The sequence below is a fragment of the Cryptomeria japonica genome, chromosome 8, assembly GCF_030272615.1.
Source record: "Cryptomeria japonica chromosome 8, Sugi_1.0, whole genome shotgun sequence".
Taxonomy (NCBI): domain Eukaryota; kingdom Viridiplantae; phylum Streptophyta; class Pinopsida; order Cupressales; family Cupressaceae; genus Cryptomeria; species Cryptomeria japonica.
This window is the reverse complement of record NC_081412.1, coordinates 745,619,400-745,907,757: the sequence shown is the minus strand read 5'-3', so window position 1 is coordinate 745,907,757 and position 288,358 is coordinate 745,619,400. Positions and strand designations below refer to the sequence as shown.

General features: G+C 38.6%; 2 protein-coding genes across 5 annotated transcripts; both read right to left on the bottom strand.

Annotated features, from left to right (window-relative positions):
• Nucleotides 1–49,284: 49,284 nt before the first annotated feature.
• LOC131061410 (probable LRR receptor-like serine/threonine-protein kinase At1g07650) lies at nt 49,285–286,883 on the bottom strand. 4 transcript variants are annotated; one of them, XM_057995055.2, is made up of 25 exons: nt 286,698–286,883; nt 286,453–286,613; nt 286,160–286,331; nt 286,009–286,080; nt 248,600–248,671; nt 248,115–248,186; nt 247,951–248,022; nt 212,685–212,756; nt 212,523–212,594; nt 212,209–212,280; nt 211,885–211,956; nt 211,681–211,752; nt 120,738–120,821; nt 119,633–119,701; nt 87,718–87,780; nt 87,430–87,474; nt 87,236–87,288; nt 53,596–53,975; nt 53,269–53,464; nt 52,713–52,868; nt 52,456–52,574; nt 52,109–52,322; nt 51,227–51,464; nt 50,911–51,061; nt 49,285–49,931 (listed from the first exon to the last, which is right to left on the bottom strand). In XM_057995055.2, exons 2-25 carry the CDS (start codon nt 286,562–286,564, stop codon nt 49,569–49,571), a joined length of 3,063 nt encoding a protein of 1,020 aa, XP_057851038.2. In that variant the 5' UTR covers nt 286,565–286,613; nt 286,698–286,883; the 3' UTR covers nt 49,285–49,568. The 4 variants fall into 4 exon arrangements, with proteins under 4 accessions (XP_057851038.2, XP_057851037.2, XP_057851040.2 ...); XM_057995054.2 differs by having other exon boundaries at nt 286,453–286,883; XM_057995057.2 differs by having other exon boundaries at nt 52,109–52,319; nt 286,453–286,874.
• On the bottom strand, nt 240,862–242,085 carry LOC131061411 (uncharacterized). The gene is made up of 3 exons (XM_059209547.1): nt 241,814–242,085; nt 241,613–241,685; nt 240,862–241,510 (listed from the first exon to the last, which is right to left on the bottom strand). Exons 1-3 carry the CDS (start codon nt 242,072–242,074, stop codon nt 240,969–240,971), a joined length of 876 nt encoding a protein of 291 aa, XP_059065530.1. The 5' UTR covers nt 242,075–242,085; the 3' UTR covers nt 240,862–240,968.
• Nucleotides 286,884–288,358: the final 1,475 nt, after the last annotated feature.

Sequence of the window (288,358 nt, the reverse complement as noted above, 5' to 3'; positions counted from 1 at the left end):
TTGACTGATATTTGTATTTAACTGAAATAAGTTACCTTTGGTCTACATACCAGTGGCCATCAGTTCACTACTCTTTCCTTTTATTTTGCACAATCCATCTTTGAATTCCAGAGTGAGTCCTTTATCATTTAGCTGAGCAACACTCAAAAGGTTATGCCTAAGACCTTCTACCGAATACACATTATCAACACTACTTTTTCCATTTAGAGAGATGGACCCTTTTCCTTTTACCATACATGGTGCATCATTACCAAATTGGACTACACCTCCATCATACTCTTCCAGAGACAGAAACTTTCTCCGGTCACCAGTCATGTGGTGAGAACAACCACTATCAATAATCCACTCATTAGAATTATCAATGCGGGAGACAAGAGCCTTCTTGTCTGACACATCTTCCTTAACGACTACAAACACTATGTCTTCGCTTTCTTCATCTTCTGATTCATCATCAGTGACACCTTCATCGACTGCAACAAGACAGTTTCTCCTATTTCCTCCTTTGAACTTTTTAAACTTCTCTTGTTTGTCCTTATTATCACTATTAGGACAATTGACAACAATGTGTCCTATCCTATTGCAAGAAAAGCATTTCAAAGGGAGCTTACCTCTATATTTTCCAATTCCCTTAGGAAGTCTCTTGGCAAGAAGAGCTTCAAATTCCATCAGGATCTCCTCATCATCCATATCTCTGCTTTGTCTAGGTTCATAGTTGGTACTAGCTTCTTTACCCTTTCTAGATAGTGCGGTCAACTTAGTGTTAGGCCCATATAAAATTTCCATTTCATATATGTCCTTGCTCAGAGTAATGCCCTTCTAATCCATTGGTCAAGTCATTTGATTAATTTTCCCTGTATAACTCAGCCATTGTTAAGTTTCATTGTGTTGAACTTGAACCTTTTTGGTTCAAGGTTCAAAGTTCAACGAGCGTTGTTTTGAATGTTTTTCCCTTTCACGCGGTTTTAAGTTTTCGCGAGTCCTTGTCGGTATTTTACATTCTTTGAACCTTGAACTTGAACCTTTTTTTTGGTTCAAAGTTCAAAGTTCATGATTTGTCATGTTAATTCCGTGTTATGATTGTTTGGTAATGTTAAGAATTCATGTATTGGTTTCTTGGAAGACATGTGACTTGGCGCGAGGTGAAGACAAGCATTTCAAAAGATGATTAACAGCCGCAAAAGAGAGGGATATTCTTTCTCTAATGATTTGAAATCTGTCATTTATAGCAAGTATGTGTGAGGATCCATAGTGTCAGAAGTGAAGTGATCTAGCATTTAAGGCATGTTCCGATACAATCATTTCAGAGTAAGGCCACATGAACGAAGAGTAAGGGAGACAGTTTGTGGTAATGACGGGTAGGATTTTCTCGGCTTGAAAAATGAGTATATGTCACGTTGAAATTATTATTTTCTTGAGAAGGTTTTGAGAAGGAGTTTTCAGAGTGGGAGAAATAGACTGCGATAGGTGTTTCAAAAGGAAAAAGGAAGGTATGTTCGACAACTTTCTAAATTGTTGCAATTTGTTTTAAGATCTGGGTATTCTGTTAGCTGTTTGTTTCCATTTCCACTTTCCTTCCTTACTTGGGTGATGGGAATGGAGTTTGGGATAGACTAGCCTAGTCTATGCTCTTGGATCACCTGGTGTTCTCTGCACACCCTAGGGTCTCTAGGACTTCCCTTTGCTTGAGGAATCCCCTGACCTTGCCCAATCCACCCACCAATGAGTTGCAATGCTGCTCCTAAGGTCTCACCTACTCATGAGACTCAAGCCCCTTACTATGGCTAATAAGGGCTAATCTTGTTCCACACTTTCCAAGGTCTTAGCAAGGTTAAATCAGGTCTTAAACCATGTTTTACATCCCTCCATGTGCTCCCAAGAAGTTTCTACCTTCATCCTTTCTATCGATTTCACTATTTTGTGTTTTTGCTTACAAAATAGGGCTACAAGGATTAGGACCAATTAGGCCTCCTAACCGGTCTTCTAGGGCTCCCTCTCACAAATGATGCAAAACCAACCCTAACTCCCAAAATGGACTACCATTCAATTGGAAAGGGCTCAAGGATTTTCTAGGTTTTGGGCCTCCAAGTGGTCGTACAGTGCCTAGGGCAAATTTTGGGGTTTTTAAGGGTTTTGTGAGGGTTTTGTGGTCTGCCTGGGTCACAGTGGAGGTTTTGTGTGTTAGCCACCCTGTTTGGATTGGTGGAGGCTCCTCCTCCACACCAATGATGCTTCTAACACTCCTCTACATCTCCTCCAAAGTATGTACTCTCCTCTATCTAACCTTGCTCTCCAAGACCTCTGCAATCTAACCTCTCCTAACCGGGCACTGTCCAGTCTCGCCTAGGAGTAGGTCTTTTCTTGGCCTTCTTGCATTTTTAAGAGCCCTTCTTGTTTTTCAGTATGGTACAAGGTCTACACTCTCATTCCCCATGGTTTCATGGTGGTTCCACAATGGGGAATGGAGTTATGCAGCCATTTACACAATCCTGTCCAAAACTAGACAGTAAGAAGATAATTTACAAACTATTTACAAACACACTCAATCTGCAAGTAAAAACCTAAGATAATTGCTTGAAATGAAAGTATTTACACCATGAAAAACATTCCACATAGTTTTTGACGTTTCTCAATCCATTAACTTTCTTGTTTCCTTCATTTAAACTGACTGGTAACAGTTTTAAAGTCTCAGACTGATATTTTTGTTAGGGCCGTACAATGTTTGACATCCAACCCATGAATTTAGGGTTTGCAAGTACTTATACCACCTTTTCCTTGATCATTGTGCCAAAATTAGGGCTCTCCATGCACAACAAGGGTCTATGACCATTTTGGGTGGAAAAGTTGCTTGACAACTTTTAAAAGTTGTCTGACAACTTTTAAAAGTTGTCATGCAACTTTTGCATCTTTTGAGCAACTTTGCCATTGTTGCTTTTCATGACTCCTAAGCCTATTTTGGGATATCCTAAGGACATCAACATTCCAATAAGGCCTAACACACATTCTAGGCACACTCAACCTCTCCATTTTCAAGAAAATCACAATCTTGACTTATGACCCCTAAGATCACCTCTAGGACCTTAACTAGGACCTAGTCTAGCACACATGAGCTCATGGCTCTTATTCATGTACAATGGCTTCATAAGAAGCATAACACCAACAAAAAAAAGAAAGAGAAAGAGTTTGGAAGGTTGCTCCTACACCATACTCCCCCTCTGCACACAATTAAGAAAAAGAAGAAGAGATGAGAGTCAGGTCTATTCCAAGTGTCTTAAACCTGCTCTCCTCCACCAATGTAGCTTCAGATACTGGTTGAACTGCCCATTTCACTAAGTGCTCCATGTAGACCTAGTGTCTAGTTGACTTCTTCACCCTTGATTTCAAGATCTCCTCTGCTTTAGGCTTCTTCACCTGTGGTAAGACATTAACATCAAGGTCCTGCAGTACCTTGGCTTGGTTCTCAGTCTGCCTTGCTATCTCACCCTTGTACATGATCAGGTTAGCTACATTAAAGACTAGTGATATAGCTAAATCTGAAGGTAGGTCAACATTGCAGGCATTCTTACCATATTGTGACAGGATTCTACAAGGTCCTACCCTTCTCATCTGCAGTTTGGTAGGCTTACCACCTTGCATCCTAGCTTTGCTCAAATGGACCATCACATAGTCACCCACCTTGAACTGAACTTCTCTCCTTTTCTCATCCACTTTGGCTTTCAATTTTTGAGTGGATTCAAGGATGGCCTGCTTAACTTGCTCCTGAACTTCCTTGATGGTTTGAGTGAAGTCTTCTGCTTGCCCACTCTTCATTTCCAAACTACCAAGGTCTCTCAACTCACATACTCCTCTTGGATGTCTACCATATACCACCTCAAAAGGACTTCTACCAATGGTTCTATTCACACTGTCATTATATGCATACTCTGCTTAAGAAATGACTAGGTCCCATGTCTGGCCATACTCCTTAGTTAGACACCTCAACAAATTGCCTAACACTCTATTGATGACTTCAATTTGACCATCTATTTGTGGATGGTAAGCAGAGCTAAATGACAAGTTAGTTCCTAGTCTCCTCCATAATGTTTGCCAAAAATGACATGAATTTGTTGTCCTTGTTTGAAACAATGCTTAAAGGGAGTCCATGAATCCTAACAATCTCTTTGAAGAAGAGATGCGCAACATAGCTTGCATCATGTGTAGTCTTACATGGGATAAAATGACTCATCTTGGAAAATCTATCTACTGCCACATAGATGTTGTCCATACCTATTTTTGTCTTGGGAAGTCCTACTACAAAGTCCATGCTTATGCATTCCCAAGGTCTGTTTGGGACTGGTAATGATTGATATAAACTGGCATTGCTTGATCCACCTTTGGCTCTTTGGCATACACCACACTGTTCTACATATCTTTTCACATCCCTTGGCAACTTTGACCAATAGTAGTACCTCTTTACTAAGTCCAAAGTTTTGTTAATCCCAAAGTGTCCACTCAAATTGCCATTATGTTTCTCTTGGATGAGGTTCTCCCTCATAGATCCTCTAGGTACACACAACTGGTTACCCTTGAACAAGAGACCATTTTGGAGAGTGTAATTTGCATACTCACCATGGAAATGGTTCTCAAACTCTTTGCAAACCTTGTAAGCTATTGAGAAGTCTGCATCTCCTTCATAGAGGTCTTTGAAACCTTCTATTCCTATGCTCTACAACTGTAGCTCTTGAACTGTCAACAACTTCCTGCTCAATGCATCTGCCACCCTGTTAAGTTGCCCCTTCTTATGCTTGATGGTGAAGGTGAAGGATTGGAGGTATTCCATCCATTTCAAATGCCTATTGCTTAGCTTCTCTTGAGTGTTTATGTAACTCAATGCCTGATTGTCTGTGAACACTACAAATTGTTTTGGAAGTAGGTAATGCCTCCATTTCTTTAGAGACTGCACTAATGCATACAACTCTAGGTCATAATCTGAGTACTTCTTTTTTGCTTCATTAAGCTTCTCACTAAAAAATGCTATAGGTCTTCCCTCTTGACTCAATACACCACCTACTGCAACTCCACTTGCATCACACTCCAAAGTGAATAGCTTATCAAACATAGGTAGGAGAAGGATAGGTTTTATGGCTACTTCCTATTTCAACAATTGAAATGCTTTGTTTACTTGCTCAGTCCATTTAAACTTAGTTTTAAGACCTCCTTTAATGGTGTCAAGGACTGGTGCACATATGCCACTGAAATTCCTCACAAATTTCCTATAGAATTGAGCTAATCCATCGAAACTTCTAACCTCAGTCCCTGTTTTAGGTGCAGGCCAATTCAAGATTGCCTCCACTTTGCTTGGATCCATCTTCAAGGTTCCCTTAGACACCATAAATCCTAAGTAAACCATCTCTTGCTTCAAGAGGTCACACTTCTCTAGGTTGATGGATAATTTCTCCTCATGCAACCTTTCTAAAACTAACCTCAAATGCTCAAGGTGCTCTTCCTTGGTTTTGCTATAGATGAGAATGTCATCTAGGTACACTACCACAAATTTTCCTGTGAAATCCTTCAACACTTAATTCATCAACCTCATGAAGGTACTCAAAGCATTAGTAAGCCCAAATGGCATCACAAGCCATTCATACAATCCATCTGTGGTTTTAAAAGCAGTCTTCCACTCATCACCCTCCTTAATTCTTATCTGGTGATAACCACTTTTAAGGTCAAGCTTAGTAAAATACATAGCCCCTCCTAAATAGTCCATTAGATCCTCTATTCTAGGAATAGGAAACCTATACCTTATGGTAATCCTATTGATTGCTCTTGAGTCAGTGCATAGTCTCCACTTACCTCCTTTTTTTGATGCTAGCACTACTGGGACTGCACATGGGTTGATGCTCTTCTTAATCAGTCCTTGTTTCAACAACTCCTGCACTTGCCTTGCTACTTCCTTATTCTAATCAGGTGTGAGCTTATATGCAGCCTTGTTAGGTAAGGATGCACCAAGAACAAAGTCTATTTGATGACTTATAGACCTTCTTTGTGGGAGTGTTGCAGGTGCTCCATCACTCACTATATCCTTATACTCTTGCAACATTTGCTTCACCTCCTTGGGTATTTCTGCCTGCAACTCATCTTCTTTCTCCTTTGGCTTCACAAAGATGGCACACTTCCCTATCTCCTCCTCATGTAGCATATTTAAGAACTCTTTACCAGTAGCCATTAAAACACTAGGTGTTTTTGAAGTGCCCTCTTCATCCTTTGTCAAAGACTGAATCTTGAAGGTCTTGCTGTCCTTCTTAAAGGATATGGAGTTCTTCTCTCCATCATAGATCACCTTCCTATCCAATTGCCAGGGTCTTCTTAGCAATAAGTGACATGCATCCATAGGTAACACATCACAAAGGATCTTATCCTTATATCCTCCAATAGAAAACTCTACCCAAGTCTGCTCATTGACTAGCACACTTTGTCCTTTGTTCAACCAAGTCATTTTGTAAGGATTGGTGTGGGGTATTCTTGTGAGTTTCAACTTCCTAACTGCCTCTTCTGAGATGATGTTGTTAGTTGAGCCTGTATCAACTATCACCTTGCACACTTTACCAAGAACTTTGCATCTCACCCTAAACAATGCTCTCCTATGTTTGGGTTCCTCCTTAACTAGCTATCTGATCAAAATCCTATTGAACATCAAATTCTCAGCAACTTTTGATTCAATCTGGTCCACATCCGGTGTCTTGCTTCTTGAAGAGTCTTCTTGTGCATAAACAACCCTCTTTCCACTGCTTGATGAGGTAGGCTTGTCAAGGCATCTATATGTCGGGTGTCCCAATTGTCCACAACTATAACACTTCATAGTTGCAAAATAGGAGTTACCTCTGCCGGTACCTCTACCCCTATTTGGACCACCTTGTGCACCTCTTCCTCTAGAATGTCCTCCTCTGAGATTGGTTTCACTACCATGCTCAGTCAACTTGGCTTCTCCTTGGTTCCTCTGCTCATTTATCTTGCTTTGGTAACCACCTCGGTGATTCACTTGGTCTCTACCTCTATTTCTACCCCTGTTATTGGAGTCTCCTTTCCTTTTGTTCCTCTCTTCTACCTTGACAACAAGCTGATGACATTTCTACATAGTAGTAGGAGTCCATAGGCTTATCTCCTCCTGAATGTTCCACTTTAGGTTGCTTAGATACCTAGCCACCTTAATAGATTCATCTTCTTGAACTTTAGATCTAAGACATAGCTTTTGAAACTCTTCGATGTAAGAGGTTACATCAAGATCTTTTTGCTTCAATCCTTGTCTCTTCTTATGAAGTTGGACTTCATAATCCTCTGGTAAGTAGTTTTCCTTAATCTTACTCACCATATCCTTCCAATTTGCAATAGGTAGCTTCCCCATGCTAACCCTTTCTTCTTGTAGGTACTTCCACCATGTCAAAGCTGCTCCCCTTAATCTTGATTTGGCAACTTTAACCTTCTGAGCCTTTGTCACTCCTTCACACTCAAAGTGGTTTTCCATGCCCTCAATCCATTCCATAACAATGTCTATGTCCATTCTTCCACTGAAATGTGGCAATCCTTCAAAAGCTTTGGTGTTCAAAGCCTTAATAAACTTCACAAAAGGTTCTTCATTGAACAAAGGATTTGGTTCAAGAATTATGTCATCTATGTCTATAGTTCTCTTGCCTTTACCCTTGGTGTCTTCATCCCAAGGTTCATGTGTCCTCTGATCCACCACTTCCTGCAGTTTATCCCTTATCTCACTCATTGCTGCTTCAAGGAGTCTATACTTCTCCTTCTATTCTTCCACCTCTCTAGCCAGCTATGCATTAGTAACCATTCTTCTCTCCCCTATTGATTCACCAGTATATAGAGACATACACAGTCCAACAAGTCTTTTACTCACTCTGATACCAATCTGATGGGAATGGAGTTTGGGATAGACTAGCCTAGTCTATGCTCTTGGATCCTTTCCTTGGATCTCTTGGTGTTCTCTACACGCCCTAGGGTCTCTAGGACTTCCCTTTGCTTGAGGAATCCCCTGACCTTGCCTAATCCACCCACCAATGATTTGCAATGCTACTCCTAAGGTCTCACCTACTCATGAGACTCAAACCCCTTACTATGGCTAATAAGGGCTAATCTTGTTCCACACTTTCCAAGGTCTTAGCAAGGTTAAATTAGGTCTTAAACCATGTTTTACATCCCTCCATGTGCTCCCAAGAAGTTGCTACCTTCATCCTTTCTATCGATTTCACTATTTTGTGTTTTTGCTTACAAAATAGGGCTACAAGGATTAGGACCAATTAGGCCTCCTAACCGGTCTTCTAGGGCTCCCTCTCACAAATGATGCACAACCAACCCTAACTCCCAAAATGGACTACCATTCAATTGGCAAGGGCTCAAGGATTTTCTAGGTTTTGGGCCTCCAAGTGGCCGTACAGTGCCTAGGGCGAATTTTGGGGTTTTTAAGGGTTTTGTGGTCTACCTGGGTCACAGTGGAGGTTTTGTGTGTTAGCCACCTTGTTTGGATTGGTGGAGGCTCCTCCTTCACACCAATGATTCTTCTAACACTCCTCTACACCTCCTCCAAAGGATGTACTCTCCTCTATCTAACCTTGCTCTCCAAGACCTCTGCAATTTAACCTCTCCTAATCGGGCACTGTCCAGTCTCGCCTAGGAGTAGGTCTTTTCTTTCTCTTCTTGCATTTTTAAGAGCCTTTCTTGTTTTGCAGTATGGTACAAGGTCTACACTCTCATTCCCAATGGTTTCATGGTGGTTCCACAATGGGGAATGGAGTTATGCAGCCATTTACACAATCCTGTCCAAAACTGGACAGTAAGAAGATAGTTTACAAACTATTTACAAACACACTCAATCTACAAGTAAAAACCTAATCTAATTGCTTGAAATGAAAGTATTTACACCATGAAAAAAATTCCACATAGTTTTTGACATTTCTCAATCCATTAACTTGCTTGTTTCCTTCATTCAAACTGACTGGTAACAGTTTTACAGTCTCAGTCTGATATTTTTGCTAGGGTCGTACAATGTCTGACATCCAACCCATGAATTTAGGGTTTGAGAGTAATTATACCACCTTTGCCTCAATTGGTGTGCCAAAATTAGGGCTCTCCATGCACAACAAGGGTCTAAGACCATTTTGGGTGGAAAAGTTGCTTGACAACTTTTAAAAGTTGTCATGCAACTTTGCCATTGTTGCTTTTCATGACTCCTAAGCCTATTTTGGGCTATCCTAAGGACATCAACATTCCAATAAGGCCTAACACACACTCTAGGCACACTCAACCTCTCCATTTTCAAGAAAATCACAATCTTGACTTATGACCCCTAAGATCACCTCTAGGACCCTAACTAGGACCTAGTCTAGCACACATGAGCTCATGGCTCTTATTCATGTACAATGGCTTAATAAGAAGCATAACACGAACAAAAAAAAGAAAGAGAAAGAGTTTGGAAGGCTGCTCCTGTACCACTAGGTTGATTTGAGAAAATCACGAGCTATGAGACCTATTTTGCCCAAATTAGTGAGCTCATCTTCCCTTGTAAGCACTTTACTGGAGTTAGGTGATACAACATTAGTCCAACTAGATTTTGATGATTTTCTAGAAAGAGTCCAGAATCCAGACACAGATCCTATGAGGAGAGATGTTGCATAGAGTGGGTTATTAGAAGTGGTCGCATTTCCTCCAGCTGCCCCTTGCCCTGAATTAGTTTTAGAATGTATGAATCACTATGACAAGGGTAATAGATGCATAAGGAAGAACAATGGTAAGGTTTTGTTATCCATAGATAGACAAACAGTAATGGCAGCTATGGGTATCCCACATTGGGAACCTTATGAAGATTGGACGATTGGAAAATCCTATGGAATTTTCTCCGAGAAAAAGCAGTGTTATAGAACTGTTATTGTGCGGAATTGGCTTCTGAAATTCCAAAAAGGGGGTTCAAGGCTGCCGAGGCCTTTAACCCGTGAACATTTAATTCCTGCAATCCAAGACTTGGTAGTATTGTTGAGCTGAGTAAAGGGTAATTCCCACTCCTTTCATTGGGAGGACTGGATGCATTTCTTCATCCAGGTCACTCTAGATAAGAATCGATTCATTGACTGGGGAACTATTATAGCAGAAAGGTTGCATGAAGGTTTGAGTAATTACCCTGGGATGGTGAACTTCCATATGTCTTCATACCTATTATATATGCTTGCTTATGTGAGAGAATGGTCTGGACTGCCCCATGCAAAATGGGTTCAAGGCATAAAGATTTATGAGTATCATCCTAATTCGACTTTGAAAGGGCATGTAAATGACTATCTATGCTGGAATGATATTTTCACTGGGAGTTTGACCTTTGAATTACAAGGTAACTTGCATAGGAGGATGTCTGCGGAAGCCATTGAACTTGTTAACATTTATGGTAGTTTCTTTACACAGTTTAGTCACTTCACTTACCTAAGGGTTGGAGGATTTAAAGGTGAACCCTTGAGGCTACCCAGGTATGCTTCAAACTCTTGTATTTTGATCAAAGTTTCCAGGTAGCTTGCCCATGTTGCAAGGGATTATGGTGAGGACTCAGACACAAGTGGAATTTTTCCCATTGATTTAGGTCATTACAACTCTAGGTCTGTCCTCGAGCTAGAATTTAAGGGATTATATTTGAAGACCTTTGTAAAAAGGGATAATTTTGATAGCAAAGGTCTAATCACCCAGTATGTAAAGAAGATGGTGCCTAATCAACATGTGTCTCAGTTGGAAGATTATTGGGAAGGTTGATTGGATGAATTTTAAGTGAGGAAGAGGAGTTGGTCCAGGTTAACCTTGAAGCAAATCCATGACATGAAATTGCCAATGGACACTTCAGGTGTCACCACTGATGATGAGGATATACTTGACTCTAAGTTTATGAAGCAGGTGCATAATGAGCCTTTTCCAGAGGTAGATTGGAGTAAAATGATAGAAGATAGTATTTAGACACGCACCTTCAACATGATTCGTAGGACACAAAAGTGGCTTAGGAGTTGCTGTTTTCAGCTGGCAAGGGCAACCAGTTCAAGAAACAAAAGTGGGAAGAAGAATACTGCAAGAAAAACTTCCATTTTAACTAATATTCCCGTTTCTGTTGCAGGAAAAAGATAGGAAAGGATCAAAGAAGAGAAACTTGACACCGAGGTTGGGCTTGCTATTGGTGGTCGAATTACCAGGTCAAGGTCCAAGAAGAGTTTTTAGCTATCGGCTCCCCATCTCATTCTTGATCTAGACACAGAGGAAGCACTGTGTGATATGGCATCCCCTGTTTCTGATGCAGACAAAGTTTCAACCGACGTAGACACTACTTTCCAGGTTTCAGGGACGCTTGATATCCAATCTCATACAGACAGTGCCACATTGCCACCCTCGACAGGATTTCCAACCATGTCATCTAAGGAACTAACTCTGGCACCCAAGTGGTTAAGTGATTCAATCACCAGGAAAAGGAACATGGTTCCAATTTCAATATCGATGGAGGATGCTATGAGTAAATGTCTGGGAAAGTCTACAAAGCCCAAAAAGTTAAAAATGGAGGCCATGATTGATTTTGACAAAAGAACGAAGCATTGGACCGCAGACATTGCCAAACCCACATCTGACAAAGATGCTATTATTGCTTCAGAAGCGAACTATGCTATTGAACGAGTTGATTTGGGGGTCGGAACCAGAGCCGTCGATGTGAAACATTTGAAGACTTCAACTAAACAAATTATCTCTCATACTTGGAAAGATGAAAGAGACAAGGCTGAGTTAAAGCAAAATTTAATGCAAATGGCTCAATATATTCATGCTCTGTAGAACAGCCCATTGCCGTTGTCTCAAAGTTCAGGACCATTTAGCCCAAAATCACCTGGTAATCAGAAATTCTTTGATGAGGTTCAACGAAATAGGATGATTGCCGAGGTCTTCTTAGAATGGCTCACCTCGATCATGCATCAAGCGACCAATTACATAACGGATTTAGTCCAGATCTTCAAAGATGCAAATGAAGTCACCAAAGCATTGGACTCTGACTTAATCTCATGGCAGAAAGAGAAAACTAAATGGGTGGTGATTTCAAAACAGATGCGTGATATTCAGCGTTATGGTCTGATGAATTTTCTTGTAGAAAATTAGGTGCCAGGGTTAAATGAGGGTGTAATATTTATTTGTAAAGAGAGTATTGAATGACATAACCAGATTATTGAACAGGGCCATAATGAATCGGCCAATCTGCATGGCGAATTAACAGCTCTAAGGGCGACCATGCAGAAGGATTTGCACTGCGTGGATGTTCAATTGCTTAAGGAAGATAATGAAACCCTGGAAGACACCACAAAGATGATTAACCAGTTTAGAAGTCACATTAAACAAATCAAAATGGAGAAATCCTTGGCTGTGGATGATTTCACGAGGATTTCCAAAGTGGAGTTGAGGCTCACAGTTTGTCTTGATCACCTAGATTCTCATAGAGACAAAGTGTAGATGGTGAAGAGAAAGAAGGAGCTCTAGAAGCAAAGAGTAATTCACATCAATTTGCCACACATAACCGTAATTCAAGAATTTTCAAAGGTGCATCGAGAGTGGAGTGCGGCGAAGGCGGTGATGGTGTCTGTCCAAAACACCAACCTGAGCGATCACACCAGGACTGAGCACATAGCATGACTAGCACTGTTGGTAGTTGTTCGCCAGCGAGTCTAGTCATTTTCTTTAGTTTTGGTTATGCAGTTAGGGTTGTTTTCTATTAACTCTTATGAGTTAATTTTACTTTGGTTAAAAACTATTGGTTTGGCGACCTATATATATGTTTTGTAATGACTTTGAAAAGGTTCACTAAGTTTTTGAAAAGACTCTTTTAAATTAGCTATAGATGTTGTGTACGCAGAAGGTGGATGTTCATCAATGAATGAAAATCTCATTAATAGTTCTCTTTGATTTCAAATCTGTGTGTTTGTTATTTTGGAATTTGATTTATGTGAAAATCTGTTTCAAGGAAGGAACCGTTATACTTTCTATGTGTGTAGAAATTATTAGCGAATTTCATCTTTAAAGGCTTTTTCATTTTGTTTTAGTGTACGTGTGAAGTTTGTTGGCTTTATATAAAGAGTTATATATAAATCAGTGCTTGCACTCATTTTGTATTGACTAGTGAATACAATTACCTTTTAGTGCTTTTTGGTGAAAAACATCCTATTGATTGTGTGTAATTTGGAGCTGATTGAATATTTATTAGAGGGAGTTGTACCTAAATTCAAAGGTTAATCAAATATAATAATTTTCCAACTGATTCGTAAAGAATTTGTCTTTCTTTATGTGAGTCGCAATATACAAGCTTGAATAAATAAGGAAAGACCAATATGTTTACCAACACTTAGCAATGATGGAATCTAGGGACACCTTTGTCCTGTCAATAGATCTCAACTCCTGAATAGCGGAAACCCTTATTGCATAGACTGGTAATAAGGATCTCAAAACTTTTCTAACAATGGTGGAATCATCCATTATATCTCTTGCACTCTTGATGTCTCCAACAACAGTTTTAATCCTTATCCCATATTGTTGAATGGTCTCTCCTTCAACCATCCGCATGTCTTCAAACTTTCCTCTAAGGCTTTCTTCCTTAGCTTGATTCACATGCTCATCACCGCGATAGATAGACTCCAAAGTATCCCATACATATTTGGGATTGTCTTTATCCCGAATATCTATAAACTCAATATTAGATAGACTGCTAATAAGAGCTTCCATGACTTGCCCATTCTCTTGAATTTCTCTTCTTTGATTATCGGTGAGAGTACCGGTAGGGACAACATAAGTATTCTCAACGTAGTTTTGTTTATGGTGAAAGTGGATAAGAACAATATTGAAAGACTAAATGAATTCGACCACAAAACCCTAGCCTAACAATCAACAAAGATCCACCATAACATATGAAGACTACCTAAGACAATGCAAATCAAATGAAATCACAAAGATTATACCATCACATGTCCAATAGGGTTTGGATCTCCATTCTTCCTATCTCCATTGATCTTGCTTGATATATTTGCTCTCAGATTTTATGTGTGCACAAGAGCTCAACAAAGAACAGAAATGTGGTTGCAAGTAGGCTTGATCGCATATGAAAGTTTGAATGCTAGAGTAGTCGGGGGTTGATTAGAATGATTAATTGAATTGAATAGAATGCTTATTAGGGTCAATAATGAAGGAAGCATCTCCCTATATAGAAGACACTATAAGAAATGGAGGGATAAGATTGAGAGGTGTAAAAGATAAATGGTCGACTAAGATTAGAGGGTAGGTAGAGAAAATAAGAAAACAATAAGAGGGTAGGTAGTGTAGGAATTAAGAGATGAATGACATGTGTCATGGGTAGAAAAGGCTAATGAATTAATTAAATAAATAAAAATTTAATTAATTAATAGAAGAAGTGGGATCAATTAAATAAATAAAAGTATTTATTTAATTTAGGAAAAGGGGAATTTAAATAAATAAATGTATTTATTTGTAAAGCGGAAAATCGCAATCGAACCCTAGTTGTTCTCCCCTCTTCCAACCCCGAGGAGAGAGAAGGGAGGTTCGCTAGGATTCGATGGTTTTCACTTAGGGGAGAGACTTTACATTCAAAAGAGGGGTTGAAACTCATAAGATCCAATCCCACACAATGCAAGATTGGATGCTAAAGGAATTTCAAGGGTTAGGAAAGCAAGGCTACCCTCTTTTGTAAAGAATGTTGATAGGAGAATTAAGCTAAGAATGCATAGAAAGTGACAAAGATTCGCTTATAAACTGAGTTCGGGTTATAGGATGAAGCTGCGGACCTGGAATTAGAAGTAAAATGTCGATACGGCACTGTCCTGCAAATATGAGCAAAAGCCATCGGGACGATGGCGCCCGGCACCACGGTCCTCCGAAAAATCCACGAAACGAAGGGGGATCTGTTCGTCTCTGCACAAGGATTCCAGATCTTCAATTTCAGCCGCGTACCTGCAACCTACACACAAAAAAGCGAAGATGATTGGGGGGTTAGGGATTAGGGGTTTGCCTTTAGGTCAAACCCCAGTTTTGGAATTAACCAAGAAATGAGCAAGTGCTGTAAATGTAAATGACTGTAATGTAAAACAAGTACTAATACCTTGTTCTAAGGATGTTTGTATCCTTATGTGCGAAGGTTTAGATGTTGTTGTTTGTTGTATGTTGTAGTAGCATGTAGTAAGTGATCTCCTCTTCAATGGTTGAATCCTTGACTTGAATGCAACACTTAGCCTTGAATGGAGACTTGAAATGATCAATTGCTTGAATGCTTGAATGCTTGAATGCTTGAGTATAGTTTCCACATCATATCATCTTATCTTCATCTCATACCAAATGAGAGAGAAAAATGTAGTTTATATACTTGTCAATTAGGGTTGATAGACTGATTTTCCCGACCTTAGGCCGACCAGGAAATGTAATTTCCAAATTGCAAACAAAAAGACCCGCAATCTCCTTAGGAGACCGGGCCCAAAATAGGACCTAGGGACCAGGGCACTGGGCGCCATGGTCCTGGGGACCAGGGTGCTGGGCGCCCTGGTCTTGAGGGACCAGGGCGCTGGGCGCTCTGGTCCCACCTCCCGGGACAGCAGGGTGCAGGGAGGTTCAGGCCAGGGTGCTTGAAAAATGCAGTTTTTGGTGTCGTGAGCAAGTTTCGGGGTCTCCATTCAGGTTGCGTGTTGCATCACTATCGTGAAGACCGAAATGCAGTCGAAATTGCAAGTGTCACAATTTTAGGACGCTACATTATTTAAATGCGAAATAAGGCTAGAAGAGGATAAATGAATGAATTAAATAAATAAAGATTTATTTAATTAATAGAAGAATTAGGCTAAAATAATTAAATAAATAAAACTATTTGTTTAACTAGACAGGACAAGTTCCAGTGTTGAGAAACCATTCTTTTAATATATATCTTCATTCTGTCCTTCCATATCTTAAAGTTATCCCTGTTGAACTTAGGACCTTCCCTCTTCATCATTAGAATAGGATCTTTTCCTCAAGCAGTTAAACTTATAATATAAAGGACCTGGAGGACGCTCTGATACCAATTGATGAATAATAATGAATAGTAAATACTCAACAAATACTGAGAGGGGGGGGGGTGAATCAGTATAGACAAAAACTTTCTCTAACAACTTAAACTGCAAAGACTGCACTAATTGGTAAACAACATCACTGATCTAAATCAAGGCAATACTGGTAAAACATAGTATGACTGTGAAAGACATAAACCGGTAACACTTAGATCTTCACAAAACCTAATATCTCATTTCCACTTCACCCATATGCTTAAGCAAGTAAAACATCAGAAATATAATGACCATTGGATCAGCATGCTTTTACCGCTTAACAAAAAACACTAAAACATCACATGAAAAAGCATCACACATGACACACTGATTTTTCACGTGGGAACCCAACTGGGAAAAACCACAGTGGGAATGGATACCCACAAGTTGCTCTTGAACTCTTCTGAAGTCCGCTCTGTTAGGAGCCTAGTCCGGTTAAGGACTTTACAACAGGTTCTGCTAGGAACCGATCTTGCTAGGGATCACCCAGTTAAGGGATGGCTAAATACCCGGTTAGAGGGTAAAACCCTATTAAAGGTTACCTTGTCAGAGGATTTAGAGAACTCAATGATTTTGAGTCACCCTATTAAAGGATTTACAAAAAGCTTGTTAAAGCTACCCGGTAAAGGGATTTTCCAACAGCTGAAATGGTTAGAAGTCAACAGGTAATACACTGATCTGACAACAACACTCAATGCCAAGGCAGATCCACTTCAGTTCCTTTACATCTACAATCACACTTTGCAGATCTCTACTCACTTCACCGGTCTGGCAAGAATCACTTCACACACATTCATTTGCCAACAACTTCAAATGAGAATCATCATCGATCTTATAGACAACAATTAGGTCAGTGGCAAAAAGCTAAAACCCTAAGCATCTAGGTTAACAATACAATCGATCCAATCCTAACTGTTTAAACACATTACATAGGGTAAAACAATCTTGAACAAATCTCAAGACATTCTACGTCATTAATTCTTTGCCTCTTCTGGAAGCTGATAACCCATCACGTGCTCTCCACTGTTTACTATGATTTTGCACATTCCCGAGGTAGATAGAATCAATCTTCTTCATGCAAGATCCTCAAGGAAATCCTTCATGAACACAAGGATGACATGGCAACATGATTTGATCTTCATTTTAATGCTAACTCATCACAGGATGTCATCGGTCGAATCACACAGACTTGGAATGCATCAACCAGAAACCCTGAAGCCAAGACTACCAACCGGTAGTCATATCAAATGAAACCTTGATACAAACTTTGCATATACCAGTTCACATTCCAACATACCGGTTCACCTTTTTGTATATACTAGTTCACATCATCATACTGGTTGAGTTCATACCATCATACCAGTTCTCTTGCTAGTTTGCTTTCTTCAATATATCGGTTCATACTTGAACATATTGACATCAATGACAACATACAATCATATCATGTCATCAAACTCTGCACATATGCCAACACATCTAGTCAATGATCCCAAATCACAAGTGTCAATTCCTAAAACTCTGCTACAACAACCTCATAAGACAAGCATGGTCCCCATCGAGGTATCTCTCACTTGGTACGTGCACACAGTAGATCCCAATGGTTGTGCCTGCACCTTGTTGAACTGTCTAGACACCCTATTTGGTAGGTGTCTCTCAATAATATATGGTGTACAACCTATCAAGAAACTGGTTTAATAGAAATAATATAGAACTCTCTCATTATCCTCCTAGGGCTCACAATCTACACAAGGCCTTCAAATGATAGTATCAATGTCATCAATAACTCCATCAATAGTCCATCTTATCGAGCCAAGGCTGGAAGATGATCATGGTATACATGTATACATAGGCCTTTCCTATCTCGCATCCTTTGTAACACACTGACCTAGGCAGTACAATATGCTCAAAGGCCCATATCTCAAGCAATGTCACGCCTACAAATATCCCACAGCTTCCAAGGTACACAAATCGATGAAGATCATGGTATATGTGGGCTAGCATGCAAGGCCCCCAAGCAAACCAAGTACCTTATGTGAGAATCATTTCCATGGCCCTGCCCTATTCGATGGACATGCCATGAGTTATGTGATCCAGATAGATATATCTGCTGATGGCTCCACCTAGAACAACAACCCAATTTGAACTCACTAAGTCAACCTTGTACATCTTGTCCTAGCTGATGTGCCTGTCGCAGACCTCCAAATCCTTAGAATTAAAGATATGATATAGAGAATCTATATCCACACCCTCTTGGTCGTATACAACCATCTCTCCATGGGTGGGGATGCATAATATTCGATAGACCTCCTCCAAAGTGATAGACATCTCCCCTATTAGCAAGTGGGACGTGTGGTGCTCATTGTACTACACTTGGCTAATGCAGATAATAGATCTAGATTCATTTGAATCTCGAGCATGAATGTGTCATGCCATAAACCAAGAACAAATAGTGTCAAGTGGTCATCCTTGGATAACTATGGTCTTAATTGCTACGTCTATGGGAATCTCTCGCGTGAGTCCAATGGGGCTAAATCAGTTTGCAATCACATTAGTGTTGAAATATTGTCAGCTTTAACTGAGCTTTATCAACTCTATCTCACAAATTCATTAGATTTATCAGCTTCATCAGTCACTCTGCAACCTATCCTATTGGGGCAATCACTACATTTCATCAAACTAATTGTCTATCCTACTGGCCATTCCTGTTTATCATTACGATAACTTTTTTTTCCTTTATTTTGACCATATATGCGTTAATGTTTATCACAAATGTGCTAGAAATCCATACACACTATTTTATCATGCACAAACACACTTTTTCTCTATATGCGTCATTGTTTGACACAAACACGTCAAGAATCTAAAAACACATTTATCCGTGCCAGTTATGCAAAATACAAAAAATGCACCAACATTAGACGCATACATGGTAGGATTGACCTTGTACATGTTTTTATCATAAACACACTTTTAGGGACCACATATGTAGTTTTACAGACCCTAAATACACTTTTAATAAAACGTTCTGCAAACTACCCTAGATGCTAAGAATTGACACAAGTATTTTTTACGTTTTTCCTAGTGTTGCATTTTTGGAAAACTACATTCTATCCCTATTTATGATACAATAAATGTATGAAATTAAAAGGATGGCATGGTACATACCAGTTCCCCATACTCCTCAAGTCGCTCGTGGTGTCGAACATGGTTAAATTGATGGAATTGTTCCACCATAACTCCACTACTACGCTCTTAAGATCTCCTTGACTTTGCACCATGAACAATGAAAGTGATGGATGCAAATGAGGTGGTCCCTATCCAAATCTCCTATTTATAGGAGTGCTAACCCTAGATGCTCGCGGTGCCCCTCGTGGTCATCATGATCCCCAGGGACCCCGTTTTCGCTTGTCTTTAGCCTTTCTTCATCTGCTTATTCTTCTTTTTTCTTTTTGAATTTTTCATAAAAATTTCACCCAATCTCTTGAGGGAGCATGCCATCTTCCTTACCAAGGGCAATTTATCATATCAATGCTTTAATCTTATTCGAAACAATGCAACAAGCTGCATTGTCTCAAAAAGGGGCAAAAATGTAGACACCTAAAATTGTCCTAGCCTACTTAAATAAATATTTTATTTATTTAATTATTTTATCCTAAGCCTTTTATTAATTAAATATATTTTAATTTATTTATTTAATTCATTAATCCTTTCCTATCCTTTCCCCATTGAAATAAATATTTTTATTTATTTAAACCATCCTTTCTCTAAATTAAATAAATATTTTATTTATTTAATTGGCCCCACCTCTTCTATTAATTAAATAAATAAATATTTATTTAATTAATTCATTAAAATTTTCCCTCCATGACACTTGTCTTGATTAAGTAAAAACAAGTTTTTGAAAGGAACCCAAACCTTTTACATAGCAGGAGATCAAAAGAAGCTCCATGACACTTGTCATTCATCTCTTAATTCACCTTTAACCACCTCTCTAATATTTTCCTATTTCCTATACCTACCTCTAATCTAAGCTGACCATTTATCCTTTCACCTCTTAATCCTATCCCTCCATTTTCTAGGGTGTTCTAAATAAAAGAGAATCCTTTCCCTACCCTTCCATATAGAATCCGATCATAAGCATCTACACTATGGATTCCTGTTTATCATTACGATAACTTGTTTTTCCTTTATTTTGACCATATATGTGTTAATGTTTATCACAAATGTGCTAGAAATCCATACACACTATTTTATCGTGCACAAACACACTTTTTTCTCTATATGCGTCATTGTTTGACACAAACACGTCAAGAATCTAAAAACACATTTATTCGTGCCAGTTATGCAAAAATACAAAAAATGCACCAACATTAGACGCATACATGGTAGGATTGACCTTGTACATGTTTTTATCATAAACACACTTTTAAGGACCACATATGTAGTTTTACAGACCCTAAATACACTTTTAATAAAACGTTCTGCAAACTACCCTAGATGCTAAGAATTGACACAAGTATTTTCAACGTTTTTCCTAGTGTTGCATTTTTGGAAAACTACATTCTATCCCTATTTATGATACAATAAATGTATGAAATTAAAAGGATGGCATGGTACATACCAGTTCCCCATACTCCTCTGGTCGCTCGTGGTGTCGAACGTGGTTAAATTGATGAAATTGTTCCACCATAACTCCACTAATATGCTCTTAAGATCTCCTTGACTTTGCACCATGAACAATGAAAGTGATGGATGCAAATGAGGTGGTCCATGTCCAAATCTCCTATTTATAGGAGTGCTAACCCTAGATGCTCGCGGTGCCCCCCGTGGTCATCATGATCCCCAGAGACCCCGTTTCGCTTGTCTTTAGCCTTTCTTCATCTGCTTATTCTTCTTTTTGAATTTTGAATTTTTCATAAAAAATTCACCCAATCTCTTGAGGGAGCATGCCATCTTCCTTACCAAGGGCAATTTATCATATCAATGCTTTAATCTTATTCGAAACAATGCAACAAGTTGCATTGTCTCAAAAAGGGGCAAAAATGTAGACACCTAAAATTGTCCTGGTCTACTTAAATAAATATTTTATTTATTTAATTATTTTATCCTAAGCCTTCTATTAATTAAATATATTTTAATTTATTTATTTAATTCATTAATCCTTTTCTATCCTTTCCCCATTGAAATAAATATTTTTATTTATTTAAACCATCCTTTCTCTAAATTAAATAAATATTTTATTTATTTAATTAGCCCCACCTCTTCTATTAATTAAATAAATAAATATTTATTTAATTAATTCATTAAAATTTTCCCTCCATGACACTTGTCTTGATTAAGTAAAAACAAATTTTTGAAAGGAACCTAAACCTTTTACATAGCAGGAGATCAAAAGAAGCTCCATGACACTTGTCATTCATCTCTTAATTCACCTTTAACCACCTCTCTAATATTTTCCTATTTCCTATACCTACCTCTAATCTAAGCTGACCATTTATCCTTTCACCTCTTAATCCTATCCCTCCATTTTCTAGGGTGTTCTAAATAAAAGAGAATCCTTTCCCTATCCTTCCTTATAGAATCCGATCATAAGCAACTACACTCTGCCGAATTGCATACACAACCACATCCGTTCTCTATTGAGATCTTGTGCACAATACAAAACTGAGAGCAAATATAATCAATAATAAGCAAGATAAATGGAGATAAGAAAACGATGGAGATCAAACCCTAAGAACATGTGAAGGTATAATATTTCTATCATGTTGTTTGCATGATTTTAGGTTCTTCATTGGTGTATGTTGGATTCATTGTGAAACTAATTAAGTTTTATGTGGTTGAATCCTTTATGTTTTACAATATTTTAGTTTCCAATTCCCACATATACACTCATTATAGGCTAGATAGTCTTTATGAGACCCCTCCATTGTATTTTCAGCATTCAAGACAATGATTGTTATGCAATTTTGGACTACCACTCCATAGACCAACATCCTGTCAACTCCATCTTTTCATCATAATGAATCTACTTCTTGTGGATTTTAATGTCATCACGTTTATGAGTTCTCTTTATATTATATTGTTTTGATGTAAGGGTCATTATATCCACTATCCTTATTGTTCCTTAAGTTGATGCCACATTTCTTCCATTTGAAAGGATTCTTTGTTATTGTTGTTGTGCATTCATATGACTATCTTTTATCTTCTTTCTATTATTTGATATCTCAAGCATGCCTAAGTGACATATGTATCTTGTACACATCTAATAATTAATATTTATAAGACACAACTAGATGTCCCCTCAACACACTGTCACATGTTTGTCATTATTTATTTGTCTATTTCCACCTTCAAATATTTCATTTTCTTATCCCTTATAGAGTGTTACCTTTCCTAATATCCCCTATCATGCATTTTAATTGTGGTCTTGATATTGTGGAACAAATCCTTTCATATCACTTGACTGACTTTGTGAATCTATACTTGATTCTTTAGGACCGTTCTTATTCTTGTCATCACATCTTTTTGGTTTTCAATGTTTTCACGATTCTCTCATGACTGCTATCATCTCTTAAGGCCACTAGAGCATATCATTATAGTTTCATGCATGCCATACGTTGCATTACCCATTGTCACATTGTTCCTTGTTGCTATTTGTTGTGTAAATTGTTGGTCCAAGGTTTATTCACCATTGGTCTTTTTGCAAAGCCTATGTCTTCATATTTCTTTATCCTTGGCACATTAACTCCTTTGGTAGCAATTACAATAGTATCCCAAACCTTATAAAAACTTAACAATGAATTCCATAGCTTGAGTTTTGAAAGCAAACATAATAATCTCAAAATATGGATCAACCCATGCCTTGTGGGTTTCAGTGATTATTTCATTAACCCTACCTGACATAAGACTAACTATCTTATCCTTGATTCGAAAGATTATTCTGTTTGCAACTTCAAGTGTCATATCCAACTCGTTTGGATTAATAGATCCACACGTAGTTAATAATTCTTGAATTTTTATGCGTTTATCCTCCTCTATAGCTGATAATCTCCTAGCATCTAGGTTGTAATATATTTAAGCCGGTATTTGCTTCTCAATTTCTAACAAAGATTTCTTAAATATATCCAGATACAACAAAGTTGCTTCCTCAATTTCTCTCTGCTCATCATCATCTAAGTTCTCATAATATAATTGTACATTTTTCAACACACCATCCTTAGTGATTTCATCTATCGATTTTGCACAAGTCTTGGGAAGGATTATAGTTACATTATCAGATACAATAGCAAGGTTTGTGTCATCCATCTTCTTTCTTCTACCAGTACTGGATGGAGCAAAAGGTGTTTCCTTTGGAGCTCTTTTCTTTGTCAGTACCTTGATTGTAACCTTCCTTACCGATTTCTTCCTTGCTTCCTCCTTAGACTCCTCACCTTTCTTCCTTAATACCCTCTTGAATGCTAAAGGTGTGTCATCTTTAGTTCCAGAGTCTGATGGAATAGGCTCAATAAAGATTTCAAGCTCTTTCCTCTTCCTTCCTTTTGTCGAAACAACATCCATTAAGGATTTGATGTCTTGAGATACTTGTTCAACAAATTTGTTGGCCTTGCCTTGCTATTTCTCCCTCTTCTTTCGGTTGAATTCAGTTTGAACCTCTTGCTTTTTTTGTTTTGTTGTATTGAAGGACTTTTCAGCCTCATCAATAGGAGCGTCAATCAACATTTTAGCATAAGCATCCAGAATCTAAGCATCAACTTCATATCCCATATCCTCTATCCATATCTTCCAGGGTTTAACTGCTTCCATTAAGGTTTCATCCTTTTTGACCATAAAGAAAATCTCAGTTGAGTATTTCTCAATAATTTTTTTTGGAACCCTCTCTATAGATTTCATTGCTTTCTAAAATGCCTTGAAGTAACCCCAAACCTTATCATCTCGCTGACTACCCAAACTAGCAATAGATTGATTTAGTTGTCTTCCTACTGGGATATCAAATGCCCGTTGTCTCTTCCCAAAATTGGGAGTTTCATTAATGAAAAATAGCATCAAGCAGACAATAAGATTCCCATACCGGAATGTCCCCCTTTTCTCTCCTTTGATCTTCCCAAGGTTAATTAACAACTCATCTAACATCCATCCACAAAGATCTATCTTCTCATTTTCCCTCATAATATTATGTGTGACATATATGCAGGAAATAGAAACATAATTAAGACAATTGGATTGAGTTACCTTATACCCAATGATCATGCTACCAAATCTGATATCTCTGTCAGTGATGGTGCTGGCCCTCATCGATCATCGGTCCGAAGTTGCACCAGTGATTTTGTTAACCTGATCATTTGAAATATTTTTCTCTAGACATTGACCAATCTGCAACAAACTGGTGATGACCCTAATGGCCTCCTTTGTGATCTTATAAGGTCTATCCAGCCAAATGAACTCTCTATGAACTCTTCTCAATACATATCTTATGATCTCATCTTTGAATTCAGGGATATCCAGAATGCCAGTAAACCCTAGATCCTTAATGTGCTTATACTCGGGCTTGATCTTTTCGGAGTCTCCCATCAACTTGCTCATATACATTCTCTTGATATCACTGGTACCTAGATCCTCAATGTGGTAGTGAATGTATGCTCTGATGTCTTCCACATAAACAAACCCTTCCAGAACATAGGAAAATGCACCAACCGAATCACCCAAGGTGGCAATATGTGGGCATTGCTTGAAAATTGGCCTGGGACGCTCCTTAACCTCGACAATAGTAGGATTTGAAATGAAAGTAGGTGCAGAGGATGATCCCTCTTCCATGATGAAAGATGATTTCGATAAGTACCGGAGAAATGGTTGTCGGTGAAACCCAAGAGAACTCTTTCGATCGCTGGTGGAATCGCTGAAGAAGATATCTGATTGCACTGAATCACCTTAGAATCGCTCTGTATCGCTCTTAATCACTTTGAATGCAAGGTGATAAAAAATGAAGTGGATTCAACCTTTTAACCATCAAGAAACCCTAATCCATCATTGATATGAATGACTTCCGGTGGAACATACCGGATCTCAGTTGAACATCTCCATACAACAATTTTTTTTCAATGTTTGGAACATCTTCCAGAACTCCTTCCCGAGGCTTATGCAATATTATCATAAATTTTGCCTACCCCTAAGGCATCTGCCTCAGTTACTAGATGAGCTTCCTATCGGTGTAGGAGCAACCTCATCTGTCGGTTGAGTAACCAGAGCATTCCTATCTGCTGACTGATCATCTGACTTCCTGATCCATTTCTTGATATGAATCTTGTCGGATTTCATTGAACTTTTATTTCCCTTTATCATTTGATCCATCATTGTTAACCGATGGATTTTTGCTTATACAAAACTTAGCTATGTGTCCAATCTTGTTGCATGCATAACATGTAACATTGTTCTTTTGAATTATTTTGCTATAACCGGTATAATTTCTTGACTTGCACTGATTAGCCATATGTCCAAATTTTCCACATGCATGACATTTTACATTCATTCTACAATCTTTTGTCTTATGACCATACTTATTGCATTTAGAACATTGATCGGGAGTAAATTTATAGTTCTGATTTGCTCTATTTCTACATTACCTAGCCATGTGACCAAATTTATTACAAACAAAACATCTACCATTGAATTTGTAAGCATTAAGTTGCCTTACCGGTGTCTTCTGGTTTTGTTCTTCATTTGCAGTACCAAAGCTTTGACCTTGTTCAAATCCAAGTCCACTGGAATCTCCATTCTGTCTTTGGCTTTTCAATAATTCATCAAGCTATATTGAACTAACCTTGAATTTGTCCTTATACTCACTTGCAATAGTCAGATAATCTCTTAGGATTACCATCCGTCTTTCAAGTTCTTGTTCATTGCTTTGGGATTGCACTAAATCTGTTCTCTCAACATATCATTTTCATGAGCCAACTAGATGCATTCTTTAGATCTATCTTTCAGAGATCTCCCAAGGTTTTCTTCATTCATCTTCCTATCTTCAATCTCCTTAGACATCCTCATAGTTAGGGTTTGCATTTCATTCCTCATGACCATATTCTCTTGACTCAACTTCTGACATCTTTCATTAAGGGTATCTTTCTCTTCATTATCCTGATTTTGTAGAAGTTCCTTCCTCCTAGCTTGAACATATTACAACCTCTCTTGTAGGATAAGAATGAATTCCTTGGCCAAATTCAATTCATCTTGTAATTTCAAGTTCTTCATCCTTTCAACATCATAATCTTCAAGTGCTACCTCAAGTTGCTTCTCCATACTCATATCCATGGATTCTAGATTTAGGATCTCCCTCAAGTTGCTAGACTTCCTCCGAGACACAAGGCTTTGATACCAATTGTTGGAATCCAAGAACACTAAGAGGGGGGGTCGAGGGGGGGGTGAATCAATGCTCTACCAGAATGTTCAATTTTAACCTTAGTATAACATGCATTCACCAATCGGTACACCGGTACATATAAAACTGAAAGAAGTAAAGCAATCAATAAGCCAATCACATAAATGAATACCATAACACAAATAATTATATGTGGAAAACCTCAAAGAGGAAAAACCACAGTGGGATTTGTGACCCACAATATCAATCCACTAGCCATATGAAAAGATATTACATAATATGGGGGCCTACACATGCAAGAAGGCTTACATCCTAGAGCACACTGTTGAACACAAAGGATTCTCACTAACTACAATCACTTTGAATAATAGAACATAAAACTGAACTCATTTAATGCATTTGCTATGCTTGATTGAGTTTTGGTTCAAGCTCTAACTATTCTGGTTCTGAAACCCTAAACCCTTACCAGAATAACCTCTTACATGAATGTCCTCAAATACATGATCTCTGCATTTGTCATTACAATCATTTCCATTATATCCTAGCATATCACAAAATGATCTAATCAACTGACCTATATACCCTTACAATCCTTCATGACTCATGTCGGCTTACATAGATAATTACAAAATGAATATACATGTCAGCTCATTTCATATATACATAAATATCAAAATGAATTGCCGATTGTCGGATCTCCCAATGATGTCGGCTTCCTATATCAATATCCTGTATGTGAATCATGATGGCCTTTAATGTCGATACCCATAGAATCCTTCCTACCAGTGAACATACCTTTCGGATCAGTGTCGGTCCTAGTGAAGAACCAAACCAAAGAATGAAGCTAGAACATGTTACCATCAATGACAACTGTAGCGTCGTAAATTGTACGCACTTGCTAGGGTGGTACAATTTCACACCTAGTTTAGCACCCGCCTTAGTGCATTTTGCATTTTGCATTGCATTTCTCCTTTAGCACTTAATTAATCAAATTAATTAGGTCTAAGGTCCTATTTCATCATTCTCTACATCATAAAGTTGGGCCCTTTCACTAAAGCGTGCCCTTCGCATTTTATTCCTCCAATACACCACTTAATCAAAAACCCTAATTAAGTCCTATTTCGAACTTGGGGGCTTGGTTTCGGGGTCAAAACATCTCGAAATCACCTGTAACTTTGGGATTCTCTCTAAAATCATCATATCCGACGACCCTGAAAATTTGGTGAAAAGTTGTCAGGACCGTGGCGCCCGGAGTGCACATGGTCCCGAACATTTTTCTCGAAATTTTAGGAGCACGATCCAATCATAAAATAAAGCTTAACCCCAAGAAATTGGTGGGATATTCAATCTCTAGGTCGGCCAAAAGACGAATTTACGATCTAGGGTTTCCTACATAAGAGCTCTCTTTCTTCATTTGAAGGGATCCGATTTTTGTTTTCAGTAACCTCATATGCAGTGAAAGAGCAGATCTTTGAAGACTTCAACAAACATTCAACATCCTTCTATCAAGCATCTATCAATTTCATTCCTTCACTTAGGGCTTGGAAGACATTGAAGAACAATAGGAGATTACCGACTGAAGATTGGCTTGTACTCCTCCCTTGAGGGTTGGGTATGATTTCATGTTGTTTTCATGTCTTTGCATAAGCTTCAATACATCATTTATTCATGCTTTAGATCACATTGCATCTTGATTTAGAGCATTTACATTATCATTTACAAGCAATTAGGGTTTACTTTATAGGTTGCTCTAGTTTGCTTTCTTGCATTTTAGGACCTTGCACACACACTAGGTCTGCACACACAATACATTTTACAAAACAACTTGGCTATTCGTGGAGGTGGAAATCACTGAAGCGGGGGTTTGACTAAGGCAAAACCCTATATAGCCGCCCATACACCCTTTTTCAGATATCATTGCAGGTTTCGGGATTCGGACGACGCCGCGGGATACAGATTCGGAGAGAGAAGGTCAAGACAGCACTCTGTGTCAAATTGCAGAGCAGAAGACTGGGACAAGGGCGCTGGGCACCTTGGTCCTGCCAGTACAGGGGCGCTGGGCACCCTGGTCCCTGGGACAGAGGCGCTGGGCGCCCTGGTCCTCCGGACAGACAGCTTTCAGACAGCTTTCCGATAGTGTTTCAGAGTGCAGAACAACGATTTTTGGTGCAGTTTTCAGGATAGTGGTGCCCGCGCCCCCGTCCCGAACATTTTCAGTCTGATTTTGACTCCAGGTACATATCTGTATTCTTATTTCATCCTTGTATTTACAGTTGTTCATTGTTTAATCTCAATTCTACAATCTTGTTATTAGTCCATACTTGCATTTTGGGATTAGGGTTTGAACTTGTATCATTTTAGCTTTCAATTTCAACAAGGGAATAGAAATCCTAATAGATATCCCGTGGCTCTCTCTTTCACCAAAAGAAGTAGCCAATTGTGCGATATCTCTAGGCTCTTTCGTATTCCGTAATGTGTGTCAAAAGGTAGGATTAGGGCATGTTAACCTAGTCTCGCTTTTTCCCCTACACATTTTGGTGAACCCGACGTGAATCTATTATTGCTTCCTCTTGCATTGCATTTGTTAGATCTAGATCTAGATTTAGTGTGTTTTCATTTCATTTTCATTAAAAAGGAAAAGAAAAAAAAAAAGTGTGTTTCTTTGCATTGTGTGTTTAAATTTTATGCAATCTTTTCAAAATGTCAGATTTTTATTTGCAAAATGTTCATGCTTTCGATGATTATTATGAGTATAGCCAAGATGAATTAGACGAAGCTTTAGATGAGTTTTTAAACCCTAAGGATGCCAAACCTTCATTTTACCAAAAACTCATAAACCTTGTTACTATGCCATTTAGGTGTGATGAGAAAGATAATTCGAATGATTCCTCTCAAGAATACATTCCTATCAACTCTTCCCCTGAATCTAGTAACATGGTTGTTTTCAATAATCCCCTCTATGAGGAGATGTCTCCTTTTGAATCAAAAGACAAACCTTTTAACCGATATGATCATGCTTTGTTGGATGATGCTCTTGATGACTTTGTGGCTTTGTCGAAATCTTTAAACAAGAACAAGACCTCTAAATTGGTTAACATGATAAACTTGAATGAACATAACAAGCCTCTTTTTGAAGTCCAAGGTGCTTATCCTTCTCCCACCTTTCAAGTTCCTAAATCACCTCTCCTTACTGTCCAAGGAAGGTATGATCATGATTCCTTTCGCACCCCGAATAAACCAATCATCACTGTGCAAGGAAGAAAACCTATAAGTCCTTACAGTTATGCTAAGCAAATAACTAGAGAGAGTTATCATGCGGTTGCCCATACTTATCATACCAGAAATAATAGGCAACCTAATCCTCCTCCTGTTATTCCAGTCTCTCTTCCTAATCCTCAACCAATTCTTCCACCAGCTCCCCGTATTTCACAAGTTATGGGTAAGGAATATGATCTCATAGAACAACTTAAAGCTACCCCTGCTAAGATATCCCTTTGGGATTTGATTCAAACTTCTTCCTCTCATCATGGAATGTTACAAGATGCCTTGAAAGATTTGAATGTTCCTCCACCGAATACATCTAGTAATATAGCATCTTTTGTTAACTCTGTGATGAATCCTAAAGCTCAAATTGTGTTTACCCAAGATGAGTTGCCTACTAGTGAAATTCAACAACAATATGATCCCTTGATGATTGTGGTTATCATGAAAGACACGGCTATAAGACGAACACTAGTAGATAATGGCTCTGGCCTTAATGTGTGTAGCATTAATCTATTGCATAAGATGAATGTGGATACGTCTCTTATTGAGCCTGACTCTCATCCCATTCGTGGCTTTGACAATGTGGCTAAGACTTCGTTAGGTATCATCACCTTACCTCTCACAGTGGGACCTGTTACTTTGCCTACTCCTATCCATGTTATGTCGGGAAATTTAACATATAACTTGTTATTAGGGAGGCCTTGGATTCACAGCATGCAAGCTGTCCCCTCTACATTGCATAGACAAGTTAAATTCGTTTATAACAATAAGACATATACCTTGATAGGTGATACTAATTTTCAAGCTTGTCTACAAACATCTAATTCCAAAGGAGATTCTTCTAAGCCATCCTCGTCTGGTGATGACTCTTTAAACAAGAAACCTATCGATGAGTCTTCGCTCTCCGATGATCAAAATTCTTTGGATGAGTCTGGAACTCCTGAAGAAGATCCTTCTCGACTTGAAACTACACATAAGAAGGATTTTGATCCTGAGAAGGTTCTCGCAGAAGATGATTGGGGATCTCTTGATTTTAACCCTACCTTTGTAGGTGAATATAAGGTTTCTTCTAGAGAAATTAAAGTTGAAAAGAAGGAAGAAGCTGAAAATCACAAAGTTGAAAAGAAAGAAGAAGCTAAAAATCAATCAACCTTACCTAAATCTACGAGTAATAATTTTGTGGCTGCTTCTCAAACTTCTCCTCACACCTCTAATTATGAAGAGTTTGATTCTTTGTCTTACGAAAAACCACCTTCTCTTCCTGAAATGGCTGATCGTTATGGTCGTGGTTTTCGCATTTTTGCTAAGCATGGATATCATGGAAAAGGTTGTGGTGCTAATGAACAAGGGATAAGAGTTCCTCTAGAGACTAATTTTCAACATTATGCCTTTGGACTTGGCTATAATCCCTGCAAACGTACTAAAGCTTCTAAAAGACCATGCATTAGTGTTAATGCTATCTCTACATCTTTATCAATACAACACCCTGAGTATATTGATGGGGATCCTTCGGGTGATTGTGCTTTGGATATCTTCCCTACCGACGATGCTTTAGCTGAGTTCTTGGGAGCCTATGACACTCTTCCTCGTTATCACCACAATAGGGGACTCCCTTATTGTTTGAACACTGAAGCGTATTTTGGAAAAGAGATTGATAACGATGAGATTGTGAAAGAATTCCCTCAGTTAAAGGATACTCCTCAACAAAGTAATCTTCTCATAAGTGACACCACTGATGTTAAGATGAACCCTTGCAATAAAGAGAAAGTTATTAAAATTGGAAAATGTTTGGATGAAGAGGAACAGAAACAATATGAAGAACTATTGCATGAATTCCCTGAGATCTTTGCTTGGACATACTCTGACATGCCTGGTATAGATCCTAAGATCGTTACTCATAATATTGTCTTAGTTCCTGATGCTAAGCCCGTGAAACAAAAGATTCGAAAAATGAATCCTAAGGTAGCTCTGCTTGTTAAGGCTGAGATTGAAAAATTATTGGAGGCTGGATTTATCCGCCCTATTGACTATTCCCCATGGATTTCAAATATTGTCGCTGTGGCTAAACCAGACAACAAAATAAGAATGTGTACCGACTTTCGAGATCTAAATAAGGCTTCTTTAAAAGATGATTTCCCTCTTCCAAACATTGACATGATAGTTGATTCTACGGCAGGACATGCCCTGTTATCCTTCATGGATGGTTTTTCAGGCTACGATCAAATTTTCATTAACCCTCAAGATCAATTCAAAACCGCTTTCACCACTCCTTGGGGTACGTTTTGTTGGATAATGATGCCTTTTGGACTTAAAAACGCCGGTGCAACTTATCAACGAGCGATGACCCTTATCTTTCATGATTATATGCATAAGATTTTAGAGGATTATGTTGATGATATTTTAGCCAAATCCTTTCTTCGCATGGATCATGTTAAAATCCTTCATCAAATCTTTGAAAGAATTCGTAAGTATCACATGCGCTTGAATCCCCGAAAATGTGTTTTTGGTGTGGATAGTGGAAAGCTATTAGGATTCATAGTTTCGCATCGTGGGATTGATGTGGACACTAAGAAAATAGATGCTATTGTCAACATGCCACCTCCTCGAAATGTGTCTCAACTTAAAAGCTTACAAGGAAAGATTCAAGCTATTCGTAGGTTCGTGTCTCAACTTGCGGATCGTACCTTTCCTTTTACTCAACTTCTTAAATAGGATATCACTTTTCAATGGAATGAAGATTGTCAGCAAGCATTTGAAGATTTAAAAGTGTATTTGGCTAGTCCTCCTATTCTTCAACCTGCCGAACCTTCTAAACCCTTCCTTCTGTATACAACTGCTTCTTCTCATGCTCTCGCAGCATTGTTAGCACAACATGATAAAGATGGTAAGGAATGTCCGATTTATTACATAAGTCGTACCTTACTCGATTATGAGACCCGATATTCTGCGATAGAAAGACAATGCTTGGCCATGGTGTTTGCGACTCAGAAATTGAGACATTATCTTTTAAATTCAGAAGTCCATGTCATGGTAAAGTTTGATCCTTTGAAACATCTTTTCTCTAAGACTGATTTATCAGGACGTCTAGCTAAGTGGGTTATGATGTTAACTGAATTTGACCTTAAATTTGTTTCACAAAGAGCAATTAAAGGACAAGCATTGACCGATCACTTAGTTGAGGCCCCTTCACCTTTCTCCTTCCCTAACCCTGAGTCTTTTCCTGATGACTTCATTCTTTCTATAGAGAAAGATGAAACTTGGGAATTATACTTTGATGGCTCTAAGTGTCGTACGGGATCGGGGGCAGGTGTTGTTTTGATCTCTCCTACAAAGAAACCTATTCCCTTATCATATCTTCTAAATTTCCTGTGTACCAATAACATTGCTGAGTATGAGGCTCTTATAGCGGGAATAAAAGCAGCCTTAGCTCTGAATATAAAACACATACATATCTATGGAGATTCGCAATTGATTATAAGACAAGTAACAGGAATGTATCAAGCAAAACAAGACAAATTATCACAATATAAAGATCTTGCTATCTCTTTATTACAAAAATTTGATTCTTATACCATGGAACCTGTTCCTCGAAAAGATAATCGACATGCGGATGCAATGGCATGTGTGGCTTCTCTTGTATCTTTAGAGGACCCTGTGGTTGATCTTAAATTCGTTATTCACAACCTTATTTCTCTAGCTATTGTAGACGATTCTAGCTTGGTAACATGTTGTGACTTTGTAGATTCAGATGAATGGTTCTCGCATATCGTAAGATATTTGACCGATGGTACCTTTCCTGATTCCGCTAATAGGAACACTAGGGCTAGAATCCGCAAGCTGTCTGCTAGGTATATCATCCTTTCTAATGTCCTTTACCGAAGGGGTTATGATGGTCTTCTCCTTCGTTGTCTTAACAAGTCGGAAATCCCTGTTGTTCTTGAAGAGGCACATTCAGGTGCCTGTGGGGGGCATTTTGGGGGCAAATCCTTGGTTCATAGATTGCTGCGTATGGGATACTATTGGCAAACTATGCAGAAGGATTCCTTTTCATTTGTTAAGAAATGTCATCAATGTCAACAACACAATAATCTGATTCATGCTCCTGCCCAAGAACTTCGTTCTCAAGTAGCTTCTTGGCCTTTCTCCGCATGGGGTTTGGATCTTATTGGTAAAATTTCTCTTCCTTCATCTCAAGGACACACCTTCATTATAACCACAACAGATTACTTTACGAAGTGGGTAGAAGCTATTCCCCTTCGCTCTACTACTGCTGAAGTGATTTGTCAATTTCTTCTAGAAAACATTATTTCTCGATTTGGGATACCTTCTACTATTATCTCAGATAATGGGACATCGTTTAAGAACAAGGATGTGAAGAAATTCCTCGAGAAGTATCATATCAAACATCGATTTTCTACACCATACTATCCTCAGTCAAATGGTCAAGCCGAATCATCCAATAAGATAATTGAGCAAATTCTTCACAAAATCGTAAATAAGCATGGTAAGGATTGGAGTAACCAGCTAACCTATGCTCTTTGGGCCTACCGAACGAGTGTACGAATTGCTACGGGAACTACTCCTTATAATCTTGTTTATGGTGCTGATGCTATTATGCCCGTAGAGTTAGAAATTCCATCACTTAGGGTTTCTCTTAAAGGTATAATAGATGATGACTCTTATAGAGAACAACGACTTCAACAGCTTGAGATGCTTGATGAACAGCGTATAAACGCTCTTGAGCATATTCAAGCGTATCACAAAACTCTACAACGAAGCTATAATGATAAGGTTATTCAACGTTCCTTCTCAGTAGGTGACTTAGTCCTTTATGAGAATCAACGCAATGTGAATGCCTTACCTGCAGAAAAGGGAAAATTTAGTCCTAATTGGCTTGGACCATATATCGTTATTGAGGATTATGGATCAGGTGCTTACAAAATAGCGGATGTAGACGGTACGCCTCTTAAAGAACCTATCAATGCTATGCACTTGCGTAGATATTATGCTTAATTCTTCATTTCTTATCTATCTTCTTTTTCAATTCTTCAACATTGGATAATATGTTAGTATCTCTTAATTAAAGCAAAATAGAATTAAATGTTATGATGTTTAATCTATATTGCTTCGTTCTTGACAAGCGTGCCTTCTTACTTTATAGTTTATCTTGAATTCATTTGTGTAAATTGTGAAAGATTTACATTTCCATTATGCTAGCATATTATACAGTGTCTTTATGTGTTAAGTAGAATCGTATCATGTTGTGTTTAAGTTCAAAATTAAATCACATTAGTTATATGATTCTTAGACTTAATGCATATTTCTTCCTTATCATCAATGTAGTACTTGATTAAATATTTTAATTAAGTCACACATGTATCAATTTAATCATGGAGCATTGAGAAATCAATCACATGGAAATTAAATTCTGAACATACATGTACATTTACCAAATGTATTAGATTTAATCAAAACAAAATATATATTGTTTTAAGCATTAAAGATAACACATTTGAGACAAAAGAGAAGCATGTATATATACATATATATATGTGTGGATCGTATACAAATATAGGTCACTATATATCCAAAATGTGACCTCTCTTCTACATCATAAAATCATCTCCTATCCCTAGGGCTAGTGGCTGGAGAGTGTCGACTGGACGCTCCCTCCTGATCTGGCCGTGAAGGTGGACCCATGGGTGTGTAGTGCGATACAGATCGTGAATGACTCCGAGAGGAACTCCTACGATCCCTATCCATAAGGATCGCGTGATAGGTGGTAGCCTCGGTCTGAGCCGCTACTAGATCTCGCCGCGCCTGCTGGAGGTCCTCTGATAGGACTCTCTCTCTCTGCCGCGCCTGCTGGAGGTCCTCTGATAGGACTCTCTCTCTCTCCCTCCATATATCTACCTGTACTCGGAATGGGAAAAAACAATCCTCATGCTGACCCGCGTTCCCCTGAGGCCTATAGGCAATCTGTGAGGAACTGGGGATCTGTGCTATCATGGAAATGTCTGTCATTGCCTGCTGAATCAAGGAACGCCATTCCTGCACATTAGCTGTGGTAGTAGAACAGATTTTTGTTAGTACCATTCTATATCATCAAAACATTAATCAATCAATATGAACCTACTATACCTGGATCTCCCTCACGCCAGTAGGGATCATGATATGGTAGCATCTGTGCTTGGGAACCGCTAGGCTCCCCTCGCTCGAATAATCTATCCACGATGGGTGTAGGCTGGACGGTACTAGGAACAGGTCTCCGTATTGCCTCATGTTCCCCCTGTTGGGGAATAAGAGGTGGATCTAGAGCTATGGTATCGTCTCCTGAGTGGTGGGGAGCTGCATCTAACTCCTCCTCATCATCTCTATCCTCCTCCTCGTCGTCCTCCTCGTCATCCTCATCCTCGTCCTCATCCGCATCATCACCTGCATCCTCTTCGTCCTCCTCTCTATCTGTATCCTCCTCCTCCTCCTCCTCATCACTGGGCTGATCGCCTGTAGGTGGATCAGGATCTCTCGCCTCCTCATGACCCTCTCCCTCCTCTGGCTCCTCTGACCTAGATCCCTGGTCCTCGTCTCGGTCTCCATGTCTCCATGGGCCTGGATAGCCTATCGGATGATCTGGTGGAAAGATAGGACCTGGATATGATCTCATAAACCATGAGACGTACCTTCGCTGTGCTCCAGGCTCTGCAGAATAATCAGTGACTACATCCTGATCAGATCCCTCTAGGTCTGTCATCTTGATATCATCTACCGTTGGTCTCACTACTGCTCTAGGTCTGGGAAGGACCCGTGAGTGTCGAGTATAGATGGGCATGTCGGCTGGAACACATTGCTCTAGCCCAAACTGCCTCCGTACTCGGTCAAAGTAGAATGGGACTATGATGTGTGAATATCGTCCCTGCAGTAGGCGGTTCCTCTATAGGCATGCTAACTGTCTCTCCATCCCATCCCATCTGTGCATCCGTAGGTAAGGTCTCCACACTGTCACCTCGGCTGTCAGTCTATCAAAAATCACTCTTCAATACAACAAATCTCCAAATCTCCACTCGCTGGTAAGTGGATAAGCGAACACCCTAGGTCGCTCGCTCGCTGTACTCAGCGGAAAGCCGACGGGCCTGGTGCATGTGAAGTGCTCTAGAATCCACACCTGCAGAAGTGTGCATGTCATCAAACTGCAACCCTGTCCGAATATATACTCCTCAAGGTCGTGATAGAGATGTGCAAGCATACTCCGACCCCAAGCATACACTCTCCTGTATCTCTCCATCGCTCTGATACATCATGTGAGACCCCCATGCATGTGTGTCCCTCGCCCATTAGGGCAGACGACTAGTGCTATGATGGCTATCATAAGGCGTCTCAGAAGGGGTACCTCCCCTGTAGGATGTAAGAGCCAGCTGACCATGATGCGACCTCTCATCTCGCTCGGCATGACTCTCCCTATGCAATACACCTGCTCTCTCTGATGATCCTCTGCTGACCGATCGGTCGCGTATGTAACAATTGCTCCTCTGATAGGAAGACGAAGTATACGGTACACATCCTCGAGTGTGACCGTCAGCTCTCCTACTGGAAGGTGAAAAGTGCATGTGTCAGGATCCCATCGCTTCATCAATGCCATCAGCATCGCAGGATGGAACCGAATGGCTGGCATGAGGATCACATACCACAATCCCACAATCGATAGTGTGTCTCTCTCTGACTGAGTCAGCCGCGGAATCTGATCTCGCAAACTGCGAAGAATATGTCCCGCTGTATGCTCTCTCATGTACGGGAGACCCTGCAACACAAAAACATAACCGTAATCAGTACTCGATCATCAAAATCGCTAATGCAAACTGTCGCACATCGTATGCTAGCCCTGAAACCCTTCGCCAGGCCTTGATTGGGGACCATGGCGCCCTGTCAGGGACCATGGCGCCCTGAAGGGACCATGGCGCCCCTGTCAGGGACCATGGCACCCTGAGGGGACTAGGGCGCCCCACAGGGACCATGGCGCCCTGGGTGGGCCCCGGTCAGCCTTCAAGGCCCGCATACGATCACAAAAAAGTCAAACATGCAAAAAATCAAAAGTCAAATGTTCAATCAACTCACCTCGTCCAGTGGCTCGTCGTCGATCACGGCCTGGCGCAGGATCTCGATCCTCGTGGGACGCTCCGGTCGTCGTGAAGGCATGATGATGGCTATGTGGGCTCCGCTGCACTGAATAGTATTCTGAAATCAACAAAGTGACAAATGCAAGTGTCACTTTCAAGGTATATACTTTCATTTGTTTATCTCTACTTTTTGAAACCTTAATTTTCCTCTATCATTCATTTTATCATAACTTGGGTTTGGGAGATGCGATTTTTGAGCCGTTTGTTGCGTTGGGTCGTATTTTCCTTCCCCTACTCTCGGGATGTTCCAAAAAGTGCTCTAATGAAGCCTATTTCGTGAACACCCCTCATCAATGCTCTCTTACACAATTTGTCGCAAGTAAACATGCTACCCTGTTTCACCTCCCTAATAAGCAAGTCGAAACAGGGGGGGGCATATAGCTACTCACAGATTTCATCACTTTCCTTAGTAAGCATTAGGTGATTTTGTACTGCAGATACCACTGGGGGCTTCGTCCGACAACTTATGGATATATCCTTTTTCAAATGATGTTTACTTTTCTGTACTTTAGCTTGCATATGCACGTAGTACTCATATGACCGCTAAAGTGGGGGCTAAATGTAGCGTTGTAAATTGTACGCACATGCTAGGGTGGTACAATTTCACACCTAGTTTAGCACCCGCCTTAGTGCATTTTGCATTTTGCATTGCATTTCTCCTTTAGCACTTAATTAATCAAATTAATTAGGTCTAAGGTCCTATTTCATCATTCTCTACATCATAAAGTTGGGCCCTTTCACTAAAGCGCACCTTTCGCATTTTATTCCTCCAATACACCACTTAATCAAAAACCCTAATTAAGTCCTATTTCGAACTTGGGGGCTTGGTTTCGGGGTCAAAACATCTCGAAATCACCTGTAACTTCGGGATTCTCTCTAAAATCATCATATCCGACGGCCCTGAAAATTTGGTGAAAAGTTGTCGGGACCGTGGCGCCCGGAGTGCACATGGTCCCGAACATTTTTCCCAAAATTTTAGGAGCACGATCCAATCATAAAATAAAGCTTAACCCCAAGAAATTGGTGGGATATTCAATCTCTAGGTCGGCCAAAAGACGAATTTACGATCTAGGGTTTCCTACATAAGAGCTCTCTTTCTTCATTTGAAGGGATCCGATTTTTGTTTTCAGGAACCTCATATGCAGCGAAAGAGCAGATCTTTGAAGACTTCAACAAACATTCAACATCCTTCTATCAAGCATCTATCAATTTCATTCCTTCACTTAGGGCTTGGAAGACATTGAAGAACAATAGGAGATTACCGACTGAAGATTGGCTTGTACTCCTCCCTTGAGGGTTGGGTATGATTTCATGTTGTTTTCATGTCTTTGCATAAGCTTCAATACATCATTTATTCATGCTTTAGATCACATTGCATCTTGATTTAGAGCATTTACATTATCATTTACAAGCAATTAGGGTTTACTTTATAGGTTGCTCTAGTTTGTTTTCTTGCATTTTAGGACCTTGCACACACACTAGGTCTGCACACACAATACATTTTACAAAACAACTTGGCTATTCGTGGAGGTGGAAATCACCGAAGCGGGGGTTTGACTAAGGCAAAACCCTATATAGCCACCCATACACCCTTTTTCAGATATCATTGTAGGTTTCGGGATTCGGACGACGCCACGGGATACAGATCCGGAGAGAGAAGGTCGAGACAGCACTCTGTGTCAAATTGCAGAGCAGAAGACTGGGACAGGGGCGCTAGGTGCCCTGGTCCTGCCAGGACAGGGGTGCTGGGTGCCCTGGTCCCTGGGACAGAGGCGCTGGGCGCCCTGGTCCTCCGGACAGACAGCTTTCAGACAGCTTTCCGACAGTGTTTCAAAGTGCAGAACAACGGTTTCCGGTGTAGTTTTCAGGACAGTGGCGCCCGCGCCCCCGTCCCGAACATTTTCAGTCCGATTTTGACTCCGGGTACATATCTGTATTCTTATTTCATCCTTGTATTTACAGCTGTTCATTGTTTAATCTCAATTCTGCAATCTTGTTATTAGTCCATACTTGCATTTTGGGATTAGGGTTTGAACTTGTATCATTTTAGCTTTCAATTTCAACAAGGGAATAGAAATCCTAATAGATATCCCGTGGCTCTCTCTTTCACCAAAAGAAGTAGCCAATTGTGCGATATCTCTAGGCTCTTTCGTATTCCGTAATGTGTGTCAAAAGGTAGGATTAGGGCATGTTAACCTAGTCTCACTTTTTCCCCTACACAACAACATATGAAACCAATCAAATGAGTGTCAATTGCCAACAGAGTTTAACTCAAAAAATTATTTGTGTCTTTCATTACTTTCCCTCTAAGATGACATGAGATATTAAAATAAACTTATTTTCTTTTGGTTCTTAAAGCTTGTTTGACCATCAACATGCCCACCCCCCTCTTTGAAAATGATTTAATTTCCATAACACCTATCATTAAAAAGATCAGACATTCCTAAGATTAAAAAATACAGTTATTTTAGTCCAAAAGACTTAAATAAGTAAAAAATAATCTCCCAAAAATCCTAAAGGAATTCAATTGGGAAGCCATTAGGGCCTGTAGCTTTACGTTTTTTTCATGTGAAACACCCTTCCAATTCATGCAACAAGATGGGATGTTTTAGAGCCTCACTCATCTCCCAAAAAACTAATTAGGAGATGAACTCTAGAATAGAAATTTCATCTTCACTTGTAGGGGGATAGTCCTTCATGAATAAATTAGAGACTAGGAAGCATTTGGAGAAAATTCTCCCATTAAGGAAATTTGAGCACCTTTTGAGGTCACAATATAAGTAATGAGATTACCACTTCTTCTAGCCTTAATTGAATTATGAAAAAAGGTTGTATTCCTATCTCCTTCTTGGAGCTAATCAATATGAGACTTCTATTTCTAGAATATCTCTTCATGAAGCTCCCATTCCTCCAAGACCCTAATAGCCATAGCCTCCTCTCTACTCAGATCTTGGCTAAGACACTGATCTTGAATTTGGCGAGTAATAGTATCTAGTCAATCTTGAGCTAACATTTTTTTGAAGTTAAGGTTTCCATAGCATTTCTTATTCTACCTCTTAAGCTTACGTTTTACAAATTACAATATTTTCACAAAAGAGTACATAGCCCTACCATGAGAAAGCTTCCCTTCATACCACAAATCAATCATTTAATCCTAACGAGAGAGAAGATATTACAACCACCTAAGTTAGAACTTAAAAGAAGGGTTCTTTGATGCTGTGAAAGAAACCACCAAGAATTTGATTGGCTAGTGATCAAAACCTCTCCAATCTAGGATCTATGAACTTGTAGTCTATCTATCACCCATCTAATATCAAGAGACAAGAAATCTATCAAGCCTTTCTAAAATTGCATCTGCACCACTTATTCTGTTGTCCCAAGTGTAGATGTCATTATTTGGCTTCACATCAATGACATTCAAAAGATCAATATTAGCACTAAGGAGGTTAGTAGAAGGATCAATCCTAACCAAGCTCTCTTGTCTTTTCTCTAGGCTGCAAATTGCATTGAAGTCATCACCCAGAATCCAAGAAAGGAAGGGCACCAGAGATTGAACAAACTTAATATGATCCCAAAGTTGTGATTTTTCCAAGAGATCGATAAGAGCATAAACATTAGTAAAAAGTTAGGTTTCATCTGACTCTAGACTAGAAGCCACCATAGATATAGAAGAGCGACTTGAAATCCACCAAAGAGGGACAACGTTTCTTAGATCGCCAAAAATGGCCAAACCACTTGAACTACCTTGAGCTCCAACACATTGACAAGAGCTCAAATTCTAGGAGCACTAATCAGCATTCCCTCCATTGACAATTTAGTTTCCTGAATAAAAACCATATCAGGAAAATGGGTGTCAATCAGATCTCAAATAGCCTTTTGTCTAGGGATGCTATTCAAACCCCTTACATTCCACCAAAGTATCACCAATTATATCTACTTTCTCCTAATTTGTCTTACACCCAATCCTTAGAGGTTTGTCTAGTGGCCCCTTTTTAAGGGGTTTTTTCTGTAAGCCCAAGGTCTTAGAAGCCTTATTATTTTTCCCTGACTCCTAAACAACTTTCATCAGAGGAGAGACTAGAGCTACCAATGCATCCCCTTGTTATAAGATCAAGGCCCCACTTGGTTCTAGCACATCTTAAATCTAAGGAAAATCTCTATCCATCTAACCCCCTTATTGTTCTCCCATAGAAAGGTTTTCATTATGATTCCCTTTGTCCTTTAAAAATACCACTCCCAATGACTTAGCACCAGAGGATAATTCAATTAGAATTCCCTCTACATGAACCAAGTCATCCAAAACATCAAATCAGTTGAAAATCCCATCATTTTGCCTATCCTTCATAGTTATTTTATGCCCTCTCCCTTGTTGTGAGGCTTAATAAGTACAAATCTCTCTTTATCTACAATCTCTTTCGACAAAGGAGCCTTTCCTTTATCTACACTAGGAACAAAGTTGGAGGGAGCATTGGCTGCTATAGTTGTCAGATTAAAACAAGGGCATTTCCTTTGGAAATGCCCATACTTGTGAAATAGTCAACACCTAAACACAAGAGTCTCATAGTCCTACTGTTGAATCTAGGAATATGATCCAGGACATATTTCCATAGAATCTGGTAGCAAGTTATTTAAATCGATTTCAACACAAATTCAAGCATAAGAGATTACCTTCCTATCTTGAGTTTCTTTAGCAAAACCAATACGCTTTCCAACCAAAAGAGCAATCAAGTGGAGAATGTCACTCCTCCAAAACTTAAGTGGGAGCCTTGGAAGAAAAACCCAAATAGGGACTCTCGAGGGATTCTCCTTAGTAGAGTTGAACCCCATGTGCTAGGGTTTGATGAAGAGCCCAACCTGATTAAAGAAATACAAACCACCTTCAAAAGCTTTATTTTTGTCTGTCATGCAGGAAAAGATAGCCAAAAAATAATTATTAGCAACCATTATTATCTCCATATCACCTTTAGGATTCCAAATCCTTCGAGCCCATGATTCAAGAAATGGCATAAAGAGTTGAAGCCCCATGAATTTATAGATAAGGGCATGAATGCTCTAGTATGTAACATCCTTTGATACTATCTTTGGATGAATTACCAACACAAGACGATTTGAAGATCTCTCCAGACAATCATTCTTTCTTGATTCTAGAAAGGTTTTTTGAAGATGAAGAATCTACACTAGATGATGCCTTGTTTAGATGTTTAGATGCATTGGCATGCCCAGAAGGAGAAGGGTTTGACACCTCCATAGCACTAGAAACCACCAAACTTGGGGAGACTCCTAGCTTCTCCATCAAGAGCACACTAAAAAAAGAACCAAATACAAAACAACCACAAGGGGCCCTATGTAATGTCCCCTTCTTCGCAGTGATTAGTTCGGTTGGTCGTTAGTTTATTTCGGAGGTCCATAGGCTAGTCGGGAGCAGAAATCAGGGTTTCCTATTTTCTAGGAGGATTCTTTGGTGTTTTCAGGGGGTGTATGTGGGAGTTTGACAGTTTGGATTCTTGATTCCTTCTGGGTTTTCAGAGAGCTTCAAGATGGTTCGACATGCATCTGCATTAGGTGAATTTTTCTAGACTTACTATTTGTAGTAAGTGCAACGACTACTCAAAATTTGGTTAAAATCACTTTGGAAACACTTACTATTTTTAGCAGTATGTTAGCAATTCTATTTTTAGCAAGATGTTAGCAAGCCTGTTCAGATGACTTTTTTCAGCAAGTCAATTTGAGCAGTTGGTCTTCCAAGCATTTTTTGGTGTTATTCTTAGCAAGGGTTCTTCAGCTCAGTTTAGTGACTATTTCTGGCAGGGCAATTCTCTCAGCTTGTTTCCCTATATCCTTGGAGCTTGTTTTGGCAGATTCAGTATGTGATGAAAAAAGGTGTTTTAAATTAAATTATAACTTAAGGCAAAGGTTGGACGATTTATTTTAAAGGGATTGCTTAAGTTATATTGATATCTAAGTCATTTCCTTAATTATATATTGGACGATTTATTGTTGAGGAAAAATACTTTATAAAGTGAAATATTAATAAGGCAAGATGGATGCCTTATGGAGAAATAAGTTAATTTTATAATATATTTCACTTATCTACCTTGGATGCCACATTATTATTTTATTGTCATTTTTATAAAGTATATTTGCTCCTATGAGAAGGTCAACTTGGAGAAAGGAGAAATGAAATGTAATTTCAAAATAATGTGAAGTGAATGTGCATTTGGGTTTGGCATTCATTTGGAGGGAATGTGAATTTGAATTTGGAGACACAAAGTCTATAAATAAGAGTGTTGGGCTCTTGATTTTGGTATCCAAGAATTTTTATAATGAAATGTTGCCGAAATGCAGAGTGAAAGCTTCGAGGAATGCTTACCTCCTAGCCATAGCTTGATTTCTTGCTTGCAATATAGAAACTAGTCGAGCCAGAGACTGCTCTTCATTTAGAGGACTGGATTGAAGATAATTTTGCAAATTTATATATTAGATTTCTGATTTTTGGGAGTGTTGTAGTGTGTTCTTGTTGCTAGTCGCGAAGTGTGCTGAAGTGGATTTTGGGTCGCAAGCGTGTCATTCTCCTCGTTCTGGGCATTTCATCTATCTTTCTTTATGGTTTAGGCGATTCATTTTGCAAGTTTATAGAGCTTAAAATGGTGTTTTGGATTTTATTTTTGCAAAATCGTACCTTAGCTGGTCGTACCATGTGGTTGAGCACTTTGGAATGCATGCATAAATTATTGGGGTAAGTTTTTCATGTTTTGTTGTTCTAGGAAAGATCACCTACCTCCTAGTGATCATTTGCTTTCAATTTCGTGTCGTTTGGTTAAGAATTGGGTGAGTTGTGAGTGTTTTAGTGGGATTTGGTGTTGCTGGTCTATGTGTTTTTAGCGTGCTGGGAGTATATCAGAATTAGAGCTTTTGGTGTTTGGAGTTGGTTTTGGGGTGTGTGAGTTCATTGGTGTGAAGAGAAAGGACTTGGTTTGATTTGCAGCAGTTGGTCATGTTATTACACTTGGTTCATCACTCTTATGTGCTATGATTCATACTGTAATGTTGGTAGTAGTACTAACAACAGTTTCTATTGTTCTTTCTTGTCCCATTGCATAAGTGGAAGAGGTTGGCCTTGCCGCCTATCTTTGGAATAGTGATTTCCCTTAAATTGTAATCCATATTGTGCATTGTAAAGCTGGTTAGTAGTACTAACAACTATCTAATTGGATTATTGCTCCTTGTCCCACTACATAAGTGGAAGAGGCTAGCTTTGTTGCTTATTTTGAATATTGTAATACTATCCTCCTGCTACATAAGCGGTAGAGTTGATTGTAATTTCATTTCTAGTCCTCCCGCTGAACAAGCAGTTGAGTGATTGCATTCTTCAGTTCTTTATCTTGTCCTTGGTTGGTTTACCTCCAAGTGATGCATTGTTTTTATTACCCCGTTGTATAAGCGGAAGGGGCTAGCTTGCCACCTGAAGATTGTAATCATTTTCAGTTATTGGAATCTAATGATTCCCTCGACACTATATGCTCTCACCCTCCCAGATTGGGCTCTCAGTGATCAGAAAGTGGAGGGTTACTTTCAGTAGCATTTGGTTTTCATTTCTTAACCATAACAAGTGTGGTGTTGAATGTAATTGTGGAAAAAATTGGGAAAAATTAAGGGGGATATTACACCCTACACTCTCGAACCCTAGAAAAAACACACCACTTCAAGGGGAAAGAAAACCCCACCATGAAGCCAAAAAATAACACTAACCTTGAAGCCACACAACAAAGGAAGAAGATACTAAACAAAACAAGTTTCATGAAAAATGCCTCCAAAGATTCACAACCTTTATAAACTCAACTCAACACCAAATCATCGCCTACGCCAGGGCAACACCCACACCAATGCCCTCAATCAAAATGAGGAAAAAGAACTAGTTTGAAATAAAATTGAGGGGCTCTCCACACCCCTACCATAGCCAATCTACACACACAAAAACCCTCCACACACCTTGTAGCAAGCCCATGCCTCCAGCCTTGGCACACATCAATACAAACGCCCCCCACCACAATCTCAAACGAAGCATAGTTAGAAGAAAAACATGAAGCTAGGGAAGCCCTAGCCCGCATAGAGTAGAACCTCCATTTCCATTTTTCCACATGTATGTTGTCCAATTTGTGATCTCAATACTTGTTGCCACATATGAATCTAGAAATGTTTCACAAAAAATATTAGTGATTAATTACAACAAGATATGCATACCAATCTTTAGCAGTACAAGTTTGGAAACTAGTATGATTATATTTGGTCTTTGGACCATGTGCAAACTTTAGCGACAATCATATTACTTCCTACATATGCAAAATGGGAAGTCATCTTGCACATATTTGTGGTGTCGTTTAACGAGTGTGATTCATCTAGAACATCTAGTATCGAGAATCTACCAACAATACAAACATCATATTATGGGGGCTACATAGTCTCTCATTTCTCTCCTATGGGGGGAACATTCATTATACTAGTACATAGTCGTCCTAATCAATCCCACCTTCTATGACTTATCTTCTTCACTTGTAAATTCATATTGTTTGGAGATGAATCTTGTTGATCTCACAAAGAGCATCAAGAACACATTTGTTTGTATGTTCTAAATATTCTCTTGATTTATTTTTGCCAATTTTTCATATGTTTAATTGGTGATCCCTTTATATACCTATGTGAATCATTGATAATTTATGCAATTGATGTAATGAAACACAATCATTTCTTGGTATCTTGAGTTGAATGTGTAAAAGTAACTTATCTCCTTGTGTGTTGAGATTTGGTATCTTTCTTTCTTCGTCACTGCATATCAAAAATTATTTTATGTTAAAAACCACTTTGTAATTGCCATCAATTGTGAAATCTCATTTGATATTCATAGGCCTGTCATTGAAATTCTTGTTGTTTAACTTTCTTTAGTTTTGTCTTTTCTCTTCTATGTACTTTTAAGTCAAAAAGTACACAAAAATACTTAAAAACTCCCATCATATGAGGGAGCTGCCCCTCTCAAATGTAAAGGAAGATTGTTACTTCATAGCAATCTTTTTGTTGACACATTTTATCACTGCTCTTCGGGTGAATAGGGTCACTGTTCAAGAAGCATTCACTTTGACAAATCTGTTTACCAACATGACTCATACAAGAATGCAAGGTTAGAAGATAAATCAACAGATTAATCCCAAACATGAAAAACACTCACAGATTGATGCTTTAAAGAGAAATTGAAGTGTATATTTCCTTTGACCGTGAACCTGCAAGATACTATGTTAGTAGTTTCTAAATTTTGTCTTCGACAATTGAAGGAAAGTAACACAAATCAGTTAACGTTTGATCATATGCAAAGATGAGTTAGCATATTAGAGTTGAAAGAAAAATTGATAGACACAAAAGAATGAAGACTCTTGCAATTTACCTAGAAAATCTGCCTATAGACAGGGCATGTCCGCCTCTATGTCTTCAAATCCGCTTTTGTGAATTGTTTTCCAAATCCAATTTAAAAGGCTAAAATACGCCCCTTTATGCCACTAATTTGCCTCTGTGTGTGATTATCTAATTTGCCTCAAAATAAGAAAATTTGCATCAAATTCCATGAATCCAACTCAACAAGATTAGGTGTGAATTCACCAAATAGATGCCAAATCTGCTCAAAGAGGAGAGAATCCACTAATCTGAAAATAGGTGATGTTCAGGCGAATCTGTAAAAAAATCCTACAATTTCACGCCCGCACACTGCAAATCCGCTTAGTTTGAACATAAAAAGTGCTAAATTGAAGATCTTACCAGCAAATCCATTGCCGCGTATGCGAATATGCCTTTGCGTAATGAATCCGCTTGACCACAACCATGATGTGGGTTGCACTCGATGTGCCAAAATGTGTGCAAAGAAAATTGTTTTCAAAGAAATTGCTTTAGCATTGAAAAAAACTTCAAAAACACAAATCAAAGTAACGATCAATATAAGGCAAAAAGAGATCAAACCACAATAAAATCCGTTGAAAACGAAGTATGTCGATCTTTTCATTATGCATATTTTTTCTAGCATGATCACATTCGATTTGTGCCCACTAAGAATTTCAGTAGCATAATGGTTCTTTTGGATTCAAATGCATAAGACACGAGAAAAATGGCTGTATGAATGATGGGAGAATGCAATGGAAGGTTGAGATTGATGGATGGAAATCAAGGATGTAAGGGAGAGAGAGAGAGAGGTTCACATACAATTGCATTCACCTTTAATACATATAACATATAATTACAATACCAACGAAGGATTAAAAGTGTTGCAATAAAGATTCCAAACCCTTTCAAAATGATAAAACTTATAGCAATCTCCTTGTCAAATTTCTAACTTTATGAAAACCATGATTGCTAAGGGGAATGTGTTCTACACCCTATCACATGGCATCATAAAGCTATACAAGGCTCTAGCCAATCTTTGAGCTAAGAGACCAATCTAATTTGAATTTGGTACATATATTTCTATGTTCAAGAATTTCAAGGTCAATAACAAGAACACAAGATTTGACATACACGTGCAACCTACTTGTGGTTTTGTTCCAAGAAAGGCCAAAACAATATACTGAAGTGAATCCAACATGCTCATAGTTGTAATAAAAGAGCACTCATAGTAAAAAATCTCAATAAAACAAATACAAGAAAACCATATTCACTAAAACACGTTCAAACCCATTCAATATTCAATATATATGAAAGAAAATCATCCATTTTTATTTTTCATGCACTAAAAAACAAAATTATTCAAAATAAAATGAAGAGTGGCCTAGCTCTCAAGATAGCTTGTGAAAGATGGAAGACTCTACTTTCTTTCTTGATTATTATTTTCCCCAGATTTTTAATGCAAGTTATCACAACAAGACTTCTTCAAATCTCCCAAGACATAACAAAAAAAGGGTAAAATATATTAAGAAATCTCTCATCTCATTAGAATATTTAAGTCTGAAAAAATAAAACAAAAAGTTAGCCAAGTGCAAATAGGATCCAAAGACATTGGATACAATAAAATCTAAAAAGGTGAATCAAATTTTGTTTTTGAGGCATAGCCAAGTGAATTGCAAAATGACAAATGGAAATTTCTATGATATCGACAATTCAACAGGAATAATTATGGAAAAGCCCAAATATTTATAATTTAAAAGGCCACCTAAACCCTAAACCTTAAACCCTAAACCCTAATTAAAAGTTTCCAAAAAAGATAATAATTGGAAGACATCTATAAACTGAATAAAACATATCACAGTGCCTTCTTAACTTAACAAAGGTGGGGATAGCATGAACAAACACAATGTATGCATTTTCTTTTAGTTTGTTATAACTTATTTCAGAAAACTTTACATTTATGTTCAAGATATATAGATATTTAAAAAGTTTACAAAATATTCTATTTATATGAATTTTTTTTTAAGTTTACAAATATGTCATTTAAGTTGCAAAATGAAATCAATAAAAATTCAAACCCTTATAAACTTCTCTCACACCTTTCATTCATGGAAACAATACCTGTTATTACGAATGAAGCATCCACTCATCACAATAAAAGCTTTATCTATGTATAACATTTCGACAAAGGGAGGTCAGAGGTTGAAACTGGATAGAGGCCAGCAGGACTTCATTTTATATAAGACTGTTCTCATCATTATCATCATCTGTCTTTTGTTGTTTGACAACAGATGTTTCTTGCGAAGAGATGCTTCCCTCCCATGGTCCCTCCAAGTAAGACAATGAACTCTCTTCTGCAAGCTCGTTCTTCATCCCAGAGCTGAGATATGGAGGTTCGCAATGTGAAACATCAACACCTATTTTTCCCTCCAGCATGTCAACAACTTGTGACATCGATGGTCGCAGTGTAGGATTTGCTTGGATGCATAAAAGACCCACATTGATTGTCCTTAAAACTTCTTCCTCCAAGTAGCTGGAACGTTTAAGATTGACATCGATCAAATCCAGCTGTCTGTTCTCTCCATACAAATGCCAAGTCTGTTGTGCAATCGCAAAAGAACAAAGTTAGATTAAAAACCTATGATGTTTATGTTGCAACTTGTTTTCTTCGTGCTATCAGAAATATATTTCTAATAATATTCTGGGGATTTTTTGTTGGTTTCTTTTGCATTCCATGAAAATTATCTGAAACATACTCAAACTTACCACAATTAGGAAACTACTATCTGAAGAGTCTATGATTTCTCATGATTCGCTCCAATGGTACTAAATATTAAAGAAAACACCAAGCTAGTTTAGTTTTAACTGCTGTCCTGAACATGGCACAAGAATAGAACCTAGGATGTATACATGCCGAATTCAACGATTGTGTTCAGATATACGTTGTGGATATGGAATTTTTCATTGTAAGAAAAAAGGAGTTCAATAAATTTGTAAAATAGTAGTGTATATACAATTTGAAAGAATACCAGAATAAAACAGATATAAATAAGTATATCAATGTCAAATGGGCATCTGATTTTATGGAGGGCTGGTCTTTTGGGATAGGGGACAACTATCTTCAGCGTTGTGTCACATGTTGGATCAACTTGTGGATCGCTATAAATTTTTGTAGCATTCTCTTGACTGGATGGTTTGTCTTCTTTTGATGTACTTCTGTTTTGAATAAATTTTTACCTCTTTATTGTCAAATATATCAAATTGTTTTTTCAACCTTAAAGAAGATACAAGTATATCAAAAGCAATTTTATATAAAATACATTAAAATGAATAATAATTTTTTCAAAAAAATATTAATACAAATTTGCAAATTTTATGATCAACAACTAAATTGCTTCCATCCTAACTTTCTCACATGAAAAATAGACAACAATTATCCAACATTCATTATATTTAACACTTACCCAAGAGTTCAAAAACAAACATTATAAGATATGTTCCGTGAAAACTTATATTCATGGCACTAACATAAGTACAAATTCTTAAAAATTCAAAAGCAAGCGGTTTGTACGGTTACCCATTCTGTCAGATAAACCATCTCTTCTTGCAACTTCTTCTCCGTGTGCTTTCTGCCACTTACTACTTCAAGAGCAACTATTCCGAAACTGTACACGTCTGCCTTCTCAGTGAGTTGACCTTTTAAAGCATATTCAGGAGCCATATATCCACTGAAAAAATCAGGAGCAATTTTAGAGTTCCACCCAAATTATACCTTAGTAAACTATGAACTAATCATGCCTAGGAGTGCTCAATTAAGTTTGAAAAAGAGCGATATTGATGTAATTCGTTGTTTCTTCTAAGCAGAAAATATTGAAAAAGGTGGTAAATCTTACATTGTTCCTGCCACCCTGGTGCTAACATGAGTTCTATCCCGGTCGAATAACTTTGCCAAGCCGAAATCTGATATCTTTGGATACATATCTTGATCGAGAAGGATGTTTGTAGCTTTGATGTCTCGATGCACAATTCTCAATCTAGATTCTTCATGCAGATATGCCAAACCACGTGCAACTCCAAGGCAAATATTGTATCGTGTATGCCAATTGAGATTAAGCCTAAATTCCTCGGGACCTATGAATTATATTGCAGTCTCGTTAATTAGTGTGGATGTGTATTAATCGTAGAGTTGAGACTAAGATTCACAGAAAACTTGGCAATCTTTTTTAACTCGGATTCGTATTTTGTGTTACCATGCATAAAGAAATTATAACTGGGGATGTTTATTTGACCTCAAACATGTATATATGATCAGGTTGTATTTGGGTTAAGAAGATAGGGCTGACTTATAAGGTATTACATGTTTAAAAAAAAAATTCAATAGAAAAAGAGGGTGGTGGGTGGAAAGCCCAAAGTAGTGAACATTCCATAGATGCTTATTGATCTTGTAATTATAACGAAGATATATGAAGAAATAAAATATCATTACTACTGACAACTCATGAAAATCATCTTGAGATAATTTGAAAATACTCAGATAATCCCACAAAAAATTAAATTCTAGTTTTAAGAACTTACAATACGTACAACTTAACACAACTTAAGGCTGTCCTTAGTGTGCTGTATGTAACTTACCATCGAGGAAAAATTGAGAATATCATTTATTTAAAACTTTGTTAGGTCAGCAGATAAAAGAAAGTTTTTGAGAATTATGGATGTACCAAATAAATTTTCTTATAGCAGCAGAAAAGAGCAGATATGGAGAGATATGAATGTACCAAATAAAGTGCGGGCTAGATTGTTGTTCACTAGGTATTCGTATACCAAGAGCAGCTGTTTTCCCTCAATACAACAACCGTACAATTTCACCAAATTGGGATGCTGCACCGCAGATATTGTACCTACTTCATTTAAGAATTCACGATTCCCTTGTGTTGATTTTGCAAACATTTGTTTTACTGCCACCACTTTTCCATCTGGTAGTATTCCCTGCTAAGAGGGAAATATAATGTTGTATTGTGTATTTGATTCCAAAGCTACTAGAAAACCATCCCGAATAAAAATTATTTCTGCTATTGCTGGTAATAAAAATTAGACTCAAATATCAAAGCATATTGTGATATACCTTGAAAACAGCACCAAAACCACCCTCTCCAATCTTATTCTCGGAGTGAAAATCACTTGTGGCATTTCTTATCTCTTCAAGAGTGAAAGAATTAGACATTGCTTTCATAGTTGTCAATTCTGTATACAGAAGTTACACAAATTCCATGTGAGTGTAGTCATCAACATTTCCCAACTCTCGCACTTAGGTTTATGATGCTACAGAAATAGACAAATCAGTTAGAATTGATTTCGAATCTAGGAAACACTCATCATCACCTTTACTCAGAAAAGCATCCGAAAATCCAGCCTTCATTACATCTCTTTTCTTAAAAAAGATGAATGACAAGCACACTGCCATGCCTACAAAAATTACTACCCCGAAAACAATGCCGATAACCATAGCAGTTCTTTTTCTTTTACCAACTTCAAATTCTGTCAAAAGAAACAAGTAACAAAATCAAATCTTAATACTGAATACTAGTACGTTAGATATGTTTATACCATCCCATCCAATCTACAATGCCAAATTAAGCATATAGGAACAGCCAAAATTATCTTAAAAGTTTCAAAGATATCAGTACTGCTAAAGATAATTGCCCAATTCTGAAAATAAAGGTGGCTATTCAGATTAGATGAAGTACATTCACCTTGCTGGATGTCAAATAATTTAATTTCATGAAAATTAAATAGCTCTGTATTCCATAGATAATAGTGCAAAAAGTGTGTTTAAAAAATCCTAGCAAAAGCATTTCTACACAAGTACAGAAAAATACTAGGTTCCACATACAAATCTACATATTCCTGAACAAATTTGCGTAGAGGTCGTGTTTACCAGGAGTAATTACAATAGCTGATACCAAAGGTCCATATGTTCCTGTCACTGGCACGTCATATGTTCCTCTTCCAGCCCACAAAAAGTGAATCTCCAGGTAGTTTTTAGTTACATCCACCGGAAAAATTTTAACAACACCCTTTCCCGGGCCTCCAGCGGCCTCTTCTATGTTAAAATTTTTTAACATCCTAGTTCCCTGCATAAATTTTTAAAGGTAAAATTTGTTGTCAAGTCAGATACAAAACCAATCACAGATATTGATTCTTTCCACACCCATGTCCATTCAGTGAATAATGACTAGATTAATACGAATACATTGTTATAAACCTGAATATAGACATCAAAGAGGCGCCTTCCAAGACTTCTGAACGATTTGTTACTGGAAAATTCTATTTCAGCAAAGTGGAGTTGCACTTTGTATTGTCCATTGTAAAGGCATAATCCATAGTATCTCAAGGAAGTTGAAGAAGACCGTGCTGTCATGTACAGAGTACTGTTTCCTGTAGTAGACTGAAGGTTGCTCACTTTCCTTAGATATGTTGTTTTACTTGAATTATCCATGAAATGTCCTGTGTTACTGACTGCCCATCTCTTTTCAGGACTCAGAAAGAAGGTTGAAGCGCCAGTTGGATTTTCATCCTCCTCGTAATTTATGGACGGATTAGAAGATTTCCATGGTTTGCCTCCACAATTAATGGCCAAGTTATCTGCCAAGCAAATGACATACAGTTAGACCATAGTTCAAATGCATTTCTGTCAATGCCTTTTTGTATAGGGACCATCACTCTACAAGGAGGAAAATGAAATTTGGTGTGCCTGATGTACATGGTATATATGGCTGACAATTGTACCCGAGGATTAAAAAGTAGTAGTAAGGACTAGGAACCATCAATATTATGCACAAGACATGTCAATCTTCCTTTTTTACCCTGTATAGTAATTTCCCTGGAACAGGCTATCAAAACTGATATATTTCAAAGAAAAGTAACAGATAAAAAGCCTTACAATATTTTTGTGTTTATGTCAGATCATGTTACATTGTTACTGATGCATTGGAAAGTTTGAAAAATGTAGAACAAATGATCCAGAATCATAGAGAACAAATTGTCTCATCCCTCTTAGCTACTTTCTTCACAGCTTATCCAGTGAATTTCGTTATAATCCTAAAGCCCACATTTGTCCTTTAATAGAAAAAAGAGCTGAGGAACAAAAAGCCATCTCAGGCACAATGAACTTAAAAAAGAAGCTTATAGTTCCTAATCATTCAAGAGTGGTAGTAATCATTTCATTTTCAGCAGATACACATCACACATACAACAAAAGATATAACAAAGTAGACAGAAGAGAGTAAAACAGAGTAGCTGGCCGATTCCGCAAGTACTAACTGAGTTTTTACACAAGTCGGTAACTCGCTGGTTAACTCACTGAGTTTATAGTGAGTATTTGCCCTATTTTTGGCGAGTACTCGCCAGAAACTTGGTGAGTAAAACACAGGCCGCAGTAAAACATGGAAAAAAAACACTCCAAAAGGTCACGATTTCTCTCTATAAATGCATGGACACTCTCATACTTCCTCACACAGCCGTTGAGAAAATTTGAGCTGGCTGCAAAGATATTTAGGCAAATCTAAAGAGCAAATTTGAATAATTTCAAGGGCAGGTTAGTAAATTTTTTATTTTTATTTTTTGGCTAGCATTTAAATTCATTTTAATGACTGAACTCTAGCAATTAGGCTATAAAAAACTCATAAGTACTTAAAACTTAGTAGTACTTAGAATTTACTTCCAAAAAATTGGATTCATCACCATTTTTTGTTCAGTTACACTTTTTTTTGTACACAAATTATTTTTCAGATTTATTTTTCATTTTTTGGGAATAAAAGTAATTGGGTTACATTGAATTTATGTTGATTTTTTTAATTTATTTTTTATATTGCTAATCATTTACAATTATTCTACTTGTAAAAGCATCAACATGTTTCCAATACAAGCTCTTGCGAACACAACCATGAGACTAATATCATCTCCTTTCTAGCAACCACTCTAGAAACCACCTATGGAAAACCAAGAGTCACAACTTAGAAATCCACTTACTAAAAAGCAACCTCCATATTAGAAGCCAACTATGGAAGACCAAGAGTCAAAACTAAGAATTCCATATTAGATGTCCCATTGGGATTTGAAATTGGGTCTCCACATTGAGAATTCGATGTTTTAACCAATTAAGCTCAACCTTTTGGACAATTTATGTTGATTTTAACTAGCTTGTGTTCATTTATACTAATTTCAGGTTAAATTTATGCTGATCTATAGTAATTTATGCTGAATTAGACTGTCTTTTTGCATTTAAAACTAAAATATTGTATTCACTTTGTACTTGTAGATTAGATACGATAGTGAATAGAGAAGCCTTTGGATCAAGCTTAAACTTAGTCTCAAGCCAATCAATGCTAATTGTAGGAACTCATCCCATTGGAGCTAGAAACCCTACTTGGAAATATGTCGTATGAGGATTGACACCTAGGATAGTTGTTTGCATCAAATGCAAAAAACTTATATAATGGAGATATAAATTGTCTCAAATACCATCTTACAAGCATTACTGACCATGATACCAAGCCTTGTACCAACACCATAGAAGAGATCAAACGAGAGATTAATGCACACGTTGCTTTGGTAGAAGATAAAAAATTACAAAGTGAGAACGCAAGGGCAGCAGTAGTAGCATCCATAGCTAGTGGTTAAGGTTATCAAATGAAAGCAAAAACAAATGAAGAAAAAGCATTGAAGGCAAAGTGGGCTCCCTCCGTGGCCCATAGATACAAGACCCATTGGCATCCACTTCATCTACTTCAAGTACAACTCCTACATGCACACCACATAGATTTTTTGTACCAATAAACATACTTGGAGCACACCAATCATTAGAAAATACAAAGTGGAATAGGGAGGTGCATCGAGAAGTAGATAAATGTGCCAAATTTCGGTACTTCAACAACCTTCCTCTCAATGTGGCTAGCAGTCCTTATTGGGAGAATTTTGTAACTGCATTGATAGTAGCAATAAAAGGCTACAAAAAACCTTCTCAAAAAGACTTAAGTGGGAGGTTGCTCATGGATGCCACTAAAGAGACAAAGTTAGTAGTGGAATGATAGAAAACCTAATGGTGTAAGTATGGCTGCACTATTCTTGAAGATATGTGAACGGATGGAAAGAATCGCACCATTAGCAACTTTTTGTTAGCTTCAAATGGTGAGGTAGTGGATGCCTCTGCAAAATTAAAAATGTAGAAACATTAGGTTTAATGTTAGAGGAAATTGTCAAGGAGGTGGGCATAGAGAATGTAGTTCAAACCTTGTGAGAAATCTATGTTCTCCCCGAGTGTTTCAGCAATTCTAATGGTTATTCTCTGAATTTGAGCCTTGAGGAATATTGTCAAACAGTTATTTTATGAAGTCTAAACTTGCTGTTTTGAGTTTTCAGTTTGTTGTGCTTGACTTTGATTGATGCAAAGGTGTCTGAAATGCTTGATAATGACTTCTAAGATGTCTAACGAAGCAATAGAAGTAAGTTGCAAGTTCCTATATGTTATTCAAATGTAAATAGATGGTATAATTATGCGAAATACACCTACAGCCATTGACCATTTTTACAAACAGTTGGCATGCGAAACTCAACTACAATCCTCTTATTCATTGCTGTTATAAAATGGACTGATTACAAAACTCTGATTATTATGCTCTACAAGCATATTGCAATGACTGATTTTCCCACTACCAATCCCTAACATAACAAGATTATGCCATGTCTAATGGCTGCAATTTGCTACAGTCTGATTACAAGCAGATAACATGAGGATACAATGTAATGAACCTATCACAGGTTGCTGGAATGATCTGCTGATGATGACACAAACCCTGAAGATTCCATTCCCACAATAATATGCAATTTAAACCCTGGGTAATACGGTACCAAAACAGATTAATACTGCAGCAGCACTGTAGCACGGGTACTATTCACGTCACTGTAGCAGCATATCAATAACTTCTAATTTTTCTTCTCTAATAAGCTCAAACTTGACTCCTGACTGAAGCCAATCCACGGGGCAACCCTTCAAAAAATATTTCACAACCTCAGTTATGTCAATCAATGAGAGTTTTTGTTCCCAATGATCAATAAATGTAGAAATTGCAGAAACCCTGGGTTTCTTCGTCTCCACAACAAAGTTCTTCAAAATCAAATACCAATTCCCTGGATGATTAATAACCTTCGTTGATCTCTTTTTATAATCTTTCAAGAGGAAGAAGTCGACCCTCTAGAAGATCTTTTCAATCACTAAATAATAATATTAAATGTGCATTTAATAGCTTTATAATTATTCCTCAAAGTGGATGCCCAATTTAATGATTCATTAAATGCACCTTTAAGTCATTAAATGGCCCCTCTAGACATAAAGTTATAATATACTTTATAATTAATTATTAATAAAGTAATCACTTTATTAATAATTAAATAACATAACTCCACAAATTCATTATTTCTCAATTCCGTTTGAACCTGGGAGTTGACCATTGTTTCCACTGTGCATCCAACTGCCTTACTAAAAATAGTAAGGGTCCCTCTCAATCATCCATTGACTTACTATATATAGTAAGTCCCTCAAAACCAAACCAAAGACCTCTGAATATCAATGCCTCAAAACATATGAAGGGTCTAGAGATGAAAACACCAACAACTGTCCTCTGGAGAACCAAAAAAACTCCACAACAGGGTCCTCTAATCACCAATATTAGCCTACAAGGACCCAATGATAGGCTGAATCCATTAACTCTAATGCACGCTCAAAATGGGGACATTACAACCACACCATTAGCAAATTTTTGTTAGCTTCAAATGGTGAGGTAGTGGATGCCTGTGCAAAGTAAAAACTGTAGAAACATTAGGTTTAATGTTAGAGGAATTTGTCATGGAGGTGGGTATAGAGAATGTAGTTCAAACCCTAACTAACAATGTAGCAGCATATGTGGTAGTTGGGAGATTTCTCAAAGAGAGGCACTGGTCACTCTTTTGGACCTCTTGCACACCACATTTCCTTGACCTTATTTTGGAGGGAATAGACAAAGTTGATTGGATGAGACCACTTGTGGATGTTGCAAGAAGCATAACAATATTTATTTACAATCACCCTTGGGTTCTTAATTTGATGAGATATCACACCAAAGGGAAAGAGTTGGTGTGATTGAGTGCCACATGGTTTGCAATGATTTTCATAATGTTGCAGAGTAATATTGGTTTGTTGATTTCCTTGAAACAGATGTTTGTGAATCAAGCTTGGCTAGATTCATCATATTCAATGAAGCCTAAAAGAGAAAGGGTTGTAAGGATAGTCTTTGATAATCCTTTTGCACAAAGAGCTATGGAGATTGTGAAGGTAACCATAAAAATATGATTTTAAATTCAAATTAAACATTTTTTTTAATTTTAGTCTTTCATTATAAAATTGTAACCTTAATCCTTTTGTACTTTTAAATTGTAGGTGGCAAAGCCCTTGGTTAGAGTTCTATATTTAGTAGGTAGGGATCGAAATCCAATGGGATACTAATGCAAAGGAAGGAATAATTCTAACACATTCACAAGGAATCCAATCCAAACAACACTAGGTGCATCATAGTTTCACAATCTAGGCACATTGCTCCTTGGGCCTAATGGGTACACAACATTCAATCCCAACCAAATACATACAATCTTGGGGTATTCAAGATCTCTCAGAATGCATTTTGGCGGGTTACAACCAATCACTCCATCAAACAACTCAACACAATACATTACTTAAACAAAACCTCAATCTCCTAGGGTTATTGACTGTTTCCCTGCAATAAGGAACCAATCAGTCTTACATATCTCATTAAAACGATCAGATGTTGAGCCCTCCTTTTGCAAAAGTGTAGGCAGCATTGGGACAGAGGTTTCCACCAAGTTTCATGATTTTTATAGAGTGGAAACTCTCGGAAAAAAAAAAACTCTTGATTGCTGGAAACCCTAGTTCTGGGTTAGGACAGTCAAGAGTAAAAATGCCACAACTTACTCAAAAACCAATGAAATTGCATGAAACTAAAAGCATTCGAAGGTTAAAAGACAGTATCAACTTTGCCAAGCATGTGTAGGTCCGTACCAAACCGTATATGGCTGTACAAAGCCTGTTTTCAGACTGATACAAAAGAAAAACACAGAAAAAGCATTATTTAATCCATCAAAACAGTGTTTTATGTAATCCAACTTCTCCACCATGCTTTTGCATGTGAAATGCCTCTGTTTTTATCAAATTACAATCCTCCTAACTACCAAAAACCCCGATCCCCTTACAAAAACCAAAAGTTGCAACAATGTATGCACTTTTGTTGACCACTTTGACAACTTTTTCATTTTTATGACAATTAACTCCACCCTTACAACCATGAAGGTACAAACTAAGACCTAGAAGATCTACATGGTTTACAATACCTTATTTGCATAAATAAACCCAAATCCAAGGTTGAGGAACAAACCCCAACCCTCTAAAGGCCAAAATTGCACTAGGAATTTCAAATTGGTTTTTGGCGGGAAACTCCAACTTTGAATTCCTAGACTTCATAACCCAACTTAACCCATTGAAATTGACCTCAATGGTCCCCTAAGATCTACATCAACCCAAAACAAAACTTGAGCATCAAAACAATGCATCAAATGGGATGCTCTTGCATCAGATACATTTATGGGGCCATAGATAGGGCCAAAGAGTCCATCCAAAACTATTACAAGTGGGGCAGCCTTAAATTTGGTCCCATCCATGCAATAGGGTACTTCCTCAACTCCAGTTTTTTCCATTTGGATAGCTTCTCAGATCCTAATGGAGAGGTTATGGAGGGCCTCATGACATGCATTAAAAATATGACAGCCCAAGTTGAGGTGAGATACCTCATTATTCAAGAATTGCACAATTATAGGACTAGTAGGAGTAAGCTCTTTTCTTTGGAAATAGCTATTTAAGGAAGAACCACTCAATTACTAGGTAATAAAAATTGGAGTCTTTACATAACATGCATCTTACAAATTACAAATTTCAAATTTAAACTATTGATAATTTGATAAAATATGGTTTTCCTACTAACTCTTTAATATTTTATTTTGTAGATTTTTGGTGGATAGATTGGGGTGCATATATCCCAAGTCTCTAAAGGTTAGTCCTTTGTATTTTGTACCAAATTTGTATTGCATCCATCTATGAGTGCAATTAGATATTGTTTGAGGCCATCCATACGATGAAGAGGCACAAATTAACCAAAAAATGCCTCAATGACCCTATCTTTGTGCAAGACAACCTTCAGCTTCACACAATAAGGCTAGAGGACAAATTAGGTGAATTCATTGATTTGGATGACATTGATCCTTATAACGATTGGACAAGGCGGGATGAGCAACCCCCAATGTTTACTAAAGATGAGATTCTTAATTTTGAGAGGCAAGCAATGCAGGATGTGGGTGTAGGAGCTATAAAATTGGATGACATTGATGAGGTAGAGGAATCATTGTCATCTACTAGCAAGATGAAGGTTGAGCCAAAGCTACAAGCACAAACTTCTATGCCAAGCAAAGGATCTTCAAAAAACTCCAAGGATTAGAACCTCAAGAAGAGGAACATGTAAAACGTTGTATTTTGTAATATGCAATTTATGAATTATTATGATGATTTTCAAAGGCAATCATCATAAATTCATAATAGTTGTTAATTATCTATTGTATTAGGATTTCACACGATGATGTGATTTTATTATGAAGAGTAATTTGGTATAATATTGGATTGTATTTATAGATGATCAATAGATCATTATAAAGAATTACAACAAGGATGTTTCTAAAAAGAAACAGTTGTAAATAGAAACAAACTAATTCAAACTAATTATTTACAAAATATTACATAATTGACCATTAACTAATAATATTATTCTAATACCTTCCCTTAATGGTCAATCTGTCAACAACACCAAGCTGCCTCCTGAATTTAGCAAACTTATTTGGGTTGAGAGATTTGGTGAGAATGTCCGCAGTCCGATCCACAATTGGAACATACTGCAACTGAATTGAGTTGTCTTCAACAAGCTTCTGAATAAAATGACAATGGGTTTCCACATGCTTGGTTCTTTCATGGAAGACGAGATTCTTGGCAAGTTTGAGAACTCCCTCATTATCACAGAACAAGGGAGTCAGACTTGCTTGAGATATTTGCATATCAGCAAGCATCCGACGAAGCCAAACTGCCTCACAAGCTACCTTAACTACTCCCCGATACTGTGCTTCTATTGAGGAGAGAGCCACTGCCTGCTGCTTTTTACTAGTCCAGGTGATTGCACCAAATCCCAAACTAAACACATATCCAGATGTTGATTTTCTATCATCAACCGCACCTGCCAAATCTGAATTTGTGAAACCACTGAGTCTAGGATCGTGATTCCTAGTGTAAAGAAGTCCATAATTAGAGGTGTCCTTCACATAAGGCAGCACATGCTTCGCTGCTACCCAATGATCAACCTTGGGGTCTGTCATGAAGTGTTAAATGTAGCTCACTGCAAAACTGAGATTAGGTCTAGTGGTAGTGAGATAGATGAGGCTGCCCACTAGTTGCTTGAATGCTGTTTCATCTACAGGAGGAGAATCAAACTTGGCTGACAACTTCAGTCCTGTCTCCATAGGCGTGGAAGCAGGTTTGCAATCTTGCATTTGAAACCTATCAAGCAAGTTCCTAGCATACTTAGACTGAGAAATAAAAATGCTACCATCAGTCTGCCAAACCTCAACACCTAAACTGTAATGTCCCCTTTTTAATGTGACCATGACTGTGGATGGTTTGGTCTATTCCTGACCCTCATAGGCTAGAGTAGATGGTTAGGGGGTCTTATTTGGTAGTATTCGGTATGGCTTCACCTCCAATGATCAGTGAGAGTTCAGATCTGACCTTCGTTGGACTCAGTTTGGCACAATTACTATTTATAGTAATCGACTATTTCCAGATAGTCGGGGTTTCTATCTAGAGTTGGGCACTTGATCAGGCTTCATTTGCAGTGCCAATCCTTTACACCATTGGTTTGATCAAATAATGAGGGATTAACTATTTATAGTAAATTAGTGGTTGATAGAGAGGGACCCTTACTATTTTTAGTAAGGTAGTTGGATGCGCAGTGGTTAATTCCTTGGTTCAGACAAAATCGAGAAATAATGTATATTTGTGGAGTTATGTTATTTTAATTATTAATAAAGTAATACTTAATTAATAATTAAATATAAGTGCAATTATAATGAGCAATGGGGCCATGACCCTCATTTAAGTGATTTTTAAAGTGAGTACGGAATAATTAAAATATTTAAATGTTATTATAAAGTTATAATGTAACTTTATAATAATAAAGTCTCTTTAATTTTATAAAGTGCGTTAAGTGAAAATTAAAAGTAGGAATATATCTTTTATCCCACATTGGCCAGGAAAGTGTTTGAGCTCTCACAAGAAAAGAATAAAAGGGAATTAAGAGCTCATTCTCAGGTATCCAAGAATTGATATTTGTTTGACTTTGATGTGATTTTTTTGGTGAAGGAGCCAGCTAGGGTTTCTGCCACTCTTGAGATCTTTGGGAACGATCACTCCCATTGATTTGCAATTTTGAGGCTATGAAATATCAACTGAATTATTGCTTGACTGTGGGCTTCATACAGGGGTCTAGTTTGTGCTTAAAGTGAAGATTAAACCAAGGGTTTGAGGAGTTTAAAGGTTTACCAGTACAGACCAGATTATTAAAGAGTTGATCATTGCATATCAAAAATTGTATGGGCTGCTACAGTGGCGTGAACAGTAAACACTACAGTATATTGCATCTTAGTTGAGTCTACTCAAGGGTTCTTCAATGGTTTTAATTGCTTCTCATTTCCAGATTAGTTGCTGCTGTCATGTCATTGAAAACTGGGCAGAATTTATAATTGTTGGAGGCCGTACTATAGCAGCAGCAGCCACACGTGTTGCTTCACAATTTACTTGGTACTTGAGTTGCTACATTACCCACAACCATAGGCGCTTCATTGGATCAGGCTCTCCCATTTAATTTCAATATTTAATAGACATTCGAAGTTGGTTGTATGCTGCCATTGTACTCAGACCTGGGTATTTTGTTTCATATCATATTCAGCTGTAAGCCAAGAGTCTTGGCCCTTTCATATCTGCATGGTAATTGGAACATCAATAAAAAGGAGTTGCATATGATATATTTGTAGTATTTATTTCAGTTTGCAAGATAATTGTTTGTCTTAATGTCCGTAGCTGAAAGTCAACATTTCATAATAGGAATTGCATGGCAAATGTTCGATAAAATGCTTATGGTTGTAGCTCTCATTTCCATACTCTAGTTTGCATGCCAATTCTATGACGAAATGTCACTTGGCTGTAGGTGATTAGTTTGCATAGAGAAGTCATATATGTGCATTGTAAAAGTTCAAGATGAGTCATTCTTGCATTTAGTATATAGTTTAGTCATTGTAGCATTGATTTATAAGTGTTTGGAGCATTTTATCATCATCTTCAAGCCAATATACCAGACTGAAACCACAGATCAGTAAGTTAAAAGTTTACATCAGAATTGTTTGACAATATTCCTGGAGCCCTTAATCAACAATTTGAGGGCAGAACTAGGAAGGTCCCCCACATAAACAATAATGGAGAAGCCCCAAATCTGTCATATCAAAAGCCTTGCACAGGTCTTGTTTGTTTTCTGCGATCAAATGTGCCGAACTGCCAATAATGATCAAGTCATCTACATAGACAACAAGAAAGAGAACATCATCACTAGGGTGTTTGATATACAGATTACTATCAAAAGGGCTACACTGAAATCCATGAGCAACCAAGTACTGATCAATCTTGATGTACCATGCTCGAGGAGCTTGTTTGAGTCCATAGAGTGCTTTCATGAGTCTACATACTTGATGTTCTTTGCCCGCAACCTTAAAACCAGGAAGCTGCGTCATGTAGACTTCTTCCTGCAACTCACCGTTGAGGAAGACACTCTTAACATCCATTTGATGGACCTTCCATCCAAATTGAGATGCAATAGCAAGAAGAAGACGAATTGTACTCATCTTGGCAATAGGAGCAAAAGTCTCCTCATAATCAATGCCCTCCTGCTGTGTGAATCCTCGAGCAACCAATATAGCCTTGTATTTATCCAAGGTACCATCTACATGATACTTGACCTTATCCACCCATTTGTAGCTAATGGGCTTCTTCCCTAAAGGAAGATCAGAGAGAACCCAAGTGTTGTTCTTCAAAAGGCTCTGTATTCTACGTCCATTGCATGTTCCCACTCTCGAATCCTTTTTGCCTCTGCATATGTCTGAGGCTCATAAATACTATGAATGTTGGCCATGAGAGAAAAATTGACTATATTTTGTTGTTTGCTCTTGTTTCTGGATGATCTACCCTCAATGAGCTCATCAGGACGAAGATCACTAATGGTCTTAGCCCACCATTTAGGTCAAAGAGTAGAAGTACCAACATCAGATGCAGGAGGAATAACTAGAGCTAGAGGTAGAACTGGAGGAATAGGTGGAAGATTAGCATCATCCGGAGGAAATTCAGGTAGTGGATCATCAAATTCAGAATCTGCATCATCCCTCCCATCAGGTGAACCAAATGGAAGATAGACACCCAAATCAGAAGCCTTCAAAGGTTGATCCTCAGAATTCTGCTCAGACGAGGAAAGATGAAAAGGTCCTCGTTCTTCATCAAAGACAACATCACGACTAAAGATAAGATGATTGGTGTCTACATCAATCAGCCGGTAAGCCTTGTGGTTGTCACTGTACCCTGTAAACATAAGCTTTTGACTCTTGGAATCCAACTTGGAGCACTTGGCATCTGGAACCATACATATGCTAAAGAGCCAAAAACTTTTGAATGACTGATCTTGGGTTTGTCCGGTAAGCCTTGTGGTTGTCACCATACCCTGTAAACATAAGCTTTTGACTCTTGGAATCCAACTTGGAGCACTTGGCATCTGGAACCATACATATGCTAAAGAGCCAAAAACTTTTGAATGACTGATCCTGGGTTTGTGACCAGTCCAGGCTTCCCCAGGAGTCTTCCCCTTAACAACATGAGTGGGAGACCTATTAAGGAGATAGACTGCAATGTATACTGCTTCCGCCCAATACTTATTTGGAATTTTTCTGTAATGGTGAGGTTGGGACGTTCTACAACGTCGTTTTGTTGAGGGGTGTATGGTGTGGTTAACTGATGTTTTATGCCATGTGTATCACAGAAAGTGGAGAAAGCAATAGAACAAAACTCCCCCCATTATCAGACCTAAGAGTACTAATAGAACAACCAGACTCTTTTCTACTAAGGCCTTAAATTTCTGAAATACAGGAAACACATTTGATTTCTGTCTAAGTACACCCACATCTTACGACTGAAATCATCAACAAAAAGAAAGAAATACTTGCACCCAATAATAGAAGATGTATTCATTGGACCACATACATCAACATGGACCAATTGTAGTACCCTAGAGGGTCGCCATGAGTCACCATCCTTGAATGGTGTCTTGTGTTGCTTACTAGCTTGACAAGCTTCACAAACTCGTTGATTCTGAGTTTGAATTTCAAGTAGGCAATGTACTAAATCTTCCCAAACAAGTTGAGCAAGGTAGTGAATGTTCAGGTGACTATATCGCTGATGCCATAGATTGGTGATAGAGGAGGATTTAACTGCAAAAGCATGCTCAAGAGAATCACCTGTATCCACAAATCTGCATAGACTATGATCCTTATTGCCAACAACTACAGTAGTGCCTGTCGCATGATCAACAATAGAATACTTGTGAGCACTGAATATCACATCACACTAAGGAGAATGCCGCATAATCTGACTCACTGAGAGTAGATTCAGTTCCATGCCAGGAATGTAGTATACATTGAGGAATATAAGATTCCTCCCACCAGACTGTATCTGAACGTTGCCCTTACAGACAATGGTATACTCTTCACCTCCTCCAAAAATGACTGAATCGGTATAGGGAGAGAATTCTATAAACCAATCACACCTGTGAGTGAAATGCCGAGAAACACCAAAATCTATATACTTGGCAAAAGACTTCACATGGTCTGCAGGTCTTTTAGCCATGAAGGTGTAAAAGGCAGACTCTTTCTGCTCTGTGTGCTTAGTGACATCATCTTTAGGTTGAGACACTCCCTGCTTCCGTTGTTCAAAAGCTATCCGATTGTGACAATCCTTGATCATGTGACCATATTTGTGACAGTAGTTGCATTGAACCTTCTTCTTCAAACCGTCGTGAGACCGATTGGAGCCCTTCTGCTGAGATGACTGAGAGGACTGAGATTTGCCTTTATCCTTGTGAAAGGATTTGGCTGCCAGACTCTTTCTGCTCTGTGTGCTTAGCGACATTAGCTTTAGGCTGAGGCCCTCCCTACTTCCGCTATTCAGAAGTTATTTGATTGCGACAATCCTTGATCATGTGGCCATATTTGTGACAATAGTTGCATTGAACCTTCTTCAAACCATCATGAGACTGACTGGAGCCCTTCTGTTGAGATGACTGAGAGGATTGAGATTTGCCTTTATCCTTGTGAAAGGATTTGGCTGCAAAGGCTTGCTTTGAGGAGGACGAAGTGGCACTGCTACCAAACAGTTGTTCCCAACGATCCTGCAACTCTAGAAATTTCAGATTAACATTCGTAGACGTAATGTTGAGAGTCTCTATGTAGTGCTCATAGGATTTAGGTAGACTTTTCAGGGTTATTACTACCATATCCTCTTCCTCCATTTTTCGACCAATAGCTTCGAGTTGATCTCGAATGTCCTTAATCTTTGTGAGATGCTCTTGTAAGGACATGCGTTCATCCATCATGATGGAGAACAACTGGTTCTATAGGAAGAACGTTCGGCTTCTGTTGAAAGTCTCATGCAATTCCTTCAGATGATTCTAGATCTCTGATGCTGACTTGCCAAAGGGAATCTGAGGCAATTGGTCATCTGTGATAGAGAGCTTAAGGAGTATGACGGCTTCTCGATTTTGGTCATCAAACTTGTCTTGATTTGATTCGGCTGTGGTAGGACGAGACTCTTTTCCCAAAACAAGATAATCAAGGCGGCGATATTCAAAGATTGTTAGCATGCGTTGCTTCCAGATGTTATAATTCTTGCTGTTGAATCTTTGACTGCCTTCCAACATTAAGTTGGTCAACGACGCCATCTTGCACATTTCCCAATGCACAGGAAACAAAAATCAAAGAAGAGGTGATAGCACGAAACAAGAGGTATGAATCCCAATGCAAAAAACATATGCAGATGCAAGTAACTTCAAAAAAATGTACGACCAACACAAATCCCGAGAAAAAATTTCGGTTGACCTAGAAAAATTTGACGACAACCTAGAAAAGAGAATAAAAAACCTAGAAGGAATTTGGTGTCTAATTTTCAAGAGCAACAATGAACAGAGGGTTTTCGTCGAAACCCTAGCTGCATGTCAAAAAATGAAAAATTGCAGAAAGTCGTCACAAAAAATGTGAAATGTGGGAGAAATAATTCCATCGCATCACAGGTCGCAAAATGCAGAAAACAAGCACGAGCAGAATGAACTAGAAAAAACCCATCTGAGAAAGATGACTGTCGCTAGTAAAAAATTCCATCGTCAATAAAGAACTCCGCCACAAAAAAAATCTGTAGAAAGGTGAGAAAAAACGCATGCAAAAGGAGCGAATCCACGGAGAACACGTAGTAAAAGAACAGACTTCAGTCGCCGAGAACTGTAGAGAATCCGCATCGCACGAAATGGAATAAGGGCACATAACAAACAAAGAAAATCCGGGCATCGAGATTGTAAAAAATCGTACAAAGTGAGATTGCAAAAGGTCGTGAGGCTAAACTAGGTCACAGAAATAAAAGTTCTGTCGTAGAATGGCGAGCAGAGAGGTGACGCGACGAGCAGGAAAATGCCGCCAAACATAGAGAATCGCGTCACATATTTTTATTTTTGAAATCATGAGTAGAATTTTTCAGAAGTCCCTCAACACAGAAGCACAAACACAGAAGTGTCAAAAATATAGACGAACACAGGCCTGAAAATCTAAAAAATTCCAAAAATTTTTAATCAAGCTCTGATACCATATTACGAAGAGTAATTTGGTAAAATATTGGATTGTATTTATAGAATGATCAATAGATCATTATAAAGAATTACAACAACGATGTTTCTAAAAAGAAAGTCGTAAATAGAAACAAACTAATTCAAACTAATTATTTAAAAAATATTACATAATTGATCATTAACTAATAAAATTATTCTAATAATTTCGTACTCAATTTCTATTCAAAAGAAAATTTAATAGAAAACACTTTTGTAATCATTGGATACATTTATCATTTATTTTGCCAAAACAATGTGTTTCTTGTTTATTGCTCTATCTATAAAATGAATTAATAATAAAGATGACAATGCATACCAGATACAAAAGTACAATATATCTTTATTTACACAAAATTATTGTAGAAGAGGACAAGAGATGGTCAATCAAGGATCGAAGTTGATCTAACTAGATCATAATTTTCTCGACGATACACAATCTATTTAAAAGATCCAACGGTTGCCAAGAGGAACACAATTGTTAACCAATTGACATTTATAACTACAGTTGACAAACATTTAATACATAGTTGGATAACCAATATTATCAAAACATAATAATAGACATTGTACATTGACTACATCATCCCCCCCAAAAGAAAAAGTCAACTTCTAGACTAGAAGAAAACATCAAGTAACATGAGTGAAGACATTCAAAACTAATGATGATTGATAGGGACCTTGATAGGGAAGTGCTCACAAGGCTAATTAGCTCAAAAAGGATCAATTTGTTACTAAAGACTTATAGATTCTATTGTGTATGTTTACTCAATCTGTCTGATTGTCATGATACCAAGTACTCCAAGGTTTTCTTGCCTAGCAAACTCCCTTACTGGTGATGACTCTTGCCCATGCACAAAACTACTCAACATACTCACCCTTCCAACCACACTTGCTCATGCTTGGCTCTTGGGGCCTTCAACTTTCAGTTTCAATGTGTACGAGGGGTCTTCCACATGGAAATGCAGGGGCAGTAAGGTCTTGTACACCTTTGGATGCTCATAACCTTGTTTGAGGAATATGACCCTTAACTTGCTCAAAATCACTAACAAGGCTCAACTACCCCAAATGAGGCTGCACACTATCTTGGAGTCTCAAACTACACTTGGTGGATTGCTAGGAATGCTTTCATTATGTTTTATAAGCCCAAGTTTCAATTTCCAACCAGTTTCATGCAATTTTGCAAAAACTGCCAAATTTGTGTGTTATGCAGCAGGGCTACTAGCCCGTGGAGGCCTAATTGGCCCTTTTTTGCTCCCACTGGTCAACAATGGCCATTTTAGCCACAAAGCAAGTTTGGGATGATGTTTTAGGGTTGAATGCTCAAGGATTTTTGAGGTTTAGCTCACTGTTAGTGTAGTTTTCAGACTGTCAACTTTTTATGGCATGAATTGAGGGTTTTGTAAGGTTTTGAGTGCTTCCACAATAGTTACACTCCTTTGAACTTGTTTCAAACTCCCTGGCTGCTTGGTTACCTCTGCCACACCATATTGAATCTTCCCCTGACTTAGTTGGACTGGTATTATGCCAAACACTTGGCAAACAAGAAGGAAAACAGTCACTATCACTGTCTTTTCACTGTCTTTTGGCAGTCAACTGCTGTCTCCTCTTTAAAACCTGCACAAGGGAGTGTTTGTATAGAGAGAATACCTCAAAGAGGTTTGAGAAGCATTAGAAGAACTCCTATTAAATTGCCCTTAGTGTTCCAAAGCGTGGATAATGCTTTGAAGCATTCCATTTAGCAAAATGACAACAAATTTCCCAAAAACAGTGAACTCACTGTTTTGTCTACAAAATGAGAATGATTACAAGGCGTAAGCTATTATAATACATCAAGATGGTCCTTCAAACCCTTGGTCACATTTCCAGACCCTTGTTACAATCATTTGCTCACTCAAATTACTTTTGAGTGCAAACTTTGAGTTTTAATCAAGCTACTAGCCAAATGACAAACACTTGCCTAGTATTCACTCAATTGCATCTTCAAACCATTCTTCTGGCACAAAAAGAAAGGAATGTACATTATATATACAAAGATCAACTTGGAAGAATCCATTGGAGGGATCCCAGACCTGGATCAACCAAGTTGACACATTTTACAACTCCAAACCCTTGGCAGGGCAGCAGATTCCCAGTTATGAAATAATTTTACACAAACCAATTTCCAAAGTAAAACAGTACAACAACCACTTGGAAAGCATTGAATGACCAATATAAACACTTTCCAGAAGGTACAGTATGGATACAATTGCTACAGTATAGACTGCCATTCAAAAGGAATAAAAAACAGTCATAAAAGCCAAAAAACTTGTTTTCTATTGAGTTACTCTTGCAAATCCAATCACCAACCCTTTCCATGGCAAAGGGAGGCCTTATATAGTTTCTCCAGTTGGTTTCCACGCCCTTGTACGGACAAAAGGCTTCAATAATTACATTTTTCAAGAAAATGACATTTTTGACAACTTTCTTAAGCCAAATGACAACTTTTCTTGCTTCAAGATGCATTTTTCACAATCTAACCTCATCAACTTGCCTAAACAACTTAGACATGCTTAAAAACACTAAACAAATATGTTTCAATGCTCTTGAAACCATTAGGAGACCTTTTTGGCCATTTTTCACATTTTGGCCAAAAATTGTCAACTCAAGGCCTGAAATGCAAGATTTGATCTCTCAAGCCCAAAATGAGATCAAAACCATTACAAATGACTCAAAACAACCTAAAACAACAAAAACAACCTAGCACAAGACTTTACAAACATAGAAGCATAAAATACCCAAAAATGGAGTTTTGAATCAACTAGGTGCTCCTGCACCAATGATATTGTAGACAAGGACCTGCACTTTGCAAACTAGGACTTGGACTATACTTAGGCAGATCAAATAAGAGCAATGGGGGTTTGGAAGAGATGCCCCCATTGGGGTCAAGGGGCAGCCTCTTCGCGGGGTTTGGGTGTAGTGCCAATGGTGCATTCCTTGTCACAATATAGGGTGAGGTCAAGAGGTGGAGCCCAAATTAAGGCCTTCAAAGCTACACAGACCTTCATGGCACACATTATTTTCATGATTTTTGAAGAGGCAAGAAAATGTTGATGAAGCCAGAAAATAGAGATTTCAAAGTGTTTAACCAAGGAAGGAAGTTGTACAATGGTTGATTTCCATGCAATGGGTTATTGCATTTTCTTGACGATGCGACCAAACCGCATATGATGCGGGAAAAATGTGTAAAATTCCCTTACTAGATCTGAATACAAATACATTTGTGTGTCCCAAAAATATAGTGTTGTATCATTTTACTAAACTGGCTGATTTCGTTTTGTCTATGTTTTCCTTTCAACAGTGTATTCCATGCATCTAAGAATATGACTCAATAGTATGATCCATGCATATAATTTATCTTTCATGCCCTATTTAACCAACATAAACTTGATGGATTATTCAATGTTTAATTACATATAGGTGAATACAACAAATGCACCTGTTGGTTCGCAACTGTATCGCCAGACTGTTACGGTGGTCTTCCCCGGAAGCATCACTTCCCGATCGAAGGTTGGTAGTGGATGGAACTCAATGCCATTTGCTTTTACTTCCCTCCAATCCTTAGTTGCATAGCCAATAACTACAACTTGGATAACTGGATGCAAACACCGCTCTATACGATGACTTCCGTTGTTGTCTCAGGCCACGGGTTCCGTAGGTGGAGATGTCTTCACGCTGCGCTCTGGAACATCCCGTCTCTATATTCGACAACCACAAACTCGGGTTACCATTATCTGAATTATATTCTGGACGCCATCAATACGTATGCACAGGAATCATAAATCATGTGTATCGTTATACTGTCTTCCGATACCATGGCAGTCGTTCATACACGTGCGTAGTTCATTCCCGACACCGTGTTTTGGAAAGGTTCTTTATCTCGAACCAGAGGGTTGTACAAATCTTCGGAGTCTTACGCTATTACAATGTATCTCCGTATTCACCAGATGAACTGCATTCCACTGCTCTCGACTCTTGACGCCACCAATATGCCAGGATTTTCCTGACGAAAGGGGTTCAATCTTCCAGGATTGATATCGTGTAGATAATCAATGCCTTTCTCTGGTATGATAATGTTTATAATCTTCCTTGCCCTTCATGGCTATCGTCCATCCTTTTATTTGCAACAGGTAGTTGAACTTCCCGTAATAATTCCCGTAATAGTTAGACACTATTTACGGTGATAATCAAAAGAAAGATATAAGTTAAAGTCTTTTACTCATCGAGCAATAGTATATTAATTATTTATATAAACGAATGGAAGGATTTATATAAGATAATTAATATATTTTGCATGCAATTTTCAATCATGTTTTAGGGGACATGACAAAATGTCTCCTTAAGGGTTGTACTGTAATGTCCCTGTTTTTTAGGTTCTCTAGTAGTTAAGTTGTTGCTGACTTTCTAGGTTTGTGTCAATTTAATGTTTCAACTAAGTTTAGATGCTTTAGAGTAGTCATTTGTCGATTTCAAATGTTATTTTCAACTTCTAGTTTGGGCTCAAAGATTTTTGGAGGGAGCATCTATTTTTAGTAAGTCAACTAGTCAGGTTCATTTATCATCTTTCATCATCAGGATCACTCCTACATAGTCAAATTTCAATTTCGATGCATTTCAACCTTTGTTGCTAATTGGTTGCATTAATGAGCTATATTTAATTATTTTCACTAAGGTTGCCTTTTTAATTAAATTTATTTATCGAGCACCTTAGTGTTATATCTTGTTTGGAAAGAGAATGGAAAGTTTTAAATGATGGGATGCTTAAAAGTGATTTTAAGTGCCAAAGTTTTTTTAAAAGTAAATTAAATCACTTTTTGGAGTTAAAAGGTTTAATAAATTAATAAAGTGATTTTAAAAGGAAGTTTTAGAAAGTTCCCTAAAAGGCTTATAAAAAGGGGAATTGAGAGCTCATTTGGTATGTGAAATTTATTATTTCTGGTATTTGTCTCTGAGAAAACCCTGCATGGTTCTAGAGATTTGGACTTGGTCCATCTCATCCTTCCTAAGGACGAAATCCCTCTTGAAGAAGACTAGCTATGGTAGTGAAAGGTCTACTCTGGTTGGTATTTGTTGGAGATATCTTATAGGTATTTCACAATGCATTTCTAGTCCGGTTTTGCTGAGTGTTGTTTGACTTTCAAGAGGTTTTGGAGGCATTTCCAGTGCTGATCATACCATTCTAGCTATCTCTAGTTTTGCATTTTTGCTAATATCTCTGAAAAATAAGCCATATAAAAGGTTACTAGAAGACGGGGGTACTCGGAGACTCCAGAGACTAGTATCGATACTGGTACGACTAATTTTCAAAAATAGGAGATGCGGGTACTTGGGGACACCAATTTTTTTTAATATAATTTTATAATTTCCATAAAATATCATGACAAAGAACTTTGAAAACAAGGACAGTGGTAAAGTTTAACATTAACCTCAAAATTGAACAAAAATTGAAATTAAAATTGCTTATATTGTTGGTACCTGTTGACGTGGCTAAAATCGAATTGCTACGACTCCATCCGGCCAACGCAGAATAGAAATACTAAGAATCCTATCCTCTTGAGATAAGGAAATCCCTAATGCTGTGTGAATTTGATCAATGGGGATGACCTTAATGTTTTGTTTGTCAGATCTTGACTGCAGGATAGCTTAGTAGTTGATGTGTTTTGCTGGAAGCACAAGGTGTCTTACGATTTTGCAACTAGCTGGTTTGCTGCGATTCTCGGACTGCGAAATAAAATCAAAAGGGAAGAGTTTAGGAGACCTAGAACTAACAAGACTGGTATGCGGGTAGACGGATTCAACATAACCAATCTCTGCTTGGCCAAAATAGCTCACAACCTTGCAAGAACGGTGCAATCTTCAAGGGGACTTGGAAGATTTTCAGACTGCAAACGCACGACTAAGCACCCAATTCTGGCGCAGCCTAGACAGACACCTGCAATTGGACTAAGCACAATTCAAAGGCTCAGGTTAACCATACAAAAGGATACACAATCAGTATATCCTCAATGGTATGAGCCTGAATCTATCAAATACCTGCACACCCAAAACATAAAGATCTATCTAAAATGCTGAAAGAAACCATGCAAACAGGATGAAAACAAGAGACTAAACACCAAATCAATGTCTATATATTGATTTCAGCTGCCTATACAACAATTTTTGCAACATCTCTACTTTACTCCTAATCTGAAGAACTGAAATCTAACAACCTAACTAGGGTCTAACTATCTAACCATCTAACCCTTTACAAAAGAAAGGCTTCTGCCTTTTATAGATTTACAATTTGAATCAAGGGCTAGGATAGATTGCATCCAAGGGTCTTGATCTGCCTCCCAGAAGCTGGCAGCCTTAACCCATGCCCATTAAACTCTCACTCATCTATCCAACCACTATCCCAACTACCCACAACTATTTTGGCATTAATTTGAGTTTATCTGGTAGTTGGACATAACTGACCTGTGTCCCCTTTGTTTTAAAATATCTTGAATGGGGCCCACAGGCATTTTACAAAAAACAATTTCAGTTCTTAAAACTGAACTTCTGGAATTAAATCCAATTATGCACTTTTCCTGAGAATGCATAAACTTGCAGCATTCAGAGTGTTCTTCAGTCTTTGATCCCGGTGGTGGACTTCAACTTTGTGGTCTGGTAGCACGACACGCTTCCCAATGCTCGGTTGCTCTCGTGCTTTTGCAGTGCGTTTCTGCATCTTCTTCTTCAACTTTTAGCGCCTAGCTCCTTGACGTTTCAAGCCTATCCTTGGTGTTTTGCAATGATGCCTTCGATCTACGAACAATCAATTTTAACCCTCATTAATCATTTGAAAAATTAACTAAATTAATTTGATAAATATTAAATTTTATTTACGATGATGTCGGGTTCCTTCATTTTGGTGAAGTTCGGGCTTGAGAAACTCTTTGTGAGATGTATCTTTTGAATGTTTTCGCTTTGAACGTGAAATCCAATCCTTCGTCTTGATTCGCTCTCCAACTTAGACGAAATTCGGGCCTGAGAAGTGAACTGCAGGATGTTTCTAAGTTCAAGCCTATTTAAGAAGCATGTCCAATTTCGAATGCTTCACCTAAAATGTGAGATTTTGGCTTCTAAGGAGTGATTTGGTGAACTTTGGCCCTTTGAAGCCTTTTGCGAGTTTATCGTTGTGGCCATGAAGTGATAAGAGTGAGATTTATTTTTAAGTTAAATGTCTTTATGCGAACTTCGGGCCTATTGATCAAAGGGGGCGATTTGATGCTTATACCAACTTTACCTTATGGAATTTCGGCTGTAGAGCCTGAAATGCACGAACTTTAACCCCTTTGTAGGTTTCAACCTAAGGTTGGAATGTAACTTTCGGCATGCGAAACCTAACTCGGAGCTTTCACCTCAAATGCATGAGTTTTACTTTAAGATAAAGAATTCGGCCATTTTACAAGCTTTTCACTCATTCAATTTACAAAACTCGGGCTTTTGAAAGAAATGGGCGATGTTTTAAATCTCTTGCATTTTAGTGGAAGGCGCCGAATTTCTAACCTTTGCAGACCTCAACCCTTACACTTGGCGATTTTGAGTGATTTTATTTTCCTCTTTTCAGCTAAATGAGTTTTAATGCGTGACCTACGAAATTTGCACTTTACATTATCGGCCTTTGAAGGCGAAATGCGAACTTGATTTTCAACCTGAATCACTCTATCGAGCGAACTTGATCTTTTGGTCTTTTTCGAGTTAATAGGTCGATTTTGTGAGTTGAATACCCTTTTCGGACATTCATAGGAAAATGGTGACTCGATCATTCGGCACGATTTAGACTTGTTGACTTCCAACTTCGGCTTCGTGGCATGATTTGCGCGATTCTCCCTCTCATTTGGCGAATTCGGTTGTCTGCCAATATCGGCTCAAAAGCCTCTTTTGCAAGCTTTGGTGATTTTCGGGTCAAAGAGGGAAGATGCATGACTTGTATTTTGCTTCTCATTTTCAGCTCTAGAGGGTTTTCGGCCTATGATTGCCTTTTGAAACTTTTTTAATGTTTTAACGCTTTTCTCTCATATTTCCATTTCGGGCTAAAATGCCCTTTTGAAAATGTTTTAAAGCAATGCCTTTGTTTACCCGTTTGAATTTCGGGTCATTCACCCAAAATGCAAGATATTCATTATTTCGGGCATATTGGGTAAAATTCGCAATTTTTTGACTCTTTGGCCATTTCGGGTCAAGGAGAAATTTTGTGAGTTGGCTTTTTCGGGCCAAAAGGCCACTTTGCAAACTTAGGAATTTCGGTATTTTGCCCCCTTTTAGCCAGCTTTTAACTTGTTGCTTATTCTTCGGCCTTAAGGGAAATCAGCAAACTTGTACGATTTTGTGTTTAGGCGGGGCTTTGCTTGGTGACGCGAGCTTACCACAAACGATTTCAGACACCCTCCTCCATAAACCAAAATTCGAGAGATTTTAATGAGAATGGACGACCTTTGGCTGAATACCTTCCCCCACGGAGGCAGACTGAAGACAAAAAAAAAATGGGGGTCCCCTGTGACGCAAAGGGGCGAGGTGTGCATAACGCACAATAGTACCATAGCTAGTCTAAATGGTTTAGTGAAAGTAAGGTAATATAGGTGTTGAGCACAGTCGCCAGTTTTATGGCTCGTGATTGGGAAGGAAACATCCTTGTGATTGGTGCTACCATGCTCTTGGAGGGCACAAACAATGAAGTCGAGGCACAAGCTGCGATTGAGGCTTTGAAAATGGCAAAGAATGTGGACCTTAGAAATATTCACCTTGAAGTTGATTCATAGATAATTATCAATGCATTTAGTAGAGGGGAGATCCATGCTTGGAAATTGAGCAAATTTGTATCCGTTTCCAAATCCCTTTTTAGAAACTTTTGATGATTACAATATAAGTTATGTAAGCTAGCGGATAGGTTGTTGAATTGGGCACTTTCCTTGAATGATGAAATGAGTACGGTAGAGGATTTCAGAGATCTCAATCTTGGATTGAGCATGTAAAGTACAACACCATATTTAGGGATCACTAATGATTTGGCGAGGTGGCTTTCAGATGTGACAAAGGTCATCCTAGGGATGTTTAAATCCTGCAAAGGTAGCAAAGTGGAGATCAATTGTTGCTACGGGTGGTGAGTTTCTCGAATCATGGAGGCTACTTTCTCTCTCATCACCCCAAGACAACAACTAGCCTTTATGGTACGGATCTTTGAGAAGAGATTGAAGGGGTTGTTCAAGTTTGAAGAAATTTTCATTCAAATTATGGAAGTTCTCCTCGGTGATGATTTCTTGGCGATTGAACGTAGGTATCCAACAAACATGACATAGTTTCAATGGTGGTGGCATGGAGACTTGTTGATGTGTTTTCATGCACATGCGAACATAGAATAAAATACCTAAAGGTACCTTATCCTCTGTTGAGCAAAGTTTCCTGACTACTAAAGATCTCGCCGAAGGATCATTTTATGGAATATAACATTTCCTTATATCTTTCTTCTTTCTTATACTTTAAGTTATATTCCATATATACTTTCAGGATGTTTGAGAGTGGTTTCGGACCTCCAGGAGTTATATTGCAAAATCTAGTTTTTGGAGGATTCTTCAGTTTTCCAGACTTAGTCAAATTTCAGGATCAGGACATTCCAGACTTAGCCAAATTTCAGGATCAGGACATTCCAGACTTAGCCAAATTTTAGGGCATTTGAAGATCAGGATGACATTTCAGACTTCATCACTCACCAACTCAACCTAGCTCGGACCTTCAAGAATGATACCCACTCACAAAGAAAGACACAATTAGCAACGAGAGCAAAATCAGGCCCTAAGGAAGACTCTCAAAGAAACCCTAACCTGGAGCACCTGCTGACTCCCCTGGCTCAAGCAAAGCCTACCATCCTATTGATCCCTTGGCGACACTCAAAATGCAAAGGCTAACAGACAAACCCTAAACACCTAGAAAGCAAACCCCAGAAAGAAAAAAAAAGTAGGGGTCCCCATTTGCAATGGGGCGATGTGTGAATACGTCACAACAAGACTCGAGGTGCGTAAGAAGGAAGAAGTGGAGTGGCTGGTGAAAGGATGCGTGGATGATGGCTGGCTTTTTGGATTGCAATCGGTGGTTGGGCATGCCATCTCAAGTGCTTGTTTTCTCCCTGCGCAGGCAAAGCAAGGTGTGATAGAGGAGACGCCACAATAATTGGCACCCTTCATTCGATGGCCAAAGGGGATGAACAAAGATGAGTGCAGGGTTGAAGTTTACATTGAGTGGGACCATCTGAAGCAATTCATCTACGAGAAGGAGCATGAACACATGAAGGAAAGAAGGATGCAAAGGCAACAAAGGACTCTGAGGCAAGGTTTGAGCTCAAGGATCAGTGGGTCAACGGACCGCATAAAGCTATGAGGAAGAAATAGAAGTTTTTAGTTGATTGTTTATGAAACTTTTTGTAATATTTGAAAAAAAATGTATATGTTTATTATGAAGACTTTTAGGATAGTTTTGGGTGGCTTCAGGGTGGTAGGGGGAATATTTTGTTTAAAATCCTTCGATGGTTATAAATTATAAGGATGTATCAGATGGTTTTTGAAAGGGATTGATAGGGTGTTTTTGGTTGATTGTAATGTCCCCTTCTTAGTGGTGAGAAGTTTAGTTGGCCATTAGCCTATTCCGAATACCCGTAAGCTAAATGGAAGCAAAAATTAGGGTTTCCAACTTTTGTGGAGGTCTGCATGAGTTGTTTGTTGATTGACTAGTTGGAATTCTACAATTCGGACTGTGGATTCCTTCTGGGTTTTCTGAGAGCTTCGTAAATGTGTGACATGCATTCAGCTCAGGGAAGTTTTCAAAACTTACTATTTTGAGTAAGATGATGGCAGCCGTCAAGGTTTCTGGGTTTTTTCTGGGTTTTCTGAGCTCATCCACAGGGTTTTAAGAGCAATCATTTTGGAGTTGTTTTCAGAACTTACTATTGTAAGTGTTATTTCAAGCAGTGCTAATTTTAGCAGTTCAATGCAGAGCTCCAGCCCGGTTCAGTTTTGATGGTTTTCAACACTTCAGTTTTCGGCTCAGTTTGGCATTAATCAGTTTTTGAATTAAAGGTGATTTATTATATAATTATACCTTAGCTTAAGGTTTTAATATTTGATTTAATTGATGGGACAACTTAGGAAAGGGAAAAATATATTTTTATCCCAAGTCTCATTTTTATTCCCTAAGTCAGATGGCGCCAAGAATGAAAAGTATTTCATGTTTAATAATGTTATTATGTTACAACATGTTGACCATGGAAAAGTTCGACTAGGAGACTTGAAGAGGGATACCAAGCCTTGAGGATGTCATGAAATGAAATGCAAATGAAATGAGGGAATTTGGGCGCCATGTGAATTTGAATTTGAGCCTCCAGAATCTATAAATATGAGTGTTGGGCTTCTCATTTGGGATCCATGAAAAATTATAACGAAGTGCTGCCAAAATTTCAAATGAAGCTTTGGTGAATGCATACCTCCTATCCATAGCTTGATTTCTTGCTTGTAATACAACAACTAGTCAAGCCAAAGACTGCTCTTCATTCAGAAGAGTGGATTGAAGAACAATGTTGCAGATTTATGTATTAATTTCTGATGTTTGGAGTGTTTTTTGAGTGTTCAGGTTGCTGGTCGTGAAGTGTGCTGAAGTAGATTATTGGTCGCTGGTCTCTGTGTGTTATTCTCCTTGTTCTGGGTATTTCCTCTATCTCTCTATCTGGTTTGGACGATGCATTTTGTGAGTTTATAGAGCTTAAATTGGTGTCTTGGATATTATTTTAGCAAATCCTCCCCTTAACTAGCCGTACCATGTGGCTGAGTGCTTTGGTATGCGTGCATAATGTATTTGGGTCAGTTTGTTGTTCTTGGCTTAATTGCCTACCTCCTAGGAGTCAAATGATTTCAATATCATGTCATTCGGTTAAGAATTGAGAGAGTTGTGAGCGTTTTAGTGGGATTTGGTGTTGCTGGTCTGTGTGTTTTCAGTGTGATGGGAGTTTATCAGATTTAGAGATTCTTGAGCTTGGAGTGTTTTTCTTGTGTGGTGAGTCCCTTGTAACTTGTGGAGCTGATTGAGCAATATGTGCAGTTGTGTTCAGTGATTTACCTTTGGTGCAGACATGATAATTATTGTAATGCTGAATATTAGTACTATCAGCAAGTTATATTTGGTATTGCTCTTCATTTCCCACTGAACAACTGGAAGAGGCTAGCTTGCCGCCTATATCTGAATTTTGTAATACTGTCCTCCTGCTGCATAAGCGGTAGAGTTGATTGTTAATTTCATTCCTAGTCCTCCCACTGAATAAGCGGTTGAGTGATTGTATTTTCAGTTTCTTAGCTTATCCTTGGCCGGTTTAACGCCAAGTGATTTTCAGTGTTTTCAATATCCCAATGAATAAGCGGAAGGGGCTGGCTTGCTGCCCAAACATTGTAATAATTTCTAGTGATTTGAAGCTAACGATCCCCTCAACACCGTATTCTCTCACCTTCCCATATTGGGCACTTGGTGATAAGAAAGTGGAAGGGTTGCATTTTCAGTATTATTGTATTTTTCATTTGCTAACCCTAATGGGTTCTTGTTGTGTTGTAAACTGGAAATTATCAAAAAAAAAATTGTGGGGATATTTCATAGATAGAATATAGTTTGCATTAGCAGCGTTTTGATGAATGGAGGTTGAAAATGGGTTTGTTTTTGGCTCTGTGAAGATGAACTAACTCTGAACTTTGAAATCTTTTGATATATTAATAAAAATCTCAATATTATTGACCAAAAAATAAATATAGGTGTTGAGCACACTCAATATTGTCAGTTAAATAGTAAAGGCAATTTCTCTTTAGATCATTACAATTACAATAAAGCAGTCATATAAGTGTCCATGTCCCTCTCAAAAAGTACACTGTCAATAGATCCGATCACTATAACTTTGCATGGATTTTTTTCTTCATGCATCACAGTTTCCTTATTAGTTATTACTTATTTCCCTACAACTTTGATTTGGTCTAGGCTTCTTTTATTTATTTGCTTTTCTTTTTTTGCCTTTTACTACATTTTGCCCTAAGTTTTCTAGCAAGAGATGTCAATTTTTGGTCGGGAGACTTCAGAGACGGTAGCCAAAAGCACCCTATGCATCAACAAGTTTCCGGAGACGTCTCTAGAAATGGAGAAACATCTCCATCTTCGAGATGTGTCTCCAGGGGTAGGAGACGGATCTCTTGGTAACTATGGACTCATATTATTTTGGGTATTGTCTCAAAGGTTTTCTTATGGCTAGGCGATGAGGATGCATATATAATATGTGGGTTTGGTTTAACATTTAGTTTTTTACCTCAAGTCACCCCTTGCAGGCAGCATCAACTTGGGTATTAACATGTGGGAATTTGTGAGGTATTTTCCTATGTTTGAAGAGGTTTCTAATGATGTTTAGCAGCATTTAGAGTTTGCACTACCTTTTTTATCCATTTCATGACCTTTGGAGAAGTTACTGAAGATTGACATCCAAACTACTAGTGCCAGTTAGCTGATTTTAAAACTAGTTCAGTCTATTTCATTGTTGCATTTTCTAGGAAGGGCAGACTGTAATGTCCCCATTTTCAAATTCTCTAGCAATGCAATTATCGCTAACTTTCTAGGTTTGTGCCAGCTTGTTCAGAGGGGTGATTTAATCTTACCAGTGAGCTTGGATGGTTTAGAGGAGTCATATGACACTTTCAGATGTTATTTTTGACTTCTGATTTGGGCTCCAAGATTCTTGGAGGGAGCATATATTGTTAGTAAGTCACCCAATCAATTTCGTTTATCATCGTTCATCATCAAGATCACTCCTACATAGTCAGATTTCAATTCTGATGCATTTCGACCTTTGTTGCTAGTCAAGTGCATTAATGAGCTATATTTAATTATTTTCACTAAGGTTGTCTTTTTAATTAAATTTATTTATTGGGCACCCTAGTGCTATAGCTCGTTGGAAAGAGAATTGAAAGTTTTAAATGATGGGATGCTTAAAAGTGATTTTAAGTGCCCAAAATGTTTTAAAACTAAATTAAATCACTTTTTGGAGTTAAAAGGCTCAATAAATTAATAAAGTGATTTTAAAAGGGGGTTCCCGGAAAGTTCCCTAAAAGGCTTATAAAAAGGGGAACTGAGAGCTCATTTGGTATGTGGAGTTTATTGTTTATGATAATTTTTCTCTTAAATTTGAATTGAGACTTCTAAGCAAGCATTGTGATTCATTAACATTTACCTTTTCCTGTTTATATTTCCAAAAATTGGCATCTCACATTCAAATTGGTGTTTGCTAATGAAAGGTCAGCTGGTTATTTCATTGCCCTTGTAATCTTTAATCAGTTATTAAGTAGTAAAGGATATTGATTTTTCAGTTGGATACAAATGATAGTTTGTATTATTCAGTCAATAAATGTTTTTCTACTTTTCTGAGCAAAGAAGTTTATATTCGCACATATCATATGCTTCATAAATGTGAGTTTCAAACATATTTCCAAACTGAAAAAGAAAACAGCAAAAACATCATAGTTCCTTAATGCAAGCAAATTATTTGATATTATGTTTGAATCCTAAACCATTGAGAGTGAAAGAGAAAGTGCAATAAATTGATTGCCAACTAGGGTGGCCTCTTACAGAATGAGTGTGATTGAGTGCAGGTATGAGTCAAAGACAGGAACATGGTTGGGGAGGGGAGTCTAGCCATTTGGTAAAGAATGGACATGATGGATACCTACTGCACATACCACGTAGCTTCATGTAGAACTTGCATCTGAATGACAATGAATATTTTCTGAATGGTTGATGATGCCTATCTATAATCAGACCACATTATTACGATTAATTTGAAAATGAAAATAAACCTGCATACCTTGTTTGTAATTGTGTATTTACAACTGTATGCCTTTCAATGCACACACTTATGAAAATGTTTACCGGTATGGGCACATATATATACATACCATTATAAGTGCCAATGTTTTGTATATTTTACCAAGCCTCAATTTAAGCTTTAGAGGCCAATATGTTATAAACAAAAGTTCACATTATAAGATAAGTGGTATGCTATCAAAATAAAACTTTGTATTATTCATTAGCACCGAAATGATATGAGTTCATATGCATTAAAGTTGGTGTATGATTTTAGCCACCACCTTATGTTATTGTTGTCCTTTAGCAGCCATTATGTAAGCAATTCTGCAGCATATTCATGCTAAAAAACAAATAGCATTAAGGTGTATGTTACTATTCTTAACTGGGAATGGTAATGCATTGCAAAGAAGTGACTTATTCTTATCTAAAAACTTATTTCCAAACAGTTAACTGTGGGAAATATTCCCCAGTCAGCTTGAACGAATACCATTTGGCAAAAGCAAACTGCAAAACATTACTCCTTGAGGTTATTCTTGGCATTCAAATGCATAAAGGAGGTCGATTTATTTGAAAGCAAAAACACAACCGAAATATTTACCAGAAAAGCATATTTCTTTCTCAGACAGCTTGTTTAGCAATTTTTGCATGATTTCATCACGATTTTGAGAAGTATTTTGGCTACTTGGGAGGGATCAATAAGCATGGAAGGACTGTAGAGGGGCTATTGTTGCTAAAAAATAGTCTTGCAGCAAGCACAGAGAGAAACCGGTACCAGTATGTAGGCCTTGTCTGGACATTTTCAAAGAAATCTAATCACAAACAATATATATATATATATATATATATATATATATATATATATATATAACAAATTTGAATATAGGATGATGAAGAATCAATATCCAAGAAAATATCAAAATTGTGAAAATTAGGAAATCTGAAACGAAATTCCTTTCTTTATACCAATACAAAACTTGGACAAGAAAGAGATAGATAGGTCAAAAACTGAAACTGAAACCCTATTTTATCTTCATTGTAAACTGAAAATTCTGCAAGTTAAACGGTTAAATCTCAACTGAAATTATGTTTTCCTCTTCACTTTACCTTGAAAAGGAAAAGAATTCCGTTATTATTGTTAAACCAAACTGAAACAAAAAGAATTGAAACAAAGGATACATTAGAAGAATATACAACTTTCATGCCAAACTTTGACTGCAAATAAAATCTGATTTACTTGTATGATTGGAATAGCTGTTAGATCTATTGTTTTCCTTAAGAACGTATGCACATATGTGTGTGTGTGTGTGTGTGTGTGTGTGTGTGAGAGAGAGAGAGAGAGAGAGAGAGAGTGATACCTTCTCAAATACATTATCATTTGTTTGAAATAAAACCTACATTATAAACATTATCTTGCATGATCATAAACAGCCATGTAGTGAAATATATAATTATCTTGCATAATCATAAATAGCCATGTAGTGAAATATATCATTATCTTGCATAATCATAAATAGCCATGTAGTGAAATATATCATTATCTTGTATAATCATAAACAACCATGTAGTGAAATATATCATTATCTTGTAAATTCGTAGGAAATGATGCATCATCATGATGAAAGAATGGATAAATAGGTCAAGTGGCACATGTGTGAGTGTCTACATTATGATGTATGCTTAATCTATGTTAACGAGAAGGGGTGCCGAATATGGGTAAACCAAAAAGGATGATCCTCTTTTTGGGTAAGTCCGTTATTTTAAAGTGCTTTGGCCAAAGGCTTGTTCATTGAAATAAATGAAAATCCTAACAAATTTCTTAATATGTTTCTTTACCATATCTTGATAATAGGACATTGCATTATCATATGTTAGATGTGCATGTAGACGTATCACGTTGCACCAAGATTTCCATCTTGCCATTGTTTCTAGGAAGCTAAGCTCTTCATGTAGGGTCGGTGGTTCTTCATGTCATGAAGGACTTCGGGGAAGCATAATTGCTTCATAATTGAGTAGAAAAGAGCCTAAGACATTTTCCCATCCTTGACTTCCAGATGAACGTGTGGTTGATGGCAAGCAAGCAGGATTGTTATACTTTAATTTATTGTGAATTGTAATTCTTATTTAATATAGATATTCTCATGGCATGAAGGCCTTCATTGTAATTTTGTAATTCAAATGTATGTGTGTGTGAGCTTGCCTAGATTAAGCACTAAAACTCTAAATTGTGTTTTGTTATTTATTATTTATGGAGTTGTTCAGATTACTAATTTGATGATGTGTTAAATGAGTAATTAATTCAATCTTCGAGATATTAAGGTTAGGGACCTTACATATCATTCCAGAATAAATATATTGATAAAGATACTTGTCCACGTAATTTTAGTTTCCTTTTTCCTTTTTGATAGATAGGCTTTGTAGAATCTTGCAAAAGAAGCTGTGGGCTAGAATACTCCAAAGGGATGAAGCGTAGTCATATTTGAGGAAGAGATGTTTGATGTACTCAACATCTTTCTCATAGATGGGACAAATATTCACAGCTATCCAACATTAATTTTTATGATTGTTTATCCTTCAAATTCTCAGAATGAACCACATTAAAAGTTTCATTTTTACTCAATTTATAGTAGTCTTCAGCCGATTCCCACTATTTTTCCAGAGGATTCTTTTTTGTATGGATTAGGATGTAGTCCTGGAAAATAAGGTAATTTCTCATTATTTCTGTAACTCAGTTGACTGGCTGGCCAATATTTAGATTAACTGCTGCCATTGGTCTGGGTTTGCTTCTGAATATTAAAGACTAAGCTCCATATTCCATTTATATCACCATGTTCCTCCAATCAATATTGATTTAATGTGATCATACCTGATTGCTGTAATGTAGCTTACAAATTGGGGATTGCATGATAGTTGATTGGGGGAATGCCATTTCAACTGTCTTCTCATAACTGAACCTGTTCACCAGCTCCAATTTGCCAAGTGATTCCTCTATCATCAAAGCCCAGACCTTTCTTGATATGTAATTACTAATCACTATGCATGACATGAGTGTCCTGTCTATCTGATATTATTTGATCAAATCTATATCAAATCAAATCTATTCCATTCCACTCCACTTACACCCTGCATTTAATCCTTGTATTTATTTACATAATTAATGTACAAAACTTTATTAATCTGGATGTTTAGTGGGGGTTTTGGGGTTCCCTTGATGGGACCTCCCCTCCTTTTTGTGTTGCTGTTGTTTCTTCTGTTTTTGTTTTATTTCTTCGGGCACTGTTTTTTGGTGTTCCTGCTCTGGGCTGACCCCTTTTCTGTGTTCTGCAGCTCCTTTAACCTTCTTTGTGGTCACTTGTTGGACATTAATAAATTTATCTTATCTCATCCTATTTGTAAATAAAATTCAATAATAATTTAGTCATATTCTACTAACTATACCATGAATATAAACCCAAAACTTTGATCTCTAAGATTTTCATATTTTGAGAAAACAAAGATTTCTATATTGTAACAGAAAATTACCATTAATATGCTAACACAGCCACTCCCACTAATCCTAAAAGTAGTCATGTGAAAATGTAGAAAAAATTAGTTGATCAAAGAGGATTAAAGTCAAACTCTTAAACATAAAACCGCTCATTAGTGTTCACACTTAAGGACATAATTTTATGAGAGATGGAGCGCTGCAACATCATCATTCATATGATAACCAAAACCATCAACACAACAATTATAGCCCACTTGATTTATTTAGTTTGAGTACCTGGCCCTGGCTAACCACAATTTCAATAAAATGTCAAACAATGCCTATTGTCAACTTACCTTGCCGATTTTCTTTGTTGCATATGAAGCTTCTTTGAAGATAAGCTTCTTCTCTGGGTGCAATTCAATAACAAAGTATATACTTTAGTGACTATTGATCAAGGGAATATCAGCATTGTTGTTACACTTACATAGCATAAGAAAATTCTATTATTGCTTCCAGATAATCTCATAAAACAACAAAATCAGCACACCTGTTTTGAGAAAGATTCGTGTTAAAAGAATTCCCTATCAAATTCCTGTGGGTTTAATGGGAAACAAAACTCAGCGTGAGTAATTATTTAGATTGGAAGCAAAGAAAGTAGAATAATTCAAGACAGTGAACTTTGTAGCTATATAGGACATGAAAGAGAGCTCCAAACTAGTTTTGTTTCAACTTGAATCATTATAGATATTTTATACAAGATTCATTCTGAAACTAATAAAACAGACCAAACATCGAAATACATGGTCCAAACAGTTCCCTCGTTGAATGCACTTACAATTTTGTCTTTCCACTCAACCATGAAGGAAAATCCCCTGAATAGTTGTTAAAAGATAAGTCCCTACAAAGAACAAGTGCTCAATGTGAACTTCCTTAGATGAAAAAAAAAATCTTAAATATTATTGAATATTCACTTTTCCTTGCATTTCCGCTCTCATATTTGGCATTCCACACTTGCATGTTTAAATTTCAAAACCAAATGTCATTTAAATGAACATAATTTTGCACAAACTTAAAATTATACATATTTTTTCATTCAAACAGAGTTCATGTCTAATTACTTATAGCAAATCCTTTATTTTCTCTCATTTGCTCTCTCTCATCCTGATGATAGATCATGGAGTGTGATCCGAAACGTTGATGCTAACAAAATATACACAGTTGAATCTAGAAACTTCAAGCATAATAAATCCTTTATTGTTTTCCCTAAATAACTTACTATAGTTTGTATATAATTATTTCAAACTAACCCTTCTTTTCCCTATTGTTGTCTCAATTTTTGAATTTTCAAAAATAGACAACCGCTACAAATTCTTACTCAGAATTCATAGTTTTCTTCTCTAAGGAACGTTTTACGAGGTTTAAAAGTCGTATTTGTTAATGCCAAATCATTAGTGGGTGTGTTTGTCATCTTTGTCCAAGTTCTTGTCGATGTTTGTTTTCACTTTTTTAGGTTTTTGTTCAAAATCAGGTTTTGAGTCCCCCTCTGCGAGTAGGGACCTTTTATTCAAATTGCAAGTCAATTGTCTTTACTTGTAATCGGGTCTTAGAAACCTAATTACAAGTTAAATTGTTTTTATATAAAGAATCTATGCACTTGCAATTGGGTTCCTAAAACCCGATTATAAGTAAAGTTCGCTTTACAAGGAAATAAATTCACTTGCAAAGTACCTTCCCAAACCCGATTCCAAGCTAGTAACTTGTTTTTCTTGACAAATTACTTGCATTTTGGTTCTTAGAACCCAAAATCCATTTCCTTTGGGTTTATAAGTATCTTGCAACTTGTAACTGGTGTTTCAAAACCTGATTCATTTTTCCCTCTCATTGTTTTGAATTGTCACTCATTTAAAACCCGCGTAAGAAGAGGAGCCTCATTAAAAACATAGTCTTTGGGTCGAAAAAGGATTGCGTCTCCTTCAAAACGTTTATATGAGCCTTTATGTGGTGTTTTAAAACTTCATTTAGCCCCTTCCATTTGGAGCCACTTTTGTAATTTGTGTAGGCAAGCATATTCAATGTTTCAGAGGTTCATTTCTAGGTGAGTTTGAATTCATGTTTTGTTTTGTTTCTTTTTCTTAGTGTCTAAGTGTTTATATCTTTTTGTTCTTTCTTTTGTATTTGGTTTGTTCCAAATCCATGTTTGTTACAAACCCATGTTTGTTGCAAGTCCGTCTTTGTTATTGAAGACACTTTTTTCTTTTGAGAATTTTGAATGAGATAATGTTGGGTTTTTAAGAACCCGACTGCAATTTTTTGTCTTTCTTCTTGTCATGTGGATTGCAAGTACGTAGGTATTTATTTTTCACTTGCAAGTTATGATTACTTACAATCGGGTCTCTAAAACCTGATTGCAAGTCTTTCTATTGCCATTACATTGTAACTTGCAATCGGGTTTTAGAAATCCGATTGAGAGCATGTAACCCTTTGTCTTCTATTCACAAGTTTACTTAACTTGTAATAGGGTTTCTAGAACCTGATTGCAACTACCATTGCAAGTGCATATATCTTCATTTCCTTTGTTCTTCCCAAATTCATGTTTTCACAAACTCCGCATTCCAAGTTAACCATGTTTCACTTGCACAAGTGCTTTCTGCCTCCCAAGATCCAAAATTTGCCTTTTGCATATGTGTCATTTTCATAACATGTCATGCAAGCTAGTCCATTCATTTTTCCCCTTCCCCATGATAAAATATCATGATAGGTCAACATTTGGGCATTGTTTTGCAAACTCTTTCATTTGAAGAAGGTATCATGGCTTCTCCAATAGCCTGTGATGATGTTTTAACTCTTTGGGGTTTTCATCACTGTATTACAAATTACTACTCAATGATAGAGGAACCAGCATCCCTTTCAAACAAGAGATGAAGTACAAATATGACAAGTACCAGTATGAGATTTCTACTTCCCAATTGGGTTCTTCTATTGATGAAATCAAAGATATAGAGATTGGGCATGTTAATATGTCTGATTTCCTTGACAAAACATCCTTGTAATTGTTGGTTAGTAGTACTAACCTCTATCGTATCTGAAGAACTTCATTGTAATTCCCACTGCATAAGTGGAAGAGGCTGGCTCGGCTGCCTTCAGTGTTTGTAATTCTGTTTGTAGTTCAGTCCTCCCGCTGCATAATTGGTCGAGTGATCTTTGTGTGTAACTGTCCTCCCGCTGCATAAGCGGTTGAGTTGAGTTTTGTTTAGTGAAAAGTCCTCCCGCTAAAATATCACGGTAGAGTGATTTGTGTTTGAATGTGTTTTGTTTCCTTGGCTGGTTTACTGCCAAGTTCCCTTGTTTTTACCCACTGGAAAGTGGAAGGGGCTGGCTTGCTGCCCAATATTGTAATCTGCATTTTCAGTGTTGCATCTAACGATCCACTATCACTGTATGCTCTTACCCTCCCAGTTTGGGCTCTTGGTGATCAAAAGGTGGAAGGGTTCTTTTCAGTTGGTTTGAATTGCATTATTCTAACCCTAACGGGTGTTTGGTGTGTTGAAAACTCTTAAAAAATCAAAAAAAAACTTACATATTCACTTGGTTTCAACTTTCCCAGTGGCTGCCTTGGAACCAAAGATTGTCCTTGCCCGCGCTGCTCATTTTGATAAGGAATTTGAAATATCCCCTGCTGTTATAGGACTAAGATTGCAAGGAATATTGTCAAACAACTGGCGGAAAACCTGCTGTTCAAGTTTCAGACTGTATAACCTGCGTGTTATGCGGTTTTCTAGATAGTTGACAAGTAACCTCAGATAATTCATGTAATAGAAATGCAAACTTGTTCTCCCTTCTTACTCAAAACGGTGTTCAATGGTTCCTTACAATGACAATACAATGACCAAAAATCAACCTACTTATGACTCAGAATTTTCTGAGGACATTGGCAGCCATGGTTATTGTAACTATCTGAAAATAGTACATAGATTGATGTCAAATGCACCTGATGTAAATCGCCTTGCTGGAAAGTTGAAGAAGCAAGCAATATCTTGTGAATTGAAGCCTTCAAGTTGCCAAATCAACCTTACTCCAAAATCACCCCTGTTGCTGGTCTGCAGATTACTAACAATTAATTGACAGCAATTCGGTCTCCTTTCAATTGTTAAACTTCATTTTGACCTTCCCAAATAATATCGCCCTCCTCCAATGGTGGATTTAATGCTTGAACAAGGCAATACAAGCAAAATTGTGGTATTGGTGGCTGTGGTTCGAATTTGCTTCAGATCTGGTTTAGCCCCTGCAACTTCACTTATTCCCCTCCAAATGCATGCTAAAATAAATTGTCTTATGTCCTCAATGGAAGCGCTGTCCTCAAATGAGGGTTCTGATGTTTAGACAAGATGATGATAACCAAATCGTGGGAATGGAGGTTAGAACTCGATATGTTTCAGACCTGCAACACAACTAGCAACCTTCCAATTTCTCCTTCAATTTGCCTTTTAGGAAAATTCGCCTAACCCTCCCAATATAAATCGATGCACAAATATGATGAACATGGATGGTTTGAAAATACCATGAAATATCTACCATGAGATGCACAAGAAACTCATTAAGCACAATGTGGAGGACTAAAGTTATCCTCCACTCTCAGCTGCAACCCCTCGGAGGATTTCTCACCACCTCAGTTATGCAAATCATAGGGAGTTTTCATTCCCAAATGTTTAAATCTGCAGAAACCCTTGGCTCCACAAGTCTACACAAGAAAAGATATCAAATAACCGATGCCCAACAATGAGGCTGCCTCACCTCAGTTATGCAAATCATAGGGAGTTTTCGTTCCCAAATGATTAAGTCTGCAGAAACCCTTGGCTCCACAAGTCTACACAAGAAAAGATATCAAATAACCGATGCCCAAAAATGAGGCTGCCTCCTCTATTTATTCCTTTCCCTCCAGAGGTCGGCCTCCTAGAAGATTCTTCTCTAACAAACTCATATTCTCCTACTACACTTTATTATTTTATTACACATTAATTAATTTAATTGCACTTTAAAATATTATTAGAATATAATTAAAGTGCACACGTCACAACATACATGTAATCTCCTTATCTCACCATTAAATCTTGTAGACATAAAATATGAAGCCACAAATATCTTCCAAGTCAACCCCCTAATCAATCCCCTTCGCCTACGAGGGTCAAATGATAGGCCAAACACTTCTGCAAACCGATCCTCATGAAAATGGGGACATTACAAAATCCAAGTTGATCAAGGATGATGATGGCAATGTTGTCATCAGACTTGTTGATGCGTCTGAAGTCGGATTTCAACTCCCTCCGATCAACACAGAATAGAATGCTGAGTATCCTATTCTCTCTTGAATAAGGAAAACCCTAATGTTGTTTTGGATGATCAAAGGGGATAACTTCAAAGTTCCAAATGTCAAGTCTTGACTGCAGGATAACTCAGCGATGATGTGTTTTGCTGGTAACACAAGGGGGCTTACGTTTACAACAAGCCGGCCTTCATCCAAGGATGTTGCAATTCTCAAACTATGAAAAAAATAAAAGCAAAAGAGAAGGGTTTAGGAGACCTAAGTACTATGATAGAAATGGCTAGTGCTGTGGGTAGACAAATTTCCATAAACTAATCCTTGTTTTGCCAGAGACACCTGTTGTGCTTTGCACACACTCCCCATCACCAACAAGGTCCCCCTTTCTCGTTCTTGTCTCGTCTCGCCCCCGCTGCCCACCCCCCCCCCCTGGTGTGGGAAATTTTGATGAGTTCGTAGAGGAGATGCACCAATTAAGAATGTGAGGAGATGATCCTGCAAGAGAGTAAGCTCGCCCACTTCCTTAGTCCTAAGGAATTCGCATCAAAGTTGAGCGTGATCCCATTTGTGAAGGGCAAGATGAATGAGGAACCGTATGAAGTAATCGCAATTGTTGTCGAATTGACGACCCTCATTAGCAAGTTGAGGGCCTGAGGCAAGAATGCCTAAAGCAAGTCAAGATTTGCCTTTTGACAAAATTGCAAGCTAAAGGGTGAATGCGAAGTTAAGCCAAAAATATCAAAAGGTTTCATAATTTGATGTTCAAAATTCCCACAAAGAGGCTAATTTCGGCCTAGGTGACCCAAAAAGAGCATAAGTTTGAAAAACCGGCTAATTACCCCGAATTGCAAAAAGGTGCACAAGTTCGAAAATCGGCTAGCTAAAGCAAAAATGTCAAAATTCACAAATCGTGCAAAAAGGCCTTTAGGCCGAAAATCATTAAAATCGTGAAAAGTCTCCTTTTTTGGCATATTATTCTAAATTTGCAAAATGGCCTTTTAGGTTGAAATCGCAAAAATGCGAGAAGAGAAGGCATTTTATTCTAAATTTGCAAAATGGCCTTTTAGGCTGAAATCGCAAAAATGCGAGAAGAGAAGGCGTTTTATTCTAAATTTGCAAAAAGGCCTTTTAGGCTGAAATTGTGTAAATGTGAAAAGAGAAGGCGTTATTCTAAATTTGCAAAATGTCCTTTTAGGCCCAAAACGTTAAACTCAAAAATGACATAAGTCCCGAAAATCATTAAAATCGTGAAAAGTAGACTCTAGAGCCGAAATTCATAAATCATGCAAAATGGCCTTTTAGGCCGAAAACATTGAAGTCGCAAAATAGACTCTTGAGCCGATTTACCTAAACTCGCAAAAAGCATTCAACCCGAAAAGTTATTAAATCTCGCAAAGCATCATTTCTGGCCGAAAATGTGAAAGAAAGGCATTTACCTAAACTCGCAGAAGAGACATTCAACCCGAAAATCCCCAAAGTTGCAAAAATAAGCATTCACGCCGAAGTAAAATAGAAATCGCCAAAGTCGCGTGAATGCTTCATCGGACCCGAAATGGATTAAGTCTGGCAATTCGCAAATTTTGTGGAGAGTTTAAGTGCAAAACGAAACTCCCAATTCTTCTGTTTGTGCCGAAAACCCTCTTTGAATGCCAAAACGAATTCATACGAATTCGCGCGAAGTCTACCTCAGAAAGCCAAAGAAGTTTAAGTGCAAAAAGAAACTCCCAAATTCTTCTCTTGTGCCGAAAAAGAAGTCATTACAAAACGCGGTGCATATTCTTCCATTTGCCCTAGAATCAAAAGATCAAAGTTGCATGATTTCTTCTTTTCTCCCAAAAATGATTTAAGGGAGAGAATCATGCAAGACGTTTGTGTAGTCTGGGATTCGAAGCAGTCAATCAAACAATTCATTGCACTTCCAGGTAAATTCGAAATTTCCCCTCGAATGTTTGAATTGTTGCATTTTATGAATAACCATGTTTCTTTTACCTAAGGTGAAAATGCAAACCAGAACCAAGTATATTTTAAAGGTTTAACCCCGTAAAGCGTCAGTGACCTGCCAAATTAATAATTCAGCCAAAAACTTGAAACTCGGGCAAAATTTAAGAATCCTGGTCCAAGATTGTGAAACACATAGCATCATCTTTCTGGTAATTTGCACGCAAAATCGTTTTAAACAATCAGCTTTCAATTATCAGAACATTCAAACATTGACTCGCAAGCCAGAATGTTCGTAACTTTCCGCCATTATCAATCAGGAGTAACATTTTGAAATCCACTCCAAGAGCAATAGTTAAACAAACCAACTTGACGATCAGATTTAAATTGTTTTAATGTCGTGTTTTAGCCATGTGTTCAAATTCCGATTACCTCATTGATCGTCAATCTTAACGCTAACGTCGTCTTCTGTTTTTTGCTAACCCGTTTTTTACTTTAATCTTGTCTCGTAATCTGTGTCCGATTGCGTAGGATAAATGCCTAAATCGGCGGTTGAGTCATCAAAGGCACCTAGCGCAACTGGAACACCCCGGATTTCCAAAGCTGACATTCCCTGCAAGGTCGAAAAAATGAAGTACTAGTACCAAGGAGGAGTTAGGGAGTCGAAGGTCCAGAGTGTGTGGGAGAACACAGGAAACACGAACTTGGGCCATATTGATATCCAGGATTTCAGGATAAGAGTGTACTCTCCGAATGCCTATGGCAAGCCTAGATGGATGATGAAGAGTGGTATTGCTCAGGCAGCTAGTTTCCCTCCGGCCATGCAGAATTATGAATTAGTGGTTGAGGCTGCTAAACATTATCAGCCAGAAACCAGATTAGTGGTGTTAAAGGGGATGGTACTAGCTGACTTCACGCTTGAAGCCCTTGGGGAAGCATTTGATATCCCATTTCCAAATGATCCCATTGCCACAACTATCGATGAGGCTCAGGTTGTTTATGACATGAATCCTGCTAAGTGCAAAACATTGATAAATGAAGAATGGTTCACGGAGAGAAGACCCCCAAGCACTAGAATCGGTAAAAAGCCCCCCAGAAGCGATTTTCACAAGGAATATGGTGATATGGTTACCTTACTCAGTCGGGTAATGGGACTTCCTCAATCCAATCTCTTTGAGGAATGGATGTTCTACTTCACTGAGCAGGTCTTCGCTGGGAAGTCTAAGTTCGACTAGGCTCCAATCATCAACGACAATATCCATACACAACTGGTTGAGCTTGAAGAAAAAAGGTACTTTGCCATGACTTCCTACTTAGTCTACATGTTTGCCCGACACCAGCCGTTGACGGGATTAATTAAGAAAGGTGAGATCGGGAATGGGACGAATCAGGTGAAGGTATACGACTACTACCCTCAACTGCATTACAATGACATTGCCCAAAGGGAAAAGAATAACATCGCATACACAATTGGTCAGTATGAGCATGTTAATGATGCTTTTACAATGCGCCTGGTTAGATTAATGCAAGGACGATTGCATATAAGGCTCTCAAAGCAGGCTATCACTCTGATCCGGAAATACGATGCATGGTTCATCCAGTTCCCCAGGTTCACCTACATCAGAATAGCAAGCTTTGAGGGAACACCATTCCGGCTTTCTGTTGTGACGTATTCACACATCGCCCCATTGCAAATGGGGACCCCTACGTTTTTGCTTTCTGGGGTTTGCTTTCTAGGTTTTTAGGGTTTTGTCTATTAGCCTTTGCATGCTGAGTGTTGCCAGAGGGATCTCTAGGATGGCAGGCTCTACTTGAGCCAGGTTGAGTCCACGGGGCCCCAGAATTAGGGTTTCTTTGAGAGTCTTCCTTAGGGCCTGGTTTTGCTCTTGTTGCTAATTGTGTCTTGCTTGGTGAGTGAGTATCATCCTTGAAGGTCTGAGCTAGGTCAAGTTGGTGAGTGATGAAGTCTGGAATGTCATCCTGATCTTCAAATGCCTTGAAATTTGGCTGTCTGGAATGTCATCCTGATCTTCAAATGCCTTGAAATTTGGCTGTCTGGAATGTCTTCCTCATCCTGAAATTTGACTAAGTCTGGAAAACTGAAGCATTCTCCCAAAACTAGATTTTGCATTATAACTCCTGGAGGTCCGAAACCACTCTCAAACATCCTGACAGTATATATGGAATATAACTTAAAGTATAAGAAACTTATACTTAAATGTTATATTCCATACACGAATCCTGATGGAGAGACCAAAATGTCAAATTTCACTCCTGACCCTTCCAAAGGGTCCAAAGCGAATTTCAATTTCGCTGCTGACCCTTCCAAAGGGTCCAGAGTGAAATTCTCCATAAGACATTCTACTTTGACCCAAACTTAGAACTAACTCATTCCTAGGCATTTGTGAAGGCAAAACACTTATTTGGAGTGAAGAAATGTGAAAATGAAGTCAGGATTTGAGCCCAAGGATGATTTTCGGTCCTGACCCTTCCAAAGGGTCTAGTGCGAAATTCCAAGAAGACACCTATTCTTCACCTTGTTTGCACTAAAAGTCTTGTTCCTTAGACATGTGGTGAAAGTTTTGATATGTTCTTGCCTAAAAAAGTGTTTGAAAGCATTAAAGGATGAAGATTATGACCCAAGACATGAATTTCGCTCCTGACCCTTCCAAAGGGTCCAAAGCAAAATCCACTTTTCCTCCACTTTGCTCAAGGATATGACCAAGATTGTTGACTTTTGAGGCATAGTTGATAAAGTTTTGATGCATGTTTGCCTTAGAGAGGAGGTTGGGACTTTGAGATGGCGAAAATACACCTGGGAGGAGAATTTCGCTCCTGACCCTTCCAAAGGGTCCAGAGCGAAATCCTCCATTTAGCCTTCTTTTGGCCTTAAAGACCTAGTTTGACCTTGCATAGACCCAGTTGGAGGCCAGAGGTTACTTCATCATCCAGGGACCCCAGTTCGGAGGATGATGTGGTTGAACTCGATTTCATACCCACTCCACCTTCACAAAATGATCCTGCTGCATTTGAGGCAAATAATCCTCAAACACAAAAAGAGCAAGAAGCAGAGGTGAGGATCATTGGCTTGGATGAACCTGGAAATCAGGTTGAGGAGGGAGAGATTGCACCTAATCAAGGGACTGGTAAGCATGATCTCACGCAGGAGAGCGGGCATGAGTTGCAACTGAATAGCGGCAACAAAGATGACACCACCGTTGAGGGAGAACAGAAAGGGGATGAGACTCAAGAACCCAATAGAACTGAAGAGCAGCCATTACAAGAGGATACCCAGCAGTTGTTCAGTGAGGTAGGAGAGAACTCAGCGGTGAGTAAGGGATTGGATACTGCACCCATTCCTCCTATGCCCGATCAATTACAGATAGGCAAGAAAAAGCTGAAGACTTACTCCAAGATTACTCAAGACGAGCAAAGGAACCGCACGATTCATATTGCCACCCCACCTACAGACAAACCGGCAGATCAGATTGCAATGGCTGATTACGACGTCTCAACCATCCCCATAGGGTGAGCCACCAAAGAGTAGGAGAGGGAAGAATTCAGAGATTTCGTGCAGAATATGCTTAAACAGCACGACAAAATGACCGCTGAGAGAGATGTACCGGGCTCGTGCTGAGCAAGTTGAGGGGTACATAGATCCCCTGTTGATGCCGTTGTAGCATGCCCTTGAATCCCATGTTCCCCCATTGGCATTAGCACAAAAGACCACAACTAAAGTTGACGAAGTGTGTGATACTGCCAAGGATGTCAGGGAATGGATTCAGGGCATTAAGGAAAAGGGAGAGCAAATCTTCAAATATGTGCGAAAAATAGCTCTCCATAGGGAATCCACTCTTATCATAATGTGTAAGTTGAGGAAAGAATGTTAGTACGCTCATGAGGTGATTGCCAAGGCATTACCCCTCATAAGGGCTCTATTTTGGACCTGCACTCAGATCCCCACACTTGATATTATCCTAGATCCCTATGATGTCAATACCTTCAAAGAATGGTATTGGATACTCAGCATGAAGAACGACATGAAGGATAATATCAACAAAATGCAAGATAAGTGCGATGACGCTGTGTCAAACTTGAAGGATCTTGGTGAGAATATCCTCAAATCAATGGTCCCTGCCTGGAAGAGTAGCATGATAGATAATTGTTGTCCTCATTTTTGTTTCCAAAAATGAAGGACCACTACATGAAAATTTTGTGAAAAATTGAAAAAATTTACTCTATGGCACACTTCCCAATGCAAAATTTTGACTAATCCTTGCACTGGCTTAATCCTCAGTCCATCCTTGAACTATGTTTCGAATTTCGTCAAATTTTGGGTTCGTTTGCTATGTCTTTCCTTCAATTTCGGGTTTTAAAACCCGGACTGCAAGTGGAGAATTTTCTTCAAACTGCAAGTTTTAATGATATTCATTGTTTTGGTCTTTGTAGGGGAATTTTTGGCTTATTACATGTGCACTTGTATTTAAAAGATGTTACTTCTAATTTGTTTTAAATTTCCCCTTTGTTTGTTTTTATCTTTTTTATTGTGTTTTGGTCTTGTTTAGTTAAAATAGGGATTTTTTGGCTAGATTACAAGTAAACTTGCAGTTTGGTCTAAAAACCCCTACTTTAATGGTTTTTACATGTAATAGGGATTTTAAATCTCCATTACATATGTGCAAGTAAGTATAACTTCTTGTAGGGATTTTATTTCCCTTTTACAAGTAAGTAAAACTTGCATTTCTCTCCAAAAAACCCGATTTTATGCATAAAGTGCATTTTTGACAATTTTAAAACTTGCAGTTTGGTCTAAAAAACCCGATTTTGCCTAGTAAGTGAAAACGTGCAATTTTAAACTTGTCATATGTCCAAAAAAACCCGAATTTGGCCTTGTAAGTGAAAAAGTGAAAATTGGAACTTGTCATATGTTCTAAAAAACCCAATTTTCACTACTTAATGCATTTTGAACTTGTCTTTTTGTCCCAAAAACCCAATTTGCAAGAAAATCGTTTTTGTTGAACTTTTCAAGGCAAATTTTGTGGAAGATTTGTTGGAGGAGGAAGGTGTTTTGGTTTCTATCCTATTTTCATGCATTCTTGGACACTTTTCACGCCACATGGAGGTTGTTTTTGCTGGTTTTTAGCTTCATAACAGCACCACGTTTTTCCAAAAAACCATGTTTTTAACCCTTTGGGATGCCACGAATCTTCAAGGAGATGAATCGTTTTGACTAGGAATGCTAAGGCGTTGAGGGTTAAGGAGGATTCAACCTTTTTCCATGCCATTTAACACTCATTTGCTGCCATGTTTTTTCATATAAGGCGTTTTTTGCAAAACGTGGCTAGGGTTTTGCATTACGGTTTGTCCTTATTTATTGGATATGCTTCTTCATTCCAAAGATTGTTGCATTTTTTGAAAAGCATTTTCAGTTTGAAGAAAGGTATGTTCTCTTTCCTTTCTTTCCTTCTTTTTGTTATTTTCTTGTTTTCTTAGTTTTCTTTCTTAGTTGTATTTTTGGAAATATGTTCTTCTTCCCCCAAAAATCGGTTTTTGTGAGAGAAATTTTCCCCTTGGTATGCAATTTTTGAATTGCATTGTTCTTCCCATATTTCCCTCTTTACTTGTATTCGGGATTTTTAATCCCGATTACAAGTTTGCTGGAAATTCTTGTTCTTCCCTTATGGTTAAGGAATTTAACCATTTTTGGTTAAAATTCCAAGTTGAAAAGTGTGAAATACCCCTCCCTTTCAAATTCGGGTTTTAAAAACCGGATTACATGTTGAAGAGTTCTTCCCATTTTCATGAAAATGACATTCCCGGATTTTCCCATTTCTATTCATTCATGTTTCCCATATCCGTACTTTCCATTTCCGTTATTTTCTGCAAGTCAAAATCTCATTTTCCATCCATTTCTCCAATTGCAATTTTACAAGTGTACTTGCATTCGGGTTTTAAAACCCCGATTGCATGTATGTTCATTCCAACTTGTATACTTGCGAAAATTTCCCCAAGATCCGAAATTCGTCAAAGTCAAGATTTTCCCATTTCCATATATTTCCCCTCTTCCTCTCACAAAATCATGAAGTTCTAAAATCGAAGTTTTACCCATTTGGAGAAGGAAGAATGATATTTGCAACTAACTATGATGTTGCCTTAACTCTTTTAAGTCTTCATCACAGCATTCCAGGTTCACAATCAATGTCAAATTTGTCAGCATCTCCAACTCCAAAGAAAATGAAATATAAATATGACAAATATCAGAATGAGGTAGCCCCTTCCCAGGTTTCTTCTCCTTTGGATCGCATCAGAGACATGAAAATAGGGAACGTTGATATGTCAGAATTCGTCAAGAGGGTAGAAGATCCACAGGATAATAACTTGCAGCAGCTGTTGGACAGCCATATCCACCATGCATCTTCTTTCCCAGTGGCTGCCCTAGAACCTGAGTTCGTTCTTGCCTGCGCCCATCATTTTGACAAAAAGTCAAGAGTCATCAGAAATGATGTAGAAGCTATAATCAGTCTTGATGCAGATATGATTGAGAAGGTCTTCAGAATACCTCCTACACCTGTTTATATGGAAATCTCCAAAGAAAGTGCAGCGGAGTATTATGTGAAGAGGGAAAAAGATCGCAAGCGACACATCAATAGGTGGATCCAAGAGCCACGAGCTTCCTTCTCAAGGTGGGCAAAGTTGTACCGCTGCGATTTCAAATGGGAGATAGGAGACTGTTGTGACCATTTCACACATCGCCCCATTAGAATGGGGACCCCGTCTTTTTGCCTTAGGTTTTGCTTTCTCTTTTTTGCTCGTTTTTCTCTCTGCTTTTAGGGTTTTGAGTGAGTGAGTGGTCTGCCTGGGCTGGCTAGATTAGGGCTAAACCTTGGAAGCTCATTTTAGGGTTTCTTTCAAGCTAAGTCTAGTATGGTTTAGGAGGTTGTTAGTCGTCTGCCTGAAGCCTCAAGATTGCAAGAATGAAGTATACCTTTCAGGAGAGTCAAGTTGGTTATATCAAGGAACAGGGAGAATAGGTCTCAGGTCAGGTCTAGATTGAAATAGAGTTTTCTTGTCAGGGTCCTGTTTGTTTCCCTGTCTAAGTCAGTTGAGCAGAGCCAGTGAAGAAAAGGAGGTGGTTTGACTAAGTTTAATGGAAGATGAAGCGAATCAAGGTAATATATAGCCTGGAAATGTCAAAATCGCTCCTGACCCTTCCAAAGGGTCCAAGGCGAAAATCATTGTGAACCTCTTTTTCTCCTCATTTTTGACTAAGTGATGCTTTCTAGGGCACGTTTGGAGGTAAATTGATGTGTTCTTGCCTGGAGAAGGATTTGATTGAATTTGAAGAGCAAGATGATACTTGAAAGAGGAATTTCGTTCCTGACCCTTCCAGAAGGTCCAGGGCGAATTTCATCCTAAACACTATTTCTTGCCTTGGATAGACTTGCAATTTTGTTTCTAGCTTAGAAAAAGACCTAACTTTGCCTTATGAGGTGGTTTAAAACTTGAAAACTGAGCAATTTGGCCTGGAATGGAGATTTCACTCCTGACCCTTCCAGAGGGTCTAGAGCGAAAATTTTATTTGAGCTTATTTCTCACTAACTTTGGCTAAATTGTGATGTGTAGGGTATCTTGGGAGAAAGATTGGACATCCTTGAGATTTGGAAGCATGAAAAAATGGAGAACTTTGGACAAAATGGGAAATTTCGCTCCTGACCCTTCCAAAGGGTCCAGGGCGAAATTCCCAAAAGGCTCTTATTTTGCAATGAAGAAGGTCAAGTTTTTGACATGAATGGAAGAAGAATAGCTTGTTTTTGCCTCCTGAAGAAGTTTCAAATTGAAGAAATGAAGGATTTTGCCCAAAAGAGGGAAATTCGCTCCTGACCCTTCCAGAGGGTCCAAGGCGAAAATTCCTCAATCACCTATTTTCTTGCAAAGTCAAGTCAAGTTTTGGTTTTTATGGCATGGATGACAGAGGAATAGTGTTTTCTTCCTTTGAGACGTGAATTCAACTTGAAAGGATGATGGAATAAGCCTAAAACCTAAAAATCGCTCCTGACCCTTCCAGAGGGTCCAGGGTGAAAAACTTTATAGGAGGCATTTCTTGCTCAATTTGGTCAAATTGCAGTGTCAAAGGCATGGTGAAAGGAAGAATGAGCACGTTGAAAACCTTGGGCATGTTTAGAAGTGAAGAAAATGAAGGATTCTGGCCAAGAAAGGCAATTTCGCTCCTGACCCTTCCAAAGGGTCCAGAGCGAAATTCCTTACAAAACCATTTTTAGCTTTTCTTGGATATGAAACCTTAATCCTAGCATGATGAAACATGAAATCCCACTTGGCAAAAAAGTTTTAAGGTAAAAAAATGAAGATTTTTGGTCAAGATTAGAAAAATCGCTCCTGACCCTTCCAGAGGGTCCAGAGCGAATTTTCTCAAAATCACCTTTTGCTATCAAATTTTGTTAAGCCAAGTATGGGATAAGGTCAAACAAAGAAAGAATTACCCCTGGGAGTGAATTGAAGTTGCAAGAAATCATCAAAAAGTGAAGGAATTGAGCCAAATGGTGAATTTCGCTCCTGACCCTTCCAGAGGGTCCAAAGCGAAATTCCTAAAAGCACCTATTTCCTTGCAAGGTCAAAGCAACTTTTTAAGTTTTTATGGCTTGGATGGGTGTGAGGAACAGTGTTTTGCACTTTGAAGATAATTGAAATTGTCAAGAAGAAGCAATCAAGCCTAGAACATGATAATCGCTCCTGACCCTTTCAGAGGGTCCAGGGCAAAAATCCTAAAACCTATCTTTTCTTCCAAAGATTGGACTAGACCAAGCTTAGACATGGGTTTCAGAGGACTTTTGAATTGCCTTGAAGTGGAATTGGATTGCTAAGAATGAAAATTTTGAAGCCAAGAGGGAAATTCACTCCTGACCCTTCCAAAGGGTCCGGGGGGAAATTTCTAAATCCTCCTATTTTCCTTGCAGTTCAAGATTATATTTTGGTTTTCAGGACTCAAACAGGAGTAAGACATGATGTTCTATCACTTGGAAATGATTTGAAGATGAAAGGATGAAGGAATTGCCCTGAAACCTAAAAATCGCTCCTAACCCTTCCAAAGGGTTCAGAGCGAAAAATCCAAGACCAGTGCATTCCTTTCAAGTTTGTGCTAAGACAAGGCTAAACAAGCTAGAAATTGCCCTTGAGACCACCTTTGAGTGGATGTTTGTTCCAAAAAATGATGATTCTAGGCCAGAGAAGGATTTTCCCTCCTGACCCTTCCAAAGGGTCTAGGGCGAAAATCTCAAAATCCCCTATTTTACCTTGCAAGAACAAACCAAGCTTGGATGGAGTGAATAAAGAAGACCATTGCCTAGCCTTGAGGGGTGGATTCAAGACAAAATGATGAAGGAGTAAGCCTAAACAAGAAAAATCGCTCCTGACCCTTCCAAAGGGTCCAGGGCGAAAAACCCTAAATTCACCTTTTCCTTCCAGATTTGAGTGAGACTAAGCCTAGACTACAAGGAAAGAACCTATTTGGAATGCCTTGAAGAGGTTTTGGACCTTCAAAAAAGAGAATTTTGAGCTCAGGAGAGAATTTCGCTCCTGACCCTTCCAAAGGGTCCAGGGCGAAATTCTTGAAAATGCAATATTTCCTTCAAAATTTTGATGAGCTAACCTAGTGATGGAGAGAAATGAACCCTGGAGATTGCCTTGGAGGAGGTCAACGATCAAATTAAGGTGAATTTTGACCTAATAAGCAAAAATCGCTCCTAACCCTTCCAGAGGGTCCAGGGCGAAATTCACATTTTCACCTAATTTCCTCATGAAAAATGATAAAATTTGAAATGCAAGACTTTGATTAGGTCAAAGCAAACAGGAACTCGCCTTTGGGGAGATTTTGGAGTGAAGGGAATAAAGTATTCAAGTCTTAATTGGAAAAATCGCTCCTGACCCTTCCAAAGGGCCTAGGGTAAAATCATCAAAAAACCTATCATTCAACCTTGCTTGATTAAGTTTAGGGCAAATTGCAAGGTTGTAAAGACAAAGACATGGAAATTTGCAAATATAGGTTGAGAAAATTTCAATTCCATCAAGGGAACAAGCATGGATAAAGGGTTTAAACAAGTATTGAAGTGAATCTTGACCTTATCACTTTAAATATTTCAAAGCCTGAAGAGAAAGGAAGCTTCACTAAGCCTCAATCAAACCTCCATATTCCCAAATTTTTGCCAAATTTACTAAAATTAAGACATTTGGGGAGGTTAGATCAAATGCGCATGAATTAAGGCCATTACAATTGAATTAATTAATTTTTAAAGCCTTAATATAAATATAAAATCCACCTTGGAAGCCTTAAAATCAATTTTAAAATTTTAAAAATATAGGTGAGCGCTCAAAATGCATTTACTTGCTTTTACAAGCAAGTCGGCCTCTTCCTAAAGGGAATTTTATTTGTTTTGTTGCTAAAAAACTACGTCGGCCTCATAGTCAATTAGGGTGAGCACCCTATATAAGAGAGGAGTATTGTTTCAAAATGCAAATCATTCATTCATTGTTCTAAATGCGATTTTGAGGAGCAGATTGGAGGAGCGAAATCTAGCAGATTGGAGGCGAATTTCTTAAAAAGTTGGAGGCTAAATTTCCAGAATTTGCTAAGTGTTGGAGGCTAGTGAAGGTGACGTTCTTTTGAAGGTTAATCAAGACACAATTCATCCAAGAAGGCCAGCAATTCAATCCTTATCCAGCAAAGTCTGATCTTCTTTCTTCATTTTTCAAGGTTCATAGTTAGGCTTTCAAAGGAGAAGGTATGAAGAATCCTTTTTGAAGTTCTTATTCAAGACTTGTTTTGATGTTTATAGCATTTTTTAAAGTCTAAGTCTTGAAAATCCAATTTTCATTCATAATTAATTTGAGGAATCATGTCCTTTTCAAATTAATGTTTTGGAATCATTCCCTTTGAAAGGTCTTAAATTCTATACTTTAAGGTATGATGCTTAAAGACTAATTTTAAATTTTTGTGTAGGCATCAAATGACGACCCCCAAAGCCGGAGGATCTACTAGCCGGCAGGCTCTCATCAAGGAATATCAGAGGAGCAACAAATTCGATACCAGGATCGTGTCCAAGTGGAGTAATATCGGAGACACCAACTTAGGAAACTTCAATGTGAAGAAATTTCGAGAGGTCCCCTACATTGGCAAGCCATCACCTGTTACAGGGAGGATAATCGAGAGTGGCATCATCAAGGCGGCAGGTTTCCCTCCCGTAGTCAAATGTCATGAGTTGATGATCGAGTGTGCCCGCCACTATGACTCACAATCAAGGACGATCGTAACTAAAGACAGGAACATCTTAGCCTACCTTTCAGAGGAAGCTATAAGCGAAGCTCTTCATCTTCCGAACAATAAAGACATGATTTACAAAAGCTTAGAAGGAGCAAGGTCGATCTATGAAGATGATCCTGAGTCTTGTTTGAACTTCATCAATAAGAATTGGTTGCTCAAAAGTCGGCCTCGTCTGAACAAGATTCCCAATACACCACATAGGATTGACTTCCAGGACGAATACAGAGACTTGATAACTTTGCTCAATCGAGTTACAAGTGCTTCTCAAGCATTCTTCTTCGAAAAGTGGAAGTTCTTCTTCATACAAGAGATAGTTCAATGAAAAGGAATGCTTCATTGGGCCAGAATCATTAGCAATTGTCTGGACGTGCAGTTGAGAAGGCTAAGACCCACCAAATCATTCCACATGAGCTCATATGTTATATATGCCTTGATCAAGAGTTTCGAGTATGCAAGGCTACCTCACAGAGGAGTGATTGGAAGAGGACCTGAAGAAATAAGAGTTTCTGATTCTTATGTTCATCTACATCATCCGCCTAGAAGTGACCACAAGTTAGTCAATGACACCTTCACGATGAACATTACCAGGATATTGCAAGGAGGAATTCACAATCGACTGTCTTTGGATGCACAGGAGCTTGTGAAGAAGTATGGCGCATGGTTTATCTAGTTTCAAAAGTTCACATACATCAGAGTTCATGGGTGTCCTTCACCTCCCTACATGTTGCCAAGATATCCAACAGACAGGATAGTGCTACTTGAGGTGACTAGACAGTTGGCAGCTTATGCGAAGGCATCCAGACACAAGCATGGAAATGGAATTCCTGTGCCCATCATACTAGGGAATTCAGTTGAGGTGTGTCCTAATACTCAAGCCGCAGAAGATGCAGAGAAGGAATTATCTTTATACTCATTCACATCCTTTGCCTCGCGAGAGAATTTTGATCCTCATGGTTATATGGAGGAGACAGTCGGTAGGAAGTACAAGCATGAGTTTCAGGTGGAGGACTTTTGGATGAATCTCCCAGGTGATTTAGAGGTTAAAAGAAAGATGCATTCCAGGCTACCCTTAGATCTCATCAGGAAATGCAAAGTTTATAGAGTAGCCGATCAAGCCCAGGATAATGGTAGATACCTCCAGTCGTCCTATGAGAAAGAGGACAAAGAAGTGAAGATAGATTGGAATGAGCCTGAGGTTTTAGACTTGAGAGCTTTGATGGCTCCCGTTTTATCCTGCACTCGCAGATGGGTGGATGTACAACATCAAAAGTTGAAGGAGCAGAATGTATCAATGACATTTGCTTTGGAGGCAAGACCAGAAGAAGCAGAAAACAAACCCTGATCACCCACCAAGCACATCTTCTAGGCATGAAAAGGAGGCAAGTCAAGGGGAAGATCAAAGGCAGATAGTATATGAAGTTGATGAGTCTATGAAATCCATGGTACAAAATGATAAACAAGAGAAAGGACAGACACCTCAACATTCATCAAGTCAATCTCCCCAAGTTGATGCTAATGAGCAACACAAAGAAAAGAATGATGATGAAGCAACATCTCCTTCCAGGAAGATAGGCCACTACCTAAAGAAATACAAGTGAGGGAAACAAGATCTGCCATTCCTGATTGGCTGAAAGAGAGACTGACAAGGGTAGTTGTAGTTGAAGAGGAAGAAGATGTGTTTGACTCGAAAAGCCTTATAGGAAATTCTCATGAGGTAATGGAGAAGAAGGCCACAAAGATGTCTAAGGTAATTAGAGATGAGACAGGATCCAGGAAAGTGCAGGTAGCTACACCAGTGGTGGACAAATATGAGGATGAAATTCTTGCAAAAGAGTATGACTTAGAAACATTTGAGCTTGGTCCACTTACCTTTGAGCAAGCGATGGAAGAAGCAACTAACTCATTTGAAGCACTTAGAAACAAACTTAAAGAAGAAATGGAAAAGAATAAGAAGCTCGAAAGGGAGGTCAGTGCTTGGAGGAACTATTTTAGTCACCTTAATCAGCCCTTGAGACGTCAGGATCTAGCTATATCTCCTTTACAAGCACTCCCTCTTGAATCAGTAGGTGAGGCGGAAAGGGTGAAGAGCTTGGTTCAACTTATAAGTTCTTGGATTGATAAATCCCACACGGTAGCCGTTGAATTTGCAACAAGAATGATGAAGACAGTTCATCGAGCTATCCAGGTCCTTGAGATTATCCATAATCTAATGATAACAATAGCTGCATTCACTCACACTAGAGATGTTATCATTCCTATCTTACAAGTGATAAAACAAACACCAAGACGGATTCTGGCACAAGAAAAGGTAATGGATGGAGGAACCCATAACCTCCTACAGTGGTCAGCTCTGCTCCAGATGAAAGAGGTCCTTTTTGAAGACATCAACACTAGATGCAGTCGAGTTGAAGGTATCATTCATCCAATTCAAGCTAAGGTGTTTGAGGTGTTGTGTACCATTCTTGACAAGCGGATCAAGATCGAGACAGATGTGGACATCCGAGAGTTGGAGGATAGAATCAAGGTCATCTTTTGCAAAGAGGAGAACATCATCACAGATATGCAATGAGATCAATTGTACACTACTATGTTCCTGATTGAGAAGACCAAAAAACTTGAACCTGGATGGGAGACAACTCTTCTCACTGCTTTTGATCAAGTCCTTCACTTAGAAGAACAAATGAAGAATTTTCCTGAGATTCCCATTGCTGAGATTGACGGAATTGTGTCCAGATTCATTGAATATGCTAAGAAAGAGCATAAGAAAGGGAACAAAATTCTAGATGAAAAGTTGTTATAGGATGATGTGGCAACTTAATTCCTATTGGTCTATGTCTCCTCGGTTTTTGTGCCAATTTTTTATTGGCTATGGATTAGTGATGTTTATCTAAATGGGGACTTTTTTGTAACAAACCCTAATTGGGGTTTAGGTGTCAAAATCTCAGCCATTGATCTTCTTTTGATCCGGGCCATTCATTGTATTCGAGGATGCTATATATACCCTCACTCATTTCATTTCAAAAGTTAGAGAAAAGTTAGAGAAGAGAGAGAGCTTAAAGAGAAGAAAGTTAGAATGTTATTGTTGTAGCAAGATTGAGTAGTGAAGAAAGAATTTTGAACAATTGTTGTCCATTAAGCTATGAGATCAATAAAATATTGAAGTTATGGTGTTTTATTGTAATACTTGTGGTTATCTTCATGATTGTTTATCTTCTTGAATCACTCTCAATCGAAATAGCATTTAGATTTTAAGTTTGAAAGACGAAGTGTTGTGCTTGATCTTTGATAAGATTCATATTCCAAACCACTAGCTTCTTACTGATTGTAAGGACGCCTTGTGTGGTCAACTAGAAACCTTGAGATTGATTAAGAATTCAATCATTCTTGGAAGTATTGATATGTATCTCTATGATAGTATCTATATCCTTGATGATTTGAAAAACTATTGAATCCCCTTAGAAGATCGCATCAATTCCACTAAAGTTGTAATTTCTTGGCGAAACTGAAATTGGTAGAATCTCATCAAGTCTAGTCTTCATTGAGTCATTCTTAGGATCAGTTCAAGTATTCCTTCTTTAAAACCTTTATCTTTTGACATTTTTTGAAAATCTATTAGTATTAGGAAAATCCCGTTCTTGCAATTGGAAAGAAAGTAACGTGGACAAGCTTTCTCTGAAAGTACGTAAGGCCCCTTGAAGAAACAGCATATACAACGACCACTGGTGCTTATCCACACGTAGAGATCCTACAACAAAGAACCTTGAAGTCATCCCGATTGATCCTTTTTGCAACATCTTCAGCATTCAAAGACTTTAATCAAGAGAGGATAAGGTACCTTTTAGGTATTTTATTCTGTGTTTGGTTGTGTACAAAATACACATCAACAGAGACACCATCACTCTTCTTAGCAGGATGATGGGCCTTGAGCATTCCGATGTCTTTGAGCCATGGATGTACCAGTTCATCATGTTCATAAGGCAGTCTCATCACATTTCATGGGGAGAAGTCATCAGCGATGCCTTGTGCGAACAACGTGCAATAGTTCCTACCACCATGACCTTCTTTATGAATTCATATTTGGTATATTTGGCAGCATCACTTAGACACTTTCCAGGTCTTTCTACCAAGGGTGATCGCTCACTTATATCAGTTTGGGAGTATTATGAACAGTTGCCGTTGAGACCAAGCAGACTACATTTCAGAAGGGTCCAAGATGCATTCTTCGGTTATTTCATGTGTCAGTTTGACAGAACTCTCAAGAACAAGAGAGTATCAGATGAGACATGGGCAAGGGTGTGCGAGTATGGATGTTTGTTTCTGTAGTTTCCCACCTTCACCTATATGAGGATCGGATGCTATGGTGGTCAGCCATATATGCTTCCCAGATACCCAACTGATAAGATCATTCTTATGGAGTTGGGAAGACAGATCATGGCTGTTCACACTTTTCAGTCTGCTAGACACAAGGTTGGAATGGGGATCTCTACCACAAACCCATTGAAAATTGGCCGATATTCCCTTGTCACATCTGTGAAGGCTAAGGCCATGGAGACTAAATTGCAAGAAATCAAGCTCAAAAGGTTTAAACCTAGAGCCGATTTTGATTATAGGGGTATGAAGGAGAAGATCAAGAAATCCTTTGTGCATGTACATTGCATTGAATACATCTAGGTAGATCTCCACACGGAAGCCGAAGTTCTAAAGATGGATTACTGCAGGATCACTATTGAGCAAATTGTTGATTTGAACTTGGCGGATATCCCACAAGGGATGATTGATGACGGGCATATACTTGATCCTGAATACATTTCACGGAGGGTTGAGGAAGCTCCACTTCCTTTGATCCAATGGTCACAAAGAGTGCATATCCATCCTTGACAGATTTCAGCCTATCTTGGCCAACACCAACGCATGGATGAAAAGTAATGCTGTTAGACTTATAAAAGTCAAGGTTGATAAAGAAGATGATTCTATAGGGCCTCTTGCACGTAAGTCTGAGATTCAGGTTCACAACAAGGAGGGTGCATCATCTTCGGGCACAAGGATCAAGTTGCGAGTCAGTCGTGCAGTAGTGATTCCTCCTAAGGAGATGACAATTCGTGGGAAGGAAAAATCACGATTCCATGTTCAGGTGATCGATCTGGATAATCCAGAAGAGGGGCAGCAATCTGATGATGCTCCTAAGTCTCCAGTTTCAGACTCGCCTCATGAGATCATTCCTCCAGTTTCCATTGAGACGCCTCTTTCTCCTCCTGATCATCAACAAGAAAGTGTGTTGAAAGTTCCTGAGGATATTCCTACTCGCATCCAGTTATCAAAAATTAATACTTCCACTTCTGGTTTTTAAGAATTCATGAGGCAATCTTCATGCCCATTGGTAACTGAGCAAACCGTGGTCGCTGTCCAAATAGATATTCCTCCCGGGATGACCATGGTGATTCAAACAGAAACTGCTTCTCCTTTGCCTACGGTTGCTACTCGAGGAGAGTTGATGACTTTGCCTCCATGGCTTACTTCTTTTACCCCGAAAAGAAAGAAGCAAGAAATCTCACCTGATGCCTTTGATTACCAGCAAATGAAATAGTCCAGATCCAAAGTTGCTAAGAAGGCCAAGACTATCTCCAGAGTAACTGTTGACAGCAACAAGATGAAGGTAGCTGAAGTTGTGGAACCTATTGCAGATAAGCTACTTGAAGAAATGTCAGCTGCCAATTATAAGGTTACAAGGATAGAGTTGAGAAAACAGACGCATAAGGTCATTAAACATGATGCTCAGTTTTCTATCGCTTCATTAGTGCAAAGGTGTGATGAACTTCTAGCAAAGAAAGACAAGCTAGAAGGTGAAAACCGACAACTTATGGCAACCATTCATAAAATTACAAAACCTGCTGCTAAAGGGAGTAACTCCATAGGTACTTCTGGTTCCCAAGAATCAATTTGTGGAGTGGAAAGGGCTGCTCAAAAGGTACAAGCACTGGATTCTTGGGTTGATCAACTTCATGATCTATGTGCACAGGTAATGAAAGACATTTTTTAGATGATGTCTAAGTTGGAGACTGTTGAGGAGAAACTGGATCAGACTTCTGATACTTTCAAAAAGAATCTAGAGAGTGTTGAAGAAAGTTTGACAATCTGGCGTACCATGCCCCAACAACAACTAAGTGTTTTGCAGGAGCATGCCATCATCTCTTCCAGGGTCATGTACTTGGAATTTGAAGAACTCCTAGAAAACAAGGCCCTTGTTCTTAAATCCCTCATTGAGGAGATCGGTGATGCAAAGAGATTCCAGGGTGAAGTTTTCCGAGATATTGTCTCACATTGTGAAAGGGCCTCTTGCAACATAGTAAGTCAAGATAGAGAACTGATTCCAGAAGAAGAAGTTCTTGCTGATTTGCAGATGAGGATTCATAATGAATGGAGGAGCGAACAATTCTCGGCCGCTTCAATTCAGACATTGATGAAACACCAAGCCTTTCTGCATGAAATCCACTCTATCCTAGATAAAAACAATTATGCGCTCCTCCGGTGTCATGACACTATTGTGAAGACTATGGTTGTTGCCAAGAACACCCATGAACCGGATCCCGAGGAACTACAAACGAGCATCCAAAAATTTCAAGGATTTGTGTCTTCACAAAATTCAACTTGAGTGTTTTTCAACACTTAGTTGAATTTTCCCTCTTTTGTAATCCTTAGCTGTAATTTTGTTTTGACAAGTTACATGTAAAAGTATTTTTTGTAAAACGCAAGTTACACATTACTTGCACCTTTGTAATTACATGTAAGGCAACTACAAGTTGTGTCCGATTAGGACTGTAGTTGGAATAAGTCTTAGTTAGTTATTGAATAAGTCTTGGTGGTTGAGAGAATCTCTCAAGTTAGTTAGGATCCTCCCACCTTTTTCTCAAGGCTCCTCTTCTATAAATACTTGAGGGGTCTATTGTAATTTTTATCTTTTGGAAAGCAAGCAAAAACTCTGCCAAATTTACAGCAAGAAGTCTTTGAGCTTATGTATGTGAATTGAAAGTTTTGAAGAATAATAAAGAAGGATTCCTCAAGTTTTGATTCTTTGAGCTACATGTTTGAGTTTGAATCTTTTTATCTCTTCTATGCAAAGTGTTTCTAAAGGAGCTTAGTCTAATCTAATTTGAAGTCTTTGTGCTGCAAGTAGACAAGATTAATTCAAATAGGAAAATCTCTAGAAGGAGCAGGAAGTCTTTGAGTTTGCGTCTATTCTTGAGGAAAAATTACTGTTTGATAAGAAATAGCAGCAAGTCTTTGAGCTTGCATTAGTTCTTGTCTTTGTGTTGAAAGAATAGATTATTCCAGTCTTTGAGCTTTTATCTTTTATTCGTTGTAAATTTTAGTATAGCAAAGGGTAGATAGAGCTTCACATAATCAAGTCTTTAAGCTTGATATTGCTGTCCCGTCCCGAAGGAAGTGACCGAAGTCTTTGCGCTTTCAGGAAACTTCATTTCCTTTCTCTCATTTCACTTGAAAGTAGTTACTGCTGTTCATATAATCGCTATCCTTTTCTGTGAAGAGAAAAGGATATTGTCTTTCTTGAAAAAACAAGAAAGATTGTTGTCCCATCCTATTTTATTTCCAAAGTTGTAGTTAGATAGGGGGAGCCTTCCCTTAATTAGGAGAGTTTTTACTCGTGTGCTGTGGTTGAAACCACAATTTTGATTATTTCCCCAAGTGTACAAAATTTTCAACCAACAATAATGAGGTACAACCACAGTGGGAGGATAGGCTGTAAACCAAGGTCACCTACTCCATGGAGGACCTAGAATTTGCTAGTGGGCTACAGGCAGATATATTGTGTTTTGAGGATCACAAATTATATTGGAGAGAAGAGCTGGAGAATGTAGGTAGCCTCCTAGAGGGTATTCAGTATAAAATGTTTAATCCTCCTATGCCACCAACAACCGAACTGTTCGAGTTGTGCCTAAGATTCCAAGACTATGTTCGGGTAGAATGTGCAACGGATCGGGATATCTGGGGAGAATACTTGCGCGACAAGGTTGAATTTGTGGAAAAAGAGTCTACCTTGGGGAAGGAAAAAGTCTTTTCCTGAAAATATATGTTTCTTTTAAATCTTAAGTGCACTTTTTCAAACACAAAGTTTTTGTCCCAACTACCAAAGTCATTTTAAATTTTGAGCTCCGAGCAAGTGCACTTTTTGGAGTAGCTTTATGTTTGGTAGTTGGTAGTTATTAGTTACTTTATGGTTGGTGTTGATATTTTGCCTCCCATTTATGGGTATTGGCAGCCTTGTTTTAAGGGATGAATCTACCTCACTTGTTTAAGTTTAATCTTGGCCATTCATCCATTTTGAAAACTCTATATAAAGGAGTTGCTTTCTCCTTTATTTTAGGCAGAAAAACTCTGGCAGATGTTAAAGCTGTGTCATTTTGACTGTGAGTGCATGGTCCTCTTCTCCACCTCTTTTTTTAAATTTCTGCAAATGTATTTTAATTTCAGACAGTTTGTTTATACATGTATTTGATAGAAATCTTGGTTCATACCATTAGGAAATAATTGATTGTTATTCCCTCTGCATGGTTAGTCTCAGCCCAATTTTATGTTAAGTTTGGTTGTTAAATTTGAATGAATGGGTTTAAAATTCCAGCATTTGTATTCAGCAACTTGAAAATTCAAAGTTCCTAGATGATTGCACTAGTTTTTAGCTAGTTGTGCTCGTTTGCTGGTAAAGTAATTTTTGGTTATTTTAAGATTTTTGTCTATGTGTCTCAATATGTTGTCTTAGTTAAGTTAGCTAGCTGTTCTTATTACTCTCTATCCTTATCCCCCTTTTTTCCTTTTTTAAACCCGCAAGTCAAGCTAAAGTAGCATCATGTTAAAGGCAAATCAGATGAAATCAAACTGTAAGATTTTAGGGAACCTGTACGAAACCAATTATGTCTAACCGTAAGTCCCCTTTGTGTTTCCAACAAAACACATCGACTGTTGAGCTATCCTGCAGTCAAGACCTGACAACCGAAACCTTGAGGTCATTCCCCATTGATCAATTTAACACAACATTAGGGATTTCCTTATCTCAAGAGAGGATAGGATACATAGAATTCTATTCTGTGTTGGTCGGATGGAATCGTAGTTCCGCGATTTTAGCCACGTCAACAACACCCTCACAACTCAACAAGAACAATGCAAGCTCCTAGGAAATTAAAGGTTTTCGAACTATGGACATTCTTCCAGGCACCCAATTTTGGCGCAGCCTGAAACAAATATCCACAGTTGAACTAAGCACAGTTCTGGGTTTAGACTAACCATACACAGTGACCTACAATCAGCAAGTCCCCAATGGTATGAACCGAAAATAAATCAAATACCCCCCACATTTCACCATCAGAATCATTGAACTCTAATTTAAACAACTGAAGGGAAACCATGCAAAAAAATGAAAACAAAATAACAAACACCATATTTCAATGTTTATATATTGATTTCAGCTGCCATTACAACAATTTCTTCGAACAGTTCTATTCTACTCCTAATTTGCAAACTGCATCTAACTATTCTAACCTCTAACTCCTAAAAATCTAACAAATTCTAACCCTTTACAAAGAGAGAGGCACTGCCTTTTATAGATTTTACAATTTGATTCAAAGGCTAGGATTGACTCCATCTAATGGCTGCAATTTTCCTTCTAGAAGCCTGGCAGCATTAACCCATGTTTAGTAATCTTTAGTTGTCCTCCCAACGACCTTCTCAGCTACCTACAACTGTTTGGCATCAATTTGGTCAATCAAGTAGCTGAGGAATAGCTGACCTATGTACCCTTGCTTTAAATGGCTTAAACGGGGTCCACAGGCAGTCCTTTTACAATAAAGAAAAATTTAGTTGTTATAATTAAATTGATTTTCTAGAGTCCTTTGTTGTGTGATTTCTAAATGTGTATACTTTTGCAATATTTTGAGTGTAATCACTTACCTTTAATCTCGGAACAACATTGCTTTGATATTTCTGCGTTGTGGTTGTATCCTTCATCTGGTTGAATTGATGATCACCATGCTTGTGCTTCGCCTTCACTTTCCAGCTTGATGGCGATTGCATCTTCAATTTGTGCTTTAGGTTTCCTCTTGATTCCTTGCAGCAGCATCGATCTACATTCCTTCCCCCTCTTCATGTAGTATTCTATTGCACTTTCCTTTGAAATTTCTACATAAACAGGGGCTATGGGTATTTTGAAAATCTTTTCAATAGTTTCGGCATCAAGACAAATAACTACCTCACCCTCATCATCCCTAATAGTTCTGGTTTCCTGATCAAAGTGAGCGGCACAAGCAAGAACGAATTTCGGCTCTAGGGCAGCCACTGGGAAGGAAGAGGCAAGATGAAGATGACTATCCAGCAAGCGCTGCATGCTATGATCCACGGGATTTTTAACCCTCTTGAGAAAGTTTGACATATCCACGTGCCCAATCTCTATATCCTTAATCTCATCCAATGAAGAAGAGACTTGAGAAGGAGAGATCTCATTCCGATACTTGTCGTATTTGTAGTTCATCTTCTTTTGGGAAGACGATACTAGCAAATCAGCCATTGAGCAAGAACTTGTAATGCTGTGATGAAAATCCGTAAGTGTTAATGCAACATCACGATCCCCTGAAAGAGCCATATGATCTTCTTGAAAGGGGAAAAACTCAACTCTAATCCTAAAGCTTTTGAAGATGGAAGGATGGATAGACAAGAGGTTTTAAAGACTGAGCTTTTGACCAATTTCGGGTCTTGGGAGACATATTGCAACTATGAAAAAGGGAAGAATTTGTGGAAATACATAACTGCAATCAGGTTTTTAAATCTCGACTGCAAGTAGACTTGAAATGGGAAAAATGAGTGAATGTGCAATAAATGGTAAAAATGGGGTTTTGACATGAGGGAAAATGAAGTTTATGACCAAAGATAGTAACCATGAATGACTATGAATGGAATTTGGAAGAATTGTCTCATTTTGACCACATGTGAAATGGGAAGAACTTTACTTGTAATCAAGTTTATAAAACCCGATTTTGAATGGGTAGGCTTTTAAAACAACTTTGTTTTTATTTTGCAAGTTTGGCAAAAGAGTGTTAAGTCTTTTCTACCAAAGGGGAAGATCAACTTCTTCAACTTACTTGCAATCGGATTTTAGAAACCCGAATGCAAGTAGATGGAAATAATACAAAGGAGAAAACATTACAATCTCCAAATTGCATTCAAGATTTGGGTAAAATGGGAAGAACTTATGTAAATCCGAATTCAAGCAAGAACAAGATATATATAAAGCACAAGCAAAATAGAAAAACAAAAACAAAACTGAAAATCACATACCTGGTTTGAAGAATGCCCTACATCAAAGCAAATAGACTTAGAAGAAACCAAAATGCTCTATAAATAGATAAGGAAGTCACCATGCTGAAAACCCTTGACAGTCAAAAACATATTTTGATTCAATTCCCTCCTTCAAAAACGGCATGGAAAGAAGACTCACGTTTGATGTCAAACACTTTGCATTAATGCAAGATACAAAACGTGTCAACAATGGTGGAAAAGGAGCACCCAAAACACGGAAAGAACCAACAAAAATGTTTTTAAAAATGTCTTCCAAAACTCCTTACGTGTTTGCCCAATCTCATATTTCGTAAAAACGTGGCAACCAGCATTGTAACAATTTAGCATGACTGTGGGATGGATTTAGGGGAAGAATGCCACCAAAATCGGATTTGTGGGAGCAAAAATGCAGATTCGAATCTTCCTTTCAAACTACAAGTAAAATGTGCCCTCCAAAGATGCAATCGAGTTTCTTAAACCCCTTTACAAGTTTTAAATTGCATTACTTTTCTCTTACTTGAGCAAGTTCGGGTTTCTAGGGAAGAAGAGCACAAAAAGAAACAACATAAAGAGCAAAACGACTTGCAATGGGAAAATAAAAACCCCATTACAACTAAAAGAAATAAAAAACTTAAAAACTTGCAATAGGGAAATTAAATTACCATTACAAGTAAACACAAGACACAAAATCACTTAAAAAACTTAAAAAGACTTGTAATAGGGAAATAAAATTCCCATTACAACTTAAAAGCACAAAGAAGGAACTTTTATGAGAACTTACAAGTTCTCATTAAACTTGTAATTTTAAATTCACTTGCAATTTGTCCAAAAAGTTCCTACAAACAACTTAAAAGACAAAAAGGGGAATGGAAAATAAAAAGCAAGTTACAAGTTACAAGTTTGAAATAAAGTGCACTTGTAATTGCTAGAAAAAAACCCCTACAACACTAAAACAGAAAGAAAACTCTAAACTTGCAAAGGAAAGAAAACTTTCCACTTGCAGTCTAGAAAATAAAACCCGATTTTGAAAGAAAGACATAGCAAACAAACTCGAAACGCGATGAAATTTGAAACGCGGATCGAGGATGGACCGAAGATCGGTCCAGTTTAACCAAAAGCAAAAATTTTGCCTCGGGAAGTGTTCCTTAGAGTAAAAATTTTCATTTTGAACAAAATTTTTAAAGGGGTTGTCCAATTTTGTGAATGCAAAAATACGGACAACAGGTAATTTGCCAAAATATCATCAGATAGGGCTTCCAATGACTACACATAGACTTTGGTTTTACACAGAGCAAATATTAGCCCATAATATGGAAATATTTCCCAATGCAGGAGGTTTCAACTCATTACACAACTTAATTGTTCATGCTTCCATTTATGATCGAATTTGGCTGTGCCTTCACTAATGTTTATAATTTTTTAGCAACACATAAATTTACATATATAATTCCAATCTTAGATAATCACATGGTATATGTACAGAAAACACCGGACCTCCAAATCATGGTCGTAGATTGCCCAGTCAGCCTAATCCTAGGCCCACTTCACTCCATGTAGCTGCTGCTTCAGATTTAAAACTATTTTTGAAGGGACTCAGGTGGCATAGTCTTAGCCAGCATGTTGTTTCCAATGAATTCGATCAAAGGTGCCCCTTTATGGTGACGCTGAAGCTTCTTATTTTGCCACAAATCCATGTCTCTTTCTATATGTCTTCACCCATGCCTATTTACCACACTACTGAGTTGAAAAAGATGGCCAAAGAAGAGGAACCACGGCACACCAAATCATGTTGTCATCAACCCTAACTCCAAACACAAGCATAACAAAAACCCGTGGCTGCTATTTGTTTCAAACTGGTCCAACTACGCGCCAAAGGGGTTTCCGAAATGGCTTCCCCGCATCAATGGATTGGGACTACATCCAACCCACACAATCTCGTAGGGGTTTCATCCTTAGAGACACACGTGCACTCCATTCTTCAGAAGAAATGTCAATGCCTAATAATAATCCCCAAAAATGAACTCCATACAAAAATATATTGGTTTGAAAACCTCTCACATAAGCAAGGCACAAAATTTTATAAAGGTAATATATCTTGATCCATGCCAAAGGGTTCAAGCAAAAATCATAATAATTCGACTTTATCGACTTCCCCTTCACTATAAGTTATAGACTTTATTTCACAAAGTCATTTTATAAAGTTTGGACTTAATAATTAAAGTAACTTATATAATAAGGTCATTAAAGATGTTCAAAATAAACCTCATAAAACCTCCTTGAGCCAAAAACACATCCCCAATCACTAAATTAGCCCATGGGAATGATGAAATGGGCTAATCTCACCTCTCGTAAGGTCACGAATGAGAAGGGGACATTACATAAGCACATTCATATCCAGGGAAGAATTAGACATATGCTATCATTAAAGGGTAGAGGTTTCTTTTGATTAAAATTTCCTATAATATTCACATAGATATTTTCATTTATGAAGAAGTTGATTGTTGTTCCTCGTCTTTACTCGGGATAGAGAATACTATGTTCAATCAATTTTGTGTTATTTTGATTGTGAGTTTTAACAAGAAATGTGGATGGAATTGAATACAAGTAATATATTTCAAACAAATTCATTGAATTTATGAATCTGTGTAATCTAGGAAGGATTAACAATAATTATTATATAATACAGCTTTCAACATCATCCAAACTACTAAAATGTAGAAGCAATACATTTCATATTTAGCTAGCTATACTTTAAGTTATCACAACTCAGACATGAAGAAAGGTTTTTAATTGATATTTGAACAAGAAAAGAGAAAAATATCTTACACGTGAGAAATTTTGTTTAACCATTGTTGGTCTTGGAGGTTTCCTGTTAAGCTATTGTTTTCAAGGTACCTGAAATGGTAACACTTTGCTTTAGCCTGAAGATTGTTTTAGCAATACTAGAAGATATTTTAAATGCAATAATATACCTAAATCATAAATTTTTATTATCATGGAGTTATGTAATGAATTTTTCCTTGAATCTTTCATATTTGCCAGGCTGATCAGCTTAAAGTATTCCACCTTGGGAAGGGTGATGTTGATAGAAAAACTAGATAAACCAGAAAAGAAAACCCACATTTTTGTTCTGTGTTTGAAAATGGTTCTAAGACAGAAGAGAAGGTTTGATGAGAACTACTGCAAAGTATGCAAACAGCTTTGTCAAAAAGAAAGACCAAGATAAAATTCAGTCCAATCTTATTGGATGTTGGAATCTTAAATAAGGATGAGGAATTTTCAATAGATGTTATCCTTTTGTATATCAAATTTGACTTGTATGAGATGAGAAAAAGCAGGACTGCTGGTTCATTGGTTTCTAGCAATCACATTTGATCAAACTGTGATAGAATTTACATTGTCGGAGTTTCAAAGGTTGGTGGATGTAGATTTTTCAGGTAAATATATTTTTGGAATGCTTGCTCTTCTTAAATTTATAGATCAAAGGCAGTTGTTTCAAATAAGAAACATGGCTCATAGGTCAAGTTTGGCAATGAAAAGAGAGAAAATTCTTCATAACCTAGGAAAAGAAGTAAAACCTCAAGTGATGAAAGAGAAAGTGTGGAGGAAAAGAAAGAATGGGAGAAGAGATAGAAAATAGTGAAAATTAACATCTCAAGTAGATTATAACAAGGAAAGGAAACCTGTTAAACCAGGTAAAATATATAAAGGAGACACCAGGGAAGATATCTCCACTGGAAGTGACATGAATTTTATAGCTACTGAATTGCACAAGCAAATAAACAAACATGATTGGAGAAGGATAGTCAACACAGGAGTTCTAAGAAAAATTAGTAGTTCTTCAATTGATTAGGGGTTGCAGATTTGTGATTTCATTTTTACAATTTATCAAGATATTAATAAATATCATTTTCAATGGTATGTAACTTACAAATATTCTAGAGCATAGCCTTTAGTTGTTTGAACCTGGAACGTGTCTGGAATAGATCCTATCAAATTGTTGAATGCCAAATCCCTGCACCATACAGACTCAGTTTAAGTATATTAAAAATATCAAAGAATTTCCATCATATTATACACATGAATAGCCAAACCTATTAAAAACAATCGATTGATAGATATTTTGGTGACATATTCAAAGTCAAAGCGGGATGGCATTTTGTGATGCCCCTATCCTTTTCACATCCTGTCAACCCAGTAACTCAATTTTGTGAACTCTCTAAAGAGACAAAATTGCAACAATGATAGCAAAGGCATATAAAATCGATTAGTTATAGACATGCATAAAGACGATCATCGCTAAAGAGGAACAACCACCAAGTATGAATCTTATTATTAGCATATTTAAGACATAAGTAATCTTTATACATCCATGATAAACCATTGTGGAATAAGCAGATCATTCATACCGAAGAAGTCAGAAATGTCTTTAAAAATACCAAGCACGATGGGATATCCAGATCGAGGATAATTAATCAGTCCAACTAAGGCATATACATCGAAGAAAGTAATGACATTGATTAAGTTTAGTAAGCATCTTGATAAGTATCGATTACACAAACAACAGATCTAAGAGGAGTATTAATGGAATCACACAAAAGGGAATATATTACCGTTGCATTCAAAGAATCAATTGAGGATCAAAAGACTACCAATCGATTATCATTATACATTATAGATCGATCCTAGAGGCAATACACAGTGGATAAGACTAATAAATACATATAATGATTAGTCTAACAAATATAATATGGTGTGTTGAGCAGCATTTAAGCAACAAGGAAGTTATCAATGGTTACTTGTAAAATCCCTTGGTAAATTTGACCCTGTTGAGATGATTTGAGCTCCAAGGAATATTGTCAAACACTTGTCTTGCAAAGTCTGTACTTGTTCTTTGTTTCAGTTTGTTTATTTTTGTTTTGATGATTGCCAATGATGACCAAATCCTTAAAAAATGAATGTAAATAAGCTTAACAAATAACAAAGATGCAATGCAAGACTTCTCTTTGGATTTCCTATTGTCCTGATTTTTGTTTTCAAAAATTAAGGACCATTACATAAAAATTTTGTGAAAAAATGAAAATTTTACTCTATGGCACACTTCTCGAGGCAGAATTTAGACTAATCTTTGGACTGGCTTAATCCCCAATCCATCCTCAAACTGCATTTCGAATTTCGTCGCATTCTGGATTCGTTTGCTATGTCTTTCCTTCCATTTCAGGTTTTTTCTCCCTGACTGCAAGTGGGAAATTTCTCTTGAATTGCAAGTTTTAATGATTTCCATTGTTTTGGTCTTTGTAGGGAAATTTTTTACTCATTACAAGTGCACTTTATTGAAAATAAGAACTTGTAATTTGCTTTTTATTTCCCCCTTGATGTTTTTTGGCTTTTTAAGTTAAAATAGGGATTTTTTGGATAAGTTAGAGGTTTACTTGTAATTCTTTTGAAAAACCCCTACTTTAATGTCTTTTGCTTGTAATAGGTATTTTAAACCCCTATTACATATGTGCAAGTTTTAAAAACTTGTTGTAGGGATTTTATTTTCCCTTTACAAGTAATTTTAAACTTGCACATCTCTCTCTAAAACCCGATTTTGCCTAGAATTGAAATAAAGTGACATTTAAAACTTGCTATTTTGCCTAAAAAACCTGATTTTCTCTCTAAAGTGCATTTTGGTGAATTTTAAACTTGTAATTTCATTTTTAAAACCCAATTTTGCTTTATTGGTGAAAAAGTGCAATTTTAAACTTGCTATTTCATCCAAAAAACCCAATTTTCTCCAATACATGCAAAATCGAACTTGTTCATCTTTTTCAAAAACCCGACCAGCAAGAAAAACGGATTTGTTGAAGATTTCAAAGCAATTTTTGAGGAGATTTGTTGGAGATGCAAGGCGTTTAGGATTCTTCCCCTATTCTCATGCATTTGCCCACACATATCACGTCAGGCTAGGGTTTTGGATTGCTGTTTTCTTGGTGTCAAATATGCAAACACGTTTTTCCCAAAAACCACGTTTTTCCCAAAAACCACGTTTTTCCCAAAAACCACGTTTTTCTCCTAAGTCGCCACAAATCTCCAACCTCCTAAGTCGTTTTTACTCGTTGAGGTAAGGCATTGAAGTTTAAAGTAGATTCGCCCCCTTCTTGGGCTTTTTACTTGCATTTCGTGCCATGACTTGCTGCAAATAACATTTTTTCTAAACGTGGCTAGGGTTTGGGATTGTGGTTTGTCTCTATTTAAGATATATTCTTCTTTCTTCCAAAGATTGATCATCTTTTGGAGAGGCATTTTCAAATTGAAACAAGGTATGATTTCTTTTCTTTTCTTGTTTCTTTTCTTGTTTTCTTGTTTTCTTATTTTCCTTCCTAGTTGTAAATTTGTAAATATGTTGTTCTTGCCCCAAAAATCGGTTTTGTGAGAGAGATTTTCCACCCTTCATAAGCAATTTTTGAATTGCATTGATCTTCCCCATTTTCCTCTTTACTTATATTCAAGATTTTAAATCCTGAATACAAGTTGGATGAAAATCTTTGTTCTTCCCTTACGATTAAAAGAATTTAACCATTTTGGTTAAAATTCCAAGTTGCAAAAATGAGAAATACCCATCCTTTCAAAATCGGGTTTTAAGAACCGGATTACATGTTGAAAGTTCTTCCCATTTTAATGAAAATGACATTCTTAAATCTTCCTATTTTTATCCATTCATGTCACCCATATCCATACTTTCCATTTTCGTCATTTACCGCAAGTCTAATTTTCATTTTCCACCCATTTCTCCATTTGCAAATTTACAAGTGTACTTGCATTCAGGTTTTAAAAATCTGATTGCATGTATGCTCTTTCCAACTTGTATACTAGCAAAAATTTCGCCAAGATCCGAAATTGGTCAAAGTCAAAATTCCCCCATTCCCATTTATTTCCCATTTTTTCTCTCACAAAAGTCGTGAAGTGCAAGAGTTGAAGTTCTTCCCATTTGAAGAAGGAAAAATGTTAGTTGTAGCTGATTATGATGTTGCCTTAACACTTTTAAGTCTTCATCACAATATTCCAGGTTGTCCTTCAATGTCAAATTTGCCATCATCTCCAATTCCAAAAAAGATGTATAAATATGACAAGTACCAAAATGAGGTTTCACCTTCTCAAGTCTCTTCTCCTTTGGATCGCATAAGAGAGATAGGGCATGTGGACATGTCGCAATTTGTCAAGAGGGTAGAGGATCCGCAAGATAGCAATATGCAACGGCTATTGGACAGCCATATCCATCACACATCTTCTTTCCCAGTGGCTGCCCTAGAACCTGAATTTGTTCTCGCTTGCGCCCATCAATTTGACAAGAAGACAAGAACCATTAAAAATGATGATGGTGAAGCAATAATCCGCCTTGACGCAAACACAATTGAGAAAGTCTTCAGAATACCTCCTGCACCTGTTTACATGGAAATCTCCAAAGATAGTGCAACCTATGTGAAAAGGGAGAAGGACTGCAAACATCATATCAACAGGTGGATCCATGAGCCACGAGTCGCCTTCTCAAGGTGGGCCAAATTGTACCGTTGTGACTTCAAGTGGGAGATTGGGGACATCATAACTCTCCTCAGCGGGATAATGGGCCTTGAACATTCTAATGTTTTTGAGCCATGGATGTACCAGTTTATCATGTTCATAAGGTAGTCTCATCACATTTCATGGGGAGAAGTCATCAATGATGCCTTGTGTGAACAACTTGCAGCAGTCCCTTCTACCATGACTTTCTACATGAACTCGTATTTAGTGTACTGGCAGCATCACTCAAACATTTTCTTGGTCTTTCTACCAAGGGTGATCGCTCGCTTATACCAGTATGGGAATATTATAATCAACTACCTTTGAGACCCAGCAGATTGCATTTCAAAAGGATTCAAGATGCATTCTTTGGTTATTTTATGTGCTAGTTTGACAAGAATCTGAAGAACAGAAGAATATTTGATGAGGCATGGAAAAGAGTGAATGAGTATGGATGCCTGTTTCTTCAATTCCCGACCTTTACTTATATGAGAGTCGGATGCTATAGTGGGCAGCCATACATGCTCCCTAGATACCCAACTGATAAGATCATTCTTATGGAGTTGGGAAGACAAATCATGGCTGTCCACACTCATCAGTCAAACATAAGGTTGGAATAGGTATCTTTACAACAAACCCATTGAAAATTAGCCGGTATTCTCTTGTCACATCCGTTAAAGCCAAGGCCATGGAGACCAAGATGCAGAAAATTAAGCTCAAAAGGTTTAAGTCCAAAGCTGATTTTGATTACCGAGGTATCAAGGAGAATATCAAAAAATCCTTCGTGCACGTGCATCGCATTGAAGATATTTGGGTAGATCTTCGTACAGAGGTCGAAGTTCTGAAGATGGATTGTTGCAGGCTCACTGTTGAGCAAGTTGTTGATTTGAACTTAGTGGATATTCCACAAGGGATGATTGATGATGGGCATGTACTTGATCTTGAATACATTTCACGAAGGGTTGAAGAAACTCCACTTCCTTTAATCCAATGGTCACACAAGGAGTGCACATCCATCCTTGAGAGATTTCAGCCTATCTTGGCTAACACCAATGCTTGGCTAAAAAGTAATGGTGTTAGACTCATTAAAATCAAGGTTGGAAAGGAAGATGATTCTACTAAGCCTCTTGGACGTAAGTCTGAGATTCAGGTTGATAACAAGGAAGGCGCATCATCTTCTGGCACCGGGATCAAATTGCAAGTTATTCAGGCAATAGTGCTTCCTCTTGAGGAGGCGACAGTTTGTAAGAAGGAAAAGTCACGTTTCCATGTTCAGGTGATTGATCTTGATAATCCAGAAGAAGGGCAGCAATCTGATGATGCTCCTAAGTCTCCAACTTCGGATTTGCCTCATGAGATCCCATCCTCAGTTTCCATTGAGATGCTTCTTTCTCCTCCTGACTTAATGGTGGAGGAGTCTCCTCAGAATGCGATTCCTATTTCAGCATACAAGCCGCCTCCTGATCATCAACTAGAGAGTGTCCTGGAAGTTCCTGAAGATACTCCTGCTTGTATCCAGCTGTCAAAGATTGATACCTCCACTTCTGGTTGTGAAGAATTTATGAAGCAATCTTCATGCCTATTGGTTATTGAGTAAACCGTGGTCACCATCCAAACAGATACTCCTCCCAGGATGACCACGGTTATTCAAACAGAAACTGCTTCTCCTTTGCCTACAGCTGCTACTGAAGGAGAATTGATGGCTTTACCTCCATGGCTTAGTTCTTCTACTCCAAAAAGGAAAAAGCAAGAAATCTCACCTGATGCCTTTGATAATCAGCAACTTAAACAGTCTAGACCCAAGGTTGCTAAAAAGGTCAAGACTATCTCCAGAGTAACTGTTGACAGCAACAAGATGAAGGTAGTTGAAATTGTTGAACCCATTACAGATAAGCCACTTGAAGAGATGTCAGTTGCTGATTACAAAGTTACAAGGATAGAATTGGGTAAGAAAACGCACGAGGTGATTCAATATGATGCTCAGTTTTTTGTAGCTTCACTCGTACAACGATGTGATGAACTTCTAGCAAAGAAAGACAAGCTAGAAGAGGAAAACCAACAATTTATGGCAGTTGTTCATAAAATTACAAAACTTGTTGCTGCAGGGAGTAACCCCACAAATTCTTCCGGTTCCCAAGAATCAATTCGTGGAGTTGAAAGGGCTGCTCAGAAGGTACAATGTAATATCCCAATTATTTTTTATTTTTATTTTAAGGCCAACAACAGTCATCAACAAGAAGATAACCCGTTAAGGTTAGAAATCATAAACTGAAACATGCTGGAAAAGCAACCCTTCCACTTTCTGATCACCAAGTGCCCAATGTGGGAAGGTGAGAGCATATGGTGTTGAGGGAATCGTTAGCTCAATTAACTAAAAACAATGCAATGCTTGGGTGGAAAGCCAGCCCCTTCTGCTTATCCAGCGAGAAAGCAAGAAAACTTGACGGTGAACCAGCCAAGTGAGATACACAAAGATACGAATCACTCAACCGCAATATTTCAGCGAGAGGACTGAAATTACATAAAAATCTCAACTCGACAGCTTATGCAGCAGGAGGACCATTACACTCAGACATCACTCGACCACTTATGCAGTGGGAGGACTGAAATTACAATTTGCTTGATAATAGGCAACAAGCCAGCCTCTTCCACTTTTCAGTGGGATGAGAATTACAAAACATAATTGGTTAGTAGTACTACTACTTAACCTTACAAAAATAAATGATATGAGCAGAGAGTAATGCTGAATATCCAAATAAGAACATGAAATTCTGCTAATATCAAATCTGCAGGCTGGAATTGCAAAACCAGCAGCCTAAGGAAACACTAAAAAGCTCACAACTCTCTCAATACACATCCAGACATACGCCCTTGTTCACGGTTGCACTCATGGTCTACCAGACTCATGGGACTCTTTCATTCAAATCAGCATAGGTGGTGATTAAGTTATGACCAAGGGTGACCAACCCATGGTACCACCATTCGTGGGCCACTCCATCCAAGTGCAAGGTAGCAAACTTGATGGCATCCTCCTCCGGCATAGGCTTCAAGGAAAAGTAATTGTCCAATTTCTACACCCATGCTTTAGCTGTGCTCTTAGCACTTCCATCAAAGTGTGTGTTGACGCGTATTTTATACACAATCATACACAGAATAAAATACCTAAAGGCATCTTATCCTCTCTTGAGAAAATAGTCTCTAACTGCTGAAGATTCGCATAAAGGATCAGTTAGGTAGACTCCAAGGTTCTTTTAGTGGGGTCTCCACGTGTGGACAAGCTCCAGTGGTATGATGTGATTTGCTGGAATCACAAGGGGACTTACATTGAACTTCCGATCTGCTTTGCTGGACACAGGCTCTTACTAGCTTAGATTAAAAAATGGAAAAAGGATAAGGGCGAAGAAAGGATCTAATCCTAATACTAAGAATGTAGGAGCAATGACTTGATTTTTTGATGAAACTCTAACTAGATCTTGTTTTGACATCAATGGAACATCTACACAAGACTAGTGCAATCTTCTAGGGAAGCTTTATGATGTTCAAATCATAGTTGAAAAACTCGGACTCGCCACGGACTCGGCAAACCAAAAATTTGGACTCGGACTCGGACTCGTGAAAGACTCGTGAAAGACTCGGCAAGGACTCGACAAAAAAAAAAACCGTAGTTTTACAAAAAAACATAAAGAAATTAATGCATTTAGAGAACATAAGAGCCATAATTGAAACATTACACATGTCACATACTCATAGTTTCAAACTTTCAACTCTAAAATGTATAATACCAAGATTTCTTCAATGCTAATTATGCTTTTATATGGAGCCTAATGAGACTCGGAGGTTAAATTTTCCCTACTTCCATCGGCGCAATTTCCCCCCATATTTTTCGACGGGGGTTTCGGGGCAACGCCCCCAAGTTGGGGTCAAGGGGCATCGCCGAAAGATCCTAAAATTTGACTAAGTCTGGAAAATTGAAGAATCCTCCAAAAACTAGATTTTGCATTATAACTCCTGGAGGTTCGAAACCACTCTCAAACATCCTGACAGTATATATGGAATATAACTTAAAGTCTGGAATGTCATCTTGATCTTCAAATGCCCTGAAATTTGGCTAAGTCCGGAATGTCTTCCTGATCCTGAAATCTGACTAAGTCTGGAAAATTGAAGAATCCTCCAAAAACTAGATTTTGCATTATAACTCCTGGAGGTCCGAAACCACTCTCAAACATCCTGACAGTATATATGGAATATAACTTAAAGTATAAGAAAGAAGAAAGATAAAAGGAAATGTCACTTATACTTAAATGTTATATTCCATATATGAATCCTGACGGAGAGACCTAATTTTTTCACATGTTAAACTCAATTTTAAAGCTTGCATGACATTTTCTCTGGGTCGCACGAGTCCATCTGAAAGACTCGCGAGTCCATGCAAAAGACTCGCGCGAGTCCTTGCAAAAGACTCGCGAGTCTTTCAGATGGACTCGCCAGGACTCGCCTCGGCGAGTCTTGGCGAGTCGACTCGTGGCTCCCATGGACTCGCGAGTCCGTGGCGAGTCCGTGGCGAGTCCACGAGTTTTAAAACTATGGAACTTCAAATCATCACCGCAGGAATAGATACCATCCAAGTTGATGCATATCAATGAAGAGGCGACAATTTGAAATTGAGCTTAGGCTGAATGATCCAGTTGACTACGCAAGGCAAGTCTGCAATCAACAAACTGCTAGTAGTATGGATGTACGAATTCCACCATCAATCAATCACATTTCCTCCATTCATCTAATCATCTACCATCTAAGATTGAAGACTCCACAAGAAACCATGCAAATTGCAAGAAAACGACATATTTCACCATTACTTCAATGAAAATGGAGTTTGTTTACAATCAATGGCAACAATTTCTTGCCTTGTCCTCCTATTCTACTCTAATTGCTATTCTATCAACTATATTCTAACTCTTCCAACTATTTACAACTCTCTCTAATCATCCTTTACAAATGAAATGTTTGGGCTTATATAGTGCCCACAATACAATTTGATGGCTTAGATCAATTCAAGATCAATGGCCAAGATTTTACAATGAAAACCCTAATTAGGGTTTGTTACAACCATTACATAACATTTAATGTTTGACCAATGATAAAATTGTATTGCTTGGACACATGTCCCTTTTAGAAAAATTGACCAATGGATAGCCAGGGTAGGTACATCGGAGTTTGTGCCACCTTCCATGAGTTAAGTACATTGAATCTGGACATGCTGAGATGGACTTCACTGATTGGAGAAGTGATGACTAGGACGCCACCTCATTTGACACTTGGAACTTGGTGGATATTCATCTTGATATTGTTGAGAAACTTGCTTTAATTAATTCCTCTGGATCTATTTTGCTTCTTCAACGAGCCCTTGTTCTAACTCCTTGCGTCCTTGATGTGTAGGAAGATGATGTACCTCGCCTTGGAACGCTGGATTGCCCTTGATGATGTTAGTCCAAAGAAGGTCGTCCATGTCCTGGCTTGATCGTCCTAGCGAAGACCGTCCTGGATCCGGCTTGATTTTCCTTGATGAGACCTCCATTTGATGCCTACACAACATTTCAAAATTAGTACCATGATTTTGCAATACATAACATAAATTAGAGAGCAATTTTTTAGGAAACTTAATGATAAGTCCTTTATTAATCATTTCCTAAAAAAGACTGAGCTAAGGCAAAACAAAATTCCAAAATTCAAAATTAAGGAAATGACGATGAACAATTCAAAATCAAGACAATAAAACCAATATCGCCATACCTCAGGAGAGAGCTAACTCTAGAATGCAAAATGAGGAATTTGCCTAGGCAAAAATCAAAATTTAAAGCCTTTGACTTGATCTTGAAGGATAATGAACGTCCTCCTTATTAATTCGCCACCCTTGGAATCTTTAATGTGTTCTTCAATGTCCTTGGCAAGTTCGCCTAACTTGAAACTTCAAGTTCGCCTCTCCTTTGGATAGATGTTTCGCCTTGGATAAAACTAGTGCCTTCTTTTGTTTTGAAATGAAATTCGCTCCTTCAAACACATTCGCACTCCCTTGATGATGTTTGCGCCTTCCTTGACAAGACCCGCACCTTGAAGATAATTTCGCACTTCTCCCTTTGAGATCGCATGAAAAATGATAATGTGAAAATAATGATTCTCACCTCCCTTTATAGTGCTCATCTCACAATTACCACCTTAGGCCGACTTGATAATTAATAAGGCAAATTAAACGATTTTTTAATAAATAACAAGGCCGACTTTTATAAACCAATAAAATACCAAGCGCTCCTTTTGATTTTCTATTAATTAATAAATAATTAATTAAATGCCTTTGTCATTTAAATTAACAAATTCGATTTTTTACAAGGCAAAATAATTTAATTAATATCAAGCGCAATATTTAAATGCCATTTAATTGAATTTTCAAAACTTATCGAATTTTAGCATTTAAATAAATTCAAAAATGTTTGTTTAGCGCCCAAAAATGAAAAAGTGGGAAGATACGTACCTCATCGCCCTGGTCCCTGACTGAGGGACAGGAGCGATTTTGCTCTTGTGGGCCTCATTTCACTTCATCACCTTCGAAAATTATATTCAACGGATTCGCAATGCCTCCTTTCATTCATTCATGCCTTGAGATCGGTTGAAATTTGGCGAGAAAATCATCTACAACAAAAATCGCTCTGGTCCCTTCCTGAGGGACAGGAGCGAACTTAAGCATTTTGGTCCTTTGTTGACGTTTGATAATCTTCAATTTGTCTTCAACGGGTTCGATTGACCTCCTTTCTTGCCTTCGAACATAAAATTTGCTTGATCTTTGCCCAGATCGTACCTTATGAAGAATTTCGCTCTGGTCCTTCAGTGAGGGACAGGAGCGAATTTGACCCTCTAGGCAAAAACTTCATCATTTCATTGTTTTTGATCAAGTCTGGATGCTCTATCATGCTTATTTCGTCCTTCACCATGCGTTTGATGTCTTCGATTCGTCCAAACAAGGTCAGGAATGGCTCAACTAAGCATTTTCGCTCTGGACCCTTGGTGAGGGACACGAGCGATTCGCCTTGGTCCCTTGGAGAGGGACAGGAGCGCATTTCGCTCTGGACCCTTGGAGAAGGACATGAGCGAAATTTGACTTTTCGCACTCTCGATCAGGACAATTTTAATGGAATATAACATTTAAGTATAAGTGACATTTCCTTCTATGTTTCTTCTTTCTTATACTTTAAGTTATATTCCATATATACTTTCAGGATGTTTGAGAGTGGTTTCAGACCTCCAGGAGTTATATTGCAAAATCTAGTTTTTGGAGGTTTTTCAGTTTCCAGACTTAGTCAAATTTCAGGATCAGGACATTCCAGACTTAGCCAAATTTCAGGATCAGGACCTCACTCAAGCCAGACTTGCTACCCTGTTGATCTCCCCGACAGCACTTCAAGTTATATTCATTTGATAAAATGTACCTCTTTGGACCTTCTCACATCGTCAAGACGTTAAAATCTTGCAAGGACAAAGCAAAATTGGATTTGTAGCTCCGGTCCTTCACTGAGGGACAGGAGCGATTTAGGCAATTAGCACTGTTATGGACGTCCCAAAAATCTTCAATTTATATTCAACGCATTTATCTCATGTTTTTCCTTGTTTTTGAACGTAAACTTGCCTTGACCTTTGTCTGGATTTTGCATAATGAAGGAAATCGCTCTGGTCCCTGGGAGAGGGACGAGAGCTACAAGGTACCTCGCCCTGGTCCCTTGGAGAGGGACAGGAGCGATTTGGTCAATATAGGTCATTCTCCTTCGTTTTTGCATCTCGAATTATATTCATTTGGCAAAGCATCTTCCTTTGGACGTCCTCAAATCATTAAGTCATCAAAATCTTGCAAGGACAAGGCGAAATTGAATTTGTAGCTCCGGTCCTTCACTGAGGGACAGGAGCGATCTTTCCCCTGGAGGCATTTCTGTGCTCATGAAAATCTTCAATTTATATTCAATGGAAAGATCTCGCCTTTCTCCATCACTTCCAATTCGTAATTCATCTTGACCCTGCAGGAATAGTAAAATATTTGAAAACGAGTTCCCGTCCTTCATTGAGGGACAGGAGCGATTTTGCTCCTACAGGCCAAAATATCATGATTTTACACATTTTATCACTTCACAAGGCGAAAACAAATCATTTGAAATGCCTAGGATCAAAATTCAAAAAAGTCAAAATTTGGTCAAAAATATTCAATTGGACAAAAAATTCACATTTCATCTTCAACACCTAGACAAATTTAAGCTCTGCATCAACATTCCAATTGAAAATTAGAACATTCTAGCGAATTCATTTCATTCAAAATTTGCATTCTAGAAAAGGAAATTCAAAAAGCTCCCAAAACCGACTGGATTTTGGTCTGAAAAGACAAAAATAAAAACCCTAAGGCTTGACCCTAAATCCAGACAACTAACAAACTAACAAAACCCTAAAAAAGCAAAGCGAAAACGAACAAAACGAGCAAAAAAACATGGGTCCCCATTTGCAATGGGGCGATGTGTGAAAACGTCACAACAATGTGCTAAGGTCACTCTTCCAAGAGCTTGCTGATAATCTCTTGGGGCAACAAACTTATAGTCATTCCTCCTTCCTCTCTTCATTTTCTAATTCATAAACTGATCCAGAGTCAAGATATCTCGAATCTCACCAGGAAAAGAAGCGTACTCCATGTAGCTGTTTTTATTTCATCAGTCGTGGGTATTTCTGTTTCAGCTTGTTGTACTTCTCTTGGTAGAATTACAAGTTGTAAAGTTCTTGGGGCTGAACCTCTATTGTTACTCCCATTTCCATTGCCTACAGGAGCATTAGAAGTGCTGGCTTCCAGTCCATTGTTGGGTTGGTTAGGGGTCCCAACAACATTCTTGTTAAGCTTGGCCAGCAGTAGAGACATCATGTCCATCATGGCATTGAATTGTCTCTCAACCTTCGTATCAGGTGCCTCATTCGGTTTTGTAGTCTTATCTGCCATTGCATCCACCGAGTCTGAAGAATCTAAATCCTTCCCTTTGTTCCTCAGTACTTCTGAAAATGTGTCCTCTTCCGATACTATTGGAATCTGAAACTGTCTCTTCTGCTCTTTGTTGTAGTATCTGACGTCTCTGTCACTCATGGAGACTTTTGAACCCACTAAAACTCACAAGCTGGCAGGAAAAAAAGCTCTGATACCACTGTAATATCTTAGTTTTTTTTTATTTTTATTTTAAGGCCAACAATAGTCATCAACAAGAAGATAACCCGTTAAGGTTTAAAATCATAAACTGAAACATGTTGGAAAAGCAACTCTTCCACTTTCTGATCACTAAATGCCCAATGTGGGAAGGTGAGAGCATACAGTGTTGAGGGGATCATTAACTTAATTAACTGAAAACAATGCAATGCTTGGGTGGCAGGCCAGCCCCTTCCGCTTATCCAACGGGAAAGCAAAAAAACTTGGCAGTGGACCGACCAAGTGAGATACACAAAGATACGAATCACTCAACAACAATATTTCAGCGAGAAGACTGAAATTACATAAAAATCTCAACTCGACAACTTATGCAACGGGAGGACCATTACACTCAGACATCACTTGACCACTTATGCAGTGGGAGGACTGAAATTACAATTTGCTTGATAATAGGCAGCAAGTCAGCCTCTTTCACTTTTCAGCAGGATGAGAATTACAAAACATAATTGGTTAGTAGTACTACTACTTAACCTTACAAAAATAGATGATATGAGAAGAGAGTAATGCTGAATATCCAAATAAGAACATGAAATTTTGCTAATATCAAATCTGCAGGCTGGAATTGCAAAAACTAGTAGCCTAAGGAAACACTAAAAAGCTCACAACTCTCTCAATACACATCCAGACATACGCCCTTGTTCACGGCTGCACTCATGGTCTACTAGACTCATGGTCTACCAGACTCATGGGACTCTTATTGGTTGAAAATTTTGTACACTTGGGGAAATATACAAAATTGTGGTTTCAACCATAGCACACGAGTAAAAACTCTCCTAATTAAGGGAAGGCTCCCCCTAACTAACTACAACTTGGAAAATAAAATAGGATGGGACAGCAATCTTTCTTCTTTTTTCAAGAAAGACAATATCCTTTTCTCTTCACAGAAAATGATAGCGATTGAATAACAGCAGTAACCACTTTCAAGTGAAATAAGAGAAAGGAAATGACATTTCCTGAAAGCGCAAAGACTTTCGTCACTTCCTTCGAGACGGGACAGCAATATCAAGCTCAAAGACTTGACTATTGGAAGTCCTATCTACCCTTTGCTATACTAAATTTTACAACGAATAAAAGATAACAGCTCAAAGACTGGAATAATCTATTCTTTCAACACAAAGACAAGAACTAATGCAAGCTCAAAGACTTGCTGCTATTTCTTATCAAACAGTAATTTTTCCTCAAGAATAGACGCAAGCTCAAAGACTTGCTACTCTTTCAAGAGAGTTTCCTATTTTAATTAATCTTCTCTACTTGCAGCTCAAAGACTTCAAATTAGATTGGACTAGCTCCTTTAGAAACACTTTGCATAGAAAAAATAAAAAGATTCAAACTCAAACATGTAGCTCAAAGACTCAAAACTTGAGTAATCTTTCTTTATTATTCTTCAAAAACTTTCAATCCACATACATAAGCTCAAAGACTTCTTGTTGTAAATTTGGCAGAGTTTTTGCTTGCTTTCCAAAAGATGATAATCACAATGAACTCCTCAAGTATTTATAGAAGAGGAGCCTAGAGAAAAAGGTGGGAGGATCCTAACTAACTTGAGAGATTCTCTCAACCACCAAGACTCATTCAATAAATAACTGAGACTTCATTAACTAACTAAGAGTTACTCCAACTAATTAAGACTTATTCCAACTACAATCCTAATCGGACACAACTTGTAGTTGGCTTACATGTAATTACAAAAGCGCAAGTAATGTGTAACTTGCATTTTACAAAAAATACTTTTACATGCAACTTGTCAAAACTAAATTACAACTAAAGATTACAAAAAAGGGAAAATTCAACTAAGTGTTGAAAAACACTTAAGTTGCATTTTGTGAAGACACAAATTCTTGAAATTTCCGAATGCTCGCTTGTAGTTCCTCAGGATTCGGTTCATGGGTGTTCTTGGCAACAACCATAGTCTTCACAATAGTATCATGACAGCGGAGAAGCATAGAATTGTTTTTATCCAGGATAGACTGGATTTCATGCAGAAAGGCTTGGTGTTTCATCAATGCTTGAGTCGAAGCTGCCGAGAATTGTTCGCTCCTCCATTCATTATGAATCCTCATCTGTAAATCAGCAAGAACTTCTTCTTCTAGAATCAGCTCTCCATCCTGACTTACTATGTTGCAAGAGGCCTTTTCACAATGCGAGACAATACCTCGGTAAACTTCACCCCGGAATCTCCTTGCATCACCGATCTCCTCAATGAGGGATTTAAGAACAAGGGTCTTGTTTTCCATGAGTTCTTCAAATTCCAAGTACATGACCCTGGAAGAGATGATGGCATGCTCCTGCAAAATACTCAGCTGTTGTTGGGGCATAGTATGCCAGATGGTCAGACTTTTCTCAACACTTTCCAGGCTCTTTTTGAAAGTGTTAGAAGTCTGATCCAATTTCTCCTCAATGGTTTCCAACTTGGACATTATTTGAAAAATGTCTTTCATTACTTGTACACATTGATCATGAAGCTGATCAACCCAGGAATCCAGTGCTTGTACTTTCTGAGCAGCCCTTTCCACTCCACGAATCGATTCTTGGGAACCAGAAGAACCTATGGAAATACTCCCTTCAGCAACAGGTTTTGTGATTTTATGAATGGCTGCCATAAGCTGTCGGTTCTCCTCTTCTAGCTTGTCTTTCTTCGCTAGAAGATCATCACACTTTTGCACCAATGAAGCAACAAAAAACTGAGCATCATGTTTAATGACCTCATGCATTTGCTTGCCCAACTCTATCCTCGTAACCTTATAATCAACAACTGACATTTCATCAAGTGGCTTATCTGCAATGGGTTCAACAATTTCAGCTACCCTCATCTTGTTACTGTCAACAGTTACTCTGGAGATAGTCTTGGCCTTCTTAGCAACTTTGGATCTGGACTGTTTGAGTTGTTGGTAGTCAAAGGCATCAGGTGAGATCTCTTGCTTCTTCCTTTTCGGGGTGAAAGAACTAAGCCATGGAGGCAAAGTCATCAACTCACTTCCAGTAGCAGCCGTAGGCAAAGGAGAAGCAATTTCTGTTTGAATTACCATGGTCACCCTGGGAGGAATATCAGTTGGGACAGCGACCACGGTTTGCTCAGTTACCAATGGGCATGAAGATTGCCTCATGAATTCTTCAAAACCAAAAGTGGAAGTATCAATTTCTGATAACTGGATGCAAGTAGGAATATCCGTAGGAACATTCAACACACTTTCTTGTTGATGATCAGGAGATGGCTCGTATGCTGAAATGGGAATTGCATTTTGAGGAGACTCATCCACGAGCAAATCAGGAGGAGAAAGAGGCGTCTCAATGGAAACTGGAGGAATGACCTCATGAGGCGAGTCTGAAACTGGAGACTTAGGAGCATCATCAGATTGTTGCCCCTCTTCTGGATTATCCAGATCAATCACCTGAACATGGAATCGTGATTTTTCCTTCCCACGAATAATCGTCTCCTCAAGAGGAAGCATTACTGCACGACTGACTCGGAACTTGATCCTTGTGCCCGAAGATGAAGCACCCTCCTTGTTGTCGATCTGAATCTCAGATTTCCGTCTAAGAGGCCCCGTAGAATCATCTTCTTTACCAACCTTGATTTTGATAAGTCTAACAGCATTACTTTTCAGCCATGCATTAGTGTTGGCCAAGATAGGCTGAAATCTGTCAAGGATGGAGATGCACTCCTTGTGCGACCATTGGATCAAAGGAAGTGGAGCTTCCTCAACCCTCCGTGAAGTGTATTCAAGATCAAGTATATGCTCATCATCAATCATCCCTTGTGGGATATCTGCCAAGTTCAAATCAACAATTTGCTCAACAGTGAGCCTGCAGTAATCCATCTTGAGGACTTCGGCTTTTGTGCCAAGATCTACCCAGATGTCTTCAATGCAATGAACATGCATAAAGGATTTCTTAATCTACTCCTTCATACCTCTATAATCAAAATCATCTCTAGGTTTGAACCTTTTAAGCTTGATTTCCTGCAATTCAACCTCCATAGCCTTAGCCTTCACAGATGTGACAAGGGAGTATCGACCAATTTTCAATGGGTTTGTGGTAGAGATCCCCATTCCAACCTTGTGTCTAGCAGACTGAAAAGTATGAACAGCCATGATCTGTCTTCCCAACTCCATAAGAATTATCTTATCGGTTGGGTATCTTGGAAGCATGTATGGCTGACCATCATAGCATCCAATCCTCATATAGGTGAAGGTGGGAAATTGCAAGAACAAACACCCATACTCAAACACCTTGACCCATGCCTCATTTGATACTCTTTTGTTCCTGAGATCTCTGTCAAACTGACACATGAAATATCCGAAGAATGTATCTTGGACCCTTCTAAAATGCAGTCTGCTGGGTTTCAATGGCAACTGGTCATAATATTCCCAAACTGGTATAAGCGAGCGATCACCCTTGGTAGAAAGACCTGGAAAGTGTCTAAGTGATGCTGCTAAATGTACCAAATAAGAATTCATGAAGAAGGTCATGGTGGTAGGAACTACTGCAAGTTGTTCGCACAAGGTATCGCTGATGACTTCCCCCCATGAAATGTGATGTGACTGCCGTATGAACATAATGAACTAATACATCCATGCCTCAAAGACATTGGAATGCTCAAGGCCCATCATCCTGCTAAGAAGAGTGATGATGTCTCCTATCTCCCATTTGAAATCACAACGGTACAACTTTGCCCACCTTGAGAAGGAAGGACGTGGCTCTTGGATCCACCTATTGATGTGTCGCTTGCAATCTTTTTCCCTATTCACGTAATATTCTGCTGCACTTTCTTTGGTGATTTCCATATAAACAGGTGCAAGAGGTATTCTGAAGACCTTCTCAATTGTATCCGCATCAAGACGAATTATAATTTCACCATCATCATTTTTTATGACTCTTGATTCCTTGTCAAAATGATGGGCGCATGCAAGAACGAACTCAGGTTCTAGGGCAGCCACTGGGAAGGAAGATGCATGATGGATATGGCTGTCCAACAGCCACTGCAAGTTATTATCCTGTGGATCTTCTACCCTGTTGATGAATTCTGCCATATCAATGTGCCCTATCTCCGTGTCTCTGATGCGATCCAAAGGAGAAGAAACCTAGGAAGGTGCAACCTCATTCTGATATTTATCATATTTGTATTTCATTTTCTTTGGAGTTGGAGATGCCGGCAAATCTGACATTGATTGTGAACCTGGAATGCTGTGATGAAGACTTAAAAGAGTTAAGGCAACATCATAGTCAGCTGCAGATATCATTCTTCCTTCTTCAAATGGGTAAAACTTTGATTCTTGAATTTCACTATTTTGTGAGAGGAAGAGGGGAAATATATAGAAATGGGAAAATCTTGACTTTGACCAATTTCGGATCTTGGGAGAATTTTCGCAAGTATACAAGTTGGAAAGGACATACATGCAATCGGGGTTTTAAAATCCGAATACAAGTACACTTGTAAATTCGAAAATGGAGAAATGGATGAAAAATGAGATTTTGACTTGCGGGAAATGATGGAAATGGAAAGTACGGATATGGGGAACATGAATGAATAGAAATGGGAAAATCCAGAAAAGTCATTTTCATGAAAATGGGAAGAACTCTTCAACATCTAATTCGGTTTTCAAAACCCGAATTTGCAAGGGAGGGGTATTTCACACTTTTAACTTGGAATTTTGACCAAAAATGGTTAAATTCCTTAACCATAGGGGAAGAACAAGAATTTCCAGCGAACTTGTAATCGAGATTAAAAATCCCGAATACAAGTAAAGAGGGAATTTTGGGAAGAACAATACAATTCAAAAATTGCATACCAAGGAGAAGATTTCTCTCACAAAAACCAACTTTTGGGGGAAGAACAAAAAATGCCAAAAATGCAACTAAGAACGAAAATAAAGAAAAAAAGAAAATAATAAAATGAAGGAAAGAAAGGAAAGAGAACATACCTTTCTTGAAAATGCAAATGCTTCTCCAATAATGCAACAATTCTTGGAATGAAGAAGCAAAAATCGGTAAAAAGGAGCAATCCGTAATGCCAAAACCCTTAACAAGTTCCTGTAAAAATGCCCCAAACTGATAAATGTAGCAGCAATCCCAAATTTGGAAGATCAAATTGCCAATGAGGGAGCACGCCTAAAAGGATTGGAGCAAAACGCCTAAGGAGGAAGTAGAAGGAATGATGACAAATGTTGCAAAATGTAGCCAAAGGGAGTCACGTGGGAAAAAACGTGGCCATCATTTGCACACCAAATGGCATCATTTAATAGCTCAACAATCCTCCTAAACTCCACGCCTAGATAAGAAAGGGCAAAACGATTTAGGAGAGTGGAGTTTGTTGAAGTTTTAAACCCTCAAAAAGTGGCATTTATGAAAAACGTGGTTGCTGATTTAGAGCGAAAAAACTAGTCAATGCAACCTACATTTGGCGTGAAAGATGTCCATGAATGCATGAAAATAGGATGCAAACCAAAACGCCTCCTTCCTCCAACAATCTCTCCACAAAATTTGCCTTGAAATGGTCAAAAATCGTTTTTTCTTGCATTTCAGGTTTTTTGGAGCAAAAGACAAGTTCGAATTTGCATAAGAGAATGCAAATCGGGTTTTTGCGAGAAGAATACAAGTTTTAATTTCACTTTTTCCACTTACAAGGCAAAATCGGGGTTTTTTAGACAAATGACAAGTTTTATTTTTTTTACTTTTTCACTTGCCAAGCCAAAATCGGGTTATTTTGGACAAATGACAAGTTTAAAATTGTCAAAAATGCACTTGCAAGGCAAAATCGGGTTTTTTAGAGCAAACTGCAAGTTTTAATTACTTGTAAAAGGAAAATAAAATCCCTACAACAAGTTAAAAATACTTGCACATATGTAATGGGGATTTAAAATCCCTATTACATGCAAAAACCATTAAAGTAGGGGTTTTTTGACCAAACTGCAAGTTTACTTGTAATTGAGTCAAAAAATCCCTATTTTAACTTAAAAAAAGACCAAAAAACAATAAAAAAGACAAAAACAAGAAAGGGAAATTTAAAACAAATTGCAAGTAACATCTTTTAATAAAGATGCACATGTAATAAACTAAAAATTCCCCTACAACAACCAAAACAATGAATATCATTAAAACTTGCAGTTCGAAGAAAATTCTCCACCTGCAGTTGGGGTTTTAAAACCCAATTTTGAAGGAAAGGCATAGCAAACAAACCCAAAATTTGACGAAATTTGAAACGCAATTCGAGGATAGACTGATGATTAAGCCAGTCCAAGGATTCGTCAAAATTCTGCCTCGAGAAGTGTGCCATAGAGTAAAAAATTTCATTTTTTCACAAAAATTTTAACGTAGTGGTCCTTCATTTTTGGAAACAAAAATGAGAACAACAACTCTTTCATTCAAACCATAAGTGGAAGAACTGAATTACCTACTTTCGATCGTCTTAAGAATGATTGCATGATGAGCTAAAATAAGCTCAACTCTAGCTAAACTAGATGCACAACTAAAGCAACTAGAAGCACAAAAGCACAACTAAGTTAACTTAAAAAAAAAAAAAAATCATAACTAGTTGTTAAAAAGCTACGATGACAACCAACCAAAGACATGCTACCATAACTCCATTATTAATTTTGCACGCATCCCAATGCACCTCTGAAACCCACGCCTAGCTTAGGAATTTCGATTTTGTCTAGAAAATTCAAAGCTCAACTAAAGATGCCACAAACTTATAGTGTATATCGCCAGTACTAGGAAGGATGAAAGAGCCAATACCCATAACGGTCAGTCGCTCCAGCAGAGAGGTATGATCAAAAATGCACTTCAGCCACAGGCAAACCAGCAAGTTCCAAAATCGCTCCAACACCAAAAATGACTAAGATATGCTTTGAGAATATAGTAGATTACAACACACAGCTAGGTACTATGTTTCAAATACCAAACCGGGAAGCACTAGGGAGACGCACTCTAAAGCCTCAAAAGTTTTGTCGCCAATCTGGTAGCATAACATTGCAAATTTTCAAGATATCAAGAATGGGATCCCAAGGCTCTTATTTATAACTTCACACCACCAAATTCAAATGCAAATTTCTTCAAATTCATCTTTCCCCATTTGTATTTTATTACATCTCACATGGACCCCAAGAGTGGTACCATTCCACAAGTCAAACCTCACGCCAAAAAGCAAGGACCACGATTTTCACTTGGCAAACACTTGGGATGAAAATAAAATAATATCTCCCTTAATAATTTGAAATCCTCTTCTTAGATATAAATTTCGCCTAGCACTTAGGAGATATTAAGCATTATTCCTAAAGTCAATAAAACAGTAGTAATTATGTCACATATGACTCTCGTACTGATTACTGTCAAAACCAAGATAAAGCTGAGCCAAGAAGACCACTGAATTGCTGCAGGATCGGGACCCTGTCCACTGCCAGAAATAGAAATATGCTATACTGCCACTTACTAAAAATAGTAAGTCATGAGCTACTGCTCCAAAAAGCATGATGTTCGCGCCCAGTGACAGAGCATGAAGAGCTCAGTAGGATAGTATCACCAAAATAGCCATTCCCTAACTTACTAAAAATAGTAAGTTCCTGCCTCATCAATGTTGGACCCTCATTCTTCATTCGACCTAGCCTAAGGGTCTCAAGAATAGGCTAATGGACCACTGGAAGGTCATCAACGAGAAGGGGAAATTACAGTCCGCCCTCCCCAAAATTGCTTGTCCTCAAGCAACTATAAGGCTGGATGCAGTAAAATATCCTTATTTTCCCACGTAGCATCCTCTGCTGGTAAATTTTTCCATTTGATCAAGTATTCCCTGATTACTCTTCTCCTCAAAGATCGTTCCCTGAAATCAAGGATAGCTTCAGGAACCAAAACCAAGTCTCCCTCCTTATCAAGCGGAGGTAACTCAGCTGAAGCAACAACATTATGTCCCAGAGCCTTCTTAAGGCAAGACACATGAAATACATTATCGATCCTGCTGCTTGCTGGCAATTCCAACTCATACGCCACTTCTTCAATCCTCCTGCTGCCTCTGAAAGGCCCATAGAAACGTGGCTTCAATTTCTCAATCCCACTCTTCTTGAGAGTAGACTGTCTGTAGGTCAAATAAACCATGTCGCCCACCTCAAAGGTGCGCTCAATTCGTTGTTGATCAGCATACAACTTATGTTGATTCTATGCATGCTGGAGATTGTACCTCAGAATCCTCAAAATATCTTGACTTTGTTGCATCATATCCTTTGCCTGAGGGGTCCTGCTATCACCAAATACCAAGTCCACGAAGCTAGGAGCTTCATAACCATATAGTGCCATGAATGGTAACATCCGGATGGACATGTGATAGGAGGAATTGTAACAATACTCTCCTAGGTGAAGCCATCTCACCCATGTATTTTGCTGCTTCGAGACATAGTTTCTAAGATAACCTTCCAACCACTTATTCACTATCTTGGTCTGCCCATCAGTTTGGGGGTGATAACTAATGCTTGCAGTGAGCACAGTACCACACAATCTGAAAATCTCCTGCCAGAAAGCACTTAGGAACTTGTTGTCCCTACCACTCACAATGTTCGTCGGTAACCCATGTAATTTGAACACCTCCGGAAGAACACTTCAACAACTTAAGCTGCTGTAAACGACCTGGTGATGGCAAAGAAATGAGAAAACTTTGTAAGTCTGTCCACCACCACATAGATACTATCCTTCCCTTGAGCCCGAAGCAACCCCGTGATGAAATCCATGGAAATACTTTCCCATTTTTGACCAGGAATAGGCAAGGGTTGTAACAAACCAACTGGTAGAGTGTGCTCATCTTTGTTCCTCTGACATGTATGACACTCCTTAATGTACTTAACATCATTTTTAAGTCCCTTCCAAGAAAATCTCTCCCGGACCTACCTGTATGTTTTGAAATAACCTTAGTGACCAGGGAGGGGGATGTCATGGAAAATCTTCAAAATCTTCTCTTTTAACTTAAATTCAGCCACTATGAAGATTCTTATAAGAGACTCATAAGATTCTTAACTTAGATTCAGATCCTACACTGTTTCGGAGATTCAAAGGTAGTAGTCCGGCAAGTTCGAAAACAATACACATGCCATGATAAGTGACTCAGTGTCTATCCCAACCGTGTGTGGGATATAATCGAGAGTTTTGATGCTTTCAACATCAAAGCTATCTTCCGATCACAGAATCAGGTTGCTAATTCATTGGCACAGGCCGCAAGTTCCCTTGAGCCTCTGTCTATGCAAAGTTTGAAAAAATTCACAGTGGAGTTGACATCAGTTCCATCCATTCCAGACAATGTCACTAATTTTCAGGTGTTTGATGATGATGGACACATCATTGACTTCATCACAAGCTCCAATGTATTTGCAACACAAATTATTGATGAAGAAGAACCTCAGGAGCTGCTCGCATTATCTTTCCAGTACGACATTCTACTTGGGTCACTAACTTAGTTCCTATGAGGAAAAAGAGCGGTGAAATCAAATTGTGTGTAGACTTTCGCAACTTGAACAGAGCATCAGAGAAGGATAACTACCCGCTACCTTCACTTGATGAAGTCTTGCAGATGGTCAACGGATCCCAGATGATGTCTTTTCTAGACGGATATTCTGGGTATAACCAGGTAATGGTCGAGTACGAAGATCGGCTAAAGACCGCATTCACCACCAAATGGGGAGTGTTTGCTTATAGAAGGATGCCTTTTGGTTTGATCAACGCAGGAGCCACATTTCAGCACGCCATGGACATCACTTTAAGGACCTTGTAGGTCGGTGCATCATTATCTATATGGATGACTTGACGGTTTTTTCCAAGCAAAGAGAAGACCATGTGAATGATTTGCGAAAAGTTTTTCAGTGTTGTTGCCAGTTCGGGATATCTCTAAATCCCAAGAAATGTATGTTTGGCATGACCGAAGGTAAGCTGCTCGATCATATTATTTTAGAAAAGGGGATCTCAATTGATCCCGATAGAATCGAAGCCATATTGCAAATCAATCTCCCCGCAAGCAAAAAGGAACTTAAGTCGTACTTCGGGAAGATAAATTTTGTCAAAAAATTTATAACCGGATTTGCTGAAATAGTTCACCCACTCAATGACATGCTCAAGAAAGATGCTAAGATAGAGTGGACCCCAGTAACCAAAAAAGCTTTTGAAGAGATCAAACAAGCTATTGTCCAGGTGCCGGTTTTGGTAAGCCCAGACTGCCTAAGGCCATTCTACATATATTCTTTTGCTTCCGAACACACCTATGCAGCAATTCTGACTCAGCGAAAGGAGGAAGAGGGAGAACACCCAATAGCATTCATGAGCACCCCGCTGAAAGAAGCCGAGTTGAGATACCCGAATATTGAGAAGCAAGCTTATGCATTGGTCAAAGCTATTAGGAAATTTCGGCATTATATACTAATGTTGCTGTAAAGACATTGTTGATGCAGAATGAGCTGGGCGAAAGGAGAGGCAAGTGGGTGACTATTATCCAAGAGTATGACATTGAAATTCAGCCCATGAAACTTGTACGAGGTCAGGCTTTGACGCAAACCCTCGCATCAAAATGCTCAGGAATTGTGCATCAGCAATACCTGATTGAACAAGTCTCGCCAGACAAGTGGTATGATGACATAACCTTCTATCTCCTTAATCAAAAATGTCCATCACACCTCAATCCAGTGCAGAAAAGAGCTTTAAGGATGAAGAGCAATCGTTTCATGTTGCAAGGTTCTGTCTTGTATCGAAGAAACCACGAAGGCATCTACCTAAGGTGCGTAAATAGAGATGAGGCACACCAAATCATAGAGCAGTTCCATACTAAGTTTGGAACAGGTCATGGGTCAAGCTTGGCAACAGCCCACCAAATCCTCTGGGCAGGCTATTATTGGCCTACCTTATTCAGGGACACCCATGAACATGTAAGGACCTGCCATACTTGCCAAGTAGCTGCAACCAAGGAGCGAACCCCAACCATGCCACTTCGGCTAGTCATAGAGGTAAAACCATTCGGCCAGTGGGCTCTCAACTTCATAAGTATGATCAACCCGCCCTCCTCTGTGCAGCACAAGTACATTCTAACTGCTTGTGATTATTGTACGAGGTGGTTTGAAGCTCAATCCTTAAAGCAATGCAATGTTGATGCTGTTATTAAATTTTTAGAAGAAAACATTATTACACGCTTTGGTTGTCCTCATGCTTTAGTTTGTGATAACAGTTCTGCATTTGCATCATTAAAATTTTCTAACTGGGCCTTTGATTATGGGATTACGTTAAAATTTTCATCCAACTACTATCCCTAAGGTAACGGTTTGGCAGAGTCCAACAAAAACCTGCTGCGAGTAATTAAGAAACTTCTTGAAAAGAATCTGAAAGATTGGCACACCAACTCCGATTTGCCCCTTTGGGCAGACCGTACTAAATATAAGTCCGCCATCGCAACTTCACCATACCATTTGGTATATGGCCTCGATCCCATCTTTCCCATACAATTAAGAATACCAACCCTGCAATTCATGAAAGAATATATGGGAATCGATAACACTGTAGAGGCGAGGTTGTCCCAACTACTATATTTGGAAGAAAAAAGAGACAACGCTATAGATAATTTTGCTAAACACCAAGAAGTGGTCAAGCGTTGGTTAGATAGAAGGGCAAAGGTAAAAGCCTTCCACATTTCTGACCTTGTCCTCTGCTGGGACAAAGCTCATTTGCGGAAAGGAGAGCACAACAAGTTTGATAATCTGTGGCTCAGTCCTTTCCAAATTTTCTAAATTTTGGGATAAAATGCATTTCAACTCAGGACCCTAACAGGTGAGGACGTCCCCTTGCCCGTAAATGGTCAATTCCTCAAGCATTACTTCCATCCTTGGGTTTCTTTGAAACCTTTCCCCTGTATATAATAGGGTAGTTTTCCCTTTTCCTGTTTTAGTTTAGTTTGTTTCGTGTTTGTTTTGGGACCCCTGTCAATTTTGAAAAGGAAACCTGTGTGATATACTTTGGTGCAATGCTAGAATTTTGTAACCGTTCGCTTCTACGATCTAAGTTCGAGAAGGACACCTAATTATTGGAGCGCCCCATGATGAGGTCGGATTGATCTAGATGACCTTTCTCTGCAAGATCTTGTTTTTGTCAAAACCTATCCCCGACATCATGATTACTGCACAAACACATTTTAAAAATCGCATACAATTAGTTGTTAGTCAAAGGGACACTACGTCAATGATAAAGTCCGAAGCTCTACTTCGGCAACCACTGTTATGCTCAATCCTACGTAGGCTTCACTACCTACTATGCCAAAAAAAAAGAAAAGAAAGAAGAGAAAAGAATCAAGAGTAAAGACGCTTTGAAATCAGCTTGATATCAAGCATAAAATTGGCAAATAGGAATGCAGGAATCTCTGCCGGTACTGAACAAAAGGTAAAACTTTCTTACCGGAAACAGAGCAATCTCTGTGAGCTAACAAGCGATAACTCCGTCGGGACTATGAACACTTGCTGGCAGCGGAGCTCCATCCAGGTTTCTTTTGAAGTATCAGCTCGATGGACAACTTGACATTGTGAAACATTGATGCCTCAACTCTTTCTAAGCTGGAATGAACTTCACTTGCACACACTTGCCAATCCGATTTTTCGTGTGATTCGATTTGACTCTTAACATTATCTCGTTTTGAAAGGCATTTTCTCCCTTTTTTAGTCTAAGTTGTGGTGGTTAACCGAGATTCTAGATTCGATCCAAACTTGCGTCCCCGAAATGACTGGGAGCATTTCTCCAGCAGAGTCGCCATTTGTTGTGCGTTGCACACACTCCCTGTCGCCGACAGGGTCCCCTTTCCTCTTTTTTGTCTTGTCGCCTTCGCCCCGTTGTGTTCCGCGCAGGGTGTCTCGCGTCCTTTTGAGCGTGCCCATAGTCAGTCCAATGAGATGATGGTGTCATGAGCGGAAGCCTGTGAATTCGCAAGGTGAGTTGAGCCTTCGGGAATTGAAATTTCAAGAGATCGTTTAAACTTGTGAAATCACCTGAGATAGGCTTGGAATGATAGAAACTGGCGAAATCCCCCAAGTAAACGATAAAGCGTCTGAAGGTTGCATGAGGACCCAAAGTGCCGATTCTCGCCAGAGGATATAGAGTTTTTGAAAGGTTTGCAAAATGGGTAAAAATCCCGATTTTCGCCAATCAAGGGTAAATTGCAAGAGTTTTAAAAATTGGCAAAACCCTCCAGAAATGCCGAGATGCGAACTTGGGGCAAAATCGCAGTGTTTTGCAAAGAGTTTCCATAATACTTTAAAAACTCCGAACTTTGCAAAATGCTTGGAAATGCCAAAAATCTCATTCCAAACGATAAGTAAAATAGAGTAAAAGTTTTCAAGAGTGTAAAACGCCGAAATTCGCATTTGGAGGGTAAAGTGCGAAAAGGGAAGGAACTTTGCAAAATGTTATAAAGTTCCGATGTTTCCAAACTCCTCCCAAACGCCGAAATTCGCATTTGGAGGAAAAAGTACGTGAAAACGAAAGTTTGCAAAACACTGAAAAGTGCCGAAGTTTTCAAAACATCCCAAATAGCTGAAGTTTTAATTCAAGGGAAAATCGCGATTTTAAAATTAAAAAAACTTGCAAAAGCTCTCAAGATGCCGAAGTTGGAAAAGTGCACTAAAGTGCCGAAGTTGCCAAAACCCCCGAAAATGCCGAAATTCGCATTTGGAGGGTAAAGTGCGGAAAGTTAAAAAGCTTGCAAACTCCTCATCAACCCCGAAATTCGCCTTATGAGAGGTAAATTGAAACTTAAAAAGTTTGCAAAATACCTCTAAATCCCGAAAAGCGCACTATAAGAGAAAAGTTTTAAAGTTGAAAAGTTTGAAAAGTGCCTCAAGATGCCGAAGTTGGCAAAATGCCTCCAAACACCAAAGTTCGCAAATAGTTTAAAAATGACGAAGTTTTAATTCAAGAGGAAGTCGCGATTTTTTTTACAAAGTTTTCAAAAGAGACTCCAAACTCCGAAGTTCAAGGGGAAATCGCGCCATAAGTTTGCTTATAAACCTGGCAACCACGTCTAAAATCCCGAATGTAAAGGAAATCGTGAAGTTTCAAAGCTTTCACAAACCCCTCATTTGCTGAAGTTCGCATAGGGTTAAGATCACGCGAAAGTTATAAACCTTGCATCGCTTTTGACTCTGCCGAAGTTCCCGTGAAGGCAAAGTTTGCATAAGAAGTTTGAACTTTGCAAAGAGAGCTATATCGCCCTTTGAAAATCGCAGAAGTTTGAAGGTTTAGAAGGTTTTCAAAACGCCCAAGTTTGACGCCATAAAAGAGAGAACGTAGAGGTAAAGTTTGAAAACGTTGCAACCCCCCCCCAAAAAAAAAAAGTTTTAAAAACTGCTAAGTCTAAGTTTCTAAAATTGCATTTCTCTCTCCAAACCTAGGCGCGAAATTGGGAATAAGGAGTTAACCGTTAAAATTTCAAATTGTAGAACTATCTCATCCCAAATTTGCAAGTTGTGAACTTGTCTTTTCAGAACCTAGGGCATAAGAGGCATCATTTTTCAAATCCAAGGGAAATCATTTGTGCAGGCTAGGTTGTGCGGATTCATGCCATTCATTTTCGCCAAGTAAGGTTGCTTCGTCTCTCTTGAAATCATTTGAAATATATGCAAAATCGGATGGATGCCTTAGTGTGAAATTGATTAAAATGATTAAATCTAACAAAACCGCATCTTTTCCCCCTTATAAGGCGTCAAGTAAAGCAATTGAAATTAGGAGTCTGTTCCTAGGAATTAACCAGAAGGGCATTTTCAGACTTAGGAAAACCTTAACTTTGTCCATTCTGAAAATTGATCCTAAAATGCCTAACTGTAAATTTAGCAATCGAAATCATCCAAGTCCTTGAACCGCAGCCGAATAAGTAAATTTGTAATCAAAAAGCTTCATAAATGCTCATGTCTAAATCAATCAAGCTTTTTTAGCTGAAATATCATGCTATTCTTTAAAATTTGGTTTTCAAATTAATCCTTGTATGCTGGCGTATCCTTTTATCTAACCCGCCTCATTTCCTTTATATCGTCTCGTAATCCGCATTCGACTGTGCAAGATAAATGCCTAAATTGGCAGTAGAATCATCAAAGACACCTGGTGTAGCCGAGAAGTCACAAGCATCCAAGTCAGATATCCCTCGCAGAGTCAAAAAGATGAAATATCAGTATCAGAGAGGGGGACTGAGGGAATCAAAAGTTCAGAGTGTGGGAAAATGTGGGTGATACTGACCTGGGCCACATTGATATTTAAGATTTCAGGGACCGAGTTTTCTCCTCTAATGCCTATGGCAGGCCTAGGCGGATGATGGAAAGTGGCATTGCCCAGGCAACAGGATTTCCCCCGTCAGTGCAAAACTATGAACTGGTAGTAGAGGCTACCCGACATTACCAACCAAACTCCAGATTGGTGCTCCTCGAGAATATGGTCCTCATTGACTTCACTCCTGAAGCCATTGGCGATGCATTTGATATTCCCTTCCCGAACAACCCCATAGCAACAACTATAGATGAAGCTCAAGTGGTGTATGATATGAACCCCGCCAAATGCAGAACACTAATAAATGAGTGGTACAAGGAGAGAAGACCTCCAAGCGTCAGGATAGGGAAAAAGACCCCTAGAAGCGACTTTCACAATGAGCATGGAGACATGGTCACATTGCTCAGCAGGATTATGGGACTCCCCCAATCCAACTGCTTTGAAGAATGGATGTTCTACTTCACAGAGCAGGTCTTCGCTGGGAAATCCAAGTTCAACCGGGCCCAGATCATAAGTGACAACATCCACACCCAATTGATCGAACTTGAGGCGAAGAACTACTTTACCATGACATCCTATTTAGTCTACATGTTCGCCAGAAACCGGCCACTGCCAGGTTTAATCATGAAGGGTGAGATTGGGAAGGGGCCCAATCAAGTAAAGGTATATGATTGTTATCCACAGCTGCACTATCAGGACATAGCTCAAAGGGAAAAGAATAGCCCTGCCTATGCAGTTGGTCACTATGAGCGCGTCAATGACGCCTTCACAATGCGCCTGGTCAAGCTGATGCAAGGAGGACTACACATAAGGCTCTTCGAGAAAGCTACTATTCTGGTGCAGAGGTATGGTGCCTGGTTCATCCAGTTCCCAAGGTTCTCCTACATCCGGATAGTTGGCTTTGAGGGTGCTCCTTTCCGACTTTTGCGATACCCAAACGACAAAATAGTTCTCCTGGAAGTCGCAAGGCAGTCACGTTCGGCAAACAGTTTACTCAAAGACAGGAAGCAGTCTGGATTCGCCTTCCCTATGGTTATAGGTAACCTTGATGTCCATCTGAAGAATCCAGCCCATGCAGAGGAATCCCTTGTAGAACTAGCCTCTTACGACCTACAGAAGCATTTCCCAAGGAAATGCTTTGATCACGACAATCTGGCAAAGAGAGCCTACGACAGGCGATACAGAGCAAAGGAATCAATTGAAGATTATTGGAAGAACTGCTCTGATGACTATGAGGTCCGACGACACGAATATTCAAGGCTGAGTGTGCAACAAATGCGACTCTATGAATACCGTCGGGTCCCGGATTAACTAACAGATTCAAGAAATTGCCTACAAGTTCGGGAATTTGAGACGGTAAGACATTCCTCTCAAGCTTAGTGCAGAACCTTTCAGACAGAAGCAACGCCAGTATAATCCGAAGATTTCAGGTACCATTCTTTCTGAAGTTCAAAAAATGCTTGATGCTCGGATTATTTTTCCCATCCATCATTCAACATGGTTGGCGAATATAGTGCCGATGCGTAAGAAGAATGGAGAAATACACATATGTGTTGATTTCAGAAATCTTAATCAGCTATCACTCAAGGGTAATTATCCATTGCCAATCATGGATCAAGTTTTGCAAACGGTGACTGGTTCCGACATGCTATCTATGCTAGATGGATTTTCTGGATACAATCAAATTGAGGTTAGTAACCCTGATCAACATAAGACTGCATTTAGTACTCCATGGGGTACATTTGCCTACCGCAGAATGCCTTTTGGGTTGATCAACGCAGGGGCTACTTTTCAACGAGCTATGGACTTGGCTTTCTGTGGTACTATGGGAAGGTATATTGTAGTGTATCTCGATGATCTTACTGTTTTTTCTAAAAATCGTGAGAATCATCTTTTTCATTTACAAGATGTACTTGAAAGATGTCGTAAGCACGACATCTCTCTCAATCCCAAGAAGTTCGTTTTTGGGGTGACGGAGGGAAAACTTCTTGGTCATATTTTTTCCAAGGAAGGTATAAAAGTTGATCCTGAAAGGGTTAAATCTATTCAGAATCTCCCTTTGCCATCAAACAAGATTGTTGTTCATTCCTTCTTTGGCAAGGTAAATTTTCTGCGAAGATTCATTCCTGACTTTGCAGAAAAGACTCGTCATATTGTGGATATGATGAAAGGAAAGTCTGCTTTCCATTGGAATTCTGAAGGAAGAGCACCATTCAATGAAATCAAAGATGCAATTGCTCATGCACCCATTTTGGTTTGTCCCAATTACACCAAGGAGTTCATCATGTATAGTTATGCTTCCGAGCATACTCTGTCGACTATTCTGATGCAAAAAAATTCGGAAGGGATTGAATCTCCTATCACTTTCATGAGTTGTCCTTTGAAGTCTCATGAACTCAAGTATTCCTCTATTCAGAAGAATGCCTATGCGGTTGTTAAAGCAGTTAAGAACTTCCATTTTTACATCTTGAATTCCCATACCGTTGTGTTAGTTCCTGATACATCAGTCAAATCTATCTTAACACAACAGGAGTTTGGCACAAAGAGAGGAAATTGGATTGCTAAAATCCAAGAGTATGACTTGGAAACTAAGCCTACAAAGCTTGTTGGAGGAAGAGGACTCTATCAGCTAATGGCGGAAGGTATTCCAGAGGAGCGAGAATTGGATGATTCTGAAGACCTTCCCAAGGTATTGTTTATCAGTACTACCAATGAATGGTATTCTAATATAGCATTTTTCTTGACTTATGGTGAATGTCCACAACATTTGTCCTTCAAGGAAAAAATAAGTGTCAAGTTGAAAGCTGCGAACTTTGTATTATGGGATACTGGTTTGTACAAAAGAGCAATTGACGGTACTTTCCTCCGTTGTGTTGACAAAGCACAACAAACCAAATTGCTGGAATCTTTCCATGACAAGGCTTGTGGTGGACATTTTTCTGCATCAGTGACTACTCACAAAATTTTGAGAGCAAAGTATTATTGGCCCACACTCTTTCAAGATGCTTTCCAGTGGGTGCATAAGTGTGTACATTGTCAACAATTTGTAGGCAAACCAAAGCTTGCAGCATTACCATTGAAGCCGGTTATTGTTGAAGAGCCTTTCCGACAGTGGGGCATTGATTTCATTGGTGTGATCAATCCCTCTGCAAGTGCAGGTCATTCGTATGTCCTTACAACCCCTGATTATTTCACCAAGTGGGTGGAAGCAATACCAGTAAAGAACGCTACTTCTGAGATAGTATGCAGATTCCTTAAGGAGAATATTATTTCCAGGTTTGGTGTTCCATTCAAAATTGTGACTAATAATGCAGCCACCTTTTCTTCCTCTGAAATTTCACAATTTTGCTTTGAGTATAATATCTTGTTAACTCATTCATCCGATTATTATCCCCAAGGTAATGGTCAGGCGGAATCTAGTAACAAGAATTTGATTACTATTATTCGCAAGCTTGTGGAGGAAAATCAAAGGTCCTGGCATAAGGCTCTTTTTGATGCTTTATGGGCGGACAGAATTACACCCAAAAGGGTTATTGGTATGTCACCATTTCAGCTTCTTTATGGGATCAATGCAGAAATACCCATCACTTTGGAACTTCCTACTCTCAAGTTGGCTAAAACAATTGAAGATCAAACTTATGAGAATGCTTTAGACAAAAGGATCATGTATCTTTCTCAACTGGAAGAACAAAGAACACAAGTGGTAGACCGAATTGCTCAGCATCAACAACAAGTCAAAGTTCTTTTTGATAAGAAAGCAAAGCAAAAAGGATTCCAAGTTGGTGATCGTGTTTGCTTTGGGATAAGCGAAGGGAACCGAAAGGTTTACATGGCAAATTTAATTCTCTTTGGTGAGGACCCTTCACTATTCACCGTGTTGCTGGAGAAGATAGTTTTATCTTGGCTTATCATGATGGTACACCATTTACGCTACCTTATAATGGTCAGCATTTGAAGCATTATTTTGAATGAAGATTCGAGGTAACTTCTTGTAAATAATGTCTTTCTCTTGTTTGTTTTGCGTCTTTTGTTTGTTTGTTTTTGCTTTGTTTGACTCTGTGACCCAACGGATAAGAGGAAGGCACTTAGAGTTCTGGATTCTTTTCTTTCACAATCTTGAACAATAAATGAAAGAATTTCCCAGTCAGAGCCAGTTGTTGTCCTCATTTTTGTTTCCAAAAATGAAGGACCACTACATGAAATTTTTGTGAAAAAAGAAAAAATTTACTCTATGGCATGCTTCCCGAGGTAGAATTTCGACTAATCCTTGGACTGGCTTAATCCTCAATCCATCCTCGAACTGCATTTCGAATTTCGTCGAATTCTGGGTTCGTTTGCTATGTCTTTCTTTCAATTTCAGGTTTTAAAATCCCGACTGCAGGTGGAGGATTTTCTTCAAACTGCAAGTTTTAACGATATTCATCGTTTTGGTCTTTGTAGGGGAATTTTTGGCTTATTACATGTGCACTTTTATTTAAAAGATGTTACTTGTAATTTGTTTTAAATTTCTCCTTTGTTGTTTTTATCATTTTTATTGTTTTTTGATCTTTTTTAGTTAAAATAGGGATTTTTTGGCTAAATTACAAGTAAACTTGCAGTTTGGTCTAAAAACCCCTACTTTAATGGTTTTTACATGTATAAGGGATTTTAAACCCCTATTACATATGTGCAAGTTATTAAAACTTGTTGTAGGGATTTTATTTTCCCTTTACAAGTAATTAAAACTTGCACATCTCTCTCCAAAACCCGATTTTGCCAAAAAATGAAATAAAGTGACAATTTTAAACTTGCTATTTGGTCCAAAAAACCCGATTTTGCTTATAAAGTGCATTTTTTAAATTTTAAACTTGCTATTTGTCCAAAAAATCCCGATTTTGCCCAACATGTTGAAAAAGTGAAATTTTAAACTTGTTATATCCTCCAAAAAACCCGATTTTCATTGTTTCATGCATTTTAAACTTGTTATTGGTTCCAAAAAACCTGAATTGCAAGGAAAAATGTTTTTTTTGAGGATTTTAGACAAATTTTTGTGGAGATTTTTTGGGAGATAGAAGGCATTTTGGGTTCCTCCCTATTTTTATGCATTTTCAAACACCTTTCACGCCACATGGATGTTAAGATTGCTGTTTTTTAGCTTTATAACAGCAGCCACGTTTTTTTGCCATTTGGAATGCCACGAATCAGCAATGTTATGAATCGTTTTGGCTTGGTATGCTAAGGCGTTGAGGTTAGAAAGAGTCTTGACCATTTTCCATGCCATTTCTCGTGCATTTGCTACCACGTTTTTCAGTTTTGGGCATTTTTTCAAAAACGTGGCTAGGGTTTTGGAATGCGGTTAATTTCTTTTTAAGAGTTCTCCTTTTTTTCAAAGATTAATCATCTTGTTGAAGAGACATTTTAAGATTGGAGCAAGGTAAGATTTCTTTTCTTCTTGTTTCATTTTTCTTTGTTTACAAAATATGTTGGTTCTTCCCCAAAAAATCGGTTTTTTGAGAGAGATTTTCCCGTTTGTAAAGCAATTTTAGAATTGCATTGTTCTTCCCCATTTTCCCTCTTTACTTGTATTTGGGATTTTAAATCCCGATTACAAGTTCGATGAAAATCATTGTTCTTCCCTCACAGATAAAAGATTTAACCATCTTTTGTTTAAATTCCAAGTTTCAAAGATGAAAAATACCCATTCTTTCAATTTCGGGTTTTTAGAACCGGATTACATGTTGAAAGTTCTTCCCATTTTCTTGAAGATTATCTTCCCAAAATCTTTTCATATTCATGTCCTTCGTCCGTACATACCATTTCATCCATTCATTTCACACCTTCATTCATTTTCCCCATTTACAGTCTACCTGCAGTCAGCCATCCAAAACCCGAAATTGGTCCAAAATGCACTCAAAAAACACTTGAAAATGAGTTTTAAAGGTCCAATTACAAGTGCAAACTTGTAGTTGCCCATTACACATATGAAGTTGCATGTTTGTTCCCTACAATTGCAAGTTAATGTTCTTGTTTTCCCCACACATGTAATGCAACTTCCAAAACCCGAAATTCACTTGTGAGCCCATTTTTGCATCAATTTATCTCTTCCCTTGTCAGTCCGGTTTACACACACGATCTACCAAATAAATGGATTAAGGCATGGGCCTTATTTTGCAAGAAGATTTCAAGAATGAAGGATGATACAAAGAAGAGATACAATAAGAATTCATGGTTGAGAACATAGAATGCTTTCAAGACAAAGATGGTCATAACATAAAAAGAGGAAGGCCGCCCTTTCCCTATTGAAAAACCAGTACTACCCCAAGTAAGAAGATAAGGATGTAATTTCCCGTTCCGGTTCAAAATGTCTTTACCAATCCAGAATACTTCAACTTCTAGCATCCTGAAGTGACATGAAGATCATCACAGACAAAGGATGATGCAATTAGAGTCATGTCTTTAGACACATGGAATAGTTTTAGTTATGCATTTGTAATTTTGTTTTGACAAGTTACATGTAAAAGTATTTTTTGTAAAAAGCAAGTTACACATTACTTGCACTTTTGTAATTACATGCAAGCCAACTACAAGTTGTGTCCAATTAGGAATAAGTCTTAGTTAGTTATTGAATAAGTCTTGGTGGTTGAGAGAATCTCTCAAGTTAGTTAGGATCCTCCCACCTTTTTCTCAAGGCTCCTCTTCTATAAATACTGGAGGGGTCTATTGTGATATTTATCTTTTGGAAAGCAAGTAAAATCTCTGCCAAATTTACAGCAAGAAGTCTTTGAGCTTATATATGTGAATTGAATGTTTTGAAGAATAATAAAGAAGGATTACTCAAGTTTTGAGTCTTTGAGCTACATGTTTGAGTTTGAATCTTTTTATTTCTTCTATGCAAAGTGTTTCTAAAGGAGCTTAGTCCAATCTGATTTGAAGTCTTTGAGCTGCAAGTAGAGAAGATTAATTAAAATAGGAAAATTTCTAGAAGGAGCAGCAAGTCTTTGAGCTTGCATCTATTCTTGAGGAAAAATTACTATTTGATAAGAAATAGCAGCAAGTCTTTGAGCTTGCATTAGTTCTTGTCTTTGTGTTGAAAGAATAGATTATTCCAGTCTTTGAGTTGTTGTCTTTTATTCATTGTAAAATTTAGTATAGCAAAGGGTAGATAGGACTTCCAATAGTCAAGTCTTCGAGCTTGATATTGCTGTCTCATCCCGAAGGAAGTGACGGGAGTCGTTGAGCTTTCAGGAAACTTCTTTTCCTTTCTCTCATTTCATTTGAAAGTGGTTACTGTTGTTCATATTCAATCGCTACCCTTTTCTGTGAAAAGAAAAGGATATTGTCTTTCTTGAAAAAAAAGAAAGATTGTTGTCCCATCCTATTTTATTTTCAAAGTTATAGTTAGATAGGGGGAGCCTTCCCTTAATTAGGAGAGTTTTTACTCGTGTGTTGTGGTTGAAACCACAATTTTGTATATTTCCCCAAGTGAACAAAATGTTCAACCAACAACATGAAGATACCAGGCAGTTGTTCAGTGAAGTAGGAGAGAATTCAGCTACGAGCAAGGGACTTGACACTTCCTCCACTCATCCTGTAACAGAGCAGCTACAAATATGCAATGAGCCGGCTGAAAACATTAAAGAACAGAGTGCAAATTTAACCGAAGCATCAGGACATACTATACCTCAAGATTGGTTAATTGCTCGAGCTCAGCGCAAGGCAGCCACCAAGCCACCCATTGACTTGGAAGATATCTTCTCACGCATAGACCAAGCCAAGGCCAAGGGGAAGAAAAAGCCTAAGGCATATTCTCGGATAACCCATGATGAGCAAAGGAACCGTACCCTTCATATCACCACCCCGCCTGTCGATAAGCCAACAGATCAAGTTACACTGGCTGATTATAGCATCACGACCATCCCCATCAGACGCGCCACCAAGGCACAAGAAAGGGAAGAATTCAAGGATTCCGTACAAAACATGCTCAGACAACTCGAAGAAATAACTGCTGAAAAGAACATGTATCAAGTTCGTGCTGAGCAGGCCGAAGGGTACATTAATCAACTCCTGAGACCATTGCATAATGCTTCTAAATCCCACATTCCCCCTACAGCATTGGCACAGAGGACCACAACAGAATTTGAGGGAGTACGAGATACTGCAAAGGCAGTCAAGGAATGGATGCAAGGCCTTAAAGAAAGAGGAGAGCAAATCATTGAAAAGGTAAAAGAAATGGCCCACCATCGAGAGACCATTTTGGTCAAGCTGCTCGAGGTAAAACGGGAATGCCTCAGAATCCATGAGGTAGCTGCTACAACTCTTCCTCTTGTAAGAGCTCTTTTCTGGACCCAGGCACAGATCCCTACACTCTCCGCCATCCTCGACCCCCATGATATCAACATTTTTAAAGAATGGTACTAGATTATCACTATGAAGAATGAGACAAAGCAGATCATTGACAAAGAGCAAGATGCATGCAATGGAATTCTGAAGAACATGCAAAAACTTGGCAAAACAATCCTCCGATCAATGGTTTTGGGGTGGAAAAATGATTTGTCCGATGACGTAATGCAACCAGACTGGGAGAAAAGATTGAGAACAAACAAGATCGCCTACTCGGCAGAGGACCTTGGTTTTGCCAGTCAGCTACATTCAGACATGTTGTGTTTTGAGCGTAATCAGTCCAACTGGCAGGATGGTTTGAAGCACGTACACCGTTATTTGGAGGGCATGCAGTACAAAATTTGTCATCCCCCTATGCCTCTGTTCAGTTTGTTGTTCCAATTGTGCATCAGGTTCCAAGAGTATGTTCGCGAAGAACGTGCAACAGGTCGGGACCTTTGGAAAGAGTATTTGCATGGCGAAGATGAATTTTTAGAAGGAGAATCTGCAAATGGAAAAGAAAAAGTGCTTTCCTAAAGTGCTTTTTTCTTTCAAATTTGAAAAAGTCACTTTTTAGTTTTTGGCCAAAGTTCATATTTGACTGCCAAGTCAACTGTAAACTTTAAAACTTTTGTGCATGTGCACTTTTGAATTGTTATGGATAATTTTAATTACCTTTTTAGGTAGTTATTGCTCCCCTTTTGGGTGGTTGCTGATATTTACCCTCCATTTACAGGTATGGGTACCTTTTGTAAAGATGAATCTGGGCCACTTGTTTAGTTTAGATCTTGGCCATTCATCTATTTTTGGAAACCTATTTAAAGGAACTGGTTTTCCCTTATTTTGTAAGAAGTTCATGGATTGTTGCTGAAGCTCTGACAAAATTTACACAGGATTTAATGCAAAGTTAAGACTGTTTCTATTTCATTGTGAGTGCATGGTCTCCTTCTTCACCATTTGAATTATTCTGTTATGTTTCTGTAATATCCCACTAATTTTTATTTTTGTTTTTTAGGCCAATAACAATTCATCCACAACAAATAACCCGTTAAGGTTAGAGGAATAAACCAAACAACTGAAAGGGAACCCTTCCACCTTTTGTTCACCAAGAGCCCAGACTGGGAGGGTGAGAGCATACGGTGTTCCGGGGATCATCAGCAACAATAATCAAACTGAAAATTACAATGCATGGGCGGCAAGCCAGCCCCTTCCGCTTATGCAGTAGGATAGAAACTAAACTCTTGGCGGTAAACCAACCAAGGGAAAATTACAAGAAATTGAAGTTCAATCACTCTACCGCGTATTTCAGCGGGAGGACATTACATTAAACAATCACTCTACTGCATATTTCAGCGGGAGGAGCATAGCATTGAACTTATCACTCGACCACTTATTCAGCGGGAGGATTGGAAATTACAAATTTGTTGCATATCAGGGGGCAAGCCAGCCTCTTCCACTTATTCAGCGGGATGAGAATTACAAAGATAGAATTGGTTAGTAGAACTACTACCTAACCTTACAATAATAGAGATGATAGAAGGAGAGTAATGCAGATTTCTACAATAAAGATATAAATTTCTGTTACAACCAATCTGCAGGCTGAAAGTACAGACCAGCAGCCTAGAGAAATGCCAAAATACTCATAACTCCCTCATTTTACATCCAAATCAGCTCAAACTAGTCCCAAACCCACCGTACATCATATGCAATGGCAACCGATCAAAACAACACCCCAAACAAACCCTTATTTAATTTGCACACATCCCAATGCAAGGTAGAAAACCCACGCCTAGCCTAGGAATTTCGATTTGGCATAATAAATTCAAAACTTAAACAAACATGCTATAAACTTACAAAGTTTATCGCCAGTGCTAGGAAGGAAGATAGGGCTAATACCCATAACTGTCAGTCGCTCCAACAGAGAGGTGTGAGCAAAAATGTGCTTCAGCCACAGGCAAAACCAGCAAGTTTCCAGAATCACTTCAACACCAAAATGTCTATGGAAAACTCTGAGAATGTAGAAGAATAAAATGCACAACTAGGTAATGTATTTCAAGTACGAAACCGGGTAGCACTAGGGAGACGCACTCCGAAGCCTCAAGTTTTGTCGCCAAACCGACAGCATAACCTTACAAATTTTCAAGATATGCCAAATGAGAGTCCAAGGCTCTTATTTATAACTTCTCACCATTCAAATTCAAATGCAAATTCCACTTCCCATTTGCATCAAATTTCATCTTCATGTGGACCCAGTGTAGCGCCCAATGCAAGAGTCAAACCTCACGCCCAAGACTTGGACCCACGTTAACCACTTTTGGCGAAATTAGAGGTAAGTTATAAAAAAAATATAACATCTTCCTCAATATTTCGATATCTCTCTAATAAATATGAATTTGCCAAGAACTTAGGAAAATAGGCATTAATCCCAATTTATAATAAATCAGTCGTCAATAATCAAATTAATTAAATATTAACCTTAGGATAAGGAATTAATATTCAATTATTTCACATATGGCTCTGGTACTGATTATTAACACTGCTAGGATGAAACTGAGTTGGGACAACCACCAAACTGCTACAGAATCAGAACCCTGTCTACTGCCAAAAATAGAATTGTGCCACACTGCCACTTACTAAAAATTGTAAGTCAAGAATCAATGCTCAGAAAAGCATGATCATCGTGTCCAGAGGCGAAACATGGAGAACTCAGTAGGACAGTAACATCAGAATGGTCGTTCCCTGACTTACTAAAAATAGTAAGTCCTCGTTTCATCAAGGCTAGACCCTCACTCCTCATTCCACCTAGCCTACGGGTCTCAGGAATAGGCTAATGGACCACTGAAAGAGCATCAATGAGAAGGGGACATTACAGTTTCTTTCATTTCTCTATAGTATTTTCTAGATAAACATCTGATAGAATCCTCGATGTTCATACCATTAGGGACTGATTGATTGTCATTCCTTTTGCATGGTTAATCTAGTCCTTTTCATATGCTTAGTTTGGTTATTGAACATTTAGTGAATGAATATAAAATTCTGAGTCTTTGTTTAATAGCATGAAAATCTTAATTTTCCCTTGAAGATCGCACTAGATTCTTACAAACGTTGTGCTTAAATAGCTGATAGTGTTTAATCTGGTTATTTGGAGGTGTCTATCTGTTTTTCTTGAATATGCTATCTTGGTTAGTTAGTTAGATTTTCTGTATCTCTTTTCCCTATCCCTCTTTTTCCCCTTTTTTTACCAAGAACAATCCACAATCCTGCTGAATTCGTATCAATCAAACTAAAACCAATTGATAACGAGACTGTTAGAATTTTAGGGAACTCATCCAGCAATTGTCCATCTCACCGTGAGTCCCCTTTGTATTTCCAGCAAAACACATCAAACCACTGAGTAGTCCCGTAGTCAAAACCTGACAATCAAAACCTTGAGGTCGTCCCCTTTGATCAAACAAAAAACAACATTAGGGATTTCCTTATCTCAAGAGAGGATAGGATACTCAACGAGTATATTCTATTCTGCGTTGGCCGGATGGAGTTTGCAGCGATGCGACTTTAAAAACATCAATAGGTAGAGCAACTCTTCCATCCCAAACTCACATTTGGACTCCTTGGCAAACAGGGATTCGGATTCTAATATGTTTAACACCTCATCCAATTGTTGTAAGTGTTCTTTCCAAGATTTGCTGAATATGAGTATGTCATCAAAGAATATCAAAACAAACTTCCTTAGCTGTTCTTGGAAGATTCTATTCATACATGACTGAAATGTAGCAAGTGCATTAGTCAAGCCAAAGAGCATGACAAGGAACCCAAAATGCCCAAAGTGGCATCTGAAAGCGGTCTTCTCCACATCTAATGCTTTCATTCTAATCTGATGATACCCCGACCTAAGGTCAATCTTGGAGAAGAACACTGCACCATGTAGCTCGTCAATGAGCTCGTCAATGAGCTCATCAATTCTCGGAATAGGATACCGATTCTTGATTGTTTTCTGATTCAGGGCTCTGTAATCCACGCACATGCGCATGGTCCCATCCTTTCTCACTAGAACAGCCCACGCAAAAGGGCTTTTGCTAGGCCGTATGTAACCCATGTCAAGCAATTCCGGAATCGCTTTCTCAATCTCATCCTTCTGCTTCTTAGGATATCGGTAAGGAGTAGTCATAACTGGCTTAGCTCCTTCTTCAAGCTCAATGATGTGTTCGGCACCTCTCTCAGGGGGTCTGCCAAGAGGTGGGTTTTCAAACACCTTGCTTCTCTTGGTTATCAAGGCTTGAATGTCTTCCGGATAGTTCCTATTCTCTTTTTGTGGTTCTAAGGACATGACCATGATCTTACTTCTATCCATGATCATTGCTTGAATGTCTAAGGAATAGATGCCCTTGTCTACCAATGGATTTGAAGGCATTATCAAACACTCTGCTGCCCACTCCACCTGATTATGGCGGATCAGCCTTTCCATCCTTTTCAAGGATACCACTTTAAGTCCACCATGCAACATTCCTCTCAATACTACCTTCTTCCCTTCAGATATGAATTTAAGCTCCATGGTTTGTAAATTTAGTGTGATCTCACCAAGAGATCTAACTCATTGAATCTTGAGGACTGCACCATCAATCCGACCAATACTCACCACAAAGAAATCATCTCTGATTTCATGATTTCCCAGCTTCAGAGACATATTGGAAATCATCCGGTTACAGGATATAGTTGAGCCATCTACTACCATGACTTTGAAGCCCTCAACTTCCTCTGCCACTAGTCCCCTTTTTGCAACAATCATCTCATCAATGAAGTTGTGTCTTGCACCTATGTCAATGAGAGCAATGACACGATGCTCTCCAATCACACCCCAAACTCTAAAGGACTCATTTTTGTGAATGCTCGAGAGTTGAGCAACCACTCCTCTATCTTCTGACCCAAATTCAGGCCCTTCGGGAGCTTCTTCATTCTCGTTGTCCTCAACTTCAGTCTACTGTTCTGAAATTTCAGAATCTGATCCATCTGCAGAATAGCACTCCATATGCAAATTCCCCTTTCCATGACACTTATGTACGGGGGCCCAAGGTTCTCTGCAAGGGTAACAAAGATTCTTCCTCCAAAACTCGATGGAGCTCATCATCCATACGAGGAGGGAACCTCTTGGTCTGGTTTGTGAACTTCTTCTTATCCTTTCTGAAAGGAAAAGGCTTGGACTGAATTTTATTCCTTGGGGCAGCCAACTCCATGCTCCGAGATTTCTTAATAACTTCTGTCAGGGTGGGCAGATCAAAAACTTTGACCCAACCTTTCAAAGGTTCCTCAAGTCCTTCAGTGAATAGGACAACCAACCGCTTCTCCGAGATGCTACTTACCATAACTGACAGGTTTTCGAATTAGGGTACGTAAGTGTCCAACGACTATTGTTACTTGAGTTGTGCAAGTTCTCTAAACTTCACCCCGGGATCCTTAGTGTCGAATCTCTCAATCAACTTGTTGGTGAAATCAGCATAGGTGGTGATTAAGTTATGACCAAGGGTGACCAACCCATGGTACCACCATTCATGGGCCACTCCATCCAAGTGCAAGGTAGCAAACTTGATGGCATCCCCCTCCGGCATAGGCCTCAAGGACAAGTAATTGTCCAATTTCTACACCCATGCTCTAGCTGTGCTCTTAGCGCTTCCATCAAAGTGTGCTAAGATCACTCTTCCAAGAGCTTGCTGATAATCTTTTGGGGCAGCAGACTTATAAGTCATTCCTCCTTCCTCTCTTCATTTTCTGATTCATAAACTGATCCAAAGTCGAGATATCTCGGATCTCACCAAGAAGAGAAGCATACTCCATGTAGCTGTTTTTATTTCATCAGCCGTGGGTATTTCTGTTTTAGCTTGCTGTACTTCTCTTGGCAGAATTACAGGTTGTAAAGTTCTTGGGGCTGAACCTCTATTGTTACTCCCGTTGTTACTCCCATTTCCATTGCCTACAAGAGCATTAGAAGTGATGGCTTCCAATCCATTGTTGGGATGGTTAGGGGTCCCAACAACATTCTGGTTAAGCTTGGCTAGCAGTAGAGACATCATGTCCATCATGGCATTGAATTGTCTCTCAGCCTTCTTATCAAGCGCCTCATTCGGTTTTCTAGTCTTATCTGCCATTGAATCCACCGAGTCTGAAGAATCTAAATCCTTCCCTCTGTTCCTCAGTACTTCTAAAAATGTGTCCTCTTCCGGCACTATCGGAATCTGAAACTGTCTCTTCTGCTCTCTATTGTAGTATCTGATGTCTCTGTCACTCATGGAGACTTTTGAACCCACTGAAACTCACAGGCTGGCAGAAAAAAAAGCTCTAATACCACTGTAATATCCCAGTTATTTTTTTTTTGATTTTAAGGCGAACAATAGTCATCGACAAGAAGATAACCCGTTAAGGTTACAAATCATAAACTGAAACATGTTGGAAAAGCAACCCTTCCACTTTTTGATCACCAAATGCCCAATGTGGGAAGGTGAGAGCATACGGTGTTGCGGGGATCGTTAACTCAATTAACTGAAAACAATACAATGCTTGGGCGGCAGGCCAGCCCCTTCCGCTTATCCAGTGGGAAAGCAAAACAACTTGGCAGTGGACCAGCCAAGTGAGATACACAAAGATACGAATCACTCAACAGCAATATTTCAGCGAGAGGACTGAAATTACATAAAAATCTCAACTCGACAGCTTATGCAGCGGGAGGACCATTACACTCAGACATCACTCGACGACTTATCAAGTGGGAGGACTAAAATTACAATTTGCTTGATAATAGGCGGCAAGCCAGCCTCTTCCACTTTTCAGTGGAATGAGAATTACAAAACAAAATTGGTTAGTAGTACTACTACTTAACCTTAAAAAAAATAGATGATATGAGAAGAGAGTAATGTTGAATATCCAAATAAGAACATGAAATTCTACTAATATCAAATCTGCAGGCTGGAATTGCAAAACTAGCAGCCTAAGGAAACACTAAAAAGCTCACAAATCTCTCAATACATATCCAAATCACCCAAAATCAGTCCCAAACCCACACTAGACTAGCTACGATGACAACCAACCAAAGACATGCTACCATAACTCCATTGTTAATTTTGCATGGATCCCAATGCACTTCAGAAACCCACGCCTAGCTTAAGAATTTCGATTTTGTCTAGAAAATTCAAAGCTCAACTAAAGATGCCACAAACTTACAATGTATATCACCAGTACTAGGAAGGATGAAAGAGCCAATACCCATAACAGTCGGTCCCTCTAGCAGAGAGGTATGATCGAAAATGTACTTCAGCCACAAGCAAACCAGCAAGTTCCAAATCGCTCCAACAACAAAAATGACTAAGATATGCTCTGAGAATATAGTAGATTACAACACACAGCTAGGTGCTATGTTTCAAGTACAAAACCGGGAAGCACTAGGGAGACGCACTCCGAAGCCTCAAAAGTTTTGTCGCCAATCTGGCAGCATAACATTGCAAATTTTCAAGATATCAAGAATGGGAGCCCAAGGCTCTTATTTATAATCTCACACCACCAAATTCAAATGCAAATTCCTTCAAATTCATCTTTCCCCATTTGCATTTCATTACATCTCACGTGGACCCCAAGAGTGGCGCCATTCCACGAGTTAAACCTCATGCCAAAAAGAAAGGACCACAATTTTCACTTGGCAAACACTTGGGATGAAAATAAAATAATATCTCCCTTAATAATTTGACGTCCCCTTCTTAGACATAAATTTCGCCTAGCACTTAGGAGATATTAGGCATTATTCCTAAAGTCAATAAAACAGTAGTAATTAATCAGATTAATTAAATATTAAACCTTAGGATAAGGAAATAATATTTAATTATGTCACATATGACTCTCGTACTGATTACTGTCAATACCAAGATGAAGCTAAGCCAGGAAGACCACTGAACTGCTGCAAGGTCAAGACCCTGTCCACTACCAGAAATAGAAATATGCCATACTGCCACTTACTAAAAATAGTAAGTCATAAACTACTGCTCCAAAAAGCATGATCGTCACATCCAGTGACAGAGCATGGAGAGCTCAATAGGACAGTATCACCAAAATAGCCATTCCCTGACTTACTAAAAATAGTAAGTTCTCGCCTCATCAATGTTGGACCCTCATTCTTCATTCCACCTAGCCTACGGGTCTCAGGAATAGGCTAATGGACAACTGGGAGGACATCAACGAGAAGGGGACATTACATACAAACATTGGATTCCTGGGTTGATCAGCTTCATGATCTATGTGCACAAGTGATGAAAGACATTTTTCAGATGATGTCTAAGTTGGAAACCGTTTAAGAGAAACTGGATCAGACTTCCGATACTTTCAAAAAGAATCTGGAAAGTGTTGAAGATAGTTTGACAATCTAACGTACCATGCCCCAACAACAATTGAGTGTTCTACAGAAGCATGCCATCATCTCTTCCAAGGTCATGTACTTGGAATTTGAAGAGCTTCCGGAAAATAAGGCCCCTGTTTTGAAATCCCTCATTGAGGAGATTGGTGATGCAATGAGATTACGAGGTGAAGTTTTCCAAGATATTGCCTCTCATTGTGAAAAGGCCTCTTGCAACATAATAAGTCTGGATGGAGAGCTAATACCAGAAAAAGTTCTTGTAGATTTGCAGATAAGGATTCATAATGAATGTAGGAGCGATCAATTCTCAGCTGCTTCAATTCAAATATAGATTAAACACCAAATCTTTTTGCATAAAATTCAGTCCATCTTGGAGGACAACTCTACGCTCCTTCGATGCCATGATACTATTGTGAAGACCATGGTTGTTTCCAGGAACACGCATGAACCGGATCCTGATGAACTACGAATGATCATCCAGAAGTTTGAAGGATTCATATCTTCACGTGCTACAACTTGTTGTCCTCATTTTTGTTTCCAAAAATGAAGGACCATTACATAAAAATTTTGTGAAAAAATGGAAAAAATTACTCTATGGCACAACACTTCTCGAGGCAGAATTTCGACTATTCCTTGGACTGGCTTAATCCTCAGTCCATCCTTGAACTACGTTTCAAATTCTGCTTCGTTTGCTATGTCTTTCCTTCAATTTCGGGTTTTAAAATCCCGACTGCAGGTGGAGAATTTTCTTCAAACTGCAAGTTTTAATGATGTCCATTGTTCTGGTCTTTGTAGAGAAATTTTTAGCTTATTACATGTGCATTTTTATTAAAAGATTAATACTTGTGATTTGTTTTAAATTTCTCCTTTATTGTTTTTATTATTTTTATTGTTTTTTGGCTTTTTTAGTTAAAATAGGGATTTTTTCGTTAAGTTACAAGTAAACTTGTAGTTCTCTCCAAAAACCCCTACTTTAATGGTTTTTACATGTAATAGGGATTTTAAACCCCTATTACATATGTGCAAGTAAGTTATAACTTGTTGTAGGGGTTTTATTTCCCCTTTACAAGTGCATAAAACTTGCATCTCTTTCCAAAAATCCTGATTTTGCCTTGTAAGTGAAAAAGTGACAATTTAAAACTTGCACTTTGGTCTAAAAAACCCGATTTTGCTCATAAAGTGCATTTTTGACAATTTTAAACTTGCAATTCATTTCCAAAAACCCGAATTTGGCTTTGTTGAGGAAAAACTGAAAAATTAGAACTTCTCATATCTTCTAAAAAACCCGATTTTCACATACTTATGCAAATTCAAACTTGTCTTTGTCTCCCAAAATCCTCATTTTCATTTGGAAGCAAATTTGTTGAAGTTTTCAAGCGATTTTTGTGGAGATCTTCTAGGAAGGAGAGGCGTTTTGGATTTCACCCTATTCTTATGCATTTATAAACATTTATCACGCCATTTAGGGTTTGCATTTACTGATTTTTTGGTCTAAATCAGCAACCACATGTTTCTTTGAAGCCACATTTTGGGGGATCAAGACTCCACGAAGTTGCAATCTCCTAGTTTGTTTTTACCTCTCTTACCTAGGCGTGGAGTTTGTGACAAGATTTCAGTCATTTAATGAGCCATTCAAGAAGGTTTTAATGCCACATTTTTCTCCACGTGACCCTCCTTTGGCTGCGTTTTGAAAGGATTAGATGCCATTTCTCCATCTCCTCCTTAGGCATTTTGCTTTAACTCTCAAGGGTGTGCTCTCTCATTGGCATTTTGGCCCTCCAAATTTGGGATTGCTGCCACATTTTTCAGTTTGTGGCATTTATGCAAAAACGTTACCAAGGTTAAGCATTGTGGATTGCTTCTATTTATTGGTTTGTCTTCTTCTTTCCAAAGATTGATTGCATCTTTTCCGCAAGCATTTTCAGTTTCATTCAAGATATGTTCTCCTTTTTTTCTTGTTTCATTTTATTATTTTCTTATTTTCTTAGTTTTCCTTCTTAGTTGCGTTTTTCTAAATATGTTGTTCTTCCCCCAAAAATCGGTTTTTCTGAGAGAGATCTTACCCTTGGTATACAATTTTTGAATTGCATTGTTCTTCCCATATTCCCTCTTTACTTGTATTCGGGATTTTTAATCTCGATTACAAATTCGCTGGAAATTCTTGTTCTTCCCTTACGGTTAAGGAATTTAAACATTTTTGGTTAAAATTCTAAGTTGAAAAGTGTGAAATACCCCCCCTTTCAAATTCGGGTTTTAAAAACCGGATTACATGTTGAAAAGTTCTTCCCATTTTCATGAAAATGACATTCCCAGATTTTCCCATTTCTATCCATTCATGTTTCCCATATCCATACTTTTCATTTCCGTCATTTTCTGCAAGTCAAATTCTCATTTTCCAATCCATTTCTCCATTTGCAAATTTACAAGTATACTTGCATTCGGGTTTTAAAACCCCGATTACATGTATGTTCTTTCCAACTTGTATACTTGCAAAAATTTCCCCAAGATCCGAAATTGGTCAAAGTCAAGATTTTCCCATTTCTATATATTTCCCCTCATCCTCTCACAAAATCGTGAAGTTCAAGAATTGAAGTTTTTCCCATTTGAAGAAGGAAGAATGTTATTTGCAGCTCACTCTGATGTTACCTTAACTCTTTTAAGTCTTCATCACAGTATTCCAAGTTCACAATCAATGTCAAATTTGCCGGCATCTCCAGTTTCAAAAAAGATGAAGTACAAATATGACAAATATCAGAACGAGGTAGCACCTTCCCAAGTTTCTTCACCTTTGGATCGTATCAGAGATATGGAAATAGAGCACGTGGATATGTCAGAATTTGTCAAGAATGGAAGATCCACAAGATAATAACATGCACCGGCTGTTGGACAACCATATCCATCATGCATCTTCTTTCCTGGTGGCTGCCCTAGAACTTGAGTTTGTTCTCGCCTGCGCCCATCATTTTGACAAAGAGACAAGAGTCATCAAAAATGATGATGGCGAAGCTATAATCCGACTTGATGCAGATACGATCGAGAAGGTCTTGAGAATACCTCCTACACTTGTTTACATGGAAATCTCCAAAGAAAGTCTAGCAGAGTATTACGTGAAGAGGGAAAAAGATTGTAAGCGACATATCAACAGGTGGATCCAAGAGCCACGAGCCTCCTTCCCAAGGTGGGCTAAGTTGTACCGTTGCTATTTCAAATGGGAGATAAGAGACACCATAACCCTTCTCAGCAAGATGATGGGCCTCAAGTATTCTAATGTCTTTGAGCCATGGATGTATCAGTTTATCAAGTTCATAAGGCAATCTCATCACATATCATGGGGAGAAAACATCAGCGATGCCTTGTGTGAACAACTTGCAGCAGTCCCTACCACCATGACTTTCTTCATGAATTCATATTTGATATACTTGGCAGCATCAATTAGACATTTTCCAGGTCTTTCTACCAAGGGTGATCACTCACTTATACCAGATTGAGAATATTATGACCAATTGCCATTGAAACCTAGCAGACTGCATTTCAAAAGAGTTCAAGATGCATTCTTCGGATATTTCATGCCTCAATTTGATAGAACTCTGAGGAACAAAAGAGTATCAGATGAGGCATGGGAAACGGTGTGCGGATATGAATGTTTGTTTCTATAATTCCCCACCTTCACCTGTATGAGAATTGGATGCTATAGTGGTCAACCATATATGCTTCCTAGATACCCAACTGATAGGATCATTCTTATGGAGTTGGGAAGATAGATCATGCCTGTCCACACTTTTCAGTCTGCTAGACACAAGGTTGGAATGGGGATCTCTACCACAAATCCATTGAAAATTGACCGGTATTCCCTTGTCACATCTGTAAAAGCTAAGGCCACGAAAACTGAAATGCAGGAAATCAAGCTCAAAAGGTTTAAACCAAGAGCTGATTTTGATTACAGGGGTATGAAGGAGAAGATCAAGAAATCCTTTGTGCACATGCATCGCATTGAAGACATCTCGGTAGATCTCCGCATAGAAGCTGAAGTTCTGAAGATGGATTACTGCAGGCTCACTGTTGAGCAAATTGTTGATTTGAACTTGGTGGATATCCCACAACGGATGATTGATGATGAGCACATACTTGATCCTAAATACATTTCGCGGAGGGTTGAGGAAGCTCCACTTCCTTTGATCCAATGGTCACACAAAGAGTGCATATCCATCATTGACAGATTTCAGCCTATCTTGGCCAACACTAACGCATTGTTGAAAAATAATGTTGTTACACTTATAAAAATCAAGGTTGGAAAAGAAGATGATTCTACGGCACCTCTTCGACGTAAGTCTGAGATTCAAGTTGACAACAAGGAAGGTGCATCATCTTCAGGCACAAGAATCAAGTTGCGAGTTACTTGGCAGTAGTGCTTCCTCCTAAGGAGACGACAATTCGTGGGAAGGAAAAATCACGATTTCATGTTCAGGTGATCAATCTGGATAATCCAAAAGAAGGGCAACAATCTGATGATGCTCCTAAGTCTCCAGTTTCAGACTTGCCTCATGAGATCATTCCTCCAGTTGCCATTGAGACGCCTCTTTCTCCTCCTGATTTGCTTGTGGATGAATCTCCTCAGAATGCTATTCCCGTTTCAGCATACGAGCCATCTCCTGATCATCAACAAGAGATTGTGTTAGAAATTCCTAAGGGTATTCCTACTTGCATCTAGTTATCAGAAATTGATACTTCCACTTCTGATTTTGAAGAATTTATGAGGCAATCTGTCTGCCCATTAGTAACTGAGCAAAACGTGGTTGCTGTCCAAACAAATATTCCTCCCAGGATGACCATGGTGATTCAAACAGAAACTGCTTCTCCTTTGCCTACAGCTGCTACTGAAGGGGAGTTGATGACTTTGCTCCATGGCTTAGTCCTTTTACTCCGAAAAGCAAGAAGCAAGAAATCTCACCTGATGCCATTGACTATCAGCAACTGAAACAGTCCAGATCCAAAGTTGCTAAGAAGGCCAAGACTACTTACAAAGTAACTATTGACAGCAATAAGATGAAGGTAGCTGAAATTGTGGAACCTATTGCAAATAAGCCACTTGAAGAAATGTGAGCTGCTGATTATAAGGTTACAAGGATAGAGTTGGGCAAACAAACGCATGAGGTCATTAAACGTGATGCTCAGTTTTTTGTAGCTTCGCTGGTACAAAGGTGTGATGAACTTCTAGCAAAGAAAGACAAGCTAGAAGAGGAAAACCGACAACTTATGGCAGTCATTCATAAAATCACAAAACCTTCTGCTGAAGGGAGTAAATCCATAGGTTCTTCTAGTTCTCAAGAATCAATTCGTGGAGTGGAAAGGGCTGCTCAAAAGGTACAAGCACTAGATTCCTGGGTTGATCAGCTTCATGATCTATGTGCAAGAGTAATGAAACACATTTTTCAGATGATGTCTAAGTTAGAGACCATTGAGGACAAATTGGATCAGACTTCTAATACTTTCAAAAAGAATCTAGAAAGTGTTGAAAAAAGTTTGACAATCTGGTATACCATGCCCCAACAACAGCTTAGTGTTTTGCAGGAGCATGCCATCATCTCTTCCAGGATCATGTACTTGAAATTTATAGCATTAGTGTAGAAAAGGGTAGATAAGACTTCACATAATCAAGTCTTTGAGTTTGATATTGTTGTCCCGTCCCAAAGGAAGTGACGGAAGTCCTTGCGCTTTCAGGAAACTTCATTTTCTTTGTCTCATTTCATTTGAAAGTGGTTATTGTTGTTTATATTCGATTGCTATCTTTTTCTATGAAGAGAAAAGGATATTGTCTTTCTTGAAAGAAGAAGAAAAATTGTTGTCCCATCCTATTTTATTTTCAAAGTTGTAGTTAGATAGGGGGAATTAAAACGCGATTTTCTTTGTTGCATGTAAAATGAAACTTGTATTTCTTTCCCAAGAACCCGATTTTCCTCCCCTAAGACAATTTTGCCACAAATTCTTCCCAATTTTTGTGGAGAAATTCATGGAACAAGGAGGCCTTTTTGTTGCAAGGCGATTTGTGTGAGTTATGGGACACGTTGCCTTTGATTTGGTGAATGGTTCAACCCTTATTTTCTGCTAAACCGTTCTCCACATGATTTCCAAGACCCACATTTTGGTGGATACAAACTCCATGAAGCTTCAATCACCTAAGTCGTTTTTCCTTTCCATGCTAAGACATTGGGGTTTGATGAAGGATTGATCACTTCTTATGCCTCTAAGTTTGCATTTGTTGCCACGTTTTGCTGCCCAAGTCGTTTTGCTAAAACGTGGCAAGGGTTTTAGAATGCAGTTTAATCTCTATTTAAGAGTTCTATGTTCTTCTTTCATAGATTGATCATCTTTCTGAAGAGGCATTTTAAGTTTGACGCAAGGATTGATTTATTTTCTTTTGTTTCATTTTCTTGTTTTCTTGTCTTCTTGTTTTTCCTTTCTAGTTGTAAATTTGTGTATATGTTTATTTTGCCCCAAAAATCGGTTTTGTGAGAGAGATTTTCCTCTTTCCAAGGCAATTTGTGAATTGCATTGTTCTTCCCCATTTTCCCTCTTTACTTGTATTCGGGATTTTAAATCCCGATTACAAGTTGGATGAAAATTATTGTTCTTCCCTTATGATTATAAGAATTTAACCATCTTTTGTTGAAATTCCAAGTTACAAAGATGAAAAATACCCTTCCTTCCAAAATTGGGTTTTTAGAACTGGATTGCATGTCCAAAGTTCTTCCCATTTTCTTCGAAATGACATTCCCAGAATCTTCTCATTTTTATCCATCCATATCACCTATATCCATGCTTCCGTTCACGTCATTTCCTGCAAATCTAAATCTCATTTTCAATCATTTCTCCATTTTCCGTTTTACAAGTATACTTGCATTCGGGTTTTAAAAATCCGATTGCATGTGCACTCTTCCCAACTTGTATACTTGTAAAATTTTCCCCAAGATCCGAAATTGGTCAAAGTCAAATTTCCACCATTCCCATTTATTTCCCATCTTTCCCTCACAAAATCATGAAGTGCACGGGTTGGAGTTATTCCCATTTGAAGAAGGAAAAATGTTAGTTGTAGCTGATTATGATATTGCCTTTACACTTTTAAGTCTTCATCGCAGTATACCAGGTTGTCCTCTCCTATTCCAAAGAAGATGAAGTATAAATATGACAAGTATCAGAATGAAGTTTCACCTTCGCAAGTTTCCTCTCCTCTGGATCGCATAAAAGATACAGAGATAGGGCATGTGGACATGTCAGAATTCGTCAAGAGCATGGAGGATCCACAGGATAGTAATATGCAGCGGTTGTTGGACAGCCACATCCATCACGCATCCTCTTTTCCAGTGGCTGCCCTAGAACCTGAATTTGTTCTAACTTGCGCCCATCGCTTTGACAAAGAGACGAACTGTTAAAAATGATGATGGTGAAGCAATAATCCGCCTTGATGCAAATACAATTGAGAAAGTCTTCAGAATACCACCAGCACCTATTTATATGGAAATTTCAAAGGATAGCACAGTTGAGTACTATGTCAAGAGGGAAAAGGACCGCAAACGTCATATTAACAGGTGGATTCATAAACCACGAGCCGCCTTCTCAAGGTGGGCTAAGTTGTACTGCTGTGACTTTAAGTGGGAAATTCGAGACATCATAACTCTCCTCAACAGGATGATGGGTCTTGAACACTCCAATGTTTTTGAACCCTGGATGTATCAGTTTACCATGTTCATAAGGCAATCCTGTCATATATCATGGGGAGAGATTATTAGTGATGCTTTATGCGAGCAACTTGCAGCAAACCCTACCACCATGACTTTCTACATGAATTCATACTTAGTGTATTTGGCAGCATCACTCAAACATTTCCCTGGTCTTTCTACCAAGGGTGACCGCTCGCTTATACCTGTATGGGAATATTATGATCAGCTGCCTTTGAGACCCAACAGATTGCATTTCAGAAGAGTTCAAGATGCATTCTTTGGTTACTTCATGTGCCAATTTGACAAGACTCTAAAGAACAAACGGCTGTCAGATGAAACATGGGAAAGAGTGAATGAGTATGGGTGCTTGTTTCTTCAATTCTCGACCTTTACCTATATGAGAGTTGGATGCTATAGTGGGCAGCCATACATGCTCCCTAGATACCCAACTGATAAGATCATTCTTATAGAGTTAGGAAGACAGATCATGGTTGTGCACGCTCATTAGTCTATCAGACATAAGATCGGAATGGGGACTTCTACAACAAACCCATTGAAAATTGGCCGGTATTCTCTTGTCACATCCGTCAAAGCCAAAGCTATGGAGACTGAGATGCAAGAGATTAAACTCAAAAGGTTTTAGTCTGGGGCAGATTTTGATTACCGAGGTATGAAGAACAAGATCAAAAAGTCCTTCGTGCACGTGAATCGTATTGAGGATATCTAGGTAGATCTTCGTACAAAAATGGAGGTTCTCACGATGGACTACTGCAGGCTTACCGTTGAGCAGGTTATTGATCTGAACCTGGTGGACATTCTGCAAGGAATGATTGATGATGGTCATGTACTTGATCCAAAATATATTTCACGAAGGGTTGAAGAAGCTCCACGTCCTTTAATCCAATGGTCACACAAAGAGTGCACTTCCATTCTTGAAAGGTTTCAGCCTGTTCTTGCCAACACCAACACTTGGCTTAAAGGTAATGGTGTTAGACTCATCAAAATCAAGGTTGGAACAGAAGATGACTCTACGGGACCTCTTGGATGCAAGTCTGAGATTCAAATTGACAATAAGGAAGGTGCATCATCATCAAATTACGGGTTAGTCGGGCAGTAGTGCTTCCTCTTGAGTAGGCGACATCTCGTGGAAAGGAAAAGTCCAAGTTTCATGTTCATGTGATCGATCTTGACAATCCAGAAGGACATCAATCCGATGATGCTCCTTAGTCTCTAGCTTCGGACTTACCTCATGAGATTCCTTCCTCAATTTCCATCGAGACGCCTCTTTCTCCTCCTGATACAATAGTGGAAGAGTCTCCTCAGAATGTCGTTCCTATTTCAGCAGTTGAGACGCCTCTTAATCATCAACAAGAGGGTGTGCTGGAAACTCCTGAGGATACTCCTGCATGTATCCATTTGTCAAAGATTAATACCTCTACTTTTGGCTTTGAAGAATTTAAGAGGCAATCTTCATGCCCATTGGTTATTGAGCAAACCATGGTCCTCATCCAAACAGATACTCCTCCAAGGATGACCACGGCTATTCAAACAGAAACTGGTTTTCCTTCGCTCTCAGCAGCTACTCAAGGAGAACTAGTTGTTTTACCTCCATGGCTTAGTTATTTTACCCCAAAGAGGAAAAAGCAAGAAATCTCTCCTGATGTCTTTGACTATCATTAACTCAAACAGTCTAGGCCCAAGGTTGCTAAAAAGGCCAAGACAAACTCAAGAGTAACTGTTGATAGCAATAAGATGAAAGTGGAGTTGAGAAACCTTGGTAAGGTGCAGCAAAGAAGTGGTAATGCTAATGATGTAGCTCAGTCTATGAAGGAGGTCCATGATCAAGTAAAGAAAGCTCTCCAAGATGCCTCACAAAATGTCAAAGCTAGAGTTGATGCAACAAGCAAAGATGTACAATTTTCAGTTGGTGACTTTGTTATGGTGCACTTGAATAAGTCTAGACTTCAAAAAGGAATTCCCAGCAAACTCCAAATGAGGAGGATAGGTCCTTGTAAGGTTTTGGCTAAGTATGGCTCTAATGCTTATAAGATTGATTTGCCTAATGATGTTGCATTGTCTCCTATCTTCAATATTGCAGATTTGGTTGCATACAAAGGGAAGTTTCCCAAGGAGGATGAGAGAGTTTCAGAAGTTCACCAATCACATGCAGACCTGCCTCTTCCTTCTACACCCATGCCTCAAGCTAAAAAAGTTTTGGATTCTAGGATTCTCAAAAATGCTAGGCACCAAGTCTATATGGAGCATTTGATCAAGTCGAGGAACAAACCAGACTCCGCGGCTACTTCGGTACCTGAATCAGACTTTCTTCAGTCTGGAATTGATCCCTCATTGGTTCCAAATTAAGTCACTTGACTTCTTTGTCTTTGGGGGAGTATGGTGCAGGAGCACCTAGTGAAGCTCATGGAGCACTTCATCAAATTTTGGTTTGAAATGGCCTATGTTGGTCCCAATTGAATAATGGATTTTTTGTATGTCCAAAGGGTGTGTTTTGTGTGTTTTAAGTGTTCTTTGTGTCTTAGTTTTGTTGTTTTTTTGAGTTTTTGGTCAATTTTTTACCTTTTATGCTTTGTAAGCCTGGAATGCACAATATGTGGAAAAATGGTCAAAACTCCTTATAAAGCCTTGTTAGGCATTGAAATATGTTTGTGTGGTTATATTAAACCATTTCACATGGTAAAGTTAAGTCTATTTGGCTCACAAGTCAAAAATGCTCATCATACCAAAAATTATCAAAGTTGTCCAGCAACATTTTGACAATTTTTGGAAAATTTGTAAAAAATAAGGTAAAAGGTGGTTATTGGTCCGTACTTGGGCATGATTTAGGTTGTGAGTGACTATTTAAAGCCTCACACAGCTTTGTATCAGGTTGGCATTCAAAAACAAGAAAAATTCAATACAAAAACTAAGAATTTTGTCACTTTTCTTGCAATTTTGCTCCATATGCTATAGCAGTCCATACTTCCTAAGCATTTGGCTGTACTGTTTTCATTTGGGCAATTGTGCCATGTTGTGTTACAGCTTTCTAACCTGGGTTTGTGTGCTGGTGTGAAGTTTTAACATTGTATCAAAATCATTTTGTTTTAGCCCTGTTCTTGGTTGAGTAAGGGTTTGGCTTCAACAATGGAAGCAACTTGATTTTCTTTGGCTCTTTCTTCATGGCCTCTAAGAGTCAAGTTGTTGTACATAGCTTTCTTGTATATACAAGTTTTTGTTTGATGGCAATGAAAAAGAAAATGTTTTTTGTTGCTTACTAGGCGAGCTCCTATAGCCCGGCTAGTGAATTTCCATGGTGTAAAACAAAGCTTCTTTGCAAACCAACACCAAGTGGACCTCATTTTCGGTTTCCTAAAGTGGAATGAAGTTTGGACAAAGCTTTTAGACCAGATGGGAGGATGTTTCAATGAATAGTTTGTTGGAATGCATTTTGAGTAGCCAAAGTGTTGAATACAATGGTTTCTGAGCACTTTTCCTCTTGAAACTTGGTTGCACATCAAGTGTTTGTATTTATGCTTCCAGGGTAGGAAGTTGGAAGGCTTTATAATGATGGTACAGACCTTTTCAAAAGATTTGGTCGTCTAAAGAAGAGTTTGGAATGGTGATAAGGTGCTTGAAGACTCAAAACCCTTGAAACCCTTGTTTTTAGGCACATTTATAGGACAGCAATTGTATGGTCTTTTCAGACCTCCTCATAGCACAAACTTGAAAGATCTCCATAAAGGGTATCCAGATATGCAAGGGTTTCATGAAGTGTTTTGGCAGATTGTGGAGTTATAAGCGTTTTAGCAGTTTTGGAGGGCTAATTGGGGCTCTTTCCTTGTAGACCTGTTCTGAGCTTTTCTTCAAATCGGGTAAGAAGACAATTGAATAGATCACCAAACCAAGTTGAAATAAGCCTAATAGGATGTTAGAGAATGTCCTAGAGCTCCTACAACTCTTGGTGAGAGATTTTGGTGTTTGGAGCTAAGAAGCAAAGCTTCACTTTTGTGAGACTTGAGAGCAAGTTTGAGTGAAAACAAGAACTAACATGGTAGGAAGATCTCAAGGTTGATATGAAGCATAGAGCAGGAAGACATCAAAGAAACAGTACCTAAACAAGTGACTAAACCTTCAACAATTACCTTTGAGGGAACTTGCAAGACAAATTGATTGCAAATACACTATTTGAGCCAATTTTTTAGTATCTCCCTATCATACTACCTCCCATTGTTTTATGTAGAAAAGAATAAGATATTACAATCTTTGAGCTGTTATAATTTGTTCTTGATAGCGTTAGTATAGAAAAGGGTAGATAGGACTTCATATAATCAAGACTTTGACCTTGATATTGTTGTCCTGTCCCAAAGGAAGTGACGGAAGTCTTTGAGCTTTCAAGAAACTTCATTTCCTTTCTCTCATTTCATTTCAAAAAGTTGTTACTGTTGTTTTATGATAAATTGCTATCACTTTTCTGTGAAGAGAGAAGGATGTTGGCTTTCTTGAAAGAAGAAGAAAGATTGTTGTTCCATCCCATTTTATTTTTAAAGTTGTAGTTAGATAGAGGGAGCCTTCCCTTAATTAGGAGAGTTTTACTCACAAACTGTGGTTGAAACCACAATTTTGTATATTTCCCCAGGTGTACAAAATTTTCAACCAGCACACACGTCTCACGATACATGTTATCCCCTTATTTTTCCATAAAACCAAGTAGAAATAGAATGTGAAGCCACCAATTTCTACCAAGTCAACCCCCTCAACAACTCTTTGGCCTATGAGGGTCAAATTATAGGCCAAACACTTCTATGAACCGATCCTCATGAAAATGGGGACATTACAAATTTCATTCTAGTCCTCCCACTGGATAAGTGGTCGAGTGATTGTTGCTATTTTCAGTTCCTTGTAATCTTGTAATTGATTGGTTGCACCGCCAAACTGTTGTGGAAGTTTCTATCACCTACTGGATAAGCGGAAGGGGATGGCTTGCTACCCAGTATTGTATTTTGTATTGTAATTTCCAATTGATCATTGAACTAATGATCCCCTTATCACTGCATACTCTCACCTTCCCACATTGGGATCTTGGTGATCAAAAAGTGGAAGGGTTACTGTTGTCTTTTATGACAGCCTTGGTCCATCAATGAGAACCGATCAGAGATATGTTCCATGGACCAGCGCTGCCCAGTTGATCAAGGAAAAAAGCAGTGGAATCATGGTTGAAATGTTGCCTTGTCGGAAGTTCCTTGGCTCTCTCTTTCTCTTCTCCGGAACTTCAGAACCTCGAGGTTCCGAGTTTCTTTGCCTTAGCCTCTTTCTTTCCTACTCCGGAACTCCAAGTTTCCGAAGTTCCCTTCCTTCCCTTAGCTTTTCTTCTATTCTCCTCCCCCCAGGTTCCCAAGTTCCTACCCCGGAACTCCGGAACCCCCAGGTTCCCAAGTTCCTACCTGTTGTGACCATTTCACACATCGCCCCATTGCAAATGGGGACCCCCTCTTTTTGCTCGTTTTTCTCTCGTTTTTCGCCTTCGTTTTTAGGGTTTTGTTAGATTGTCAATTATCTGGATTTAGGGTCAAGCCTTAGGGTTTTAATTTCCGTCTTTTCAGGCCAAAATCCAGTCATTTTGAGAGCTTTTTGAGTTTCCTTTCGTAGGATGCAATTTTGAACGCAATGAATTCACCAAAATGGTCTATTTTCAATTGGAATTTTTGAGTGCAGAGCTTAAATTTGTCTAAGTGTTGAAGATGAATTGTGAATTTTGTCCAATTGAGTAATTTTGACCAAATTTTGACCTTTTTGATTTTTGATCCCGGGCATTTGGAATGAATTGTTTTTGCCTTGTGAAATGATTAAATTTGTGAAATCATGTTTTTTTTTGGCCTGTAGGAGCAAAATCGCTCCTGTCCCTCAGTGAAGGACCGGAGCTACAAATCAAATGTTGCTTTGTCCTTGCAGGATTTTAACGACTTGACGATTTGAAGATGTCCAAGGAGATGCATTTTACCAAATGAATATAACTTGAAGTGCAAACATGAAGAAAAATGGTCCAGAATGCCAAAAATCGCTCCTGTCCCTCAATGAAGGACCAGGGCGAAGTTCTTTGTAGCTCCTGTCCCTCTCCCAGGGACCAGACCGAAGTTCTTCATAGGGCAAAATTCAGGCAAAAATCAAGTAAGTTATAAGTTTGAAGGCAAGAAAGGAGGCAAAATGAACACGTTTGAGACAAATTGAAGATTATGAAACACCAACAAGGGACCAAAATGCTTAAGTTCGCTCCTGTCCCTCTCCAAGGGACCAGAGCGATTTTTGTCTAAGATGATTTTCTTGCCCAGTTTGAGTGGATCCCAAGGCATAGATGAATGGAATGGAACATTGTGAATCCGTTGAATATAATTTTTGAAGGATATGAAGTAAAGTGAAGCCTACAAGAGCAAGATCGCTCCTGTCCCTCTCCAAGGGACCAGGGCGATGTAATGAGTATATTGCTTCTTATTCAAGTTCAAGACACTCCAAGGCGGAGAACAAGGAGGCAAGGACGTCTTAAGGCATCTCAATCAAGCACGAAGTATGGAAAGTTGCCCATATTGAAGGAACCACACTTAGACACCTAGTTCGCTCCTGTCCCTCTCCAAGGGACCAGAGCGAAATTTGCATAAAGGCATGAATTTTGAAAGTTTATCACGCATCAAGCGATCAAGGGGAATCAAGAGACTTTGTTTTGAACGATAAAGGTAATTGCAAGTTGGAGAAGCCAAAGACAAGTCTAAAACCTTGAAGTTCGCTCCTGTCCCTCTCCAAGGGACCAGAGCGATGTTTATTATATTGGCCAAATCTCTCAAAAATCACGTGAGGTCAAGGTTTTGCAAGGTCGTAAGAGGTCCAAGGCATGATTTGAAGGTGATATACAAAGACTCCAAACGTTAAATGATCATCAAATTGAACACAGAGGCTATATCGCTCCTGTCCCTCTCCAAGGGACCAGGGCGATTTGCTTAGGATCCTTCATTTTCTTTCAAATTCATGCCAAGTCAAGGTTTTTCGGGATCACACAAGGTATAAGGTGTCATTTGAAGATGATTTACAAAGGTTCCAAACGTCAAAATGCTATCAATTAAGCCAAGGAACTCATATCGCTCCTGTCCTTTGGACAAGGACCAAAGCGATTTCATTAAAACACTCACGTTCCTTTAAATGCATGTCAAACCAAGTGCACGCGAGATCAAGGACGTCCTTCAAGAGGCAATGAACGAAGGATCAAGGTTGAAAGATCACACATTTTGGCTAGAGCTTCAAGATCGCTCCTGTCCCTCTTCAAGGGACAAGGGCGATAATCCTTCTAAAGTCTAAATGCCTTGTAAAAAGCAAGTGGAACAAGCATGGAATGAACAAACAATGTTATTATTCGCCCTACAATGAAAATTAGAGATCAAAGATGCAAGGTAAAGGAGAAATTATGAGGATCGCTCCTGTCCCTCTCCAAGGGACCAGGGCGATATTTGCCAAAACACATGTTATCCTTTAAAGATCACGTTAAAATAAAGTTGCACAAGGTTTGAAACGTCTTTTAAAAGGTGATGAAGGAGGAGTTGATATCAAAAATGGAGAATTTCAAGTGAAAACATTAGGATCGCTCCTGTCCCTCTCCAAGGGACCAGGGCAATAATGGTCATGAGATGCATTTATTCACACATGCAAGACACTCAAGCTCAAAGGACCCAACAAAAATACCGATTTGAACGTAAGAATGGAGATTTTGGACGTAAAAATTACAAGAATTATGACCAAATTGATGGATCGCTCCTGTCCCTCTCCAAGGGACCAGGGCGATGAGGTTTGGATCTTCTCACTTCTCCATTTTTGGCGCTTAAAACACATTTTTGAATTTATTTAAATGCTAAAAAAAAATAGATATTTAATTAAAAGCATTTAAATAGCGCATGGTATTCATTAATTAATTGTTTTTTGCCTTGTAAGAAAATCGAAATTTATTAATTAAAAATAAAGGCATTTAATAATTAATAATTAATCAATTAAAAAATCAAAAGGAGCGCTAAGATATGGAAGTCGGCCTTGATATTTATTAAAAAATCGTTTAATTTGCTTTATTTTTATAAAAGTCAGCCTAAGGTGGTAATTGAGGTGAGCGCTATAAAGGGAGAGGTGAAAATCATTATTTTCACATTATCATTTTTTCATCTCATATGCAATCAAAGGGAGAAGTGCGAATTTATATCCAAGGAAGTGCGAAATTGTATTCAAAGTGCGATTTGGAGTTTACAAAGCTAGGTGGTGTGAAATACCATCCAAAGGTGGTGCAAAACTTGAAGATTCTATTGGTGCGAACTTGTCAAAGGCTTGGAGATCACGTCAAGGACAACTCAAAAGGTGGCGAAATTGATATTTCGAAGAAGAGATCACGTTGAAGACTATCTATACGTCAATTTTGCCTAGGCGATTTTGTTCTTTTTGCATTCTAGAGTTAGCTCTCCATTGAGGTATGGCGATTTTTGCTTTAATGTTGAATTTTGGATCGTCATAACTTAAATTTTGAATTTTGAATTCCTAGCTCAATCGTTATTTTTAGGAAATGATAACTCAAAGATTTATCATGATGTTTCCTAAAAAATTATTCTCTAATCCATGTTATTCATTGTAAAATCTAGCTTCTCATTATGAAATGTTGTGTAGGTATGGCAACCCCAAAGGCGGGAGCATCCACCAGTCGTTCAGCTCTCATGAAAGAAGATCAGAGGACCGAAGAAGTGGAGACGAAGATCGTGTCGAAATGGAGCAACATTGGAGATACTAACTTAGGCAACTTCAGCACAAAGAAGTTTCGAGAGGTCCCTTATATTGGCAAGCCATCACCTGTCGCCCGGAGAATAATAGAGAGTGGCATCATTAAGGCGGCCGGCTTTCCTCCAGCTGTTCAGTGCCATGAGTTGATGATCGAGTGTGCTCGTCACTATAATCCACAGTCCAGAACGATCGTGTCCAATGAGGGAAACACTTTGGCGTACCTTTCAGAGGAAGCTATAAGTGAAGCTTTCCATCTTCCAGAGCACAGGGACATGATATACAAGAGCATAGAAGGAGCCAGATCAATGTATGATGATGATCCAGATGCTTGTCTAAGCATAATTAACAAGAACTGGCTACTCAAGAGCCGTCCCCGTCTAAGCAAGATCCCGAACACACCGCACAGGATTGATTTCCAGGAGGAATACAGAGATTTGATTACCATGCTCAACCGAGTTACAGGAGCCCCTCATGCCTTCTATTTTGAGAAGTGGATGTTTTACTTCATCCAGGTGATCGTTCAAGGGAAAGGTACCATACATTGGGCTAGGATGATTAGCCATTGCTTAGACGTACAGTTGAGGAGACTCCAGGCTACTAAGTCCTTCCACATGAGTTCATATGTCATCTATGCTTTGATTAGGAGTGTTGAGTACGCAGGACTACCTCACAGAGGAGTGATTGGAAGAGGACCCGGCGAGGTCAGAGCTTGTGATTCCTATGCCTACTTGCATCATCCGCCAGGAAGCAACTACAAGTTAGTTAATGATACCTTCACGATGAACATCACAAGGACGTTGCAAGGTGGGATTCACAACAGATTATCTCAGGATGCCCAGGAGTTAGTGAAGAGGTACGGTGCTTGGTTCATTCAGTTTCCCAAGTTCACTTATATTAGAGTGCATGGATGTCCTTTACCTCCATACATGTTGCCAAGATATCCGACAGACAGAATTGTGTTACTTGAAGTAACAAGACAGTTGGCGGCATATGCGAAGGCATTCAGACACAGACATCAGAATGGAGTTCCAGTACCTATCATTTTGGGTAATTCAGTTGAGGTATGTCCTAATGCTTTAGCTATGGATGACGCAGAGAAGGAGTTAGCCTTGTATTCTTTTTCATCTTTTGCTTTGAGAGAAAGCTTTGATCCACATGGACATTTAGAAGAGACAGTCGGCAGGAAGTTTAAGCATGAGTACCAAATTGAAGATTTTATGATGAATCTATTAGATGATCTTGAAGTGAAACGGAAAATGCATTCTAGATTGCCTTTGGACTTCATCAGGAAATGCAGGATTTACAGAGTGGCCGACCAAGCTCAGGACAGTGGCAGACATATCCAGTCTTCCTATGATCGAGAAAGCAAAACAATAAGGTTGGATTGGAATGAGCCCGAGGTTGTGGATTTAGATACTTTGATGGCACCAGTCTTGTCTTGTACTCGCAGATAGGTTGACATACAGCATCAGAAATTGAGAGAACAAGGCATTGCTATGACTTTCACTTTGGAAGAGAAACCTGCCGAAGGTGGAGCTAGTGTGAGCGAAGGCAATCCTAATCCTAGAAATTCAGGTGAAGGTAACCTTCGATGTGCCAGTGAGGGCAATCTCCATCCAAGAGGTTCGAAGAGAAAAGAAAGATCAGAAAAGAAAGATCAGAAAAGAAAAAGCAAGGGGCCAACAAAGATCGATCATCCGGTACTTCTTCTAGACCAGAGAAGAGGACACTTCAAGTAGAAGAATCCATGGAGTCTATGGTACAGAACGACAGGCAGGAAGAAGGACAGGCACAGCAAGGGTCACCAGATGGGTCTCTCCAAGATTATGAGTTAGACGAAGATAAAGAAGACAACGAAATGACATCTCCACCCAGAGAAGAAGAAATAGTGCATAAAGAAATACAAGTTCAAGAGACAAGATCAGCTATCCCAGATTGGTTGAAGGAAAGATTAACCAAGGTGATCGTAGTAGAGGATGAGGACAATGCAATTGATTTAGAGAGCCTTGTTGGACGCTCACATGAAGTAACAGAGAAGAAGGCGGCTACCAAGATGTCCAAGATGATTCGAGATGAGACTGGATCCAGAAAACTGCAGATAGCTACACCGGCAGTAGACAAATATGAGGGTGAGATCCTAGCAGAAGAATATGATATACAGACTTTTGAGTTAGGACCATCCACAGCAGAGCAGACACTAGATGATGCTACCGACTCATTTGAGGCATTAAAAGACAAGCTTAGAGAAGAAATGGAGAAGAATAGAAAGCTTGAGAGAGAGGTCGGTGCATGGAGGACATATTTCAGTCACATCAATGAACCTTTGGGACGTCAGGATCCAGCTAGATCACCAGTGCAAGCACTTCCACTTCAATCAATCAATGAAGCAGAAAGGTTCAGGAACATGGTCCAACGTACAAGTAATTGGATGGATAGATCTCATACAGTGGCTATAGAATTTGTAACAAGGATGATGAAGATTATTCATCAAACCATCCAGGTTCTTGAGATAATCCACAATTTGATGATAACAGTAGCCGCATTTGCCCATACCAAGGATGTTATCATTCCTGTTTTGAAGGTAATTAGACATACATCAAGGAAGATCTTAGCGCAAGAGAAGATCTTGGATGGAGAATCTCACAGTTTGTTTCAATGGTCAACCTTACTCCATATGAAGAGTGTTTTCTTTGAAGACATCAGTGTTAGATGTGGCCAAGTTGAGGAGGTGATCAATCCGATCTAGGACAGAGTATTTGAGGTACTTCGTACCATTCTTGGCAGGCGGATCGAGGTCGAGACAGATGTGGATATGAAGGAACTAGAGGATAGAATCAAGGCCATCTTTTGCAAGGACGCCAATGTTACAGATGAGCAATATGATCAAATGTTTGCCACCATGCTCCTGATTGAAAGGACAAAGGAACTTGAAGCTTCATGGGACGCAGCTCTTCTAGATGCATTCGATCAGGTCATCCACTTGGAAGAGAGTATGAAGAATCTTCCCGAGATTCCAATTGCAGAAATCGAAGGAATCGTGACAAGATTCATTGCATATGCCAAAAAAGAACATTGGAAAGGGAATAAGGTTCTAGATGAAAGGTTGTTACAGATGACATGACATCTTATTTGTCATTGGTTTATGTCTCCTAGGTTTTTGTGCCAAATTTAATATTTGGCTATGTATTTAATATTGTTCAGTAAAAAGGAGGCCATTTGTAACAAACCCTAATTAGGGTTTAGATGTCATGATCTTGACCGTTGATCTACTTTCAATCTGGACCTTTCATTGTAATTGGGGATGCTATTTATACCCCCATTTTTCATTTCATTTAGTAATAGTCAATAGTTGATGTAATAGAGAAGAGAGATAGCTAAGAGATTAGAGTTAGAAGCAATTTTATTTTTGTAGTAAGATTGAGTTTTGAGGAGAGAAATTCAAGCAATTGTTGTACATGATGACTTGGAAATCAATGAAATATTGAAGTTATGGTGTTTTGTTGCAACTTTCTTGGTTATCTTCATGGTTGTTTGATCTACTTGAATCATGCTCAATCAAAGTAGTGTGTTAATTTGGAGGACATAGTGTGAGACTTGATCTTTGGTAGGATTCGTAATCCAAACCACTAGCTTCTTGCTGATTGTAGGAACGCCTTGCGTGGTCGACTGGAAAATACCTTGAATCCCTTAATCTTCAATCATTATTGTATCTTGGATATGTACCTTCGTGGTAGTGTCTTTGATCTTTGATGTATTGAAAATCATTTTATTACCTTAGAAGATCGCATCAATTTCAATTGAGTTGTTATATTATGGCAAAATTGAAGTTGGTTGAATCTTGCCAAGTCTCGTCCATACTAAGTCATTCTTAGGGTTAAACTAGATTAGACCTCTTAAAACCCTACTCTTTTGTTATTTTTTGAAAAGTCTCTTTAGTTTAGCAAATCTTGAACTTTCGGAATGCGTAAGACCCCTTGAAGGAAACAGCAAATCACATCATACCGCTGGAAGCTTGTCCACACGTAGAGACCCTACTAACCAGAACCTTGGAGTCTTCCTAACTGATCCTTCATGCGAATCTTCAGCAGTTAGCGACTTTATTCAAGAGAGGATAAGATACCCTTTGGTATTTTATTCTGTGTATGATGGTGTACAAAATACACGTCAACACTACCCCGGAACTCCGGAACCCCCAGATTTTGAAGTTCCTTGTCCTTCTACCCCGAAACTCTAAAACCCCCAGGTTCTCAAGTTCCTTGTCCTTCTAGCCGGAACCCCCAGGTTCCCAAGTTCTTTGTTCTTCAACTACGGTGACTCCAGTCTCCGAAGTTCCCCAACTACGTTTTGGTGACTTATGCATTGTTTTTTGTGGAGCCACAGGGGTGCATTTAATTTTTTTGGCAGAATTTCCATCAAGATCGGTACGGAGCTATGCTTAGTGACTTGTGTCATGACTGCATACTCTGACTTTGGAAGGTCAGTCAATCCACCTTCTCGGGGTTTCCCTTTGTGGGTATGGCTAGGTTGCGTGCATGTACAAGCCAAGTGCATGCACTTCCCTCCACTTCCAAACTAACATGCAGGGGTCATGATCACCCTTGTGACCATTTTCTATATAATGGCTTTTAAGCCTCATTGTAAGGGATTCTCTCCCTGCTGCCTGGAGTTTTCTTATGCTCTCCTCTTCTCTTGAAGACTTGTAATCTTTGCATTTCTACAACTGTAAGATTGGCGTTTGGCCTTATGATTAATTGAAGGACACTATTTTTGCCTTCTTTCAACCTATGTATGTTGTGTATGCTTTCTTACCTTCATCATAGGTGCATGTTATGGCTCTTTCTCTTCATATATGCTGTGTTAACTAGTTTTCTGAGTGTGACTTGTGGGAATCCTTCTCCCCTCTTGGCATTCAATGGATTCTAACCTTCGTCTATGCATTGGGGTTACTCATATAGCTGAAAGTTGTGCATCTTCAAGGTGTTTCAGTTAATTACTTGTGTCATTTAGGTAGGGAGAGGAACTATCTATTCTTGGTGCATCACCTCCCTTTGTTTCAAGCAATTTCTCTCTTCTCTTTTCCTCTGCAAGTTGTTAGGGTAGGCTCAGGAATTAGCTTTGAAGTGTTGAGTTGGTTCAACACCTGCACCTAGATTGAGAAGGAAGTTGGCCTTCTCCGAAGATTCAACCCCTTGCACAAGGTCCCACACTTTGGGGTTGTTTCCATATTTCACAAGGTTGCTGAGTTGATAGCTCAGCAAGGGTGCAAGCTTTTGTTATAACAGTTACTTTCAGCAGTGTTGTTGATTATCATTTTCTAACCCTAACGAGTACTTGTGGTGCTTGTAAATGGAAAAAATTAGGAAAGAATTAAGGGGAATATTTCAGTGGTATCAGAACTGGCTTTCCTGCCAGCCTGTGTGTTCAATGGTATCAGAGTTGGTTTTCCTACCAGCCTATGTGTTCAATGTGATCAAAGTTCTCCATGAGTGACAGAGACATCCGATACTACAATAGAGAACAAAGAAGACAGCAGTTACAGATTCCACCCATTCCAATTGAAGAGATTTTTTTAGAGGTTTCGAGAAACAGAGAGATAGCAGTTGATTCAGTTGATTCAATGGCAAAGAAAACATCAGATCCAAATGGGGCCACAGAGAGAGATGAACGAAAGTTTGATACTCTGATGGACAAGATGTCCCAATTGTTGGCTAAACTCAATCAGAACTATGGTGGGACTCTTAATCAGCCCGCTAATGGACCTGAGGCCAGCACCTCTAACAACCTTGGAGGAAATGGAAATGGAACCAAACAGGGGAGTAATAATGGAGGAACACCTGTCGGGTCTGTTACAAAACCTTTGCAATCCATCTTCCTTCCAAAAGAAGCACCACCACTTGAAGTGGAAATCTCAATGGCCGATGAGATAAGGGCTAGTTACATGGAGTATTCTTCTCTTCCAGCAGAGATCCAAAATATTCTCACCCTAGATCAATTCATGAATCAAAAGAAGAGGAGAAGTGGGAGATATGACAACCGTTATGCTCCGAGAGACTATCAACAAGCTCTTGGGAAGGTGACTCTAGCGCATTTTGATGGAAGTGATAAGTGTTCCGCTAGAGCATGGGTTCAAAAGTTGGACAATTATTTGTCCTTGAGACCGATGCCGGAGGAAGATGTAATAAAGTTTGCCACCTTGCAATTGGATGGGGCTGCTCACGAATGGTGGTACCATGGCTCAGTTACTCTTGGCCATGGCCTTATTGTGACCTACAATGAGTTCACTAACAAGCTCATTAAGAGGTTCAATACAAAGGATCCTGAGGTGAAGTTACGTGAACTTGCACAGTTGAGGCAGCAAGGATCATTACACACCTACATAGCTGAATTCCAAAGATTGGCTATGATGGTGCCAAACATTACTGAGAAGAGACTTGTGGTCCTCTTTACTGAAGGATTGGAAGAGCCATTGAGAGGTTGGGTGAAAGTGTTTGATCCACCAACGCTGAATGAAGCTATCAAAAAGTCAAGGAGTATGGAGTTGGCTGCCCCTAAGTCTAAATTTCAGTCCAAGTCTTTTCCCTATCGAAAGGATAAAAAGAAATTTTCAAATCAGACCAAGAAGTTCCCTTCTCGAATGGATGATGAGCTCCACCAATAGCTCTGAAAAAAAAAATTGTGTTACTCTTGCAAGGAACCATGGGCCCCGGGCCATAGGTGTCATGGAAAGGGCAATGTGTGCCAGATGGAAGCCTATTCTGCTGATGGATCAGATTCTGAAAATTCAGAACAGCAGACTGAAACTGGGGAAAGTGAGTATGAGGAGGTTCCAGAAGAGATTGAAGATGACCAAGAAGATAGGGGTGTAGTTGCTCAACTATCCAGTCTTCATAAAAATGAATCATTCAGAGTTCGGGGAGTGCTTGGAGAGCACCGAGTTATTGCTCTTATTGACACTGGAGCCACTTATAACTTCATAGATGAAAGGATTGTTACGAAGAGAGGCCTTGTCACTAATTAAGTTGAAGGATTCAAAGTAATGGTGGCTGACGGTTCTACCATCTCTTGCAGCCGAATGGTCTCTAATATTTCTTTGAAGTTGGGAAACTATGAAGTAAAGGATTACTTCTTTGTGGTTAGCATTGGAGGAACTGATGATGTAGTGCTTGGCATACAATGTCTGGGATCTCTTGGTGAGATCACTCTCAATCTGCAAACAATGGAGTTGAAGTTTATGTCCAAAGGGAAGAGAGTGGTGTTAAGAGGGATGTCCAATGGAGGCCCTCGAATTGTGTCATTGAAAAGGATGGAGAGGCTGATCCGTCATGATCAAGTAGAGTGGGCAGCAGAGTGTATGGTCGTGCCATCTAGTGCCATAGAAGAGAAAAGACACTATCCTTCTAATATTCAAGATTTGATCACTAAGAGGAGTAAGGTCTTTGATAGTCCACCCTTTGGGAGACCTCCTGAGAGAGGAACTAAGCATATAATTGAACTTGAAGAGGGAGCGAAGCTAGTTATCTGTAACATTCCACTACCAATATACGACAATATGGAGAGTGTGCGGGTGTGACCGTACGGCGAAGGTGAGGGCGTACGATAGGGGTGACATTTGAGTGTGCTACGTACGGTGAGAGGGTGGAACCATACAGTGCAAATGAGGGTGTACGGTGGGGATGTAGGAGATGATGTACTGTGGGGATGTACGAGATGGTGTACAATGGGGAAGGTGTAGGTGGTGAGAGGTGTATGGTGGTAAGGTACGGTGGGCTGTACGGTGGAGGAATGACGTACAGTGGAGGTATGGCGTACGGTGGGGTTGGTGAGATGTACGATGGAGTGAGAGGTACGATGAGGTGAGAGGTGTACGGTGGAGGTGTATGGTGGGGATGTACAATGGAGGTGTAAGGTGTACGGTGGTATAACCGTACCGTGTGCTCCAGTGAATGTGCGGTGAACGGTTGATCTTCCGTAAGCAATAAATTCTAAATATAAGGAATTCCTTGTGCATGTATCAGATTAACAGATATGCAACTGGAGTGATAAAAAATGATGAGATTCAAGATTTGCCAGATCCGGAATGAGTACAAATAAACAAAATAGGGTGAGGGGTGAATCTCACCGAAACTGCAAATACCAAATAGGGAGGGTCTTTCACCTCCAAAATGGCGGATACCAGAACTCCAACAGGAATTCGCACAAGAGAGAAAAAATACCAAAATTCGCATACGTACAACAATGACGAACACGGCCATATATATGGGCTCCGGGAAACTTCCTGAAGGGTTACAAACGGGTCGACACAATCAACCAAAACTTGCCTAATCTAATTAAATAAAAGGGCCCGAAAGATTTGTTATTAAATTTGGGACCTTACAATAAAGTAATTAGATTTATTATTTATTTATATCGAGGACATCACAGTCCTCCTCGGCCAAAAATTGCTTGCCCTCAAGCAATTGCAGACTTGGATGCCCCAGAATTTGCTCACCTTCCCAGGTGGCATCCTCGATGGGTAGATTCTTCCAGCGTACAAGGAACCCCTTGACTATGCATGTTCTCAACCTCTTTTCTCTGACATCGATGACCTCCGCTAGCTCCAAAATTAGTTTCCCTTCTTCGTCGATGGGTGGCAGATCCTTGGACACTGTGACGCACTACCCGATGGCCTTCTTTAGACATGACACGTAGAAAACATTGTGAATCCGACTCCCCTCAGGAAGCTCCAACTCGTAGGCAACTTCACCCACTCTCCGAACCACCCTGTAGGGTCCACAGAAACACAGCTTCAGCTTCTCCTTACCACTTGTCTTCAAGGAGGATTGTCTGTGCAATTGAAGTCGGAGGTAAACCAGATCACCAACCTCAAAATTCCGCTCAATCCGATGTCAATTAGCATACATCTTTTGTTGGTTCTGAGCCCTTTGCAAGTTGTCTTTGAGAGATGTCAGGATGTCTAAACTCTCCTAAAGCCAATCTTTGGGCATCGGTGCACGACTGCCTCCCAATGCCAGGCCAACAAATGAAGAAAGTTCATAACCGTACAGTGCTTTGAAAGGTGGCATGCCTATCGACATGTGATAAGTGGTGTTGTAACAGTGTTCACCCAAATGTAACCAGCAAACACAAGCCTTTTGTTGAGCTGAGATGTAGTTCCTGAGATAACCCTCTAGCCATTTGTTCACAATCTCGGTCTGTTCGTCTGTCTGCGAATGGTAGCTCATGTTGGGCGACAACTTGGTTCCTACCAACCGAAATAACTCCATCCATAAGGTACTCAGAAAGCGGCTATCCCTGTCACTGACTATGTTTCACGGTAAACCATGTAGGCGGAACACCTCACGGAAAAACAACTCGACTACTTGAACTGCTTGATATATTGTGGAGATGGCAAAAAAATGTGCATATTTGGTCAATCGGTCAACTATGACAAAAATGCAATCCTTTCCTTGCACTCTGGGGAGTCCAGTAATGAAATCCATTGAGATGCTATCCCATTTCTGGTCGAGAATTGGCAGTGGTTGCAACAATCCGGCCGGTAGGTTATGCTCAGATTTGTTCTGCTGACAGGAGGAGCATTCTCACACATATTGCAGGATGTCAGTCTGAAGCCCCTTCCAGGAAAACCTTTCACGAATCTGTCTGTAGGTTTTCAAGTATCCCGGGTGTCCAACCAAGGGAGAATCATGCAATTCCTTCAGAATCTTTTCCTTCATCTTGGATTCGAGTACCAGATAAATTTTGTCCTTGTAATAAATGATGTCATCAACCACCTTGTATCGGTCATCCTACACTTGACCATACATCAATTTGCAGGCAAAAGTGTTCTTGGAGTATTCAACCAACAGGTATTCCTTCCAGTCTGCCGAACTGTGAGATAAAAAACATATGGCCGGCCTTCTTGACAGGGCATCAGCAACCACGTTACTCTTCCCCTTCACATATTCAATGTCGAAATCAAACGACTGGACTTTGCTCACCCATTTTTGTTGTCGTTCATTCAAATCCCTCTGCTCCAAGAAGTATCGCAAACTGTTGTGGTATGTCCGCACAACAAACTTTGCTCCGACAAGGTACTACCGAAACTTCGTCAGTGCGTGTAGGATGGCGAGCATCTCCTTGTCATAGATGGAATACAACCGCTCAACTCTCGAGAGCTTCCGACTCTCGAATGCAATGGGGTGACGGTCTTGCATCAATACCGCTCCAATGCCTTCCCCCGAGACATCGCACTCCAGGATGAAAGGGCGAGTGGAGTCTGGTAGTGCCAGAACCGAACACGTACTCATAACTTCTTTTAATTTGTCGAAGGTCTCTTGCGCTTGCGCATTCCAACGAAAGGATCCTTTCTTTGTCAGATCTGTCAGTGGTGCCCCTAGCTATGAAAATACTTTTACAAACCTTCTATAATAACTGCACAAACCAAAAAATCAATGCAGCTCCGAGAGAGTCTTGGGTGGACGCCAATCCAAAATGGCCTGAATCTTCTCCTGGTGAACTTGTACCCTCTAGGCGCCGATGACGTGACCCAAGTACAGGACCTCGATCATTCCAAATTCACATTTGGACCTTTTGGCATATAGTGATTGTGATTCCATAACCACCAATACTTCATCCAAATGCCCCATGTGTTCCTCCCAGGTCTTGCTGTAGATGAGTATGTCATCGAAGAATACCAATAGGAACTTATGCAGTTGCTTGTTGAAGATGTGGTTCATGCAGGACTGAAAAGTGGTCGGAGCATTGGTTAATCCAAACGGCATGACCAAGAACTCATAGTGTCCGTAATGGCAGCAAACGGTTGTCTTTTCCACATCTTGCTCCCTCATACGGATCTGATGGTAGCCAAAGTCGAGATCAATCTTGGAGAAATAGATTGCGCCATGTAGTTCGTCAACTAGCTCATCGATCCTAGGAATGGGGTACCTATTCTTGATAGTCTTCTTGTTTAGTGCACGATAGTCGACACACATTCTGAGAGTTTTGTCCTTTTTCTTCACCAATACCACCAAGGACGCAAGGGGGCTAGAACTGGGTCAGATCCATCCTTTATCGAGGATTTCCTGGATCGTTTTCTCTATCTCCTCTTTGAACTTCTTCGGGTGGTGATAGGGTGTGGTGATAACGGGTTTTGTTCCTTCCTCCAACTCGATGGTGTGCTCAAACCCTTGGTGTGGGGGTATACCAGGTGGAATATCAACGAAGACCAAACTATGCTCATCCAGAACCGACTGAAGTCCCTCATCTTGGTAGTAAGTCAGTTGCTCTTTCACAGGTTTTGTTGAGATCAAGCAATGTGCTGCCCAAACTACTTCATCATGTCTAAAGATGGCTTCCATCCTTTTGGCGGAAATCTCTCTCGGGCCGCCATTCGACATTCCCTTGAGAACCACCTTCCTACCATCCACTTCGAATGAGAACTCCATCCTTTTGAAGCTCTGCGTGTACTGGTCGAGGGTCTCCATCCATTGAATGCCCAATATGACATTTGTGTCATCCAGATCTACAACAAAGAAATTGTCGGTCACCGTGTAATTTCCCATGCTGATGCTCAGTTGCGGAACCAAGTGAGTGCATGATAGGAGATTGCCTCCTGCCACCTTGACATCGAACCCTTCATGCTCCTTTGTACACAAACCCCTTCGGGCGACGAGTGATGAGTTTATGAAGTTGAGCGAGACCCCACTGTCGAGCATAACAAGAACTCGTTACCCTTGGAGTGCACCATGTACTCTAAATACACTGCACCTTGGGGTACCTGCCAGTGTGGCAATGACGCCACCCCTCTGTACCAATGTGGAGATTCTCTCCGCCAAACTGGTTTCTTCGGCAGATTCTTCCCTTGGGGTTTCGCTTTCCTCATGCTCCTCTTCTCCATCGGACATCACTTCAATATAGTGAATCTTTCCTTTGCCAAAACATCGATGTCTTGGTTCCCATGGTTCCCTGCAGGTGAAACAAAGCTTCTTCCTTATGAGTTCCTGTCTTGTGGCTTCATCGAGCGATGACCCCTTCGGAAAGGGTTTATTATCCTTCTCCCTCGGAACGAAAGCTGGTTTGGTATGTGCAAAATTTTTGGAAGAGGAAGATGTTGCCATGTTACGGGCCCTTTTTATTGGCTCCATGAGCATGCTAGGGTTGAACCCTCTCACCCAACCTTTCAGTGGTTCCATCAATCCATTCATGAACAAGACCACCAATCTCCGCTTTGAGATGTCAGTTACCAACACGGATAGTCTCTGGAATTCTGTGATGTAACTGTCCACAGATCCCAACTGCTTTAGTTGCACCAACTCTTTGAAATTGAGTTTTGGATCCTTCTCATCAAATCCATCTATGAGCTTCTCTATGAATTCGGCATAGGAGGTTATCTGGTCATCGCCAAGAGTGACCATTCCATGATGCCACCATACATGCACGACCCCTTCCAGGTGGAGTGCTGCAAACCTGATAGCTTCATCTTCAGGCATCGGGTTGAGTTGGAAGTAAGTATTTTCTTTTTGAACCCAGGCTCGTGTCCAGGTTGCTTCAGCCCCATCAAAGGATGACAGGTTGATCTTGCCAACCTTCCACTTGATGTCATGGTTATAGTGTCTATAATGGCCCCGGCTTTTGTCGCCCAAGTATTTCACCTGGAGCTCCACATAATCCTTAAAGGATATGTCCCCCTCGAGATTTGCATCCCTCCAATCTTGGTTCAATTGTGCTTGCATCTCCTGAAAGGTGGGCTCTTTTTCCCCGCGTAGCACTTCTGATTTTTGAGAAAAAGTCGGCATCAACAACCGTGAATGTGAGCATTGGACGTTTGACAATCCCGTGACCGAATCATCGCCCTGTCCATTTTGTTCTCCATTCGTTTTTCCCAAGGCCAATCGTCATAAGGTTTCCTCCATGATTTGTTATCGTTGTTCTCCTCTAGTTAGGGTGTCGTTGAGCTGAGCTTGGCTTTTGGTTAGCTCCATTAATAGTGCCATGACTTCTCTTGCAGGATCCTGTGGTTCCCCCACTCGATCGGCCGAACGGTACCTCCTTCTGGTGTACACTTGCATCCACTACACGACAGGCTAGCAAGATCACAAGCTCTAATAGCACTGTAATGTTCCCCTGCCAATATACGGCAATATGGAGAGTGTGCGGGTGTGACCGTACGGTGAAGGTGAGGGCGTACAGTGGGGGTCACTCATGAGTGTGCTACGTACAGTGAGGGGGTGGAACCATACAGTGCAAATGAGGGTGTACGGTGGGGATGTAGGAGATGATGTACTATGGGGATGTAGGAGATGGTGTATGGTGGGGAAGGTGTAGCTGGTGAGAGGTGTACGATGGTAAGTTACGGTGGGGTGTACGGTGGAGGTATGGCGTATGGTGCGGTGTACGGTGGAGGAATGGCATACGATGGAGGCATGGTGTACGGTGGAGTGAGAGGTATGGTGAGGTGAGAGGTGTACAGTGGAGGTATGGTGTATTGTGGGGATGTACAGTGGAGGTGTGAGGTCTACGGTGGTATAACCGTACGGTGTGCTCCAGTGAATGTGAGATGAAGGGTTGATCTTCCATAAGCAATAAATTCCGAATATTAGGAATTCCTTGTGCATGTATTGGATTAACAGATATGCAACTGGAGTGATAAACAATGGTGAGATTCAAGATTTGCCAGATCCGGAATGAGTACAAATAAACAAAATAGGGTGAGGGGTGAATCTCACCAAAACTGCAAATACCAAATAGGGAGGGTCTTTTACCTCCGAAATGGCGGATACCAGATTTCCAACAGGAATTCGCACAGGAGAGAAAAAAATACCAAAATTCACATACCTACAACAATGACTAACACGGCCATATATATGGGCTCCGGGAAACTTCCCGAAGGGTTACAAACGGGCCGACACGATCAACCAAAACTTGCCTAATCTAATTAAATAAAAGGGCCCGAAAGATTTGTTATTAAATTTGGGGCCTTACAATAAAGTAATTAGATTTATTATTTAATTATACCGTGGTCATCACATTATCACTACTCCATACCGATATCCTAAGAAGCAGAAAGATGAGATAGAGAAAGCTATTACGGAGCTTCTGGATATGGGATACATCCGGCCAAGTTAGAGTCCCTTTGCTTCAGCTGTGGTGCTAGTGAAGAAGGAAGGAACCATGCACATGTGTGTGGATTATCAAGCTCTCAATCAGAAAACCATCAAGAAACGGTACCCTATTCCTAGGATCGATGAGCTCATTAATGAGCTACATGGAGTTGTTTTCTTTTCCAAGATTGATCTCAAATCCGGCTATCATTAGATTAGAACGAGGGAATCTGATATTGAGAAGATAGCCTTCAGATGCCACTTTGGGCATTTTGAGTTTCTAGTCAAGCCAATCCTGTATGAACAGGATCTTTCAAAAGCAATTGAGGAAGTTCGTGCTTATCTTCTTTGATGACATCCTCTCTTTTAGTAAGTCATGGAAGGAGCATCTGCAGCACTTGGATGAAGTACTCAGCATTCTGGAGTCCGAGTTTTTGTTTGCTAAAGAGTCCAAGTGTGAATCTGGGATGGTGTTGATGTACCTTGGCCTTACCATCAATGCAGAAGGTGTTAAAGTCGATCTTGAAAAGATCAAGGCGATAGTTGATTGGCCTCCACCTGAGAACTTGACACATTTGAATGGGTTCTTGGGTCTATGTGGCTTCTATAGTAGGTTTGTGAAGGGCTACTCTCAGATGACTGCCCCCCTCATGGATCTCACTAAGAAAGGAGCTTTTGTATGGTCAAAGAAGGCACAAGCAATGTTTGATAAGTTCAAGAAGATTATGAGCTCGTGCCTTGTTTTGGCTAAACCAGATTTCACTAAGCCCTTTGGGTTACAATGTGATGCATCAGGAGAAGGTGTTGGTGTTCTTTTGATGCAAGAGAAACATCCAATTGTGTTTGAGAGCAGAAAATTAAGAAGAGTTGAAAGAACTTATTCTATCTATGACAAGGAGATGCTTGCAATCATGCATGCATTAGCCAAGTTCAAGCAATACTTGGTAGGAAGCAAATTTGTTGTCAAGACAGATCATAATAGTCTCAAACACTCCATGCATCAAAAATATTTCAATGAAAGGCAGCAGAAGTGGGTTAGTAAGATACAGGCTTACGATTTTGATATTGAGTATGTCAAAGGCAAGAACAATATTGTAGCTGATGCACTTTCAAGAAGACCCATTTTAGCTCATTGTGTGAGCTTACTGTTGATTGAAAGGACTTGTTGCTTGTTGATTATGCCAAAAATCAGTTTGCAACCAGCATTATCGAGGGTACTTTTCATGATGAAAGGTACAAGGTGGTTGATGGGTTGATACTCTACAAGGGTAGAATCTTTTTGTTACCTGAATCTTAGCTCAAAAAGAAGATTCTACAGACTTTCCATGACATTCCTCTTGTTAGTCATTAAGGATATTTCAGGACCTATAAGCAGATTCGTGACAGGTTCTCTTGGAAGGTCTTGAAAAATGAAGTGCTGAGCTACATCAAGGAGTGTCACACTTGTCAGATGAACAAAAATGAGCATACTCACCCAGCTGGTTTGATGAAACCTCTACCTATTCCCAATCAGAAATGGGAAAGTATCTCGATGGATTTCATCACCAGGTTGCCTAGAGCTAATGGCAAGGATTGTATCTATGTGGTGGTGGATAGATTGACTAGGGTTGCTCATTTTTTTGCCATTACTATCTCATTTATAGTAGCTCAAGCTGCTGATGTGTTCTTTCATGAGGTGTTTAGATTACATTGGCTTCCCAAGAACATTGTAAGTGATAGGGACAGCAAGTTCCTAAGCACTTTTTGGCAAGAGGTTTTCAGATTGTATGGAACAGTGCTTACTCCAAGCATGAGTTATCACCCACAGATTGAATGGCAAACAGAGATTGTGAACAAATGGTTGGAAGGCTATCTCAGAAACTATATTTCGAAACAGCAGAAAGCATGGGTGAGATGGCTACATTTGGGGGAATATTGCTACAACTCCTCATATCACATGTCCATTAGGATGTTTCATTTCATGGAACTGTATGGTTATGAAGCTCCCAGCTTTGCTGATTTGATGTTTGGTGATAGCAAAGCCCCTCAAGCTAGGGCTAGGGATATGGTGCAGCAATGTCAGGATATCTTGAAGGCTTTGAATAACAACCTCCAGCTGGCGCAGAAACAGCAAAAGTTGTACGCTGATTAGCAGCGTGTAGAGCGTTCATTTGAGGTTGGCGACATGATCTATCTTAGACTTCAGCCTTTTAGACAGTCTACTCTCAAGAAGAGTAGAGTAGAGAAGCTTAAGCCACGTTTCTATGGGCCATTCAGCGCCATCAGGAGCATCCAGTGAGTAGAAAGGTTCATAATGTCTTCCATGTGTCTTGCCTCAAGAAGGCACTTGGACGCAATGTTGTGGTCTCTTCAAATTTACCCAGACCCCTTTTCAAAATTTTGCATACCGGTTCTTCGAACCCGAACCGACAACTTAGAAAAAAATAGATTTCCATGCATTTCATGTGTAATTAGCTCTTATCCTCTAGGGTTCCTTGGCGGGACGTTACAACTCACATTGTGAAGGAAGCTATAGAGTGGGAGTTGGTGGCCAATCAACCTCTTTAGTGACTTCGCTAGTAGCCATGTGCAACATCCACACCTATATCCTCAATACATCCAAGGGTGTCTTCACATCCTCCCTCCTTTCACTGATCATTTCTTTAGGTTTGTTGTATACAACTCCCAATTTCGTTTGTGTCATCTGGGAAACGACTTTCTTTTTGGGGGGACTAATGTAGTAGGCAAAGAAAAAAGTCAGCTATATAACAAATTATTATGTTTTATATTTACATGTGTTAATCCCCGACCAATTGTTCGTTGCCAGTTAGTAGTTATAGACGGTTGGTAGCCTTAACCAACATCAATCTACTATATATGTGCATTGTTGTTCATAGTTGAGGACTATTCTAATGATATTTTGTACTTATTGCATATCTGAGAATTGATAATAAAGCTATATCCTTTTGAAATGTTGCAAGACATTTATATTCCTATGTTCAGTAACTCTATATTTGAATTTCCGTTTGCCGAGTAAACAGGTTGCCAAAAAATTTCATTCTCAAGTACTTTTCTCCAACTATATTGCCTCTAAAAACTAATGCTTGGTCTTCTCATTTTCAAGCTACAACCCAAAAAGCTTCCTATCCTTCTCAATGAGATGGTTGTCCTTTTCCATCAATTGTTGATCCTTCACAATCATTTTCTTTTCTTGCTCGATCACCTTGTCCTTTTCAAGTGTAATATCCCTTGCTGATTATGGCCTTAAAATGTTGAAGATAGGATCAAGGAATATTGTCAAACAGTTGTCCTACAACCTCTAAACCCGTTGTTACCAAAATCTGATTGCTTTCTTGATGTTCATGACCCGAGGTATTATATCAAACAATTCACACACAAACATTAGGCTTTCTATTCTTAGTTTCAGACTGGTAACCTTGCATGTTATTGACACAAAAAAGGCTTTGCATAACATTGCGTGTTATTGACACCAATACACATGAAATGCGATTGCAAATGATTTCTATGATATCTAATTTATAAACTCAAATTATTAATAACTCTTTGCTCTTCTCAAATACATATAGATTAATGTCAATGACAAATGTGCACCTACAGCAAAGAGGCATTTTCACAAACAATTGGCATGCAACTAATTAATTGAAGTAACAACATATGAGCTGAATGCTACCTTATCCCTCCTTATTATTGAAAAGAAACTGACTAATTACAAATTACTTAAGCAATGGCCAAGACACTTGGCTTACAATGGAATACTATTTCAGAAAATTCTGAGTACTAATGGCAGCCCATAAACTCATGCATACATGACTGAAATTTGAATGCAAACGATGCAAAGTGAACCTGGATGAAGTGCCTAGGTGTGAGGATGAAGAAGCAAACAATATCAATACACTTTATGCTCTCCTCTTGCCAAATCGACCTCTTTCCCAAAATCACCCCTGTTCTGATATGAATGACAATAATAAATAAATGGCAGCCCCTTTGTCTCCCTTTAAGCATTAAACTCCATTGCTATGACCCAAGGAAGAGGGCGCTCCAACTAGCAAGTGAAATCGATGTAGTATGAACCCTCCATGAGTGAAATCATGGTTTCCAATGGCTGTCCAATATGACTGCAACTTTACATCAGATTTCAGGTAATAATAAAATCAGACCCCAACGTCTCCAATGTGCCTCCAATGCAACTAATCAATGCAATCTAATTCTAACAATGATCTCCAATCTGCTATGCAAGATGACCTCAGAAAATTTGGCCTATGGCCACCAATGAAGTTCAATTAGAAAGACTGAAATGACTTCCTCTCAACTGCAACCCTTCGGAGGAATCTTTCACCACCTCAGTTATGCGAATCAATGGGAGGTATCGTTCCCAGACACCAATAGAACTCTGCAAGAACCCTTCACTCCACAAATGATCATAACAAAACAATATTGACAACTAGATATCCAACAATGAAGCTGCCCCCTCTATTTATTCTTTTCCTTCAAGAGGTCGGCCTCCTTCTAGAAGAAATAAAATAATATTTAATTGAACTTTCTAGAAGATTCCTTTAAAAACTAATATTATTTAAGTGACTTTATTATTTAATTGCACTTTAAATATTTAAAATATCATTATAATATTAAGTGCAATTGTCAACATACGTGACACCATACGTGAGAATACATTATCTCACCAAAATTCATATAAAAATAAAATGTGAAACCACAAGCAACTGGCCACCCTCTAAACAAACCGCATTAACCTATGAGAGCCAAGAATAGGCTAAACCCTCTACGAACTGATCCTCATGAAAATGGGGACATTACATCAAGTTCTATGATGTGGGATTATTGAGCCAAGTATTCTTGAAACCTTTGGTTTTGCTCGTCCAATGCTTCACATAACTTCTAAGAAACTAGGGATAACTCATCCACACAAAGCATGAGCTAGAGATGGGAGACCAAATAGTATTGACTATAATGTCCCTAGTTTTATGCTATGTTGTTCTGTGAATGTTTGGCCAATCTTTGGTTTTTCTCGTAAACCTTTGGATGTGCTCAAGAGAACTCCAAGGATCTTGCAGAGCTAGGACTCATTTTTTCTTGTCTTCTAACAATAGTGTGTTGATCAATTGGTGTTCTAGTTTGTTGTGACACTCTTTGTAGCGTTTTTGGCGTTTTGGGTTGTTCTCCACAATTCTTGGAGAATACTACTATTTTCAGTAAGTGCTTTTTTTGGCACTCATCATCACCCTTTAGCACAAGTAACTTCTTGGCATGATTAATTTAAGTTTTCTATGCCCTGGTGATGCTTTCCACAATGTGATCAAGATTGTATTAATTATTACACTAATGTTATAAAGTAGTGTGTAATGGACACCCTAGAATGCCCAAAAACTAAACCAGCCGCTAATAGGAATTTGGTCAAACAGTTTGCAGCCAACTCCTTATTTCACAGTTTAATGTTTAAACCCCTTATGGCTTCCGAAATGAAATGCTTGTTTGTTTTTATGTCTTTGCATAGATTTGAAATCACATAACATGAACGAGAAGGAAACTACAATAATATGCAAACTGAAGATTGAACTACTGCTGATAAGATGTTATTTTCAGAATCAATAAAATCAAATACATGGCAGATTATCAACTCACTAATTATTCCAACATTATTGACATAATACTCCAGCAATCATTTTCAATCTTGCTGCTACAGTGACATGAATAGTACCCATGTGAATGGTAACCGCGTGAATAGTACCCAAATGAATAGTACCCATGTGAATAGTACCCATGTGAATAGTGTTGCGGCAATATTAATTTGTCTTCAATAGGTCCAATATCTTCATAAAATCATCTCCTCAAAATGGCACAAGCATCGGACAAGTAGGGAAGAAGATATGAACAAACATTAAATCTGCCTGTAGCTGGAAATGCACCCAATCTGCCTGGTAATGAAGCTGATAGCAATGGATTCCAAAGGCCAAACCCCAGGGGAATGACGTCTAGAATGTCACAAGAGAGGATAGACGTCCTCTAATTCCAAGAACGGATCTGCAACTCACACATGCCAATTCTTCTCATATTCAACATGCTGAATGAAGCCATAAAAGCTTCCTTTTATTCTTTCTCCAAGGGACGACCCAACTCACTTGAGCAATGTGGGATAAAAGATGTGCAATATAAAACATATTAAAATATTCACTTATGTCTTAAAATAAATAAAATAAAATAAATATCCCCATAAAATAAATATTAAAGTAACACTTTAATATTTTACAATTAAATTAAATGTTACTTTAATAACACTTCAGGCATTAAAATATATTAGCAATCGGACTCCGAATAGCGCAAGTGATGGCTCGTTGGAAAGCTCTCGCCGAGGAGTATCGAATCCAATCACCAAAACTAGCCTCCGTTGTGTCTTGTTGACTTACTAAAAATAGTAAGTATGCCTGAAACTAAGTAAATCAACTCCGTTTTGGCCCAAACTGGAAATGACTAGGCCAAAACACTCTAGGATCCCCTTAAACCCTTCGTTAGCCCTGGGGACCATGTAGAGATAGGCTAACGCACATACACTTGGTCAACTACTAAAGTGGGGACATTACAATCTGCCCCCCTTGAAATTGCTTGTCCTCAAGCAATCTCAGTCCAGCCTGTTGTATCACCTGCTCATTCTCCCATGTAGCATCTTCCTCCGGCAGGTCTCTCCATCTGACCAAATACTCCTTCATTATCTTGTTTCTGAGTTTCCTCTCTCTGGTGTCCAAAATAGCCTCAAGTATTAACACAAGCTTCCCCTCCTCATCCAAAGGGGGTAAATCTACAGAAGGTACTACACTCTAACCAATGGCTTTCTTAAGCCTAGACACATGAAATACATTGTGTACCCGACTGCCATTTGGAAGCTCAAGCTCATAGGCGACTTCGCCCACTCTGCGAATCACCCTGTAGGGACCATAAAATCTAGGCTTCAGCTTCTCTGCTCCGCTCCTCTTGAGCGATGACTGCCTATATGGCTGTAGCCTCAAATACACCATGTCCCCCACCTCGAAACTGCGCTCTACCCTATGTTGGCCAACATACAACTTCTACTGATTTTGAGCCTGCTGTATATTCTCCTTGAGCGCTCTCAGGACATCCTGACTATCCTGCAACAGATCCTTGGCTTTGGGCACTCTGCTGTCCCCCAAAGCCAAATCCATGAAGCTTGGTGCTTCATACCCATACAATGCCATAAATGAAGTCATCCTGATGGTCATGTGATATGTGGTATTGTAACAATACTCCCCCATGTGTAACCACCTAACCCAAGCTCTCTACTGTGCACTCACATAGTTCCGTAAATAACCTTCCACCCATTTATTTACTATCTCTGTCTACCCATCTGTCTAAGGATGGTAGCTCGTATTAGGTGTAAAATCTGTACCACACAGCCTAAACAACTCCTGCCAAAAGGCGCTCATGAACTTGCTATACCTATCACTAACAATAAATCTCAGTAGCCCATGCAACCTAAAAATCTCTCTGAAGAACAAATCTACCACTTGAGTTGTGTAAGAAGAAGGAATAGCAAAGAAGTGAGCAAACTTCATCAATCTGTCTACCACCACATAAATGCAATCTCTTCCCTGCACTCGTGGTAAACCAGTGATGAAGTCCATAGAAATGCTTTCCCATTTCCTGTCCGGAATGGGCAAGGGCTGTAGTAAACCTACAGGAAACGTGTGCTCTCCATTATTCTGCTGACAAACTACACACTCCCTGACATACCTCTAAACATCATCCTTGAGCCCCCTCCATGAGAACCACTCTCGGATCTGCCTGTAGGTCTTGAAGACCCCTGGATGCCCAGTTGTAAGCGCATCATGAAATACCCTCAGTATCGCCTCTTTCAACTGTGATGACGGAATCAAATAAACCCTCTCCTGAAATCTGATCAATCCATCTATCACCTCATAGCGATCATCCTGTAGGGTACCTGAAATCAAACCAGAAGCCCAAGTATCTCCGACATACTCTGTTATAATCTTATCCCTCCAATCTCCTGTAATCTCTGCAAGAGCACAAATGTGAGGTCTTCTGGATAAGGCATCAGCTACTAAATTCTTCTTCCCTTTGACAAACTCAATGTCAAAGTCATAGACCTGCAATTTAGTGACCCACTTCTGCTGCCTGTCATTCAAGTCTCGCTGGCTCATGAAATACTTTATGCTATTGTGATCCGTCTTGATCACAAACTTCCCTCCAACCAAGTAGGATCGGAATTTGGCCAAGGCATGCATGATGGCCAACATCTCACGATCATAAGTAGAATAGCTCCTCTCCACACCTCAGAGCTTCCTACTCTCAAAAGCGATGGGGTGCTTCTCCTGCATCAATACTGCTCCAATCCCATCACCTGATGCATCACAATGAAGCTCAAAAGGCTTCGTGAAGTCTGGTAGAGCTAGGACTGGACATGAAGACATCACCTGCTTGAAATGCTCAAAACACCTCTGTGTTGCCCCTGTCCACATGAAGGCCCCCTTCTTAGTAAGATCTGTCAAAGGAGCAACTGTCTAAGAAAACCCCTTAATAAACCTCCTATAAAAACCACATAAGCCAAAGAACCCCTTAAGCTGAGTAAGGTTCGTAGGCGTGGGCCAATCAACAATAGCTCTAATCTTTTCAAGATCCATCCGAACTCCCTTTGCACTGATAATATGACCAAGGTACAAAAGCTTTATCATCCCGAACTCACACTTAGACTCCTTGGCATACAGTGACTCTCTCTCCAAGATAGATAGCACCTCCTCAAGATGCTGCAAATGCTCCTCCCATGTCCTGCTAAAGACCAAAATATCGTCAAAGAAAATCAAAACGAATCTCCTCAAATGCCCCCTGAACACCTGGTTCATGCAACTCTGAAAAGTAGCAGGAGCATTGGTTAGCCCAAATGGCATAACCAAAAACTCAAAATGACCATAGTGACACTGAAAAAGCTGTCTTCTCAATGTCCTCTGCCCTCATACTGATCTGGTGATACCCTGATCTCAAATATATCTTTGTGAAGAAGCATGCCCCATGTAGCTCATCTATCAGCTCATCTATCCTCGGAATGGGGTACCTGTTCTTAATGGTTTTCTTGTTCAAGGCCCTGTAGTCAATGCACATGCGCATTGTTCCGTCCTTCTTCTTAACCAAAACAACTGCTGAAGCAAAAGGGCTTTTGCTTGGCCTAATGTGCCCCATCTCCAACAACTCCTTGATGGCTTTCTCTATCTCATCCTTGTGTTTTTTTGGATGACGATAGGGCGTGATCATAATGGGCTTAGCCCCCTCTTCTAACTCGATGACGTGCTCTATCCCCCTATCTGGAGGAACGCCATGTGGAATACTGCCAAATACCTTGGCATGTCTATCAAGGATGTCCTGCATATCAAGCGGATGACTCTTAACCTGTGGCTCTGGTGATGCTGGCATAATCAAGCACTCCGCTGCCCACTCAACATCATCATGTCTGAACAACCTCTCCATCCTTCTCAAAGAAACTACCCTACAACTGCCATCTGATAATCCTCTGAGCACCACGGTCCTGCCCTCATGCTGGAACCTCATCTCTACTCTCTCCATGTTGAGAGTAAACTCTCTCAACGATGCCATCCAAGTCATCCCTAAGATAACTTCATAATCACCCATGTCCACAACATAGAACTCATCCTATAGCTCATAACCATCTCCCAATCTGATGCGAAGATTTGTAATCTTTTGTGTGCATAGTAACTTGTGACCACTAGCTACCATGACTCGGAATCCTAAATGTTCTTCAGTTTGCCACCCTCTCCTAGCCACTAACTGTGAATCTATGAAATTATGTGCGGCCCCAGTGTCCAGCAAAGCAACCACCTTCTGTCCCTGTATGGTGCCAAGCACCTTAAAAGTAATTGCCTTTTGAGCACCTGTCAATCTAGCTAGGGACTTCTCATTCCCTGAACCCTCCTCAGTGGCACTACTCTCACCATCAGACTCTGACTGCTGCTCCTCATCCTCTGACTGTGACTCCTCAGCAGAGAAGTACTCCATCTAGTTGGCCTTAGCCTTCAGAGGACACTTGTGAGATAAATCCCACGGTTCCCTACACTGAAAACATAGTTTTTTCCGCCTCAACTCGTTTAGTGTCTCATTGTCTAACCTCTTTGATTCTTTTTTCTGAGGCTGAGAATCCCTATGTAGAGTTTTATTATCCTTATCCTTCTTGAAGTGTGGATCCTTAGGAGTGAACCTACTCCTAGAAGAGGAAGTTGCAAGATCTCTCGCCCTCCAAATGGCATCCTGCAATGTGAGGGGATCATGTCCCTTCACCCAACCACGAAGAGGCTCTGACAATCCATCCACAAACAGTACAATCAACCTCCTCTCCGAAATGTCTGTAACCAATACTAATAGTCTCTGGAAATCTGAGATGTAACTATAGATAGGACCCCACTGTCTCAACTAAGCTAACTCCTTGAAATGGAGTTCTGGATCCTTCGTATCAAACCTATCAATCAACCTCTCAGTTAACTCTGCGTATGTGTCTATCTGATTATGGCCCAATGTAACCATACCATGGTGCCACCACTCGTATGCACTCCCATCCAAGTGCAATGAAGCATACTTAATCGCATCCTCCTCAAGCATGGGATTAAGCTGAAAATAAGTATCTAATTTCTGGACCCATGTCCGTGCTGAAGCCTTCCCTGTACCATCATAGTATGGAATAGACAACTTTCCCAACTTCTTCCTCATCTCATAATTCTGTTGTCGGTTTCCTCTCATGGGTATATTCTTGAGTCTAACATCCATATATTCCCTGAATGTCATCTCAACCTGTAACTCAGGGCTAGAGTCCCTCCAATCATCCATAATCATATCTTAAATCTCTTGCTGTGTAGGACCGACATTATTCTGGTCATTCTGTCTCGGAGGAAACTGTGGCATGAGTGGTCTCGTAGTAGAAGAACCTGCTCTAGCATATATCCTAGTTCCCCTGTTAACCGATGCGTCTCCATTACCTCCATTACCCTGTCCACCTACCTGATTAGCATTATTACCCTGATTGGTATTATTACCTTGGTTGCCATTATTACCTTGGTTGCCATTATTACCTCGGTTGGCATTATTGCCTTGATCTGCTCTCGTCAAATGTTGTGTAAATGCTATAGCCATCTGCTGCAATGTAGCCTGGCGCTCCCTCTGACCCCTAGCAAGATCACTGAGCATCTCCCTAGTGCTAGGTTCTCCCCTTTCCCCATCTCTGTCACCCATGGCTGGTGCGGAAAAAAGGTCACCCTCTTCTTCAATCTCTGGTGAATTCTGTAGGTTTGTGTTTGACCTGTTTCTCCTCAAGTAATACTGATGTGCTGGACGCATGAAACCCTCACAGGATGGCAGCAAAAACAAGCTCTGATACCACTATAATGGACACCCTAGAATGCCCAAAAACTAAACCAGCCACCAATAGGAATTTGGTCAAACAGTTTGCAGTCAACTCCTTATTTCACCGTTTAAAGTTTAAACTCCTTATGGCTTCGGAAATGAAATGCTTGTTTGTTTTTATGTCTTTGCACAGATTTGAAATCACATAACATGAACAAGAAGGAAACTACAATAATATGCAAACTGAAGATTGAACTACTGCTGATAAGATGTTATTTTCAAAATCAATAAAATCAAATACATGGCAGATTATCAACTCACTAATTATTCCAACATTATTGACATAATACTCCAGCAATCATTTTCAATCTTGTAGCTGGAAATGCACCCAATCTGCCTGACAATGAAGTTGATAGCAATGGATTCCAAAGGCCAAACCCCAGGGGAATGACGTCTAGAATGTCACAAGAGAGGACAGACGTCCTCTAATGCTAAGAACGGATCTGCAACTCACACATACCAATTCTTCTCATATTCAACATGCTAAATGAAGCCACAAAAGCTTCCTTTTATTCTTTCTCCAAGGAACGACCCAACTCACTTGACCAATGTGGGATAAAAGATGTGCAATATAAAACATATTAAAATACACTTATGTCTCCCTTGGGTGCCCCTTTGATTTGCACACATCCCCATAAAATAAATATTAAAGTAACACTTTAATATTTACAATTAAATTAAATGTTACTTTAATAACACTTCAGACATTAAAATATATTAGCAATCGCACTCCGAATAGCGCGAGTGATAGCTCGTTGGAAAGCTCTCGCCGAGGAGTATCGAATCCAATTACCAAAACTAGCCTCCGTTGTGTCTTGCTGACTTACTAAAAATAGTAAGTATGCCTAAAACTAAGTAAATCAACTCCGTTTTGGCCCAAACTGGAAATGACTAGGCCAAAACACTCCAAGATCCCCTTAAACCCTTCGTTAGCCCTCGGGACCATGTAGAGATAGGCTAACACACATACACTTGGTCAACTGCTAAAGTGGGGACATTACATAGTGTTATAATATTTACTTTAGTGTTTTAATTTTAATAAAATGTTATGTCCCCCCAAGTTGGACACCTAGGGGAAAACAAGACTGAGACTTAGTTAATTTAAAACTGCAAAGGGTCTTTTTGAGAGAAATGAAATAGTTTGAATTTTATATTGCTCTTTTTCCCTCTATCGTTGCATCAAGGTGATTTTGGCTCTCATTTGGATTATTCAAGTTTGCCCATATAACAAGATGCTTCTGGATTGAATAGAGAAGTTATTCCAAGATTTCTTGAGGACAAAAACCCTCATCAAATCATTGGTTTTGAATTTGAGATACCATCCCTAGCTAGTCTAGGTGTGATTCTACCCCAGGAATCACCATTGTTTTTGCAGTTGCAGAACGAGATTTCAGAAAAAAATGAAAATATTAGAGGTATTATGAAGTACCAATTTTGAGAAATCTTTTATGGTGATTTTTTAGAGGATTTTGGAGTGTTTTTTGTAGATCTTGCAGGTGTCTTTTACGTGGTCATACAGCTTGCCAAGATAAACAATATCCTTCATTTTGAGTCAACTTTTTTAATCTCTGGTTTTGAATTCGATCCAAAAGCCATGCTAGGGTTGGGTAATCAAATCTCAGCTGGTTTATGGAGGTTATGATTGCAATTGAAATTCTTCTAGTGGGTCGTACCAACTGCGCAGGACATACAAGTACGCGAGCTGGCATGTGAAGTCTTGAGGCTGGTCGCTTGGGTTTAGGGTCAGTTTTTAACTCCAAATGAGGTGCCTAGATGAGTAATATCCTTGGCAATACATTTCAGGTGTGTGCAAATCGCCTGACAATCTCCAGCACCGCATACCTGTCATGAATGATATTCTTTCAGATATCTTCTCAGTTCAATTTTCTGCAGTCTTGGTGTCAACTGAATTTTTCTTGGAATGTTAAGTGAAACTAAATTCCTTGGGAAATGGAGTTATGCATGTTTGCTCGCAGATTTGGAGGCCTTCCCTTTCTGTTTGAAACGGTCTTCATTCTCAGTTCAGCCCTGTCAATAATCAGCTTATATTTCAAGCCATTAGCAGTTGTTTCCATTGGGTTTATACAGGGTTGGGTGACTGTTGGTGTTCTAAACCAATGCCACAGCTGGGAGTTGGCTTTGGAGTGGGTTGAAGTTTGTAAATACAATTAGCTTCAGCAGATCTATCCATACTCACCTAATCTAGTCTTGAGGTACTTCAAGATAATCATTTGATAAGTCACTCAATATAATGAAAAAACTGAAATGTTGTGTATTTATTCATCAACGAAATTTTGTACCACAATGTATGGTCAATGCAAATATATCAGAAAAAACTTGTGACAGTGATTTATCTTTCATTTCATGTTTGTTGCTTGACTCTTGTAGTAGGTTACTTTGGCCAAAAAGAAATAAATAGAAGGGGTGTTCCTACATTGAAGCAGATATAATAACTTCCTGAAGACAGACTCAATGGAAGAAAGAGCTGCAATGAAATGAACATCAGTCCTGCCAAGCGAAGGTACAATTCTGTTGGGTTGCCATGCCTTCCTCATCTCTAGACTTTTGAGTAGGGGACCAAACCTTGGAAAGGAAGATTCTCATAAATTCCTCATGGCATCCCCATCTCACTACCAACAGATCTATATTGGCAGTTCAAAAGGGGAACATCACATTACATCTTAAAAATGCCTTGAAGAGTGAAAATTAGGCATTCTAAACTTGTTCTCAACAGATGTCTACAGATTATATTGTACAAGTAGGGCTTGAGAACATGTTGTTCAGTTGCCCTCCTATAAATCCACGAGCTATAGATATTTCTAATATTGCTGTTATTTAACATATTACAAAAACTATTGTTATTTTTATGCAGAGATTGTGATTAACACTTATTTGTATAAATCATAATTATTAATAACTATATGTAGTGATACACTACAAAAATATAGCAGATTTGAGACATCCAAAGAAAGCACAAAGAAATAATAGAATTTTCAAAAGCATGCACATGATGTTTGAAATTTCTGACTCACAATATCTCCAATTTTTTGAATTTTCCTATCGCTGGTGGAATTTCTCCATATATCAAGGCATTTCTTAGCACTCTACAAAGATAAATGTTAATCAGGCATATAAGAACATGGTCAAAAAGTATATCACTCTAAAAATATTGTGATCCTAAAACTTTGATCTATACTTCAAAGATTACACCAAATAAATGATATTCTTTTACTCACAATGTTTTCAATTTGTTTAGATTGCTCACAAATGATAAATCTGATCCACCACCAGTTAGATCACTTATCCTCCTGTTCACATATGTAATTGTATAGAACAATAGAAGGCCAATCATATTGTCTGGGTAAACTCAACAAAGCTTATATAAATAAACGTATGCATGTGTTTTTTATCAAAATGATCTGATCGGAAAAAATCCACTTAGTAAGATATCAAGCTAAGAGGAACATGAACTTTTCTCTTCATACTCAATTTCTAGGCACATTATATTAGAAGTAAAATTTGAAATAAAGGGATGAATTGGAGGAGAAAAAAATCTTTACAAGTCCTTCAATTTAGTCAAGCTTGAAAAGTTAGATGGAATTGGACCCTTCAGAGAACTAGCTTGAAGTCTCCTGCAACATAGATGATTCAATATTCTTTTATTTCAAAAAATTTCCAGCTCCTAACTTCTATTTAAATTACCATGGATTCTACAGCTGAAGAACAATGGGGAAATTATATTTTATCAGCTATCTCTCTTTCTCACTTTGAAAGGCACAGAAAAGCATTTTGTACTCTTCCTTTTGCATATGGCATCTCTAGAGAGAAAATAAAAATTAGTAATTGAAATCATATAAGAGAAAATTCATCTCACAAGGTTGAAATATTCTTCCACTTAGCAATGAAACCCGGTATTTCACCGTCAAAATTGTTGCTACAAGCTTGACTGCAAGAGAAGAAATCTGTTTTGTGTTAGTTTCTAAACTTTGAGATATTAACATTGAATCCTTAAACTAGAGAATAAGAGGTCACTTACAAATCATTCAAAACCTTGAAACGGGAAAAGCTTGTGGGTATACGTCCGCTAAATTGATTATTTGCAATATGCCTATAAATAAAAAGAAACAAATTATAATCTAGAATGACCAACATTCATCAGCAGTTTTACAAGGACGACTACCCTCTACATAGACATAAAGAGACATGCAAATATGATTTCATTCATGATAAGAATGACTTAAAAGCATATATCTTCTTGATATTAAAATTGACATAACCTAATTTATTTTTGTTACAATGAACTAATTCAACAAGCTGTAAAAGCTTTTCCAATTTTGTTCAATGACAAATGGTGTTATTGATGAATGACATAACTTAGCTTTTAATCATAATCAAACCTTTCTGATTGAAGCTAAGCATCTGAAAGAATAAAGAGATGTGTTAAGACAGGAAAGTCACTATGTTTGATAAACAAAATTCAATTAAGCTGACTGGATATATTGTTAATTAAAAAAATCAGAGAAATAAATCAAATGATGAAGTTCCAACTACGGTTCAAAACTTTGCATAAAAGCAATTCAAATCATGAAATTAATAAATAGTGACACTTTACCAAACCTAGCAATTATTGTAAATGTTTAAAATGTTGTAATGTCCCCACTTCGAAATAGAATTTAGTACTAAATAATATTAAATTAAAATTTAATTAAGCTAATGAATGGTCAAAAGACATAAAATGAAAAGTTGTGACCCCCTCAAACATGAGATATAAAAGGGAGAAGAGAACCTCATTTGAGGGGGGATAATTTGGGAATCAGAAGTGCAGATCTGATTGTGAAACGTTGTGTCCCTTTTAAAAGGCAGAAATAATGAAGAGTTGCACTCTTTCAAAGGGGGCTAATGGTGAAAGGGTGTGTCTCTTGCCAAAGGGCATAAATGATGAAGACGTGTGACCTCTCACTCACATTGAGAGATACAAAGGAAAGCAATCAAATCATCCAGTGACATCACCATAGATCAGATCAGACTAGAACTCTTATTAAGTTACAGGCAGCAACATCCTTGTATTGGGTGGTATGCATGGGGATATGCTTAATATGTATGCTTAATATACGATGCCTGATAATGTTCTTATGCAAAATTTAATAGTAATATTAATATAGACTGCAATATGTATTACAGTCATACTTAATTTCATATATATTCATAATACATGATAAGTTGTGTACTGAATCACTGATAGCCTAATCCTTGCTTTTCTGCTAATGCCTACGCTAGGATTGGATGTGGAATTGTTAGGGAAAGGCAATATAAACACCTCACAAGGTAGATAAGACCTACAGTGGAATGGACATGTGCTACATCATACAAAGGCAATGGATAAGGCCTTGTGGAGTGTTAGACTTATGCTTCTTGTGCCTTGACCCCAGGCTAACAATCTCCTTGCCCTTTGTTTGTTGATCCTCCATACATACCTTTCCTCCTTTTAGGAGCCTGACTCTCCTCATCATTATGCTTTCTAACATTGCTTATTGTCCTTTCATCATCATTGAGAGAGGACTCCTCATTTATCATCTTCTCATAGGTTAGAGTGACCCTTTTTTTCTCAACTCATTAATCTGCTTTCCCACCCACTCTTTGGAGCAATCACTCACATCTCTCATCAAAATACTCAAATCTACCAACTCAGGTTGTAACCAACTAGGCAATGGAATAGGTTTGTCTTTCTCCTTTGCAAATTGTAGATGGATATGATCCCCATCATCTTTCACCTAGTATGGAATAGAGAAGTTACACTTCCTCATGAAGTCCATTGACATCTGAGACCACATCTTCCTTCTAACTCCGAGCTCATCCATGAGATTAGCCCAATAATCCTCGATGTCAATTCTGTGTGTAAACTTTCCTCCCTTTATTGTTAAAATTCTCTGAAATGGATCAAATCAATCCCTGGCTCTATAAATTCCAAGATGAAAGAACTCCAGTTCTTCATTAACTGTCTTTGTTGCTACAGTGATGGGGCATACCTCCATCATCTTCTTGTTGGTGGACATTTTATCATCTACCGAACACTTAGAAAAAATACCACAAGGATACTCTATCCTCTCCTGAACAAAATCACTACTTGTGCCAAGATTGCAAGAAAGACCACAAGGCGACTCCAAGGTCTATATATGCGAACAAGCGACTTTAGTAGGATAGCTTCTCGAGTAGTGTATGTTCAAATACAAGGGGGCATTACGCTTGGCTCATTAAATTCACAATGGAGATATATCATTTGGGTTTTGGATCATGGATTAGAATTTCCTTACACAAGCAGTTGACTGGGAATGCATACTTGCCACCTATACTGATGATGTGGACATGGTTGACTTCCAAATTGGCAACTTGCCAAGTGTCACCGTGGAGGAGGTGCGACTTCTTGTGTCTAGATACATTGAATCTACAAAAAAAGAAACTAGACACTCACCTCAGTGAGAATAACAGTTGCGCCACTTGTCCCCTTCCTATTCATTTTAACTGTTACAATTTGGGGAAACCCTAACTAGGGTTTTGAACATTTAATCTGAACCCTTGATCATTGTTCGATCTCCATCGTTCATAATTTCTAGACTACTGTATAAGGTTGCCTCCTCTCATTTGGAGAGTGAGGTTTTTGAAATATTGTTGCATGAAGGTCATTTTTTCAGATAATATATTACATGTGTGCTTTCTCTTAAGGCTTTGTAATTCCTATTATTTGAGTGATTAAGCAAGGTTTTTCAATTTCTTCATCATATTAGTTAGAATTTATTTTACGTTGTTACATGAATGAAAGATCTGATAAGTATTGGTTTATGGTGTATCTCTGCTCATACTTTTGGTGAATGGATGATTTTCATTCACTGTGCAAAGTTAGTCTGAGATTTCCATTTTGTGTATCCTTAAACTTCCGATCATAAGCACGTCCCTTGAAGATTGCATCCACTTTGTGTAAGTTGTCTTAAGTGAGGCGGAACAAAGTGTGGTTTATTGAGTTCACTGAATCAATACCGTATCCGGAATTCATAGGAGTAGAGTCAACTTCTAAACCCTTATCCTTTTGTCCCTTTTTTTTTAAAGTCTTAAACACCGAAAAATCCCAAAATGAAAGAAAGAGAGAGCTGTAAATGACAAATCCATCTAAGTGCCAAAGTTGTTGACAACTCATTCAAGCGTAAGTCCCTTTGTGTACTACCAGCAAATTACAACGCCCATTGAGCTTATCCACACGTCAAGACCTAACAAAAGAAACCTTGGAATAGCCATATGATCTTCTAGCAATCTTAGCATAGGTGGTGCTTTTTAAAGAGAGGGTAAATTATCTTTGGGTACTTTATTCTAATGTTTGGTAGATGATAAAACAGACACCAACATAAATTGGCGCTAGGAGGGCATGACCGTAATGAATGTCTGAACAGCGAAACTTTAGATCATATCAATTCATATTTGCGAGGAGTTATCCAGAGCTTTTTACCCTCCTCCCGCGCAACATAAATTGGCGCTGGAAGGAGAGCTTGATAATAGAAATGAGTGATTGTTCACAATTTTGGATAGTAGATATGATGCAACATGGTGTTGCAGCATGAATTTCCATTTGATCTGCCGCTTGAACAACCTAAACCAGGACTAAGTCAAACAAATATTGCAGATCAATTACACTCGCTTGGAAATCACAAGCAGATTATTCTCAATTCAGGCAAGTTAGTCATACTATCACTAAGGAGGAAGAAAAGGGTCGGTAAATAGAAGCAGCAATCAAGAAAGACCTAGAAAGGCAAAGAATTTTGGCTCTTCGGCATCAATTCCATAGAGAAATTCAACAATTTTCCTTCCGATCCACCAATAAAAATTCACCTGTTAACATGATGAAGAATGGGCCTACCAATCATTCCTCTTGAACAAGGCAGAGATCATGAGCCAATAGTGCAGCTAGACTTGAGTCTTCGCGACGAGCAAGAAAATGTTATCACAGAATTATATAACTTAGCTTGGAGTGTAAGAAGAAATTATCCTGACTGGCGTCGAATGTGCTTCATTCTTGAAGAAGATGAAGAAATTGTTGATCGCATTGACGCAGAAATACGAAGAGAGAAACTGTTAGATAGTTCAAATAACCGGAAGACAACTGAGAGGGGGGGATGAATCAGTTGTCACAGATTACCGAAACTATTAGCAATGTAAAACTTTAATACCGGAACCCAAAACATTAATACCGGAATAGCAATTAAACCAATTAAGCATAAACAATAATCACAGAATAAAAAGCATCCACATGACCCCAAGATTTATACGTGGAAAACTCGGTAAAGGGAAAAACCACGGTGGAAAGCCTACCCACAATCAAATAATACACCTGCAGTAAGTATGTGAATTACAATTCAGGGGCTTGCACTTGCAGGAAGGCCAACAGCCTAGAGCGCACTGCTCATCACAAAAGGAACCTCACTGACTACATAGAAATCCTGACTATAATTCGGAGAAGTGTCGAACTGCAAAAGATAGCATCTCCTATGCCTGAGTACAGTTTTGGTTAAGCTCAATACCGGAGGACTAAATCCTCTTACATAAACCCAATTCGATCTCCAATGATCGACCAAATCCTCTGCCTGAATGATATTACATTATTCGCACATTACATTCCTTGACCATGACCTCAACATGACCATGATGATCTACAATGAGATCTTACATCTATATATACAAACCCCCAACCATAAACAATTAGGTCGGCCACCAGATAATAAACCAATTACATAATTACAAACCATGTCAACCTTAGACCAAACAAATAATATCCAACACATAGGACATCCTGGAAACACATCGAGAGGTCCAATCCACACGTTACATTAAAGTCGATCCATAACCTAGATCAACCGAGACCCAGTATAGGTCCACACACTACAGCAATGATCTCCATCCACCAAGTCTCGAACATGATCACCAACAACATCCTAAAACTCCACTAGAAGTTGCACCAGCACCACTTATGCAATTCATCAAAGATCTTTATCAAAAGCTCTGCCGGTGAAACCCTCGCCGGAACCAGAAACTAAGCTTCTAAGCAAGCAGGATAGCATTTGATCACCAGACCAAAACCAACTGACCGAATATGAGCATGAGTATCATGAACAAGCCAATTCCATCACCAAACTATACAAGAGCCTACTGGATCATGCTGGATCCAAAACAACCAGAATCCACTCAACCTACCGGGACCAGAAGGGTGTCGGTAAAGCATCCAAACAACTAGTGTAGGCATCAATGACAAAATATCAACGCAACACATAATCAATTCCACCAAATGGCCAACAGAAACGTCTATTGCCACCACAAGAAGTTGAACCAGCTCTCGTACCTAATCTTGCATAACCTCGACAAAATTAAAGACACGTTGGATCGCATAAGTTATTTCTCCCCAAACAAATTTCGAAGAATCCTAAGATCAGCCCCGAGTTCATCCAAGGAATTTGTGAAGTTAGAATCCTCTACTAGATCGAAGCAAAGGAGAAGGATAGTTGAACCGAGTGGAGAAGAAAGCCCGTCAAGTGGGGACGTTCCACAAGAAGAAGATATTTCCAGCTTGTTCCATATTTCCGGTTTGTTCCAAACGCCTGCTCCCAAAACACATGCTACACAACTAGACCCACCAGAATTCCCAATCCAAGGAGCTTCACCTCCAGCATCTCCACCACCGATTACTTAGCAGACTCCAATAGGAGTACATCAAGCAAACGTCCCAATGGCGTGGCGTCCAACTAATGCATCCCCTATGGGTTTTACAACCTATCATAATATGCCTAAGAATCCTGAACAATTTTGTCCCAAATTTCATAGTGGCAACTTGAGCTGCTCAGTTGATGGAGCATATAAGGATTTTTGAAGATCTCCTTCACAACAGGGATATTCAACATGAAGATGTTGCTCGCAGGTTGTTTCCTTACACTTTTGATGAAGAAAAGAAGATTCTCATTGGTATATCCGCTTGCCAGCCGACTCCATTCATAATTGGCAAGAGATGAAGGATGCCTTCCTAGAAAAGTTTAGATCACCAATTTCTCTATCCGATTTATATCGGCAGAGGCAAGAACATGAGCCTATTAGCACTTTCAACAACAAGTTCCACAAAGCTTCCACAAGACTGAGAGATCCCTACAATTTGAATAATGTTGTGGCACTGCCTGTTTATTATGCAACACTAGATCGCCTTACTTCCATGTTTGTGAAATCAAAGGGTACACCCTCGACTAATTTGAAAGAAGCTTATGCCTCAGCTATCTCAGTCAACAATGATTTGGAGGTGGGTATTGCTTCGGGACCGATAAATTATTTAGGAGATCCAGCGATGCAAGGCCAAATCCAAAGCATCAATCGAGCATTGTCCCAAGGTACACCTATTGCAAGTAATCAGTTAGTTCTCCATCCAAGAGCACCTGTTTCACAAGTATCCCCACCATAGCCTATATATCTCCAGAATGCGACAACCTCAAGTCGAACTCAGGAAGAGAAAGTTGAAATGAGAGAATTGATCAATCAGATCAAGAAGTTGTCAACTGAAGTGACCTATTTGAAAGGCCACAATAGCCAGATACAAAATATGCAGAGAAGTTACCATGGGAATTACCAAGGACAGGATCCTTCTGGGTATCAAAAGGATAATCAAAATTTCCAAAGGGATGGTACAAATTTCCAAAGGGATAATCAGAACTATCAAGAGAACAATCAAGGTTTTCGGAACAACAACCAAGTTTTCCAAAAGAAGATAGAATACCAGACCTAACAATGGCACTATGCCATCTCCCTTGGATTATCAACCTGTTGTTGATAATCGTCCTGCAGACAAGGTATTTCTAGCTGAAGCTACTTTAACAGGATGGTGTAGATTGCACAATACTGATCAACATTCTGAGCTACAATGCCACGAGCTTCAAGTAGCAACAGATATTTTCCGGAGTGAGAAACAAAATTCAGAAGCTGAAGATTCCCAAGTAACTGGATATGAATTGGTTCCCGTAACAAGGCATGATCAAGCTTTAGTCATTGATAATGTCAAATCATACCAGCCCGATCAAAGATTCCTACCCGCGTCTGCTAATGGTCCAGTGGAGTTGCCACAATATCAAGTTGAACCAGAAGTCCAAGTTGCATCAAACCAACCATCCACAGCTAATGGCTACAGTTTCCCTCCATTATACAACAGTGTCTTGGTAGAAGGAACTAGAGAAGTACAAGCATTCCAACAGACGTTTGGAAACCAGCCTAGGGTATACCAAAGAAATACTCGTTATACTGAGCCCTTAACCACGTCTATTCCTCCAAATAATTTCCAAACGCCACCAAAATCCAATGCTACCAATGCTACCAATACCCCAACTACTCCTAGGGATTCTCCCAAGTATCACCAACAGAATATCCAATCCAATGGAACGAGACCAGAAAATGCATCAAAAGTTGAGCAAAGCCAACCAACAATTCCTCAGCCAAAACCAACTCAAACACAAACAAAAGGTCGTCCCAAAGAGGAGTTGAAAAGATTAAGTTCATTTGTATTGGAGGAATTTAAGAAGATAAAAGTTAACTTGCCCTTGATCGAGATCGAGTTAATGAAAATTCCTGAGATTAGAGAGACCCTTTTAGGCAGTTTAAATGAAACTGTTGCTCCAAGAACTCCTCCACAAAACACAGCAAACAGAGGATCATTCAATGCTCCTGCCAATACTAATGTTGTCCAAAATGAACCAGAGATGTCGTTTGATGCTCCCCAACAACCTCCTAATTTTGTAGGAATGATCCAGACATCATCTAAGAATCAAAAGGATATGACACCAGAAGAGGTCCTTATGGACACATATATATTTCAAGAAGAGATTTTCACAAATGAGTTGCCACAGGCCTCACAAAAGACTAGATTTCCTTCAGGGAAACAAGAAGAGGAGAAACAAGAAAAACACACAGTAGTCTTCGACTAGGGTAAAGATGAGCCTACCCTATTCTTGTCATCAATAAGAATATTTGGCAAAATGTTGCACAATTGCGTAGTTGATTCTGGTGCCTCTAGCAACGTAATGCCCCTAGCCATTTGTCAAAAGTTGGGACTTGTTCCTACAAGGACCAATAAGAAAGTTACACAGCTGGACAAAACAGAGGTCCCTATTATGGGAGAACTGAATAAAATCCATATGCAGCTAGCAGCAGACCCGAGAGTACAAAGTTGTATCGACATTTCTATCGTAGATGTTCCTAATGGATACGACATGCTGTTGAGCAGAGATTGGTCGAGAAGGCTAAATGGTTATATTTCCACCGACTTCTCGCACATGTGGCTGCCATGGAAAGGAGCTCCCAATCAAATTAAAAGTGATAGCACACCAAGACTTAAGCTGATAATTACAGAGAATAGAGATAACAATGAGATATTGTTTCTTGAGACAAACCTAGGATCCTATGCACCTAAGGCGAATGAAGTCTTGATGTTGCAAACATCATCTAATGGAAAGAGCACCGGAGGAGGATCAAGGCTTGCAATCATAGAAGACCAAAACAAAGATGAGAAATTATTTGAGTTTCCGAGATTTTATCTGGACCAGTATATGCCAAAAAGTAGAGTTGAGAAGCAAGATTCATGAACTACTGCTAACCAATTCGTGTCGGATCCATGACACATCTCATTCAGAGTTCACTTGCAAGATGTGCCACAAAGCAATCAAAGAAGATCGACAAATGCTCCTACAGTTTGCAGATCCCGAAAGTGACACGGAGAGTAAAGAAGATCATCAGAAGCATGAATCTCAAGAAAACACAGTTGAATACACAAAAGAAGATCAACTACAAGACCGTCACAATCATACCTTTGAAATTCAAGCTTCATCATCCTCTCGAACAATCAAACAAGATTTTGAAGGTGAAATAGATCAATTGCTAAATTGCCTTGATCATAGCATCACTGAGATGCAAGTCTCGTCATCTTCTCAGATAAAAGAACAAGTTTTAGCATCATCTCAGCCAGAAGGGCAAGTTTGGATCCTAAGGTTTAATGGATCCCAATCAAAGAAAGGAGCAGGAGTCAGGTTCAAGTTAACCAGTCCCAATGGGGAAATGTATCTTATAGCTCGCAGACTCCAGTTTCCCTGCACTAATAATGTGGTCGAATATGAATCATTGGTTCATAGGTTATTGTTCGCTATAAGCAAAAGAGCCCAAATTTTGCATGTCTTCGGAGATTCAAAGATAGTAGTGAGACAAGTAAGAAAGTAGTATGTCTACCATGACAAAAGATTATCTCATTATTGTAGCCGAGTTTGGGATCTCATTGAGAACTTTGATGCTTTCAATATTCAGTCAGTAGGACGGGCAGATAATCAGATTGCCAATTCGTTAGCTCAGGCATCAAGTTCACTTGAAACTCTCGCTATAGAGAGCATGGATCAGTTTTCCATAGAATTGTCATCGATTCCATCAATCCCAAACATTTCCAAGTGTTTGATGATGATGATCATATTCAAGAATTTTTAACAAATTCAAATCTATTTGCAACTCAAATAATTGATGAGGACGAGACAGTAGAAGAGGCTGAATTTGATGATGATGGCATCTTGAATCTGGAAACAAACATCATCCCCAGAGGAATGATACAGCTAGAAAGGATGTTTGATCAAGACCAAATCAATGAGATGAAGAATCAAAAGACCGATGGTGACCAGTATGAAAAGGTGAATGTGGGAACCTAGGATGAAATCAAGAATGTGCGTGTAGGTAAAGTTTGCACACCAAGAGAAAAGATTGGAATAATTCAGAGCCTGAAGGAATTTGTTGATGTCATAGCATGGAGTTATGAAGATCTAAAAACTTATGATACTTCTATCATAACAAACAATTCCGCTCAAGCAGGACAACAAGCCCTTCAGACAACGCCAAAGGCCAGTCAACCTGCTATTAGATCCCCTTATCCACCAGGAAGTAAAGAAATTACTGACAGCAGGGATTATATTCCCAATACGCCATTCAACGTGGGTCACCAACCTAGTCCCAGTCGGAAAGAATAATGGAGAAATCAGATTATGTGTTGATTTCCGGAATTTGAACAGAGCCTCAGAAAAGGACAATTACCCTTGCCATCTCTGGGTGAGGTTTTTGAAATATTGTTGCATGAAGGTCATTTTTTCAGATAATATATTACATGTGTGCTTTCTCTTAAGGCTTTGTAATCCCTATTGTTTGAGAGATTAAGCAAGGTTTTCAATTTCTTCAACACATTAGTTAGAATTTATTTTACGTTAGATGAATGAAAGATCTGATAAGTATTGGTTTATGGTGTATCTCTGCTCATACTTTTGGTGAATGGATGATTTTCATTCACTGTGCAAAGTTAGTCTGAGCTTTCCATTTTGTGTATGCTTAAACTTCCGATCATAAGCACATCCCTTGAAGATTGCATCCACTTTGTGTAAGTTGTCTTAAGTGAGGCGGAACAAAATGTGGTTTATTGAGTTCACCAAATCAATACCGTCTTTGGAATTCATGGGAGTAGAGTAGACTTCTAAACCCTTATCCTTTTGTCCCTTTTTTTTTTAAGTCTTAAACCTCGAAAATCCCAAAATGAAAGATAGAGAGAGAGTTGTAAATGACAAATCCATCTAAGTGCCAAAGTTGTTGACAACTCGTTCAAGCGTAAGTCCCTTTGTGTATTACCAGCAAATCACAACGCCCATTGAGCTTATCCACACATCAAAACCTGACAAAAGAAACCTTGGAATCACCATATGATCTTCTAGCAATCTTAGCATAAGTGGTGATTTTTCAAGAGAGGGCAAATTATCTTTGGGTACTTTATTCTAATGTTTGGTAGATGATAAAACAGACACCAACACTTCCCAAGTGTGATAGGAAAAGTAATCCCTTGCTTGTGCTTCCTCTTCTAGATGCAATCAAACTCTGAGAGCTACTGTAGTATCCCGGAGTAAAAAAAATTGTTTTTAAGACCAATAAGAATTATCAACTAACACATATTTTTTTAAGGTTAGAAAGCATAAACTCAAAGCTTGCGGAAAATGCAACCCTTCCACTATCTAATCACCAAGTGCCCAATGTGGGAAGGTGAGAGCATACGGTGAAGAGGGGATCGTTAGAACTCAAATCTGCTGAAATGATAAAGTAAATACAATACTGGGCGGCAAGCCAGCCCCTTCCGCTTATCCAACAGGAAAGCAAGAGACTTGGCGGTAAACCAGCCAAGAGAACCAAACAACAGACACAAATCACTCAACCGCAGTATTTCAGCAGGTCAACTCGACCGCTTATGCAGGGGGAGGACTGAATTACAATTTAATAGATGTAGGCGGCAAGCCAGCCTCTTCCATTTTTCAGCGGGATGAGAGATTACAATCTAGAATGTGTTAGTAGTACTACTACTTAACCTTACAATAAAAGGGAGAGTGAAAGTAGAAGAATAATGCTGAACATAAAAGATAATGATCATGAAACTCTTCTAACATCAAAAACAGCAGGCTGGAAATGCATAACCAGCAGCCTATAAACCCACTAAATCACTCATATCTCTCTCAATACTCACTCAAAACACCCCAAATCACTCCCAAACTAACACTATAACAGCAGCGACTAAAACAAACCAAATGGAAGCCATCAAAACCACCCACATTATTTGGCACGCATCCCAATGCACCTTCAAAACCCCACGCCTAGCTAGGAAAAATCGATTTGCTTTAATAAATTCAGTACTCAATGAAAGGTGCCACAAACATACAGTATGAATCGCCAGCAGCAAGGAGGATGGTTGAGCCAGTACCCAGAATGACCAGACACTCAGGCAGAGAGGTGTGATCAAAAACGTGCTTCAGCCACAGGGAAACCAGCAACTCTAGAAATCACTCCAAACACCAAAAAGACTGAGATATGCAATGAAAGTATGGTAGATTACAACACGTAGCTAGGTACTATATTTCAAGTACGAAACTGGAAAGCACTAGGGAGCCGCACTCCGAAACCTCAAAGTCCTGACGCCAATCCAGTAGCATAACAATGCAAATTTTCAAGATGTTCAGAATGAGAGCCCAAGGCTCATATTTATAACTCCACGCCTTCCCAAATGCAAATGTGAATGGCGCCAAACTTCATTCAAATTCAACTTCATTTCGCCTTATGTCACCCCACTAACTTGGTGCCCACTTACCTTTCCTAGGCAAGTTCGAACTTCCTCATGGTGGCATCTTTTTTTGCAATAATAAACATTAGACCAAGGATGTTTAATCCCCTAAATGGCCACCACAAATTCGTCCTCTAACTTAGGAGATAATCATATGAATACTATTTAATTATTTTTCCTTAAGTCATCTCCACAATTAATCAGTAACTGCAAATATTTAAATATTAAACCTTTGACAAGGATATAATATTTAATTAAATTACTTATGACTTCCATATTGATCATTAACAAAAACTAGGATGAAGCGGAGTAAAGAAGACCAAAGAACTATTGCAAGATCAGGACCCTCTCCATTGCAAAAATTAGAAATACTTCATACTGCCACTTACTAAAAATAGTAAGTAATGAATTATTGCACTGAAAAGCATGATCTTTGCACCCAGTGATAGAGCATGGTAAGCTCAGTAAGACAGTATCATCAAAACAGCCAACCCCTAACTTACTAAAAATAGTAAGTTCTCGCCTCATCAATGTTTGAAACCCTAATTCTTCATTCCACATAGCGTACGGGTCTAAGGAATAGGCCAATGGACCACTGAAAGTACATCATCGAGAAGGGGACATTACAGCTACCTCACTACCCCAAGTAACATCATCTTGTCTATCGGATACCTAGGAAGCTTGTATGATTCTAAAGTAAATCCTTGAATTCATAGGTATGTGAAGGTAGGAAACTAAATATACCATGATTTGTACTTCTCAATGAATGGCATTGCCTCCTTAGAAATCGTTTATGTATTCTGCCTTGCAGCAACCTTGTGATGTACATGGTGAAAGCATCGATCAGCCTTCTATATTGATCTACCTCATGAAGGTGGAGTTGTGGATAACACTCATACACCTTGTATTGTCCTAGCCTGTTTCCAACTTCGCCCTTGCATATCAATCCTTTGTGTTGGTTGAAAATTTTGTACACTTGGGGAAATATACAAAATTGTGGTTTCAACCACAGCGTGTGAGTAAACTCTCCTAATTAAGGGAAGGCTCCCCCTATCTAACTACAACTTTGAAAATAAAATAGGATGGGACAGCAATCTTTCTTCTTCTTTCAAGAAAGAAAATATCCTTTTCTCTTCACAGAAAAGGATAGCGATTGGATATAAACAGCAATAACCACTTTCAAATGAAATGAGAGAAAGGAAATGAAATTTCCTGAAAGCGCAAAGACTTCCGTCACTTCCTTCGGGATGAGACAGCAATATCAAGCTCAAGACTTGATTATATGAAGTCCTATCTACCCTTTTCTATACTAATGCTATAAAGGACAAGTTATGACAGCTCAAAGACACAGCTGTTTCCCACAAAATCTACTTCTAAATTTTGTTTAAGAACAAGTGTAAGAACAAAGTCTTACAGCTTTTTCAAATAGAACTTCTACTTTAACTAATTTAATCTTCAATACTCGTAGCTCAAAGACTGCAAATCAAATTCGATGAAGCTCTCAAAGAAACACTTGCAAAGAAGGAAATATGGAACACCAACTCAAGAATGTAGCACAACGACTCAAAGCTTGAGTAATTTTCTTCTATTCCTTTCAATCTTTCAATTTACACATAAAAGCTCAAAGACTTCTTTGCTGCAAATTTGACAGAGTTTTTGCTTGCTTTCAAAAAGATAAACATTACAATAGACCCCCTCAAGTATTTATAGGAGAGGAGTCATGAGAAAAAGGTAGGAGGATCCCAACTAACTTGAGAAATTCTCTCAACCACCAAGACTTATTCAATAACTAACTAAGACTTATTCCAACTACAGTCCTAATTGAACACAACTTGTAGTTGCTTTACATGTAATTACAATAGTGCAAGTAATGAGTTAACTTGCATTTTACAAAAAATACTTTTACATGTAACTTGTCGAAAGGAAAACTACAACTAAAGATTACAAAAGTGGAAAAATACAACTATGTTGAAAAACACTTAAGTTGCAACACGTGAAGACACAAATCCTCTGAACTTCTGGATGATCATTTGTCATTCCTCAGGATTTGGTTCATGAGTATTCTTGGCAACAACCATGGTCTTCACGATAGTATCATGACACCGGAGGAGTGCAGAGTTGTTTTTATCCAGGATGGACTGGATTTAATGCAAAAAGGCTTGGTGTTTCATCAATATTTTAATTGAAGCAGCCGAGAATTGTTCGCTCCTCCATTCATTATGAATCCTCATCTATAAATCAGCAAGAACTTCTTCTTCTGGAATCAACTCTCCATCTTGACTTACTATATTGCAAGAGGCCTTTTCACAATGTGAGACAATATCTCGGAAAACTTCACCCCGGAATCTCATTGCATCACCGATTTCTTCCATGAGGGATTTAAGAACAAGGGTCTTGTTCTCCAGAAGCTCTTCAAATTCCAAGTACATGACCCTAGAAGAAATGATGGCATGCTCCTGTAGAACACTCAACTATTGTTGAGGCACGGTACGCCAAATTGTCAAACTCTCTTCAACACTTTCCAGTTTCTTTTTGAAAGTATTGGAAGTCTGATCCAGTTTTTCCTCAATGGTTTACAACTTAGACATCATCTGAAAAATGTCTTTCATCACTTGTGCACATAGATCATGAAGTTGATCAACCCAGGAATCCAATGCTTGTACCTTCTGAGAAGCCCTTTCCACTCCACGAATTGATTCTTGGGAACCAGAAGAACCTATGGAGTTACTCCCTTCAGCAGCAGGTTTTGTGATTTTATGAACGTCTTCCATAAGTTGTTGGTTTTCCTCTTCTAGCTTGTCTTTCTTTGCTAGAAGTTCATCACACCTTTGTACCAACAAATCTACGGAAAACTGAGCATCATGTTTAATGACCTCATGCGTTTGTTTGCCCAATTCTATCCTTGTAACCTTATAATCAGCAGCTGACATTTCTTCAAGCGGCTTATCTGCAATGGGTTCTACAATTTCAGCTACCTTCATCTTGTTACTGTCAACAGTTACTCTAGAGATAGTCTTGGCCTTCTTAGCAACCTTGGATCTGGACTGTTTTAGTTGCTGATAATCAAAGGCATCAAGTGAGATTTCTTGCTTCTTCCTTTTTGGAGTAAAAGAGCTAAGCCATGGAGGTAAAGTCATCAACTCCCCTTCAGTAGCAGTTGTAGGCAAAGGAGAAGCAGTTTCCGTTTGAATCACCGTGGTCATCCTGGGAGGAATATTTGTTTGAACAGCAACCACGGTTTGCTCAATTACCAATGGGCAAGTAGATTCCCTCATAAACTCTTCAAAATCTAAAGTGGAAGTATCAATTCTGACAACTAGATGCAAGTAGGAATATCCTCGGGAACTTCCAACATACTCTCTTGTTGATGATCAGGAGTTGGCTCGTATGCTGAAATGGGAATGACATTCTGAGGAGATTCATCTACAAGCAAATCAGGGGGAGAAAGAGGCGTCTCAATGGAAACTGAGGGAATGACCTCATGAGGCGAGTCTGAAACTGGAGACTTAGGAGCATCATCAGATTGCTGCCCTTCTTCTAGATTATCTAGATCAACCACCTAAACATGAAATCGTGATTTTTCCTTCTCACGAACAGTCGTTTCCTCAGGAGGAAGCACTACTGCCCGACTAACTCGCAACTTGATCCTTGTGCCCAAAGATGATGCACCTTCCTTGTTGTCAACTTGAATCTCAGATTTACATCCAAGAGGCCTCGTAGAAGCATCTTCTTTTCCAACCTTGATTTTTATGATTCTAATAGCATTACTTTTCAACCATGCATTGGTGTTAGCCAAGATAGGCTGAAATCTCTCAAGGATGGATATGCACTCTTTGCGTGACCATTGGATCAAACGAAGTGGAGCTTCCTCAACCCTTCGTGAAATATATTCAAGATCAAGTACGTGCCCATCATCAATCATCCCTTGTGGGATATCCACCAAGTTCAAATCAACAACTTGCTCAACAGTGAGCCTACAGTAATCCATCTTTAGAACCTCGATCTCTGTGTGGAGATCTACCCAGATGTCTTCAATGCGATGCACATGCACAAAGGATTCCTTGATCTTCTCCTTCATACCCCTGTAATCAAAATCAGCTCTAGGTTTAAACCTTTTGAGCTTAATTTCCTACATTTCAGTCTCCATGGCACTAGCTTTAACAATTGTGACAAGAGAATAACGGCCAATTTTTAATGGGTTTGTGGTAGAGATCTCCATTCCAACCTTATGTATAGCAGACTGATGAGTGTGGACAGCCATGATTTGTCTTCCCAACTCCATAAGAATGATCCTATCAGTTGGGTATCTAGGAAGCATATATGGCTGACCACTATAGCATCCAATTCTTATATAGGTGAAGGTGGGGAAGTGTAGAAACAAACATCCATACTCGCTCACCCTTTGCCATGCCTCATCTGATACCTGTTGTGTGTTGCACACGCTCCCTGTCGCCGACAGGGTCCCCCTTCCTTTTTGGCCCTTTCCGTCTACGCCGTGTTGAGTTCCGTGCAGAGCCTCTCGCGTCCTTTCAAGCGAGCCTACGATTAGTCCGTGAGATGGTGATGCTGAGCGAAGGAGCCAGTGATCCGTATGGTCAATTGAACCCTCGGGCACGAATCCCAAGAGATTGTTCAAGCTTGTAAAATCGCCTTAAAAGGGTGTGGGATGATAGAAACTCGCGAAGTCCGCCAAGTAAAAGAACAGAGCATCTGAAGGCCGCATGAGGACCCAAAGACACCGATTTTCGCATAAGAATAATGAGAGGGATTACATGATGTTTTAAAGGTTTGCAGGACTTGTATGAATGTCGATTTTCGCCATCCGAAAGGTAAAGGAGGGGTGAAAGCCTCAAAACTCACCCAAGTGCCGAAGCTCTCGCCTTTCAACCAAAAGGTCCGAAAAAGAGCAAAGTTGACAAAGTGACCAAAAGGTTCGAAAAGTTAAAAATTGGCAAAAAGGCCAAAAGGGCCGAAATTTGGACCCTTTAAGTGAAATGTTAGAAAGTTAAAAATTGGCAAAAAGGCCAAAAAGGCCGAAATTCGGACCCTTTAAGTGAAATGTTAGAAAGTTAAAAATTGGCAAAAAGGCCAAAAGGGCCGAAATTCAAACCCTTTGAGTGAAATGTTAGAAAGTTAAAAATTGGCAAAAAGGCCAAAAGGGTCGAAATTCGGACCCTTTAAGTGAAAATGCTGAAAACTAGAAAAATTTACAAAATGGCCAAAAGGGCCGAAATTCAGACCTTTAAGCCGAAATGAAAGAAAAGTGAAAACTTGTCAAAATGGCCAAAAGGGCCGAAATTTGGACCTTTAAGCCGAAATGCCAAAAAGAAGAAAGTTCGCAAATAACTAAAAAGGTCCGAAAATATTGAAAAGTTGACAAAGTATCATAAAATGCCGAAAATCACGATCCAAGCGATAGGTGAGTATTTCGAAAGGTTTAAAAAATTATCCCAAGGCACCGAATTTCGCATAAAGATGTAAACACGTGAGAAATGAAATTGACGAATTCCCCAGTCCGCCGAAGTTCGGATGAAGTGTGAAAATCGCGAAATATGGAACCACACGAAAGTTTTCAAAAACTCTCATAGCACCAAAAATCGCAATTTGGGGTAAATATGAAAGAAAGTTTAAAGTTTTAAATAGTTTTCAAAACTCTCCAATTCACCAAAATTTGCCATCCAAGCTTGAGGAAGAACCGCAAAATCTGAAGTTCGCAAACCCTTCCCCCCATTTTCCGAAATTAGCTCATAGCGTCGTGAGTGTTGAAGCGTAAGGTCTGAATAGCTCTTCAAAAATCAAGATTGCGATTTCTTAAACGTTGCAGCCCCTTTTCAAAATCCCGTTTCAACTAGGTTACCCAGATTAAACTTGCAAATTGCCCAAGGTAAATTGCTAAGTCTGTATAAAAATTGCAAATTCTTTTCAAACCATGGGCACGAAAATTTGGATTAAAAGTTAACTGTTGAAATTCAAAATTGCAGAACCCTCCCATTCAAATTTGCTAATCGTGCAATTTCTCACCATTCATTTTCACCAGGTAAGTATGCTTTACCTCTCTCGATCATCTAAAATATTTACAAATTGGATGGATGTCTGTGCAAAAATTGATTAAAATGCCTAAGTCTACAAAATCGCATCTTTTTACGTTTGTAAGGTGTCATGCAAAGTGATTGAAATCAGAGCTTACTCCTAAGAATCAGCTAGAAAATGCATTTTTTTAAAGCTTAGGAAAATTTCTCAGGCTTTGTCCATTTTAAAATTAATGCCTAAATATAAATTCGCAATCGAAAAGCTTCATAACTATTCATGTTTAAATCAATCAAGCTTTTGGCTAACAATATCATGATGTTCTTTCAATTCGATTTTTGAATTAATCCTGGTATGCTGGTATGTCCTGTATCTAACCCGGTTTACTTCCTTTATTGCCTCGTAATCCGCATCCGACTGTGCAGGATAAATGCCTAAATCAGCGGTAGAATCATCAAAGACGCCTGCTACAGCCGAGAAATCGCGAGCATCCAAATCAGATATCCCTCGCCGAGTCGAAAGGATGAAGTACCAGTATCAAAGAGGGGGATTGAGGGAGTCAAAAGTTCAGAGTGTCTGGGACAATGTCGGTGATACTGACCTAGGCCATATCGATATCCAAGATTTCAGGAGCCGAGTCTTCTCCCCTAATGCCTACAACAGGCCTAGGCAGATGATGGAAAGTGGCATCGCCCAAGCAGCAGGATTTCCCCCAGCAGTGCAAAACTATGAGTTAGTAGAAGAGGTTGCCCGGCATTACCAACCAGGTTCTAGATTGGTGCTCCTCGAGGACATGGTCCTCGCTAACTTCACTCCTGAAGCCATTGGCGACGCATTCGACATTCCCTTCCCAAACAATCCCACAGCCACGACTATAGATGAAGCGCAGGGGGCGTATGATATGAATCCTGCCAGATGCAGAACACTGATCAATGAAGAGTGGTACAAGGAGAGAAGACCTCCTAGCGTCAGAATTGGGAAAAGACCCCAAGAAGTGACTTTCACAATGAGCATGGGGACATGGTCACATTGCTCAACAAGGTTATGGGACTCCCCAAATCCAACTACTTTGAAGAGTGGATGTTTTATTTCACAGAGCAAGACTTCGCTGGGAAGTCCAAGTTTGACTGGGCCCAGATCATAAACGACAACATCCACACTCAGCTAATCGAACTCAAGACAAAGAAGTACTTTACTATGACCTCCTATTTGGTCTATATGCTCGCCAGGAACCAGCCACTACCAAGTTTAATAATGAAAGGTGAAATTGGGAACGGACCTGATCAAGTAAAGGTATACGATTGTTACCCACAGCTTCACTATCAGGATATAGCTCAAAGGGAAAAGAACAACCCGGCTTATGCAGTTGGCCAGTATGAGCACGTTAATGACGCCTTCACAATGCGCTTGGTCAGGCTTATGCAGGGAGGATTACACATAAGGATCTTGAAGCAAGCTACTATTCTAGTACAAAGATACGGAGCCTAGTTCATCTAGTTCCCAAGGTTCTCCTATACCCGGATAGCTGGCTTTGATGGTGCCCCTCTCCCGCTTCCACGGTACCCAACTAACAAGTAAATTCTTATGGAGGTCGCAAGGCAGTCACGTCCGGCCGGCAGCTTACTCAGAAACAGCAAGCAGGCTGGATTCGCATTCCCCATGATTATAGGCAACCAAGATGTCCATCTGAAGACCCCCTCCCAGGCAGAGGAATCCTTCGCAGAGCTGGCCTCCTATGGCCTACAGGAGCATTTTCCAAGGAAATGCTTCGATCACGACAATCTGGCAAACACAGCCTATGGCAGGCGGTATAGAGCAAAGGAATCAGTTGAAGATTATTGGAAAAACTGCTCTGATGACTATGAGGTCCGGAGGCGTGAATATTCAAGGCTGAGTGTGCAGCAAATTTGACTCTATGAATATCATCAGGTCCCAGATCAACTTACAGATTCAGGAAATTACCTGCAAGTCCAGGAATTTGAGGCAGTAAGACATCTTTTACCAGGCGTTGATTGGTCGCAAGACCCAATCACTGTTTTTGAGGCAGTCATGGCAGCCCCAGGAAGATATACAGACCAATGGTTGCATCAGCAGATTGAGCAACTAATTCATGAAGGAGTCCAGTTCACTTACCACTTAATGGGTAGCCTTGATTCTAAGTCCTCTGAAGATGAGGGAACTTCCAATGCACCTAGGGAGGAAATTAAAAAGCCTGAGAAAAGGAAGAAGGCTAAAGCCAGTAGAGGAACTCGGACATCCAAGAGAACAAGAAGGGAGAAGATTCCCATTAGGAGACCAGAGGTCACTTCATCGTCAAAGGACCCCAGTTCATCTGACGATGTAGTAGAACTAGATTATATACCTGCTCCGCCTCCCCAGAGCGATATTGATGCATCTGGAGTTGATGATCCTCCCGCACCCGACATGCTAGACGTCAAGCTAAGAGTCATTGAATCAGCCAAGTCGGGTAACCAAATTGAGGAAGGAGAGATTCCATCCATTCAGGGGATCGAAGTACATGAACCCACCCAACAGAGTCACCATGAACTGCTGCTCCATAACACTACCAAAGATGACTCTGTCGTTGAAGGAGAGCAAAGGATAGAGGAGACCCGTGAGCTCGAAAAGACTGAAGAGCTACCATCACACGAAGGCACCAGACAATTGTTCAGTGAAGTGGGAGAAAACTCTGCTGCAAGCAAAGAACTTCACACCTCCTCCACTCCTCCCGTAACCGAGCAGCTGCAAATTTGTGATGAGACGGCTGAAAACATCAAAGAACAGAGTGAAAATTTAACCATAGCATCAGCCCAAACTGTACCTCTAGAATGGTTGATTGCCCGAGCCCAGCACAAGGCCGCCACAAAGCCACCCATTGACTTGGAAGACATCTTCCCACGTATAGATCAAGCTAAAGCCAAGGGGAAGAAAAAGCCCAAGGCATATTCCAGGATGACCAAAGATGAGCAAAGGAACCGTACTCTTCACATCGCCACCCCGCCTATAGACAAGCCAGCAGATCAAATCACACTGGCAGATTATAGCATCACAACCATCCCCATCGGACGAGCCACTAAGGAACAAGAAAAGGAGGAATTCAAGGATTCAGTACAGAACATGCTCAGGCAACTTGAAGAGATAACAGCTGAAAAGGACATGTATCGAACTCGTACCGAGCAAGCCGAGGGATACATCGATCAACTCCTGAGACCATTACACAATGCTTTTGAATCCCACATTCCCCCGACGACCTTGGCACAGAGGACCAAAAACAGAATTTGAAGGAGTACGGGATACTGCAAGGGTCATCAAAGAATGGATACAAGGCATCAAAGGGAGGGGAGGACGAATCCTCGAAGAAGTAAAAGAGATGGCACACCATCGAGAGGCCACCCTGGTCCGGCTATTAGAGGTAAAGAGGGAATCCCTTAGAATGCATGAAGTGGTTGTCACTACTCTTCCCCTCATGAGAGCTCTCTTCTGGACCCATGCACAGATTCCTACGTTGTTCGCCATCCTAGATCCTTATAACATCAGCACTCTTAAGGAATGGCACTGGACTATCACCATGAAGAATGACACAAGAGAAATCATTGATAAAGAAAACAATGCATGCGAGGCAATTCTGAAAGGCATGCAAGAACTCGGCAAGACGATACTCCGATCAATGGTCTCAGGATGGCGAAATGACCTGTCAGTTGACGTAATACAGCCAGACTGGGAAGAAAGACTAGGGACGGATAGCATCACCTAAGGACCTGAGTTTTGCTGGTCAATTCCATTCAGGCATGTTATGCTTTGAGCGTAATCGTTCCAGCTGGAAAGATGGTTTGAAGCACGTGGACCAGTACCTTGAGGGCATACAGTATAAAATCCGCCATCCTCCTATGCCTCCATTCAGTTTGCTATTCCAATTATGCATCAGGTTCTGGGATTATGTTCGTAAAGAACGTGCAGCGGGTCGAGACCTTTGGCAAGAATATTTGCATGAGGATGAATATCTAAAAAATGGGTGTAAAGCTGAAAAAGAAAAAGTGCTCTCCTAAAGTGTTTTTTCCTTTTTAATTTTGAAAAGTGCACTTTTAGGCCAAAGGGTCATGTTTGACTTCCAAGTCAACTAAATGTAAAACTTTGTGTATTATTTTGGATAAGTTCTAATTACCTTTTGGGGTAGTTATTACTCCCTTTGGGGTAGTTGTTGATATTTGCCCCCCATTTATGGGTATGGGCAACCATGTTTTATGGATGAATCTGGGCGTCTTGTTTAGATTAGATCTTGGCCATTCATCCAATTTTTTAAGCCTATTTAAAGGACTGGTTTTCCCTCATTTTGAAAGAAGTTCTTGGATTGTTGCTGAAGCTCTGGCGAAATTTACAAGATTTAATGCAAAATTAAGACTGTTTCAAGTTTCCCTGTGAGTGCATGGTCTCCTTCTTCATTAATTTAGAATTTTCAGTTATGTTTCTTTCCTTTATATAGCATTTTCTAAGTAAACATCTGATAGAATCCTCGTTGTTCATACAGTTAGGGAATGGCTGATTGCCTTTCCTTCTGCACGGTTAATCTGAACCTTTCATATGCTTAGTTTGGTTATTGAATGCCCACTGAATGAATGTCAAAGTTCTCATGTTGTATTTAATAGCATGAAAATTCAATTTTCCCTTGAAGATCGCACTAGATTGATGCAAGTATTGTGCTTAAATGGCTGGTAATGCTTAATCTAGTTATTTGGAGGTGTCTGTCTGTTTACTGAATCTACTATCTTAGTTAAATAATTTATATTTTTTGTACCTCTCTCTCTCTCTATCCCTCTTTTTCCTTTTTTTTACCAAGAGAATCCACAGTCCTGCTGAGAACAATATCAACCCAACTTAAACCATTCGATAAGCGAGACTATTGAAGTCCTAGGGAACTCATCCAACAATTGCCTATTTCACCGTAAGTCCCCTTGTGTTTCCAGCAAAAACACATCAAACCACTAAGTAATCTTGCAGTCAAGACCTGACAAACGAAACCTTGAGGTTGTCCCCTTTGATCAAACATGAGAAACAACATTAGGGATTTCCTTATCTCAAGAGAGGATAGGATACTCAGCGAGTACATTCTATTCTGCGTTGGCCATATGGAGTTTGCAACAATGCGACTTTAGACACGTCAACAATACCCTTTTCTTCCTCAGAGTTCTGTCAAACTGACACATGAAGTAACCAAAGAATGCGCCTTCAACTCTTCTGAAATGCAGTTTGTTGTGTCTCAAAGGCAACTGATCATAATATTCCCAAACTGGTATAAGTGAGCGATCACCCTTGGTAGAAAGACCTAGAAAGTGTCTAAGTGATGCTACCAAGTATACCAAATATGAGTTCATGTAGAAAGTCATGGTGGAAGGGACTGCTGCAAGTTGTTCACACAAGGCATCGTTGATGACTTCTCCCCATGATATATGATGAGACTGCCTTATGAACATGATGAATTGGTACATCCAGGGCTCAAAAACATTAGAATGCTCAAGGCCCATTATCCTGCTGAGAGGGGTTATGGTGTCTCCTATCTCCAATTTGAAATCACAACGGTACAACTTAGCCCACCTTGAGAAGGAGGCTCGTGGCTCTTGGATCCACCTGTTGATATGTCGTTTACAATCTTTTTCTCTCTTCACATAATACTCAGCTGCACTTTCTTTGGAGATTTCCATGTAAACAGGTGCGGGAGGTATTTTGAAGACCTTCTCGATTGTGTCTGCATCAAGGCGGATTATTTCTTCACCATCATCATTTTTGATGACCCTTGTCTCCTTGTCAAAATGGTGGGCGCAAGCGAGAACAAATTCAGGTTCTAGGGCAGCCACCGGGAAGGAAGATGCATGATGGATATTGCTGTCCAACAACCGCTGCATGTTGTTATCTTGTGGATCCTCCACCCTCTTGACAAACTCTGACATATCCACTTGCCCTATTTCTGTGTCTCTGATACGATCCAAAGGGGAAGAAACTTGGGAAGGTGCAACCTCGTTCTGATACTTGTCATATATGTACTTCATCTTTTTTGGAACTGGAGATGACGGCAAATCTGACATTGATTGACAACCTGGAATACTGTGATGAAGACTTAAAAGTGTTAAGGCAACATCATATTCAGCTGCAAATAACATTCTTCCTTCTTCAAATGGGAAAAACTTCGATTCTTGAACCTCACGATTTTGTGAGAGAAAGAGGGGAAATATATGGAAATGGAAAAATCTTAACTTTGACCAATTTCGGATCTTGGGGAAATTTTTGTAAGTATATAAGTTGGAAAGAACATACATGCAATCGGATTTTTAAAACCCGAATGCAAGTACACTTGTAAATTTGCAAATGGAGAAATGGATGGAAAATGAGAATTAGACTTGCGGAAAATGACGAAAATAGAAAGTACGGATATAGGAAACATGAATGAATAGAAATGGGAAAATCGCGGAATGTCATTTTCGTCAAAATAGGAAGAACTTTTCAACATGTAATTCAGTTTTTAAAACCCGATTTTGAAAGGAAGGGTATTTCACATCTTTTCAACTTGGAATTTCAACCAAAAATGGTTAAATTCTTCAATCATATGGGAAGAACAAAGATTTACAGCCAACTTGCAATCGGGATTTAAAATCCCGAATACAAGTAAAGAGGGAAAATGGGGAAGAACAATGCAATTAAAAAATTGAATATCAAGGGGAAAATCTTTCTCACAAAACCGATTTTTGGGGGAAGAACAACATATTTGCAAAATTACAACTAGAAAGGAAAACTAAGAAAATAAGAAAATGAAAGGAAGAAAGAAAGGAAAACATACCTTGTATAAAACTGAAAATGCCTCTCCAAAAAATGCAATCAATCTTGGTGTTGAAGAAGACAATCCAATAAATAGAGACAATCCAAAATGCCAAACCCTAGCCACGTTTTTTTCAAAAACGCCCAAAACTGAAAAACGTGGCAGCAAATACATGAAGAATGGATCAAACAAAGCTCCAATCTGCACGCCTAGGTAGGAGAGTTAAAAACGATTCATAAGCTTGAAGATTTATGGCACTTACGTGAGGAAAAACGTGGCATTTGAAAAAACGTTTTTTGCTGTTCCAACGTTTAATAACCAGCAAGAATGATTACCACGTGGTGTAGAAAAGAGCTTCCAAATCCACAAAAATTGCCATAAGATTCAAAACGACTTCCTCCTAAAAACTCTCCTCAAAAATCAATTGAAACTTTCAACAAATTTACCTCCAATAGCTAATCGGGTTTTTGGAGACAAAGTGCAAGTTCGAATTTGCATAAAAGAATAAAAATCGGGTTTTTTGGAGAAAATAACAAGTTTAAAATTTCACTTTTTCAATCATAAGGCAAAAATCGGGATTTTTTGACCAAATAGAAAGTTTAAAATTGTCAAAAATGCACTTTATAAGCAAAATTGGGTTTTTTGGAACCAATAACAAGTTTAAAATTGTCACTTTTTCAATTACAAGGCAAAATCGGGATTTTTAGAGAAAGATGCAAGTTTAAAATCACTTGTAAAGGGGAAATAAAATCCCTATAACAAGTTATAATTTACTTGAACACATGTAATAGGGGTTTAAAATCCCTAATACATGTAAAAACCATTAAAGTAGGGGTTTTTGGAAAGAATTACAAGTTTACTTGTAACTTAACCAAAAAATCCCTATTTTAACTGAAAAAGCCAAAAAACAACAAAAACAACAAAGGGGAAATAAAAAGCAAATTACAAGTTTTTATTTTTCAATAAAGTGCACATGTAATAAGCTAGAAATTTCCCTACAAAGACCAAAACAATGGAAATCATTAAAACTTGCAGTTCAAGGAAAACTCTCCACCTGCAATCAGGAAGAAAAAACCTGAAATTGAAGGAAAGACATAGCAAACGAACCTAGAATGTGACGAAATTCAAAACGTAGTTTGAGGATGGACTTGGGATTAAGCCAATCCAAGGATTAGTCAAATTTATGCCTCAAGAAGTGTGCCATAGAGTAAAAATTTTCATTTTGTCACAAAAATTTCATGTAATGGTCCTTCATTTTTGAAAACAAAAATGAGGACAACACTTTGTAAACTATTTGCCTTGCTAGCATGTAGACTAGGTAGGAAATCACATAGAAATTCCCTGTCCTTTCCGAACTCTTCAACTAGATGTAAAGGTTGTCACTTATAATCTTCGCCCAGTTGATCATCACCATTCCTGCTGCTATCTCCTCAATAAAATAATACATCCCTATCTCAAATAGCACCCCTTTGAGGTGCTCCCATGACTCGGTTGAGTAGAAATATAAAATCATTGTACTCCTCCTTGAAGTCTAAAAATAGGAGTCTCTTGGGTAACTTTGAGTGGTGATGCCTTGTCTCAAGGACCCACTCGTCATTGATAACTATCAAACATGTCTCCAATCTATTTTCAAATTTAGCTAGTGCACCCTCCTTGGTTCTCTCTTGCATGTCCTGATATCTAGGGATTCCAAATGCCTCCCCAATTGACTCTTCAGCTAGGTATGCAACCACCAACCCCTTAGGTGTCTTGATCATTCTAGTTTGTGGATCGTAGTGCCTTGCACACTCAACCATGAGTTTGTTGCACTATATAGATGGTGGAAAAACCAGCCATGTCGTAAATTCCACTCTTCATGATATTGGCCACCAAGGAAGATGGTAGATGATTCTTCATTCCATACGTTCTCCGCTTCATCCTCTTCCTATCTAAATATTCTATGTTTGTATCTCCAATTTTCTTCCATTGGGAAGATATCTGCGGCTCCGGATAGTAACCTCTTGTACATTCTTCAATTGAGTCTTCCTTGCAACTACACCAACCTTAGACATAGCACCTATACGAAGCTGGAAGTCAATAACATATAGAAATATCTTAAATAATTAATTTTCAGAATTACCTTAAGTTTTGATTTTCTAACAATTTTCAGTTTTATGAGCTCATTAAAATCAGAAATTGAACAATATGTGATATGGATTCTGAAAATGTGGAAATTTCAATCAAAATAAGGCATTTCGCCTTCCAAAAACCTGAATTTCAGACTTAGAATGAGTCTGATTTTGATTACTTAAGTCTGAAAACACCTCTCTATACTCAGAAAATGGGGAATTTGACTCCTGAAAATCTTGTCTCAGGTCTGATTTTCTGAGTACAAGGTCTGAAACACCTCTGCAAACGGAACATCAATGGCTGGAAACTCTCGTAATCATGGCATCACACCTATACATGAAGCGATTTCACCCAATCAGCTGAAAGGTCACCAAGTCTTGGACATAGATAATGACTGGAAACGACATTTTGTCTCTAGGAGGTGGCTGGAAATAACATGTTTCAGATCTGGTAATGGCGTTTTGGACCAGCAATGGCGTATCCAATGATGTTGCAATCCTCTCCAACAATGGCGATCTTGGGGCCTTAGGCACAAAATCGCACCTCTCCAATAATAGCACCTTTAATCCTCCCTATTCTAGCCGCCCAAACATCACATCAACCACTTAATAATAATAAAATAGTTTCTGGGCTGAGTCTTTTATTCACTCTTTTACCTTGAAAAGTCACCACACAGCCAATACGGGATAAAAAATTGCACCTACCAGCCACATGGGAAAATCGATTTGCATTGGGATGTGAACACTTAGCTTTATTTTCACTTTGTTTATCCACCAAATGCAAATGGTGGAAAATCAATTTTCCATTGGGACCATAGTTGAAAATCTCAGACTTGCCTCGGACTCGGCAAACCAAAATTTTGGACTCGGACTCAGACTCGTGAAAGACTCGCGAAAGACTAGGCAAAGACTCGGCAAAAAAAAAAACCGTAGTTTTACAAAAAAAACATAAAGAAATTAATGCATTTAGAGAACATAAGTGCCATAATTGAAACATTACACATGTCATATGATCTACAAACACGCAATATTTGAAATTTCATCATTCATGGCAGCATATTCAAGTTTCAACTTTCAACTCTAAAATGTATAATGGCAGCATAAGTATATAAATGTTCATAAAATTACATATAATGATATGTCCAACTCCAACTCCAAATGTGAAAAACAACAATGTGAATGAACAAACCAAAGAGAAGACTACATCTTCCTCTTTGTATTTTTCCTAATATAGCTCAATTTTTCAGGCCTTGAGCTAGAAGTACTAGTAGTGGGTGTTGTGGTATCTAAATGGTGAGATGATTCTTCTTCAAAGTCAAAGTCCTCATCATCATCCTCATCTTCGTCCTCATCTTCATCCTCCATTTCATCCAATCTTACTCCTTCTGCATCTTGTGCTGCTCCTCTGTCTATTTCTGCAATTTCTTCTTCAGTAAGGAGGACATCATCACCATCATTTTGTTCATTCATGGTCCAATCACCATATGGATCAATTTCATCCAAGTCAATGGCCTCATGTGAAACACCCTCCACCTGTCTAACTCGAAGGCGAAGGTTGTACCGAACAAATACTAGATCATTGAGCCGCTTTTGTGACAATCTATTTCTCTTCTTTGTGTGAATGCTCTCAAAGACACTCCAATTTCGTTCACACCCAGAAGCACTGCATGGCTGAGACAAAACACGGATAACTATCTTTTGAAGATTAGGCATGCCAGCACCATAATTCTCCCACAATAAATCTACAAAAAACATTTAGAAATATTAGAATTGAGAAAAAAATGTAACAATCAAGTTTGTAGGTTTTTTCTTGCACTATTGAACTAAGTTACTAGATTTTTTACCTGGTTGTTGTTTTCCTCTCTTATCAATTGCTAGTTGTGATGAGAAGAGTCTCCCCTCTGCACTTTTGTAGATCTTGAACAATGAACATTTCCAAATTCAGAAATAGATACTAGATAGTCAAAGTGTCAAACTCAAATTCAATAATGAACATTTCTGAATTCATAAATAAAGATAAAGCAATTGCAAATGTCAAATCTCACCTCCAACTCATCAAGAACCTTGTCTCTCAACTCAGGATCAAGTGTCATATTATCAATGCATGTAATAACACCTGCCATGACCTCCTCATTAGCCCTAAATGAATCAGAGAAGTAGAATTTTGGGTTCAAAAAGTAGGCGAAGGCATGTATCGGTTGGTGGAGTTGGTTTGTCCACCTACGATCAATGATGCGCCAAAGGATTTCACATTTTCTTGTATTTCCACGATAGTAATGTGAAATGGCCTCTTTGGCCCTATCCATGGCCTCATAAATGAAACCCATTGGTATGCCCTCTCCATCCACCATACGAAGAACCCTTGCCAAAGGTTCTATCACCTAAAAAAATTAAAACAAATTTTAAATTAGTACAAAATCAACCCCTAAAAAATAAAATCAGCAAATAGACAAGATTGTATACACATTACTTTTGTGTTTGTTACTTACTGCAGTCAACTCCTCTCCACTTTTATTGAACCCTTCATCAAAAACAATGCTCACAATCTTCTCTGCTTCAGGTCTTTTGGAGTATGCAGACCCCAACCAAGCATCTGACACAAACATCTACTTAAGATGAGGAATGGCACTAAGAATGCTCTGCAAAGTGATGAAGTGGCTAGCAAATCGTGTCACTCCAGGCCGCACAAGGTCCTTGCCATTTGTGTGTTTTCTCATCAAAGCAAGCACCCAAGTATGGTTTTAGATGAATTTGGTGACACTTTTTGCATCTTCAACCACCTTCTTCACCCATCCAATCTTCCCAATGTCCTCTAGCACCAAGTCCAAGCAATGTGCAGCACAAGGACTCCATGTAATCGAAGGATGCCTCTCCATAAGCATTCTACCTGCAGATACATATGCAGCTGCGTTGTCCGTGATAATTTGGAAAACATTCTCAACTCCAACTTCCCGAACCACACCATCCAACAGATTACACAAAGTCTCTACATTTTTTATTTCATTTGAGGCATCAACAGACTTTATGAATACCATTGCACCATTTGAAGCCACCAAGAAGTTGAGAAGAGTCCTATTCCGTCCATCTATCCATCCATCAGATAAAATGCTGCATCTTTTTCTCTTCCAATACCTTTTCTAATCATCAACCACACCTTGTGTATTTTGCACAGCTTTCTCTAGCAATGGCCCACTGAAGTCATGACCTGTTGGGGCCTTAAACCCCTTACCCGCCACTGTACATGCATTAACAAAACTTTCCCAATACACATTGTTTGCTGCATTGAAAGATAGATGATTGTAAAACCAAAAGTTTGAAGCTGCTATCTGTGCTTGTTCATGCTTCTCTCTATTCCATCCTGTACCTTCAAGTGAAGGTTGTGCACCTGGAACATTGCGTGGTACAAAAAAATTAGGGTCTGATCTAACAGGAGTGCCACTAGCCTCACCCTCATCGTCACCAAAAGATGAAAGTGACTGACAACCCCGACTGTGACCAATGGGACCCGAAGTGGACAATGTGGGATTCATTGCAGCTGCCATGGCTTCTCTTGTTTTTTGCCTTTCTTCCTTATGCATATCATTCTCAACAAGAATGGCCTTCATCTCTCTAATAATTTCAGGAGTTGATTTGGGGCATGCCTCCACACCATATCCAGGTATTTGTGCAAGGTGGTATTTTAATCTATTGATTCCACCAGTCATCCATTTTGTGCATTCGGTGCAAGTGACCTCCCCCTTTTTGCTTCCTGCAATCCCATATTTCCAAGCTTTATCTCTGTCTTCCTGACCTTGGGGTTGCCCTTGGAGTTGAACTTGCCATTGCTGATTTAACATGAAAAAAAAAAAATCAGCAAGGTTTTATGAAAAATCAACAAAAAAAATGACAATGAATCATTTGGGAAAAATAGCATTCAAAAACAAGAAAAAAAAAAGAGAAAATAACTTAGGAAAGAAAATAGAAAAAAATTTGGCAGCAATCCCCTTGTTTTTCAAGGTTTTTTTCAGTTTCAAAACAATGAAATGATTCAAATGAAAAAAAAAAAGAAAGAGAAAATATCCTTACCTAGATCTCTCTTGCTGTTTTTTTCTTCTTCCCTCTACTCCTTCAAACCTTACAAGTGCTAAAACCAAATAAAACTGAAAATCAAGTGAAAAATGAAAAAAAAAAGCTTTTCTAACCCTTCACGGGCATCTTTTTCTGGGCCCGCGAGTCTGAGCAAAAGACTCACGCGAGTCTTTGCGAAAGACTCGTGAGTCTTTCGCAGGGACTCGCCTAGGACTCGGTCAACTCGCGGCGCCAAAGGACTCGCAAGTCCGAGGCGAGTCCGAGGCGAGTCGCCGATTTTTAAAACTATGATTGGGACGCATTTGTCCCCAAATTTCACACTTAATTCTGATTTCCTGCCCCTTGGGGAAAATCGTGAGTCATTGGGACACATATTTTTCAATTAAATTTATCCCACTTTGATAATTATAGCTTGAGTGGAAAACCGGCCCCCATCTAGACATCAAAATTTCATCATTTCCATGCAAAATACCTCCAAGTGGAGATTTGCCATTCATCGGGACTCAATTTTCCATTAAAACTTCATCAAAACCCATCATAATACCTTCCAGGGCAAAATCGAACCCCATCAGGACATATCAACTTCATCATTTCTTCACATTTTGTCCCAATTGGAGAATCGACCTCCATCAGGACACCTTAATTCATCTTCATTTAACTTCATTTCAATCCTTTCCCCCTTCATGGTAAATCGAACCTCATTAGGACACTCAATTTGCACTAAAACTTGGTCATTTACCTCTGAGTGGAAAAACATGGGTCATCGGGACTCACTTTCCTTATGCATTTTGCTCTTGTAGGCCTAGTGGAAAAACGACCTCCATCGGAACACTTCACTTGCCTTGAGTGGAAATTCCTGATTCATCGGGACTTTCCACAAAATCACTTGTAAATTAGGTCCAAGAATGGAAAAATGCACCTCATCAGAACTAAGTCCATTTTCATCATTAAATCAACTCTTTTTGCTCAAGATGGAGTGGAAAATCATGCTCCATCAGGACTTTCATCATTTTCATCTCTAAAACTGAGTGGAAAAATGCCTCCCATCAGGACAATTAACTTTTATGCTTTAATTGCATGGTGGAGAAACACTTTCCATCAGGACTGTGATGATTTTCCCACTTTAAAAGCCTAGACTTGACAAATTTTGTCATTTTATGCAGTGGAAATTCTATTTCCATCAAGACTTTGAACATTTTTTCAAGATTTGAGGGGTGGAAAACAGAAGTCCATCGAGACTTTGCGCATTTTTTACTTATTCTACCTCCTAGGAGTGGAAAAATGACTCCTATAGAAACTTTTGACGCTCTAGAACAAAAATCACACCAATTTGCAAAATTTTAAACACATAACACTCACATCTTAAAGCAAGTTGCAACCTCAAAACTTAGAAAAATTTAGGATCACTTTGACATTTTAAAATCTTTTCAACACTTTGATCCTATTGACTTCAAAACTCAAAAATTTAACATTGCTTGCACATTGAAGACCTTTGAACATGACCACATCAAAAACGAGACTCGGGCATTGAAAACTCAAAATTGCCACTTGACTACCAAAAACCCTAAACTAACAAAACACAAAGCAGAAAAGAGGGGGTCCCCGTTTGCAATGGAGCGATGTGTGAAAAGGTCACAACAATATCACTGTATATTTTTAGGGGGGATTCATGTTTTGCATAATGGGGGTTTCATTTTCATTTTTTGTCATTTTGTTAAGGTTTTAAAGACAACCTAATATATGTATTCATTGTCCATCTCATGACATAAAACATGTAATAAATCAATTCACAGCTAATAATTTTCTAAATACACTTATATAAAGTCCCAAAATATTGAATGTTTGTTCCTTAGGGAGGGAATATTGACCTAATGCTGGGTTTAATTCTTGTGCACATCTTTGTGCCCAATTTCAGTTGGTTTGCCATTATCACTTCCTCATTAGCATTAAGGGGGGTATCATGACATGGTTATGCTAATGCTTCCTTGTTTTAGTGGAGTAGCTTGGTGGAGCCTTGTGGACTTCACAAATTTGTAAAGGGGTCACGTAGACGTACTCTTTTTATCTCTCATATGGGGGATTATTTCAATGGATCATTTTGTGAGATTCTAGTACTTATGTAGAATACCAGGCACCTTTTAGTAGTGTACTACAAGTCACTCATGCTTTGTTGCTTGTGTTCTTTAATCATAGTTCTAGTTCTATATCTTGATCTACATCTTTGGAGGTTCGTTGATTCCAGCAAGCACGTGTTCATCTTTCGGAAAATTTTACAGCTTTTAACATTCTTCAAGGGTTCTTCTTCATCATGTTCATCTTCGTATGTACATCTTTGCAGGAGATCTTGTCCTTCTCTTTCTCTCTTTTAGAGTGGGAAATGAGAGATTTTCATTTTTACATGAGTACCTTATCATACCATGTTGTCGGGACTCATTTTTTTAGTGTATAGTAAGTATCACTTAAGGGGGAGTGTTATTGTGAAAAGAGGCTTTTTCTAACTAGTTAGCTTTTATCCTACATAGTTGAGTCCTATTCACACTAAACTTACTTGGAGGCTAGCTAGACTTTTGTCTCACTTCATGTAGACTCACCAAGTGTCTCAACACTTGCCCATAGAGTCCTACACTTGTTTGACTCTTGGAGGGGTAGTCAGAATTTCACTCCTATCTTCTCATCTCTTCTTGCTTGCCTTTATAAACAAGGCTTATTTCTGCATTTTCAACTAGATGCTTATGATATTTTCTCAATTTGCACATTGCTTGTTGTGGAGAATTTTATATATGCAAGTTGATCTTGGTTGTTTCAACACCTAGGCACCAAACTTGGGAAGTTTAACAATCACCTTTTTTTTCTTTATTATTTTGTCTTCTGTCCCCTTCCTAGGCATCCACATGATGGAATAAGAAACAAGGAATAATTAAATTACAATACCCCTTAACCCTTTCCTTATGAATATATATGCAACATATAATCGGGACATTAATATAATGAAATAGGATTTACAAGGATGATGGCACCTTATACTAACATCAACACCTTTCCTTGGTGTAGACAATTGATTCTCAAGCTACAAGACTTTAAACACCAAGTTTGAGTTGATAACTTGATATCATACCAATGATAGAAACAAATTTCAGGAACCCATCAAAAAATTCACTTTATTCATTCAAAGCAAAGGATATTATACAGAAAATGACTTCTTATATATAATGAGCTTGATCCTAAAAATCCCCTACAAATCCTATTTACTAGGAAACAAACCCCACCAGATTTTATTCTGTGTGGATGTGGTTACAAAATTGCAACAACACAACTAAAAATAAATATTTTTATAAACCTTTTTACTATGACCCTCCTTAGTAACCTTTACCACACTACCAGCTTATGGCATAAAATATATTCCTAACAGATTTGAGGAGGAAATCCCTTGGTCTACTTTAATTTTCTCTTGTTTTGGGTTTCTCCAGGTCAGTTGTTCTTGTTCTCTTCACCTGATGTACTGTCTATGCTCCTTAGTAACCATTACCTCACCACCAGCTTATGGCATATAATATATTCCTAACAGATTTGAGGAAATCCCTTGCTCTACTTTAATTTTCTCTTGTTTTGGGTTTCGCCAAGTCAGTTGTTCTTGTTCTTTTCACCTGATGTGCTGTCTATGCTCTTGATACTATTCATACCTGGTTCCTTTCAACTTATTAGAATTTCAAAGCACTACACTTAGAACATAGGAACTGTTTTTCTTATATTTTACTTAAGGAACAGCAACTTAATCAATCAATGCACATTAACGATTGAATAAGATTTGTATTGATGAATTATGTAGTGGAACATCCACAGTAATTACAGACCAAGGCTCTTTCCACATAGTCAGATTGTCACTGTTATACCTGTAACCACACATTCTGTGGAATTTTGCTCAATGTTTAGACTCTCATTCTTTATAGCTGTGTATTAGATTTCAGCCACATAGATCTCAAGTACTTACCAATCTGAATTAGTGTACCATGCTCCTCATTAAATACTTATCCAAATTTGATCAAAAAATTACTGAAGAATGGACTTTGGAAAGCCAGGATAAATTTGCTGTAGAAGGGTTATAACATGAACTTACATTTTCTCAAGATTACTCAATCTTGAAAGTTGCCATGGCAGTTGTCCCGATAAATTGTTTGAACGAACAACCCTATTAACCACATATAGAGTTCTCAATTTAAAAAACTATGCATAACATTATCTATCTTTAGAGAAGTGTAAAAGAACAGGTTGCAATCTTACAGTGATATCAAACTACTAAGGTTTCCAAGTTCCTTTGGAATATATCCAGACAAACGGTTTATGCCAAGAGACCTGAAATAAATAAATCAAGTATTTCAAATACACGTAAGACAGACAAGCAGTTTCTATGTGTGCATTGTAAGTCTGTAAGGTAATTTTGGTTCTTGTGTGCCACTCCCCATTACTGACATTTATTTGCACCACAATTCAGAATGCTCCAAAGAGCAATGCTACATACTAGATTCAATCCAAGAACATAATAACTATTTCTACACTTTATGTTGTATTTTAAAATTTAATCTGTCAATATAATTTATATATTTTGATTTGAGAGAATGAGAGCATTCAAAGAGCTGATGGGAAATAGTCTAGGGTTTAATTACATTAAGGAACTTTATCTATGAATTGAAACTTTGAGGCAAGTCCCAAAAATATGACTCAACACAAAGTATCAATAGGAACTATAATAAAAGTACACAGCTTACAAATTTTTCAAATTTGCCAAAGATCCCAACTCTACAGGTATTGAGCCGTTAATATAGTTCCCAGTCAGGTCACTGTAGAAACAATAAAGTCAATTTGGTATTAGTACTACCATAATGTACCATTGATCACAAAAACCTTATACAATTTTTAACTCAAATATCTGTCCTAAAAACTATTTAAAGTGAGCCACCAAATAAAAAAACATATAGGCAAGACCATGGCCATAAAATGAAGACACTGTGGAACATAAGTGATTGTTTTTAACTCTTCACTATTAAGCAATATTTATCTAATTTCAAAACATGAAAAAAAATGTTTGGAAAATAATAAGGGTGATAGTTGTGCAATTAACTGTGCTCCCATTGACAAATGTTGAAGGTATAAATATACTACTTAGTATTTGCCCATAAGCTTATTTACCTGAAAATTAGACTAACAAGTGTTATCTTATTTTTTTAATAGCTCATCTGTTCATACAATTGTATTAAATGTAGTCAAATTTCACCCTTATATTTAAACTTATAGTTCTAGTCCAATGCTATTGGCTGTAATGTCCCCATTTTAGCAGACATGGATTTTGAATGATTAGCCTATCATTCTGACCCTTGTAGGCTAATGAGTATGGATAGAGGGTTTCCTGAGGCTTGTATCGTCTCCAGAGTTTAGTGGTTTTCAGTTCTCGCTTTCGTTTGGTGTTTTCAGAGCTCCGCTTGCTATACTTACTATTTATAGTAAGTCAGTGGATGTTGGAGAGGGATGTTGGCATATGATGAACCGGTATGATGATATGATGATAATGTATGTTGTCATTCATGTCAATAAGTACAAGTGAACCGGTATGAAGATTGGAAAAAGTTGTTATTGATGTTCAAGTAGGAGAACCCTTATGAAGAGATGAAGTGAACCGGTGTCAGGGTTTCACTAAGTGTGACTACCAGTTGGTAGTCTCAGCTCTAGGGTTTCCGATTTGGCAATCTAGCTTGTGTGATGCAACCGGTGACATTCTATGATGAGTTAGTTAATAGATAAGGATGAGATCGAGATGCCACGTCAGTTTTGTGCACTTGAAGGATTTCCTTGAGGATCTTGCATGTGAAGATCGATTGCATTAAATATCTACCTCAGGAATGAACATTCTTCTTAGCAGTATGTGAAGAGAGCGTGATGGGTTACTGATTTCCATGTGCGGTGAAGAATGGATGATGCAGAATGACTTGTGATCTGTTTGAGATTGTTTTATTCTATGCAAAGTGATTGAACAGTCAGGATTGGACCGCTTGTAATTGTAAACCTAAAATGTTTAGGGTTTAGGGTTTATGCTACCGACCTAATTGTTGTCTATAAGGTCGATGAGTTTTGATATTGTAAGTGTTGGCAAATGTTGTGTTTGTATCCGAGTGATGAGATACTTGTCAGACCACTGAGTGGAAAACTACAGAGTGTGATTGCAGAATAGAGGAGCTAAAAAGGATCTGCCTTAGCATGTAGTGTTGTTATCAGATCAGAGCTTTACCTATTGTCTTCTAACCACTTCAACAGTAGGAAAATCCCTTTACCGGGTAGCTTTAACAGGCTTATTGTAAATCCTCTAACCGGGTGACTCAAGATCATTGAGTTCTTCAAATCCTCTAGCAAGGTAGCCTTTAAAAGGGTTTCAACCTTTAACAGGGTATATATCCATCCCTTAATTGGGTGATCTTTAACAAGATCGGTTCCTAACAGAACCTTATTGTAAAGTCTTTAACTGGACTAGGCTCCTAACAGAGCGAGCTTCAAAAGAGTTCAAAAACAAGTTTGTGGGTATTCATCCCCACTGTGGTTTTTCCCATTTGGGTTTCCACGTGAAAAATCTATGTTATGAGTTGTGCATTTTTCATGTGACGATTGAGTAGACTTTGTTTAGGTGATTATGCATGCAAAGCTAATGGTTATGGTATAACTGATACAACACATGCATATGTATATTGGTGAAGTAGTTATCGAGTGTTGAATGTTATTCGAAGTATTCAGTTTTAATGGTTTAGCTGTCTGAAGTCTTACTATGTTTAACCGGTATTGCCATGGTTAAGTTCAGTGATGAAGACAACCGGTTATCATTGTTTTAACTTGATAAGTTGTTCAGAAGTTTTTGTCTTTACTAATTCACCCCCCCCCCCCCTCTCAGTACCAGTTAGAGTATTTGTTGTTCATCATTATTCATCAAGCGACCCTTACTATTTTTAGTAAGGTAGTTGGATGCGCAGTGGATGTAGTGGGTTACCTCTTAGAGCAAACGAAATTGAATTATATGGATTATTGTGGAAGTTATGGCATTTTTATTAATTATTAAAGTGTACTTTAATAATAATAATAATTAATTAATTTAAAAGTGCACGTCATTTAAATATGTAATTGACTATATTATGAGGGGGTTATTTAATGAATTATGAAGTCAATTATTTAAAGTGCATTTAAGTTTTATTGGGGGCCCACTTTAAGAGATGATATATTAAATGCTTTTAAAGTATACTTTATTATAAGTGAAAGTGTCATTTAAAGGGAGATATAAGTGTCTAATAAAGTATACTTTATATTGTACACCAAATAGAGGGAAAAGTACATGAAATTAAAGTGAAATTAATTGAGATGAAGCCAAATGCAAATTAAATATTATATAAAGGCTTTTGAAAGGGGATTTCATTCATTATTTTGAGCATTTGATTACATGAATCTTCTCTGCAAGAAGGAGCTACGGGTTTTGGTCTTCAACCAGCCATTGGAGAACGATAAAATCTTCAGTGTTGCAGCCATTTGAGGTGGTGAAATATCCATTGAATTTGGCATATGGGGGAGCTTCATCCAAAGGTTCTATTTGTGCAAAAATCAAGATATTGTGTTGAGAGTTTCAAACTAATTGAAAGAATTTATTAATTTGATTAGTGAATCAGATTGAAGCTGCAAATTGCACACCATTGGCAATATTCTTCCAAACCGTGCAGCTGCTGTCAGTTTTGGTTGTGCTTTTCATTGAGCCTTGCATACTAGGGTTAACACGAATTTGAGAAGAAGGGCACAAAAAATTCAGAAATTCATCTAAGTGGTTCAAGGAGCTTTAAGGAGCATAAGCACTGCATTTGAAGGGCCAAACAAACTCTATAGAAAGGACTGAATAAATCTGTGTTTGCTGCAACATATTCCAGGTTTGCTATTGTAGGCATTCATATCAGACTTTGGCATTGTTTCAAAACATCAATGTAAAGCCAAGAGCCTTGGCTATCATATTAGCATTGAACTCAGATTGTCATTCTTTTAGGATCTATAAGCTACATTCCAAATGCTTGATGAAATCTTCATGTTGAATAGAATGATAGTATGCATGCCAATTGTTCGACAAAATGTCCATTGGCTGTAGGTGTGCATTTTACTTGTAAAATCCATTTACATGCATTTGAAAAGTCAAAGGGAAGTTGTTTTTGCATCTAGCTCATTGCTTAGTCATCGTAGTATTAATTGCAAGCATTCAAATTATATTCAATGTCCATTTAAGCAAACAAATCAGACTAAAAACTACAGACCAGCGTACATAAAGGTTGCATAAGAAGTGCTGTTGTCCTCATTTTTGTTTTCAAAAATGAAGGACCATGACATAAAAATTTTGTCAAAAATTTGAAAATTTTACTCTACAGCATGCTTCCCAAGACAGAATTTTGCTTTGCCCTTGGACTGGCTTAATCCTCAATCCATCCTCGAACCACATTTCAAATTTCATCGCTTTCTGGGTTCGTTTGCTATGTCTTTCCTTCAATTTTGGGTTTTTTCTCCCTAACTGCAGGTGGGAAATTTTCTTTGAATTGCAAGTTTTAATGATATCCTTTGTTTTAGTCTTTGCAAGGAAATTTTTAGCTAATTGCAAGTGCACTTTATTAAAAAAAGAACTTGTAACTTACTTTTTATTTCCCCCTTGATGCTTTTTGGCTTTTTAAGTCATAATAGGGTTTTTTTGGATAAGTTACAAGTTAATTTTAAATTGCATTTTTAAAAAGTCACTTGTAATTCTTTTATAAAATTCCAATTTTAGTGTTTTCACTTGTAATGAGGATTTTATTCCCCTATTACATGTGTTAAGTTATTAAAACTTGTTGAAGGGATTTTATTTTCCCCTTTACAAGTTATTATAACTTGTATATCTCTCTCAAAAGCCCGATTTGCTCCATAAGTGAAAATAAAAGCATTTTAAACTTGCTATTGAGTCTCAAAAACCCGATTTTGCTTTGTGAAGAGAAAAGTGATATTTTAAACATGTAATATGAACTTCAAAACCCGATTTCCACTATTACATGCAAAATCGAACTTGTTCTTTTTTCCCAAAAACCCGACCAGCTAAGGAAGGCGATTTTGTTGGAGATTCAAGGCAATTTTTGTGGAGATTTTTTGGGAAGAAGAGGCATTTTGGATTCTTGCCTATTTTCATGCATCTTCAAACTCTTATCACACCATTTGGAGTTTGTTTTTGCTGGTTTTTGGGTCTAAAACGACAAACACATGTTTGCCAAATACCACGTTTTTGTGGATCTAAACTCCACAAATCTCTTCTTTCCTAAATCGTTTTGTCTTCCTTCACCTAGGCATATATACTTGCATTTTGTGCCACAATTTGCTGCTTAAGACGTTTTTTTCAAAAACGTGGCAAGGGTTTCAAGTTTGTTTATTGCTTACTTAAGGGGTTTGTTTTCTTCATTAAAAGATTGTTTCATCCTTGAAGAAACATTCCGGATTGAAAAAAGGTATGATTTCTCTTCTTCTTGTTTCATCTTCTTCTTTCTTTTTTCTTGTTTTCTTGTTTTTCCATTCTAGTTGTAAATTTGTGTATATATTGATTTTGCCCCAAAAATCGGTTTTGTGAGAGAGATTTTCCCCTTTGCAAAGCAATTTGTGAATTGCATTGTTCTTCCCCATTTTCCCTCTTTACTTGTATTCGGGATTTTAAATCCCGATTACAAGTTGGATGAAAATAATTGATCTTCCCTTATGGTTATAAGAATTTAACCATCTTTTGTTAAAATTCCAAGTTGCAAAGATGAAAAATACCCATCCTTCCAAAATCGGGTTTTTAGAACCGGATTGCATGTTGAAGATTCTTCCCATTTTCTTGAAAACATTCCCCAGATCTTTCCATTTTTATCCATCCATATTGCCTATATCTGTACTTTTCGTCCACGTCATTTCCCACAAGTCCAAATCTCATTTTTCACTCATTTCTCCATCTGTTTTACAAGTATACTTGCTTTCGGGTTTTAAAAATCCAATTGCATGTTCGTTCTTCCCCACTTGTATACTTGTAAAATTTTCCCCAAGATCCGAAATTGGTCAAAGTCAAAATTCCAGCATTCCCATTTATTTCCCATCTTTCTCTCACAAAGTCGTGAAGTGCAAGGGCTGGAGTTCTTCCCATTCAAAGAAGGAAAAATGTTAGTTACAGTTGATTATGATGTTGCCTTAACACTTTTAAGTCTTCATCGCAGTATACCAAGTTATCCTTCAATGTCAGATTTACCATCCTCTCCTATTCCAAAGAAGATGAAGTATAAATATGACAAGTACCAGAATGAAGTTTCACCTTCGCAAGTTTCCTCTCCTTTGGATCACATTAAAGACACGGAGATAGGGCATGTGAAAATGTCAGAATTCATCAAGAGAGTGGAGGATCCGCAAGATACTAATATGCAGCGGTTGTTGGACAGCCACATCCATCATGCATCTACATTTCCAGTGGCTGCCCTAGAACCTGAATTTGTTCTCGCTTGCGCCCATCACTTTGACATGGAGACAAGAACCATTAGAAATGATGATGGTGAGGCAATAATCCGACTTGATGCAGATACAATTGAAAAAATCTTCAGGATACACCATCAGCACCTGTTTATATGGAAATATAAACGGAAAGTGCAGCCGAGTACTATGTAAAGAGGGAAAAGGACTACAATCATCATATTAACAAATGGATTCATGAGCCACGAGCTGCTTTCACAAGGTGGGCTAAGTTGTACCGTTGTGACTTTAAGTGGGAAATTGGAGACATCATTACTCTCCTCAACAAGATGATGGGTTTTGAACACTCTAATGTTTTTGAACCCTGGATGTATCAATTTATCATGTTCATAAGTGTTGTCCTTATTTTTGTTTCCAAAAATGATGGACCACTACATAAAAATTTTGTGAAAAAATGAAAAAAAAAAAAAAAAAACTCTACGGCACACTTCCCGAGGCGAAATTTCGACTAATCCTTGGACTGTCTTAATCTCAGTCCATCCTCGAACTACGTTTCGAATTTCGTCGCATTCTGGGTTCGTTTGCTATGTCTTTCCTTCAATTTCGGGTTTTAAAATCCCGACTGCAGGTGGAGAATTTTCTTCAAACTGCAAGGTTTAATGATGTCCATTGTTTTGGTCTTTGTAGGGAAATTTTTAGCTTATTACATGTGCATTTTTATTAAAAGATGAATACCTGTAATTTGTTTTAAATTTCCCCTCTATTGTTTTTATTGTTTTTATTGTTTTTTGGCTTTTTCAGTTAAAATAGGGATTTTTTGGTTAAGTTACAAGTAAACTTGTAGTTCTCTCCAAAAACCCCTACTTTAATGGTTTTCACACATGTAATAGGGATTTTAAAACTCCTATTACATGTGTGCAAGTAAATTATGACTTGTTGTAGGGGTTTTATTTCCCCTTTACAAGTGAATAAAACTTGCATCTCTCTCCAAAAATCCCGATTTTGCCTTGTAAGTGAAAAAGTGACAATTTAAAACTTGCACTTCGGTCTAAAAAACCCGATTTTGCTTATAAAGTGCATTTTTGACATTTTAAACTTGCATTTGGTTCCAAAAATCCCAATTTTGGCTTTGTTGAGGAAAAAATGAAAATTAGAACTTGTTATATCTTCCTAAAAACCCGATTTTCACATGTTTATGCAAATTCGAAATTGCTATTTGTATCCAAAAACCCGATTTGCAAGAAAATCGTTTTTGTTGAACATTTAAAGGCAAATTCTGTGGAGAGTTTGTTGGAGGAGGAAGGTGTTTTGGATTGCTCTCTATTTTCATGCATGATAGGACACCTTTCACGCCACATGGAGGTTGCTTTTGCTGGTTTTTAGCTTTATAACAGCCACCACGTTTTTTACCATTTGGATTGCCATGAATCTTCGATGGTATGAATCATTTTTGCTAGGAGTGATAAGGCATTGAGGGTTAAAGAAGATTCAAGCATTTTCCATGCCATTTCTCATGTATTTGCTGCCACGTTTTTCCACACGTGGCTAGGGTTTGGGGATTGTGGTTCATGTTTATTTAAGAGTTTGTCTTCCTCATTTAAAGATTGATTGCATTTTTGGAAAAGCATTTTCAGTTTCATTCAAGGTATGTTTTCCTTTCTTTCTTGTTTTATTTTATTATTTTCTTGTTTTCTTAGTTTTCCTTCTTAGTTGTATTTTTGTAAATATGTTGTTCTTCCCCCAAAAATCGGTTTTTGTGAGAGAGATCTTCCCCTTCATATGCCATTTTTGAATTGCATTGTTCTTCCACATATTCCCTATTTACTTGTATTCGGGATTTTTAATCACGATTACAAGTTGGCTGGAAATTCTTGTTCTTCCCTTACAGTTAAGGAATTTAACCATTTTTGGTTAAAATTCCAAGTTGAAATGTGTGAAATACCCCCCCCTTTCAAATTCGGGTTTTAAAAACCAGATTACATGTTGAAAAGTTCTTCCCATTTTCATCAAAATGGCATTTCTGGATTTTCCCATTTCTATCCATTCATGTTTCCCATATCCGTACTTTCCATTTCCGTCATTTTCCGCAAGTCAAATTCTCATTTTCATCCATTTCTCCATTTGCAAATTTACAAGTGTACTTGCATTCGAGTTTTAAAACCCCGATTACATGTATGTTCTTTCCAACTTGTATACTTGCAAAAATTTCCCCAACATCCGAAATTGGTCAAAGTCAAGATTTTCCCATTTCTATATATTTCCCCTATTCCTCTCACAAAATCGTGAAGTTCACAAATCGAAGTTTTTCCCATTTGAAGAAGGAAGAATGATATTTGCAGCTAACTATGATGTTGCCTTAATTCTTTTAAGTCTTCATCACAGTATTCCAGGTTCTCAATCAATGTCAGATTTGTCGGCATCTCCGGTTTCAAAAAAGATGAAGTACAAGTATGACAAGTATCAGAACGAGGTAGCACCTTCCCAAGTTTCTTCCCCTTTGGATCGTATCAGAGACACAAAAATAGGGCACGTGGATATGTCAGAATTTGTCAAGAGTGTGGAAGATCCACAGGATAATAACATGCAATGGCTGTTGGACAGCCATATCCATCGTGCATCTTCCTTCCCGGTGGCTGCCCTAGAACCTGAATTTGTTCTCGCCTGCGCCCATCATTTTGACAAAGAGACAAGAATCATCAAAAATGATGATGGTGAGGCAATAATTCGTTTTGATGCAGATACGATCGAAAAGGTTTTCAGAATACCTCCTGCACCTATTTACATGGAAATCTCCAAAGAAAGTGCAGCAGAGTATTACGTGAAGAGGGAAAAAGATTGCAAGCGGCATATCAATAGGTGGATCCAAGAGCCACGAGCCTCCTTCTCAAAGTGGGCGAAGTTGTATCGCTGCGATTTCAAATGGGAGATAGGAGACACCATAACCCTTCTCAGCAGGATGATGGGCCTTGAACATTCTAATGTCTTTGAGCCATGGATGTATCAATTTATCATGCTCATAAGGCAGTCTCATCACATTTCATGGGGAGAAGTCATCAGCGATCCCTTGTGTGAACAACTTGCAGCAGTCCCTACCACCATGACTTTCTTCATGAACTCATATTTGGTATACTTGGCAGCATCACTTAGACACTTTCCAGGTCTTTATACCAAGGGTGATCGTTCACTTATACCAATTTGGGAATATTATGACCAATTGCCGTTGAGACCCAGCAGAGTGCATTTCAGAAGAGTCCAAGATGCATTCTTCGGATATTTCATGTGTCAGTTTGACAGAACTCTGAGGAACAAAAGAGTATCAGATGAGGCATGGGAAAGGGTGTGCGAATATGGATGTTTGTTTCTACAGTTTCCCACCTTCACCTATATGAGAATCGGATGCTATGGTGGTCAGCCATATATGCTTCCCAAATACCCAACTAATAAGATCATTCTTATGGAGTTGGGAAGACAGATCATGGCTGTCCACACTTTTCAGTCTGCTAGACACAATGTTGGAATGGGGATCTCTACCACAAATCCATTAAAAATTGGCCGGTAGTCCCTTGTCACATCTGTAAAAGCTAAGGCCATGGAAACTGAAATGCAGGAAATCAAGCTCAAAAGGTTTAAACCAAGAGCTGATTTTGATTACAGCGGTATGAAGGAGAAGATCAAGAAATCCTTTGTGCACATGCATCACATTGAAGACATCTGGGTAGCTCTCTGCACAGAAGCCGAAGTTCTGAAGATCGATTACTGCAGGCTCACTGTTGAGCAAATTGTTGATTTGAACTTGGTGGATATCCCACAAGGGATGATTGATGATGGGCACATAATTGATCCTGAATACATTTCGCGAAGGGTTGAGAAAGCTCCGCTTCCTTTGATCCAATGGTCACACAAAGAGTGCATATCCATCCTTGAGAGATTTCAGCCTATCTTGGCTAACACCAACGCATGGCTGAAAAATAACGTTGTTAGACTTATAAAAATCAAGGTTGGAAAAGAAGATGATTCTACAGGGCCTCTTGGACGTAAGTCTGAAATTCAAGTTGACAAAAAGGAAGGTGCATCATCTTCGAGCACAAGGATCAAGTTGCGAGTTAGTCGGGTAGTAGTGCTTCCTCCTGAGGAAACGACAATTCGTGGGAAGGAAAAATCACGATTTCATGTTCAGGTGATAGATCTGGATAATCCAGAAGAAGGGCAGCAATCTGATGATGCTACTAAGTCTCCAGTTTCAGACTCGCCTCATGAGATCATTCCTCCAGTTTCCATTCAGACGCCTCTTTCTCCTCCTGATTTGCTTGTGGATGAATCTCCTCAGAATGCTATTCCCATTTCAGCATACGAGCCATCTCCTGATCATCAACAAGAGACTGTTGGAAATTCCTAAGGATATTCCTACTTGCATCCAGTTATCAGAAATTGATACTTCTGATAACTGAGCAAAACGTGGTCGTTGTCCAAACAAATATTCCTCCCAGGATGACCACGGTGATTCAAACAGAAACTGCTTCTCCTTTGCCTACAGCTGCTACTAAAGGGGAGTTGATGACTTTGCCTCCATGGCTCAATTCTTTTACTCCGAAAAGGAAGAAGCAAGAAATCTCACCTAATGCTTTTGATTATCAGCAACTGAAACAGTCCAGATCCAAAGTTGCTAAGCAGGTCAAGACTATCTCCAGAGTAACTGTTGACAGCAACAAGATGAAGGTAGCTGAAATTGTGGAACCTATTGCAGATAAGCCACTTGAAAAAATGTCAGCTGCTGATTATAATGTTACAAAGATAGTGTTGGGCAAACAAACGATGAGGTCATTAAACATGATGCTTAGTTTTCTGTAGCTTCGTTAGTACAAAGGTGTGATGAACTTCTAGCAAAGAAAGACAAGCTAGAAGAGGAAAACCGACAACTTATGGCAGGCATTCGTAAAATCAAAAAACTTGTTGCTGAAGGGAGTAACTCCATAGATTCTTCTGGTTCCCAAGAATCAATTCGTGGAGTGGAAAGGACTGCTCAGAAGGTACAAGCATTGGATTCTTGGGTTGATCAGCTTCATGATCTATGTGCACAGGTAATGAAAGACATTTTTCAGATGATGTCTAAGTTAGAGACCATTGAGGAGAAACTGGATCAGACTTCTGCTACTTTCAAAAAGAATCTGGAAAGTGTTGAAGAAAGTTTGACAATCTAGCGTACCATGCCCCAACAACAGTTGAGTGTTTTGCAGGGGCATGCCATCATCTCTTCCAGGGTCATGTACTTGGAATTTGAAGAGCTTCTGGAAAACAAAGCCCTTATTCTTAAATCCCTCATTGAGGAGATCAGTGATGCAAAGAGATTCCGGGGTGAAGTTTTCCGAGATATTGTCTCACATTGTGAAATGGCCACTTGCAACATAGTAAGTCAGGATGGAGAGTTCATTCCAGAAGAAGAAGTTTTTGCTGGTTTACAGATGAGGATTCATAATGAATGGAGGAGCGAACAATTCTCGGCCACTTCAATTCAGATATTGATGAAACACCAAGCCTTTTTGCATGAAATCCAGTCTATCCTGGATAAAAACAACTCTGCGCTCCTCCGATGTCATGACACTATTGTGAAGACCATGGTTGTTGCCAAGAACACCCATGAACCGAATCTCAAGGAACTACAAACAAGCATCTAGAAGTTTAAAGGATTTGTGTCTTCACGTAATGCAACTTAAGTGTTTTTCAACACTTAGATGTATTTTTCCACTTTTGTAATTTTTAGTTGTAATTTTGTTTTGACGAGTTACATGTAAAAGTATTTTTTGTAAAATGCAAGTTACTCATTACTTGCACTTTTGTAATTACATGTAAGACAACTACAAGTTGTGTTCAATTAGGACTGTAGTTGTGTTGTGACGTTTTCACACATCGCCCCATTGCAAATGGGGACCCCTGCTTTTTTTTGCTTTTTAGGGTTTGTCTTTTTAGGTTTTTTAGGGTTTTGTCAGTTAGCCTTTGCATTTTGAGTGTCGCCCGGGGGATCACATGGATAAGCAAGTCCGGTTTGAGTGAGGTCCTGATCCTGAAATTTGGCTAAGTCTGGAATGTCCTGATCCTGAAATTTGACTAAGTCTGGAAACTGAAAAACCTCAAAAAACTAGATTTTGCAATATAACTCCTGGAGGTCTGAAACCACTCTCAAACATCCTGAAAGTATATATGGAATATAACTTAAAGTATAAGAAAGAAGAAACATAGAAGGAAATGTCACTTATACTTAAATGCGCTCTTGTCCCTCACCAAGGGACCAGGGCGAAAATACTTATTTGAGCCATTCCTGGCCTTGTTTGGTTAAATTGAGACATCAAAAGCATGGTGAAGGACGAAATGAGCATGATAGAGCATCCAGACTTGATCAAAAACAATGAAATGATGAAGTTTTTGCCTAGAAGGTCAAATTCGCTCCTGTCCCTCACTGAAGGACCAGAGCGCTTTTCTTTATATGCACAATTTTAGACCTTTTTTGGACATTAACTTTTATTCATAGCATGAAGTAAGACGATATCTTCCTTAGCCAAGACATTTTTTGATGAAAATTGTAACGATTTGGCCTAGAGAGCAAAATTCGCTCCTGTCCCTCACTGAAGGACCGGAGCTTGAATCCCAAATTTGCATTATCCTCACAAGACTTAAATAATTTTGCGATTGGAAGAGGCCAAGGGGAGTGTGCTCTGTCCGTTGAATATAATTTAAGTGGGCCACAAAGGAGAAAACCAACCTAAATGACAAGTTCGCTCCTGTCCCTCACCCAGGGGCCAGGGCTATTTTCAAAGGGTGCTCCTGTCCCTCTCCAAGGGACCAGAGCGATTTTCCCTCAAGGCAAGTTTTTGGCAAAAGGAAAGCAAGTTTCGCGTTTGAGGTGGGTGGAGGAAGACACAATCGATCCGTTGAAGATAATTTTCGAAGCTAGCAAAGGACGAATTGGCTTGTAATTGCAAAAGTGCTCCCGTCCCTCACTGAAGGACCGGAGCTTGAATTTCAAATTTGCACTGTTCTTGCAGGATCAAGACAATTTTATGATTTGAAGAGACCAAGGAAAACATGATTTATCCATTGAATATAATTTGGAAGGCTAACAAAGGACGAATAAGCTTGGATTTGCAAAATAGCTCCTATCCCTCTCCAAGGGACCAGGGCGAAAAACCTAATATCCAGTCCTTCTCGCCAAGTTTGGACGAATCTAGGCCAAAGCACAAGTTTGGAATGATACTTAAAGTGCTTCAGGGTGGAATGGAGTTGCAAGGACCACAAATTTCGATGACAATTGGCAAAAGCGCTCCTGTCCCTCTCCAAGGGACCAGAGCGAAGTTATCAACATTCGTTATTTTTTGCCTTATTTTAGCAAATCGCATTAGATGCCAAATTTGTTAAAAACTTCAAAATATTTTAAAAAATTTCAATTAAATTGGCATTTAATAAAGGCGCATGGCATTTAATAAATTCATTTTTGAGCCTTAGAAAAATCGAAATTTTAATTATAAAGGCATTTAAAATTAATTTTTATTAAATTAAAATTAAAAGATGAAGTGCTTGAGGTATTATTTTTATTCATTTTATCAAGTCGGCCTCTTCTTTTTTTAATTTTATTTATTTTTTGCCTTTATTTGCAAGGTCGGCCTCATGGGTAAGTGGAAGGTGAGCGCTCTATATATTGGAGGTGTTTTTTTTCACAATTCAAATCATTCTTGCATTATCTCTCATGCGAACTTGAAGAGCAATTTGAGGAAGGCGAAATTCACCTTGAAGGCTATTGGAGAGGCGTATTTCTTGCTAGATTGGAGGATAAATTCCAGATGTTTTGAAGGTATTTGAAGGCGAATTTCCAGATTTTTGAAGAGGAAGGTGGAGTTCTTTTCCAAGCTAAAGGAGGTGCATTGTATCCAAGGGAGAGCTTTGATCTACACTTTGCCTAGCAAAATTCATCTATTTTTACATCATTTCTTAGAGTTAATTCTCAAGAAGAGGTATGGCAAAATCATCTTGACACCCTTATTCAAGGTTTGATTTTTTTTAGACATTTTTTAGAAAAGTCTAAGTATTGCATGGTTAATTAGGAAATGATAACTCAAGATTTATCATGAAGTTTCTTAATTTAAATCTTGAATCTTCCTTTTAAAGTTTAATTTTTAGATTTCAAGATATATTACTAATTTTGAAATGTTGTGTAGGTATCAAGATGGCGACTCCCAAGCTCGAAGGATCTACAAGTCGGAAGGTTCTCCTCAAGGAAAATCAAGCCAGATCAAGGACGGTCTCCTCAAGGACGATCAAGCAAGGACAAGGGCGGCCTCCTCCAGTCTAGCATTCCAAGGCGAGGTACATCATCATCCTGCAAATCAAGGACACAAGAAGTCAGAGCAAGGGTTCGTTGAAGAAGCAGATAGTTCCAGAAGAATTAATTAAAGCTAGCTTCTCAACAACATCAAGTTGAATATTTACCAAGTTACAAGTGTCAGACGAGGTGGCATCCTAGTCATCATTTCTCCAGTCAGTGTGGTCCACCTCAGCATGTCTAGATTCAATGTACCTAACTCATGGAAGGTGGCACAAACTCCGATGTACCTACCCCGGCTATCCATTGGTCGATTTTTCTAGAGAGGACATGTGTCCAAGCAATACAATTTTATCATTGGTCAAGCATTAAATGTTATGTAATGGTTGTAACAAACCCTAATTAGGGTTTTCATTGTTGAATCTTGGCCATTGATCTCGAATTGATCTTAGCCATCGAATTGTATTGTGGGCACTATATAAGCCCTGGCATTTCATTTTGTAAAGGTAATTAGGAGTTGGAAAGCGGTTAGAAGACAAATAGAGAGTAGTTAGCTAGTTGATAGAATAGTAATTAGAGTAGAGTAGAGAGAGAAGGCAAAGATTGTTGCCAAGATGTTGTTGTAAAAGACTTGTAACTTCATTGAAGAAATGGTGAAATTTATGGGTCGATTCGACAATTTGCATGGTCTTTATACTTCTCATATTTGATTTCATGTTATTAGATGAGTAGAAGAAATATGCTTGATTGATGGTGAAATTCGCATATCCATACTACTAGCAGTTTGTTGATTGCAGACTTGCCTTGTGTAGTCAACTGGAATCGTTCAGCTTAAGCTTAACTTCAATTGTCGCTTCTTCATTGATATACATCAACCTGATGGTGTCTATGCCTGCAGTGATGATTTGAACATCATAAAGCTTCCCTTTGAAGATCGCACTAGCCTTGTGGAGATGGTCCTGCGATGTCAAAACAAGACCTAGTTAGAGTTTCATCAAAGATCAATCATTGCTCCTACATTCTTAGTATTAGGATTAGATCCTCTCTTCGCCCTCATCTTTTTTTCATTTTTTCAAATCAAAGCTAGTGAGAGCCTATGTTCCAGCAATATTCAAAGCAAATCAGAAGTTCAATCATCAAATGTAAGTCCCCTTGTGATTCCAGCAAATCACATCATACCACAGAGAGCTTATCCACACGTAGAGACCCTACATACAAGAACCTTGAAGTCATCCCGATTGATCCTTTCCGCGATATCTTCAGCATTCGGAGACTTTATTCAAGAGAGGATAAGGTACCCTTGGGTATTTTATTCTGTGTTTGATAGTGTACAAAATACACGTCAACAAGTTGGAATAAGTCTTAGTCAGTTATTGAAGTCTTAGTTAGTTATTGAATAAGTCTTGGTGGTTGAGAGAATCTCTGAAGTTAGTTAGGATCCTCCCACCTTTTTCTCAAGGCTCCTCTTCTATAAATAATCGAGGGGTCTTTTGTAATTTTTATCTTTGAAAGGCAAGCAAAAACTCTGCCAAATTTACAACAAAGAAGTCTTAGAGCTTTCATGTGTAAATTCAAGAATTGAAAGGAATAGAAGAAAATTGCTCAAGCTTTGAGTCTTTGTGCTACATTCTTGAGTTAGTGTTCTATATTATCTTTCTTGCAAGTGTTCCTAAAGAGCTTAATCACATCTGATTTGCAGTCTTTGTGCTGCAAGTAATTTAGTTTAATATAGATTAAAATAAATATTTTGTTGAGAGAAGCTGCAAGTCTTTGTGCTTTCACTTGTTCTTAGGAGAATTTAGGAATAGTTTTTGTGGGAAATAGCTGTGAGTCTTTGAGCTTACACTACTTTTCATTGTTTTAAAAAAGAAAAGATTAATGTTTTTCAGTCTTTGAGCTGTCATAACTTGTTCTTTATAGCATTAGTGTAGAAAAGGGTAGATAGGACTTCACATAATCAAGTCTTTGAGCTTGATATTGTCGTCCCATCCGGAAAGAAATGACGGAAGTCTTTGCGCTTTCAAGAAACTTCATTTTCTTTCTCTCATTTCGTTTGAAAGTGGTTATTGTTGTTTATATTCGATTGCTATCCTTTTCTGTGAAGAGAAAAAGATATTGTCTTTCTTGAAAGAAGAAGAAATATTGTTGTCCCATCCTATTTTATTTTTAAAGTTGTAGTTGGATAGAGGGAGCCTTCCCTTAATTAGGAGAGTTTTACTCACGTGCTGTGGTTGAAACCACAATTTTATATATTTTCCCAAGTGTACAAAATTTTCAACCAACAATAAGGCAGTCCCACCATATATCATGGGGAGAGATTATCAGTGATACTTTGTGCGAGCAACTTGCGGCAGTCCCTACCACCATGACTTTCTACGTGAATTCATACTTAGTATATTTGGCAACATCACTTAGACATTTCCCTGGTCTGTCTACCAAGGGTGATCGCTCGCTTATACTTGTGTGGAAATATTATGATTAGCTGCCTTTGAGACCCAGCAGATTACATTTCAGAAGAGTTCAAGATGCATTCTTTGGTTACTTCATGTGCCAGTTTGACAAGACTCTAAAGAATAGAAGGGTGTCAGATGGAGCATGGGAAAGAGTCAATGAGTATGGGTGCTAATTTCTTCAATTCCCGACCTTTACTTATATGAGAGTCGGATGCTATAGTGGGCAGCCATACATGCTTCCTAGATACCCGACCGATAAGATAATTCTTATGGAGTTGGGAAGACAGATCATGGTTGTACACGCTCATCGGTTTGTCAAACATAAGGTCGGAATGGGGATTTCTACAACAAACCAATTGAAAATTGGCCGATATTCTCTTGTCACATCCGTCAAAGCCAAAGTTATGGAGACTGAGATGCAAGAGATTAAACTCAAAAGGTTTAAGTCCAGGGCAGATTTTGACTACCAAGGTATGAAGGAAAAGATCAAAAAGTCCTTCGTGCATGTGCATTGTATTGAGGATATCTGGGTAGATCTTCGTACAAAAGTCAAGGTTCTCAAGATGGACTACTACAGGCTTACTGTTGAGCAGGTTATTGATCTAAACCTAGTGGACATTCCGCAAGGAATGATTGATGATGGGAATGTGCTTGATCCAGAGTATATTTCACGAACAGTTGAGGAAGCACCACTTCCTTTAATCCAATGGTCACATAAAGAATGCACGTCCATTCTTGAAAGGTTTCAGCCTATCCTTGCTAACACCAACGCTTGGCTTATAAGTAATGGTGTTAGACTCATCAAGATCAAGGTTGGAAAAGAAGATGACTCTACGGGGCCTCTTGGACGTAAGTCTGAGATTCAGATTGACAACAAGGAAGGCGCATCATCTTTAGGCACCAAGATCAAATTGCAAGTTAGTCGGGCAATAGTACTTCCCCTTGAGGAGGCGACAGTTCGTGGGAAAGAAAAGTCTCTGCTTCACATTCATGTGATCGATCCTGATGATCGAGAAGAAGGACAACAATCAGATAATGCTCCTAGATCACTAGCTTCAGAGTCACCTCATGAGATTCCCTCCTCTGTTTCTATGGAACTACCTCTATCTCCTCCTAACATAGTAGTGGAGGAGTCTCCTCAGAATGTCGTCCCTATTTCAGCAGTTGAGCCTCCTAATGATCATCAATAAGAGAGTCTGTTAAAAAATTTTGAGGATACTCCTGCATGCATTCATCTGTCAGAAATTGATACCTCTACTTCTAGCTTTGAGGAGTTTATGAAACAAACTTCATGTCCTCTGGTTACTAAGAAAACTATGGTTGCCATCTAGATAGATACTTCCCCCAAGATGACCACGGTTGCTCAAACAGAAACTGCTTCTCCTTTGCTTGCAACTGCTATTGAAAGAGAATTGATGGCTGTACCTCCATGGCTTAGTTCATTCACACCCAAGAGGAAGAAGCAGGAGATTTCTCCCGATGCCTTTGATTATCAACAACTAAAGCAGTTTAGGCCCAAGGTTGCTAAAAGAGCCAAGACAATTTCAAGAGTAACAGTAGACGGTAGTAAGATGAAGGTGGCTGAAATTGTTGAACCTCTTGCAGATAAGCCACGTGAAGAGATGTCAACTGTTGATTACAAAGTCACAAGAGTAGAATTGGGTAAGCAAACGCATGAGGTAGTAAAGCATGATGCCCAGTATTCTGTACCTTCACTAGTACAGCGGTATGATGAGCTTCTAGCCAAGAAAGACAAGCTAGAAGAGGACAATAGGCAACTTGTTGCAATTGTTCGTAAGATCACAAAACCTACTAGTGAAGTGAGTAATCCTTCAAGTTCTACCGAGGCGCAAGAATCAATCCAGGGAGTTGAGAGTGCTGCTCAAAAGGTACAAGCATTGGAATGTTGGGTTGATCAGCTTCATAATCTATGTGCACAAGTCTTGAAGGAGGTTTTACAAATGATGGTCAAGTTGAAGACCATTGAAGAACAATTGAACAAAGTTTCTAATACTTTCAAACGGAACTTGGGAAAGGTAGAAGACAGCTTGACTATTTGGCTTAAAATTCCTCAGCAAAAGTTAAGTGTTCTTCTAGAACGTCAAGTAATTCCTTCATGAGTTGTGTACTTGGAATATCAGGAACTCTTGGAAAACAAAGCCCTTGTTCTTAAGTCACTTATTGAAGACATTGATGATGCTATGAGGCTGCGAATGGAAGTTTTTCAGGATATGATTCTCATTGTCAAAAAGCTTCTTGCACCATCATGGGTCATGATGGGGAATTGTTGGTAGAAGAAAAGGTTCTTTCTGATCTGTAGTTAAAGATCCATCAAGAGTGGAAAAGTGAACCATTTTCAGCAGCATCCATTCAAGCCTTAGTGACTTATCAAGTTTACTTGTGGTGAATTCAATCTTCCTTTGAGAGAAATAATGCCACAATCCTTCGTTGCAGCGATGTTATTGTGAAAACCATGATCGTGGTCAAAAATACCAATGAACCGGATCCTAATGAACTGCAAATGATCATCCAGAAGTTTGAAGGATTCATGTCTTCACACTCTGTAGCTTAAGTGTTTTTCAACACTAAGTTGTATTTTTCCAGAATTGTAATTTCTTAGTTGTAGTTTTTCTTTTGACCAGTTACATGCAAAAACCTTTTGTATGTTGCAAGTCAAGTCTTTACTTTCACTTTTGTAATTACATGTAAGGCAACTAGAAGTTGTTTTCAATTAGGACTATAGTTGGAAAAAGTCATAGTTAGTTATTGAATAAGTCATGGTGGTTGAGAGAATTTCTCAAGTTAGTTAGGATCCTTCCACTTTTTTTTTATGACTCTCCTCCTATAAATACTTGGGGGGTCTATTGTAATTTTTCATCTTTTAGAAAGCAAGCAAAAACTCAGCCAAATTTGCAGCAAAGAAGTCTTTGAGCTTTTATGTGTAAATTGAAGAATTGAAAGGAATAGAAGAAATTTGCTCAAGCTTTGAGTCTTTGTGCTACATTCTTGAGTTTGTGTTCCATATTACCTTTCTTGCAAGTGTGTCTTTGAGAGCTTAATCAAATCTGATTTGTAGTCTTTGAGCTGCAAGTATTGGAGATTAATTTAGTTAAAGTAGAAGTTCTATTGAGAAAAGTTGTAAGACTTTGTGCTTGTACATGTTCTTAAGAGAGTTTAGAAGTAGATTTTGTGAGAAATAGTTGTGAGTCTTTGAGCTCACACTTGTTCTTGTTGTCTTGTGTAGAAAGAAATAAGTTATTTCAGACTTTGTGTTGTTATAATTTGTTCTTGATAGCATTACTATAGAAAAGGGTAGATAGGACTTCACATAATCAAGACTTTGAGTTTGATATTGTTGTCCTGTCCTGAAGGAAATGACAGAAGTCTTTGAGCTTTCAGGAAACTTCATTTCCTTTCTCTCATTTCATTTCAAAAAGTTGTTATTGTTGTTTTATATTAAATTGCTATCACTTTTCTGTGAAGAGAAAAGGATATTGGCTTTCTTGTAAGAAGAAGAAAGACTGCTGTCCCATCACATTTTATTTTCAAGTTGTAGATAGATAGGGGGAGCCTTCCCTTAATTAGGAGAGTTTTACTGACACACTATGGTTGAAACCACAATTTTGTATATTTCCCCAAGTGTACAAAATTTTCAACCAACAGTCCCATTGCAAATCAGTACTCCCACTTTTCACTTTTTAAGGTAGTTATTTTGCCTAGATTGTTTTGCTTGGTAATTGTTTTGTAGTTTTTAACCTTCGCTTGTGGGAGAGAGAGGGTATGCATTGTGAGTCTAGGATTAAAAATTGAGGACGTGATTGATAAGAATAAAAAGTATGGTTGAGAGCTGTCAATAGGGTGAAAGTTGCTTGATGTTGTGAGACTGGTCGATATTGTCAAAAATTGTCAATGTTGCCAAGACTGTCTAAGTGCAAATTAATGTTATCAAAATTGTTGAGAGTGCAAAAGTGCAAGTTGAAATGTTACGTTCAAGTGGAAAATTACTTGTGATTCCATCAAGAATTGCAAGTGTTACATACAATCGTGATATCAATTGTTCAAAATTAGTTTGAAATTTTATTACAAAATGTTGAAATGGTGCATTTCTAATTAAAAAATGTTGCATTGCTTGCAATTTCAATTAAAATGTTGATGAGGGTCGAATCTCCACTCAAAATTGTTGAACAAAACATTTCATTTCATTACATTCTCATTATAAATGTTAATCAAACTGTCAGTCATTTGAGAATGAGATATTGAGTTTGAAATGTAAAGTTAAATCCTTGAAAATCCACCTTAGATAGCATCAAAATTGTTGTTGAAATGTTGAAATTCTTATAAGTTTTAACTCCAAAATTATTAACAGCTTTCCAAAGGATCTTACGATTTAAGTTAACAATGTGGAGCCTTGAAAATCCATTGAAAATTTTTAATCAAGGTGGTAAACTCACTGGAAAATGTTGTTGAAGGTCTAATCTCCGCCACCTTTTGAATAAGAAAGTGTGGAAATTTCACAAACTCCGCCATTCACCAATCATAAGGGAAGAATTGTAAATCTTTATGGAAGTCCACCACAACAAATTGTAAAACTTCTTGAAAGTCTGCCCATGCTAAGGTAAAAAAGTGTTAAATTGGATCAAACTCCGATCCTGAAACTTGTAAAACCTTCATAAACTCCACCCCAATGGAAAGTGGGGAAATCTTTCGAACCCCGACTAGCCAAGGAAGAATGTCGAAATGGATCAAAGTCCGCCACTCAGATGAGCACAATGGTGTTGAAGCCTTCAGGTTCGCCCATTACCTCAAGAAAAACCCCAAAATTGTTGATCAGCTTCAAACTCCACTACTTGTTGGTGTATAATAGAGTAAAACTCCCAAGTCCGACAAGGAATAACGTAAAACTTCATGAATCTCCACCCTTGCTTGCACAAAATTGTAAAACCTTCCTTGAATCTCACCAACCGCTTGCACAAAAGTGTAAAAATGAATGAAACTCCGCCCAAGGAAAGTAGCAAAATGTATGTAAACTCTGATCAAGAAAGTGTTGAATTTTCAAAAACTCTTCCATCATGAAATGTTAATCTCCACCAAAGATAAAACCTATCTAGGGTTTGGGTCAACAGAGCAGAAACTCGCATCCAATCTAATGAATGTGTCAAAGTATTGTACTATGTGCCAACTAGAGGAAGCGTGTGGAGGTTGATTGGGACCAATTAAGTAGTGTTGGGTAATTGTAAAATTCCTGAGCTATGATTGGTTTGCAGAAAGACTTAAGTGCAGAATAGACAGATGCATAAAGTTCAACTCAGCAAGTGGATGATTGGAATACTTTAAACAGTTTTATTGTCTTATTACACGAAGTCTCAATTGCTAATTAACACAATATTTGCTAACAGGAAACTAAACCATCTTTATTCAATGCAGTTGATAATAATTGATGAAACATTCCGTCAAAAAATAACTTAAGAATTTCTTTTGGTGCACCTGATGAATACGCAGTGAGTGCCGTTGTTCTTTGTACTGCAGAATATTTGTCGAGAGTCTTCATTTAGCCAAGATAGTCCATTCACTCACCGATGACAATTGCTGGAAACCACCAACAATTCTTCCGCATCTATTCCGTAGCATAATCAATACCACTGCACTATCCACTGTAAGGTAAGCGTGTGACCGGACGTTACTTCCATCTTAGTAACCTAGGATTGCAAAACCTTCACGTTTCGCATCGGCTCTGATGGCGTTCCTTCCACGAAATCCCGACCTTCTTATATGGCGTCACGGCCTTGTTAAACACCTCCCACTTTGCAAGGCAGGGAGAGGAGAATACACGCCTGCTTAACACCTTCGCAGGTTACAGGCACGGAGAGTGGAATACGCAGTTTGCACTTAGCAACTGGTGGTGCACAGGAGGGACGATATGCCCCGAAAGCTTGTAGTTTTCACGCGGTTTGGGAATCTGCACATGCCCGCGACTCAGACAAGACCCATTCCAAACTTCTTCGGTTGCATCCAATAGGCCAGTGATTAACTGGCGAAAGGCATCTGCATCAATCCATTGTGCATTTCACACTAAAGGCAAATCATATTTTATTCAACATATCCATTCCCTGCAGAGCCATCCTTTTATTCACAAAATAAGTTGGTTTATATTTCCCGTACGAAACTACTTCAATAGTTAGGAATAATCAGTGTTTAACACTTTATTCATCAAAGCATTAATAATATTAATTATTTATATTAATCTATAGCTGAGATATTAATATAAAATAATTAATATTGTTTCAAGTTTACTTTTCGTAGCTCAATTATTAGGGAATATTACAGTTTCCCCTGCCCAATGTTGCTTGCCCACAAGCAACTGCAATCCAGGATGTTGAAGAACCTGTTCATTTTCCCAAGTAGCATCTTCGAATGGTATTCTGCCATTTAATGAGATATTCCCTGATTGTCGTATTTCGCAAATGCTCGTCACGGGTTTCCAAAATCACTTCGAGTATCATCTCTAATTTCCCTTCCTCATCCAGTGGTGGTAGATTTCCGGAAACTGTCACCTGTTGGCCTAAAGCTTTTTTGAGACAAGATACATGAAATACATTATGTATTATGCTTTCTGCAAGTAAAGCCAATTCATATGCCACTGCCCCAACCTTTCGAATCATTGGGTACGGCCCATAAAACCGAGGCTTCAATTTCTCAGCCCCACTACACTTGAGAGATGACTGCCTATAGGGTTGTAGTCTGAGATACACTAATTCTCCAATTTCAAAATGTCGCTCAACACGCTTCTTATCTGCATAAATTTTTTGTTGATTCTGAGCACATTGCAAATTTTCCTTAAGCGCTTTCAATATATCTTGGCATTCCTGAAGCACATCATGAGATTTGGGAACATTACTCTGATCAAAAGAAAGATCAATAAAAGATAGTGCATCATACCCATATAATGCTTTGAAAGGAGTCATACTGATAGACATATGATATGTGGTATTATAGCAGTATTCACCCAAATATAACCAACAAGCCCAAGCTTTCTGATGTCCAGATACATAATTACGAAGGTATCCTTCAACACACTTGTTTACTATTTCTGTCTGTCCATCGGTTTGTGGATGATAACTCGTACTGTGATTCAACTTTGTACCTGTCAATCTGAACAATTCCCCCCAAAATATACTCAAAAATCTGCTATCTCGGTCACTAATTATATTTTTCTGTAAACGGAACACCTCTCGGAAGAACAGTTCTGCGAGCTGGACAGCTGTGAATTCTGTAGTGATAGATAAGAAATGTGTGAATTTAGTTAATCTATCAACCACAACAAAAATGCAATCTTTACCTTGGGATCACGGAAGGCCTGTAATGAAATCCATTGATATACTTTCCCACTTTTGTTCTGGTATAGGTAATGGCTGCAATAGACCTGCAAGATAAGTGTGCTCTGCTTTATTCTGTTGGCAAGTGACGCATTCTTTGACATAACGAAGGACATCATTTTTTAGTCCCTTCCAAGTGAATCGTTCCCCTATTTGCTAATAAGTTTTGAAGTACCTGGGGTGCCATGCCAGAGGAATATCATACACGGATTGTAGAATTTTCTCTTTCAACTTTGAACCTGGAATCAAATAAATCCTATCCTTGTAAAAGATAACATCATTTACAATCTTATATTTATCATCTTGTATATTACCCTCTAGTGAATCACATGCAAAAGAATCCTTAGAATATTCAACCAGCAATAACGATTTCCAATCAGCGGTGACTACAGATAATGCATTTATTTCAGGCCTTCTAGATAACGCATCTGCAACAACATTGTGCTTTCCTTTCACATATTCATTTTCAAAATCATAGGCTTGGATCTTACTGATCCATTTTTGTTGGCTGTCATTCAAGTCTTTCTGTCCCAAGAAATATTTCAAACTATTATGGTTAGTTCTTACTACAAATTTGCTACCGACCAAATATTGTCTAAATTTTGCCAATGCATGTATGATTGCCAACATTTCTTTGTCATAGATAGAGTACAATCTCTCTAGATTACTAAGTTTCCTACTTTCATAGGCTATAGGATGTTTATTTTGCATTAAAACTGCTCCTATTCCCTCACCAGATGCATCGCATTCCAGGACAAAAGGCTGATTAAAATCTAGAAGTGCGAGTACTCGGCAAGAGTTCATTACCTCTTTAAGTTTCTCAAAAACTTCTTGTGCTTCCTCAATCCATTGGAATGCCCCCTTTTTGGTAAGATCTGTCAATGGTGCCCCAAGCTATGAAAACCCTTTGACAAACCTCCTATAATAACTGCATAATCCAAAGAACCCGCGTAAATCTGTAAGATTTCGTGGTGGTGGCCAATCCAAAATGGTTCTTATCTTATCTTGATGAACCTGTACACCTATAGCACTGATCATATGCCCTAAATATAAAATTTTTGTCATGCCAAATTCACATTTAGAAGCCTTTGCATAAAGTGATTAAGATTCCATAATACCAAGAACTATATCAATATGTTTCAAGTGATCTTCCTGGGTTTTGCTGTAAATTAATATATCATCAAAAAAAACTAGCAAAAATTTCCTCAGCTGTTTGTTAAAGATGTGATTCATACAAGACTGAAATGTCACTGGAGCATTTGTTAAACCAAATGGCATAACCAAGAATTCATAATGACCATAATGACATCGAAAAGCAGTTTTATGGATATCTTGATCTCTTAAATTTATTTGATGATATCCTGACCTCAAATCAATTTTAGAAAAATAAACGGCACCATGTAATTCATCTAACAATTCATCAATTTGGGGGATTGGATACCTATTTTTTATTGTCTTCTTGTTGAGAGCACGGTAATCAATACACATGAGAAGAGTTCCATCCTTCTTTTTTACCAGAACTACTGATGATGCAAAAGGACTAGAACTTGGCCTGATATGCCCCATATCCAACAATTCCTTAATTGCCTTTTCTATTTCATCTCTGAATGTTTTAGGATGTATGTAAGGGGTTGTGATGACGGGTTTGGCACCTTCTTCTAATTCAATGGTATCTTCAAATCCTCTGTCAGGCGGAACTCCTGGAGGTATATCACTGAAAACCAGATTATGTGAATCTAATATTTTTAACAAGTCATCTCGAGAATGTTTAGATTCAAAACCTGTTTAGATTCAAAACCTATTACCTTGTTGGAAATTAAACATTGTGACGACCATGCCACATCACCATGTCTGAAAATAGCCTCCATTCTTTTAGCACTAACGATCCTGGGACCACCGTTAGACATACCCCGAAGTAATACTTTCTTATCATCAATCTTAAAAGAAAATTCCAATCTTTTAAAACTCTACGAGTACTCATCTAATGTTTCCATCCATTGAATGCCCAAAACAACATTTGTATCAACCAAGTCAATCACATAAAAATCATCAGTAACCGTATAATTTCCAAGAGTAATACTCAATTTAGGGACTTTATGAGTACTGGACAAATTATTTCCATCAAAACCTTCATGTTTTTCAGTTTGCAATCCACGTTTTTCCACAAGAGCTGCATCTATAAAATTATGAGTAGAACCACTATCAAGCATGACAACCACACGTTGCCCATTCAAAACCCCTCTAACTCTGAAAATATTATAATGAGGTGTTCCTGTCATAGATGCTATTACCCCTTCTCCATGTTTAGTTCTTGTCCCTGATTCTGTGTTCTGTGGTACAGTTTCTATATTAGGATCAACATTCTCTTCATCGTCACTATCTGACATAACCTCAATGTAATGAATTTTTCCCTTTCCCAAACATCTATGTCCTAGCTGCCATGACTCTCTACAGCTGATAAATAGTTTTTTTCTTCCGAGTTCTCTCTCTTCTTTATCTAACTTGTTCTTAGGGAAATTATCTTTATGGAAAGTTTGTTTGTCATTTTCAGCTTTAGATGGTGGGGCTTTTAAAACTTTCCCTTTTGAAGATGGCTCCAATTCTCTTGCTCTTTTAATAGCTGTTTGTAAAGTAGGAGGGTTCAAGGACTTAACCCAACCTTTGAGTGAATTGGATAGTCCATCTATAAATATCACGATTTTACGTCTCTCTAAAATTTCAGTTACTAAAACTCCCAGTTTTTCAAATTCAGAAATGTATTGTTCAATAGTCCCAGATTGCTTAAGCTGAGTTAAATCTATAAGATGAAGTTCAGGATCTTTAGAGTTAAATCTATCGATAAGTTTCTCAATGAATTCAACATAAGTATTAATCTGATTATGACCCAAAGTTACTTGCCCATGGTGCCACCATTCGTGTGCTACACCATCAAGATGTAATGCTGCATATTTAATTGCTTCATCTTCCAACATAGGATTTAATTGGAAGTAGGTGTCAAGTTTTTGCACCCAAGCTCTAGCTACTGTTTTCCCTGACCCATCAAAATAAGGGATAGACATCTTACCTATTTTCCTCTGCAATTCACTGTTATTCCCTCGCTGTCCCCTTGGCCTATGTTTCATTCTAACATCCAAGTACTCCCTAAATGTCATGGTTGATCTAAAATCATCTCCTAATAATAACCAATCTTGGTGTATCTCATCCTGTAATTCTCTAATTGTTGGTTCATTTTCTGGTTGCACATTTCTAATAGTGAACGTTGGCATAAAAGGTCTGGCTGTTCCTGTTCTTTCCGGCTGATTATCATTGACAGAATGCTCATCTCTACCCCCATTGTTTGCCCCAACATTTTGGTGTTGATTATTTCCATTATTTTGATGTTGGTTAATAAATTGGGTCATTAAATAGTCATTCTGTTGACATTGTCCTGCATATCTTGTTGACTTCTGATTAAAGTTGTTATGAGATCCCTATTGTTTTCTGGTTCCCCCATACTGTTTGTTTCAAAAATAATCTCTTCGTCGGTTTCAGTATGGCTGTCCTCAATCTCAAATTGAATAGAAGAGCTACTGTGTGCAAAGGGAGAGTTTTGATTTCTGTTTTTTCGGACCCTAGTATTCCGGAAATTATAATTTCTCTGGTGCATACTCAGCTGTGCATAAATTTTACATGAATTTTCAACACCCTACAGGCTGGCAAGATTTCTATGCTCTGATACCACTGTAAAATTCTTGAGCTATGATTGGTTTGCAGAAAGACTTAAGTGCAGAATAGACAGACGCATAAAGTTCAACTCAGCAAGTGGATGATTGGAATACTTTAAACAGTTTTATTGTCTTATTACACAAAGTCTCAATTGTTGATTAACACAATATATGCTAACAGGAAACTGAACCATCTTTATTCAATGTTGTCATGTCCCCTCTTTAGCTCTGTCTAGCAGAGACATGTGAGTTAGCCTATTATGGAGTCTTGTAGGTTGGCAATGGTGGATAGAGACTCAGTCAGGATATTCAGTGTTTGGATTTGGTGTTTCTGGCAGTAGTAGACCAGTTTGGAGCAGTTCCTTGATTTTAGGAGGCAATTCCTAGATTTTAGGAGGTAGTTCCTACTTTTTAGGAGGTTGTGACGGCATCCAAGGTTGGGGTTCCATGAGACCATTCCTTGGTTTCAGTTTCAGGAGATTTGGGTGTGTTTCCTAGTTTCTAAGAGCATCCCTAGATTTTAGGGATGAGACTGCCAGTTGATCCATGATTTCCGACATCAGTCACAGATAGGTGGCAGGCTCCATTTCAGACTTGTGGAGTCAGATGAGCATTATACAGCTATTTGGGATATATTTTTAATATTTCCTAAGTTAGCGTCTTATTAATTAAATAAAGCTATTTATATAGCTAATTGGAGTAATAAGGGGATTTTGGCTTCTTCTAGTCAGGCAGACATGTGTTATAGCTCGTTGGAAAGGTCTTGAATTATTATAACTTATTTTCATCATCCGGAGACCTTCTGGCACCTTGAGTTTTGTTATTTGACGAAAGGGGTGTTTTCCTATACATAAAAGCCTTTTTAATTAAGAATATGCCATTATTTAATAAAGGTAAAAGCATATTCTCCCTTTAGGGTTCGAGTAGCTTTGAGAGGGAGATAAAAGGAGATGTTGGCTCATTATTCTATTATCTTTTTACATCTTCAAACTTGGCATTTGTGAATTTTCTCTGAGGAGCGATTTTTGGAGAACTAGGACGCAAACCCCAGGGCTTGGATATTGGGACGCAAACCCCAATAGAAGGTTTCAGCAGCTTCATTTGGTTTCAGACTTTGATTGGAGTGCAAGTTCAGCATTGGAAGAGCTTTGGCTTTGGACGTTGGGTATATTGCTTGGCACGTGGGAGTTCCTTGGCTGCCTAGACGTGACTGCAGCAGCCGTACGGCCTCCTTCCAGCTGGCACATGGGTTGCTGATTGGTATTCATCAGCCATCTCTTTTCATTGTGCGTGGATGGTCTTTCTTGCAGCCGGCAACATTATTTTGGTTGGTAGATACTTTGTTGGCATATCATTTATGTATTTTGCCTGGTACGATTTGTAGCTATTCTGGATTGGCTGTATATTATATTATTGCACATTATTTTCCAGCCTATTTCATATTTGTTGCTGTTGTTATTCATTGTTTACCTATATCTGGAAAAATAAAAACAAAAACAAAAGACAACCTTTTTGCAACTTCTGTCTCTCTCTGAAAGATCATTTAATAAACAGGAAGAATTTATTTTAAAACAAATAATTAAAAATTACAGCCTATCAACTTAAAAGATCCATCAGGGATCTTTCAAATGCAGTTGATAATAATTGATGAAATATTCCGTCAAAAAATAAGTTAAGAATTTCTTTTGGTGCACCTGATGAATACGCAATGAATGTCGTTGTTCTTTGTACTGCAGAATATTTGTCGAGAATCTTCATTTAGCCACGATAGTCCATTCACTCACCGATGACAATTGCTGGAAACCACCAACAATTCTTCCGCATCAATTCCATAGCATAATCAATACCATTGCACTATCCACTGTAAGGTAAGCATGTGACCGGACGTTACTTCCATCTTGGTAACCTAGGATTGCAAAACCTTTACATTTCGCGTCGGCTCTGATGGCGTTCCTTCCGAGAAATCCCAACCTTCTTATACGGCATCATGACCTTGTTAAACACCTCTCGGTTTGCAGGGCACGAAGAGGAGAATACACGCCTGCTAAACACCTTCGCGGGTTACAAGCACGGAGAGTGGAATACGCAGTTTGCACTTAACAACAGGTGGTGCATGGGAGGGAGAATACGCCCCGAAAGCTTGTAGTTTTCACGCGGTTTGGGAATCTGCACACACCCGCGACTCGGACAAGACTCATTCCAAACTTCTTCGGTTGCATCCAATAGGCCAGTGATTAACTGGCGAAAGGCATCTACATCAATCCATTGTGCATTTCACACTAAAGGCAAATCATATTTTATTCAGCATATCTGTTCCCTGCAGAGCCATCCTTTTATTCGCAAAATAAGTTGGTTCATATTTCCCGTAGGAAACTACTTCAATAGTTAGGAATAATCATAGTGTTTAACACTATATTCATCAAAGCATTAATAATATTAATTATTTATATTAATCTATAGCTGAGATATTAATATAAAATAATTAATATTGTTTCAAGTTTACTTTTCGTACCTCAATTATTAGGGAATATTACAGTAATGCATAGCATATTCCCACTCCTAGTGTAACGTGTTGGCTTTGGTAACTAGCCTATTACGCGTTTGGTTTAAGGCCTATTCATGCATCCTTGCAGATGTTGTAAATAACTTCTAGGCCAACATGGGGATGCAATTAATGTAGGAATGAATATATATTAGAAATTGGATTCATTTTGTACGTGAAGCGAGTAGTAGATAACTGTGACAAAAGTTGTGCAAGTTGTCTACTCAATTTGTATAAGTGTGCATACTAAATGTAGATCCCATGCACACTGTGAGAGTTTTTTAAAGCACACCAAATCAGGGAGATGTTGAAGATTTAGCCTTGAAGGTGTAATGACCACCCCTACTTATACCAATTTTTTGTTCTTTCCCTTTGGTTGTATTGCTTAGGAATTATGACAAGCAGTTGGCATGCAATCTAAGTACTAACTGTAACAGAAATTAGGAATTATGACAAATACTTTGCAAACATGCACTAATACCACTATAGAAACTTCCCTTGTTCTGGACCAAAATTGTGCCCTCCCACTCAATGGAATTTTGTCAAACAATTTGCTGGCCCGCTGTCTACTGAATTTTCTGAGTTGTTTGTTCTGAGTTCAAATTGATAATATATTGCAACTTACAGCAGCAATAATGTAACTAAACACAAATATATATATGTATCTATTTTGACTATTAAGATTGACACACATCAAAACTCAATCAATGATTCTGAAAAAACAATAACAGCAGATCACTTTCAGACTTTATTGATTTGCTTAAGTTTCTACAAACAGATACAAAACATTGCAGACCTGATATTCTTTCCAGAACTGTGTACAATGATTTGCATGCCTTCAATCATGACCAAGTTGTGAGCTTCAGGCTTCATACATGTCTGAACTTTGAACTCGAATCAAACTGGGAATGGTGCAGCCAACCGGGCTATAATGTTTGCAGACAATATCATGACCAGCAAGAATGATGTGTCCAGGCTAAACCCAATGTAACTGTAGATGTACCAATACTGAATGGCCAACCCTGTGTCTCTATCTCTTGCTGAAAGCCTCAAATCTGATTTGCAAATCGAACTCCAACAAGAAAAATATAAACTATGTAAATATACAAACACCTGAATGAAAACGCAACTTCTGATTTTTGAAGCCCAATCAATATCCTCCTGACTGTGTCTTTCAACAGCGAGAAGAATGACAGCGAAGAGGATTTTCGTCCTCCAAGCCCTTGAGAGAAACTCTTCAAATTATTGCATCAAATATCCAATCAACCAAGCATGCTGAAAGAGAGCACTTCAATCTGTTTTATAACCCTTTCTAAGAGCTCATTCACTCCTCTTGTCAATGTGGGATAAACAGAATCACCCTTTTTGACCTTTCCTATAATTTTGGGATTTTTGCTTTTTTGCCCCTATTTTCTCACGATTACTTTTTTGGCCCCTATTTTATCGCGATTGTTTTTCCTTTAATATTTCCCATACCATGTAACATGATTTTCCTTCAACATAAGTCCCCAAACACTTTTATGTCTCCAATGTATTATAGAGCAAAGGGGAACTCTTTTATTTAAATATTTCCCACAACTATAGTCTATGCATTAATAGAGTTAAATAATTAAATTTAACTTTATAAAATAACTTTATTAACACACAATAAATCATATCACTGATAGATAAATCTTCTTGTCGATTTTAAACAATTACCATTGACATATCACTGCCACTAGATGTCAAGCCATGTCCAGAATGACTTACTATAAATAGTAGGTGTGCCCAAAACTGCCTCAAAACCCTTCATAATGGCCTACAACTGAAACTGTCTAGGCCAAATGGCCTCTAAGTCCCTTTAATGTCCTAGTTAGCATACGGGACCATGGGGAAATAGGCTACCGACAACATCATTCTATGAATGCTAGAAAGGGGACATTACAAAAGGTCCACATGACATATCTTCCATATATTTTGTTGTTATTTAAGATTGGTGCCTTATCACGTGAGTTAGTGACCACTTCTTGGAATTGGGGATCAATGTCTCGTGTAGGTTGGTGCCTACAAATCTGATTGGATATTGGTGTCTCCATCATAAAATATTGTAAGTTCTTTATTATCTTTGTGAGGTTGGATTTGTGCTATTGATCCATGCAAGTATTCTCACTGTGGTTTTTTCCTTCTAGGTTTCCACGTATATCTGGTGTTCTCATGTGTTGATGTGTGAATGTGTTTATCATTTATTTAGCTGCTTTAATGTTAAAGTAAGATTCGGTAATGATCCTAATGATGAATTGGATTTGAAGTTGATATTTGGCATATACTAATTCACCCCTCCCCTCTCAGTATATCTGTGTCTAACAATGGTTAGTGAAAACAAGTGAACATTTAGTGGGTGGACAAAAAAGTGAAATAGAAAAATTAAAAGTAATGACAGAAAAAAAAAAGTATATAAAGATGTAAGCAAAATTGGAGATATGATAATGTAATTTGAAAGAAAGGTGAAAACTTATTTTACGGTGACAAAAGTCAAAGTTGCAACGGTGACAATAGTAACCCAAAGATGATGTGGTTGATAAAGTTCTTTGAAAAAAATAAAGAATATGAATGGAATGGTGATATAAAGTGAACAAAATGAAGACTAGATCAGAGATAGGTAATAGATTCTAGGAGATATACTGGATAGTGTTAATAAATGAAAGTGCAAAAGGAAACACAAGATTGAAATTTGAAACAATGTAGAAGAAATCGTGGCAATACAGGAGGTAACTAGAAGATGACAATGATAAAGAAAAGATTACAGTGTTAAGTTTTTTTGTAGTTCGAAAGGTGTGGTTTGTGGAAGTTGCTTAAGTGCAACTCGAGTTGAATGTTCAACAAGAGAATGTTTTCTATTCTGTAAATAGAATGTTTCCTAGAGTTGTGAGGTTAACACCAAGAGCAGTTTTATGTGTGAGATAGTCTAAGTTATGTGAAACAAGTTTCCTTTCTCTTTCACCGTGTAAGTAAAGTTCTTGTTTGCATCTTGTAAGGAATGTTTCTTTAAGGATGTGTTGTGTGAGGAAAGTTTCACTTCTCTTGCATAATTGATGTTTCATCAAGAAGGCTATATATGTAAGATCATTGTAGCAACTAGGATGAGATTCTTGAAGAAAAGTTTGCTCTTAAAGTTGAATAGAAGATTCAACATTTGCAGGTTTTTCCCTACATTGGGGTTTCTTGGGTATATCAGTGTTATCTGTGTTATTGTGATTGGCTAGATGTTTTTGCTTCTGTTGTTCATTCTATTAATTAACACAATGTATTAATTGTTACAAATCAAATAGGAAAACATTGTTCTTGTTTCTTTTCTGTGATATTTGTTGAGAAATTAATCTATTGTTGGGTTATAGAAATTAACATGGAATTAGAGCTCTAAACTCTAAATATGAAGCCAAGTTTTTTATCACAGATTTCTTCAGATTTCAGTTTTCAATTTCTTCAAGGTATCTCCGAAGCACAGTTGATTATGGGCTAAGGTATATTTAGCAGAATGGAATGAAGCTCGAGGGGTTCACTAATGCAGATTGGGCAGGCAGTACAGCTGACAGGAAGAGCACTTCATGGTGTTGTTTCATCTTGGGATCAGAAGCAGTTTCTTTGTACAGCAGGAAACAGAAGTCAATTGCACTGAGTTCTGTGGAGGTTGATTATATGGCAGCCAGTATGGCTACATGTGAGGCTATCTGGCTTCGAAAACTTCTACCAAGGCTCTTTGATCAAGAGCTAGGTCCGACAATCATTTACTGTGATAATCAGAGTTGTATCAAACTCTTTGAGAATCCAGTGTTTCATGACAAGCCAAATGTAGTGTCCCCTTCTAAGTGATGTTCATTCAGTAATCCAGTGGCCTATTCCGGAGACCCGTAGGCTATTTGGAAAGGAGTATTAGGGTTTCCTACTTTTGTGGAGTTCTACACGAGATTTTTAGGGTTTGTTAGGAGGGAATTCTTCAGTTCTGTTTATGATTTCCTTCTGGGTTTTTCATGAACTTCAGGGTGGCATAACATGCATTTGATTCTACGGTGAAGTGTGAACTTACTATTTTTAGTAAGTTAGGGTTTGGCTGACTGGATGGTACAGTTTTACCGAGCTTTCCAAGCTTTTTCTCTGGGTGGGAAGATCATGCTTTTCGGAGCAGTATTTCATGACTTACTATTTTTAGTAAGTGGCAATTTGAGCATTGCTATTTTTGGCAGTCTTGGACAGGGTCCTAATCCAGTGCAGTTCAGTGGTTTTCATTGCTCAGCTTCACCCTTGATTTTGATGATAATCATTGGAGTCATAAGTTATTAAATTAAATATTATTTCCTTATCCTAAGGTTTAATATTTAATTATTTTATTACTGGTTAATTTTATTGTGGGCAACTTAAGGAAAAGATATATATATCTGCCATTAATATTGTTATTTTCCTAAGTCAGTGGCATTAGAAAAAGGAGGCATATTTCATGTGTTTATTGCATTTTATGTTGCAAGTTATTCACCAAGGGAAAATTGAACTTCTTGCCTAGGAGGGGACACCAAACACATGAGGGTGTGGTGAAATGAAATGCAAGGCCATTTTTTGATGCAAGATGAAATGTAATTTGATTTGGGGGGAATTTGGGTGGAGTTGAATTTGAATTTGGAGAGTGAAAATGTTATAAATAAGAGCCTCGGGCTCTCATTTTGATCATCCAGAGAATTTACACTGTTATACTGTCGAAATGACTCCAGACTTCTTCGAGGGTGAAAACCTCCTAGAGTATCCTTTGCAATTTCAAGTGTGAGACATCACTCCTAGCTGTGGTTCGATTTTGTTGGATTGCTTGGTTGTTTCCTATGGATTGCGTTTTGTGTGGATTTGGAGAGTTTGTTTGCTGCTGTGATTTTTGGTGTTGCTGGACGTGGTGGTTGAAGCATTGTTTCATTCATATCTCCCTGCCTGTTGATCGTTGCATTCTGGATATTGGCTCTATCCAACCATACTCGCTAGGCGATATAACTCACTAATTTGCAGATTGGGACGTAGTGATTCTGATTTTTGGTTGCAAGTCGAAATCTACAGTAGGCCGTACTATTTGGGAGGTGCCTCGAGTTGTGTGCATCGCTGTTGAAGCTTCCATGTTGTTGGTTTGAGGTTTGAGATTGATCACCTATATTGTTGATTTCATTTGTTTCAGATTTGGTGTGATTTAGAGTGGATTGGAGTGAGTTGTGAGCTTTTCAGTGTTGCTGGTCCAGTTCTGGAGTTGCTGGTATTTTATATCAGACTTGTTATTTTATATTTGTGGCTTGAAATCAGCTATAGTTTATTGTTGAAAGCTAGTAGTACTTCATTGTAATCATCCTTACATCATTGGTTAGTAGTACTAACCTCTATTATTGAACTTGAAGTGCTCATTGTAATCCCCACTACATAAGTGGAAGAGGCTGGCTTGGCCGCCTTAGTGTTTGTAATTTCAGTTGGTAGCTTTTGTCCTCCCACTGAGTAAGTGGTTGAGTGATCTTGTCCTTCTGTTGAAATATGCGGTAGAGTAATAGTTTTATGTATTGTCCTCCCGCTGAAATATGCGGTAGAGTGATAGTTTTGTATAAGTCCTCCCGCTGCATAAGCGGTAGAGTGATTGTGTTGAATTTTCTTGTTGTTTCCTTGGCTGGTTCACCGCCAAGTAGTTTAGTTTCTATCCCTACTGAATAAGCAGAAGGGGTTGGCTTGCCGCCCGTGCATTGTAATTTCAATTCAGTTTATGGTGCTAACAATCCCCGGAACAGCGTATGCTCTCACCCTCTCAGATTGGGCTCTCGGTGAACAAAAGGTGGAAGGGTTCCCTTTCAATTGTTTTGGCTTATTTCTCTAACCTTAACGGGTTATTGTGGTTGCATTGTAATCTTGTTGAAAAAATCAAAAAAAAATTGTCGGGGTTATTACACCAAAGCATATTGAGATCAAGTACCACTTCATCAAAGATTGTGTGGAGAAGGGGGCAATGAAGTTACAATACATTCCTACAGATGAAGAGATAGCAAACATCCTGACAAAGGCCTTGATGAAGAGAAAATTTCTATTCTTCGGGGATAAGCAAGGTATTGTGCAGAACCCCTTCCTCACTAAGAGGGAGTGTTAAGTTTTCTGTAGTTCGGAAGGTGTGGATTGTGGAAGTTGCTTAAGTGCAGCTCGAGTTGAATGTTCAACAAGAGAATGTTTTATATTCTGTAAATAGAATGCTTCCTAGAGTTGGAGGTTAACACCAAAAGCGGTTTTATGTGTGAGATAGTCTAAGTTATGTGAGACAAGTTTCCTTTCTCTTTCACCATGTAAGGAAAGTTCCAATTTGCATCTTGTAAGGAAAGTTTCTCCTAGGATGTGTTGTGTACGGAAAGTTTCACTTCTCTTGCATAATTGATGTTTCATCAAGAAGGCTATATATGTAAGATCGTTGTAACAACTAGGATGAGATTCTTAAAAAAAATTTTGCTCTTGAAGCTGAATAGAATATTCAACATTTGCAGGTTTTTCCCCACATTGGGATTTCTTGGGTATATCGGTGTTATCTGTGTTATTGTGATTGATTTGTTGTTTTTGCTTCCGCTATTCATTCTGTTAATTAACCCAGTGTATTAATAATTGTTACAAATTAGATAGGTAAACATTGTTCTTGTTTCTTTTTTGTGATATTTGTTGAGCAATTAATTTGTTGTCGGGTTATAGAAACTAACATACAGAGGATGGAAGAAGTGATTGGATGGAAATGAAATGAAATGAAATGAGGATTTTAATAACGTCCACGAGGCCAAAGCAGCCTATGGGACCCACGGACAGCACACACCCCACAAAGGAAGGAACATGTATTGTTTTGTACGGCAATAGCAAAAAGGATCGACATGAAGGAAAAAGATGATATAAAATCTTGTGGCAGATGTGGTATAGCAGAGTAAGTGGGAGTTTGGAAGACTTAGAAGAATGATAGTAACAAATCAAAATAATTGAGTTTGAAATAATAGTAGACATAGCAAATTTGCAAAACAACAAAAGTTGGAAGTATGCAACAGAAAATTTTGGTACAAGAGTTGAAATAGTAACCAAGGATGGTCAAGCATGTCTGGTGTGCTTAAACTTAGTGGCGCACATGCCATACTCCATCGGGTTTCAAACTATTAGAACTCATAACTCCATCTTTGAGGATATGGTTATTAACTATAACAGAATGCAAAAATTGCGTGCAATCAAAATTGTTTATCAAAACAGTACTAGAGGAAGCAATCTCCAATACTTACAGTTCTTCAAGGTATGTGAGATCGGCAAACTCGGATGGAACCATTCCAGAGATCTTCTGCCTCTTGAGAAGTCTGCAATCAAGTACCCCAATCAACAAAACCATGAAAAAATCTCCTAAAATGTAATGAAACTGAAAAATTATGGACATACATATGGGTAACATGGCAAAAGCTTTCCCCATCCAAAGTGCAGTTGCAGGAGACGTAGTTTGCGAAACCTTTTTCCTGGCTTTTATTCCAGCTTCCCTTCCCACTGCAAGGATCTTCACCGAAGTCCCACTCTATATATTGTAACTTATTGTTTATTTTTATCAGTGCTTTAACTGTTCAAATGTCAAAAAGAGGTACGGATGAGATAAAGATTAAAAAAGGTCTGAATCGAAGCTATCTCAAGACCCCATCAGTGGGAAGAAAGTATTGAAAAGACTAAAGAGAGCTGATTACCTTCTAGGGGGTCTGTTATATTAGCAGCAGAATTTCCCGTCTGCAGAATGTAGAAAAAGCTTATGCACATAACCAGTGAGAACTTAAGACCCACATGACAAATGGTGGCCATTGCAGAACTAGGAAGTGATTGCAGGGATGACTGCTTGTGTTTTTTAATTCTGAGCAAGTACGAGTATGGGTTTTAATGATAATAATAGAAAAGTGAATAGAATTCACTTATTGAGTTGGGTGAGGGAACTTACGACGAAGCTCATGGAAGAAGCGTTGAATTGAGTTGTCACTTAGGAATTTATGGAAAGCACTCAATTGACTCGTTGGTGGAGCGCAGTCAATTTTGAATTAAGAATAAAATGGCAGGGATCCTTTATTCTATTATAAAGAATTGACAAAACCATTAAAACTGAACCCTTTATAATGTTTATTGTTTAAAATGATCATAAACTCATTATTTGATAAGGCTTTGACACCAAAAAATTGAAGTAGACCTGTAGCTTAAAAAAAAAGATCTGACTAAAGCACGTGAAGAAATTAAAAAACATAAATGTTAGGTAGTGGCAACTTGCAAAGGTAGGACCGAATCAGCAAATTATATACAGAGGGGTTGAAGGACGTGAACAACAATGCCTTGGTTTATTGGCTGGAAAGTGAAAACAATATCTATTAAGAAGAATATTTCTCTACATAATGAAACAATTTATGTAATTGAATAATATTTTCTCGAATAAAGCAATATTTTTTGAGAGAATATTTTAGGCTTAGTCTATTTATTTTTATCTCCGTTTTCTAAAATAGTTTTTTTCTTTCAAAAGAAATAAGTTTTTTTCATAGTAAGTCTTTCATTTCATCTACAAAAATTGAATAAAATCATAAAATTTTACTTTTAAAAGAAACATGTGTACTAAATTTGAAAGTCACATGTTTAAAAAAAATATTAATTGGCAAAACTCAATTTATAATGTCAACAAAAGGCTTTATTCAAAAGAACAGAGTACCAAAAACAAGTAGAGGAAAAGAGCATATATCAAACAATAGAGGAATGTCTGCATGATCACAACAACACGTAATCTAGATTCTAGAGAAATATCTTTGTTATAACATCTACCATCAATAATATAAAAAAGTGACATTTAGAATGAAAGAATTTGTAGTGATATATGCTATTTCCAAATAACCCCAATATATATATATATATATATATATATATATATATATATATATATATATATATATATATATATATATATATATATATATATATATATATATATATATATAAGAAATTAATAAAAATTGATTACAAAACCAAGAAGTGGGTGAAGAGAGAACTCAATTTCAAAAGGAGGAACTCACTGCCTAGGATGTTAGCGTTGTCATTCATATGGCCAAAATACCAAAAAGATTCTAGAAAGCATTAAAATCAGGTTTGGGAGTTTTCTTAGCGTACAAAACTAGAAAAAGGAATACACTAGCAAACACTAGATAATGAAAGTATAAAGAATACAATAAATAACAAGATTTACATTCTATTTAATAGATATTTAAATTGAATAATAAACAAGAAACCACTTGTATGTTAGGAATTAGGTGTTGTAGGGCTTGAATAATGTTTATAATGTTTAATTTATTATTATGTGTGTGGTGCACCTAGGAGGACCTAGAAGTATGTGCATAACTAGGAGTTAACATTCTTGGGGCCACTTTATCTGTTGTATGGAACATTGAGAAATATTAATGTGGGGTCTCACATTGGAAAAACATATTTAATTTAATATTGGAGAAATACTAATAAAGTGAAAACTTAGTATCCAACATTAAATGAGGGATTAATGATTTTGTAATCTCATGGTTTTATGTAATACCACTTGGTAGTTTTGTGTGAACTTATTTCTATAAAACCAAACAT

Excerpts from the sequence above, each read along its gene's own strand:
- LOC131061411 (XM_059209547.1), bottom strand. The coding sequence starts at position 242,074 with ATGGATAGGGCCAAAGAGGCCATTTCACATTACTATCGTGGAAATACA. Across the intron at positions 241,686-241,813 it reads AGGTTCTTGATGAGTTGGAG|ATCTACAAAAGTGCAGAGGG; the intron begins GTGAGATTTGAC and ends TCATTGTTCAAG. Across the intron at positions 241,511-241,612 it reads GAGAGGAAAACAACAACCAG|ATTTATTGTGGGAGAATTAT; the intron begins GTAAAAAATCTA and ends TGTTTTTTGTAG.
- LOC131061410 (XM_057995054.2), bottom strand. The coding sequence starts at position 286,564 with ATGGCCACCATTTGTCATGTGGGTCTTAAGTTCTCACTGGTTATGTGC. Across the intron at positions 248,672-286,008 it reads CTCACATACCTTGAAGAACT|TGACCTGACTGGGAACTATA; the intron begins GTAAGTATTGGA and ends TTGTTTCTACAG. Across the intron at positions 87,289-87,429 it reads ACGAATCTTTCTCAAAACAG|AGAAGAAGCTTATCTTCAAA; the intron begins GTGTGCTGATTT and ends AATTGCACCCAG.